Source organism: Thamnophis elegans, chromosome 16, assembly GCF_009769535.1.
Source record: "Thamnophis elegans isolate rThaEle1 chromosome 16, rThaEle1.pri, whole genome shotgun sequence".
In the NCBI taxonomy this organism is placed as follows: Eukaryota; Metazoa; Chordata; class Lepidosauria; order Squamata; family Colubridae; genus Thamnophis; species Thamnophis elegans.
In genome coordinates this window covers 25,842,903-26,127,306 of record NC_045556.1, presented here as the reverse complement: position 1 = coordinate 26,127,306, position 284,404 = coordinate 25,842,903, and the positions used below count along the sequence as shown (strand labels likewise).

Genomic DNA, 284,404 nt, shown 5'->3' with positions numbered 1-284,404 from the left:
AAGCCTTGCAGGGTCCTGCCGGCGGGCCCCCGCAGCGTCATCGGGGGTGGGGCGGAGGGCCAAAGAGGCCTCCTGGGGAGGAGCAGAGGCCGCAGCGGCGCGAGGAGAGGCCTCCCCAGGCCCCAAACGGACCGCCCGCCCAGTGCCGCCGCGTGGGATTGAGGGCCCGGAGGCTGCGGCCGGCCCACCACGCCCGTCCGCTCGCTCGCCAGCGCGGCTCACTCACCGCGCCGCCTTCTTCGCGGCGGGTCTCGCGGGGTCCTCGGGCTCCGCCGCCGCCGCCTCCCTGCGGGCCGCCCGGCGGGAGGGAGGCAGGAGGGAAGAGGGAGGGGAAGCCGCGCGAGGCCTCGCGCAGGCGCACTGCGGGCGGTCAGGCGAGGCAGGCGCGACGCCGCTCTTTGCGTTTGCCTTGCTCGCGCAAGCGCAGAGGCTCCCGGCAAGACGTGCCAGGACACGCCGGGCGGAAGCGTCTCTCGCGGCTACGGCGGGCCTAGAGGGTCAAGAGACGCAGGCGCGTAGCCGAAGGAGGGAGGGGTTCCTGCTGCTGCCCGGTTTCTTTCGCAGGCGGAGGAAGGGGCGGGGGGCGGCGGCTTCAGGCCTCCTTCGCTCCCGGAATCGTTACGGCCGGAGCTTGCAGGCCGGGCGGGGAGGGCAAAGGGATTCTTGCCCCACGCACGGCAGGAGCAGTTCCCGCTGAAACTGAATCGCGCGCAAGTAGCCCTGAAGATCGCGGGCAGAGACCGGCAGCGTTCAGAAGAAGCGGGTTCACAGGAGTGCAGACTGGCAAGCTTCTCTTCACACACACGCGCGCGTTTATTAATGCGCCTCGCTCCATTGTGAATCCTGCTGAAGTGTCGCTTGACTCCAGAGCGACTCCGCACCGTTTCAGCTCACGGTCTGAAACAGTGGATCTCATACTCACAGGGGACCCCAAACGTGGCAACTTTAAGACTTATGGACTTCAACTCCCAGAATTCCTCAGGCTGGAGAATTCTGTGAGTTGCAGTCCACAAGTCTTAAAGTTGCCAAGTTTGGGGATCTGTCATAGAGCAACAGGAGAATCCATCCAACAGTGCAGAAGACGCTGCCTGGATCTTCAGGGAATCCTCTTCCAGGCGCTGCAGCGGAGATGGCGCCTTAGTGCTTAGTGGGTCCCTAGAGATGAAGGTGCTTAATCCAAAGTACCTGGAGTCTGCAAACTCTGCCCAAACAGATCAGCAGGTGGTCTCTCAAGTAACCAGGCACTGTGTGAAGTAAGGCTGTAGAGGTCACAACCAACACTTGAAACACACCCAGAAGAAAACTGGCCACCGGTGTAGTTCACAAAGCAGAAGTGCCCACAGCTGCCTGCTCTGCTGAATTCTAGGTCGGAGGAAGCTTCTCATTCATTGGGCTCCAAGGGCAGCTTGAAGTGCAGGTAGTCCTTGACTTACAGACGCTTTGAAAGTACAGTGGTGTTGAATGAAGGGACTGCCAGGGAAGGTCACAAGCCATTCCTTTCTCCTGCCCACTCTGCCTCTTCCCCTCCCTGGGCCTGGGCCAGAAAGTTAAAAAGACTTTCCGGACCAGGGAGGGCAGGCGTGATTGTGCCCCCTCCCCAGGGGCACAAGTTGAAGAAAGGAAGAAGCTGTATGCCACCACTACCAGGGGCTGGAAAATTAGGCCCCTGTGGTGGTGGGGAGGGGACCTGGTGCACTGGGCAGGAGAAGGAAGCATGGATCCTCGGGATCCGAGCTTCCTTTCTCTGGTCCAAATGCTGGTTCTGTACAGGGAGAGGAGCTGCCAGCCTTTTACTCATTTTGCTTAGCATCTGGGAATGCTGTGACAGTGTCGTTGAGTGAGGCTACCAGGCAGGCATTTCACTTAACAACCACAGCAACTTACTATTGTAGTGGGGAGGTTTCCTTACAGTCCTAAGTGAAGGATGATCTATATAGCATTCTGCAATCATGGGTTGTCTAGGGCAGGAGCCGTCAGGCTACTAGGGGCCGATTCTATCTCAGATCCTGTTCAGCTGGTGCTGTGTGGCTTCCTTGGGTTTCCCTGACTCATCAAGACTTAAAAGTATTCAATTTTAAGCCACTTGTCAACCTCAAATGATTACACTTAATGTAATAATTCTGCATGTACTCAATCATTTTCTCCTCTTATGAATAATCCTACACTGAATGAGTAAACAATCTTTTGATTTTATTACTTTACAGTGACTGAGTGTTCCCAAGAAGAAATTGCCATTATGGAAATAAATCAGTGCTGGGTAGACCCGAATGGTTGAACAGCAATAATATGTACCATGTAATGATAATTTATTAAAATTGTAAGCCACTTAATAACGCAGGGCAATTCATAGCAAAGTAATTACTATTACAATAAAAGATAAAAACGAAAATGTAATGAAGCCAAGGGTGTGAAAGGAGTGTGAAAGTAACTATGGGTGACTGGAAGAGCCACAGCCTAGACAAAGATCTGATGAATGAAATACAAGTCCAAAGGAGGGGAGGGTGTCAGAAGGGACCCTCCCTACTTCAGTGAAAAGTGGGGTGGAGGGGAACAGTCCTTTCAGACTTGCAAGGTTATTTTAACCTTATAGCTAAGGTATTACAGTCATTGAAGAAGTCCTTGGTTAACAATAACGATTCTGAGGAATTTGTCTTTAAGCGGTACATTTGTAAAGTGTGATGTCACATCACTTACCAAAGCAAGCCAGACACCCCGTTACCATTGTTAAGGAAGGATGGTGAGTTCCAGGTATTTCACAAGTAGGCTGGCAGGTAGGTAAGTGGCTGCTACCCTATGGGGAGGGCATGCGGGTGGCCAGCGTGGCATGAGCACAATGAGCGTGGGGGAGGGGGGAGAGTAACTACCATGACTTTCCACCTTCCCCATTGACTTTGCTTGTGGGAAGCTGGCAGGAAAGATGCCAAATAACTATCACCTGACTTCAAGATGCTGCCAACTGTTGTTTGTCTAAGTCAGCTGCCAGGTGCCCAGATTGCAGCCATGTGGTATTTAAGGGCTGTTGGGACAGCCAGAACTTTCAGGACCCATCCTAAGTACCACCCAGGACCCCTGTAACTTTGAATGGTCACAGGACAAGTGGTCAATATATGAGAACTACCTGAATTTACGGTTCTGGAGCCAGGTTTTCACAGTTCTAAACAACAGCACATCCAGATCTCTGGGGGAACCACAGAGCAGGGGCTGCTGCAGAGAAGGCTCGCTTCCGAGGCCCGTGGGAACACGGAGCTGCCAGTCTTGCAAGGACAATTTGGCTGAGCAGATGCGGTGGGAGGCAGCGGGTCCCTCAAGGAACCCTGCGCTACGGCGTGTAGAGTTTGGAGGCACACAATGAAACCAGCGACTGTAGCCCTCAGAAGGCAGGAGCGTTGAAAGGGTAAACGGAGGCAGGCCCCTCCAGGGCTGTGGGAGACGCCGCGTTCTGCACCAGTCCTCCTAACGGGGAGCCCCACGTGGAGCAGGTTACAGTAGTCAAGCCGGGGACCACCTGAACGGCCCCGAACCCAGGGACCCGTGCAGAGTGCCCCCCACCGAGGCTGCGGACGGGAGGGGCCATGACAAAGAGGGGCCCGAGGAGAGGCGCTTCGGGTGGCTCCGCCAGGCCTTTCTCGGCCTGCACCGCGGAGGCTCCCATGGCACCAACGGAGCCGGCGTGTGCCTGGGCGGGCTTGCGCGACGGGGACGCCTCGGTCGCTGGGACGGAGCCTACACGGAGGTTCTCCCGATGGGCCCCACCGAGAGGAGGCCGACCTGGCCGGGCCGCCGCCGCCGCCGAGCGCTTTGTTGGCGGCGCGGCGAAGAAAGGGGGCGCACGCAGGCTGGGGCTTGTAGTCCCCGCCGGGCGGAGCGCAGCACCAGGCCGCTCCAGTGAACTACGCTTCCCGGCGGCTCCCGCGGCCGGCGCATGAGCGCAGCACTGCGCCCCGTCCGCGCATCAGCCCGACTGGCCTCGGCGGGCAGCAGCGGACCGGAGCGGCGGCGGCGGCAGGAGCGGCTCGGTACGCAGCGCCAGCCAGCAGCCGGCCAGCCTGCCCGCCCGCCGGCCTGGCCAGGCGGCGGCGGGGGCGGCGGCGGGCCCAAGTAAGCGGGCGGGCGGGCGGGCCCAGGCCGGGAGGGGAGGGAGGGGCGCTGGGGGGGGCGCCAACCGCCGCGCGGGGGGAGGGGCGCCGCAGCGACAAAGGCGGGGGGGAGGCGGGGGGCGGGGGCGACTCCCCCTCCGCGCCATCTTCGCCGGCGGCAGCGGTGGCCACACAAAGGCCGTCGGCGCCATTCGGTGGGCCCGGCGAAGTGGCTTCTCCGGGGACGGCCGAAGCCTGCCCGGGCCCCCGCGGATCCCTTCCTCCCCCGGGGCCGGCGAGCGTCGGTGCCCGGTGTGTCCGAAGGGGCCTCGTCCTTCCCGCCAAACGGGCCCCTTTGGAGTCGGGAACGGGGCGCCCTCGCGGTCTTCGCGCCGCGCTTCCCCCGAAGTTGAGGCGGCCTCCCCGGTGGGCTCCCACGCGGCCCCGGGGGGCGGTTGCCGGCTCTTCCCTGCAGCGGAGGGAGAAGCGGGGCGCCGGGCCTTGGGGCTCCCGGCCTCCTCCGTCCCCTGGGGCTGCGGAGTCGGGGCGCCCCGGTCCAAGCTGAGCTCTGCTGGGCCGGTGGCAGCCGGCGGCCGCCACAGTTCCCCACCGGACTGGGCGAGACAGGCAGCCATTCAACGCTGGTGCTTGCCCGGCTCGCTCCTTTCTCGTGCTCGGAAACTCCCAACTGCCGAAGTCCTGGGTCTCTTCTTAGCCCGGATGAAAGGAGAGCGGCCTTGGCAGCCTGGAAGAGCCGGCGAAGAAAGTTAGTGACACCTGTCAAAACTTCGGAGTCGGTGGAGGAAGAAGCTTTGAAGGACTGGCAGGGATCCCATTGAGCTGCTGCGGAGCCAGCTCTCCAGCTGGACTGGGAAGGCTGGGTGCAAACTGGAGAGGCCTGAGTGAAAGTTATGCTAAGTCAAACATGGCTAAAGATGCTGTAATTGATTGGGCGGGGGGTGGGGGGTGGGACCAGGAAACCAGCTTTGGGCCCAATTGCCCAGATTGGAGGTGTCCTTTGCCCCATCCTTTAAGGAAACTGTCAAATGTATTTCTTTCATCAGGATTTGAACTCTTGGTTGGTTTTAGTTTTTTTGTGTTTTTTTTAATGTTGCAAGCCAATTTGAGTGCTTTATATTAGCAGAAGGGCAGGTGCAAATTTCATCATAAATGCCACGTTTGTAAATTCTGGCATATTTAGTGAGCAGTAACAAAGCTATTCTATGGCTGAATGCAGAGTGTGGTTGCAGCCACTGTTTCTCCTGGTATTGCTTGGTGCTGGTGGACTTTGACCCAGGGCAGAAAAGCACATACACAGCCAGTGCAGTGTTGAAGTCCCCCCATCCCTTTCAGCCTCTTAAAGAGCAGGTGGGAACTTCCTTTCTCTCTCTTCCCCACCAGACCTAAGGAACCCACTTCTCAGGAGGTGACGTGAGGCTTTTTGGTTGCATAGAAGAGGTAAAATGCTTCAAGTCACTTTGCTCAATTCTGGGTCTGAAGTTTGGTTTATAACCTGTAACTCTCTGGAAAGTCCTACTTTCTAATATTTATTTTAAACTCCTGGAGAATAAATAGCCTTTGGATTGCAATAGCAATTGATTGGAGCTCAGAAAAAGCAGAAATTCAATAACTAACTGGGGGGAGTTGCATATCAATACCAGAGGTGGGTTCCTACCAGTTCGCACCTATTTGGTAGAACCGGTTCGTCAAATCTACCGAACCAGTTAGAAGAGGTTCCACCACTGGACCCGGAAAGCAGGCCACACCTACAGAAGAGGTTCCAAAATTTTTTGAAACCCAGCACTGATCAATACTGAAGTGCACACTTAGGAATGTCCATTTTGCCTATAATCGGCCCTACATTGGCCCTACAATCGCACATGTTTTGGTTGCCTTTCCTGTTCCTGCCCAGAGGATACTATCCTGCTAAGCCCATCCGGCACAGACCTTGTTGAAGTTAGGGAGATGCTTGTGCTCCCTCTCCCAGCCCTGCCTGGGGAAGATAGGAGAAAGAAAGAAGGCCTCTCGTAAGTTGAGGATGAACTTTGGAAACTGAATGTGTGCTTTGTTAGCCTAATTCGGCACTTGAGTTGTGTGCCCCCGTCCCGAGTGGATTTACTCAGCAGTGAGTCTGTCAGAATAGCCTCATTTCAGAGTGCGAGCTTCATCAGTAACCTTTGAGACGTTCTGTGACTTGGTTCATACACTGCCTAACACATTGTTTTCTTAAGCATGGCCCATTGAATGAGCCCTGATTGGTTAAAGTTTGCACATCAAGCTCTCTGAGCTTTACCAACTGGAATACAGTAGCCATTTCATAGAAAGCAGCTGAAATGGCTTTGCGTGCAGTGAGGCAGTCAGTCCGACTTCAGCCATCTCTTCTTCGTGGGCTTTTGAGTGTAATAGAAACAGTGTTGCATAGGAGTTGAGGTTTCTGGCATCCTTGGCGCTGTGTGAGCTGGATTTTTTTCTTTCAGACATTTTATTACCCAACTAGGTAACATCATCGGTGTGTAGGGCAGGTGCGTTCAAACTTTTATGGCTTGCATTGAGTGAAGAGGACTACATATAAAATAAGGGGGGTCCTTGGTGCTCTCTGAGCTTGCTTGTTTTCTTGCAGATGTTTCATTACCCAACTAGGCAACATAATCAGTGCTAGTAAGGAGTGCTGTTTGCTGTCAGTTTATATTCTGGTGTCTTGCCTGTCTGTGTGGGTGTGGGTGGTCTTAGGGATTCTTTGGTTGGGCTGTTTACTGATGGCTCTTTGCCAATTTCTTGCTTGGGGTATTGTTTACTTGATTGTTAGTCTGAAGTTAACCTTGGAGTTAATCTATGTTGTTTCCTGGTGGAGAAGTGCTGGAATCTTTTTCTCTTTTGGGCTGGTTGATGGTCTCTTTTGCATAGTCTATAGGTGTTGTTAATGTCTATGTGTCTATTGATGGCTGATTTGTCAGAGTGCCAGGCTTCTAGAAGTTCCCTGGCATTTTTGGACTTGGCCTGGTCTAGGATGGTCACATTTTCCCAATTGAAACTATGGTTAAATCTGTCTCTATGTTGAGTAATTAAAGAATTTTGGTCATGTTTTCTGACTGCCAGTTGGTGTTCATGGATGCCTTCTGCCACTCTTTCGCCTGTTGTAACTGTGTATAATATAGTTAATTTGTATGCAGGTATAAATGTTAAAAGTTTATGATCTTGTGGGACTGCTGCATCACTAGCTTTCCAGGGCTGCGGCTTGGGCATGCCTCGTGAGAGGAGACGGGTTGGCTCTCATTTTATAAACCCGTGGCTGCCCTCTCAGTCTTGACGGTTCTTTGTTGTTAGCTTGTTTGTCCGAGTGGGGGTTCCCTTGCAGGGTATTGAATTTAATGCTTCCCTCCTATGAATAAGCCGGAGGTGCAGTGGAGGCTTTGTGTCTCTGGAGGTCTCTGCTACGCTGTTTTGTAGAAGAGAGTTTTGGTTTTTGAACAGCCCGCTCGGCCTGAATCACAGGAAAACAGAAGAGCTACGCTGGTACTTGTGCTTCTTCATGAGGCTGTCTAAGCTTATTCAGTGGAAGGGTGAAAAAAATTCCCACTACGAAGAAAACCACCACTTTGGCTTCAAAACAAAACAAAACCAAAAACAGCTCAGCCGGCTGAATGGCTTTCTAAAATCACAGTCTTTGTAATTACTTGCCTTTCCCAGCAACAGGTTGTGGAAGGCATTCAGGATAAATCACCCGATTCCCTACGGTTGTTTTCAACTACAGCTCCCATAAACCCTAGTCACAAGGGTCAGAGATGATGAAAACCCTCATGGCCAGGAGGGAGGGCAGCGTGCAAAACTCAGCTGATAAGCAGCGTGCCAGAGAGTGGCAGAGGGAAGTGGTCGGATTGGCCAACTGCCAAGGTAGAAGGAACCCCTGGATCAGTGTTTCTCTACGTTGGAGACTTTAAGTCCCCTAGCAGGCTGGAGAATTCTGGGAGTTGAAGTCCACAGGACTTAAAGTCGCCAAGGTTGAGAAACACTGCCCTAGATGGAGGAGAGCCATGGGGGGCGGGGCGGATGTGGGCACAGCAGTGCCGCCCGCAGGATTAAAGTGCTGCCTTATAATAGAGAAGCTTCTGGAATCCAGGACTCAGCCGCCTCTGAAAGTTTCATTGAGGAGTCGGAATAAAATGGTGCTTTGTGCCTGCTAGACCCCTCCCCCTCATTATTTGGAGGCTGCTTGACCTTTATGCTTTATCTCTTGCTTGATTTATTTACAGCAGTAAAAAAATTCTGGGGAGCATTGCAGCAATTTTTCTGTCATTCAGGCTTATTGTTTCTGACAAATACGAAAACTGGATGCCCAAAAACTTGTGTCTGTGTGTGTGCATGCCATTCTTGGAAAAAGTTAGCTTTTTCTTTCTTTCTGTGTATGGGACTCCGAAGTTCCCCTCCCCCTTTTTTTTCTTGGCAAAGTAATTGGTCAGAGCCAATTTGGTGTAGCAGTTAAAAGAAACCAGAGGAATGCAAATTGTCACCTTCCCTTAGGGATGAAAGCCAGATGGGTCACTTTGGGGCAGGTGTTGTCTCTCCCTCTTCCTCTATCTTCCCTCTCCCCAACCCACCTCACAGGAGTGTTGTGGAGAAAACAGGAGGCATTAAGCTACGTATGCTGCCTTCAATTAAAAGAAATCAAAGTGGGATAAAAAACTAGGCAACACAATTGCCAGGACCTGAGAAAGGTTTGCAGTGGCCCCCCAGGTGTTTGCTGCCTTCCAGGGCCTCTTTTGTGACCTGCCACAGATGTCCCTCCTCTGCAGGGGGAGCTGGGCAGGCTGGAGGACTGGAGTTCCTCTGCTCCTCTGCCTCCTAGGCTCAATGCAGGGGCTTCTCCTGGTACTTTTCAGCCCTGGTTGCCAGCCAGCCAGCCCCCTGGGACTTCAGCAGGGCTGTTGGAATCCCCAGGGCAGAGAGAGGGCCTGGGGGAGGAGCAGCCGCGCATGGAGCATGGCGCATGGACCGCCTGCCCTTTATGAGGGTCTTAGCACTCCAGCTTTGATCCGAGGACAGCCTTAGCATCTGGGCCCCACCTGATGACTGAAGGAAGCCAGTGCCTGGCTTTGCTTTGAAGCAGAGGCCTGGATAATGAGAGGTGGTGGTGCCCAGAAGGCACCCTGGGAAAGGTAGGAAGTGGCTCCATGAATTCTGCATTACTCATGTCATTATTGAGCTTGCATATAACATTTGCAGGGAGGCCGCTGGAAAGAGCTTTCCAGAGCCCTTTCTCCCCCCCCCCCCCCATTATCTTGCATCTGTTCAGGAGGGGAGGAACAAGAAAAAAACAACATACTTTTTGGTTGTTAACACACAGGTAGTTGTAGTTGTGTGCAATCTGGAGAACTTACTGGATAGTTTCCCATCATTTATAGCCAGAAGTAACTTTGTAAATTCTAGCCTGTGGAAACTATTGTTTTAATCTATACCAAAGTTTTGGGGATTGATACGAAAGTATAAACTGCTATTATGGTGATGAAAAACTGCTTCAGAATATCAGAAAAAGATGGAATTGGTAAGTGCCTATGAGGGGAAAGGGGGCAGTTTTGTAAACTGTCCCCATTCAGGGGGATCCAAAGTGGTGGGGCTCCCTGAAGACTAGAAGGCCAGTTGCAGAGAGCCACTGCCTGGGCCCTCCCTGCTCTTTGCCTTCTCTTCTGGCCCCATGGATTGGCCCATGACAGGCAGAAATGTTTGAGGAAGCCCTTGGTTCTTTGTTTGGAAGTTTTTATTTTACTGAAACTCCACCCTGAAGAAAAGCTTTACTCTTAGGTGATTCATCTCTTCAGATGGGGAGTTCTGTGACTATTCCACCCTTTTCTCCAGTGATGGGAGGCATTTGGTGGAGCTTGCAGTTTTCACTGGGGAAAAAAGAGAGTCACTCCTGGAATAGACTAATCTGTTGCCTTCTTTGGGACATCTCCCATTTTGAAACAAATTACACTTTTGTTTATTATGTGAATCCTTGAAAAGATCAAATCTTTATTCACTTGAAATGACTTGATGGAATAGAAATTGAATTTTGCTCTTTGTGTGTCATTTTATTTTATTGTCAGAATGAAAATGCCTCATGGTTAATAGTTTTAAATTAATTTAGTCCCTTTGCTAGTATTTTGCCTAATGTAAAAAAATAATGTTTAGCTATTTTGAACAAACTTTTTGTTGCTTAGTTTCCTTATGCGTGTTAAATGAGAACCAAGTGGTCGTATGGCTTGCCACATGTATGGATCGAGCCACTGTCTTTGAACCCCATTGCGTGCGCCAGGGGCAAAGAGGGGAACAAAAGCAGTTATGAACCTTGGCATCCATAAAGTAACTACCAGCAAAGACTTTCTAGGACCAGAAAAAAATATGGGATCCTATTTGCCATTTTGTACTTGGGGAAGGCAAATGCTGACCGGCTTCAATTTCCCAAAGAAGAAAAGTCCCTTGTAGGTAGGGAGGTCCTTGGTGCTCTCTGAGCTTAGCTGTTTCCTTGCAGACATTCCTTTATCTGCCTTGATGATTGTAGGATTATCACTCTTCCTTCAAGAGGCATCGGCAGGGCTCCAGTTCATATTTCGCCCTAGGTTTTGTGAGATGCAGCCAACACAAAATGCTTCAGTAGATTGTGGGAATCCAACCCTCGTTAAACCATAAAGGCACCTCTACTTTGGGGTTGTTATTTAGGCGTAGCTGTTGATATATTGAGTTTGAGACTTCAGAGTGTGTACTATGTCTCCCTCTGCCCGATGGGAAGAACTAGCCCTGGCCTAAGAAAGAAGGGATGCGATGGAAGACTCCCCCCCTTTCCCCTGATGCTTGTAGTTCTCACTGTGGCACTACTGAGCTTGTCGGTTGTTCCCAAAAGCCCTCTCTCTCTGCAAGTTACCAGTGGTGGATAGGTGGCAGTTTACCGTACTTAATAAGCATATGACCGATGGGGCCTCTCAAGAGCTCTGGGAATGTTCTGTTCTGCATGTGGTTTCTTCTTTGATGTCAGACTCTTCATTTGAGCCATACACCTGGATGGCCTCTGGCCCCAGAGTTGGTTGCCTCTTCCACTGCTCTGGGGTGAGTGATGGGGATGACAGTTAGGAGATTAAACTCTTCACATGGATTCCTTTCTATGGGGGGTGCCAAGTAACCATGGGATCTGGGAAAAGAGGATGGCTGCTTTGTCCACCAAACGTTTTGCTTTCCATAATGCCATCTTTTTCCCACTGAAGAAACCGACATGCTTTTTCTCCTTGCCTTTTCCAGGCTGCATAGCTGGTCCCTGGAAATGGGATGCCCATCCCACGCGGGGAGCATAACAGGCGGCTCTCCTCCTCCTCCTCCCTTTTGCTCCTGCTGCTGCTGCCGCCACCCTCAGTGAAACCAGGAGGCAGGGAATTATGTCTGCCCTTACATCAGCCATCCAGGCCCCCCAGGGGCCAGTCAACCCTCCTCCCCCAGAGGTCACCAACCCCACCAAGCCTGGGAGGAAGACGAACCAACTGCAGTACATGCAGAATGTGGTGGTGAAGACCCTGTGGAAGCACCAATTTGCCTGGCCCTTCTATCAGCCAGTTGACGCCATTAAATTAAACTTACCGGTGAGTGATAATTTCTCTCTTTTTTTAATGTCTCTGTCAAGACATTTTATTTATTTATTTATTTATCTATTTATTTATCATTAAATGTATGTTGCCGCCTATTCGTTCATGGCAACTCAAGGCGGCTTACGGAATATAAAAAACCACATCTAAAAACAGTAAAACTAATAAAAAATCAAATCATGTAATAAAATTATCTCCCACTTCCCGCCCCAGCGACAGCCGATCACACAAGCCATTTAATGGGCTCCATCCCTCTCTTGGTTCCCCGAGCTCACTGGCAGAACCAGGTCTTCAGCGCCTTCCAGAAGAGTATTAGAGTGGGAGCCATTCTAATCTCTGGGGAAATGATGTTCCAGAGAAAGGGAGGCACCACAGAGAAGGCTCTTCTTCTGGGTCCCACCAGGTGTATCTCCCTCAGGGATGGGACCCAAAGCATTCCCTGCCTCTCTGCTCTGATGGAGTTAAACTTAACATTTAACTTCTGCTCTGTGGTTAAATTGAAAATCAGAACTTGCTGTAGAGGGGTGTCAAACTCAAGTCCTGTGGGTTGCTTAAATTCGCCCGTGGGGCCGGCCTGGAAATATGAAAGGACCAGCCCATGGTGCCTCTGCTGGCCCGTTTTTGGCCGGCAAAGTGCTGCAAGAGGTTTCTGTCCTATCTCCTCCCACTGCCCCCACTTCCCCACTTCTCTCCCCCCCCCCCAGAGAACTACAATGCTGATCCGACCCTCGAAGAAATCCTGTTTGACACCCCTGCTATAGATGATATTGTGTGAAGGTGTCTTTTTAAGCTGTCTGCAAACAGAGTTTAAATTGTCACTTGGGGTGAAAAGTGAGATTCGGGAGGTTTTCTTGGCTCTTTGGTTCCAACTGAAGACCATGTTTGATAGACAGGTGCTGCTGAAGATGGAACAATCGGCCCATAGCCACGGTTTCCCTGTGCGTGTGGAGTTTGGGTTTTGAGGGGGCAGTCAGAATCTTGCCTCCTAGGAGAATTCTCTAGCCACTCTCTCTGTGCTTGTGTTGCTAAATGGTGAGATTCCCACTCCATCCTTGGAGAGTAAACATTGCATCACCTTCACCATAACAGCAAAAATAACAGCTTTCTGATGTCTTGCAGTAAGCTTATTGGCTCTGTTAAGTCACTCAGATTCTGCAGGATTTTGCCTTAACTTTCCAGATTCCCAAAGCAAAATATCTGGTCAGCCTAATTTCTCTCTCTTTCCACTTAATTATCTTATTTATTTATTTGAAAATGAGAAGAAAATAATCCCCCCCAAAAAATATTGTTGAATTTTAGCTGAGGCTCATGTGGAATGATGGCACTTTGACACTCCATCTGAAATGAAACAAAGCCAAGGAGAACAAAAGTAACTACCAGAAAACACAAAATGGCTGCAGCACTTATATCCCACTTCACAGTGCTTTCCAGCCGCCTCTAAGCGGTTTACAGATTCAGCCTCTTGCCCCCAACAATCTGGGTCCTCATTTTACCCACCTCGGAAGGATGGAAGGCTGAATCTCCCATTACTTCTGCTGTGTGTTTCCTACATACATTTGTTAATTGTTTAGCAAAGTCCATCTATTTCTTCTGCTATAGCAATGTCATTCTTTTCTCCTTTTATATTAACCCATATGGATTCTAGGAGGTCTTCATCCTTGCTTGTTACCATATAATATGGTATGGTAATAGTGGTTACCATATTTTGTACAAGAATATTCAGTATATTTATGCATTATGCAAAGACAAATATATAATATTTATGAGAGGAAACGAATACCCAGATATTTTGTGTTTATTGTCAAGTTTGGAAGTTTATTGACATTTGTATGCCGCCCACTCCCTAGGGACTCAGGGCATCAAAACTGCCCATCAGATTTATCTGGGGTTAATGATGCTTTTGATTGATTATTAAGAGTGTCTTTCTGTCTTGATGGTTTTCACTGTGTTGTGAATGTGATTGTTTTCCTTGCACTACACTTAAGAATAAGATTCGTTGATGCTCTTAATTACATGCTACCAGCCCTGCTATCATTACTGCAGGAATTGGGTACGGATAGTCCAGCGCTAGAGAAAGGAGGACTAGGGGAAACATGATAGTCTTCCAGTATTGCAGGGGCTGCCACAAAGAAGAGGGGGGTGGGTTTCAACCTATTCTCCAAAGCACCAGAAGGCAGGACAAGAAACAACAGGTGGAAACTGATCACAGAGAGAAGCAATCTGGAATTAAGGAGAAACCTCCTAACAGCAAGGACAATTAACCAGTGCAACCGCTTGTCACCAGACGTCGTGGGAGCTTCATCACTGGAGGTTTTTAAAGAAAGACTGGCAGCCACCCATCTGAAATGGGAGAGGGCAGTGGTGGCTAACCTTTTTGGCACCAAGTGCCGAAGCAGGAGTGCGCATGCGCACTGGAGCACCAAAACGCGGAAGAGAGCAGCTGCACCTCCAGGTTCGTCGCACGCATGCATGCCGGCCAGCCAGCCGCTCTCTTCTGGGTTCCGTAATGTACATGCGCGCCAGCCAGTTGGTCTTCATGCATGTGCACTACAGAACCTAGAAGAGAGCAGGTGGTCTTCATGTGTGTTCTCGACGGAAACCGGAAGTGCAGCTGGCAATGGCATGTGTGCCCATAGAGAGGGCTCTCTGTGCCACCTCTGTCATGCATGCCATAGGTTCGCCATCACGGGTCTAGGGTCTCCTGCTTGAGCCGGGGGTTGGACTAGAAGGCCTTCAAGGTCCCTTCCAGCTCTATTCTGATTGCTTGCTTGCTTGCTCCCTCTATCCCCCTCCACTGTCAGGATTTAGGGCTTCCCTTGACATGGCCTCTCTTGCCAGCCCTCTTCTCAGGTCATCTAAGGTGCTAGTGAAAGACTGACTGCTTCCTCTCCCCAACAGGACTACCACAAAATCATCAAGAACCCGATGGACATGGGCACCATCAAGAAGCGCCTGGAGCACAACTACTACTGGAGCGCCAGTGAATGCATGCAGGATTTCAATACCATGTTTACCAATTGTTACATTTACAACAAGGTAAAGGATCTAGCCCACTCTTTTCTGGGGAAGCCTCGTGGCATTTATAGGCTATGTTTGGCTACTACCAAGAGGGGGTGTTGGCTCTGAATTTTCTCCCTTGGGCCCAGACCCTTTGAGGGCAAATGGCCTCGGTCCCTCAAGAGTTAGCAATGAATGTGTGGGCCTTTGGATTTCAGTTTGCCCTCTGTGCTACTCTGTGTTTCCTTCTTTTTCCGTGCCTCTCTGCCAGCCAACGGATGATATCGTCCTCATGGCACAAGCCTTGGAAAAGATCTTCCTGCAGAAAGTGGCCCAGATGCCTCAGGAGGAAGTGGAGCTGCTGCCCCCTGTGCCTAAAGGCAAAGCTCGGAAGATAGCAGCTGGGACCCCCAACCCAGGTCAGAGATGAAGGCTGCGCTTCCCTTGCACTGGAAGATGCATGCGGGCCTGATTGCCATAACAGATATACATGGAAAGGGACGAGGTGGTGAAGTGGAGAAACATTCTGGGAGTTTTATTTTATTTATTATTACATTTATTTGCTGCCCATTGTTCAACATGATTTTAAGTGGCTTACAGTGTAATAAAATACATAGATTTTCTGCTGATCCCAGGAGCCAGTCTCAGAAGTAGGATCTCATATTTGGAAACTCGGGGACATGGCCCCCAAAAGCCAAGAGACATTCTCAGATGCCCTCTGCCATCTCACCTTCCCTGCCTTGGGGTCTTAGCTGGTGCCCAACTCAGAGGACACACACACACACACACACACTGTTAGCCAGGTCTCGGTAATGCGTGCCACATTGGAATCTTGCTCGTCCCCTTCAGAGACATGGTATAGCTTGATTTATCAGAAAAAAAGTACGACGATACCCCAAGCTAGTAAGAAATGGGTTGGATAGCACGGGTGAAATGGAGACATTGTGGGCTGTTTGTGCATGGCTGCTCCTCAAATGGGAGAGGAGAGCACCAGATTCAGTCTAGAGGGCCAAGTCCGTTGTGTCCCCCTGGCCCCCCTCCTTATTTTCATTCTGGTCTGGATGGAGAGGTGGAAGGAAAGCCCATCTTTTACAGGCCATACAGAATTGGGCCACACAACTTGCTTGCTTGCTCATTTGTTGATTTGTTTGCTTGTTTAATACACTTGATGACAGAAATAAAATGCAAAATAGTCTCGACCAATTACACAGCTGTAATTGAGCGAGTAACAAAATGAGTTGTAACAGGGAAAGGTGGAAAGTTCCTCACTTGAGAAACAAAAATCAAATTCTCTGGGCCTGGATGGGAAAAGCCTGTTTAAGGGAAACTGTCTTGGGGGACTGGTGGTTTTCCCCCCCAGTTGCCAAGGCCTCATTCCTGGGTCTCTAAATGGCTCCATCATCTCTCTTATACTGTCCTCTTTTGCTCCCTCCCTCATCTGCTCATTCCTCTAGTGCAGGGTGTCAAACTCGCGGCGTCACATTCTCATGTGACGTATTGCGACTTTTTGACGCAGTGGTTAGAATGGTGATGCAGTGGTTAGAGTGCAGTACTGCAGGCTCCTTCTGCTAACTGCCAGCTGACTGCAATTTGGCAGTTCGAATTTCTCCAGGCTCAAGGTTGACTCAGCCTTCTGTCCTTTTGAGGTGGGTAAAATGATGACCCAGATTGTTTTTTTTTAACAAAGTTTTTTAATTTTTTGTTTGGATCCAGATTGTTGGGGCAAGAGGCCGACTCTGAAAAATGCTTAGAGAGGGCCAGAAAGCACCGTGATGCGGCATAGAAGTCTAAGTGCTATTGCTATTTTCCCCCTTTGCTAAACCAGGGGTGGGGGTGGTTGGCGCATGACACATCTGGCCTGTGGGCTGTGAGTTTGAGACCCCGGATCTAGTGGAGTAGGGTCTTTCCTGTGATGGCATTCATTCAGTGGCTCCAGCAGCTTTTTTTCTAGAATTGATTGCAGCTTCTTTTGCTGTGGCCATTCAGCATAGTGTAACCCACCACTGGTGCATCACCAACTGCTTTTGTCTGCAGTCAGAACAACTTTGATGACGCCAATTCCTACTTCGGAGGTTCATTGTGGCTCCGTTGTTCATGATTAAACCTTAATTTCACCTGTGCACTTTCCTTATCTCCACAAGATCAAACCGTCTTAATTCATGTCTGTTATCCTTCCCTTCCTCTTTGTTTGAAAGGCACATGGAATAGCTAGATTTCTCCCCCCCCCCCAATTAATCTTCTTTATAGTTTTTTCATTTATTCTTCATGTTTGTCATAGTGGTGCAGTGGCCTCTCACAATCAGGAGACTGTGAGTTAGATCCTAGGTAGTGGCAGATATTTCTCCCTCTGGGCACACTGAACTCTGTTGCGAACTCTGCATTGGAGACAGGAAGGGCATCTGGCCAGTAAAAACAGCTCCGTTCCATGCAGTGGTGGTGGTGGGAGTGGCATGGAGATGGTATTGTGCTTGCCTGCTGCTTGCATTGCCCAGTTCCCACCGGTTACAGACCAATACCGGTCCACAGCCCAAGGGCTGGGGAGCTGTGACTTTAAGGCGACATCGCATTGTTCTGTGTAAATTGGGATCTCTTAACAGCAACCCAAGAGGTGCAGCATAATGACATACACTCAGATTTTGGCAATACAGTAAGATTATTGTTGCTGACCAATTACATTTGAATTAAACAGTGTGTAAGTATATTATATTTCAAATACTGATGCTAAAGATTGTTACAGCCATATTACCTAGAGGGAAATATTTTCTGCCTATTAAAATGCATTTGATTCTGTAGAATAAAAATTTATATTCAGTACAGTTTAATTACTTTGTAATATACACAAAATCTGTGTAGCTCTGTTAACTTTATCCATTTATTAAAATATTTACAAAAAACAATCATAAAATTATCAGAATGTGTGTGTGTGTGTGTGTGTGTGTGTACACACCCTGTTTCCCTGACAATAAAACCTCCCTGGATAATAAGCCCAATCAGGCTTTTGAGTGCATGCGCTAAAATAAGCCCTCCCTCCAAAAATAAGCCCTCCCAAAAAAGCCCTCCCCCAAAAATAAGGCCTCCCCCCAGGAAAAAAACGATTGCAACACAGCAGCAGCCATGAGGCTTTCTGCACCTCAAAAATAAGACCTCCCCGAAAATAAGACCAAGCATTTATTTCGGGGGTCAAAAGAAAATAAGACCATGTCTTATTTTGGGGAAAACACGGTGTGTGTGTCTATGTATATGTGTATGTATGTATGTATGTATGTATGTATGTTGTGTTTGTGCTGATAAATAAATAAAGGGAGACTAGTATAGATCTATTTCAAGCTATTTAGCTCTCATCAGCTAGCCATACCCTTACTGGGATTCGAACCTGTGTTGTATTGCATCTTAGGCAGATGTCTTAACCATTAAGCCACAGGTCCTCCTCCTTATCAGCTGAAGCCAGGAAGGTAGGTATATATTTAGTGTCATTTGATAGTAGAGTACAAACTGAAAAAAACTTTATGTATGCATGTATGTATGTATGTATTATGTATGTATATATGTATACATGCCAGCCATACATAATACATACATACATAAAGTTTTTTTCGGTTTGTACTCTACTATCAACAGCAATAGCGCTTAGACTTATATACCACATCACATTGCTTCACAGTCCTGCCTAAGCGGTTTTCAGGGTCAGCCCTTTTCCCCCAATCATCTGCATCCTTGTTTTGCCCACCCCGGAAGGATGGAAGTCTGAGTCAACCTTGAGCTGGTCAAAATCGAGTGGCTGGCAGTCAGCAGAATTAGCCTGCAATACTTCATTCTAACCACTCCACCAGACAGCTCCTAGTAGAGCCCATTAATCTTAAGATTGTGGTATATGTTGATTATTGCATTATGAAAAGGAAATAGAACGTACTGCCTGCTGTATAGTCATTAATTTTGAAAGAAATATGTAGAAGGAGAGCAGGTAGAGCTGGGAGGCAAAGTTAAGCGGATTGATGTCCTGTTCAAAGAATCAGAACCATTCAGTACGGTTGCAGCATAGAAGATTTATTCAGGCCCATAGACAAGGTCAGCTAAAATTCAACACTAAATTGGCACTAGATAAGAGTCAGTGGAATCCAGGAGGAGTACTTGTGGGAACACAGCGACTCTAAGCTGATGATGTACTTAATTCCACCTGCCTGAACTTTTACAAAATACTTGGAAAATAAAGTATAATAATTAAGAAAAGTTTGATCATTACTAGTTAATATCATGGTTATAAAAGCAGACTTTATCTACAAAATGCTGTAGTCATATGCATAACTCCAAGTTACCCATCACATTTCTTTAAAAAATTAGATGTAGTAATCTACTTTTCATAAAGATATTAAAAGAATCCTAAAAATTTAGAACATTTTCTCTGATGAATATAAATAGTTTTGGGTGTTAGTGATAAGTTGTATTAATGTAAAATGAGGAACTATCTACTTATCAAGAATGTGAGTAATGTAGAGACAGATTAATTAAAAAGAGATGAAATTAGTTAACTATAATTAAAAAAATTCTGATGTTTAATATTAAATAGTACAAGTAAAACTTTCTAATACTTGGTATTAAATATTAAAACTAGAGCATAAATGTTAGTTCTGTATATGCTCACAGATAAACTCCCAAATTTTTAACGAAAATACTGTAAAAAATGTGCTACTGCCAGATAAACCGTTCCTTAGAATTTGTTGTTTTCAATGCATTCTGAAGAACTTCAATTGTTTTCATATTTTATATCAGTAAATGTTGTTTTACAGAACAGATTCCGTTTTAAATTTTTACCCGGGGGCATATCCATGGGGTGGCACATTGCTTATGGCATTTTGGTTCAACTTATCCATATGTGTGGCTATTTTTAAAAGAGTAACCCAATTTTGGGGGTATATTTTTGAGCCTAAACTTGTTGGCTTCCGCATCAGCTGGTGAGTCATTGAATTCTTCATGGCGTTTTTACCATTGCTTTACTTTTCATTCCACTTTTTGTATTGGTATTTTTCTGTTTTTAATTTTTTTAAGCATACAGAATATAACACAATTTTACAGAATTTTGGGGGGGGGATTCCCATGCTATGATTTCTTCAGCAAAGGAAAAGCTGGAACTGCTCGGCCTTCCTCTAGACGTCCTTGCTTTCCTTCCGGCAGGAACCCAGCACCCAGCAGCCACCGCCGTCTCCTCCGCATCCTCCCCGGCGCCTTTCCAGAGCGTCCCTCCGTCGGTATCTCAGACGCCCGTAATTGCCGTCACCCCTGTGCCAACCATCACTGCGAATGTCACCCCCATCACTGCCCCCCCTGCGACACCCGTGCTTCCTCCTCCGCCTCCTGCCGCCCCAATCATGGCAGTCGTTCCCCCAACACCACCCATCGTCAAGGTAATGGGGGCCTCCCCTCTCTGCGCATGCGCTTCTCCCCCAGGGAAGGGGTGGGGCTGGGGGGCCACTCCCGGTACCCCTGCCTTGCAGAGGTTGGTCTGTTTCTGGTCTCAGGCCAGAGAAACGCTGCCATCTTTCTGCCCCCCCCCAAGTTCCTCCTGACCCACCTTCTGGGGGGGGGCTCCTCTCCACCTGCCCCTTCCTTATGGGCTGTGCTTTAATTTCAGAAAAAGGGGGTGAAGCGGAAAGCAGACACCACCACGCCCACCACGTCAGCCATCACAGCCAGCCGGAGTGAATCCCCTCCGCAGCTGTTGGACTCCAAGCAAGCCAAAGTGGTGGCTCGGCGGGAGAGCGGTGGCCGGCCCATCAAACCGCCAAAGAAGGACCTGGAAGACGGGGAGGTGCCCCAGCACGCAGGCAAGAAGGGCAAGCTCTCGGAGCACCTCAAGTACTGCGACAGCATCCTGAAGGAGATGCTGTCCAAGAAGCACGCGGCCTACGCCTGGCCCTTCTACAAGCCGGTGGACGCCGAAGCCCTGGAGCTGCACGACTACCACGACATCATCAAGCACCCCATGGACCTCAGCACCGTCAAAGTAGGTCCCCTCTTGGCTTCCCCCCTGCTTGACCCACAGGTGGAGCCTGGCCCAGCAGGGGATCCCCCTTCCTACCTGTGGTAGGTGCTGCTGCTGGAGCCCTGGTCCCTGCCCACAGGAGTAGCCGGATACAGTAGTCCTCTACTTACGATCGCAGTTGGGACTGGAAATTCTGTCACTAAGTGAGACAGTCTTCAAGTATGTCCAATTTTACAACCTTTTTGCCTTGGCCGTTAAGCAAATGATTGTTAGGTAAACCATGCGACCATTAAGCCATTCTGGCTTCCCCCGTTGACATTTCTGCTTGGAAGTCAGTCACATGATCCCAGGAGTCTTACAACCACTTATAAGTCCTTGTTAGTGGCCAAGAGGCTGAATTGGGACACGTGACTCCAAGAAAGGTTGGGAGTGTGAGGAGCTGGTGAGTGGCTCTTTTCAGACTTTGAAGAGCCATGAGAGAAATGGTTACAAGGGGAGAATCTCCTGGCCTAGTTGCCTTCTCCCACTCTTTCCTTTCCCAGAGCTGAGAACCTGCACAAGCCCTCCTCAATCCCTGCTTCTTCCAGTCTCGGACCAACCAGGAGGAAGACCAACAAGTTCCCTCTTGAGTCCTCTGGGTTGACTGGCCCCTACCTCCCTGCAGGGGGGGGGACAGCCCCAGAAGCCTCCAGGGCTACCAGGACATGATCCGTCCGTGGCACTGGAGGGATGGTCACGTCCCCCAACTCCAGGTGACCGCCCGAGAGAAAAAACAGAAGCAATGTGGGACCCCAGCTAGTTGGATCGGCCCATCTGGCCAGGGAGCCGTAGCGGCTTCCAAGCAGCCTCTGCTCTGTCCCTCTGCGGAGGAGACCCCAAAACCCTGGAGGCAACAGCGGCTGGGTAAAGGCCCAGAAGAGGGAAGGAGCCCTGCTCTGACCTGCCAGCCCTGAGACCAGGGCTGCCCTCGCAGCCCCTCGGCAGCTCCTCTCTGCCCCCCCCCTCCTCCAGGGTCAGGAGAGCGTGGAAGTGGGGCTGCCTTACCTACCCTGGCAGCTTGGGAGGAAACCCCCCAGTTGGGCTATCTGCTGTGGCTTTCTTTATTGATCTGAATTTATACGCCCAACTCACCCATACGACAAAAGGAAACCACAGGAAACAAGGTTGCGTAAGTAAAGTGGAAAACAATTGAAGACAAAGTCGTAGTGAGGGAGAGCACCAGCAGCAGCAGCTCCTGGGGCTCCGCGCCTCCCCAAAAGGCCAGTGGGGATGGGCCCAGGCTCACTTCCTGGGGGTCTCTGCTGTAGCAGACAAGGCTCTTCTCCGGGGTCCTGCCTGATGGGGCCCCTCTTGGGCTGACGGGGTGGGGAGGCCTCAGCCGCCCCTCAGATCGCCTGGCCCAGCACAGGGGGCGCTTCGGAGGTCATGCCCAGTGCCCTGCATTGAACCCAGAAGCCAACTGGCAACCAAGGTAGTTTGAGGAACAGAAGGGCAGCATGTGCTGATCTTGGGGTGCACGTAACTGCGCTCACCCCCCATTTTGCACCAGCTGCATCCCGGATGCTTCTCAGTGGCAGCCCTGCCAGGTGTGACAGTAATCCATCCTGAGGAGGCGACCAGGGTGCAGGTGGCAGAGTTGAGCCCTTTGTGGCTCTTGTCTCACAGGACTTCCCAAGGCAGTCCCCGCTTGCTCCCGCCCGAGTGGAAAATGCCAGCGGGGTCTTCTGCTTGCAGGGAAGGCGGAACATCCCCCCCCCCACGCCCTGCCCTCTTTCAGGATGAGTCTCTTCTCTCCAAAGGGACACCTCTCCCCCAACCCCCCACTGGCTGAGTTCAGTCATTTATCGCTTTGCACCCCCAAATCCAGCTGCTCTGCCTGTGGCTTCTGAAGGGGCTTTAAGGGTAGGAAGGCGGGCAGGTGACCAGCAGGGCTTCAGGGGCATTTTTCTGCTCACTGCGGGAGGGGTTTCCCCCTCTAATCCTGTCCCCTTTCTGGGCTCCCCTGCAGAAAAAAATGGACAGTCGGGAATATCAAGACGCCCAAGGCTTCGCAGCGGACATCCGGTTAATGTTCTCCAATTGTTACAAGTACAATCCGCCTGACCATGAGGTGGTGGCCATGGCTAGGAAGCTGCAGGTAAGGGGGGGGGGGGGGCTGCCAGGATGAAAAAAAGAAGGGGGGGGCTAGATTGAAGCAGAACATCCTCCGTCAGCCGCAGTGGGTCTGTGGGCTCAGTGAAGGGCTTGTGTGGTCTGATTTGGACGGTTGTGGTGCCGTTTGCAAGGAGGCCGGTCCAGAGCCGGTGGGACTCCAGCAGAGATGCAGCAGGCCGCCTCCTTCTTGGCTTTAAGTCTCCAGGCCTCTCCTGCCGCCTTAGGGTTGCCCCTGGTTGCCCCTGCTTGAGTCTGGGATGGGTGCTCGGCCTCTGACAGCTATGGCCACCTCTTGCTCCTTGCATCCCAGAGGCTCATAACAAGGCTTGTTGTTGTGTTGCACAACATCACAGAACATTCACAATGCCCGACAGGCAGTTCTCACAAGGGAGACTAGCTGCTCTTTCCCTCCACCCTGGAGTAAATCATCACCGGGGCTGGTCTTCAGTGTGAGGAGACGTGGGTGGGGGCTGCATCTCCCAGGGGTTCCTGCCCACCTCTCATTTCCGAGGCTAGATGGCAGTTCTGATGGGGGTCATGGCATCTGAAGAGCCCCCATCTGCCCTTCGGCCTCTTCCTCCTCCAGTCAGCCCCACTGTGGGGCGGGGCGGGGGTGCCTCTTTTGGAGCAGCTGCCTGCTCTGGGGGCATCTTTGCCCTCCTCTCCAAAGTGGCTCTTCCCGCAGGACGTCTTTGAGATGCGATTTGCCAAGATGCCGGACGAGCCCGCCGACCCCCCACCTCCCCCTCTGCCCACCGCCCCCGTGGTCAGCAAGAGCACGGAGAGCAGCCACAGCAGCGGTGGGAGCTCCTCAGACAGCTCGGATAGCTCGGACTCGGAGGAGGAGCGGGCCACGCGGCTGGCAGAGCTGCAGGAGCAGGTGAGTGGCAGTTTGGGGAGTGGTTTGGGGCTCGGCCGCTCGCGAAGGGGCCTCGTCTGATCCCGGAAGCCACCGGAGGTGCGGGGAGCCTCGACGGGAGCCCTGCAGAGACTCGAGGGTTCTCTGGGCTGCTCAGAAAGACCCGCTTCCTTTATCAAACCCCCGGTCGCTAAGAAGGACGTTGTGGCAGTCGGAAAAGGCAGGGCCCAAAATGTGAGCATAGAGAAATAGAGGCCACAGCGCCTCTCAGAGGTCCACCGGGCGCCTTGGTGGTGGTGCACAATAACTCCGTGTCTGCTCTGTGACCAGTGGTAGAAAAGGAACCGCCCTCCTTTTTCATACATCGGTCACAGCAGTGAGGTCTAGAAACTTGGCCCTTGAGACCAAGGGCCCAAAGTGACCCAGGCCTCCCCAAGAACCAGAGTGTGGTTCTGGGGCTCTCCTCCCCCCTCCCCCCCGACTCAGGGTGCGGTGTGGACACCCGATTTGCTTCCCTGCCTGTCTTCTTGTTCACACAGGACTGTTCCCGATCATTGAGGCAGTGCTACAAGGTCATTGACTCCCGAGACTGGAATGGATGGAATGTATTTGTTTATTTTTTCCCCCCTTCCCCCCCCCCCCACTTTTATAAAGTGCTTCCCCCTTTCCTGTATTGTGTGTGGATACGTACAGTCCTCGAGGCCTGTTCAGAAACGCTTCCTCCCAGCAGGCAGTCGCTGCCTTGAGGCTGCCCAGGAGGGCTTGGGGGGCAGATGGAAGGCAAGCGGGGGGGGAGGGGCGGCCCCATGCCTATTCACTTCCTGCCCTGCCAGCTGCTCCTTGTGGAATCCCGCCCGGATGCCCCTGCAGGGCTGTGCCTTGGAAGTGCCCCCACGGGATGGGCCAGCTGTGGGGTCTGTAAAAACTGCCAGACCAGGGAAGTCTCTCGTGGGCTGCTCAGGGCAGCTGGGGTTCTTCCTTGCCCCGCAGGAGAGCAAACAATCCCTGGACCTTCCGGGAAGGGGTCACGAAGACAACCCTCCCTGGTTGCAGCCTTCCTTTGGGTGGTGGTGGCTGGGATTGGCCCCACCAGTCGCGCCCCCCTTCCCCATGGGTGAATGCTGCTTTTGCCCTTCAGGTTGCACCAGATTTTCTGAGAATTTGCTTTAGTTTTCAGTGAACAAGTGTCTAGTCCTCATGAATATGGGGAATAAACTTAGTGACACTTTTCTCCCTGGTGCCTCAGAACTGCCTTGTCTTTGTTTGAACCATTCATATGCAGCAGGCGTGTCAAACTCTATTTCATTCAGGGCTGCATCAGGGTTGCGTTTGACCTCGAAGGGGGGCGGGCTGGGTGTGTGTGTGGCCAAAGTGGGGATGGTCAGCTCAATGTGACTTGTGTCAGGGGCACCTCTGGTGGCCCATGTGACCTTCACTCCCTTCCTTCCCTCTTCATCCTCCTTCCTTCTTCCTTCCCCTCTTTCTCATCTTCCTTTCTTCGTCTTCCCTCTTTCCCTTTCTCCTTTCCTGTCCCTTCTTGCCTGCTCAAATGCAAAAGGGAAACATTTCTCCTTTTGTTTTATTTTCAGTTTGCTTTGATAGCCCCCCAGACTCCACTTTTGGCTCCTCTGCCAGAGAAAAGGAGCTCTGGGGATGCTGCAGCCCTCCCCCCCTCCCCCCCCCAGCTACTTTTGTGCTGGCAGAGGGCCATCGGAGGCTGTCGCTGTCAAAAACGGCCCAGGAGGACCACAGGCTTTCACTGGCAGGGGCACCGCAGGCCCATCTTCGGCGGTTGACAGGCAGCCCTGTGGACCAGATCTAAGCACACACACACACACACCGCCTTGAGTTTGACACCCCTGATATACGGTCTGTAGCAGCCCGTTTCATTCCTCAGTTTCTCTTCCATCCAGACTTTAGAGTTGGGCTGAATTCGAAGCAAAGCAAAGGAATAGAGGACTCTAACAGAGACGGTGCCTGCCAATTTTGAGGCTGGATTTTTATTGAGGGTTTGGGGTGTGTGTGCTGAAGAGCTGTTGCTGGGGGTTGGGGGGGAAGGGCAGAAGCCCCAAGAGGGTTTGCAAGTACCGTGGCATCTGCATGTAGCCCAGTCAGGTAGAGCAAAGCTGCTGGGGAGAATCCCTGCTGAACAAGGATCTGAACCTGGGTCCCTTTAATCACAGATGCCGAGCACAGGGGCCCACGCTGGATCCTCTGCCCCAGATGGTGGGGTCGGTGGGCCTGCGCTCCCTTGGAAGGCCAGGTCCCTCCTCCCAGACGGAGGCCTCTCCCTCCCCATGGCCCTTGCCTTTCCCCTTCCTCTCTGGGTGAAGGAGGAGGAGGAGGCTCCAGGGAGCAAAGGCCTTCTGCTCTCTGCCAGCTGTGAAGTCGGCATCTCCTGGGGGGAGGGGTTGCCTCTGTGTGCTGCAGGCATCCTGGGCCGGCCATGGCCGGAGGATCCTTTTCAGATAGATTGGATTTTAATTTGCTTAAATTTATTGATTTAAGATTTGATTTTGTATGGCCGCCTATATCGCCTAAGTGACTCTGGGCGTCTCACAACAGCTCAAAAACAGCAAATCTAGGTACAAGCTGTCAAGAACCTCTTGAAAATAAAGGAAAGGAAACCAACTTTTCCGGGCCTCCCGCTTGCCTCTTGGCTCACATCCTGTGGGGTTAGTCCAACTCAGGTTTACAAAAGGTGCCACTGTAGCGTCCGCCTCCCATGCGATGCTCCAGCAAGTGGGTCACGCTGTGACCCAGCGGGAAAGCCTTATGCATGTGTGTTAAGGGAGCTGCTTGTGCCTGCCCCTGGCAGCCTGGTCTGGGGATGGGGTGAGGCACCAGGCCTGGAAGGCTGGGAGCTGCTGCTCCCACAAACCTTCCACGGCCCTGAGTGGGCTGACCTGCTTTCCCCATCCACTTGCCGGGTTCCAGACTTTGGCCCGGGTTGAGAGGGTCGGAGGGCGCCAGTGGTCAGCTGAGCTTTTCTCCTTGGCTTCTCTCTCAGCTGAAGGCCGTCCACGAGCAGCTGGCTGCCCTCTCGCAAGCACCAGTCAACAAGCCAAAGAAGAAGAAGGAGAAAAAAGAGAAGGAGAAGAAAAAAAAGGAGAAGGAGAAAGAGAAGCACAAGGCAAAAGCCGAGGAGGAGAAGAAAGCCAAGGTGGCCCTCCCAGCAAAAGCCCCCCAGCAGAAGAAAGCCCCCGCCAAGAAGGCCAACAGTACAGTTCCCGTTAACAGGTGGGGACATCCTCTGGGACGGGGGGAGGCTGGTGTGGGCTCGAGTGGTAGGCGGGCGAGGGGGGAGGGCCCAGCCAAAGAAGTTACGTGGCTGGCCAACCCAAAGCAGGGGGGAGCAAAAGGAGAGGGGCACTTTGGGCAAGGCTGCCCAGGGGCCATCAGGGAGAAGAACGCCGATGGGGCCCGTGGGTGCCTGGAGCCCATTTGCCCACTTCTCTCTTTGGACCCCACCAGAGGGGGCTTGCAGGCCCTGACCGCTCCTCTCCCGCCCACAGGCAGCCCAAGAAGGCCGGGAAGCAGGCCTCGGCCACCTTTGACTCGGAGGAGGAAGAGGAGGGCATCCCCATGACCTACGATGAGAAGCGCCAGCTCAGCCTGGACATCAACCGCCTGCCAGGGGAGAAGCTGGGCCGGGTGGTGCACATCATCCAGTCGCGAGAGCCCTCCCTCAGGGACTCCAATCCCGACGAGATCGAGATCGACTTTGAAACTTTGAAGCCCACCACGCTGCGAGAACTCGAGAGATACGTCAAGTCCTGCTTGCAGAAAAAGCAGCGGAAACCATTTTGTAAGTGGGATTCCCCCAGGCCCTGGAACCGATGGGTGGAGTGTGGGGGGCTGCAGGAGCTTGGAGGGGGGCTGTCTAATCCATGCTGAGCTCTCCCCCCCCCTCCATTCCACCTGTATCCCCCCCCCTTCTGCTTGGAAATGTGAAAACCCCTCTGCTCTCCGCCTCCAGATGACTCTCCTGCCTCCACAGGCAGCCCCAGGCAGCCCCAACCTTTGGAGCCCTCCTGTGGTCTCCCCTCTGCTGAGGGGGCTTTGGTCCCTTCCCTGGCCCAGGGGGAGGGTCCTTTGTGAAAGCAGAGGGGGTGGGGGGAATGATGTACTTTTGACCCCCATTTCCCTCTCCCCCGTGTTCCCTGCTGCTGCCCCACTGAAGGGAAGGGTCTTGCGAAGAAGGCAAAGGCAGCCTTCCTGATCTCAGCCGCCCTGGAGGGCCCCCCCCCTCCCGATTTCCTTTCGGTGCTGGGTGTCTTCTCAGGTAGACGAGATGGGGAACGTCAGCAGCTGAGCAGATTCTGCTTCAGTGTAAGGCTGCCTTAAGGGAGCCTTGGGAGTCTGAAAGTGCAAGTTACCCGCTGTCTCCTTTTACATCCTGATAATTAGGCAGAATCCTTTCTAAGCTTCATTCTCTGTCCGCTGTGTAGCTTTGGGCTCCCCCCACCTCCTTCTCTGGTTGTTTCCTAGTCACCGTCTCCTCCCTCCCCACCCAGGTCTCTCCCTCACACCAGATTGCTCCTCCTCCTCCCACGATTAAGAGATAAAGGCCTCTTTTTCTGAAGACCAGGAAGGTCCTGGCCTTTGCCTGGGATTCAGCAGGAGCCCTTAAAGAAACATTCCCTGTAGCAGAACCCTGTAGGTTTGGCAGGAGGCTTCAGCGCCTGAAATGTCAGCCGCAGGAGATGCAACCGTTTCTCTTGGAGCATGAAGACGGCCGTGGTGCTCTGTGTCCGTGGCCTGCAGGGCTTGTGGGCTGGAGCTGTCCCTGTTTGCAGCAAGGCGAGGGCCAGCTGAGGCCGTCGCTTGGGAAGGAAGCCGAGGAGCCCAGAGGACCCTCATAGGGAACCGGCCCGGGAAGAAAGTGCAAAGGTTTCTGGATGAAAGAAGGAAAGGGCTGCAGCAGGAACTTGAGGCCACTCCAGTCTTTCTCCAGGAGGAAAACCTTAAGCAAACCAGCCCAGCCCCGGAGCCAGAAAAGATTCGGCAGTGCCAGAGCTCAGGAGCCGCTTCCAGGGGGCCACGGAAGAGGAAGAGGGCAGGATGAGGCCTCCTCGAAGGGCGGAAGGGAGGCTGAGCAGACGGGAGGCAGACGGCCTCCCCCTTTGCAAAGCCGGTCTGACCGGAGTCGTCTGTAGGCGAGAGCTGGCGCCAGGGATGGGGCCGGACATCCCTCCAGCCTTTGCAGGGCCAGCTGTCGTGGCCGCCCCCGAAGGCCCAGGAAGCAGCCAAGAGCCAAGTGGGATTCTGGCCCACTATTTTCCTTCCGCCCTGAAAGAGGACTCCAAAGAGAAAGGGGGAATGAAGGGCTATTCTGGGACAACATCCCCCCCCCCCCCAAATGGGGCAAGGTACAGAAGAAGAGTGTGCCAGGGCAGCCGATATCCACACCTAAGACTGAAATGACCACAAGCATCCCTGGTCAGTTAGCAGCAAATTGGTTTGTAACCGTGAAGGAGACCCCCTGGGGCTGTGGCCTTTCTCTCTGCTGGCTAAGCGTGTGCAGGAAGTTTTGAAGTGTGTACAACAATAGGAATACTGGTTGTCGTACACACTTTGTTGCCTTCACACATCACTGTTCTGTTATCATGCTCGGCAACCAGCCATCCATTCTGGGTTTGTACAACCTATATTGTAATTCAGCCCTGGCTGCCTTGGCATTCCCTTTCCCTGCATCCGGGATCCCCCTGGGCATGGAGGCTGAAGGGGGGCTGAGGCTGGGGGGCAGGACCCTTTTGAGGAGAAGGAAGGAGCCTCTCTGTGGTGGGCGTGGAAGAAGAGAGGAGGGAGCAGCTGCCGCATCAGATGTTAGGAACATTGTTTTCCAGGAGGGGCAAATCATAAAGGAGGGGGGGGCTTCCCTTTTTTACTGGATGGGTTATGTGTGTGTGTGTGTGTGTGTCCGTCTGTCTGTCTTGTCATTTGTATTCCTTCGTGGAGGGGAGGGTACTGCAGGCCCCTCCCATGAGCTCCCGTGGGAGGAGAGGGGATCTGGCCCCAGCCATTCCTCATTTCCTTCTGGCTGCTCAGGCTGGGCCCCCTGCAAGGCCCCATCCCCTCTGCTGCAGGGCCTGAGGGAGCCCCTGTGGCTTGCTGAGCCTTACCTTGCCCTGCTCAATACAATCCTGGGGCCCAGAGCTGCCCCCCTGCCCTTTGTGGTCCCCCACTTACGAGCCTGCCTGTCCCCCTCGTGGCCCTGGCCTGCTCTCAGAGGGCAGCTGCCCCGCCCTGGACATCTGGACCACTGTCCAGAATCGCCTTCTGTCCAAGGCCTGCAATGGGCACTGGCCTTTCATTTCTGCTGGTTCTTGCCTCCTGGGAAGGTGGGGCCCCCGACCCCCCCCCCCTGAGCCCTTCCGCTTCCTCCCCACAGCCGCAAGTGGGAAGAAGCAGGCGGCCAAGTCGAAGGAGGAGATGGCCCAGGAGAAGAAGAAGGAGCTGGAGAAGCGCCTGCAGGATGTCAGTGGGCAGCTGAGCAACAACAAGAAGCCGGCCAGGAAAGGTGAGCAGAGGCCGCCTCCCTCCCCACCTCTGCCTCAGCAGGCTGCGGCCCCCAGGCCCCTTCCCGGGAGGGCCCGTGCTGTGCAATCTGCAGCAGGGCTTTCCAACCGGCTCCCTCTAGAGGCAGAAGGGCCCCAGGTGGCTCCTGCTGCTTCACGATGGAGGTTTTATTCATTCTTTTAGGCTTCCATTCCACCCATCCCTTGCAGGGGAGGACTCAGCAGTGCCCACCAAGGCCAAAGTCCCTTGGCTCGACCTACCTGGGGTCTCGGGGGGGGGGGGGGTGTCTCCAAAGAGGGCAAAGCAGCCCTTCCGTGTCCAGCCGCACTAGGCAATCTTGGCTGCCTGGTGGTGCCCAAAAGAGCCACATGGCCCGGGTATTGACAGCCGGAGCACCGGCATGGGGACAAAGAGGTCAAAGAGGGCCACTAGCAGAGGCCCCAGCCCTTCTGTCTGCCCTTCACAGTGGAGGTGGGGGTGGGGAGACAGGGGGTCCCACCTGAGGGGTCCCCAGGGAGAGGCTCAGGGCCAGTAAGGGGAGATGCAAGGATCCTCATCTAGGGAGGGGCTGTGTCCCTCAGACGCTCTGAATGGACATTTTGGGCCAAAACCTCCCCCCCCCCCGGGCTCCATTGGGAAATTGGCTGCCTTCTTCCTGTGGCTGCTCCCCCGTGGTCCACCTCCCAATTCCCTCTCAGCCTCACACACCCCCCCCCGTCTCTTCCCCGCCTCCCACATGGCGGCTGCATCCTGGCTGTTCCACTTGGACTCTCTCTGGACCTATGAGCTACACTGTGGAAACAACCCCCCCCCCCCTCAATCCCAGCCTATTGTGTTTGCCATGGGGCAGGGCTGGTTTTACCTGCCATTTAGGCCCAACTATAAGTCTAAGGGCTGTTGCTATCAAGCAGGACCCCCTCCTCCCCCCACCCAAGGCCAGACTCCTGGGCTGCTTCCTGCAGGGGCTGAGAGCCGAAGCAGGGGGATGCTGCCCAAAGGAAGGCAGGGAGACCCGCAAGGGGAGGTAGGGAGGCTGGGGAGGGAGCTGCCCTGCCAAAGCTGAGCTCAGCTGACCACTCGCTTCTGCTCCTTTTCTGGCTAGACAAATCGGGCTCCTTGGCGCCATCCGGCGGTCCGTCTCACCTGAGCAGCAGCAGCAGCTCCGAGTCAGGGAGCTCCAGCTCCAGCGGCTCCAGCTCGGACAGCAGCGACTCCGAATGATTAGGGGGGGCCGAGCGCCTGTCCGGACTGGCATCTCGTTCCCCGGCTGTGTCTTTTCAGCGGTTCCTCTCTTCCATCGTGACCGAGTCTGCGTCCTCCAGTCTTTTGCAGCCATTTTGAAGGACTCCTCTGAAGGGTTTCCTCCTCCTGCTTTTATTAGGTCAAACGCCTGACTAGACTCGGAGGCAAAAGAATTTGCCTCTCTTAACGTCTCTAACCCCCCCCCCCTTTTTAAACCCGAGATGCCGAAATGCTGAAGGAGGACTCAACAGAGACACTGGCCCCCTCCCGCTGTGGCCAAAGCCCGGTGGGGGAGCAACTCTGCCCTTCCTGGGGGCTCCCTTGGCCAGGCCAGAGGGACGGTCCTCTCTGAAGGCGGGGGGGGGGAGATGTGGGGGTTGCACCTCGGTGAATGGTACTGCAGTGGGAGGGGCCAGAGCTCCCAAGGCCGGCCGGCCGGCGTGAATGTTCTAATCTTCTGCTGGTCTGCCGCCCCCCCCTCCTCCAGCCTGGCAGCAGCTTCCCCCCCCCCCTCCATTGAGATGAAGATCCTAATCTTTTTTTATAGATAAGAGGGAAAAAGCTCATGTACTGTGGATTGTTTTTTAAAGCGTACCTTTTTAGATATTTCTTTTACCTTTTTTTAATCAATATATAGATTCATGTTCCGGTTGCAAAAACTTCTCCAGAGGTGGCCGCCTGTTGAGGGCAGTGGGTGCAGCCTGGGCCTAGCAAGGGGTTGCCCAACCCCCCCTTGGCAAGGTGGGCAGGCCTGGCCCCTGGGCCTTTGGGCAGAGGGAGCCTGTTAAGCCCCGTTGCTCGGGGTCTCCCAATACCCAGTGGGACCTGGGCTTCCATTCTGATCCTGGCATCGGGCAGCTTCTCTGAGAGCGAAGGGGTTGCCAGATCCATGGCGAGGCGACCCGAGAGCAGGCACCCCGAGGCAGTGGCCCCAGCCAAACTGCAGTACGGGCTTCCCCCTTGCCAGAAGGTGTGTGTCGTGCGAGTGCAGGTTTCCAAATAATCAAAACTTTTACCTCAAGGCATGGTGGGAGAATATGCTTTGGGGGAGGGGTGGGCAAGCGATGTTTTTGTAAGGTTCATCCCTTTTTTAGAAGCTTTTTTTTCCCTCCAGCCTGCCCTGGAGACCTGCACTCTGCCCACGACGCACCCGGAATCGAGTTACCCTTTTTCATGTACATAGAAATACTTTATTTATTAACTCCAGTGGTCACTTAAAAAAAATGTATCCTGCGTTTTGAAGAGCAGCAGCAGACAAAATGTAGGTTTGTGTTGTTTTTAAAACTAAGCTCTGACAAAGAAAATTGGGAATCCTTTTAATTTAAATGTATTTTGACTTTTTAACCAACAGGTGCTATGGACCTTTGATAGTTTCCTGTTCTGGTGCTTATTCCTTGTATGTGGATTCAGTTTGGGGGAATGGGATTGTTTGGGATTCTTTGGGTTTCTTTTTGTATAGACTTTGGACTTACAGGTATTGGTAACTTCCAGATAAAGCATGTTTTATTTGTATATTCCTAGTCTTCTCCCATGTCCGTCTTTTTCTCTGTATCTTGTTTTAAAGTAGAACAGTTTGGAAAAAAAAATAAAGCAACAAAGACCCATTTCAGAGCAGATGCCACTTCTGTACTTGACACCATAACAGCCCTGGGAGCAGAAGTGTTTGCCGAGTTAGACTTTATTTAAAAGGAAACATACTTAATGTTGTCTGGTGCACTTTTAAAACTCGCTCCTTCGGGGTCTTCGCTGGCATCACACAAGGAAGGGGAAAGGGCCGACCACTGTGTACCAACGGTAAAATACGCATGAAGAGCAGCAGCTGAGGTTGGCCAAAGAAGGCCGGCTGCCCATATTTGCAAGGGCTGCTTCCCAGAACTGGAGGGATTCAAACTTGATTCTCCCATCAGATGCAGGGAGCTGTACAGTGACGGCACAGAGCAGAGGCTGAGGATCCCTGAGCATCATAACGGTGTCTGCGCCAGTGCCAAGGAAATGCGCCCAGAACATGGAAATGGTGCTTAAAGGGGCTCCTGGACAGCCCAGCCAATTACGTCACCCGGAAAATAGTTTGGCCTCCCGGTGCCACCTGCCTCAATTCATGGGACCGAGAGCTCCCCGTCAAGCGTCTCCTTTTCTCTGCGGCTTCTCCCAGCTGGTCAATACGAACACGGCATCGAAGGCCCGCTGGCTTCTTTGCCACAGTCCTGAGCTAGGCAAAAGTCTGCTTGAGATTTGGAGCAGCAACCTGGGGCTCGGTCAATGGGGCACACTGTGGCCAAAGCCAAGAATGTGGAGGAGATGTTGCTACTGAAACCCTTGGAGGGATCCTGGCAGGCCTTGGGGTGAACAACCCTCCCTCCCCAGGCTCCAGGCCAGATTTCAGCAAGCGGGTTTTGCCCACCCCAGCAGAGAAGCCAGCCCAGTGTTCAAGAAGCACAAGGGGGAGGAGGGCTTCCATCAGAGCCTCCCGGAATCAACACCATGCTGGACCCCAGAAGGAAGCTGGGGAGGGGGCTCTGGAGTAGCTCCATCCTGCCCAGTGGAGGAAGCCAGGGGAGCCCCCTCCCCCGAGTCGTGTAGAATCTGCTTGTCACCCACCCTCCCCCCAGAAGCAACACCACCCAGCTTGTCCTGGGTTCAAAAAAAAACCAGAGCAAGGCTTTGGGCAGAGGATTGGGCCCAAATTGATTGGCCTAGTGGTCCAAGAGGAAACTTTCAGCCTCAGGTCCGCAGGAAAGTGGGTTAAGTTTCTATCTCTGCTTCACCCAATCTGGGTGGACTACAGCTCCCATCAGTCTCAGCCATCCCATTAGGGAGGTCAGGAAGGGCCTCTGGGGAATGGGGAAGGGTGGCTTCTTTCTTCCAATTTTCTGGAAAGATCCAGGCACAAAGGGAGTCACTTTAGGGGGCTCTTTGTAAAATAGAGGAGGAACCTGAGCTGCCCAATGGGCTCCCTCTTTCCTTCAGCAGTCGACCTCCCCTCAGCTCACCCATAGCCTTGACTCCATCAGGACAGCAGAACCGGCCCCCTCCAAAGGCTTCAAGCGGTAGGTCAGGAGGAGCTTCTGCTACCGCACGCCGTCAGCCGGTGGAACAGCCGGCCACTTGAAGCCGAGGCCAAAAGCATGAAGAGTCGTCCAAGTGTCCTCCAGGTGTTTCCTTGGCTCCAGAGGCCGCGTTCCGGCCCGAGGGTCATCCGGAGAGACGCCGGGTCACATCAGGGCGCAGAAGCGGGACTGGCCGGTGTCGCGGGCGCCCTCCAGCTTGCTCCGGTCGCGCACCAGGATGGCCTGGTTGCCGTACTGGGCGTACCAGGTGCTGCGGCTGCGGCTCAGATAGGTGGCGGGCGGGCGGCTCTCCAGTTGCCGCTGCTGCTGCTGCCAGATGAGCAACGAGGCGTCCCGGTAGCGCAGGCGGCCGTAACCCTCGGACAGCGCCTTCTCGGCCAGCGGCGGCCGCGCCGACATAGCCCTCCGCCCGCGCGGCTCGCTGGCTCCCCTGGGCGGCGGGCAGAAGCCCCTTGACGGCCGCCTGGAAGGAAGGAAAGGGGGGAGCGGGTGGCGGAGGGCCCGGAGCAGCCAAGCCGCGGCCAGCTGCAGCTCTCCTCCCCCGGACCCGCCCGCGACCCTGCCCGCCCTACCTGGCCTCCGGCAAGCAGCGGCCGGCGGGCGATCGGCGCGGCTCCCGCAGAGGCTGCCCCCCCCCCGGCCTCCTTCGGCGTCGGCGCGTCTCCTCGCTACGCAGGGCGGAGAAGGGCGGCGCTCCGGCCGTTGCCGCCCCCGCCTCGCCGCCGGGCAGCGCGCGGGAGAGGAGGCGGCTCTGCCCAGGGTTCCGCGGGCGGAGAGGGAAGACGGCGCTGCAGTCCAGAAAGCCCAAAGCTTCCTCCAAATGGGGCAATCGTATCAATGGGACACCAGGAATTCTGCAACCAAGGAGGATCCGAGGGGGGAGGGGAGGAGGCATCGCGTTAGGAGCTGCAGGCATTGGCTTTTCGGAATGTTGGGCATCGATGCGGAGTTTTCAATGCCTAAGGTGGAATAGAAATGGAAAATCTTCAAGAAAAGAAGACAATCTTTTCGCTGTTTGAAGAAAAAAATGATGAGTTTATTTCAATAGGAACCAAAAAGAGAAATGGAGTTCTTTCATTGGGAGCATCTGAGAAGATGGAACTTTTCAGTGCACCATCATATATCCTGCCAGAAAAGTCTACACCAAATGAGTATTAAATTCGGTGGCTTTCCTTTATAATTGCTTGAACTGTTTCCTCTCCTTAAAATAATGTTTTGGTCAAGATATAGAATCTAGATACAGAAAAATGCAGATAACAGCTACATAAAACACCGTGATATGTTTGAAAACGAACACAGCTCATTTTGTTAATTGCCTATGAAACCTTTGGTTAGATGGGATCCTGTTGTTTGCTCCTTCCCTTGGTTGATAAGTGGCCAATTTGGGGGCCGTTTCCAGGCAGCTGCGCTTGTTTTGGCCTTTTTCTGTTCCCAAGAATGCATTTTTTGCGGGAATCCAAGCATGGGAGATCCAGAGTTCTTCATAAATAGATACATTGTAAATTCTAGGAATATCATTTCACAACATATAGTACTAACCTCTTTAAATCATAACTTCCTTACTGAAACCATATTAACAGTATTAAGAATATTCAAGTGGTATAGAACAGAGAGTATAATATCAAATGGTATACTGTATATTAAGGTACCTTCAGATTTCTTGATCTCCGGCATAAAAAGGTAGATAGGACAGCCTTTTAAAGAAAATGCATCTTTCACGAATTAGTTTCATCTTAAGCATATATATATCTATCCCGTTGTATAAAGGGAGACTAGTATAGATCTATTTCAAGCTATTTAGCTTTATTTATCAGCACAAATACAACACATATGTAACAAAAAGGCAACAGTAAAAATATTGGGTTTCTGTCTGGATGGTCTCTTGTGATGAGCCGATGGACAGAGAATGGAAGTAGTGAACTTCCTCCCATATTTGGTACACCCAAATATGGGAGGAAGTTCACTACTTCCATTCTCTGTCCATCGGCTCGTCACAAGAGACCATCCAGACAGAAACCCAATATTTTTACTGTTGCCTTTTTGTTACATATGTGTTGTATACACATACATACATACATACATATATATATACATACACATACATACATATATATACATACATACATACAGTTGCAAGAAAAAGTATGTGAACCCCTTGGGATTACATGGAGTTTTGCATGAATTGGTCATAAAATGTGCTCTGAACTTCATCTAAGTCACAACAATAGACAAACACAGTCTGCTGAAAATAATACTACACAAACATTAGATGTTGCCATGGTTTAATTGCACATAACATGTAAACATTCACATATACATATACATATAATCCCAATTTACTGCCGTTGGTGATTTATAACAATGATAAAATACAACAGTAAAGTGTTACAGTAAATTAAAGTTACATTAAGAGAAGAAACAAGCTTTCCGTAAGATGCTTCATTGCTAGGCCCTCCAAGAATAACTAGGTGGAGGCTGCCTCAGGAGAATCAGTCCCACCCTTGGGGAGGGGAGATTCCAGAGGAGAAATACCTATATTTTGGGTCCCTTCATTTCCCCCAAACAAACTGTTGAATCTGGCTGGGAGAGGCAGAGCTGAAAGTGCCAAGCCATTTGGGCTTTATAGGTTTAAGCCAAGCGCTCAGAATCACCTCCCATCAGCTGGTGCAGAGCTGAATATCGTCTGAAGATTGATGGCTCTTCATCAAATGGCATGATGGATCCACAATTGGCTGACCAACCACACTCGGCATATCCCCAATGGGACTACATCTACTGGGTGGGTGAAGCCTTCAGTGGGGCAGCCCAAGGTTCTGTCTTAGGTCCAGTCCAGTACACTTCAAAATTTCCATCAGTGATTTGGGCGAGGGAAATAGATGGGGAACTCAACAAATTTGCAATGACATAGACTGGGGAGAATAGCCAATGCAGAGTTTAGCATTGGGTCCGGTCCAACAAGATGCAGGTCAATGGTGTCAAGATAAGACTTGCTGGACATGGGTGCCTGTGAGGAGGATCCGCATGTCCCGATAGACCATCACTTAAGTATGCAGCTGCTCAAAAAGCCAGTGCAGGCTGGGGCGCATCCACAGAGGGAGGCATCACGATCACAAGAAGTGATAATACGGCTCTACACAACCCAGTGTGTTGTTCTTCTCACCAAGATACAAGAGAAGATGCTGAGGCCCTAGAAAGAGAGCAGAGAAGAGCCACAAAGGTGATTAGGAGTCTGGAGGATGAAAGGTACGATGGACAGTTCAGGGAACTTGGGATGTCTATCCTATAAAAGAGAAGGATGGTGGGGGGGGGGGACATAATAACTCTCTGCCAATACTTGAGGGCCTGTCGGATTGTTGAGTGAGCTTTGCCCCATTTTACAGCCTTTCTTACCACATTTGTTAACTGAATTGCTGCTATTTTGAAGTTATAAATACGGTTGTTAAGTGAACCTGGCTTTCACACTAACTTTGCTTGTCAAGTCTCAAAAAGTGACCCCACACCTGCAACCATCATCAATAGGAAGCAAGTGCCAAGTGCTTGAATTTTGATCCTGTGACTGCAAACAGTCATGTGAAAACAGTCATGAGTCACTTTCTTCAGTGCCCCTGTCACTCTGAGCAGTTACTAGATGAACTGTTGTAAGTCAAGGAATACCTGTATTTCCTTCTCATGTCCTCTCATGTCCAATGTTTAAAGATCTTTAGTCAGTTTCCAGATATAAACATATAAGATACATTTATCACGGAAAGGATCAATTTGATTTCAACGTTAATTCCTTATAGCCAATTTCAGAGTTGTAATTCATGTCTATTTGAATGCTTAATTTTTTTAAATTAAATTTATATGCTGCCCAATTCTGGGCAGCTTAATCCATTTAAAACTTTATAAAAATCAGCACTATAATTAAGTCAACGCAATCCTAAATTGCATTAACAGAGGGATAGAATCAAGATCAAGGGAGGTGCGGCTTCCTGGGAGGAGCCTGCTGGTGGTGGCAGCAAAAAATCAGCTGCCTCCGAATTCCTGGCTACATACCTGTTTAGAGGATCTTCCATCTGACGTCTTATCAGGTTTTCTTATCCTTCAGGCAAGAAGGAAAGAAGAAACTGTTTTGCTGGCAAATGCTCTTCGATTTTTGCAGCTTTTGTGCTTGCAAGGAAAGGGGGGCTAGCCCAAGGCAGAACGGCTGTCCGTGCTGGGAACTTCAAACTGCCTTGTGCAGGACAAAGTAGGTCTCCCCCACTCTGCTCAAAGTTTTGTTTGATTTAATCTTATCACGAGCTGAATCCGTTTACTGCGTGGACAATAATTGTTTATCAACATTTTAGCTTCTTTTCTTTTTCTCCTCCGAAAAATTATTTACTTAGAGGCTTTTAAAATGGCGCCGAGCAGGCTGGTTTCTCCGGTAATAACGAACACTTTTTGCTAATCCTCACAAGAATTCAAAACAAAAGAGATTGCTTATCATATGTTTTGGTTTCACAATAGAAGAATTTTACTCCTTCATTAACCTTGCTTATCTGGAAGTTAAATGGTGATGAATCTGCTGAACGGTCTTGTTATAATGTTTACTCACTGAAAGTTTTGCCAAGCCTTAAACTTCAAAATAAAAGCCTCTTTACTTAAAGCTGCATATTCAGGCAATAGAGTTTTATTAACTGCAGGCAGATAAATTTTGAAATGGCCTCAAAACCAAATATTAACTTGAAGTCATCACCCTCTACTTCCAGGGGCACATCCTCAGTGCCTGGCACAAAGCTGCAGCCTCCGCTTCCTACGCCCCCTGCTGGGGATGTGTTAACGAAAGAATTTTTCCTGAGTAATCTAAGCGAGGCTCTTAATGCACAGACAATTAAAATGGAAGATAAATTTAGAGATAATAGAGAGGAGAGAAAAGAGGAAATAAAAGAAATGAAAGAAGAAATTAAAAGTGAAATAAAAGGACTTAAACAGGAGCTGTATGAGAAATTTGAGGCTAAGGTTGATAAAATTAGAGACGACATGCTGAGTCTTGTAACTGTATTAACAGAACATATTTCTGGAGTGGAAGATACTCTAGAGGTTCTTAATGATGCCAATGCTAACTTGACATTGAAAACAGAGGTGGTGGAACAAAAAGTGGAAAATGCTGAAAAAGAAATTATTATGATACAGTACCGACAAATGGAGTTCGCATTAAGAGTAAGGGGGCTGCGTGAGGAGAAACAGGAGAACCTGAAACAGATCCTATCGGAAGCTTTTGACCACCTGATGGGAAGACCAGGGACCAACCAAGACTGGCAAATTGACAAAGCTTACCGTGTTAACTCCTGGCTGGCAAAGCAGAAGCAGCTTCCTCGAGACATCGTTATATATTTTACTACAAGAGAGCTTAGAAATATGGTACTGCAAGCGTCTTATAACACTAAGCTTCAAATTGGCGGTCAAGACCTGGCTGTTTTGAAAGAGATACCACCTCAAATGTTAAGAGCCAGGAGAGACTACGCTTTTTTGGTCGAAGAACTCAGAAATCGTCAGATACAGTATAGATGGGATGCACCATTTGGCATCATATTTACATTTGATAAGCAAAGGTACCGCCTCAACTCTGTATGGAAAGCCCGAGATTTTTATTATAATATATTGAAGGCCGGACACCCTGCACCATCTGGACCTAGAGAAAGACCACAAGAAGGACAGGATAGACAGCAAATTACACAACCACCAGACAAGATGGAGCATCTCTCTTCTCTAGAAGTGCAAGGTGCTATGGAACCAAGACCTAGCCGCATGACTACTAGACGTATGGAGAAACAAGCTAAAAAGCAACAGCATCAACAATCATCGGCCATCGATCAAGGAACTACAATAACAAATCTGGAAGCAGTGGGAGGAGCTAGACCTAAGGTTAAACAGGCCGTGCAGGAAGCTCTAAAAATGCTTCAACCAACCAAAGATGACAACTAAGATTTTAACATGGAATGTCAACGGACTGAACTCTCCACAGAAGAGGAAGAAAATATTTCATTATCTCAAACAGTTTAAGAACGATGTAATTTGTTTGCAAGAAACTCATATCAAGTCAACTGATCAAAAATATTTGATCAACTCAAAACTTGGTCAACATTTTGCAGCTTCTGCTATGGAAAAGAAGAATGGTATAGTTGTATACTTAAGAAAAGATATGAAAGCTGAATTAATAGAAGCAGATCCCTTCGGAAGATATATTGCTTTAGACTTAATCTTAGAAGGGAAAAAGACATTACTTTTGGGAATTTATGCTCCAAATCAACAGCAAGATAGATTCTATAGAAATCTTCATGCTAAATTAGTACAGTGGGACTATAGTTCCTGTATACTATTGGGTGACTGGAATGGAGTGATAGACACTAAGAGAGATAAGAAGATTTCCCGCCTAAATACCAAGATGCGAGCAAAGTTACCCAAATCTTTCTTGACATTATGGATGATTTTGAATTGAGAGATATTTGGCGAGAAAGAAATGCAGAGGAATATGACTTCACTTTCTTCTCGGACAGGCATCAATCCCTCTCAAGGATTGATTTTATTCTAACCACTAATGATTTGCTTTCTAGGGTCAAGAAAACAAAGATTGCAGCTAGGGTCCTTTCGGACCATAACCCAGTTTGGATGGAGTCGGGAAGGGTAGTGCAGGCAAGAAGGTCTTGGAGATTGAATGAAAACTTATTTAGATATGAAAAGTATATTAATGATTGTAAAAAATTACTATCTGAATATTTTGTTTTGAATATGAATAAGGGTACATCTATGGAATTTGTATGGGACGCAAGCAAAGCGTATATGAGAGGAGTTTTGATGAATATAAATAAAACACATAGAAATAAGCAAGGGTTAAAACGAACAGAACTGGAAGAGGAAATTAAGAGAAAAGAGCTGGAGTTAACAATGAACCCAGACGATACAAAGGTTAAGGAAGCTATTAACATATTAAAATCTCAATTTGACATGTTGATCTCTGACCAGGTAGCTACTAATTTATTATATGCAAAACACAATACTTTTTGTAATGCAAACAAACCTGGCAGATGGTTAGCTTATCAGATTAGGAAAAAAAGGAAAACTCGAAATATATCTAAACTGATTTATAGAGGGAAGGAGGTGTTTCAACAGGAAGAGATTCAAAAGGCTTTCTGGGAATTTTTTACAGAACTGTATAAAGGGGATAAAATTAATGGTTTAGACATAGACAAATATTTAGACAAAGAGAAAATACCTTCAGTTAGAGAAGAACACAGGCAAAAATTGAATCAACCAATAACCTCGGGGGAAATCCTGCAGGTAATTAAGCAATTAAAGTCAGGGAAAGCACCAGGTGCAGATGGCTTGACAGCGGTTTACTATAAAAACTTACAGTTAGAAATGGTAGAACCTCTTAGAGAATTATTTAATATGATTCAAACGGAAGGTAAAGTCCCTCCATCTTGGAAGACAGCGTTTATATTTTTGATACCCAAAGAAGATCAAGATACTACTCAACCCAAAAATTATAGACCTATTTCATTACTGAATGTAGATTATAAAATTTTTACTAAAATATTAGCAAATAGGTTAATGTTGGTCATTCAACAATTGATACATACGGACCAAACAGGTTTTATACAAGGGAGACAGATGAAAAGTAATGTTAGATTAATTATTAATGCATTAGAATATTTGGGAAAGAACAACCAGATCCCTGCTGCGTTTATATTTTTGGATGCTGAGAAGGCCTTTGATCGAGTTAACTGGCAATTTCTGCTGAAGATACTGCAAAAAATGCAGATAGGAGATAATTTTTTACAGTCAATTAAAGCAATATACCAACAGCAAACAGCACAAATCATAGTCAATGGAAGTTTAACAGACTCTTTTCAAATTGGAAAAGGTACAAGACAGGGCTGTCCTTTGTCCCCATTATTGTTTATTATAACTTTGGAAGTATTGTTGAATAAAATACGGGGCTTGGATGGTTTAAAAGGGATCAAGATTAGGCAGCAAGAATATAGAGTCCGCGCTTTTGCGGATGATTTGGTCATAATATTGGAACAACCGCAGGAATCCAGTATGGTTTTAATGAATACGATTAATCAATATGGTCAAGTGTCGGGCTTTAAAATAAACTTAGGAAAAACCAAAATATTAGCTATAAATATGAATATTAAACAAAAGGAAGAATTAGGAGTGATGCTAGGATGTGAGGTAGTTAAAAAAGTCAAATATCTTGGAGTTAACATTTTAACTTCAAATGGGAAATTATATAAGCATAATTATGAACCACTTTGGCATAGCATACAGACAGAGATGAAAAAATGGGAGAAATTGCACTTATCTTTGCTGGGTAGGATAGCGGCAGTGAAAATGAACATTTTACCAAAATTTTTATTTCTTTTCCAAATGTTACCTATACTTAAAAAAGATGCGAACCTTTTAGAATGGCAGAAGGGTATCAACAAATTTGTGTGGGCAGGAAAGAAGCCGAGGGTAAAGATGAAAATAATGCAAGATGTACGTGAGAGAGGAGGTTTGAAACTACCTAATTTAAAACTATATTATGATGCAGTGGCATTATCTGTAATTAGTGATTGGACTCATTTAACCAATGATAGAATATTGAATATTGAGGGACACGATCTGGTATTTGGTTGGCATGCTTACCTGTTATTCAACAAAAAATTGGATAAGAATTTTAAAAGTCATATTTTAAGAAATGCTTTATTGCGGGTTTGGAAGAAATACCAATATAAATTAAATGACAAGATACCCATGTGGGCAATTCCTAGACACGCAATTGAAAATATGAATACAGCACAAAAACAGGACAGAATTACTTACAGACAGCTTCTTACCTCGGAAAGGGGGGTATTACAATTAAAATCTTTAGAGGTATTAAAAGAGGAGAAGGTAGTTCAAACATGGTTCCAGTATGGGCAATTACAGGCTAGGTGGAAAATAGATCAAAAAATTGGTTTTATCCAAGTTGAGGATAATCTGTTTAAACAAATAAGAGATCAAAGCTTAATGCATATAAAGAGGATATATAATGTATTAATACAGATGGATTCGGAAACAGAATTAGTTAAAGATTGTATGATAAAATGGGCTCAAAATATTGAGGAACCAATAATGTTGGATACATGGGAAAGAATCTGGGTAAGAAATGTGAAATTTACACAAGCTCAAAATCTGAGAGAAAATTTTTACAAGATGTTCTATAGATGGCATTTAGATCCTAAAAAGTTGGCTTCTATGTATCCGAATGTACAGCCTAAATGTTGGAGGTGTGGTTCTCTCGACGCTACATATTATCATATATGGTGGACCTGCCAAAAGGTTAAGGCATTTTGGATAAAAATATGGTGGGTCATGCAAAATGTTTTTAAAAGAAGGATAAAGTTTATTCCTCAGTTATTTTTACTAGGTATATGTACTGACTTTACAGTGGTAGAGACCAATTTGATTCTGCACCTGATAACTGCAGCAAGACTGTTGGTGGCGCAATATTGGAAGAAGGAAGACTTGCCTACAATCCAAGAATGGACATTGAAAGTAACAAACTTAGCCGAGATGGCTAAAATATCGGCATATCTCAAAGATCATTCAAATGAGATATATAAACGAGACTGGAAAAAATGGATTGACTATATACAAAATAAATACGGGACTAAGAAATTCCAGTTAGCCTATGCTTAAGATCAGAAATGATTTAAACTGTTAAAAGTCAGTTCAGTAAGAAGAAGCTAAGGTCAATCTAGAATGTCATTAATTTCTTTATTTCTTTTTTCTCAATAGATTTTAGACTGTGTTAGTTAAAAATCCATACCGTGTACGGGTTCTGGGAAGTCGGGGGGGGGAAGGAGGAGGGGGGGGTGGGGGGGTGGAGGGAGGGAGGGGTACACACAACAAAAAAAAATTGTACTTCAATGTCTTAATGATTGACAAATGATGACATATTTGTGTTTTTTTTTTAAGAAAAATAAAAAAGTTCTGTTTAAAAAAAAAAAAGATCAAGGGAGGTGCTACTACCACTCTACAAAGCCTTAATAAGGTTACACCTAGAGTACTGCATCCAGTTTTGGTCACCAGACTGTAAAAAAGATGTTGAGACTCTAGAAAAAGTGCAGAGAAGAGCAACCAAGAGGATTAGGGGACTGGAGGCTAAAACATACGATGAACGGTTGCAGGAACTGGGCATGGCTAGTCTAACAAAGAGAAGGATCATATTTGAGCAACTGCACAGAGTATGTGTGTGTGTGGGGGAAACAAGCTATTTTCCAAAATGCCTTAAGGCCAAACAAGGAATAATGGATGGAAACTGACCCAGGAGAGATTCAACCTTTCCAGGAGGAACTGGAACTTTCTGACAGTGAGAACAATTTGCAATTAAAAAAAAAACCTCACCCAATAAATATGACCTGATTTAAAGTTCTTAATCTTTAAAAAGCAATAGGAAAAAGTAAGCTTCAAATAATTTAATAGCGAGGTACGGCCAAACCGTTAGGCCCATAAAGAGACTACATTAGTGGCACTGAGCTTGGTGGAATCTCACAACTCTCAGCTGTTTGTAAAGGACCACAAAAGCACAGTTTCTGCTGTCTGTTCACACAAAAACAACTGTCTGGAGTATGTATGGCTGAACCAATATCTCTCTTTTCTCCAGAGATTTTGGTAGTCCAGATCAAGCATCCAGTTGTTATTTTCAGCTGAAATGTCTCCGACTGTCTGTCCCAAAGGTGCTTTTTTCAGGAGGCAACAGGATTTCTTCATGCTTTACAGGAATTCAACCAGATCCTTAATGTGTTATGTGAACCAGACTAATTGGTTGTTAATAAGGTTTTATCTGGGTATTTTTTGTCAAACTACCAATTTATTTTTGTGAATTGAGATTGAAGTTTCACACAGTGTTGAGTGTCCTATCACTGTTGATCCAAGTGGCACAGTGCCTAAAAGAGATGGCTAGGTAGATGACAGCCCCCCTCAAAGTGCAGCCCCAGCATTTCCCCTCCCAGGAGGTTAGCTGCAGAGGAAGCTCTAATGCACCAGAATGCTGAAAGTTGCAAAAAAAAGTCATTAATGGGCACCAAGAGATGAGGTACAATGACTAGATGTCCCCAGCAGGGGGAGGCAGATTTGAGACAGTACAATATTGAAAAATATCTGCACAGATGAATATATAAAAATGAAGCTGAATGTGTTAGACCCAGGGTGGATAAAAATTGATGATTTTTTTAAAATAAAAAAATCAAGTTTTTAAAATTTAAATTGATTTTTTTATTTTTATCAAATTTATTTTAATAAAATGCTTTTGGAGTAAAAATCTATCTAAAGATAGTTTTTTTTATTTAAGATACATTAATAATTTACAGTAGTTTATTCAACATGAAATGGAATGAACTTAGTGATGTAGCATGAGGCCGTATATTCTGCAATATTTACATTTTTTGTAAACTCATTCAATGAATTCAAGCTCTGCAAGCTAAAGAGGAAATCTTCATTTTGTTGGCAAATAATAATATTTAAAATTCTACCAGCAAGAATGAATCCTTACATTTAAAGAGCACTTGACATTTCAGATCCATCATGGCAGTGCCTGATAATGGGCATCCACTTACCTGCTGCTCACCGCGTCCCTCACCCTGTTGTGTTCCTGCCGCATTACCAGCCGTCCCGTTAAAGCGAATGGGACGGTCGGTGAGTCAACAGCAGGTCAGGAGGAGCTGCTGCGGGACAGAGATGGCAGTTGCTCTTTAAAAAACGAGTTGATTTAAATCAAGTCTTGTTACTAGTGATTTAAATCAACTTGATTTAAATCAAATCCAGTCTGGTTAGATCCTTAAAACAAATAAGATATGAACTTTCACAAACCAATTGTGTCTTTATTAGGACCAGCCTGTGCCCCAAGGTAGGAATCTAGAATTTGAGATTGCAAACAAAGATCGTATGGCATCAAGCCATGGCATTTGACAGTTGAAGCCACAACTTCTTCAGAAGGGGTGCCACTCTGCCTGGAGCTGCCCTTGCCCTGCTGCAGGATGGGTGACACGTGCAGAGAGCGGTCCTTGGCCCCCGCCATGTCGCACCTGGTGGGAAGGACTGCCAAGCCCAGCGTTGGCCTGCAGCACGACAGATGCCAAGGTCCCAAGGCACCGCTGGTGTGGTTGCATATCAGAGATGTGTTCCTGCCAGTTCGCACCTCTTCGGGCTGAAAGTTGCAAAAAAAGGTTGCTACTGGTTCCAGAAATTTGTCATACTTTTGTGTACCCATTCCACAGAGGCATGGCCACGCCCCCATACCAGTACGCTCCCTTGCCCTGCAGCCCATTTGCAAGACGTTTCTCAAAGAGAAGGAAGCGAGGATGGGGCTTCTTCAGAGGACCAGAGGCAAGAGCAGCGTTGAAACCCTTTCTGAAGCAGCTGGAAAAGGTACGTGTGGTCGGAGGGAGGGGGAGGAATTCAAACTTCATCCTCCTGGTGCTGTACGGGGCTTTGGGCAAAGGCTGGAGGGAAGGACCCTGGCTCGCTTGTGCTCTCCCTCCCCAAGTGGCAGAGCCACGTTGCCTTTTCAAACCTGCAATCATTGAAGCTGGGCTGGATTTTTACATAGTGGATCCGAGCCTTCCGGGGCTGGGGGAAAGTGTGTGTGCTACAGCATGGCTCTTTGCCTGGCTTCCTGCGTCCTCCTCAGTGTCGCTCGTGCTCTCCCTCCCCAAATGTAGTGACTTCCTCCCCAGGCCCCCATCCATTTCTCTCTCACACACACACAGCTGGATAAAACTATATAAAAATCTAGCCCAGCTTCACTGATTACAACTTTGAAAAGGCAACGTGGCTCCGCCTGCAATCAAACTACACTTGAAGAGGGAAAGCACAAGCAAGCACTAAGGAGACCACAGTGGGAGGCAGGAAGCCAGGCAAAGAGCCATGCTGTAGCGCACACACTTTCCCCCAGCCTCTTACTTTTGGAAGGCTCGGGATCTCCTCCCCTCTGGCTTCTCTGCCTCTCCTCTCACCCCAGCCTGCCAGCAGAAGATGAATGAGTGGGCTTTATTGCATTTCCCACCCAGACAGCAGGCTGCATTTGCAATGGGGGAGGTGTTTGAGGAAGGCAGCGTGGGAATTGGGGTGGGATGGCAGAGGAGGTGCTTTCAAGCCATTAGAAAAGATATCCAATCCAACTTTTTTTGTGTGTGTGCGTGTGTTTGTTTGAGAGAGTGAGAGAGGAAAGGGGGTAGGAGAGATAGTCCAATCCAACTTATCTCTCTCTCTCTCTCTCTCTCTCTCTCTCTGTGTGTGTGTGTGTGTGTGTGTGTGTGTGAGAGAGGGGGAGAGGGAGGGAGAGAGGGAGGAAAGAGGGGAAGGGAGAAGAAAAAGAAAGAAAAAGCTGTTGCTTTAAATTGGAACTGAGCATGCCGGGCTGTGGAATTCTGGGAGTTGAAGTCCACAAGTCTTAATAATTTTAAATTGAAAAGGTGCAGGAAAGAACAAATTGGTTATATGGTTATATGTTATATGGTTTTATATTTTTGAAGTTTTGGGGTTTGTGCAATATGAGCATTGTGTTTCTAAAAGGCTTGAGAATGGAGCCAAACTTTCTCTAGGGTCATTATTTCATTATCTCTATCTGGTGGCAGGCATGTGGAATGAGCCTCAGGCAGGTTTCTTTGTTAGCAGAAAGAAAGAAAAACAGCACAGCAATTTAGGGCTAGAAGGCTACTAGGAGGTCATCTAGTCCAACCCCCTGCTGCAGCAGGAAACCTTACATTGTATGGAATCTTTTGGTGCCTGTAACAGAGAGGAAAATTGCCAGAAAGGAGAAATAGTTTACTAGGACAAGGTTGCCATGCAGAGGAAGGCAGAGATAGTCCTTGACTTATGACTACAATTGAGACAAAAATTTTGGTTGCTAAACAAGAGCGTTGTTAAGTGAGCTTCACCACATTTTACCCAATCCATGACATCTCCTGGTGAGTGACATCAAGTTGACTACTCACACCCAGTCACATGACTGCCAAGCCACTCCCACAAAACAGGCCACACCCACAGAATAGATTCTCAAAAAATTTAAAACCCACCACTGTTGCGCATAGACCTGTGAAGTTCTGGACAGAGACCGTGGTGCCCTGGGCACCTCTTGAAACACTCCTCTTCCCCGGATTTCTGGCATCCACATTGAAAGAGGGATTCCCTTACACAGACCTCTGTTCATGATTAGATTATTTTAATGGCTAAAAGCAGATGATTAAAGGTTCAGTTCCCGTCTTAGCCAAGAAAGCCAGCTGGGAGGCTTTGGGCCAGTCCTCCTCTCTCTTCACCCCTCTCCTAGCCCCACTGGTGTATTATGGGGGAAATGTGAGAAGAAAAGTGTTGGATACTTTTGCCGATTATTTGTAAAAATAACAAAAGTGGGATACAAATAGATTTTTAAAAAGCTTTTATGCACTTCGGTGCTGTCTCGCATTATAATTCTGAATTGGCGTCTGAGGAAAACTTGCAGCTACTGAAGATGATGCTCATAAAGGTCAGGATTTGCAGGCAGTGGGCGGGGCATCACAATCCAGGCCCGCCCACCTCGCGCCTGCATGAGACCGACGGACGGCCTCCTTCGCCCAAACTTTGGGAAACTTTTCTAGGCGACTCTGAAGACCCTTAAGAGACGTCGAATGCCCGCTTCCCTTTTCCTCCCGTCGTCACGTCTCTTCCTGCGCTGCTTTCTTCATAAACACCTAACCGTCTCTCCCCCCTCCCAACTGCCCCTCTCCAAGTCCCAAGAAACTCGGGGCTGCTTTGCACAAAAAGCGGCCGAAGCGCCGCTTGAACGCACGGCAGGCAGAGCAGCGCCATCACGCGCGGCCTTCCAGGCGGACCCCGAGGCTGACCCTCGTCTTCGGGCTCCAGAGCTCCGAGGGGGGGGGGGCGAATGGGGCAGCGGATGGTCTCGGCGAGACGGGGCTGGCGCTATCCCCGGGACTTCTTGGGCAGCCGGAGGCTTCCCCTACCGGCCCCGCCGCTTCCTCTCGCCAGGCCGGACCCCGCGGCGTCGCCGGACCCTGCACGGCTTGCAGCTCGCCACCTCCGCTGGAAAGGCGGCGCTCCGGAGCCTGGGAGGAACCGGCGCCGCCCCTCGCTCGCCCCGCCGCTCTTCTCCAGCCGGCCAGCCAGGAGCCGCCGCGGCCGCGCCCTCCACGCCGACGGCCGGCTCGCGGGGGCGGAGAGAAGGGGCGGGGAGGGAGGGGAGGGGACCCCGCCGCGCCGCCTCTCCACAAAAGAGCTCAGGCCCGGCCCGGCGGCTTGGAGCGCTGGCGGCCCGGCAGGGGCTCTTTGTTCGCCGGTGGGGCGGCCCGGGAGCAGCAGGCGGAGGGACAGGCGGGCCGGAGTGCGGCGGGGCCGTGGGCGGCGCAGAGCAGGAGAGCGCCGCGGCTGGCGGGCATGAAGGGGCGGCGGGGCGCCGTGCCCCGCTCCGCCGTCCTCCTCCAGCAGCGCCCTCCGCAGTGAGGCTGGGCGTGGGCCGGCGGCGCCTCTTCCTCCTGCTGCCGCCGCTGCTGCGGTCTATGGCGGAGGCCCCCGGGCGAGGATGGCGGGGCCGGCGGGCGTAGGGGGCCCCCCAGGCGCCATGGCGGAGTGGCGGCAGTGCGGGCGCTGGCTGATCGACTGCAAGGTGCTGCCCGCCAACCACCGCGTGGTCTGGCCATCGGCCGTGGTCTTCGAGCTGGCGCAGGCGCTGCGGGACGGCGTGCTCCTCTGCCAGCTGCTGCACAACCTCTCGCCCGGCTCCGTCGACCTCAAGGACATCAACTTCCGTCCGCAGATGTCGCAGGTAGGGCGCGCTCCGGGGCGTCGCCCCCCCCCCCCCAGGCACGGGCGAGGGGCCCGGGCCGCCGTCGCCCTCCCCGCCCCTGCCCGCCTCCCCGGGCGGGCAACGGAGAGCCGCCGCTGCCTTCCCTCCCGCGCGGGTCGAGCGAGGGGAGCGCCGGGGACGCCGATCTCTGCCCCGCAGGCGCCTCCGCGTGGGCTCCGGGAAGCGCGTCCCGAGGGTCCCCCGGGCGAGTGGCACCTGCCGGGGCTGCAGATCGGGGAGGCGCGGATGGAGGGCGCCGGCGGCTCCTGCCTTGGCGGCTGCTTCGAAATCCGGCCTCGAGTGAGCCGGCTTCGTCGCCAGTCGTCCGTTGCTCTCCCCGCAGGGCCCGGGTCTGCCGGCCGAAAGCGGCTGGGCGGCTCGCTGGCTCTGCTGCCCAGCCAGGCCGGCCCTTGGGCTTGGCGGCGGGGGAGTCTCGCGTAGGGGAAGGAGGGCCCGTTGCTGAAGGTTCCCATCGCCCCCGGCCTCCTGCTCGGGGTTTGGAGAGGGTCGCCTCTCCGCTAGAGACGCAGAGTCCGGGTGCCTTTAAACGGGAGGGGGCTGCCTTCCGGCCCGAGAGGAGTTGCAGCCCCTGGGCTTTTCCACCCCGGATACTTTCACCGGACTCCAGGGAGGGGCTGGGCGGATGGGCTGTGTAGTCCTGGTTGGGAGGAGGATTCCGCTTGAAGGTTGAGGAGGAAGGGGCGCTGCTCCCGAGAAGACTAATCTGAACCTTCTCAAGGTTTAATGAAGTGGATTTTGCCAGGATTTCTTGCAGGACTGGCAGCGATGGGGAAGGCCCTTGTGTGCCTGGGGGGGGGGCTCTGAGGGAGGGGGCTCTGCTGTGGATCTAGGAGCAGCTGCAGAGCTTCACTGCCTGCATTTGTGTCCTGGACTGTGAACTGGCAAGGGGGAAGGGAAGGTCACCCTGTGCTTTAAAAGTGTGTGTGTGTCTTTGTGTGTTGTGCAGATAAATTCTGCCATTCATTCACTTTGCTTCTGAAGTTGGTCCAATTGCTGGAAAAGACCTTCAGCCTGGCAGAAAGGAAGGCGGGGAGTGGTCACTCTCACCTCTCCATCGGTCCTGAGGGGGAGGAGTCCTGCTTTTGGGGAAGAACTAGCCCTTCTTGTCTAGGGAGGCCCTTTCAGGAACACGCAGGATCGAAGTGGGGTGCTGCTGACCCAGCCTTTGCTCTCCAGGAGCCCACTTAACCATGCGCTGGCCACGTTGCTTCCCACACATGTCTGGTGGGTTAATGGCCTCCATTTGCATCCCTTGTGTGCAAAAATCAAGGAAAACACAAGAGGGGCAATTCAGGGAACCAAAATACTGAAAGCCAGGAATCTGGGTTAGTGTTCAGTATTAAGATGGTCAGCTTCTCTCCTCCGGGCTTCCTACAGGCAGCCAAGCCTTGAGAGAGACTGTCTGAAACCACTCTAGACCAGGCAGTCCAAGCAGAGGAGGGACTGAACAAAAAACAGCCCATCATGGGAGGCTGAAGGCTGAAAGAAGCAGGGGCGGAGAGGGGAGCATGGAGAGGATGGGGGTCTAGACTGCCCCCCTGTGAGCTACCCAGAGAGGCAGGGATGGTGAGCGAGCCCTTGGCAATCGGATCTCCTGGGCAGCAGCTGATGGACTCTGCCTACTTTGTGTGGTGGTGTCATATTTGAGCAAGCCTTGCCAATTGACAGCTGTCTTAGACCCAAAGGTGGCAGCAGAATGGCCCGAGGGGGGTGGCAGCCCTGGAAGGATGGAACTGCTGCTTGGAAGGCCAAGGTGCCTCCTGTGTGTGTTTGTGGTGCTTCTTGGGCATCGGTTGGCTTCAAGCTCTTTTTCGCAGTCACGTCCTTCAACCCAAGGGATGGTGCCCTGCAGCCTTGGCCCCTCAAGCCCAGGTTTTACACACACAACCTCCCCCCCCCCCCAAACCTTTCCACTCCACTCCACTTACTGACAAGACTCAACTTCTTGGCCATCCAGTCTGTTAAAGCTTCTGGGTTCTCAGTCACCAAAATGGTGAAATCTGGCTGACCACCTCCTTTTTTCTCTTTGCGGGCTCCTTGCCGTTTCCACAATTGTCTGTTCTTTTCCTTCAAAAGAGCTGCAGAGCACAATCCTGTTGCACAAGGTATTCTTGCTGCCCACCAGGTTTCCTGAAATCAAAAGAATGCCGGGGGGGGGGGAGTTGGAGATGGGGGGGAGGGTCTGCAGGAGTTCCACAGAAAAAGGCCATGAACTTCTCCCTTTGTGACAGGCTGGGAGTCCCAAGATGTCCTGGAAGCATTTGGGGCCCCTCCTGTCTCCCTAAGTCTGGCTGTTTCTTGTGAGGGGAACCTTCTGCCTCATTTCCCAGCCTGACTGCTGCCCACCTTCCTTTCTAGCTGTGGCACTTGGCTGGTGTGTGTGCGTGTGTCTATGTCCCAGAGCAGCCCCTGCCCTTTCCATGCCCTCTGTCAAAAATGGTGTAGCGTTTGCTTGGGTGGGGGTGGGGTGGGGGTTGGACTAGATGACCTACAAGGTCCCTTCCAACCCTGTTCATCTGTACCTGTGCAACTAAGCGAACTCTTTATCCCTTGCCCAGGGAGAGCCTTTGCTGTTGTGCGCAGCCAGGTCTTTGCTGGAACCCATGGAAGCCTTTTCATGAATGCAGATACTCTTCTGTGTGTGTGTGTAGAACCACATTCCTTTGAACTCCTTGTAGGTTGGGCTGAGTCACTGATCTTGTAGGACACAATATCAAAATTTGGAGCAAAAAGCTAAATTTTAATAGCACGACCTCGGTGCCTTTTCTCCTGTTCAGTTAAGCTTGAATGTTTAATGCACAATAAAGTCCGTGTGGAACCCTTTCCTCCCCCTGCCAACTCAGATTCTGCATTCCTTGCACTTCTCTGGCTAGAAGTAGTAATGAGGATGACAACTACCATCACAATGACAGTGTTTGTATAAGTGCAGCACACAGCTGAAAAGTGCCATGTGCCCTCAGAACTGAGCCCCCAGGAGCGAAGGAGCTCCTCAGAAGATTTTCCCTTCCTGCTCGGGATTAAGCCAGGAGGACGGCTGTTTCCATGCCCCCCCCCCCCCCCCGGCTGGCCAGGCCTGGAAACCGTCTGCTGCCCTGATTAAAACGTCATAAATAAATAATGGCTGGGCTGTAAGAACCTTTGATCTGTCCTGCTTCCCGGCTCCAGATCCCTCCTGAGTGGCTGAGAACTCTCCTAATCCCCACAGGGCTGGGGGGCAGAGCTGGGCAGAGGGGGGATCTCTCCTTGGAGGAGGCTGCTGAATGCTGCCCTCAAAGCTAATGGGCTTCCAGGAAGGCAGTGAACATCTCTGGCCCGGAAGCTCCTTTTAGACTCCCAAGTTCTCCTTGGCTTTTGGCAGCTGGCTGGGGCTCCACGCCCTGCTGCAGACTCACAGATCGGCCTTTCTTCTCTCTTAGCCAGGACTTGGTGACCCAAAGGAAGAGCTAACCAAGCCCAGTCTCAAAAATGTGTGACTCCATCACTGTATTGATAAACTTAAAACATTGAGAAAGGTCTGCATATTTTACGCGTGCCAGGCTCTTGACACCGAAAGAGAAGCAAGTACCAGAAGATCTGCAGATGCCTTGAAAAAGAAGGTGGAATTATTACGCTTTGGGGAGTCAAAAACCCTTGGAGACTGACTTTAATTATCCTAGAAGTCTTCTTTAAACCTCCCTTTGTTTGGCTCTGCCCTCCCTCCTTATTATGTGCTTGGCGTCCTTCCCTCTCCTCCTAACTCCTCCCTCCTCTTTCTCCACCCAATCCATCTTCTCTTTGTTGAAGTTTAGATTTGACAGCCCTATTCTGACTCTGCCGGGGCACTGCGCATAGTCCCTCCTCGGTGGGATTTCGACAACTGTCGGTTGACTGGACAGGTAGTTTCCAGAGAGCTTTGCACAGAAGGATGAGCTGTCCCTGTTCCAAAATGGGCTGGTTTTGCATTCACACCATTTGCACCCAATGCAGCACGTGGCAGGGACGCCACTAAGGCTCATTGCCTCATTTGCACCTTCTGCATATTACCGTACTAAAAGTGTTCTGGGAAAAGCAGTGGAGGCCAATATCCGGTGGTGTCCTTGGCACAGGAAAGATTGCCGCTTGGGGTGTAAGAGGAGGAAATGATAATTAGCATGAATTCATGAGCGAAATAAAGAAACTCTGCTACAGTGTGTGTTATTGTGAAACAAAGAATAAGATGGAGGCTGCAAGGGCTGGGAACCAAACGGGTGTCATGTTGTAAGTGAGGAGATGAATGTCTGCCTGGAGGGGAAGGACCAGGTTTAATTGTGCATGAAATAGGAGGAATTGGGTGAATGAGGGGCTTTTGGGGGGCTTGCAAAAAGCAAGAATTCATACTTAGGAATTCTATATTTTGGTGAATATAGTGACCACGGGAGGATTGAATTCCACTTTTGGAAACCTTTATAAAAAGCTCTGAAAGAATGACATGGATGGACGAGAATGAGAGGAAGGAGGACAGAAAAACAATTTAAGAATGAAAGAGAGTGGGGGGACTCTGCTGAGGGAAGAAAGCCCAACCTGATTTACTTCAGATGCATAAATAAGCCTCTTGGTTAAGCATAAATCTGTGCCTGTGTTTACCTGCAGGCCATGCTTTGAACAGCATGAATGGATTGCTGATATGGAAGGTCACGGATTAACAGAGTTGTAAGAGACCTTGAAGGTCATCTAGTCCACATTCCCCCGCCCAAGCAAGAGACCCTGTACGATTTCTGACAGATGACTGTCCAGTCTCTAATTGAAAGCTCCCAGGGATGAAGCTCCCACAACATCTGAAGGCAACTTCTGTTTCATTGGTTGATTGTTCTCACTATCAGGAAATTTCTCCTTATTTCCAGGTTGAATCTCTCCCTGTTCAGTTTCTATCCGTTCTTCCTTGTCCTGCCCTCAAGTGCTTTGGAAAACAGCTTGACACCCCCCTTCCTCTTTGTGGCAGCCCCACAAATATTGGAAGACTTCTATCCTGCCTCCCCTGGTTCTTCTCTTCACTAGACCAGCCATGCCCAGTTCCTGCAACTGTTCATTGCCTGTTTCAGCCTCCAGTCCCCTCATCATCCTGGTTGCTCTTCTCTGGACTCTTTCTAGTCTCAACATCTTTTTTTTAGTGTGATGACCAAAACTGGATGCAGTATTCCAGGTGTGGCCTTACTAAGGCTTATCCTGGTTTGTGAATCTTGGGAAGTGCCTGGGATGCAGGACTGTAGGAAGTAGATTAATCTCCCAGCAGGAGAAATGGAAAGTGGAGGTAAGGAAAGAGAATGGGGAAGCAGCAAGGAAAATGGTGAAAAAGATTTGTGTTACCAAATGTGAGCAGAGGGTGTGGAGTTCTGGGGATGGAGAGATGAAGGAGAAGGCAGGAGGTGGGAAAAGGGGCATATCAGTAGAACGGATAAGGCCTCCCTCAACTCACAACCACAATTGAGCTCAGTGAAAGCTGAGTGAATGGAGCTTAGTTGCTAAGTGAAACATTTCTTAAGTGTTTTGCTCCATTATACGACCTTTCTTGTTAACATTGTTAAGAGAATAACTGCAGTTAAGTTCGTCACACGGTTGTTAAGTGAATCTGGCTTCCCCATTGACTTCACTTGTCAGAAGGTCACAAAAGGGGACCATGGGACACTGGGACTGTTATAACTGTGAGTCAGTTGTCAGAATTTTGATCACGTGGCCATGGGGATGCTGCAATAGTCGTAAGCATGAAAAACGGTCGTACGTCCCCTTTTTTCAGTGCCACTGTAACTTTGAATGGTCACTAAATGAATTGTTGTAAGTTGAGGGCTACCTTTATTTGTAAAATCAGAGCGGGAGAGAGAAGAGGACTAACAGAGCCTCCTGAAGAGGGAAGGGATTACTAATCCTAGAGCCAGAAGGGGGGGTCTGGGGACAGCTTGGCCAGAGGACAGAGGGGAAAGGAACACCCTGAGGGTCCAGGGAGAAAGGCGGAACTGCGGCCACCAGGGCAAGGGGGTTGGGCAAGGGAAGGCTGCAGGTGCAGGCAGGGAAACTAGAAGGACCTTCATATAAGGAGGCAGTTGGCAGATGGCTAAATTTTGGAATTAATGTGCTTATATCGAGGACTAGAAAAGTGAAATTATGTTATCTTCCACAGAAGGCAGATTGCAGGCACTGCAAGGAGGGCTAGAACGGAATTTGAAAAATAATGATAATTAAAAGAGCCTGAGAGACCCAGAGCAAGGCCTGCGCAGCTTTTCTGTGAAGACCAGATAAAGGCAGGTTACAGAAAAACGTGCGAGTGGGAGAAAGTCAGCTTAGCACACCTTTGTTTAGTAAATGTATGATGGCAATCAGGCTGGCATAATGATGGCTGGTGTTTCTGGCAGTGGAGCTGAAGGTGGATTGCTGAACCTGGCCACGTGGGAAGCTTAAGAGACGCTCCCAGACTAAGGCGGAAGTGCCTCTGGCTGTCCTCTCATGTGCGCCCCGGTAAAAGCTTTGGAAGGCCAGTGTGACACAAAGTGTGCCTTCCTTTGCATGCCAGAAATGCCATCCTGTTGGCTGAGACCCCTGACCAATTTCCCCAAGGTCAGGCGGATGAATCTGGATGTGATTGGACCGATGACCGAGATGTCATTCCCGATGGGGAAAAGAACACAAACGATCGCACGTGACACACAAACAGTGGAAAGTAGTGCAAAATGCTACATCTTATTTTGGTAAAATATTTACTAATGATGAGGAAATGATAAATTCTGGTAGAAAAGTAGCATCTGGTGTGTGTATCTGCTGTGAGGAACGTTGGTCTCTCGAAGGAAGTGAGAATGGCTGTGTGTTGGTGTGCCCAGGAGGCCCTGTTGAAATTGGAGTTGTGCACGTCTGGAGGGTGGGGGTTGTGGGTTATGCGTAGTGAAGGACTGCAACCTCCGTTCTCCACCTGGCTTCTCTGCATAAGCCAAGAAAAACCTCTTACTCCTCAGGGGAAGATATGAAATTCGGTTGGTATAAATTGATCAGTGAAATAAATATCTGAGAAGACTGCATCCCGTTTTGGTCACCACAATGTAAAAAAAATGTTGAGACTCTAGAACGTGGGTATTAAACCCAAGGTCTGGGACCCGGATCCAGCCCACGGGGCTGCCCTGGAAACCGTGAAGGACTGGCCCATGGTGCTTATGCCAGCAAAATAGAGCTCTGGAGGACCGCATGTGCCTCCCCCCGGCCCAGCTCTGTTTTTGCTGGCAGAAGGTTGCAAGAGCCCATCACAGGTGAAAACGGACCTCAGGAGCTCCTGACAGGTACCCCCAACACGAGTGATGATGAGCTGGCCATGCCCACTCTGGCCACACCTACCCCGCCCCCCTGAGGTCAAACACAGCCCTGATGCAGCCTTCAATCAAATCGAGTTTGATACCCCTGCTCTAGAAAGAGTGCAGAGAGGAGCAACCAAGATGATGAGGGGACTGGAGGCTGAAACATATGATGAACGGTTGCAGGAACTGGGCATGGCTAGTCTAGGGAAGAGAAGGACCAGGGGAGACAGGATAGCAGTCTTCCAATATCTCAGGAGCTGCCCCACAAAAGAGGGAGTCAAGCTATTCTCCAAAGCACCTGAAGGCAGGACAAGAAGCAATGAATGGAAACTAATCAAGGAGAGAAGCAACTTAGAACTAAGGAGAAATTTCCTGATAGATTAACCAGTGGAACAACTTTCCTCCAGAAGTTGTGAATGCCCCAACACTGGAAGTTTTTAAGAAGATGTTGGACAGCCATTTGTCTGAAGTGGTAAAGGGTTTCCTGTCTAGGCAAGGGGGTTGGACTAGAAGATCCCCAGGGTCCCTTCCGACTCTGTTATTCTATGTTCTATTCTGTGCCCCTTTGCACATCAAGCCCATCCATGTTACATCATTATTTGCTCCACTGTGTCCAAACTCCAGTGAAGGGCAGCCCACACTCACCAAAAGCTGCCCCCCCTTTTCTGCCAGGGCTGATTCATGAGGACCGGGGTAAGGACAAAGTGACAAGCTGAGCTATGAAAATCTGGAGAAGGCTGGAATGCTCTCTGCACACGCACCTGGCATGTCTTGCCAGAAGAATTTTATGGACTCAGAATCCCCCTGTCCCTCCCCCACTTTTTTCTCATTTTTTTAAAAAAAAATTTCCCTTCTACAACACCTTACAGTCATTATATCAACATTATTATGTCATCATACCTGTACATGTATATATTATTTCGCTTCTGACCCTAACCCCTCCCCCTTTTGAATTCCTGACAACTTTCATAGCTTTGGCCGAAGAGAGCCACCTTTATTTGAAAGGCCCTAAGCAGATTTTGGCATTAATTCCTGCAGATTTTTGGCTGCTTCTGTTGGGCACAACCAGCGTTCACCCTCCCTTGGCAGAGAGGAGACCTTGGGGGTTCCTGCAGCCAGGCTAGAAACCATCCAGAGTAGGGGGTCTCCAACCTTGGCAACTTTAAAACTTGTGGACTTCAACTCCCAGAGTTCTCCAACCAGCATAGCTCAGCATAAGTCCACAAGTCTTACAGTTGCCAAGGTTGGAGACCCCGGTCCAGAGCACTGGGCAGTGGTCCGCTTGCTTGACCAGTGGTGGGATGGTCCAATTCAAAGACTCGGTGGGTGATAAGCAGCAAGCGTCTCTGATGGCTGAGTGGTCAGGAGGAGAGCACAGGCTGGTTTTTTTCAACGGTCTGGTTGAACACATATCACCTTGTTGATTGAAGCAGGAAGTTCCTTCTGGCCAGTCGCTCTCGCCTGATTGATATTTTCCAGATAGAGAATCTGAATATTACAGAACGGCAGTTGGAAAGTGAGGGCCAAAGGAGCCCCCCCCCCCCCTGTCCAAAGATTCTAATCCTGCCCCAGGCATTCTGCTGCCCTCTCTGTCCAGACAACAAGGTGGGCTTGGGTCCTGCCAGGCCCCCTGAAAGCCAATTCAGAATGGAAAAGGGAGCCTTTGAGGGTCTCCCTTGGGGATTCCTTCCTAAAAAGCCCCTGAGGAAGAACTGGCTTTGGCAGCCCCTTCCCCTCTTCCACTGCCAGCTGCTGCCCTGAGATTGGGGAGTGGGTATGGGGGGAGGGCTTCTGCTGGGCAGGTTCTGCCCCAACTGGCCCACCTGGCCTGGCGGTGCAGATGCCTGCAATGAAGGCCAGAGGCCGAGGGCGGCTTCTGCAGGGTGGCAGGAGAAGCCGGGTGGCTTCATTTAATGTGGCTGCCTGAGGAGGGAATAATGTCCATTGGAGGATACCTCCAAGGAGGAGGATTTGGTTGTGTGCCAGTGGCATGAAAAGCCATCTGAGGAACCAGGGTGGGGGGGTTCCCTCCCAGCCTTCATGCGATGATGATGATGATGTGAATATGGCCTCTCAGGCTCCACTGGGGCCACATGCTGGGCCCTTGGCCATTCCCTCCAGCTTCCCCTTGTGGGGCAGGTGGGGGTTTGGTTTTTGCTGTCCCTGTGGCCTCTCGGGATTCAGAGTTGGCAGCACAGAGTTTTTCTCCTCTGCAGCCACAAGAAGAGCCCCCACATCCGATATTTCAGTAAAGGCCTTGCCCTTTTCTTCAGAAGGGGGGCTCCAGACTCCTCCTTGTGCCCCCCCATCATTAGATCCTCACCTGCAGTTGGGGCTGCTCCAGTCCAGGGCCTGCAACTGGGTGCTGTGTCTGCCTCGCTTCCCTGGGAGAGCTGCCCTCCTGGCGGATGGGGCAGAAGGGCCTGTTCCTCAGACAGGTGGGCAGCATCGCTCAACGTCTCCTGTCTGCTGGCACTTTGGTGTAACTCCTCAGGGAAACACCAGATCACAAAATGGAGTGTTTTTTTTAGCTTTCCCTACTCAGGACACCCCTAATTGGTGTTTGTTGTTCGAATCTGAGCTTTGGTTCAAAAGTAACACTTTCTGGTTGAATTGAGTTCTTTTGCCAATTCTGAGATATGCTTTGGTCTAACTCCTCAGGCACTTTGCTCCCTCTGCCAGGAACTTTGCTCCAGTGCAAAAGAGAATGGGTGGCATGGTGCGGGGGGCGGGAGTTAGAGCTCTGCAAACGCCCAGAAGCTCTCATGCCCCCCCCCCTCTCACCGCCCCTTGTTTGGTCCTTCCTCTTCCCAGCTGGGCAAAGGGCTCCAAAGTTCCTGGCAGAGAATTTTCCAGGAATGAGAGGGAAGCCTCCAAAGTCTGGGGAGGTTTGCCCTCATTCGGCCAGACCCTTCCTCTCAGCCCAGCCTACTTCACAGGGTGGTTGTGGGGAAAACAGGAGGAGGAGGAGGAAGGAGGAGGAGGTGGCATGTTCTCTGACTTAAGTTGTTTGTGAAAATAATGAAGGCTGAGCTGACATTTCAGACCATCCATCACTAATCGGCAGCTAACAAATGTCAGAAGAGATGGGGATTGGCCTGTGAGGGGAGATCCCCACTTCTCCCCTCCCCCTTAGGATGGAGGATTTAAGCCACCCAGCAAAGCCTGCGGATTTGTGACAAATCTGCAACTGCCCCTGAATGCAATCTACGCCTGGCAGTTGGCATCGTCTGTGGGATATCAGGGCTCAGGATGTGAACAAAGCCATTCAGTGAAATTCATTAAAATCCTTTTATTCATGAGGCTCCTCGTTGGTTCTGCCCTCTCGGTACAATGGGAGGCCCTTTTCTCCAGGGCTAGGCAATGTACGTCAGAAAGGTCTCGGTTTTTAAAATAGCTACATTTTATTGATCTTTTTTTTAATAAACATAAAAAGTTCCATATCTATCTGAACAGCACATCTGGGCACAGTTGGTTTTAAATAGAGATGCAGCAATACTCATAATCATAATAAACATGTCAATATTAATCACAAAGTAATAATACAATCAGTTTTAATGTTGCTCCCCCTTGTTATAAGTAATGCAGTTGTGATATTTCCCTCCACCTCACTTTTTGGATCAAGTCGGTACTGTGTGTGTGCTTGTGTCAAAATCCTGGGGCAACTGTGAACAACACACACACACACACACACACACACACACACCCTCCAATTCTGGATTCATACAGCCAAGCCTGAAGTCAGATTAAGAGTTTGCAGAACAGCCGAGACACCCAGCTCCTCTAAGAGGGTCCCCATGTTAGGACTTAGATTAGGCTTGGAGGTAGTACACCCCCCCCCTGCCTGATCCTCAGGGGGTTCGTCAACTGCCTCGTGGTGGGGAGGGAGGAAAGCGGGATCAGATTCCCTTTCAGGAGTTAGCATTCAGCTGTTTTTTTGGAAGGGAAACCCCACCTCACTCCTGCCTGGGGTGATAAGAAAGGAAGAAGGGAAGAAAGGAAAGAAAAGGAAGAAAAAGAAAGAAAAGGAAGGAAAGAAAGAAGAAAAAAAAAGAAATAAGAGGGGGTCAACTTGTTCTCCAAAGCACCTGAAGATAAGAAACAATGGAAGGAAACTGAAGGAGAAATCCAGCCTAGAACTAAGGAGAACAATTAACCAGTGGAATGGCCGGCCTTCAGAGGTTGTGGGTGCTCCAACACTGGAAGATTTTAAGAAGAGATTGGACAAGCATTTGCCTTAAATAGTACAGGGTTTCCTGCAGGGGGTTAGACTAGAAGACCTCCAAGGTCCCTTCCGACTCCAACTATTCTGCATTCTGGGACTTCTCTCCACCTGCATTTCAGGGGATTCCTGCTAGACGTCCCTGTGTCCATGTGGTCACCCATAGGGTGCAAAGGAGTGTTTTGCCCAGACTCTGCACAAGCACAGCATTCTTAGTTGGCTCTTTGGAGTTGAAAAACCCAAAAGTGTTTGGGTGTTTCCTTCACCCCCCTCCCCTTGTTTCTTTTTACAAAAATATCTGCTTTTGCGTTTTCTCCTTTCCCAGAACTTTTACCTTTTCAGCCTGAGTTTGTGGTCCTCAGAATGAGGGATGTCATGTGTGAAGGGAGGGGCAGCTGGACCCTCTGTGATATTCAGGGCTGTTGGCTCTTCAAGGCTCCTGAGGGTGCGGGGGTGGGGGAGGATTTGGGGCCTCTGGAAGGGTGCTGTTCCGAAGGGATGAGTGGGAAGGGGGCACTGGGGGATTGGCCAGCTGCCCCTGCTCCAGGCCTTGTAGCCCTTCCCCAGGTTGGCTGGCATGAGTCTCTAGGTGTGTGCTGTGCTCTGGCAACCATATGGGGCTGCAGGTGGAAGGGAAAGAGGCTTCAAAGCGGTTCCTAAGCCTTGTGGAGACCCCCTTGGCTGAGAAGGCTTCTTTCTCTGCTCTTGTCTCGTCCTGACTGGACAAGGGGGTGGTGGGTGCCCCTTACTCCCTCCGCTCCAGGCTTGAGAGGTGCCCAGGTGGAGACTGCAGGTATGCCAGAGAGGAAGAGGCCCCTTCATTCCTGGTATGGGGAAGGGAGGCTGTGCAGTTGTGGGTTGGCATCGGGCAGCCCAGAGAACTGCATAGAGCGGGAGGGGGCTTTTGCTTTTAAAGAGAAAAGCTCAGCGTTTCTCCTCTGCTAAAAAGCCTGGACCCTTTTCTTCCTAGTTGTGCAAAACAGCCACACTGGCCGAAGGCGCCTCATTGTTGTGGAGGGAGAGGCCGAAGCTCCCTGCTAGTTATCCCCCCATCTCAACCCCCCCCCTGCAGGGTCAGGGGCTCAGATTTCCATGAAATCTGCCATCTGCCTTATAGTTTGGTTCACAGGTGAACTTTTGTGGCCTGGGACTGCCTTTGCCATGAAGGGTGGAGGAGCCTCCTCATTACCCTCTGATTTAGATGGCGGCCTGGGAGTGTCCCAGATACCCGCCCCGGGGCTGGCACCACTCCTCCTCCTCCTCTTCCTCCTCCTCCTCCTCCTCCTCCTCCTCCTCCTCCTCCTCCTCCTCCTCCTCCTCCTCCTCCTCCTCCTCCTCCTCCTCCATCTCTGGCAGACCGTTGCTATTCATGCCCAATCTCCCTGCTGGGCTCAATTCCATTGGCAGGAGAAATGTGCTTCACTGCTTGAATCTGGCGGGGGCTGCAACCCAGAAGAGACCCAGAAGGAGAAGAGCAGCCTGAGGGGGGCGGCATCCAAGGCTTCTCCTGCCCCAAAGCCCTGGGCCAGCTCTGGGAGGAGGAGGGGCTGTGGGATGCTCTAAGAGCCACGGGGAGCATCTCAACCTTAAGAAAACCAGGAGTGACGTGTGCTTTGGGCTTCTGACCGTGTTCTTGCCCCTCTCTGAAGTTTTGAACATGGCAGCTGTGCCTGGCACATGGGCCCTGCCTTCTGCCCTCTCGCCTGGCACACGGGCCCTGCCTGCTCTCTGCCTCTGTTTTCCGAATGCTGTGAAGCTGCTTGCAGCTGCTCTGTGGGGTTTGCACACATCTGGCTCCAGAGTGACCCCCAAAAGCAGATCTTCCAGATCTCTGCCTGGTGTGCAGAATAACTGAGCTGTTCTGAGTTGGGAGTAGAGTCTCATGCAGAGACGCTGTGGGCACCCTCTTCACTGACACGGCAGCCGCCCCAGCTCACCGCCCATGTCTCCAGGCCACGTTTCTCCCCCATCATCAACTTGGAGGCTTTGGACAATGCCTGCTGGGGCATTCCTAAGTTTGACGGAGAGAGGCTGGCCCAAGGGCTGCCTGGTGCATTGGGCAGCAAGGCTGAGGCCCCATCAACTGGGAGCAAGTCCAGCTGCTGGAGACTCTTGGGGGGGTCTCCCCTATGGGAGGGGAGGGCAGAGTCCTTTCTGACTGAAATTGAGCAGCTGGGATTGGGTGACTGGGGTGGGGGGCAGCTTGTGCACTAACAGAGTTGAATTACTTAGAAACGGGGGTGGGGTGGGGGTGTTAGGAAAAGTGCCTGCTGGGGAGTGACACAAATTCCAGAGGAGTTTCCTCAGAAAATACTTTGGGGGGAGTGTAACTGGGACTCTGCTCTCCCTCTTTACTAAGCATTGGGGCTTCAGATGGAGGCTTGCAGGAAAAGCCTCCTCTCCATAGGGTTGATTTTGGAGGGGAAAATTTGTGGCCTGGGGGAGAAGGGCCGGTTTGGGTCTTGAACTGATTTCGGATCCTTTCCCTTGAGGAAAGGGGGACAGGAGGGGTCTCCCCAGGAAGCAGCTTCTGGCTGAGATCAACTGGGAGGGGGGCTGGGTGGTGGTGGGGCTTCAGGACAGTGTCAGCTCCTGGCAACTTTCACACAAGCGTTTCCGGAAGCCATTGTGTCTTTCCTAGGGCTCTAAAGGAGGGACTGGTCCACAGTTGGCCTGCTGGCTTCCTGCCTAGAGCGGGATTAGCACTCGGCTCCTCCCAGTTTCTAGCCTGATAAATTTACAAAGGATGGAATGAATGCATCCATTTTTTTTCCATTTCCAAGACTGCCTCTTAGTCCTGCTTAGGGCCTCAGGGGGAGAAAGCAGGCGGGGCGTTTTGTGTTGGTGTGAAGAAGGGGCAGAGATATCGGCTCATCTTTGGGAATTGGGTGGCTGGGCTTACCACCTTGTTGCCAGGAGTCTTCCCCTCCCCCATGCCCTGCCATAATCCTGCTATGGTTCTTGTGGTGGGGAGTTCCACAAGTAATGTAGCGAGGTGTCTGTAACTTCCCACTAGTGAAAACTGTAGTTTAGAGATCTTATCGATCTGTCTTTGCTTTCGGTTTTTGGTTGTCCTCGTGAAGAAAACTTGCGCTTGGCACCAGCCTCAGCCATAGCCTCCTGTTGGCAGAGGCTTTGGGGGAGGCAGGGTGCCACCCTCCTCTACCAGGGAGGGGGCAGGCACAGGAGGAGCCCACAGTGGGGCTGCCTTGCGAGAGGGGGAGGGTCTCCCTGCCCAGCTTTCTCCACAGACCCCTGCCTCATACAGAGCAGCACCCATCAGTGGCCGGGGGGGGGGGGGAGGCGTGCGATGCCCCTGGCAAAGAGCTCTCCTCATCAGCAGAGACGGAAGCAAAATCTAATTCCTCTCGCTAGGATTTAATTCATTTTCTGCCCAGCCTGATAAGAGGATCTGCCTCCCCCAATCGCCTCTCCTCCAGGCCAAACATACTCCAGGCCTCCCTCCAGACGTTTGCCTTTGCCTCCTGCTGCAGTTGTGTCGGTTGTGATAGCGGGAGGGGGGGAGAAGGAGCAGCCACTTCTTAAGGGCCAGATCAGGGACCCCAATGACCTGGCCAGGAAGGGGCTCATTGACCAGGCTGCCCCCTCCCCAACTACCTTCAGGGCTGCTTTGGGTGAGCCCAGCTTTGCAAGGAAGGGAAAAGTTGAAGGCGGCATGTCTCTAGGAAAGGGATGGGGAAGGGCCAGTGGAGCCAGGAGGGGTGGGAGATGGTCAGGAAACAGAATTTCAGCTTTGCAAAGATGCTCCTTTTTTCTGTGCGAAACGTTCAGGACCTTTTGCTCATCCGCTGCGGAGAACAACCTGTCTCTGTCTTTTTTTGGAGGGGACGGACACTCTCTTTTGAATGGGGCGGCCTCCTCTCTCCTCTCCTGCAAGGAAAAGGCAGCCATTCAGAGGGGAAACGCAGAGCAAGACCCACAGGCAATGGGGTGGGGCTGCCTCTGGGTCCTTGGAGCGAGGCGCGGGGGGGGGGAGTATCATCTGGGGCTTCACCCTTTACTCTGTCCCCCTACCCCCACAGCTGCAGTAGCAACTCTTTAACACCAACACCCCCTCAACACACCCAAGCAGACCCCCCTCCCAAGAGAGGCATTTTTCCTTAGCTCAGTGACTTCTTGGCTCTGCTTGCAGCAAGATAAGCAGCGGCCCAGAAAGGGCTCCAGGGAGGGTCTTTGGGCCTCTCTTGCCCAGAAAAAGCCTGCAGCTTCCCAGGAACCCCTGGCTTGGGCAGTGGCCCACCTGGCAACAGAGCCTCTGAACAGATGGGCAGGGACTGTCCTGGTGTGCCCGGTGGGACGGGTAGCCCCAAGAGGGTGTCCTCAATTCTGAACCGGAGCTCTGAGGAGACCTCAGTCCGTGGTTCTCCCTGCTGCCCCTGCTCCTTCTGCGTTTGGACCCTCGTGGGGCTGAGGGGGCAGTAAAGCCCTGGAAGGAAGCCCCCTCCCCATCCCTCTCTGCAGCTGTAGGCCAGGGAAGTGAAGGAAGCTCACCTGACTCTATGCAGAAGTGCCTCCTCCACCCCCAGTGGGGCCTTGCTTGAATTGGAGGCTGGCAGGGTCAAGGGCATCAGAGCTTCACCAGCATCTGGGGGCTTTTTTTGTCATTTAAAGATCCCATAATCCCTTGCATTGGCGTGGAGTCGGGGCAACCAAAGGGAGCTGAGTGTTTCTGGCCGGATGCCCTTCCTATCGCCAGTGCGGAGTTTGCAGGAAGATATATTCTCAGTGCCCCCAGGGAGAGAAATACCTACCTCTACCTACGATCGAACTCACAGCCTCCTGATTGTGAGGTGAAAGCTGCAACTTTAGGCCTCTGTGCCCTTCCAAATTCAATATTGCAGCTAAAAAATAACACAAAAATAATCCAGGTCCTGATTTTTAACAACCTTGTTTCAAAACCCCTTTGCAGGGTTTCCTCTTCTGCTTCCATCCAAGGCTGAGAAGAGGTTAGTCCTCAGGACACACAGGGGGATTTGAGCAGAGGGGTGTGTGTGCGTGCGCAAAATGCAAAAGTGGGCTGGTTCATGGGGAGGCCGAGCTCCCTCTGGTGTGTCTGATGAGACCATAGAGCCTTCGACTCCCAGCCCCTTGGCTGCCCGGTCTGAGTTAGAGGGGCCCGGGGTCTCTCTGGCTTCCTTGGGCCTCCTTTTGGCCCTGAGCCTGTGGAGACCAGCCTGTCCAGCTGGATGGTCCCAACTTGGGTGAGTCCCGGAGGCCGTATGGAGGCAGGACGAGGGGTGTGGGGCGTCTCCCCCTTGGGGAGTGAACTGTATGGAGGGAGGGAGACAGGGGGCTTTCTCTGAGGGAAAGGCTCTGAAGGCTCCCCTTCTCTTGCAGTTCCTCTGCCTGAAGAACATCCGCACTTTCCTCAAAGTCTGCCATGACAAGTTCGGCCTCCGGAACAGCGAGCTCTTCGACCCCTTCGACCTCTTTGACGTCAGGGACTTCGGAAAAGTAAGTGAGGCTTGGGGGAGGGGGGAGGGGGAAGTGGCTTTTCCCCGGTTTCTGAAGCCCCCCCCCCCGAGGAAAATGCCTCTGAAGAGGGGCTGGAGAGATGAGGAGAAGCACCTTGCCCCCACTGCCCAGGAGACCCCTGGGGTGTTGGCAGCCCCTTCCAGCTACACCCACTGTCGTTCATGCAGCTGTTGGCAACGCGGCCCCAAGCAGGCCTTCGGAGAGGGGCCTCCAAGTTAGGTGCAGCGCTTGGGGTGTCTCGCACAGAGCAGAATCCTCCCCCCACCCTGCTGCTGATGCTTGGACCTGGGTCTGGCTGCAGCCTCCGTGTCCTGTGAAGGCCGCTGTTGGTGCTTGGAGAGACCCTGTTAATATGGAGGATCGAAGCTGTTGTGTTGCCTTCACCCTTCAAAGCAAAATCACAGAAAGTTGCATTGTTGAGTGAACGGAATTCATTTTGCAACTCATAGTAGAACAGCTGCAGTTATTCTACCTGTTGAGAAGGCTGGACGGCTATGGGGGAAGAAGTAAATCGTTTCCAAAGTAGCTTTTTCATGAAGGACCTTCCAAAAATCACAACTCTGTTAGGCGGGGAAGGAATATTTTGTGGTGGAAGGGAAGGGTGAAACGAAATGTGGCTGCGTGGAAAGATTGCGGGCTCCCTCTCTGCCCATTGAGCTCCCCATTTCAGTGTGCAGCATTTTGGCCTGAGCTCTTTCCCCCCCCGACGGCAGTGGAGACATTAGAGCTGCTGCATTGCAGGCTTTTTAATTTCTCAGGGGGACCATAGATGTAAATATATTTGCTGCGCTGGGATTTTTATGGTGGTGGTGGTGGGGCTAGCGAGGAAAAGAAGCTCAGCCTCGGTCTGAGTTTTCTTGTTGGGCAACTCGAACTGGGAGGGGTCTTTGTGTAGCCCACCCTCATTTCTCTTCTGCCGGACTCCCTGTCGGAACTCGCCTGAAGTTTTTCTCCATAGTGAGGGGGGGAGGAGTATCCAGAATGGGTTGACCTTATCCTCTCGTGATTGGTTTGAGTCAGATAAGCTCTTTGGGCTCCGCCCCCTGGAAGTGAGCCTGCCCAGTTTTCTGACTCAAATCGATCGTGAGAAGTTGCTCATTCGAGAGCTCCAGGAATTTACTAGGATCTAAAGGAAAATTCATTTGGACCCGTCGAGTTTTGCCTCCCTGCTTCACTCCTCCTGCAGGATTGGGACTGCCACTAGCCCCCCTGGGGCGGCAGGCTGCCCTGGACACTGAGGACATCCGAAGACTCTCAGTGAGGAGCTTGGCCGGGCAGCAGAAGGAAGGGCAAAAGCCTCTAGCAGGCAGCCCTAACCAGGAGGTCGGGCAAAAGCCTCTAGCAGGCAGCCCTAACAGCTGAGGCTTGTAAGAGCTGGAGATTTGACTCACCCCAATCAAGGGAAAGGTTGCACCTCTCCAGACCTCCAGTAATTTACAAAGGATTAAAGAAAATAAACTTGGACCCGGCGAACCCTGCCTCCCTTCATCGCACACAGCCTCCTCCTGCAACGACCGGATTGCCACAAGCCCTCTGGGGCGGCACGCTGCCCTGGCTATTGAGTGAGGTGGAGTCACTCTGTGAGGACCGTTGCCGGGCAAGCAGGAGAACCGGGCACACATGCCTCCTAGAGGCAGCCCTTGATGAGAGGCTTCTCAGGAGCAGAAGCGCTCCTCCGCTCCCCTCAGCCACGAGGGTTTTTAAAAAGGAAAACCTGTGCTGGCAGCTATCACCAGTGGACAAGGTGAGAGCCGGAAAGGCTCTAAAACAGCTGCGGGAGATGAGCGGCAGCCGCATGGCAAGCCTGCAAAGGCAAAAGCCATTTCCATGTGCTCCAGCAAAGAGGAGCCTTTTGAATTTGGAGCCGGGGGCCATCTTGAAGCCACGTGGTCCAAGATGGCGGCCCCCAGCAGCTCAGGAGGCCGGCAGGACAACAACCACCACTTGAGGAGACCTACAAAGGTGAGAGACGATCGCAGAGGCATTAGCCAAGAGCCAAAAGGGCCAAAAGGAGGCCTATCAAGGAGTTAAAGAGGCAGGTGGTGGATCAACCCCCCCCAAGCCTACTTCCTTGTTGAATCACAAAGGCAGCTGCCACAAGGCTTGCAGGAAGAACCACCCCCCCTACCTTTCTGGCTGCCAAGTAACAGGAGAAGGCTTCCTCCATAAGAACATTCTCCTTTAATTAGGAGACAGAGCGGGAGGGGTGAGAGGCTGACCGGCATCCGTAGCAAGCTGTGTTTGTCATGGTTAATTCTTGATTCCCCCTTAAGAAAACTCTCCTTTAATTAGGAGACAGAGCGGGAGGGGCAAGAGACTGATGGGCATCAGTAGCAAGTTGGGTTTGCCATGACTAATTCTTGATTCCCCCTTAAGAAAGCTCTCCTTTAATTAGGAGACAGAGCGGGAGGGGCAAGAGACTGATGGGCATCAGTAGCAAGTTGTGTTTGCCATGACTAATTCTTGATTCCCCCTTAAGAAAGCTCTCCTTTAATTAGGAGACAGAGCGGGAGGGGCAAGAGACTGATGGGCATCAGTAGCAAGTTGTGTTTGCCATGACTAATTCTTGATTCCCCCTTAAGAAAGCTCTCCTTTAATTAGGAGACAGAGCGGGAGGGGCAAGAGACTGATGGGCATCAGTAGCAAGCTGTGTTGTCGTGGTTAATTCTTGATTCCCCCTTAAGAAAACTCTCCTTTAATTAGGAGACAGAACGGGAGAGGCGAGAGGCCTACTGGCCCCAGTAGCAAAAACTGTGTTTTGTTTTGTTAATCCCAAGCCGGCAGCCCCCTGCAGCCTGGAAAAACGCAGGGGGGGGGAGAATATTCAGCCCAGCTGCTAAAGTGCAGCTCCCAATGGAGCCCCCAATCAGGTTACTGAAGACCTTCCAAGGGTGGGGGTGACTAGGCAAACGGCTAATGCAATACAATACAATACTATGCAATACAATAGCAGAATGGGAAGGAACCTGCAGGCTTTCTAGCTCAATCCCCTGCCCAGGCAGGATATCCTATACCATCTCAGACAAATGGCTTCCTATGGTTGATTAGGCTGACTCTGTAAACCACCTAGAGAGGGCTGAAAGCCCTATGAAGCGGTATATAAATCTAACTGCTATTGCTATTGTCATTGCCACCCAACAGCTTCTTAAAAACTGTTGGGGCTCTCACAATGTCTGGAGGCAGGCTGTTCCACTGATTAATTGTTCTAACTGTCATGAAATTTCTCCTCAGCTCTAAGTTGCTTCTCTCCTTGTTTAGTTTCCACCCATTGCTTCTTGTTCTGCACTCAAGTGCCTTAGAGGATAGTCAGGCAGCCTCTTCTCTGTGGCAACCCCAGAGATATTGGAACACTGCTATCACGTCTCCCCTAGTCCTTCCTTCCAGTAGACTAGACCTACCCAGTTCCTGCAACCGTTCTTCATAGGCTTTAGTCTCCAGTACCCTGATCCCCTGTTGCCTTCTCTGCACTCTCCTTAAGAGTCTCCACATCTCTTCTACATCATGGGGACCAAACTGAGTGCAGAATTCCAAGTGTGGCCTCCCAAGACCTTAAAAAGTGGGATTAACACTTCATGGGAGCTTGATTCTATTCCTCTGTTTATGATGCCAAAAACTGTGTTGCTCTTCTGGCAGCTGTTGCACACTGCTGACTCACATTAAAGGGGTTGTCCACTAGGACTCCCAAGATCCCCTTCACAGTTACTACTGTGGAGCAAGTTATCCTGTACCTGTGCACTTCACCTTCATTGCCTAAAGGTAGAACCTTACTTCCTTGAATCCCATTTTCCTAGGTAGTGCCCAATGTTCAAGGGTATCAAGATCCTTCTGTAGCTTTAGCCTGTATTCTGAAGTGTTGGCTATTCCGGCCAGCCGGGGGTCATCTGCTAACCTGATGACCCCCCCCCCCCATCAGCCGTTAACAAACAGGGAGCTAACAGTCATTCCGGCTCCTTCTTATGACCGCTTGAGATAACAGCAGTTCTTAAAGAAACAGTACTACTATCATGGCATATATTTTGCTATCCCAAATGTTAGCTTACACACCTAACACCCTCATTCAAATCACTGATGAAGATGTTGAAGAGTACTGGGCTCAACACTGAACCTTGGGAGACTCCCTGCACTCTTCCCTCCATGAAGAGGCAGTTCCACTGAGGAGTACAGGTGGGTGCACCAGTTACCAAGGCACCTGGGGTGACTAGGTCTAACCCACATTCTTCTACTTTATCTAATAGTAGGTTATGGTCTACCTTATCAGGACTTGCTGAAGTCCAAGTTAAGTATATCAATGGCATTCCTATGGTCCACTAGGGTTGTCACCGTAATCTAATATGGCCAGTCTGGTATGATCTGTTTTTGACAAACCCATGTTGGCCTTGGGCTCTCGAGACGGTTTTTCTTCCTTTCTGAAGGGGGGGAATCACATCAGCAATTCTATAGTGGTTCTCCAGTACTCCAGGATCTCTGATAGATATAGTTTCAGTTGTTTGGAGAATTTGTCCGCCAGCTCCTTCAGACCCCTGGGTGTAACCCACCCAGTCCTGGGAATTGGACCTTGCCTAAGATAGACAGGCTACCATTTCTTCCCTATCTCATCTTGGGTTCCTAATCTGAATTTGGGATGCTGTTCTTGATAGGTTGGATTGTTTATCCCTTCGGGTAAAGACAGATGCCAAGCACGAGTTAATAGTTCGGCTTACCCCTGCTGCTTGTCACCTTCGGGCCACTTCTCCCAGCAAGGGACCAATCGTTTCCTTAATCTTTCTTGGTTTTATCAGGCGGGAAGATGCCCCCTTTTGTATTTTATTCTATTTCATTATTATTATTGTGGTTGTGGTTCTTGTTGTTATTATTATTAATTTACCTTTGTGGCAGGCCTTTATTGTGAGCCTTAGCTCCCCTCACTCCATCTTTACACACACTCTAGTGGCCGCCCATTAAACTCCGTCTGTGTTTACATTCTGAATATCTCTGCGCTAATCCTAGCCATAGAATCATAGCACCCTTATGGCCGGGGGGGGGGGGGGAAAGGGTCAGACAGGCTGGTCCCCATGCCAGAACCCACCACAAACTCAGAATGGGATGCCCGACTATGAGAGATCGCAGAAGCACCTCAGATAGCCTATGAATTTAGACAACATTCGCTGAGGGCAGAACATACAGCAGGGGTGGGTTCATCAGAGCCGGCTGGCTCAACCGGACCAAGGGGCCAACTTGGAGCGGAAGCTGCAGCCAGTTGACCGCTTGGCGGTGGAGCGGAGCATCCTGAGGAAAGACCTCTTCTCCCCCAGGGTGATAAGGACTATCCAGGCCGCCCGCAGGCCCTCCACAGAGCGCATCTATGGCTCCACGTGGCGGGCCTTTGACTCTTGGTGCAACTCCCGGGGGTTCAACCCCATCCAGGCTACGGTGCCTCAGGTTCCGGACTTCCTCCAGGCGGGCCTGGATAGAGGGGTAGCTCCTAACACAATTAGGAGACAGGTCTCAGCCATCTCATCAGTTCTCCTGTGTGGCAGAAATCAGAGCCTGACACACCACCCCATGGTCAGGCAATTCCTTAAGGGGGCCTCCAACCTCAGACCACCTACGGTACACAGGTACCCTTCCTGGGATTTACACAGGGTATTGGACGCTCTAACGGGCACCCCATTTGAGCCATCACAAACAGTTTCCCTTAAGTTCCTGACCCTGAAGGTGGCTTTCCTGGTGGCCATCACTTCCGCCAGGCGGATATCCGAACTGCAGGCGCTGTCCACCAGGGAGGATCTCTGTGTCTTCCACCAAGATAGGGTGGTGTTACGGCGGGATCCATCCTTAATTCCCAAGGTGTGCTCCTGCTTCCATCGAGCCCAGGAACTGATTTTGCCCAACTTCTGTCCAGACCCTTCTCACCCATTGGAGAGGAAGTGGCACACTCTGGACGTTAGGAGGGCTCTGAGGATTTACCTCAGGAGAACCAGGCCAAACAGGAAATCCGAAGCCCTGTTTGTCTCCTTCCAACCAGGATCCCTGGGTAATAAGGTAACTTCCACCACTATCGGCAGGTGGCTGCGAACCTGCATTGCCACTGCTTACCAATCGCAGGGGTTACAGACACCAAATCATATCACAGCCCACTCCACACGGAGTGCAGCCACATCCACGGCCTGGGCCACACAAGCATCCCTGGCCGAAATCTGCAGGGCAGCCACGTGGGCTTCCCCCTCTCCCTTTGTTAGGAACTATAAGTTGGACTCCTTTGCCTCGGCAGAGGCCTCGTTCGGCCGCAGGGTGTTGCAGGCGGTTCACAGGGCAGGACCCGTGCCTCAACAGGCCTGAGTGGGGGACATAGGGCCTCAGGGATCTCCCTCCCTAGGGACGTGCAGGCTTTGGTACGTCCCATTCTGGATACTCCTCCCCCCTCACTATGGAGAAAGGGCGTTGGTACTTACCTGATATGCCTCTTCTCATAGTGGGGGGAGGAGTATCCAGTCCCTCCCTGACTATGTTTGTACAACTAAGTGTTATGTTCATTGTTTATATTGTTATTTAATTATTGATGTTGAAGACAATAAGAGCAAAAAAAAAAAAACTGAATCAAGAGTCTGGAGCGAATGATGCAACAAGTCGGAGAGAGCTCTTCGTCATAAAACTGGGCAGGCTCACTTCCAGGGGGCGGAGCCCAAAGAGCTTATCTGACTCAAACCAATCACGAGAGGATAAGGTCAACCCATTCTGGATACTCCTCCCCCCACTATGAGAAGAGGCGTATCAGGTAAGTACCAACGCCCTTTTTCAGGGGAAAGCAGATGGGGGATCTGGCAATTGCAAGCGATGGGTGGAGGAGCTCACATGGGAAGAAGAATGAAGGGGTTCCCTGGCTGACTGCAGAGCGCTCAGGCTGTGTGGCTGTGGCTTTGCTGCTTCCAGCTCTGTAATAATGCTGGAAATACTTTCTCTCTATATTTTGTCTCTTGATTTCTATATGCCGGCGATGCATAGACTGAATTCCCTGAACCACCATTTCACATGAGCTGGGCTGAGCATGTTGCACAACACAAAGTCACTCTGTCCCCAAAATGCTTGGAGTTCCCCATTCTTTTAAAAAAAGAAGATTATATTTATTTTCATTTGCTTCATGCCTCGACCAGAGAGTTTATATTTTCACAGAAATGTAGGTGCGGGTGTGAGTCCATTAAGCATGAAAAGGCGTTTCAGTTTCTAGGCCGGTAATGATGGGTCTTAAGCTGTTGTGCAGCTGACTGCAGTTTTCCAGGGCTGCTCACATCTGGTGTGTTTGCTTGGGCCTGGCAGGGCTCCCAATGGCTTCGCTGAATGAAGGGCTCATGGGGTGCACATTTAGCAGCTGATCCGGGATTTGAGGTCAGAGTCTGGGAGGCTGGGTAAAAGTCACACTTGACTTTCCGGTGGGTGAACATACCTGTAGCCGGGAGTCAAAGTGCCTTTGCCTGCCAACTGGTGGGCATTTAGAAAGGACCAGGTCAGTTCCTGCCAATGAGGGAAGGCAGAACTTGGCCCGCCACGGAGGCCCCGATCCCTTTGCCAAGGTGGCCTTCATGAGAAGATCTTCTCCTTAGACTGGGAGGTTTGTGCCCTGTGTAGTTGCACCAGGCTGGGGTGGGCGAGAGCACCTTCCCTGAGGCTGAAGGCTCCTGTTCAGCTGTATCTGTCACCCTTTCATTCAGCGGCCTCCATTTGGTCTTTAATAACTGGGATAGACTTGTTTTGAATTAGAACGGGGACAAGGCTTCACTCCTACGGCCATTGCGGGAGTCCCGTTGCTTTCTCTGGAAGTCCCTGGAAATGAAAGGAGGTCCTATTCCAAAGCTGGTGAAATATGATGGATTAGATTTGAAAACACGAGAATGATATATTATTCCCCACAGCAAAGGAAAGAAGCAGAGATGGTTAAACTGCTTCTTTTATCCAAATAAGAGATTGCATTTAATTTTGTCTCTATTTTGAAATTGCTTTCGGATTTTGTGTTTGCGATGTGGAAAAAATAATAATGAAACTTTGATTCTGTTTTTGTAAACAAGACAGGCTTATTGTTATAGAAATGGCTTGTACGTAACTGTTGTGGGTTTTTTTTTTTTTTTTTTGCAAAAAGTTTTAGCTGTGCTGCTGTTGCCTTTTGCTGTGCTAAAGAGAGTCTGACGTTGGTGCTTTCTTCTTTTTTCTTTTCTCCCGCTAACTACACCCTCTCTTTTCCCCCCTCTCTCATCTTTCTTTTCCATGTTTTTTTCCCCTTTGTATTTTATACTTCGATAAATTAATAAAAACGTTAAGAGGGAAAAAAATGAAATGTCAGGCAGAGAATAATTCTATTGGATTTCTCTGCCACCCTAAACTGCTTGGGTGGGGGGCTCTTGCAGAGTGCCCCCAATCATGGTTATGTCCCAAGAAAAGAAGGTCCTGCTGGGAGGGGCCTCTGGCTGGGGTATTCTTCCTGGCCCACCTTGGCAGCTTTGATGCCCTTGATCCTGATGTCTATGGAGACTCCCAGTCATCCATGATTGTCACCATCGTCACCCTGGTGCTGTGGTGGCTGTGGGATTCTCCTGGAGTCCAGGACTTTCCATCTTTACTCCTGGGTAGGTGGCCTCCTTCAGCCAGAACGGGGGGCTGGGGGGCTGCATCGTGTCCCTTGCCCTTTCAGCTCCTGCTTGGAGAGCTGGGCACGAATCCCTCGGGATCCCAGTTGCTACCATTCACAGTCACCCTGCCTCTGTTGGAGAGAAAATCGCAATGGGGAAGGAGGAGGAGGAGGAGGGCCTTAGGCCTAGGCAGGCCTTCCCTTGGAGTGGGGCTGAAATTGGGAGCCCCTCACTGAGGGGGCTGGTGTGGGAATCCCCCCCCCCCCGTGCAAGGTCTCCTGTTTGCAGCCCTGAGACTGCAGCCCCAGGCTACAAATACCACGAGACAACCTCCTCCCCATGGAAGCCTTGCCTGGCCTGGGGTGAAACATCTGCAGGGCCAGGGACACGGCTGAAGCAGGGAGAAAGCCACGGAGGCCCTCCCAGGCAGACCTCCACTCTTGCACAGTTGAGCAAGCAGGGACTCTGAATTGAGTCATGCTTCTCTAAGGGGGATTTTTTGCATCTGAAAATGGAACCATCTGCTTGGAGACTGATGCACCTGCTGGCCAAATTTGGCTGCTCAAAATGGAGGCAAAAAGATAAACCAGCTTCCCTCCCTGTGTTCTCTTTCTCTTAATACCAGTCTTTAAAGCCCTAGTGAGGCCACACCTAGTTCTGCATCCAGTTTTGTTCACCACACTATAAAAAAGATGTTGAGATTCTAGAAAAAGTGTATAGAAGAGCAACCAGAATGATGAGGGGACTGGAGGCTGAAACATACAATGAACGGTTGCAGGAACTGGGCATGGCTGGTCTAATGAAAATAAGGACCAGGAGAGATATAAGAGCAGTCTTCCAATATTTGAGAGGCTGCCCCAGAGTGGAGAGGGTCAAGCTATTCTCCAAAGCATCTGAAGGCCAGTCAAGGAATAATGGATGGAAACTGACCAAGGAGAGATTCAACCTGGAAATAAGGAGGAATTTCCTGATAGGGAGAACATCAACCAATGGAACAGAAGTTGCCTTCGGAAGTTGTGGGAGCTTCATCCATGGAGGCTTTCAAGAAGAGACTGGGCTGCCCTCTATCAGAAATAGTTTAGGGTCTCCTGTTTGGGTGTGGGGTTGGACTAGATGACCTACAAGGTCCCCTCCAACTCTGGTATTCTATATTCAATGGAACAGAAGTTGCCTTTGGAATCTCTGACCTTCCACACCAGCAATCTGTTAATCTTTCAAGACTATGAGATTATCATTTCACTGTTGAATACTTCATAACCGTGACATTTGCCAGACAGTGTCAGTTGCAGCCCCCCATCTGCGGAGCTGCATTGAGGAAAGGAAGAAGGAAAGGTGGGAGGCAGAGGTTTGTTCAGCCTTGAGAGGCAGGGAGATCCTTGGGCTGCCTGGCACAACGGTCGGTCCGCCATCTCCAGCCCTGGAAGGCAAGAGACCTGCCGGGAGGAAGACAGGCAGGTGGGGGAACTGGCTGATTCCCCTCTTTGAGGGGCTGGTGGGGGGACCGAGCCAAGGCAGAGGCAGGGGTGGCAGCCGTGGCACCTGGAGGGCTTTGGGTCTGCAGCTCCACCAGTCCTGCGGAGTTGACTGAAGGGCTCTGTGAAGGTGGCAGCTGTGTTCTCCCCTGCGGGTGGGAGGAGGAGGACGACTGGCGGCTCAAGTCCTGCCCCAGGAGCCTTGGACCAGGCAGAGTCTCTGCGTTTCTGACAGTGAAGCGATTCTCTAGCAGCTTCTGCGAATATTCTGCTGACGTCTGCTTTTCACAGCCGTGATTGAGTTTCCAGTAGAAAGGAGGAGGAGGGTGGGAGGACGTCTGGGTCTGCCCCAGACCTGGACCCTAAGGCAGGACTTCCCTTGGGCAAGAGAACTGGAAGGAGAACTGGAGGACAGGAAAAGTCCAGGATCTGCCACTGGCTGCCAGCAGAACGTTTGGCCTGTTTATTGGGGGTGAGGTGGGTGGGGTGAGAGAGAGGGAGGGAGGGGCTGGCTGTGGATGATTGTCTGGATGATCCTTTCCCTGAGTGGCCCTGGAATTCCTGGGTGCGGCTGGCCCAGCAGCGACTGGCAGGCCTTTCGCTCATGGAGGCTCCCAGAGTTAAACTGCTCTTTTGTTGCTCTGAAAGGGGATATTTGGAGACTGAATGTGTGGTTTCCCCTTTTTTCCTTTTCTTTCTCGAGTCTCGCAGTTCCCTTCTTTAACACGACTTCTGTGGGAGGGGTCTGCAGGATGGCCACCAATGCCACACAGAAGAGGATGGTGCAGGAAAACTTCAGGAGTCACAGATGAAACAAGGGAGGCTTGGAGGCTCCTGGTTTGGGGGAGGGGCAATTAGCATCCAGGGGCTGGAAGCCATGTTTCCAGGGGAGGAGGGGGGCTCCAGGGGGATAGGGGAGGGGCTGGGATGCTGCCAATGGCATGCGGCGCCCCGGGTGCCGCAGCAACAGAGCCCGGTGCCTGGAGTGTGCCAGGGCAGGATTGGGGCAGGTGCAGCCTGCCTGCTCTGGTGCTTTCTTCAGCACAGAAACCTCCGGAAGGAGCTCGCTCTGGCTGGTGCAATCTGTGGTGGTTGTGGGAGCCGCAGCCGCAGAGAATAGCCACTCCGGCATTCAGGAAGCCCCTAGGGTGGCGGGGTGGGGTGGGGGGAAGGACGCCAGAGTTATCTGAAACCGGCTTCCATCTTTCATATGTCCTGGACTTTTTAAACACGGTCCTCAGTTTTAAAAAGTGGATTTTTGCAAACTGATTCTCGGATTCCGTTCCTCATCTCCATTTTGCAACGCTGATGAGAGCCTTCCTTCCCCTTTGACCCCACCATGGATCCCAGAAGCCCAGCGTTGACATCAGAGCAGACCCCCTTCAGGAGGATAAATGGGGCGGGGGGAGAACCCTGCTCTGGCGGGGGAGAGCTCTGCAGCTCTCAGCAGAACTGGACCAGAGCAGTTACCAGCTTCTCCGCCCCCCCCATCCCCCCCCCAAAAGTCTAGGTCTGGCTGTGAGGTAAAGAAGGAAGTTGGTGGTCTGCTTTGTTTCTTCTTGGGGAATTTTGAGGGGGGGAGAGGATGAGGTGTGTCTCCCCTGCATCATGCATTTTTTAAGATATCCCCGGTCGGAGGAGCTAAGTTCAATGTAAAGATGTTATCAATTTTTTATTCTTTTTTCCAATATATTTTAGACTGTTTTTGTTAAAAATCTATACCGTGTATGGGTTCTGGGAAGTCGGGGGAGGGGGGAAGGTTGGGGGGGGGTAGTTGGGGGGAGGGGGGAGGGATATATATCGGGTTTGACAAGATGTGTTAGATTTTAATGTAATTTGACTCCATAAATTGGCTCCAATACATTTATATATCTCTTTCAATTTATTATTTTTTCCCTTTTCTCCCTTTTCTATTTTTTCCTTTTTTAAGATTTATAGTAGTATTTATGTTTTAAAAGCTACTGCTAACAAAAGAATTGACAGGGCAGATATCAAAGTGGTGGGTAGCCTTTTAGGCTCAGCTCCCCTGAGGACCAGCCCTGGGCAGAGCAGCCATGGACGGCGACATCTTGGGAAATCCCATGATGTCTCTGTATATACAAAGATCGCAATCCCTCAAGAGGGCTTCTCATTCAAGAGAGTTGGGAAGTCGCACACTCCCCAGGTGAAGAACTGGGGAGTGTGCAACCCATGTGCATCAGAGAGAGAGAGGAGGAGGAGGCTCCCTTTGGCAAGGGCCTCCAGGACAAGGACACCAGGAGAACGAGGAGGAGGAGGAGGAAGGAAGGAAGGATGTAAGAAACCCAGCTTCTCTTAGCAGTGTGGGGGGGACGGGGACTGAGTGCCCTGCATTCATGCCAACGGCTGCCACTTGCCCCCATGGAGAAACAGAAAAGGAGGGCCTGCTTGAGGGTGAGGAAGTCAGAAGCACAGGGTGGGTGGGTCACCCCTCCCTCTCCTGGGGCTCCTTTTGCAGACCCTTCATTTATTCTCTCTCCTAATCATGGACATTTGCTGGCATCTCTTCTTCCTCAGGCAGCCATGTTGTTTCTATAGAGAGAGCTCCAACCTCCCTCCCAAAGACCCAGCTGCAAAACGCAGGGGAAGCTGCATCTCCCTGTGAAAAGTTGAAGTGGGGGGCTGGGGGGGGAGCCAGTCCTTTGCAGCTCGAGAGAGAGCCTGGTGGAGAACCTGCCAGCTGGGGCTGCTCCCAATTTGGATGTGCATAAGCTCTGCCTGCCACTAACACTGTCACCCTCCTGTTGTATAAACAGAAGGGCTACTGAGAGAGAACAATGGTGTGGCTGCCTCCACAGGTGTGGTGGTGGGAGAGATTGGGTGTATTTTTGGCAACAACCCCCTCCAGGAGACCAGACACCTCCCCTACTGGGTGAGATGGGGACTTTCACCCAGGAAGTGCCAAAGAGGAAGGGGGGCTTTTGTCCTCTACCCCAACCCCCAGTCCATGGCACCTGGATGTGGCAGAAACCGGGCCACCCAAACAAGTGGGACCCCATCTGTGGGATGCAGGCAGCATGGAAAGAGGCCCCCTCCGGTCTGCCCCTCTCTGCACGGAACCTCCGGGCCCAAAGGGTTGGCCACAGCTGCCCCGCCCCCTTCTCTAGGGTCAGCAGAACTGGGCACACGTCCTGGAAGAGGCTCCCCAAAAGGTTGGACTCCCTGAGGAGAGACACCCCCCTCCCCTCTTCCTTAATGGGTGAACAATTGGGAAGAAATGAAGCCACTTGTGCCTGGGCTTCCTCCTGGCCGGTGTCATTAGACATCAGCCTGGCTCAGCTCCCAGAGAGGCTCCTCAGCCGAGAAAAACCAAGACAGGCATTTCTGGCCTTTTCCGTTTCATGCCCGGGAAGAACCTGGCAATCATTTGTGGTTCAGCTGCTCCCGGAGTGGGTGTGCACATGCTGCGTCAGGGAAGAGCCTTCAAGACTTCACACCCACATAGTGCAACTGCCCAGGGTTCAGCTCTGCCTCCCTTCTGCTGAACACCTCCCCAAAGCCCAGAGAGATGACCCACCGGTGGGGGGAATGAGGAACCGGCCACATGTTGGGGACCCTGCACAGGCGAAGGCCTGGCTCAGTCAGACAAGCCTGAGGAAGCCTCTGCCAGACATCTTTGCTGATGTCTTACCCAGCTGCAGTCTATTGTCTGTGCAGCATCTCCAACATGTGGCCGATTCCTTATCTCCCCCCCGCCACCGGTAAGTCATCTCTCTGGGCTTTGCGGAGGCTTTCAGCAGAATGGAGGCCAGAGCTGAGCCCTGGGCAATTGCCCAGCATGGGGTTATGAAGGTCTCGAGTTCAGGAGAAGCCTACTAGTGAGAGAGTGACCAGGACGAGTGACCCTTGGCTCAGAGGGTGATTTAGACAGCCAAGAGTCCCTGGCTGGGGAAGAGTTCAGAGATGCAGGAGAGGCCCCCCTCCCACTTGCAGCCCCCCCCCCCAAGTCCCCCGAGATCGCTCAGGACTCTTGCAGGGGAAATGCCCACCATCCCTTCAAGCCTTTGCTTTTCTGGAGCCATCCTGGGGGGAACCTTCTTGAGCAGAGCAGTGGAATTGGGGGGTGGGATGGGAGGTCAGGAGGGATGAAAGACAGGTGGCAAAAGAGCTACACTAGATCTCCTTCCACGGCCAAGAAGCCCAGACCCAGGTGGCCCCTGGAGGATCTCAGGGGAGCTCCTGCTTTTCTTGGTGGTCCCTCTGGAGCTCTGCCTACCCAGAGAGGAACCCAGGATTCCCAGCCCCTTCCAAGCTCTCTCCCACCTTCTCAGAAGCTTCAATCTTGCCAGGCTGAGCAACGCAGGGACCCCTCTCTCCCCCTCCTCACTTGGCTCTTTTTAAGAGGAGACTCTTCGACCGGGGATTTTTTTTTAAATTTCCATTTTCATAACATACACTCACATGTATACTATACATAGCCCGTATCATATAGTATTAAATAATAATTACATCAGTTCCTCTTGTCAACAATGCCCAGAAAAATAAAAACCCATTATAGCTCTTCTGCTCTCCATACACCTCTTTCTTCTACCTCTCTCCAACTTTCTATCTTCCCTCCATCATCCTTTCCTACTCTACTTCCCTTCCTTTCTCCTTCTCCTCTCTCTACATTCCACTCCTCCTTATCCTCATCCTCCTCATCTTCCCCCCTTACCCTCTCTTCTATCCCTCTCTTCCCATCTTTCTTCTCCCTTCTGTTTCCCACTCCTCCTCTCATTGGTGTAGTTCCGCTTCATGTCAATATGCTTAACATATCCTAGTTTTAAAGAAGAAATAATAATAATAAGAAGAATAAGAATAATAGTAATGAAAATGGTTCCACCACAAATGCGCGAACGACAAAAGCGCGCCTCACTAAACCGCTGTGACAAAACCGCGCGACGAAGGAGCGACGAATGAGCCCTGAAGCGCGCCAACAGAAGCGCGCTGTAACCTAACCCTAAACCTAAACCTAACCTTAAACCTAACCCTAACCCTAACCCTAACCCTAACCCTAACCCTAAACCTAAACCTAAACCTAAACCTAAACCTAAACCTAAACCTAAACCTTACCTTAACTTAAATCGCGCTTCTGTCGGCGGCGCGCTGTTGTCGACGCGCTTTTGACATAGCGGTTTTAGCGCTGTGGTTTTGTCGGCGCACTTATGACGTTCGCGCTTTTGTCGGGTCACCATTTATTCTAGTGGTTAAGGCTCTGGGCTAGAAAGCGGAGAGCGTGAGTTCAAGTCCTGCCAACTATGAAGAATGTCTGGGTGACGTTGGGCCAGTTGCACTCTCTCTCAGCCTGACCCACTTACAGGGTAATAGTTGTGTGGAAAATAGAAGGAGGGAGATAAAAATAGTAAAGGTGGGGTACAAATAAATAGAAAATGAAATGTACAAAAACCAAATGGCTTTCTCCATCGCAACAAATATTGTATCCCTCATCCTTTTCTAAAAGCAGCTTGAACGTTTGGCATCTCTCTTTCCATGTGGGACTCTCCTCTGAGTTGGATGATCTTCATCATTATTTCGCTAACATGCTAAGAGTAAAGGGTATTGAACCATCGTTTGCATGTTAAGTCTCCTTTTTTAAAAAAAATGGAATGTTGATGGACCTTTCCAATCCTCTGAATTTCTTGGCATAGCTTGGTTAAACTCTTCAAATTCCCTCTTCTGTTGCTTGCAGTCCCTGAAGCTTTTTAACTTGGCAGCGTCCAGAGTGCTGATTTAACTTCTAGCACCAGAGGTTCTTATAATAGGGAATATCTTCTGAGTCATGGTGGTGGTGCAGTGGTTAGAATGCAGTCCTGCAGGCTCCTTCTGCTGACTGGTAGTTTGAATCTCACCAGGCTCAAGGTTGACTCAGCCTTCCATCCTTTGGAGGTGGGTAAATGAGGACCCGGATTGTTCCCCCAAGAGGCTGACTGTAAACTGCTTAGAGAGGGCTGTTAAGGTTTAAGGTTTAAGGTTTATTAACATTTGTATGCCGCCCACTCCCTAGAGACTCTGGGCGGCTTACAGATAAAACAGGGGACATATATAAAAAATTAAAAAGAAAACAATCATTAAAATTACACAACATGCATACAGCTTAGAGTGGGGCTGGATAAAATCAACAGCCCCAGGCCTGCCGGAACAGCCAGGTCTTAGTAGCTTTACGGAAGGCCGGAAGAGTAGTAAGGGTCCGGATCTCTACGGGGAGATCGTTCCGTAGGGCCGGAGCAGCTACAGAGAAGGCCCTCCCCCAGGGAGCCGCCAACCGACATTGACCGGCCGATGGTACCCGGAAGAGGCCCAATCTGTGTGATCTTATTGGTCTCTGGGAGGTAAATGGTAGGAGGCGGTCTCTCAGGTAGCCAGGTCCTAAACCATGTAGGGCTTTAAAAGTAACGACTAGCACCTTGAAGCGTGTCCGGAGGAGACCAATGGGGAGCCAGTGCAGCTCGCGGAGGATAGATGTAACCTGGGTGTACCTAGGCACCCCCACAATCGCTCGCGTGGCTGCATTCTGGACCAACTGCAGTCTTCGAACACGGTTCAAGGGCAGCCCCATGTAGAGCGTGTTATAGTAATCCAGTCTTGAGGTGACGAGGGTGTGAGTGACCATCCAAAGGGCCTCCCGGTCCAGATAGGGTCGCAACTGGTGCACCAGGCAAACCTGGGCAAAGGCCCCCCTCGTCACAGCCGACAGCTGATGTTCTAACGTCAGCTGTGGATCCAGGATGACACCCAAATTGCGAACCCTCTCTGAGGGGTGTATAATTTCACCCCCCAGGCTAAGAGATGGAATGTCTAGACCATCCTTGGGAAGGAGCATCAATAGCCACTCAGTCTTGTCGGGATTGAGTGCAAGCCTGTTCGCTCCCATCCAGACCCTGACAGCCTCCAGGCACTGGCACATCACTTCAACTGCTTCGCTGAGTTGGCACGGGGCGGACAGATACAGTTGAGTATTGTCCGCATATTGATGGTATTTAATCCCATGCCGGCGTATGATCTCACCCAGCGGCTTCATGTAGAAGTTAAATAGGAAGGGGGACAGGACCGAGCCCTGCGGCACCCCATAATTGAGGGGCCTAGGGGTCGATCTCTGCTCTCCAACCAACACTGACTGCAACCTGTCCGAGAGGTAGGAGGAGAACCACCGAAGAACGGTGCCTCCCACTCCCACCTCCCGTAACTGTCGCAGAAGGATACTATGGTCGATGGTATCGAAGGCTGCTGAGAGGTCAAGAAGCACTAGGATAGAGGAATATCCTCTATCCCTGGCTCGCCAGAGATCATCGATCAGCGCAACCAAAGCAGTTTCCGTGCCATAATCAGGCCTGAAATCTGACTGAAAGGGATCCAGATAATCTGCTTCATCCAAGGTCCGTTGGAGTTGAAAGGCCACCACCTTCTCGACAACCTTCCCAACAAAGGGGAGGTTGGAGACTGGACGATAGTTGCTCAAAATGGCTGGATCCAGAGAAGGCTTTTTCAGGAGGGGTCTCACCACCGCATTCTTTAGTGGGTGCGGGAAGGATCCCTCCCAAAGAGAGGTGTTAACAATCCTCTGGAACCAGCTACATGTCACCTCCCTGCTGGTTGAGACCAGCACGGGTCCAGTATACAGGTGGAGGCACTCACCGCTCCCATGGCCTTGTCCACTTCCTCAGGAGTGACAAGTTGAAACTCGCTCCATAATATCCACTCAAGACCTTCCCCCGGTGCCTTGGCTGGTACCGTCCAAGTGGAGTCCAGGTCCGTCCGAATCCGAGCGATTTTATCCGACAGAAACTGGATAAATTCCTCAGCTCTGCCCTGTAAAGGGTCATCCGCATCCCTCCTTTTCAAGAGGGAGCGGGCTGTAAAACACTGTCAAGTGGTATATAAGTCTTAAGTACTATTGCTATCTTCCATGTTGGCGTCTCTACTCTGTCCCCTTTCTTTGATCTCCTCTTACTGGAGGGGAAAGCCAATGCCTGCCCTGAATCAATAGAAGGATGGTATCAAGGTCACGTGAAAGCACGTCTAACCAAGAAAGGGACTAAGGATGACAGGATAGCAGTCTTCCAATATTTAAGGAGCACTCATGGAGAAGATGGGGGGGGGGGTTGTCAACCTGTTCTCCAAAGCACCTGAAGGCAAGAGAAGAAGTAACAAAGATCATTAAAGAGAGATTCAACCTGGAACTAAGGAGGAACTTCCTGACAGTGAGAACAATCCATCAGTGGAATGGCTTCCCTCCTGAATTTGTGGGTCTCCAACACTGGAGGTTTTTAAGAAGAGATTGAACAGCCATTTGTCCAAAGTGATTCAGGGTGTCCTGCTTTGAGCAGCAGCTTGGACTAGAAGACCTCCAACAAACCTTCCAAAATTGTTATTCTGTGTTCTGTAAGAATAAGGTCTAGGAAATAGGAATGAATTTCCAGAGGAGAAGATTGCAGACTACAGGAACCATTTGCACCACTCAGGTGACCCTCCTGAGGACACAGATAAGCCTCCAGGTGGCCTCAATGACTCTCTCAAAGGATGCCAAGGGCCAGCTGTCTGCAAGGAATATAAATCCTTCCATTCCGCACCATCCAGTCAGAGCTGAAGAAGCTTATTGGATGAGAAGCGAAACGTCTTCAAAAGAAAAAACAAGTCAGCCCACTTGCCTCCTGGAAAAAGCACCTTTGGGACAACCATGACCTGGAGGACGGAGAATCTCTACAGACATCTAGGAAATCGATTTCATCCAGGAATGCTTGATTTTTATGCTACCCTATTTGTGGAAATGAAAAATAGAATGCCCATAGTTGGAAATAAGAGGTTATAGTTTGGAGAAGGCGGGCACTTTGCTATTCCTTCAAGGCATCTTCCCCACTGTGGAGGGAAGCACTAATTATTGCAATCAGCATCTCTGTTAATTGATCCCTCCTGGCCAGGGTTAGCCCAAAGAGGGCTGGTTTTAGATTACTGGGAGAGCCTCATCTTGTACTGGCACCCTCTCGGCAGCCCCAGGGATACAAGTTGAAACGGATCAAGCAAAGGCATAGTAAGCTGCCTTGCGCTTGCCTGGTGTGCTAAAAGAGTCATTACTCTGGAAATGGATTTGAGGAACAAATCTGAAAAAACCACAAAGTCTTCACAATTCCCCACAAATGAGTCAAGGCAGCCTCTGCAGCCCTGCTGGTCTGAAGCAGCTCCCGCATCAGACAAAACATCGCCCACAGGCAAGTTCCAGCAAGTTCAAGGGAGGCAGGGACCCTCCCCGCTTTTTTTCTTCCACTGTCACAACAAAAGATTTCCAGTCAACTTAAGCTGTGCTTGGCCATGTTTGCTGCTCAGCTTTTGCTCCTGTCACGCCCAGACGCCTGCTGAAATCCTGCGTAACCCAGGAAAGGTGTAGATGGCTGAGCAGGCTGAGGCTCTCCGGAGTTATGAGATGATGAGTTGGGAAAGCCCGTAATTCTACTTTGCCCCCAGTGCCGTCTCTGGGGTAACTTGGCTCCTTGGTTAAAATGAGCACTGGGATGTTACGGAGCCCCCAGGATTGGCCTTGGAGCCCTGAGATGGTAACTGGAGCCACTCCTGCCCTGAAATTCCTCAGGAGACCTTCTGAATCTTTAACAGGTTAATAAGAGTTGAAAGGGACCTTGTAGGTCATCTAGTCCAACCCCCTGCCTAAACAGGAGACCTTACTGCATTTCTGACAGATGGCAGTCCAGTCTGTTCTTGAAAGCCTTGGTGATGAAGCTCCCACAACTTCTGTTCCATGGGTTGATTGTTCTCAGTGTCAGAAAATTTCTCCTTATTTCCAGGTTGAAACTCTCCTTGATCAGTTTCCATCCATTGTTCCTTGTCTGACCTTCGTGTGCTTTGGAAAATAGCTTGACCCCCTCCCTTCCTCTCTGTGGCAGCCCCTCAAATATTGGAAGATGCTATCCTGTCTCCCCTGGTCCTTCTCTTGCCCAGTTCCTGCAACCGTTCATTGTATGTTTGAGCTTCCAACACCCTAATCATCCAGGTTGCTCTTCTCTGCACTCTTTCTAGAGTCTCAACATCTTTTTTATAGTCTGGTGACAAAAACTGGATGGAGTATTTTAGCTGTGGTCTTACTAAGGTGTTATAGAGTGGTAGCAGCACCTCCCTTGACCTTGATTGTATCCCTCTGTTAATGCAGCTAAGGATTGCATTGGCTTTTTTGGAGAAGCCCTCCAATTCTGGTAATCCTCAGATAACGTCAAAGCCTGCTGTGAGCTGTGTGTTATGTTTGTGTGTGTGACTGGAAGCTTGCACATTGCTTTAAACGGGGAGGTGTGCTGCCTCCTGCATTGCTCGCTCAGGTGATACATGTTGTTCGTCTGGTAAATGGATTTGATCATCAGTCATCATCTTATCCCAGAACATGGCACTGATGTGCCTGCTCTTCCTCCTGCTCAGCGCAATCCACTCATGCAAACATCAGAATGTGCCCCGTTCCAAAGGCCTCGGCAGAGGAAGTCGCAGTGTTGGAACTCAAGGCACACACAACGCCCACCCAATGCAAGAGTTTAAAAAAGGTCTGAAGAACAGTTGACTGCTTATTGCAGACCTTTTAGGAGGCCTCAGGAGAGGCTGCAGCTGCACCGCACTTGGCCCTCCCCTTTCCAGGTTTCAGAACCTTCGGGGGGAAATCTTCAGGCCAGGGCTTGGCACGCTTGCTGAGATCGGAGTCTGTAAAGCATCATTTGGGTGACGATAACATGAGCTGACCCTGCAGAGGTCTTACATGCCAAAGGAAGCATTGTAGAGCCTGAAAGGATTAACCCTGGTTGTTCCAAACCACTTCCAAGCCCTCCCCGCTGCCTGGAAGGAGCCAAGAGCCTTATTCTCTGGAGGGAAGCCCTCCTCCTGTCCATGGTTGCCATGGTCTCCAGTGGGCCCTGCGGGTGCCAAAACAACTGGTCCCAGGGGCGGAGGAGAGTGCCCAGAGTCTTCCTGGGGCTCCCTGACAGATTATTGTGGCTGGACGTTGTGTTCTCTTCCAAGACAAAGGTGGCATTTTTGCTCTAGAAAGTCAAAGCACGAAAATGCTGGGAGCCCTTCCCTGTTTTCTCTTCTGTAACGGAGGAGGAGCGTGAGAGAGGGTGCTCACCTCTTCCCCAAGTGCATTAGAGTCCCACGGCCTTTTTTATCTTTCAAGTGGGAAGGGTCTGGGCCCTGGGGCTGGAGGAGGCACTTAGGGCAGCGTTTCCACACTTGGCAGCAGGCCCATATTGTCAATCTCATCCCACCCCCTCTTTCTGTGTGTGTGTGTGTGTGTGTGTGTGTGTGTGTGTGTGTGTATGGTCGCTTTTTTCTTCTTTGTAGGCATGGAGCTCTTGAAATTGCTGCCGCTGTCCTCCTGATTGCAGGGTTGAGTTTCCGGGGCAGCAAAATATCACAGTTGATCCTGCCTGGAGGTCTGAGGTCAAGAGCCTTTTCTTCCCAGAAGCCCCCCTGGGATGAAGAGCTTCCTTGCTTACTGGAGCTCCTGGAGACAATTCTCAGCCTTTCCAGTGAGAGTCTCTGGGGACGCCCTTGGCAGCCGCCTCCCTCTGATGTCTTCTCCTCCTGTAACTCTCAGCTCTGCCCCTTTCTCTAGCCCAGCGCTCTGAACGGCTACCACGTTTGGCATTCGGTCAGTTTTATGAGTGGTCGACCCTCCTTCCTTGGTGTAAAGAGTTTACTCCATGTATTATGGAGGCCATGAGGAAGAACAGCTCACGTCCCTTGAATGTTCATACAATGCCTCTGTCTATTCCCCTTGATCTCATTCTTTTGTGAAGTTGATTTTATCTCTTGTTAGATTTTTATCCCACCTTTATTACTTTATAAGTAACTCAGGGCAGCAAACATGCTTAATACTCCTTCCTCCCTTATTTTCCACACAACAACGATCCTGTGAGATGGGTTGGGCAGAAAGAGAGGACCGGTCCGAATTCACCCAGCCGGCTTTCAGGCGTAAGGCAGGACTAGAACTCCCTGTCTGCTGATTTCTTCACCACCAGGCCAAACTGGTTCTTCCCGGAGACCCTTCTATCATCTCCCCCCCTTCTCCTCCCGTCTCCTCCTCCTCGTAGTCAGATCTTTTGCAAGGAATTGAGGTGTGTCTAGGCTGACACCCAAAGCATTGTTTGGCCATCCCAGCCGTCACCCAGAGTGAAAAGAGAGCCCAGAAGGGGGAGGGGATGATCTCATAGAGAAGGATCCACCGCTGGCAGCATTCCTGATCTTCTGGGAACCATTGAATTGCTCTCTGGATCCATCATGACTCTTACTCTGGAAAGTCCTTTCCAAGAAGAGGAGGAGGAGGAGGAGGAGACTTCTCTCCCGCAACCGGCTCCACCTTTAGACAAGGTTGCTGCCTGTGGGGGGCTGCCTGGCAGACATTCTTCTTGAGGGGGGTTTACTGAAAGCCAGGAAAAGAGGGAGGAAGCTGGGTTGACTCAGCCCTGACTCGCCCTCAGTTACCTCTCAGCCTTCGCTTAAGGACTCCAGCCCCACATCTGGGGCTTGGCCAGTTCCAGGGACCTGCTGCTCTGGCTGGACACAGCCCCTTCCTACCAGCTGTTGACATCCGAATGAGGAAGGGGCCATGTTGCCCCCTCGGTTGCAGGAGGGAGAAAGGGGATGGGGGGGAGGCATGTTCTCTGCTCCAGAGCCATCTTAAAACTTCTGCCATTTGGATTTGCCTCCAAGCGCTCTTGATTTTCCTGTCGTCATTTCCAGGAGAATCGGTTCAAAACTCATTATTGCTTTGGCATTTATTTACAAAGGCTGAAAGCAGCTGGAGATGACTGGATAAATGAAAATGGATCTTCGGGGAGGGGGGAGAAGGGGGAGCTGAGTCTCTAGAAAGTCCCTTTTCTCTCCCAGAGCCTATTAACTCCTTGTGGCTCCAAAGAAACAAGCAGGCCGGGCTTTGGAAGAAAAGGAGACAAAGGGCCCTGCCAGAGATTTAAACTGGAGGGTGCCCAGGGAAGCCAGGCTCTCTAGGAGAGGCCTGGAATTGCAGAAGAAAGTGGGGGGGGGGGCAGGCCCACCCACCGGAAGGACGGGTGTGTCACTCGAAAGCCCACTCCTGGGGGCAGAAGGTGGGCTCCATTGCAGAGCTGGGGTAGGAGCTCTCAGGGGGGGGGCAGAGGGGACTGACTGGGGCAGGCTGCCTTGGAAAGCCCTGGCTCTGGAGGGGGGGGCACCCCCTTTGAAGGATGGCTAAGTAGCCTTCTCTGAAAGGGAATGGAGCCTAAGGTGCCTGGAGGTTCCTCGGGGGGGCAGGCCCAGAGGGAAGCTCTGCCTGCCAGCCTTGGGGCAACCTCTGGGTTCCAGAATCAGAGACCCTGGGGGGGGGGCTCAGAAGAAGGTTGTGGGGGACCCACTGTCGCTACTTTGCCCTGAGGGCTGGGCTTGTGGGGAGAGCTGCCTGCGGGGGGGGGACATGCCGCTCAGAAGGGCCAACTGGGTTCTCCTCACAGCCCCTCCTGGCTCAGGTTCATCGGCCTCAATGGACTTTTGTCCTCCTCGTTTTCTGCTTTGTATGTTTAGATATCGCTTTCAACCAGAAGTTCCCCAATAGCGGGAAAATAGTTAATAAAACGTGGGAAAACTGTCGTCCTCATTAGTGCCCCCCCCCCCAATTGAGGTCCCCCCCCCGTCTGCTTCTGCTCTTTTATGCCAGCAGTCTTTCTGAGACGATCCTTGGGTTCTATGGCTGCTTTTTCTTCTTCATTCTATAGCAATAGCAATAGCAATAGCAGTAGACTTATATACCGCTTCATAGGCCTTTCAGGCCTCTCTAAGTGGTTTACAGAGAGTCAGCATATTGCCCCCAACAATCTGGGTCCTCATTTTACCCACCTCGGAAGGATGGAAGGCTGAGTCAACCCTGAGCTGGTGAGATTTGAACCGCTGACCTGCTGATCTAGCAGTAGCCTGCAGTGCTGCATTTAACCACTGCGCCACCTTCAGCTGCTCCTTCTGGATCTGCTCCCCCCAGCCTCTCTTTAGATGCCCCTTTTCTCCTCCTCCTCCTTGGTATTGTTTGTGGTTGTTCCTTATTTCCCTGGACCTCTTGTCCTCCCTGCTCCGTCTTCTCTTTCAGGATTTGATGCCAGTGGAGGATCTGCCCACCTTCCCTCTTTTGATGATGAAACTAAGCTCCTCTCTTCCCTGCCTCTCCTCCGCCCCTCCTTCCCTTGACAGCACTTCCCTTCCGGTGGGATTGGGTCCAGGGAAACAGGTCACCTTCCTCCTCCTCCCCCTCCTCTTTCCCTTCTCCGCCCCTCCCCCTCCTAACAAACAACCTTGTCAGCAAGAGGGGAAGGGAGCAGGTTGGCCTGTGGAGCAAATGTCAGGGTAGTTGGACTCTTCTGTAAGCATGACTTGTGAAAACACGACAAGGTTGTCATAAGGATCAGCCGTAACATACCAGGGAACAGTTGGTGGGAAGCGATGCGTGTCCCGCTTGGATGGTTTCCCTGCCACTCGCCCACCCGCCTGTCCAAAGGCATCTGTGTCTTGCGCAGAAAAGTCGTGGTCCGAGGAAGGGGACAGGCGGGAACCGAGGCCAGGGGAAAGGCACATATGTTGAGCATGCAAAAGGGCTGCCAGAGTTTTGGGGAGGCGGTGTGTGTAAGGGCCCAACTCACGCGTGGTCTTCCTGGTCAGGGCTCCCAGGCAGAGGGCCATGGAGGGCCATTCCTTCCAGATGCTTTCTTTCCTTTCATTCAGCTGTTGCACGACTGCTGCAAGCAGAGGAGGTTGTGCTTGGGATGGGCTCTGCCTGTTGTGCTTACACAGCAACTTGGCCCCTGTCACATTCGCCTAATTCATTCTCTCGGCTGCTCAGACCTCTCCTTCAGCCCTGGGGAAGAAGAGCCAGGTGGGCACAAGTGAGCCTCCCTCCTGCTCTGGCAGTCGGTAGGGACTGCGTGGCCCGAGGGCTCCGTGGCCAGGCGAGGGCTGTCCCTTCCTTCCAGGCTAATGTGGGACCAGTTTAGGAAAGCGGCTTACAATAAAAGGGGAAGGGGGATATAAAAAATAAAAACAACAGTTTAAAATTGCGACAACATTCATAACTTAAAATGGGGCTGGATAATTCAACAGTCCCAGGCCTGCCGGAACAGCCAGGTCTTAGTCGCTTTGCGGAAGGCCGGAAGGGTAGTAAGGGTCTGGATCTCAACGGGGAGATCGTTCCAGAGGGCCGGAGCAGTTACAGAGAAGGCCCTCCCCCGGGGGGGGTCGCCAGCCGACATTGACCAGCCGATGGAATCCGGAGGAGGCCTAACCTGTGCGATCTAATAGGTCTGTGGGAAGTAATTGGCAGGAGGCGGTCTCTCAGGTAGCCACTTACCTCAAGGGCATCTTTGGGGGCCATTGGAAGCAAGTGTGGGGCGTCTGAGGTGGCCAGAGTCACCCTGCAATTCCCCTTGTCCACCTTCCTAGGCAGATTCTTGGGCTTTTCCTCTTTCCCCATGAAGAGACGGTGCTGGCTTCATTCGGTTGGGCCTCCCTTGTCTGGGTCCAGTGCAATGTCGGCTGGTCTTCTGCAAGGTCGGAAGTGGAGGGCCAGCTGAAATAAGCCTGCGTGAAAGACTCCTCCCCCCCCCGTTCAGTATGGGAGTCCAGGTGACCTGCAGAAATCCATGGGAGGCTGGAGAAGACCTGTTGGGTGCTGCAGCCACTGAAAGCAGAGTCTGAGGACCAAGAAATGGGGTCCTCTGCGGGGCTGCACTTTTCAACTCACAGGATGCTTAGTTTGGGGAGAGGGGCTGTTGGCAGAGCAGGCAGGCCAGCAAACATCCGTGAAATTGGGCTGTTTTAGCCCATCTTGATAAGCGATCCCTGGAATGGCTGGTGGCCAGATGGGAGGAGGCAATGACCCATAACTTCACTCCTATCTTCACTCGGGTCAGGGGGATTTTCTGACCCCTCCCCTCTTCGTTGCCTTCTTAAATCCTCTCTCAAGATCTCTGTTGGCAAAACAGACCTGCTCCGGGAGAGGCTCTCCACCTGGGGGCCCCAGAAGCAATCTGCTGGCCAGGAGGAAGGTCACGTTGTGCCACATGCCAGGGGTTCCAGGCGAAGCTGCCTCAGCCGAAGCCCCTCCTCTGGCCAGGGGTGGATGGAGGAGAACTTGGGCTTTTCGCTACAGTAGAAGTGACACATCCCCCCTCCCCCCCAATGGACAGGAGGAAGGGGTTCCTTCGGCCTCTGCCTTCCTTGTTCGGATTTCTTGCAGAGGGGGCTACAGCACAATGCAAGTGGCATCTGCCTGCCACCCTCCTCCTCCTGCAGGGGAAATGCCCATCGATCACTGCCCCTGGCAGGCTGAGCAGGGCCTGCTCCCTCCTTTGCTGCCCTTCTGCCCCACCCTGTCCTGACCCACGTGCATTTTGGTCCTCTCGTCTTCCTCTGTTGCCATGCGGGCATGCAGGCTCCCCCCATGCTTTGCATTCCCTCTTGGGCTGCTTCAGCCTCCCACGCCATTTCACCATTCGGGCTGTTGCTGCTTCGGCCTTGTGCCAAACAGGAAGGGCCACAGAGCTACGGCCAAGGAGCAGCTTTGCACAGTCAGACTCCTGGCACAAGGCAGCCAAGGAGGTGGGGGAGGCCATGCCGGCACCCGCCTGAAATGGCCCCCTTCCAGTCCCTCCCGCTGCTGGCCACTTGGCCTGGCTTGGTGGGAATGGGTCGTAACAGAGTCTCCTGCTTTATGGTGTTGGCCATTGTTGCCGATGGTCTAAGGGGGAAGCTACATCTTAAGGGCAAGCAGCATTGGGCTCTCTGATCAGCTGGGTAGCCTTTGCAAGAGCAGGAGGGGAGGCCAAAGGCCCCCAAGGCAGGTGGATGGGGTTGGTCATTGCTAAGGGCAGCAGTCTTGTTTAGCCCTTTTGGAGAGGCAGTTGTGTTTTTAAAACCATATTGTACCTAGTTTAGGGGTTACACTAAACGCTTGTTGGGCACATTTCAAAAACGTTGGGAAAAGATACTGTTGACCTCTGAAACTGGCTGGAAAAACTTGGGCTATTTTGTCAAAATAGGCTAAGAGATTCCTTTGCAGCACATGGGCCTCCTATCCTCCACTCTTTGTGGGACTCGGGGTCTTTTCATGATGCCTGAGGGGCCCTACCCAGGACCTGTTCTTGTGGTCTCGGGAGGACCACCAGCCAGGGGGCCCGGGGGTTTCGTTCAGGCCTTTAGGGGGGTCAAGTAGGAATGGCTTGTAACTTGGAGGTCCTTTTGGACAAGCCATTCCTACTGCTGCCTCTGCAGGTGAAGATTGTAGCTGCAACAGCCTTTGTCCAGCTTCAACTGGTGTACCAGTTGGGTGCTTTCCCTGAAGCTGGACTGCTACAATGGGTTTTATGTGGAGCTCCCTTTGAAGCCAACTCAGAAGTTGCCTTGATGCGGTTAGCAGGTTCTGGTTCTGCAGGCAGTTCCTGGCTTGCACCGAGCTTTTGGATGGAGGTCTGAGTGCTGGGCCTGGGTGTCTTCATGGATCACCACTGCCATTTCCTTCCAGAAGTTTCTTCTGGTCCATTCATTCCTCTGGCAGGGAGAAGCTCTGGGACAGGCAGCAGTTTTTCTCCGGTGGCTTCATGCTGTTATTTAAGGAAGATTGTGAGGAGAATATTTTACCCTGGTTGGACCAGAAGTGCACTTTATTTCTTTATTTTTTTGCACATTTTCTGCTTTTGAAAAGAATTACAATCCGTGAGGGTTTTTAAAAAAAAATTGTCACAAACGGCAGGAAGTTGTTTGGGTGGGAATGCAGCAGCGTAAACATGCGGAGAAATAAATGGATGAGGAAATGGGCTGTGTCATTTTGAATAAGTTGGCGAGGTTTTGCCCAGAAAGACGATCGAGGCAGGCTGGCTCTGCCACCTTCAATCATAGGTTGATGATGCCAGCAGACAGGCCTGGGTGGATTGAAGGCGGGGCTGGGGGTTGCTGGCGTTTAGAAATTACTCTCTTTGGCTTCTATTTATGGTACATTAAGTCAGTCTGATCTCCTTGTCTCCTTGAGGTTATTTCTTGCTTGTTCGGTTACAGTAAATACATAAATTGCAGAATATGCTTCATAGACTTGACCCAGCTCAATTTGGCAAAATGAAAAGGGCTGAATAAAATGAACACATAAAATATTTATGATGTTAGGCAGCTTTACAAATAGTGATTTTTATTTATTTATGTATTCTCTTCCCTGTCAATATGGGCCTCTTTTAAGAACCCTGGTTAACATTTTCAGATATCTGGCCAAGATCCAGCCTACTTTGGTCTCAGAATAACAGGGTCGGAAGGGACCTCAGAGGCCTTCTAGTCCAGTCCTCTGCTCAAGCAGGAGACCCTAGACCATTCTGGACAAGTGGCTCTCCAGTCTCTTGTTAAAAACCTCCAGTGATGGAGCACCCCAACTTCTGGAGGGAAACCATTCACTGGTTAATTGTTCTCACAGGAAATTTCTTCTTAGTTCTAGATTGAATCTCTCTTTGTTTTTGTCCTGCCCTCAGGGGCTCTGGAGACCCTCTTCTCTGTGACAGCCCCTTAGATACTGGAAGTCTGCTATCATGCCATCCCTGGTCCTTCTCTTCCTTAGATTAGACATACCTCGTTCCCTCCATCGTTCATCATGTGGTTTAGACGGCAGAACCCTTATCACCTCTGTTGCTCTTTCCTGCACTCTTTCTAGGGTCTCAACATATATTTTTTTCTATTGTGATGATCAGAATTGGATGCAATATTCGAAATGTGGCTCACCAGTGCAATATAAAGTGCTACCACTTCATGTGACCTTGACTTTATCACTCCGTGAATGCAACCCAGGACTGCATTGGCTCTTTTGGCAGCTTTAGCACACCTGGAGTTTTCTCACCTCCCAGCAGATCTTTCTTCCCTTCTTTCCTGAACCAGTCATGCAATCCCCCCGAGGATCCAGGCTGGAGGGTCTGTTGTAAGGGGAAATGCCCTGAGAAAGAAGCTGCCCCAGAAGATGGCACGTCTTCTAGATTGGGGGAAGGGAGTTAGGCAAAGCTGGAGAACCACTGGGTGGGAGGGTTTGTCCTCCATGGGCCATGTGAGCCGGACTAAAAAGATTGCAGCCAAGTCTAGAGTTTTATAATTACGTGAAACCTCAAAGCTATGCCAAAGAATGAGAGAAATCTCAAGGCTTACTGTGCAGTTGAACGAATCTCAACAATGTTCTTGGCTTATCTGATTGTTTTCAAGGGCAGGACAAGGTGGCTGGTTGTAGCTTAGCCCTGATTGCTGGATTCTTGTACTTTCTGCCTTCCTGGTTTTTGCATTCAATAACTTTCTGGCCTCCCCCCTTCTCTCACAGCAGGCCCTGATGGCCAGGCTCAGAGGGAGAGCGGGGACCTGTCTTCCTGGCAAGGCTTCAGACATGGCTGAGCTTCACTTGGAGGGGAGGAAAGGGGGGTCGAGCATGAGGGAGGGGCTAGGGGGAGCCCTGTCTCTGGAGGTCACTCAAGGTTGCGTTATTGGAGCAAAAGCTTTAAGAAGGGGGAGGGGAGGGAGGGGATTTATCCCTTTGGAATCCAGGAACATCATTCTCCCTCTCCCTGTGGGAAGGGTCGCGCCTTGATACGGTTGTGTGTCTGCAGAGAGCCGGAGAGAGGAGCCGAAGTAGAGCCTCTCTGTGAAAGAGCAGCCCAGCCTCCATTTCCACAATCGGGCATTCTCTGGGTGGGTCACTGACTCCTCTATCCCACTGAAATCATCTGCCCACCTCTGCCTCCCTTCTTGGGCTCAGCCACCTTCAAAGGATGCAGCTTCCAGATTGGCCCCCAATTCATCCCTTGTTCTTCCTCCTCCTCACCTTCAAACAGAGGGTGTATTCAGCCGGTTCGAACCAGTTTGCCAAAACCAGTAGTGGAAATTGCAGGTGGGCCTGCCCACCTGCCCTGGCTCTATGCCATCCTATTTAGGTATCTTTTCAAGGCATGTGCATACTTGCAAGTCGCATGTGTGATCAAAGTGCATCCGCGGAAGGCTGAGCACATGTATGGATGGGACGTGCACGAGTGAAGTCCGCATACCCACATTTGCAAACTGGTAGGGAAAGTAAGTGAATACCATTTCTGCCTTCAGGCATGTACTTTGCCCATTGATGGCGTAGTCATGGTTTTTTTAATAGATTTTTTTTTTACCCAGCCATTATTCTTTTTATAAATAACTCAAAGCAGCCTACGTACCTAACGTTCCTCCTAGTTTCCCCAAAGCAGCAACCCTGTGAGTAGACTGGGTGGAGAGAAAATGCAGACACAAAATTCCAGTCACCTTTCATGCTTATTCAGGTGGGACTAGAACTCCCTGTCTCCTGGTTTCCAGCCTGGGACCTTAACACCAGACCAAAGTAGTACATCTTACAGACCAAGGGCCTCTCAAGTTCACACGTTTGTGAATCTGGCAAATTTAGTGGGCTGAATTTGAAATATTTTTAAAGTTTTTGCTAATATTTGAATTTTGATGCACATTTCTCTGAATATATTTTTGTTGACAATGTTGCTTTATGTACATAATTTTGCAAATAACGTTTTAAATATAATGCTTTCCATTTTCATCAATTTATTTCTTTTTTTCAGCTGCTCTCACACTGGCAAACCCAGTTGCAAATGCGGACCACTGTGAATTTTGAACAATGACAGGCCTTCTGCGGATGGCTTCATTTGTTTATTGTTCCAAAAATGCAAAATTAGGTATTTTCTCATTCAGAAGTTTGTGCTGGGCCCCAGTGTCCGGTTTGATTCCAAGGGGAAGGAAGTACTTTGACTTTAGCAAATCAAAAGCAACTCGGAGGAATGCTCTGAATGTTGAATGGGGCAAAAGGGATCCTTGGGAAGAATTTAAATTGGTTGGTCAGTTCTTGGGGGGGGGGGGAGACGTTCCCCACCCCCCTCGCCCATCCCCTTTCCCTCTGCCTGCCAGGCACAGTGCCTGTTCTTTTGCCAGGCCTGGAAGTGTCTTTGTCTAAAATCTGGAACTGCCTCCTCCTCCTCCTCTTCTTCCTCTTCCTCCTGCTTCAGATTGATGTGTTTATTTCATAGGCTTATGGATGTCATATTTAGGAAACAAACCAAAAGCAAAATATTTAAAAAGCGCAATGCTGTTTCTACAGGAATTTTTAATACAGAAAATGTTTTCTGATAGCCAAAAGCCCTAAAACTGGAATAGAGCAAAAATGAATGTGGAACTTCTCATGTAATTTCAGGGTCATTTTCAATAAAATGGAAAGTTTATTGACTGAAACATTTCACTGAAATAAATGAAGATTTAAGAAAGTGAATGCAGCATTAAGCTTAAGTGGAGAGACTCGAAACAGAGTCCCACAGCAAGACTAGGGTGGGCAGGGGGGAGAAATCTAATGCAGGGTCTGTTCTCTAGCCTTAAGGGCCTCTCCCCTAGTCCTAATCCTATCCCAGTTTGGCTTGCATTGGGCACATTTCTGCTCTTGAAAATTGTAGGAGTTGCTTGCAGCAAGGGGGCAACTCACCAAGTAGTTTTACACTCCTCAGATCTGAGCCCACTTCTTAGTGTCCACAGTCAAAGGGATGTTGCCCTTACTCCCAAGGGGCGGCCCTGAAAAGCGGTGAGACAGGTCACTCAGCATGGGGTTGATCTGCCAGGCTGGTTCAGGGTTCAGCAGGTGCTGGCGGTTGGGCTCAGGCTGGGCAGAAGGGGCCCAAGGGTCTGGATCCTCCTTCAGGGGCAGAACAATAGAAGTTCTCCAAGGTTCTGCTTGTTTGGCAGTGGGCAGCCCACTTTCCCTGGGTGTAACAGCAGAAGCTGTGTTTGAAGCAGAGTGCCATGGAAATAAGTTCATTCCTTCAAGACCCACCCCCCCAAGATTAGTCCACCTGAAGTAAGAACTCTTCTAGCAGAATTGTTCTGGATGTCCACTTCAAAGTAATGTTTATGAACCACAAATCCCCATGACTCGGCCCAGCTCATCTCTGAGTGGTCCCTGCCTCCTGTGTCCAGTTTGAGGGGAAGGGAAAACCTAGGGGTGGGAGCAGGCAAGCAAGGCTGGCCAACAGGGTCACCCCACCTGAGACTCAGATGGCCTCCCTCTCAGCCCATGGCTCCTCTTGACCCTCTCATTTTGCATTCTTAATTAATCCTAATTTATAAGCATCCCCAAATAAATATCTTTTTATCGTTTGCCATCTGGAGTCTTAGAATTAACACCACTTTTGCTCAGAGCCCTGCTGACTCCCAGCCTTCCCCGAGACCGGCATGTGAAGTCAAAAGAGGCAGAGATGTGGGGGTGGGAGTGGGGGGGCTTCTGGATCAGGCAGCCCCTCCCCATAATTAAGCAGAAAACCAGCACCCATAAGCTTAAAGCAAACCATTTCAAGGCTTGCATTTTATGCCCTTTTATTTTACTCCTGTGCAAACGTAATGATGGTATTGAAGAGCCAGATGTTTCCCAGTGGGGAAGCCACTTGACATCTGGGCCTTGTTGTTATGATGGACTTGTTTGCTCTTGGGCTCTTTGATCACACAAATTGACCCTTCTCAGTTTCTCCCTTAGTTTAAGGCAGGGGTCTCTAACCTTTGCTGACTGGGGAATTCTGGGAGTTCTTTAAGTCCGCCAAGCTTAAAGTCGCCAAGGTTGGAGACTCCTGATTTAAGGAATGAAAGGCAATGTATGAAATAATGCATGGTCACGCTGGAGACAGAGAGGCTGTGGGATATGCAGGGGTGCAGAAAGCAGTGGAATTAAACTGAAATTTGATTTGTTTTCCTTTTTTCCTGGGTCATTTAAGTTCTGTGGACAGCTCTTTTTTCAAAATTTTCTGCCCTTGGCCTAAAATTGCCTGATGATGGACATGAATGGATGAGAAATTAGTTCATGGGCTGGATTCACACAACCAACTAGCACTTGTTCAGAGCACAAAGCAGCCACACGCTTCAGCCTGACCTGCTATTCCAACCCTGCCGTGAAGGTTGGGTTCGACAGGTGGGATTGAAGGAGACCTTTGGCTGAATTGGCTGCAGGCAATCACCAAGCAATCTAGCCCTCATTATGCAAAGAAAAACTGGGATCCAACTCAGGAAATGCCACAGGATTATATGGTGAAGGTAAAGAATGGATTTGAGGGATTAGAATTGATAAATAGGGTGGCGAAAGAACTTTGGACTTAAATTTGTGACATTCCTGAAGATAGCAGTAGCACTTAGACTTCTATATCGCTTCACAGTGCTTTTACAGCCATCTCTAAGTGATTTACAGAGTCAGCCTCTTGGCCCCAACAATCTGGGTCCTCATTTAACCCACCTCAGAAGGATGGGAGGGAGTCGACCTTGAGCCTGGTGAGATTTGAACTGCCAATTGCAATCAGCCGGCAGACATCAGAAGTAGCCTGTCGTACTGCACTCTGACCACTGTGCCACAAAAAGCCCAAATACAGAAAATTGTGTGAGGATGAAATGCGTATCTGCTGGTTAATTAAAACTGCTAAAGAGAACATGAAAGGCAAGAGAGGAGGGGAAAATGCATCTGCTTAAATTTCTGATTTCTAGAGAAAAGCAAGTGCTGCTTGGTGTTGGGGAACAAGTATGGAACAGTGGCCTAAGGATCGGAAAAGACGAATTCATAATTCAGTACTCCAAAGGGCTAAAGAGTCCTGGAGCTGCCCAACAAAGCTCTCGTCTCATGCGCGAGGAAGAGAAAGGTCCGGATTCAGCCAGGCTGACGTTAGCAATTCAGGGACGGAGGACTTGTGACTTGTCTTCTCATGGCCATTGGGAAAGGCGAGAAGGTTCCCCGGAAGCAGCCACCTTCTGGGGCTTTGGGCTACACAAACGTTAAGCAGCCCTTAAAAATGTGGACAAGCAAGGCTGTCTCTTGAAGAATTGGTAGGAGGAAGAGCAGTTTCGTGCAATGTGGAGCAACTTAGTGGTCCAGAATTAGAAAGAGAGGGCGCTAAGATTGTATCCTGGCATCGGGACAGGAGCCTGGTAGTTGTGCGTTTTGTGCATTGCAGAGTGATGATTTAGGGCACAAATTGGGGATTATGGCTTTTATTGTTAGTTTTTTTAAAGGATCTTAACACTGTTGCTAGGAGCCAACCAGAATTGAGGCTCATGAGATAAGCAACCATATAAGCCACATACTGTACATTCATTCATGCATGTTTGCACACACGCACACACACGCGCGCGCACACACACACACTCACCCACCTTACTGGCTTTAACTTGTCAACAGAAATAGTGGACGAGAAGAAATAGAAACTGAAATTAAACCTCTGAGGACAAATTTCAAGAGCCTTAAATATTTATCTGATCCTGCTTAGGTAGCTGGAGGTGAGGAAGAACTTCAGGAATGTCTTGATGACGGTGAAAGAAAACCCTTTTTTGTCTATGTCATTTCTATCAGTGCCCTGGATGGGACATGAGGGGGTACTTAGCAGGTTCATAGATGACAGAAAGCTCCCCCCCCCCCTCTCTCTCTCTCTCTCTCTCTCTCTCCCTCCCTCCCTCCCTCCCTCCCTCCCTCCCTCCCTCCTCCTCCCGTGTGTGTGTGTGTCTAAAGCATTAGAAGAAGCTTCCAGTTCTTAAGAGATCCAGACTTAGGGGAGCAATGGATGGGCTGAAAGAAACAAGATAGTATTTGCCAGGCAGAAATGCCAACATACAACCTGCAGGGGTACGAACCTATAATGCTCAATAAAGGTTGGGTGAGGTCTGTTTGGGCAGCAGCATGTGTGAAAGGGACTTGGGTCTCTTTGTCAGCCACAAGTTAAATGCGAGCCGGTGGCGCCATGAAGCTACTAAAAAATGAATGAGTGGAAATAGGAGTCTTCAAATATCTCAGGTGTGGATTCACCCCAAAGAGGGCGGGCCTGTTCTGTTTGCCTGAGCATCAATCATCTGGGGCTCTTCTGAGCCTGCTAACTTGGAGGATGTGTTCAGTGTTTGTCACTGGTTGGATTCTACCCCCTGTGGACCCAACAGCTCAGTCAAAGGCAGGGGGAGGAAATGCTGAAGGCCTTCCTGGGAAGGAGGGAGGCAGGAGCAGTTGCCACTTTGAAGAAGTAGTTGAAGAGCCATCTCTGGACTCCACACTTGTAGGGAACCTCACCCAGTTCCCAGGAGGATCTTGGAGACCTGCCAACTACAAAGGATCCTGCATGGAGGTGATTATGTGGATCCCCTTCAGTTAGGATTCAGACCAGGCAGTGGGTCAAGAATGACACGGTCACTTTTACAGGTAAATGTTTAGGATTTGTAAGCCACCCTGAGTTATTCTGTGGGTGGCCGATACATTTGATTGTTTGATAAATGTATTTATTTATTTGAAAAGTGGGGGTGCAGTGATCCCTGCCCCTCTCGGATCCTGCCACAATTGAGCATGGCATTCTCCTGGGGAAATTGAAAGCTTAGCTGTGATGGGCACAATGGTTCTCCTCCATGCTATTGATCAGAGATTCGATATTGATATGGAATGCTCTCCTCCACACTAACATCATCATCCCTAGTGCCAGGTGAGGTAATATCATAATCTTATTATACAGCACCTTCCAGAGGTGAAGAGGAGATGTAGTGGGGGACCATGCCCCTATCGGGAGGCTTTAAGAGCCAGGAAGGACTGAATCCTGGCAGGATGGAATGGCTGTTCATGCCAAGGACCTGTGTCGCTCTGGAAAGCAGTCACTTTTTAAGATGTTCTTCTCCTTACAGAAAACAAAATGCAGAATCTCCTCGCCTGCCATTGTCAAGAAGGCCAAAAGGCAGTCTTCGCTCTCACCAATGACCAGCCTCTACCCTCAGGGAGAAGATGACTCTGTCAGCCAGCGCCTTCCATTCCTCCGATGCCCTGAGAGAGGAAGGTGCTGAGCAGAACCTGTCTCTTTGTCCATTTTAGATTAGATTAACAGAGTTGGAAGGGACCTTGGAGGTCATCTAGTCCAACCCCCCACCCAAGCAGGAGAACCTACACCATTTCTGACAGAGGGCAGTCCAGTCCCTTCTTCTTGGAAGCTCCCAGGAATGGAGCTCCTACAACTTCTGAAGGCAACTTCTGTTCCATTGGTTGGATGTTCTCACTATCAGAAAATTCCTCCTCATTTCCAGGTTGAATCTCTCCTTGGTCAATTTCCATCCATTATTCCTTGTATGGTGTTTAGGTGCTTTGGAGAATATCTTGACCCCTCCTCTCTGTGGCAGCCCCTCAAATATTGGAAGATTACTATGATGTCTTCCCTGGTCCTTCTCTTCCCTAGACCAGCCATGCACAGTTCCTACAACCGTTATTTGTATGTTTTGGCCTCCAGTCCCCTCATCACCCTGGTTGCTCTTCTCTGCACTCTTTCTAGGGGTGTCCAAAGACTGTGGCCTCCTCTGCACTGGCAGACCCTGGAGGCTGCCCTTGTTCTGCAGAGGTGGGTAGGAGGTCAGCTGTGGGGTGCTGAGAAAACAGCCCTTGCTCATCCCAGGGCCTTTTTCTTCCATTCTTCTCTTCGATTCATTGGGGGGCCTAGCACGCTTCCCAGAGAGCCTCCCTCGCACCCACCACTCCATAGACTTTATATTTGGATATGTATTATTCATTAGAAATAATTAATATTCTGCTGTGCAAATTGTATGGAGAAGCAAGATGCCAAGAATAATTGGAGCATGCCGGTGACAATAAACGTATCAGCAACAATTGTTCATTGGAATTCCTTTGTCCAGAAAGTTTATTGTCTTTGTACTTCATAGATGTAAAATCATTTGTCATTTTTATCACTACGTTTGGGCATTCTGGCCATGATGAGAAGGGGAAGGAGAGCTTGCCAGCATTTTCCAAACGTTTGTGGAAGTAGAATTTGGCATTTGGTTTCCAAATGAGCAGCACTGAGAAGGCAGAGTGAGGCTTTCCTTTCCTTGTAGAAATGTGTTGCAAAAGGCTCGGCATCTCTCAAAGATTCCTTCGAAACGGAGGGGTGCTCGATCTGCCATTCCCTCAGTGCATCTCCTATAATAGCCCCTGCATGGCCTCGGAGGCTCCCCTTGGTCTGAAGTCCAGCTGTCTGGCCTGCCCTTCCCCACCCCGTCCTGGAAACTCTTCGCTCACAGCTGACCTTTGTCAAAACCAAATTCTTATTACAGAGAAACGTCTATTTTAGCAGATTTCGTTCTGTTCCCTTCCAAAATAAACTTCTCCCTCCTTGTTTTGTAACTGCCCCATGAATGAGGGCAGTGGGCTTGTTCAGCGTTTGTGTGACTGGCCAAGTCCTGCCCACGCCAGGGCAGTCTTCATTTGCTGCCTCTTGCTGTTATCTCTTTTTTTTTAATTAAAATTTTTTAATTTTTAATTTAAAACAAATACAACATCCTTCTTTACATGCTATAGAAAGTGTATCAGTTGGTTACAAATAGACTTTTGTGCATCTCTTCCACAGTCAACAAACATAATTCATGTTAACTCGAGCGTTTTCACTCAAATATTCATACACGTCACCATCATCATATATCCATTTTCATTTGACTATAATTGTTATTTAAAAATAATAATAATAATAATAATAATTTTTGTTACTTAAACAACACATGCCCACACCAGTGGGAAAAGAAAAAAAAAACCAAAAAAAAAACCAAAGAAGACAAAAAGAACAAAAAACAAGGCAGGGGGAAAAAAAAAGAAAAAAAGAAAGAAAAACCAACCCCCCCCCCCAAACAAAACAAAACAAAACACAGGTATATATTATAAAAAAAGTATATCAGCTGGTTACATGTTTTGGTGCATCTCTTCCATTAATTCATATTAATTCAAATATCTTACCTCAAATGTTTACCATATTGACTCCACTTTTAGTTAACTACAGTTATTTAAACATCCTTCATCCTTAACTATGCCAAAGAATTAATCCATAACCACATGCTGACATTTCATTTACTTGTTTGTAAAATCCTCTATTAACATCAAATCCTCATATCCTGTTTTAGCTGAACATCCATAATATTTAATACCAAAAAATTCCATCTTCCATGCAGTATAGTTTATTATCATTCTCCCTTCTTTATGTAATTATATTGTATATCGTAACATTTTCCCCATATTAATTAACATTTTATATATTTTATTTTATTTTTTAATAGTGATAATTATTGTGATTAATAACCTTTGTATATGGTCCAAAAATATTTCCAACCTTCCCTTCTCGTATCCAATTATTATTTATCATATCAACTCCACATTATATACATTACTATCAATATCAATTATTATTCAGCTATATCTATTACAAATAAGAGTAATTAGATTTAGCTAATTTTCAATTGTATTCTTCCATCTATCAGCCTATGTCTCTCCAATAACAAAACCTCCTTAGTCCTATTGCCATTCTTGGAACAAGTTCACCAAACGTTTTTATAAGCAAGTCCAAACAGGAATATCTTCGCACCTTTTTGCTTGGGATGCCTCTGATGTAATAACATTGTCCTAGGCTTGTTGCACTTTTCAGCTTGTCTTTAATTTTCAAGGGTGGTATCGAAAATTCTGCAAATAATGTTTCATAAAGTATAGATTCTTTAATGCTTCTCATTCCTCCTGCGCTCTGTCTTTTGAAATAAATCTTCTGTATGGCTTCCCCCCTTTCAACGTTGCATCTCTTTCTCCCTCCGAAGTAAACCAGACGCCCGGCGTGTCAGCAAGTTGAGAAACTTCATTTCTGACATTCTTCATTTGTATTTCAGGAGCATTCAAACATTCAACATTCTCACTTTTTTCTTCATGTTTTAATGTTAAAAACAACAAATAGTCCAGTTTTTTTCAGATCTTTCATATGTGTCAAACAACTTTTGAAATGCGAACAAAATCATTTGAAATGAATCATTTGAAGCATGTATAGACGCCATGTTGTGACGCAGCTAGAAGCTTTAAGATATTTGCAAGTAAGAACACGCTGGGAGCTGTGCAATCTTATCTGATCTTAGACCAACACAGCCAAGCAGTAAAAGTGTCAAGTTGTAAGAAGCCAAATTATAGTAAATTGGTTTACAGCCCACTTAAGGAGAGTCAGAGGGAATGTTGGAGTAAAGTAATCTTTCCTTTATCCACGTAAATAGCATTCAAAACATTTAAGAAATAGAGTAACCACCGGCCATAAACCCATAAAAAAAAAACAGTTCGCCGCTAGATTCTTCTGTTCTTTGGTTTCAATTAGCTTGAATTTTAATGCGGACCGTATCTCTTTGAGTAATAAAATCAGCTTACCAGTTGAAAACACTTCCACCATTCTTAGGGGCAACCTGCAGTTTCGATTAGCTTACAGCTAATCCAGAAGGAACTGGCAATGGAGGTTAAATTCCAAGCCCCCAGGGACCTTGCGAACGTCTCTGGGGTCACTGGATCTCCTCCAACCTTTCACTGTCTCTCTGGGACAGCTTGGGTTCAAAAATGAACCGTCCAATTCCTTCGGAATAGAGGAATTTCAGGAGTAGCCTGAAAATCTGTCTTCTCACTGCTAAGCCCCGCCTTCTTCCCCCCTCTTGCTGTTATCTCTCTGTGACCTCTGTTCAGGCTTTAAATCCTCCCCCCCCCCCCATACGTTGATCTAGAGCTCCTTGGACGATGGAGGGAGCTGATGAATTGAAGAAATGTCTGCTGAGTCAAAAGCTTTTGGAGCTCTGGTCTCTCTTGGGGGAACCTCCAGCCTTGTGCAGGCAGAGAAGCCTGGCTGGTCTTGGGCACTCGGACATCCTCTTAAAGGCACCTCGGCCTGCGGCTGCTGCCAATGCCAGCAGCTGACTGAGCTCAGACTCTCCTGCGGTTCAATTCACCGGATGGGCAAACCAGCAAATCTGGATTGTCTGAAGAAACAAGCCACATTTAGGAAGCATGGCGTGCTAAACAAACCCCAGAAAGTTGGTTTTTTTGTGCCAGGAGTTGAGTGAGGGAGCATGTTTTTAATGATTCTGAAAACCGTCTCACCACCTTGGGCAAAGCTGTTTCCTACCCATGTGTGTAGCCCAGACCCAGGGCAGGAAGGTGGAGGACTTCCCACGGCTGCTGAGCAAATGCCGAGAGCCTCTGTCCCCCTCCCCAAGGAAATTCAGTTTGGTTTCATGTCATTTAAATCTAAGCCTAATTGCCATGAAATGCAATGAACTAAAAAGGAATGTCTGCCATTATTCCCTACATGTGGACTATGCCTTTCATGTCCCGTTAACTATTATGGGAATTTGGGGGTCCGGGGCATCTCTACCAGAGGAGACCCCAGGAATGTCTGTCGATGTGACTCCAGAGGCTGAAGTGATTGATCTCATGAGCAGGAAGCCTTTTTCTAGGCAGACTTTTATCTGGTGAAATTAGAGCTTTCAACCTGAGAAGGAGGATCGATTGTGCTCAAGGCTACACAGGATATATTTGGGAGTTGCCTCCTCGGACAGCATCACTTCTCCCTTTTCTTTCCTGGGTACTTCTTACACTCCACGTAATGGAAAGTCTAGCGACCCCCAACCTTTTGGACACCAGGGACTGTCCATGGGGAGCCAAGGTGGCGCAGTGGTTAAATGCAGCACTGCAGGCTACTGCTAGATCAGCAGGTCAGCGGTTCAAATCTCACCGGCTCAGGGTTGACTCAGCCTTCCATCCTTCCGAGGTGGGTAAAATGAGGACCCAGATTGTTGGGGGCAATATGCTGACTCTCTGTAAACCGCTTAGAGAGGCCTGAAAGGCCTATGAAGCGGTATATAAGTCTACTGCTATTGCTATATTGCTATTGTCTTTCTGCAGGCTGGAGGGGACGTGGTTTCGTGTCCTTGCCCAGACCCCTGATCTAGCTCAGCTGGGGGACCTGGTGGAGAAGCTGGACTGTGACTTAGTCAGGGAGAAGGATTCAGACCGTCTTGCTGTCTGTGGGTCTGAAGAACCGCTCAGGCAGATGGGAACAATTATTATCTTACCAGCCATCTCCATCATTCTGGAGAGTCCAAGTGATTTTATTCCTTGGATTTGCCTGCCTGAAGAGGACCTCACCCTCTGCTGCCCTTAATGTCCCTGTGAAGGCCAGGGAGCAGCATTGGGGAGAGCCCTACTCCTGGGTCAACGTTTAACAGAGTTGGAAGAGACCTTGTAGGTCATCTAGTCCAACCCCCTGCCCAAGCAGGAGAACCTACACCATTTCTGAGAGATGGCAGCCCAGTCTCTTCTTGAAAGCTCCCAGTGATGAAGCTCCCACAACTTCTGAAGGCAACTAAATAGCTTTTTTTGGGGGGGGGGGGAAGCATGCAAGCCTTAGACCAACTTGGGACTTTCTAGCAGCTCCACTCAATGGAGGCACCTTGTTTCTCTATAAGAGTTGTATTTGTTCCATGGGTGATTGAGGGAGTCCATTTCCTGCTCAGTCACCCTGTGGGCAATGCGGTGGTAGGAAACCCACCAAAGAGTGGCCATTGTAGTGGGGTGTTGTGTCCTTAGACATTTTCAGTTTCCAAGCAAAGCTCCAAGGCCTGCTTAGCAGCAGCTGAAGACAGAGGCAGGGCCTGGGCTCTCCATGCAGAATTCTTGGGCTGCTCTGCTGCACCATTCCCATAATGCGGATAGTATCGCTTGTTCTCCACATCCATCCAAGCCTGCCGTTGAAGTGAAGAAGGAGGATTGTCCTGCTGAACAAGAACCGTCTGTTCACCAAAGGCCCGAACTCTCCCTCTGAATCTTTCCTACCACAGAGGCATCTCACGCCACACAAAGCAGGCTCTGTGTCCTGGAAAGCTTCCTTCTGAGAGGGCCTGGGGGGTTCCCTGGGGCATCTGAGCGGATGGGGAGTGTCCCAGCATCTCACCAAGGCTGCGCTAACTCCTTCCCATTTCAGGAATCTTTTCCAGGCTGCTGGAAAAGCGACTCTTGGGGTCTTTTCTGCCCAGCAGCTAATTTTGGGATGGAGCCTCAGTTTTTCCTTTATTTTTAATGTAGTTGCGTCTCGTGTTAACACAGCCAGGATATGCACCACATCTTCTCCTGCTTAGAGAAATGGATGCTCAAACTCCTCCCCGGAGTGACGCTGGTGAAAAGCAAATGGGCACCGCCAAGCTCTGACCAGGGTAGCGGCCAAGTCTCGATCTGCATGGTGGGTCCCACCTCGGACCATTTTAGGGGAAAAGGGCAGATGCCCAGGATGGTTTTGCTGAGGTGGACGGTCAACTCAAGACCCCTCCAGGCTGGATGTGAGTTGGACTGACTCCATCATCTTGAGCAAATTTGGGATTAGAGCCACTCTCTGGGATTCTCTTGAGATTAGGACTTCTGAGGAAGGAAGAGGCTCCCAAGGTTTGAGTGGCTGCCTGCTTTGAAGTTGTGTGTTGTGAGTCCTTGATGGAAGAGGCTCTCCCTGGATCTAGCCACTCACTTTTGCCCTTTGGGTGTTGGGGACGTGGGGCTGACTCAGCTTCAGAGAATCCTAGAAGAAACAGTTTTTCCAGACTCCGCCAAGCTGTGACTCAGATCCTCATGGGTGTGGCCATTCTGTCAAAGGACCTTTGTGACCTGCTCTGCCTGGCCATTCAGACTCTCGCTGACCTTCAAAGCCGTCCACTGACTGGGCTCTCATGGTGGGGGTGACAGTGCTTGAGTTACTCCAGTGTGGTGCCTCCCCCTCTTGCTTGGCCTTTAGCAAATTGGCCTCTTGCCCTTTGCTGACCTTCAGCTGCCCTTTGCCCCCAAAGCTGGGCCAGGAGCACTGCAGGAAGCTTGACTGAACTTCTGGTGGGGCTGCAGACTCAGAGGAGATGCCTCCGAGGCTGAACTGCTTCCAGATCTCCTGGCTTAGGAGTGGTGGCAGCTGAGGAAGCTCCAAAGGTCCCCAGAGGCCGAATGAAAGTGTCAGCTTGGTGGCTGCAGGAAAGGGAACAAGGGAAGACCATGGCAGGGAAGATGTCGTGGCTCATCTCTGGACTGTTTGTGTATTTATTCCTGCTAAGAGCTGCAAGTGCCAACTTCCATCAGGACCTCCCTCAATTTAGTACCCCCCCAATGTAGGAAGTGCTGGGGCTCAGAAAGCAGTGTGGCTGTGTGTGTGGGAACCCATCATCCCCTGCCCGCATGTGGCCCCTTCACCACTTTGCAGAGGAAGCAACTGCAAATTAGTGATTCTGTTCTCAGGGAAATGGCAAAGGGGTAGATGGGGGGCAGGCCATGGGGCAGCGTGGTTTGGGTTACGGTTAGGGGTTGGGACTGTTCCCTTTTATCCCTGCAGCTGCAGTTGTGCTGGATCGAAGTGAGTCTCAGTGTTGAATTGCAGCACATGATTTGCTGGGCATGTAAATGCCTGTCACTGCGTGGGAAGCCGCCTGAGCCAGCAGAAACAGTGCGAGGGTCAGGTTCCACACAGTTCTCCATTTCCCCTGGGGTAGCCTCATAATCATTGCAGGTTAAATGGCTACTTTGGGAGGGGGGCTCTGGAGAGCACCCCAACGAGAGCTACATCCAGCCCTGGCCTAAGGCTGCATAATCTGCTTGAAGTCTTGGTCTCTGTAGTGCAGCAATTCTGGGAGTTGAGGTCCACAAGTCTTAAAGTTGCCAAGGTTGGAGACCCCTGCTAAAGTGGGAAGAGAAATGCTGGCATCAGATGCACAACCTGTTATTCAGACTTGGGGCCTCGTGAGCTTGTGATCTTCTGGCCACTGTCCGTGGGGGATCTGGCCAGGCAGAACCAAGTTGCAGTTGGAATCATCTCCTCCAACCGTCTGCAAGGGGCAGGAAACCCAGAGGGACAATCCAGGAGCTGTGGTTGTCCAGCCTCTTCTTAAAGGCCTCCAGGGACACCCTCTTCCATCCATCGCTCAGGTGGATCACCTTTGTCAAGGAAAGAAATGAGATTTCTGTCACCTGATGTTGTTTTCCTGGTGCTTACAAATGCTTCTCATCATTCATTTCTGAGATTTGGACATCACACTTCCAGTCATGCAGCCTAAAATTGAATTTGCCTGTTTCACATCCGCATTTTAATCTTGATTCATCTTTGGTCTGCAGTCGGTCTGTAGCTCCAAATTCTGTCTTACAAATACTGTCACTAGTTACCCTCCTTCACCCAGTATGGGTGCATTTCTATTTTCATTTCCTTACTTAAGAATGTTGCCTTTGCCTTTGTGGATATTATTTTCAGCCATTTCTCTTCTCCAAAATCATTTGAATTTTCTTTCTGCAATCTAGGCTGTCTCATCTAATTTTATGCCATCTATACATTTGACACAAGTTCCTTCCACTTGCTCATCTGAACACTATCAAAGAGGTTGAAGAGTAGAAGTCTTACGTGGTGGAGCCTTGTACCCCCCATCCCCAGGGCCCCTGGCCGTTTGATGGGAAGCTCTTGACAAAGCCCCTTGCATCCAAATTTTGAGGCAACTGGATCTCCTTTAATTGTCATCCTGCCTACAGCTGACCGACCATATGACAAACGTTTATTGAAGTCAAGGTTATTTATCTGTTTAGATCAGGGCTTCTCAAACTTTGGGCTGCAGTGTTTGCAACTGGGCCGCAGAAACAGCGGGCAAGTGTGTGTGCACGCACAGTGCCATTTGTGTGAGCAGTGGGTGAGCACATACACATCTGCTCCATTTGAGTGAGTGGCAGGCGCTTGTGCAACTGCACGCACGCTTTCTCTCACACAGAATTGCCCCCCTCTCCCCCCGCTGGTCCAGAAAGGTTGAGTGGATTTTGATTTAGATGGTTTTATGCCACATCAGTTTTTTAAAAAAACATCTGGCTTACAAAAATGTATACAATTAATCTATTTTAATAAATCAACCAATAATAAAATCTAACCTGTCTTTTATATAAGTTCCATTATATTACATATGCAGCGTTCCCAAACACCTGATGAGATGGGTCTAACATTTGAAGTAAAATGAAGTCCATGGAACATTTGTTGAGGATAGGACCCCGTTTCCTTCCAGCCCTGAAGGGGGAAACTGAGGCTGTTCCATTTGAAATCCAGCTTTGGCTACTAAGGAGAGGAGGTTTTGAAAGAGATGCTGTGATAGAAACATGCAGGAAATGTGTGTAGGTGTATCTTTGTCTTGATGTGTAGACAAAGTCCCTTGCCATCTGTTAAATCTTGAGAAAGACACACCTTATTCACAATTATGTAGATTTTTTAAAACCCCACAGAGTTGGGGGAATTTTGTTAGAGAAGCACTTTGGGGAGCAATAGCTGGTGCCCAAAGAGCATTCTAGCAGTGGGCTAATGGCAGGTCCAGGAAGAAGAGATCTGTCATGGCCCCATTGGAGTCTGAGTCAGTGGAGGACGAGCCAAAGCTGGAACTGACAGAGGTCAAGGGGGCGGCCTCATTGGCTTCGGAGGAGGAGGAGCAGGACGAGGCAGCCCCCAGTCCCTTGGGCTTGGGATGGCTTGCAGGGAACAAGGGAGGCAGGAGGACCGAGGGGGCCGGGGGGGGGAAGAGGGATGAGCAGGTACTGCCCCCTCCTGATCCCTGAGCATGGAGAGTGGAGAGAAGGCAGGAACAGCGCAGGCTGATGCCCTGTCCCTCTTCACAAGGCACACCTGGGGATTGAGACTTAAAGAGGTGCTTGTCGGGAACAAGTACTGAATTTGTGGCGTTTTGTCTACTGTTGCTGATGTCTGGAGTTTGCTGGACTTCTTGCCTAGTTCCTTCGCTTCGTGGACTCATTGCCTTGTTCCCTTGCCTGGCTGGACTACTTGCCTTGAAGCCATTGTACTAACAGTGTCTTGCTGGACTAACTCGCAGCCAGAGGCTGCTGGAGGTGTGTGTGTGCGTGAGAGAGAGAGAGAGAGAGAGAGAGCGTTTTACTACGGGGGACTTGCCATAAAGGTGGGAGCGTTTGGGGGAAAGTTGGAGCAATAAAGGGGAGTTTGAACGATCAGCTGACTGTGTTGCCCCTGTGCCTTGTCTCGGGTCCTCAAAGGATCCTGTCCTGCCCCCATTCCTTCTCAGCTGGAGAAATCTATGCTGGGTGGTTCTTACAAGGACAGGGAATATTTCCAGAAGGTGATGAAGAGGGATAAAAATGTATAAACTAGTGCAATCAAATACCAGATCTCAGGATCAGGTTCACTGTTTGTCTTCCTGGAGGAAAAGTGACAGATTAAAAGGAAAAGAAAAGGCAAGAGATGGGACAGAACAGAGAGAGAGGGAGAGGGGGAGGGAGAGAGAGAAGCAGATGTTAGTTAGAAAGATGGGAGTGATTTAAAATTGTAACACATCACTTTTTTTAATCTGGAAGGAATGAAGTCAGGTTTTGGTTATTGTCATGTGGAGATCAAGAAGCAATAAAGCTGGAGTGCAGAGGACCAAACGTAGAAATGCACCAGACAGTCACACCCTTGTACAATTGGTAATCTGCCAGTCACGTGCCTGCTGGTGAAGAAGCAGGAAAGGATTTACCCATCCCAGGTGGTCCGGAAATGCCCTCCGGTCCTGCCTCTGTGTTCTCCTTGCACAACAGGAGAAGAGAGGCTTCCCTCCAGAAAATGTTCTGCAGGCAAAAGCCAGGCCTCTTAAAAAGGACTTTGGGGGTGGGTGGGTTATAGTTCAGCTTTTTCCCTTAGGTTAAAATCTGGGCCCAGTTTCAAGCTGTCTAGCATCCTCTCTCTCTCTCTCTCTCTTTCCTCTCTTCTTCCCTCATCTATCTATCCATCCATCCCCCTTCACTTTCTCCATCCATCCATCCACCCATCATCTATCCATCCATCCATCCATCCATCTGTCAGTCCATCCATCCATCCATCATTCATCTATCCCTCCTTCATCTATCCATCCATCCCCCCTTTCTTCATCCATCTGTCCATCCATCCATCATCTATCCATCCATCTGTCGGTCCATCCATCCATCATCCATCCATCCATCCATCCATCCATCGGTCCATCCATCTACCTATCCATTTCTATCGTCTGTCTGTCTATCTTACTCCCCCCTCTTTGTCTGTCTGTCTGTTTCTATCGCATTTCTTGACAGCCCATCTTCTTCCCTATCAGACAGCGCGCAATAAAAATGTTAAAATTAATAACGTCTTTGAATTGAGCGTAGCTCCTCCTTGCTAGGCTAACTATAAACAATTTGTATCATTTCTAATCTTAATCATAAGATATCTGAAATTTCCTAGACCCATATTTATTTTGAATATAGTCAATCCATTTTTTCCAATCTCGTTTATATCTCTCGTTTGAATAGTCCTTAAAATATGCAGATATTTTAGCCATCTCTGCAAAGTTTGTGACTTTCAATGTCCATTCTTGGATAATAGGCAAATCTTCCTTCTTCCAGTATTGCGCCACCAACAATCTAGCTGCAGTTATCAAGTGCAAAATCAAGTTAATCTCTACTGCTGTACAGTCAGTAATTATACCTAACAAAAATAGCTAGGGGGTAAACTTTATCCTTTTTTTGAGAACATTTTGCATAATCCACCATATTTTTATCCAGAATGCCTTAACCTTTTTGCAAGTCCACCATATATGAAAATATGTAGCGTCCATACAATCACATCTCCAGCATTTAGGTTGTAAATTCAAATACATAGAAGCCATTTTTTTGGGATCTAGATGCCATCTGTAAAACATCTTATAAAAATTTTCTCTCAAGTTTTGGGCCTGTGTAAATTTTACATTTCTCACCCATATCTTCTCCTATGTATCCAACATTATTGGTTCTTCAACATTTTGAGCCCATTTAATCATACAGTCTTTAATTAGCTCTGTTTCAGAGTCAATTTCTATTATTACATTATATGTATCTTTTTATATGTGGCCCCTGGACGGTGTTCCTGTGTCTCCACTGGCTGACGGCGGCGGCGGCACCATTCTACGCACGGCGGCGGCGGTGTCGTTTGGGCGGCGAGTGCCTGGGGGGGGTCACGTTCGGGCGGCCCCTGGACAGCATTCTCATGTTCTCTACATACCCTGACTGGCTGATGGTGTTGTCGTTGTTCCGTGGGCGGCGGCGGCACCGCTTAGACAGCGGGCGTCCTTTAGCTGTGCTGTTGGAGAGAGGTCTCTCTTTTGATTTATACTGGGACTGCTGGACTTGTTGGAATTGAGCTGAACGTTGTGGAGTGGTGGTCTGCGCCTTGCCCCGCCCCGAGGAGAGGGTGGTGAGGCGCTGTAGCTATGTGGGCCGGGACTGGGATGCTGGGCCTTGCTATCGCCACAGTTCTTCCAGGCCTCCCCCCCCTTTCTTTCTTGCTGCGGCCTCCTTTTCCGGGTTGTTGCTGCTGCGGGGCTTGCACGCTGCTCTTCCTCGACTGCGCCTCTTTTGGACTAACAACGAGAAGTGGGGGGGGGACGAGGCTACGAACTTGCCTCCGTTTCAAACTGGTGCTTATGCCCCCCCTCCCATCTGCAACTACCCCAACCATTATAGACTCTGGGCCTCTGGCCCCTCTTGGCTTCTTCCAGACTCACAGGAAGGGAGAAGAATGGAGAAACTCTCCCCCCTTTACTATCACTGATCCTCACCTCCTATCTGCACAAACCCATTTGATTGGACTTTCAAGACCTGCACAATTTTATGGATGGAGTGTGTATGGTATGATTGTTGATGCATGAACCCACTTACTTTTAACTAATTTATATTACCTATTGCATTGTGTACTTTTTAAACTGATCATAGTGGGGAATGTATGAGTGAGTGACTGCGGGTATGTATGAGAGGACTGAGAGTGCAGCCTGGTATCTCCTCTACTGAGTGCAGCAGCAGAAGTGGTAGGGGGCCCAGGCCTACCTCTCGTCCCAGAATGAATGATATGAATGGCCTGCCGGGGAGAACAGAGGCCACGCGAGGGGAAGTGGGGTCTACGGGTGTGGGGATGGGCCGGTGCATCCTGGTCATAGTTAGGAGAGGCAGGTTTGACGGGAGTTATAGGGCTAGCCATTACCGGGGAAGGAGGGTTTGCTACATCACAGCGATCCCCCCTTCCGGCCCTGTTAGCTCCACTCCAGGACCAGATGACGAGAGTTGTCAGGGCCCTGGTCTCAGGCTGCTGTTGCTAAATTCCAGGTCTGTGGTTCACAAAGCTCCCCTCGTCCGGGACCTAATATTAGACGAGGGGGCAGACCTGGCATGTATTACTGAAACCTGGCTGGGCCATGAGGGAGGAGTCCCCCTCACTGAAATGTGCCCAGAAGGGTTTCAGGTGCTCCACCAGCCGCGACACCAGAAAAGGGGTGGGGGAGTGGCAGTCATCATCCGAGATTCACTACTTGCTCGTAGGATCCCTGCTCCGGAGATTGTCGGGTGTGAGTCCCTGCTGGTGAAGTTGGACCTTGGGGGTCAAGTGGGTTTGTTTCTAACTACCTACCTCCCAACAGCGTTACAACAGCCCTGCCTGTCCTCCTTGAGTCAGTAGCCGAGCTGGCGGTTGAGTTCCCCAGGCTTATAGTGCTGGGGGATTTCAACCTGCCGTCGCTCGGCGAACGCTCTGATGGAGCACAGGAGTTCATGGCTTCCATGACAGCCATGGACTTGACCCAGGTATTTCAGGGTCCGACTTATACAGCAGGTCACACGCTCGACCTCGTGTTCCTCTCGGAGCAGTGGAGACGTGATCTAGATTTGAAGGGCATTAAGATCTTGCCCTTGTCGGCTTCCAGGGATTGTAAACATTGGGGATTGTAAATGTATTGACAGAATATGTTTCCAGAATAGAGGATAGACTAGATGATCTTAATGATGCCAATATTAATTTGACATCGAAAACAGAGGACAAGCAGGAAAATTTGAAACAGATTTTTTCAGAAGCGTTTGACAGTCTGTTGGTGGGAAGACCAGGGGGTAATTTTGACTGGCAAATTGACAAAATTTATCGCGTTAATTCTTGGCTGGCAAAGCAGAAGCAGCTCCCTCGGGACATTGTTATATATTTTACCACAAGAGAGATTAGAAATATGTTACTACAAGAGTCCTATAAAACTAAGCTTCAAATTGGGGGTCAGGAATTGACTGTATTGAAAGAGATACCACCTCAAATGTTAAGATCCAGGAAAGACTATGCTTTTTTAGTTGAGCTTAGAAATCGTCAGTTCAGATGGGACGCACCATTTGGTCTAGCACTCACATTTGACAGGCAAAGATACCGTCTCAACTCAGTATGGAAAGCTCGAGATTTTTACCACAATATTTTGATGGCTGGACATCCCACACCATCTGGACCTAGAGAAAGAGCACAAGAAGGACAAGATAGACAGCAAACCACACAATTACCAGATAAGATGGATCATCTCTCTCTCTTAGAAGCACAAGGAGCTATGGAACAAAGACCAAACCGTATGATTACCAGACGAATGGAGCAACAATCCAAAATGCAACAATCCCAACAATCACCTGCTATTGGTCAAGAAGCTACAGTAACCAGTTTAGAAGCGGTGGGAGGAGCCAGGCCAAAGATTAAACAGGCTGTCCAGGAGGCTCTAAAAAAGCTTCAGGAAACAAAAAATGGCAATTAAGCTTCTAACATGGAATGTCAACGGATTAAACTCTCCACAGAAGAGAAAGAAAATATTTCACTATCTTAAACAGTTCAAGAATGATATAATTTGTTTGCAAGAAACTCATATTAAATCAACCGATCAAAAATATATGATTAATCCAAGACTTGGCCAATATTTTATAGCTTCTGCTATGGAAAAAAAAACGGCATAGTTATATACTTAAGAAAAGACATGAAAGCTGAACTAATCGAAGCAGACCCCCATGGAAGATACAGCGCGTTAGATTTGGTTTTAGAAGAGAAAAAGACATTGATTTTGGGAATTTATGCTCCTAATCAACAACAAGATGGATTCTATAGAAATCTTCATGCTAAATTAGTACAGTGGGATTATAGGTCTTGCATACTACTGGGTGACTGGAATGAATATAGATACTAAGAAAGACAAGAAAGTTTCTCGTCCAAACACTCAGATGCGAGCAGTTACCTAAATTCTTTTTCGATATGATGGATGACTTTGAATCGAGAGATATTTGGCGAGAAAGAAATGCAGAAGAACATGATTTTACCTTCTTTTCTGATAGGCATCAATCTTTTTCTAGGATTGATTTTATATTAATTACTAATGATTTGCTTTCCAGGGTGAAGAAGACAAAGATTTCGGCTAGAGTTTTTTCAGATCATAACCCAGTTTGGATGGAGTTGGGAGGGGTGGCACAGGCAAGAAGGTCTTGGAGATTGAATGAAAATTTATTTAGATATGAAAAGTATATTAATGATTGTAAAAAATTGTTAACAGAATACTTTGTTTTTAATATGAATAAGGGTACACCTATGGAAATTGTATGGGATGCAAGTAAAGCGTATATGAGAGGAGTTTTGATAAATATAAATAAATCACATAGATATAAACAAGGGGTAAAACGAACAGAATTGGAAGATGAAATTAGGAAGAAAGAGCTGGAGTTAACATTAAATCCAGGAGACACAAAGATTAAGGAAGCAATTATTATATTAAAGTCTCAATTTAATATGTTGATTTCTGATCAGGTAGCTACTAGTTTGTCATACGCAAAACACAATACCTTCTGCAATGCAAACAAACCTGGCAGATGGTTAGCATATCAGATTAGGAAAAAACGGAATTCTCGAAACATAACTAAACTGATCTATAGAGGGAAGGAGGTGTTCCAACAGGATGAGATTCAAAAGGCCTTCTGGGAATTTTTTACAGAGTTGTATAAGGGTGATAAAATTAACGGTCTAGATATAGAGAGATACCTAGATAAAGAGAAAATACCCTTAGTTAAAGAAGAGCACAGGCAAAAATTGAATCAACCAATAGCCTTGGGGGAAATTCTACAGGTAATTAAGCAGTTAAAGGCAGGGAAGGCACCAGGTACAGATGGCTTGACAGCGGTTTATTATAAAAATCTACAGTTAGAAATGGTAGAACCTCTTAAAGAATTATTTAATAAGATTCAAATGGAAGGTAAGGTGCCCCCATCTTGGAAGACAGCTTTTATATCCCTGATATCCAAAGAAGATCAAGATACTACTCAACCAAAAAACTATAGACCTATCTCATTACTTAACATATATTATAAAATCTTTACCAAAATCCTAGCAAACAGATTAATGTTGGTTATTCAACAATTGATACACAGTGACCAAACAGGTTTTATTCAAGGGAGACAAATGAAAAGTAATGTAAGACTAATTATTAATGCATTAGAATACTTGGGAAAGAACAATCAAATTCCTGCTGCATTCATATTTTTGGATGCTGAGAAAGCCTTTGATCGAGTTAACTGGCAATTCCTGTTGAAAACATTGCAAAAAATACAAATAGAAAGTTTTTTACAATCAATTAAAGCAATATATCAACAGCAAACTGCTCAAATTATAGTCAATGGAAGTTTAACAGATTCTTTTCAAATTGGAAAAGGTACAAGACAGGGTTGTCCCTTGTCCCCACTATTGTTTATTATAACTTTGGAAGTATTGCTGAACAAAATACGAGGCTTGGACGGTCTAAAAGGAATTAAGATTAGGCAGCAAGAATACAGAGTGCGTGCTTTCGCGGATGATTTGGTTATAATATTGGATCAACCGCAGGAATCTAGTATGATCTTAATGAATACGATTAATCAATATGGTCAAGTGTCTGGTTTTAAAATAAATTTAGGGAAAACAAAAATACTAGCCATAAATATGAATACTAAACAAAAGGAAGAACTAGGAGGAATGTTGGGATGTGAAATAGTCAAAAAGGTCAAATATCTCAGAGTTAATATCTTAATCGCAAATGGGAAATTATATAAGTATAATTATGAATCACTTTGGCATAGTATACAGATAGAGATGAAAAAATGGGATAAGCTGCAGTTATCTTTCTTGGGAAGAATAGCGGCAGTGAAAATGAATACCTTACCCAAATTTTTATTTCTTTTTCAAATGTTACCTATACTTAAAAAAGATGCGAATCTCTTAGAATGGCAGAAGGGTATTAATAAATTTGTGTTTCAAAAGTTTTATTTTCTTTTAAAACAAACATTTCATCATTCCTCAATCAGTGAGACATCGGAGTACAATTTTTGTGTGTGTCAAAATAGTTCTAGTTTACCACCAAATTCTTGTCTAGCCTAATGTATACCCCTCCCTCCCTCCCCCCTCCCTCCAACCCCCTCCTCCTCCCCCCCCGACTTCCCAGAACGGTATGGATTTTTAACACCGTACACGGTATGGATTTTTAACAAACACAGTCTAAAATCTATTGAGAAAAAAGAAATAAAGAAATTAATGACATCTCTACATTGAACTTAGCTTCTTCTTGCTGAGCTAACTTTAAACAATTTAAATCATTTCTGATCTTAAGCATAGGCTAACTGGAATTTCTTGGTCCCGTATTTATTTTGTATATAGTCAATCCATTTTTTTCCAGTCTCGTTTATATCTCTCATTTGAGTGATCTTTAAGATATGCTGATATTTTAGCCATCTCGGCTAAGTTTGTAACTTTCAATGTCCATTCTTGAATTGTAGGCAAGTCTTCCTTCTTCCAGTATTGCGTCACCAACAGTCTTGCTGCCGTTATTAGGTGCAGAATCAAGTTAGTCTCTACCACTGTAAAGTCAATACTTATACCTAGTAAAAATAACAGGAGTAAACTTTATCCTTCTTTTAAAGATATTTTGCATAATCTACCATATTTTTATCCAAAATGCCTTAACCTTTTGGCAGGTCCACCATATATGAAAATATGTAGCATCGAGAGAGCCACATCGCCAACATTTAGGCTGTAAATTCGGATACATAGAAGCCAGCTTTTTAGGATCTAAATGCCATCTTATAAAAATTTTCTCTCAGGTTTTGAGCTTGTGTAAATTTCACATTTCTTACCCAGATTCTTTCCCATGTATCCAGCATTATTGGTTCTTCAATGTTTTGAGCCCACTTTATCATACAATCTTTAACTAATTCTGTTTCCGAATCCATCTGTATTAATACATTATATATCCTCTTTGGGTATCAAAGATATAAACACTGTCTTCCAAGATGGAGGCACTTTACCTTCCGTTTAAATCTTATTAAATAATTCTCTAAGAGGTTCTACCATTTCTAACTGTAAATTTTTATAGTAAACCTCTGTCAAACCGTCTGTACCTGGTGCTTTCCCTAACTTTAATTGCTTAATTACCTGCAAAATTTCCCCCGAGGTTATTGGTTGATTCAATTTTTGCCTGTGCTCTTCTCTAACTGAGGGTATTTTCTCTTTATCTAAATATTTGTCTATATCTAAACCATTAATTTTATCCCCTTTATACAATTCTGTAAAAAATTCTCGAAATGCCTTTTGAATCTCTTCCTGTTGAAACACCTTCTTCCCTCTGTAAATCAGTTTAGATATATTTCGAGTTTTCCTTTTTTTCCTAGTCTGATAAGCTAACCATCTGCCAGGTTTGTTTGCGTTACAAAAAGTATTGTGCTTTGCATATAATAAATTAGTGGCTACCTGGTCAGAGATCAACGTGTCAAATTGAGATTTTAATATGGTGATAGCTTCCTTAACCTTTGTATCGCCTGGATTCATTGTTAACTCCAACTCTTTTCTCTTAATTTCCTCTTCCAATTCTGTTCATTTTAGCCCTTGTTTATATCTATGTGTTTCATTTATATTCATCAGCACTCCTCTCATATACGCTTTGCTTGCATCCCATACAAATGCCATAGATGTACCCTTATTCATATTCAAAACAAAATATTCAGATAACAATTGTTTACAATCATTAATATACTTTTCATATCTAAATAAGTTTTCATTCAATCTCCAAGACATTCTTGCCTGCACTACCCTTCCCAATTCCATCCAAACTGGGTTATGATCCAAAAGGACCCTAGCCGCAATCTTTGTCTTCTTGACCCTAGAAAGCAAATCATTAGTGATTAGTATAAAATCAATCCTTGAAAGGGATTGATGTTTATCAGAGAAGAAAGTGAAATCATATTCCTCTGCGTTTCTTTCTCGCCAAATATCTCTCAATTCAAAGTCATCCATCATGTCAAAAAAAGGTTTGGGTAGCTTTGCTCGCATCTTAGTATTTGGGCAAGAAGTCTTCTTATCTCTTTTAGTGTCTATCACACCATTCCAATCACCCAATAGTATACAGGACCTATAGCCCCACTGTACTAATTTGCCATGAAGATTTCTATAGAATCCGTCTTGCTGTTGATTAGGAGCATAAATTCCCAAAAGTAATGTCTTTTTCCCTTCTAGGATTAGATCTAACGCGATATATCTTCCAAAGGGATCTGCTTCAATTAATTCAGCTTTCATGTCTTTTCTTAAGTATACAACTATACCATTTTTCTTTTCCATAGCAGAAGCTACAAAATGTTGACCAAGTTTTGAGTTAATCAGATATTTTTGATCAGTTGATTTGATATGAGTTTCTTGCAAACAAATTATGTCATTCTTAAACTGTTTAAGATAGTGAAGTATTTTCTTTCTCTTCTGTGGAGAATTCAATCCATTGACATTCCATGTTAAGATCTTAGTTGTCATCTTTGGTTGGCTGAAGCTGTTTTAGAGCTTCCTGCATGGCCTGTTTAACCTTAGGCCTAGCTCCTCCCACTGCTTCCAGACTTGTTATTGTAGCTTCTTGATCGATGGCCGGTGATTGTTGAGGTTGTTGCCTTTTAGCTTGTTTCTCCATTCGTCTAGTAATCATACGGCTAGGTCTTTGTTCCATAACACCTTGCGCTTCTAGGAGAGAGAGATGCTCCATCTTATGTGATAGTTGTGTAGTTTGTTGTCTGTCCTGTCCTTCTTGTGGTCTTTCTCCAGGTCCAGATGATGCAGGATGTCCAGCCTTCAAAATATTATGGTAAAAATCTCGGGCTTTCCATACGGAGTTGAGGCGATATCTTTGCCTATCAAATGTAAGTATAATACCAAATGGTGCGTCCCATCTATACTGTAGCTGACGGTTTCTGAGTTCTTCGGCTAAAAAAGTGTAGTCTCTCCTGGCTCTTAGCATTTGAGGTGGTATCTCTTTCAAAACAATCAGGTCTTGACCGCCAATTTGGAGCTTAGTGTTGTAAGACTCCTGTAGTATCATGTTTCTGAGCTCTCTTGTAGTGAAGTATATAACGATGTCTCGAGGAAGCTGTTTCTGCTTTGCCACCCAGGAGTTAATGCGATAAACTTTGTCGATCTGCCAGTCGAGCTTAGTCCCTGGTCTTCCCACCAGACGGTCAAAGGCTTCTGATAGAATCTGTTTCAGGTTCTCCTGTTTCTCCTCACGCAGCCCCCTTACTCTTAATGCCAGTTCCATTTGTCTATACTGTATCATAATAATTTCTTTTTCAGCATTTTCAACTTTTTGTTGCACCACCTCTGTTTTCGATGTCAAGTTGGTATTAGCCTCATTAAGATCCTCTAGACTATCTTCAATTCCGGAAACATGTTCTGTCAATACAGTTACAAGTCCCAGCATTTCATCTTTAATTTTAACAACCCTGGCATCAATTTTATCATACAACTCCTGTTTAAGTTCTTTTATTTCCCCTTTTATTTCTTTTATTTCTTCTTTTCCCTCCTGTTTTATCTCCTGTTTTATCTCCTCTTTAAGATCTCTAAGTTTATCTTCCATTTTAATTGTCTGAGCGTTGAGAGCCACACTTAATTCATTCAAGAAGAATTCTTTCATTAACAAGTCTCCAGCAGGGGGTGTAGGGAGCGGAGGCTGCGACCTTGTGTCAGGCACTGGGGATGTGCCCCTGGGAATAGAGGGCGACGGTTTCAAATTAGGATTTGGTTTTGAGGCCATTCCAAATTTTATCTTCAAGCAGTTAATAAAACTCTACTGGCCGATTGTGCAGCTATAGGAAGAGATGCTGAATTTCTCCCTTTGTTTTGAAATTTGAGGCTTGGCAAGGCTTTACCAAGGATTTCAGAAAATAAGCATTGTAACAAGACAGTTCAGCAGATTCATCACCATTTAAATTCCAGATAAGCAAAATTAATGAGAGAAAGGAAGTCTTGTAAAAATGAAACTAATTAAAAAGTTTCTGCTGGCCGATTGTGAGGCAGGGTGATAAATCACTCCTGTCTCCTTTGAAGTTTTAAAGTTCTGTAGCGTTTAACAAGGAGATTAAGAAAATAATCATTGTTACAGGAGAATCCAGCCGGCTCGGCCCCATTTTAAAAGCCTCTAAGTAAATAGATTTTCAGAAGAAGATCTTGTAAAAAAAAAAAAGAAGCTAGGATCTTGGTAAACAATTAATGTCCTGGTAAACGGATTCAGTTCGCATTAAAATCAAATAAATCAAAACTGTGAACAGAGTGGGAGAGATCTTATTTTGTACTGCGCAAGGCAGTTTGAAGTTCCCAGCACGGACGCCGTTCTGCCTTGGGCTGGCCCCCCTCTCTCTGCAGACACAAAAGCTGCAAATATCGAAGGGCATTTGCCAGCAAAACTATATCTTCTTCTCTTCTTGCCTGAAGGATAAGAAACCTGTTAGACGTCAGGTAGATGATCATCTAAACAGATACGTGACCAGGAATTCGGGGGCAGCTATTTTAAGCTGCCACCATCAGTAAGCTCCGCCCAGGAAGTCCGGTTATTAATAAATTTGTATGGGCAGGAAAGAAACCGAGAGTAATGTTAAAAATAATGCAAGATGTACGTGAGAGGGGAGGTTTGAAATTACCCAATCTAAAATAATATTATGATGCAGTAGTATTATCCGTAATCAGTAATTGGATTGATTTAACCAATGACAGGATACTGAATATTGAGGGACATGACTTGGTATATGGCTGGCATGCTTACCTGTTATTTAACAAAAAAGTGGACAAAAAATTTAAAAGTCATATTTTAAGGAATGCTTTATTGCGGGTTTGGAAAAAATATCAACACAAATTAAATGACAAGATACCCATGTGGGCAATTCCTAGACATGCAATAGAAAATATGAATATAGCACAAAAACAGGATAGAATTACTTACAGACAGCTTCTTACCCTGGAAAGGGGGGTATTACAACTAAAATCCTTAGAGGTACTAAAAGAGGAGAAGGTAATTCAAACATGGTTCCAGTATGGGCAGTTACAGGCCAGGAGGAAAACAGATTAAAAAATTGGTTTTATCCAAGTTGAGGATAATCTATTTAAACAAATAAGAGATCAAAGCTTAATGCATATAAAGAGGATATACAATGTATTAGTACAGATGGATTCCGAAACAGAACTAGTTAAAGATTGCATGATAAAGTGGGCTCAAAATATTGAAGAACAAATAATGTTGGATACGTGGGAAAGAATTCGGGTAAGAAATGTGAAATTTACACAAGCCCAAAACCTGAGAGAAAATTTTTATAAGATGTTCTATAGATGGCATTTAGATCCTAAAAAGTTGGCTTCTATGTATCCGAATTTACAACCCAAATGCTGGAGATGTGGTTCTCTCGATGCTAAATATTTCCATATATGGTGGACTTGCCAAAAGGTTAAGGCATTTTGGATAAAAATATGGGGGATTATGCAAAATGTTCTTTAAAAAGGATAAAGTTTACTCCTCAGTTATTCTTGTTAGGTATCATTACTGATTGTACAGCGGTAGATTTTGCATTTAATAACGGCAGCAAGACTGTTGGTGGCGCAATACTGGAAGAAGGAAGATTAGCCTACAATCCAAGAATGGACATTTAGCTGAGATGGCTAAAATATCTGCATATCTTAAAGACCATTCTTTAAGATATGCAGATATAAACGAGACTGGAAAAAATGGATCGACTATATACAAAATAAATATGGGACTAAGAAATTCCAGATAGCCTTTGCTTAAGATTAGGAATGATTTAAATTGTTTAAAGTTAGTTTGGCAAGGAGGAGCTAAGTTCAACGCAAAGATGTTATTAATTTCTTATTTTTTTTCTCAATATATCCTAGACTGTGGTTGTTAAATATCTATACCGTGTACGGGTTCTGGGAAGTCGGTGGGGGGGGTAGGTTGTGGGGGTTCGGGGGGGGAGGTATACTAGGCTTGACTTTAAAGCAAGCAATATGATTGTATATTGTCTTTTCTTACAACATGATATTGTCTATGTAATAATATACATGTGATTATATGTTATGAAAATGGAAAATAAATTTTTTTGGCAAAAAAAAAAAGATCTTGCCCTTGTCATGGTCAGATCACTTCCTACTGAGGCTTGACTTTCGGAAACCAATCCCCCACTGTAAGGAGGGGGAACCGATTAGGTGATTCCGCCCCAGGCGCCTGATGGACCCTATGGGATTTCAGACGGCACTTGGTGAGATACCTGACTCTCTGGCCCACAGTCCGGCGGAGTCCTTGGTCGCTGCTTGGAATATAGCAGCGGCGGAGGCTCTAAACCGGATTGCGCCTTTATGGCCTCTCCACAGCAGTGGATCCAGGAGGGCTCCTTGGTTTACCGAGGAACTCCGGGAGATGAAGCGCCAAAAGAGATGCCTAGAGTGACGCTGGAGGTCTAGTAACTCCGAATCCGACCGAACACAATTAAGAGCCTTTATTAGGACTTATCTAGTGGTGATACAGGCGGCAAAATGTGCGCATTTTTCCGCTCTTATTGCATCCGCAGAATCTCACCTATCCGCCCTGTTTAGGATAGCCCGCTCCCTCTTGAAAGGGAGGGATGCGGACGAGCCCTTACAGGGTAGAGCTGAGGAATTTGTTCAGTTTCTGTTGGATAAAATCGCTCGGATCCGGACGGACCTGGACTCCACTTGGACGGTACCAGCCGAGATGCCGGGGTAAGGTCTTCATCAGATTTCGTGGAGCGAGTTTCAACTTGTCGCTCCTGAGGAAGTGGACAAGGACATGGGAGCGGTAAGTGCCTCCACCTGTATACTGGACCCGTGTCCCTCCTGGCTAGTCTCGACCAGCAGGGAGGTGACGCGCGGCTGGCTCCAGAGGATTGTTAATACCTCTCTTCAGGAGGGATCCTTCCCGCACCCTCTAAAGGATGCAGTGGTGAAGCCCCTCCTTAAGAAACCTTCCCTGGACCCAGCCATCTTAAACAACTATCGCCCAGTCTCCAACCTCCCGTTTGTAGGGAAGGTTGTCGAGAAGGTGGTGGCCTTTCAACTCTGGCGGACCTTGGATGAAACAGATTATCTGGATCCCTTTCAGTCGGGTTTCAGCCCTGGTTACGGCACAGAAACTGCTTTGGTCACGCTGATCGATGATCTCTGGCAAGCCAGGGATAGAGAACATTCCTCTATCCTAGTGCTCTCAGTGGCCTTCGATACCATCAACCATGGTATCCTTCTGCAACGGTTACGGGAGGTGGGAGTAGGAGGCACCGTCCTAAGGTGGTTCTCCTCCTACCTCTCGGACAGGTCGCAGTCGGTGTTGGTTGGAGGACAGAGATCGACCTCTAGGCCCCTCATATACGGGGTGCCGCAGGGTTCGGTCCTGTCCCCCCTCCTATTTAACAACTACATGAAGCCGCTGGGTGAGATCATACGCCGGCACGGGATCAAATATCACCAATATGCGGACGATACTCAATTGTATCTGTCCGGCCCGTGCCAACTCAGCGAAGCAGTGGAACTGATGTGCCAGTGCCTGGAGGCTGTCAAGGTCTGGATGGGAGCGAACAAGCTTGCACTCAATCCAGACAAGACCGAGTGGCTATTGATGCTGCCTCCCAAGGATAGTCCAGACATTCCACCTCAGCCTGGGGGGTGAAATTATACACCCCTCAGAGAAGGTTCGCAATTTGAGTGTCCTCCTGGATCCGCAGCTGATGTTAGAACATCAGCTGTCGGCTGTGACCAGGGGGGCCTTTGCACAGGTTCATCTGGTGCACCAATTGTGGACCACTTCGAATGGTCACTCATGTACTCGTCACCTCAAGACTGGATTACTGTAACGCGCTCTACATGGGGCTGCCCCCGAAGAGTGTTCTAAGACTGCAGTTGGTCCAGAATGCAGCCGCGCAAGCGATATTGGGTGTACCTAGATACACCCATGTTACACGCATCCTCCGCGAGCTCCATTGGTCTCCGGACACGCTTCAAGGTGCTAGTCGTTACTTTTAAAGCCCTACATGGTTTGGGACCTGGCTACCTGAGAGACCGCCTCCTGCCACTTACCTCCCAACGATCAACAAGATCGCACAGGTTGGGCCTCCTCCGGGTGCTGTCGACCGGACAATGCTGGCTGGCGGCCCCCCGGAGGTGGGCCTTCTCTGTAGCTGCACCGGCCCTGTGGAGTGATCTACCCATAGAGATCCGGACCCTTACCACTCTCTCGGCCTTGTGTAAAGCCACCAAGACCTGGCTGTTCCAGCAGGCCTGGGGCTGTAGATCAATATCCACCCCCACTTAGACGGAATGCATGATGTGGAATTTTAATAATTTGTATCTTCTTAGTTTTAACTTTTAAATGTTTCTTTTTACCTTGCCTGTAAGCTGCCCAGAGTCCCAAGGGAATGGGTGGCATATAAATCTTATTAAACTAAACTAAACTAAACTTCTTACTCGCATCCCCACCCCCAACTCCATCCAGACTGGATGGACTTATCTGATAAGGCTCTGGAACATATCTTCGTCTTCTTTACCCTAGAAAGCAAATCATTGGTTGTTAGTATAAAATCGATCCTAGAAAAGGATTGATGTCTATTAGAGAAAAAGGAAAAGTCATATTCTTCTGCATTCCTTTCTCGCCAGATATCTCTCAATTCAAAATCCTCTTATCATATCAAAAAAGGATTTAGGTAATTTCGCTCGCTTTTGGGTATTTTGGCAGAGAGCCTTCTTGTCTTTCTTGGTATCCATGACGCCATTCCAGTCACCCAATAATATGCAGGATCTAAAGTCCCAATGTACTAACTTAGCATGAAGCATTTTGTAAAATTTATCTTGTTGTTGATTGGGGGCATATATTCCCATTAGTAGAGTCTTTTTCCCTTCTAAAACCAAATCTATTGCAACATATCTTCCATGGGGATCTGCTTCAATTAATTCAGCTTTCAAATCCTTCCTTAAGTATATAACAATACCTTTTTCTTCTCAGTGGCAGAAGCTATGAAGTGTTGTCCAAGTCTTGTATTAATCAGGTATTTTTGATCAGTTGATCTAATATGGGTTTCTTGCAAACAAATTATGTCATTCTTATATTGTTTAAGATAGTGGTTAATTTTCTTCCTTTTCTGTGGGGAATTTAAACCACTGACATTCCAAGTTAGAAACTTAGTTGCCATCATTAGCCCCCTGAAGCTTTTTAAGAATCATCTGAACATCTTGGAATTTAACCTTGGGCCTGGCTCCTCCCACTGCTTCTGATGTAATGCCTATAGGCTCCTGAACAGTGGCTTGTGTTCGTTCTTTTTTAATTCCTGTTCCATTCGTCTAGTAACCACACGGTCTTGCCTTTGTTCCTTAGCTTTTTGTACCTCTGAGAGAACAAGTTGATCCCCCCTTGTTAATACTTGAGTGGTTTGCTTTCCATCATGTCCTTCTTGTTCTCTTTCTCTAAATCTAGAAGGAGGGGGTTGTCCAGCCTTCAATATGTTGCTGTAGAAATCTTGGGCCTTCCATACTGTATTGAGGCGATGTCTTTTTCCAAGGTAGCTAAATGTAATGTCGGCTGGCGCGTCCCATCTAAACAGTATTTTGCGATTTTTAAGCTCTTCAACTAAAAAGGCATAGTCTTTCCTAGATCTCAGCATTTTAGGTGGTATCTCCTTCAAGACAGTCACCTCCCGACACCCGATTTGAAGCTTATTTTTGTAGGACTCGTAGGACTTGTAATATCGTGTTCCTCATGTCTGTATAGTGTAATACACCACTATATCTCTTGGTAATTGCTTTTGTTAATGCGGTAAACCTTTTCGATTTGCCAATCAAGATTCCCTCCTGACCTTCCATCAGGTCGAAGGCTTCAGAGAGAATCTGTTTCAGGTTCTCTTGTGTATTTTCAGGGAGGCCCCTTATCCTTAAAGCAAATTCCATTTGGAAGAAGGCGGGGCTTAGCAGTGAGAAGACGGAGTTTCAGGCCATTCCTGAAATTCCCCTATTCCGGAAGAAATGGACGGGTCGTTTACGACCCTAGCTGTCCCGGAGAGACAGTGAAGGTTTGGGGAGATCCAGTGACCTCAGAGACAACCGCAGGTCTCGGGGGGGGGGGGCTCAGATTTCAACCCCTTTTGCCATAGCTTCCTGGATTAGCTGTATGCTAACCGAAACTGCAGGCAGCCCCTAAGAATGGTAGAAGTGTTTCCAACTGGTAAGCTGATTTTATTACTCAAAGAGAGAGACGGTCCGCACTAAAATTTAAGCTAATTGAAACCAAAGAACAGAAGAATCGGCGAATTGGTTTTTTTAATGGATTTATGGCTGGTGGTTACTCTATTTCTTAAATGTTTTGAATGCTGTTTACGTGGATAAAGGAAAGTTTATTTTACTTCAGCAATCCCTCACGGCTCTCCTTAAGTGGGCTGTAAACCAATTTACTATAATTTGGCTTCTTATAACCTGACACTTTTATTGCTTGGCTGTGTTGGTCTAAGATCAGATAAGACTGCATAGCTCCCAGCGTGTCCCTACTTGCAAATTTCATCTCCGTCACATCATGGCGTCTGTACTTGCTTCAAGTGATTCATTTCAAAAGATTTTTTCCGCTTTTCAGAAGTTGTTTGATATTTATGAAAAATCTGAAAAAAAATCTGAAAAAAAAGGATTATCTCTTGTTTTTAACATCAAAATATGAAAGAAAGAGTCAGAGCGTTGAATGTTTGAGTGCTCCTGAAATCCAAATGAAGAATGTTAGAAAGGAAGTCTCTCAACCTGCTGACATGCCAGGCGTCTGTTTTACTTCGGAGGCAGAAAGAGAAAGAGATGTAACGTTTGAAAGAAGGGGGGCCATACAGAAAATTTATCTTAAAAGACAGATTCCAGGAGGAATGAGAAACATTAAAGAATCTATACTTTATGAAACATTATTTGCAGAACTTTGGACACCACCCTTGAAAGTCAAAGACAAATTGATTGGAACAAGCCAAGGACAACGTTATTATGTCAGAGGCACCCTAAGCAAAAAGGTGCGAAGATATTTCTGTTTGGACTTGCTTATAAAAACGTTTGGGGAATTTGTTTTAGGAATGATAAGAGGACTAAGGAAGTTTTGCTATTGGAGAGACATAGGCTGACAGACTGAAGAATACAATTGAAAATTAGCTAAATCTAATTACTCTTATTTGTAATAGATATAGCTGAATAATAATTGATATTGATAGTAATGTATATAATGTGGAGTTGATATGATAAATAACAATTGGATATGAGAAAGGAAGGTTGGAAATATTTTTGGATTATATATAAAGGGTATTAATTACAATAATTATCACTATTAAAAAACTAAATAAAATATATACAGTTAAATGTTAATTAATATGGGGAAAATGTTATGATATATGATATAACTAAATATTATGGATGTTCAGCTAAAATAGAATATGAGGATTTGATGTTAATAGAGGATTTTACAAACAAGTAAATGAAATGTCAGCATGTGTTATGGATTAATCCTTTGGCATAGTTAAGGATGAAGGATGTTTAAATAACTATAGTTAACTAAAAGTGGAGGTATAATGATGTTAATATGGTAAACATTTGAGTTAAGATATTTGAATTAATATGAATTAATGGAAGAGATGCAGCAAAGCATGTTGTAACCAGCTGATATACTTTTTCTTTTTTATAATATATACCTGTGTTTCTTTTTTTTCTTTTTTTTTTCTTTTTTGTTTCTTCTTCCCTGCCTTGTCTTTTGTCCTTTTTGTCTTTTTTTTTTTTTTGCTTTTTCTTTTTTCTTTTTTCTTTTCCCACTGGTGTGGGCATGTATTGTTTAAGATTATTACCTTTATTAATATTTTTAAATAATAATCACAGTCAAATGAAAATGGATATATGACGATGGTGATAGGTATGAATATCTGAGTTAAAATGCTCAAGTTAATATGAGTTATGTTTGTTGACTGTGGAGGAGATGTACCAAAGTTTATTTGTGATCGACTGATACACTTTCTATAGATGTAAAGAAAGATGTTGTACTTGTTTCAAATTAAAATTAAAAAATTTTATGTTTAAAAAAAAGCAAATTCCATTTGTCTATACTGTAACATTATGATTTCATTTTCTGCATCACTGACCTTTTGCTGGACCGCATCCATCTTCATTACCAGGTTCGTATTAGAGTCACTAAGATCTTCTAACTTTTCTTCAAGTCCATATACATAGCCAGATAGAGAATTCAGAGCCATCAGAAAGTCTCCTCTAATCATTTGGTTACATGTCATAAGTTCTTCAGACATCTGTTTGTTAGAAGCAGCTATCTCTTCCTTAAGTTTTGCTTCCTTCGTATCAGCATGATTTTGTAACGCATCAATTAATTCTTTCTGCAGAATTTCCCTTGTCAAGGGGTCCCCTGCAGAAGTAGAAGGAAGTAATGACTGTAATTTAATAGAAGGCGCTGGGGAATTTCCGGCACTTTTCGATGCGGAGGGAGGAGGAGGGGGAAAATTTTGCTTAGAAGCCATCTCAAGTTTAATCTTCTTTAGTCAGTTAAAATGTCCAGGCAGTCCAATTATACAGCAATTGCTATTTGGTTTGATAATAAATCACTTCTTGGTAATAAATCACTTTTAGGCTTCGCAAAAATTCTATCCGAGTCTCACCCCTCCTACACAGCTCGGCGCCATTTTTTATAGAACTTTCAGCAAGTAATTAGAAGGAATTCTTTGCAACTGGAGCTAAGGATTTATACATACAATTAGATGTTCACAGATATTGGTTCAGCTCGGCTTGAAGTCCACAGTAAATCATTTGTGCTGAGGATGAGCGAAAACCTTCATTCTGCAACAAAAGGCAGAATGAGCCCTGGCTCGGAGCTGCTATGCTGCTGCCGGTGCCCTCCCCCTTCCTCCCAGAGTTTAGGCTGAGAGGGTTAGTTAGATGGCTTCCAATGCATAGCTTCTCACCTCTCTCTTCTAGGCCCGAAGAGAGGGTAAATAAACTGCTAGATAGTTTGATGGATTGCTGTTTAAACAGTTTAACGACGCCAAGATTCCAGAGCTGTTAAGAATAACAACTCCCTGTCAGGCTCCACCCACCAGAAGCTTTAGCACATCCTTTTCGGAAGAGATGGGTGGTGTCCTAAGGATGCTCCAAAGCCAAACTTGGGGTTGGGTGTGGTTTCCTTTGGGTTGTTTCACGTTTTCACTCTGTTGTTGGAGGAGACTTAGGGATTTTTTTTTTTGGCCATGTAAATATGTTTTATTTTCATTTCATTTTGTACAGTCACATATATACTGTGCATAACCGGGGCATATAACATTGAACAATAAACACAGCCCTCCCTCTTGTCAACAATACCCCCCAAAATACAAACCCAATATGCCACTTCGACCCACCATATACCCTTTCTTTCGCCCCCCCCTCCAACTTTCGTTCTTCCCTCCAACATTCCCCTCTACCCTACTTCCCCTCCCCCTCTATCACTCCTCTCTCCCAATACACTCCCTCCCTTCCTTCTCATCCTCCCTCCAATCCTCTCTCCCACCCTCTCTACCCCTCTTTCTTCTTTCCCTCTACTCCTCCCTTCGGTGTATTTCTACTATCTATCAATATATTCAGCTTGTCATATTTTTACACTAGAATTAAAGAGCAACAGTATACAAGTGCAATCATGTTACTTTAAAATCTAACACATACTATATTTCCCCCCTCCCCCTCCCCCTAAGACCCCACCTTCCTTCCCCCCCCCCGACATCCCAGAGCCCGTACACGGTATAGCTTTTTAACAAACACAGTCTAAAATATATTAAAACATAGGAGATTAAAGAAAAGAAAAGAAAAGAAAATCAATAAGATCTCTACGTTGAACTCAGCTTCTTGCTGTTACACAAACTTTAAGCAGTTTAACTTATTCCTAATCTTAAGCATAGGCTATCTGGAATTTCTTAGTCCCATATTTGTTTTGTGTATAATCAATCCATTTTTTCCAGTCTCGTTTATATCTCTCATTTGAGTGGTCTTTAAGATATGCTGATATTTTAGCCATCTCGGCTAAGTTTGTGACTTTCAATGTTCATTCTTGAGTTGTAGGCACGTCTTCCTTCTTCCAGTATTGCGCCACCAACAGTCTTGCTGCCGTTATCAGGTGCAGAACCAAATTGGTCTCTATCGCTGTAAAGTCAGTACATATACCTAGTAAAAATAGCTGAGGAGTGAATTTTATCCTTCTTTTGAAGATATTTTGCATGATCCACCACATTTTTATCCAAAATGCCTTAACCTTTCAACAAGTCCACCATATATAAAAATATGTAGCATCGAGAGAACCACATCTCCAACATTTGGGCTGTACATTCGGATACATAGAAGCCAGCTTTTTAGGATCTAAATGCCATCTATAAAACATCTTATAAAAATTTTCTCTCAAATTTTGTGCTTGTGAAAATTTCACATTTCTTACCCATATTCTTTCCCACGTGTCCAGCATTATTGGTTCTTCAATATTCTGAGCCCACTTTATCATACAATCTTTAACCAATTCCGTTTCCAAATCCATCTGTATTAGTACATTATATATCCTCTTTATATGCATTAAGCTTTGATCTCTTATTTGTTTAAACAAATTATCCTCAACTTTAACAAAACCAGTTTTTTGGTCTATTCTCCACCTGGCCTGTAATTGGCCATACTGGAACCATGTTTGAACTACCTTCTCCTCTTTTAGTACCTCTAAAGATTTTAATTGTAGAACCCCGCTTTCTAAAGTGAGAAGTTGTCTGTAAGTGGTTCTATCGTGTTTTTGTTCTATATTCATATTTTCAATTGCATGTCTAGGAATTGCCCACATGGGTAACTTATCATTTAGTTTATGTTGATATTTTTTTCCAGAACCGCAATAAAGCATTTCTTAAAATATGAGTTTTAAAGTTCTTATCCAATTTTTTGTTGAATAACAAGTAAGCATGCCAACCATATACCAGATCATGTCCCTCGATATTCAATATTCTATCATTAGTTGAATGGGTCCAATCACTAATTGCAGATAGGGCCACTGCCTCATAATATAATTTTAGATTAGGTAATTTAGGTAAAGACTTAGGGATTTGTGAACATGTGACAGTAGTTTGCAACCTGACAAGACAGCGGGATGCTGTCAAGGTTGGAAGGACATGTCTTCATGAATTATGCAGCGGCCCAAAGCGCCTGTCTTTTCTGCCTTTCAAACACACTTCCGTCTGTAGAAAGATTGTTTAGACTGTGCAAAGAGGTCCTGTTATTCATTTCATAAATGCTAATAATTTAATGAGGTGAGTTTTGTAGCTTTTCTTGTTGCTGTACCCAGAAGCGAAGGAAATGCCCGCCTCTTCTGGTTCTTTGGAGGCCCAGAACAGCAGAGGAATAACCCAGGTGGGTGAGGGCAACTTCAGCTCATCCTCCCCAGTTTCTTCAGTTCAGATCGCCTTCCTAGCTGCCCCCCAGCCCCAGCCTTCAAAGGGCCCTGGTGATAAGCAGGACCAGATCAGGTGTCCAGCCCACCCATGACCAACAACACCACTTTCCTGCTGAGGCAACAGCCTGATGGTTGGGGGGGAGGGCAACCCAATTGTCCCTCAGTCTTGCCTTGGCTTAGGGCGGCCAAGCACTCTTGGCTTGACAAGGTTTGGGGGTTGATCCAAGATAATCTCTGACTACATGGGGAAACCAAACCAGAAACACATCCTCACTCATTATCACTTGTAATGTGCAGAGGGAGGTGTTCTGGGTATCCTCCTTCTCTCCACACAACCCATTCCCTTCTGGCATTGATGATGAAATGTCTGCAAGAATAATAACTAAGATCAGAGAGCAGCAAGGACTACACAGTTCTCTCCTCCTCCTCCTCCTCCCATTGTATATTTGCGAGCATCTACCCTGTTTCCCCGAAAGTAAGACCTCCCTGGATAATAAGCCCAATTGGGCTTTTGAGAGCATGTGCTAAAATAAGCCCTCCCCTAAACTATTTAAAAACATGTGCAGCCAGTCCGTGCAATTTCCTGGGAGAGGAAGGAGGGGAGACACCCCCCCACACTCCACATGCACCTGCCACCCACGCGGAACAACCTCACAGAGGCCGCTCCCGCAACCCTAGCTACCATGCTCCTTCTCTTAGTGTCAGCTGCAAAAAGAGCGAACGGCCCAGCCACGCTAGGGCGGGCAAGAGTATTCCAGAAGCAGACAGAACTTCTGTCCCTCTCTGGATCAGCTGATCCACAGGCCATGGGCCAAGATTAAGGGGCCTCCTGCACCTCCAGAATAATAAGACTTCCCCCAAGATAAGGCCAAGCGCTTATTTTGGGGGTCAAAAGAAAATAGGAGCCTGTCTTATTTTCGGGGAAACGTGATATGTATTTTTCAGCCAATACATATATCTTCTTCTCACACTTCTCCCTTGGACCTTTCTTTATGTAAGTCTTTTGAAGTACTTAACGTTTCTCATTATTTACAACTTACTTTAATTTTCTAATTTTGTTTTCTTGAAGTATTCCCCATGTAATCTCCTTTGCCTGTTCCCTGAAGGGTGGTATCATTTTCTGCGCAGTCAGCACAGGGTGTTTTAAGGCATCCTGTGTAAATCTGCCTGTCAAAGCCTCCTGATTGTCACTGGGGCCTTTGTCCCTTCTTCTTCTGCTGCTGCTGCTCCTTGAAAAGAGTCCCAATGAAACACAAGGGCACAGAAGTTTCCTTATATTTTGAAACATTTTGTAATGGTGTTAGAATATATATTATTATTAATACGCTGCCTTGTTGCATTCAGCATAATATTAGAAAGGATTTTGTCATTTTTCCTCCTCTAACATGTGCTTCTTCAGTATAATTTCACAAACACGATATATCTCTGTCCTCCAACTGAATGATTTTCAATATAGAGCAGCCTTGCAAATCTTCCTAGACCAGGTGCTTTTCCGAAATGTGGATAAATGTCCACCTCCCTCAACTCAATCCTCTCAGATTTGGGATATGAAAAAGAGCAACTCTTGTATCTGAATCCAAATTAGATTTAGAACAACTTCACATTTCTGACCTGTCTTTCTGGGTACTTTTTAAAGATTTATTGGAAATTATTTGATGCACTTTTTGCTTTAGTTTTAGATTGGAGTGGAGTGGAATGGAATAGAATAGAGCAGAGCTGGAGGAGACCTTGGAGGTCTTCTAGTCCAGCCCCCTGCTCAAGCAGGAGAACCCATACCATCTCAGACAAGTGACTCTCCAGTCTCTTCTATGTGGTAATAATCCATGTCAGCCCAACATTTGGAATAATTCTTGCAGTATAGCTTATATTGGAGAATGTTTGTTCAGTGCCAGTTTTGTCCATTTGTTTTAATAATTCTGCAGAAATGCCATGAGCTCCCAGCATTCTGTACTTTCTGTACTTTAAAGTTTGGCTTACTCATGTTTTTCATTTGACAGTGTCTTTGTACTAACTCTAAAACTTTGTCTTGTATGGATTTAAGTTTTGAGTTTTTTCCTGCTGGTAACTTGTATCAGTGATTCATTAACTGTTTTCTGGCTTTCATTCATAGAATTTTTGTTAAAATTTTACTCCACTGGTTTGGTTTTCCTCCTTTGATCTCTTTTGGATCCTGTAGCTTATGCTTTTGGTTCTGGGGTTTCTGTTTGGAGTCTGAATCTGAATCTCAGGATCATGGCTAGAACCTAGAAACCAAGCTCACGAGTTTATCTGTATCCCCAATATACTATTTCTAACATTTATATCAGTAAAATATATATTTGATTTCTGTTTCTTCCATGTTTTAAAAAGTTTTTGATATAAAAAGTTCCATTTTTAAATAAACAGTGTGTTGTCTGAGTACAATTAATTTTTAGAAACAGCAATCATAATGATAATAATATTTATAGCATTAATATTGATCATCTACTACTACTACTACTACTACTACTACTACTACTACTACCACTAATAATAATAATAATAATAATAATAATAATAATTACACCAGACATCACACTGGTTGAAAAAAATAAGGTCACAATCATAGACATCGCAATACCAGGTGATAGCAGGGTCGCCGAGAAGGAACATGAAAAAATCGCAAGATACCAGGACTTAAAAATCGAAATTCAACGACTATGGCACAAACCAGCAGTGGTAATTCCAGTGGTAATTGGCACACTGGGTGCTATTCCAAAAGCACTGGAATTACATTTAAAACAGTTAAAAATTGACAAAATCACCATCAGTCAAATGCAAAAAGCCGCACTGCTTGGATCTGCACGCATATTACGAAAATACGTTACGACGTCCTAGGCCCCTGGGTGGGGCCCGACTAGTAACCAATGCCAAATCCGGCGAAACAACTGGCCGCTGTGATACAATTGTACAACAACAACAACAACAATAATAATAATAATAATAATAATGGTGGTTAACAACAGGTACATTAAAGAAAGAAACAGAGTCACTAATCCTGGCTGCGCAAGAACAAGCTATCCGCACAAATGCCATCAAGACCAAAATCGAAAAATCCTCTGATGATGCCAAATGCAGACTTTGCAAAGAAGCTGATGAAACTGTTGATCACATACTCAGCTGCTGTAAAAAAATCGCGCAGACTGATTATGAATTGCGGCACAATTCAGTAGCACAAATGATCCATTGGAATTTGTGCAAAAATTATAATATTAAAACAGCAACAAACTGGTGGGAACATCAGCCTGAAAAAGTCACCGAAAATCAGATGGTCAAGATCTTGTGGGATTTCCGTATACAAACCGACAAAATACTGGCGCATAATACACCAGACATCACACTGGTTGAGAAAAATAAGGTGACAATCATAGACATCGCAATACCAGGTGATAGCAGGGTCGCCGAGAAGGAACATGAAAAAATCGCAAGATACCAGGACTTAAAAATCGAAATTCAACGACTATGGCACAAACCAGCAGTGATAATTCCAGTGGTAATTGGCACACTGGGTGCTATACCAAAAGCACTGGAATTACATTTAAAACAGTTAAAAATTGACAAAATCACCATCAGTCAAATGCAAAAAGCCGCACTGCTTGGATCTGCGCACATATTACGAAAATACATTACGACGTCCTAGGCCCCTGGGTGGGGCCCGACTAGTAACCAATGCCAAATTCGGCGAAACAACTGGCCGCTGTGATACAATTGTATAATAATAACAACAACAACAATAACAATAATAATAATAATTCCAGTGGTAATTGGCACACTGGGTGTGTGAAGTACCCGTGGTTCGCCCATGAGGCCAATGTTGAGAAAAGACACGGACACGAGCTTTCTCGGGATGAGGCGACCCAGATTGGGGTCTGGGGGCCCCTTTTATTGAGATAGGACAAAGGCAGGAGGAGCAATCAGGATGTGATTTAAGACAGCCTGTCAAACTACAATTGCTAATCTACTGCTCAGGGAAGTTCTGTCTATATATGGTCAAATCCTGGGCATCGTTGGGTAAGGCACATCTAGAGTGAACTATCAGGATGTTATGTCTTTTAGGAGTTTGTTTTTTCCTGTGTGGTTCACCATGGTTGTGCATGCCCTGTTACATACGTTACGACATCCTAGGCCCCTGGGTGGGGCCCGACTAGTAACCAATGCCAAATCCATCAAAACAACTGGCTGCTGTGATACAATTCTGTTGTTGAGAATAATAATAATAATAATAATAATAATAATAATAATAATAATAACAACACCTCCGCCGTTGCCGGTCCCAAGCCCGGATGAGAAAGGAGGAGGGTTGGGGTCAGGTTGGCATCTGGTCCCATAAAAAAACCCCGCCAACCCATACAATATGGTGAAAAAAACGAATAAGACTTCCATACCGCATCGGTCGTCGCGCGGGTTAACAAGGTCCGCAGCAGATGTTGGGGTCCCTGGACATCTGTTGACAAGTGGGCTACAAGTGGACCAGCCAAAAAAACAACAAAAATATAGTGCAGATGAAACCGTGCCATAATGGCCTGTTACTACAACTCAGAGCCAGAAAAAAGAGGCTATTTAAAGCGAATGTATGAATTATGGAAACAACAATATCCAGATTCAAATGTTAGTGAACAACGACTAGCAGATCAAAGGCGATTTATTATACGGAATAAAGTGTTTAGTGAAGTTGAACTAGAGGAAATTCAGGCAAATTGCAAAACCAAAAAAACAATATCACAAGCAGAAATAACTGATATACAGGACACAACTAAAGACGTTATAGTAGAACTCCCAGAAGAAGCTCTCGGGGAGGAAATAACACCACCACCATTAGAACCAGTTATCACTGAACCAACTGATGAACTAACTCAAAAACAAAAAGAATTGAAGGATAAGATCATGGAGCATTTTCTGCTTAATGAGGAAAGGCAACGTTTACCATCACTAAAAACTGTGCCTAAGAAAATTTTGGCCTCTATCATGAAAATGGTTAATGCAGTGTTTTCAACAATTGAATCGGGATCCATCTTGGAAACGAACCAGTTAATGTACAGCGCAGCTGTAATAGTCACTAATGAACTAGGCATTAAAATCAAAGTACCTAGTCACACAACAGAAAAAGCATCAAAGCCAAAGTGGAAAATCCGATTAGAACAAAAAGTAAAAAAATTAAGGGCAGATGCTAGTAACTTAAAGAACATGCATGAGCAACGGCTTAAAAACAACAAAACCATAGATCGGCTAATCAGAAGATATAGATTGGATACAAGAAACATCAATGAAGCTGTAGAGATTGTAAAACAGCGGATAACAGCAACAGCTAGAAAAATTGAAAGATATGAGGCACAAATCATCCAATATAAACAAAATCAGCAATTTCGATCAAACCAACGGCGTTTTTATCAAAGTCTTAATGTGAATGGTGACACCAAAAGTGAAAAACCAGAAAAACAGGCCACAGTTAAATTCTGGAAAGAATTGTGGGAAAATGCAAAGGACTACAACAAGGAAGCAAAGTGGATACATGACTTTGAGAAAAGCATTGGCAACAAACAAATGCAAGTATTAGAAATAACAACTGAGATGGTCAAAAATCGAGTAAAAAAGGTAAAGAATTGGACATCACCTGGAAAGGACCAATTACATGGTTTTTGGCTCAAATATCTGACCAGTTTACATGCAATATTGGCCAGGCAACTGAATGAAATTTTACAAAAGGGCCAAATTGATGAATGGTTGACAACTGGAAAAACATACTTGATTCAGAAAGATGCAACTAAAGGAACAACACCTGAAAACTATAGACCAATAACATGCTTGCCAACAACCTTCAAATTACTCACAGGCATTATTGCAGATAACATGATGGATTATTTGGAAACAAACAACATCTTGCCAGTAGAGCAAAAGGGCAACAAAAGAAGGAGCAGGGGCATAAAAGATCAGCTCCTAATTGATAAAATGATATTAGAAAATTGTAAGAACAGAAAAACGAACTTGAATATGGTCTGGATTGATTACAAAAAGGCATTTGACTCACTGCCACATAGTTGGATCATAAAATGCTTAGAAACAACTGGCATTAGCAAAAATATTACATCCTTTACTGAAAAGGCGATGAAACAATGGAGAACTGAGTTGGCAGTAGGGAATGAGATCTACGGAATGGTTAATATCAAGCGAGGAATTTTCCAGGGTGATTCACTTTCACCTCTTCTCTTCATCATCGCAATGATCCCACTATCAGTAATCTTAAAAAAAATGAAATTAGGCTACCAAACAGCCAAAGAAGCTGAAAAAATTTCACATTTACTATATATGGATGATTTGAAACTCTATGGAAAGTCAGAAATAGAAATCCAATCATTGACAAACACAGTCCGAGTATTCAGCACCGATATTTCAATGCAGTTTGGCATGGAAAAATGCGCCACTGTATCCATAAAAAGGGGCAAAATCACTGCATGTGAGGGAATTGAAATGCCCAATGGCCAATTAATTAAATGCAAAGAAAATGAAGCCTACAAATACTTAGGCATTCTGCAGTTGGATAACATCAAGCATGGAGAAGTAAAAACTATTGTCAGGCGAGAGTACACCAACAGAGTTAGGAAAATTTTGAAATCTAAATTGAATGGTGGAAATACAATCAAGGCCATAAATACCTGGGCAATACCAGTTATAAGATACACAGCTGGTATAGTTAACTGGACACAAGCTGATTTGGACCTTTTGGACCGAAAAACCAGGAAACTAATGACAATGCACTACAGTTTACATCCATGTGGTGATACTGACTATATCTGCCCCGAAAATCAGGTGGCAGAGGATTATTACAAGTGAAGCAAACAGTTGAAGAAGAAAAACATGCAGTGGCTGATTAGTTAAAAGAAAGTCAAGAACATCTATTAATTGAAGTAAAGAACAAAAAACTACTGAAGGCCCAACAGATGAAACAAGAATACAGAAAACATGTGATAAAATCAAGAATGGAGAGTTGGCAGAACAAAGCACTGCATGGCCAATTTCTGGAAAAAATAAAAGATAAAGTGGACAGTGAACAAACTTGGTTATGGTTAACAACAGGTACATTAAAGAAAGAAACAGAGTCACTAATCCTGGCTGCGCAAGAACAAGCTATCCGCACAAATGCCATTAAGGCCAAAATCGAAAAATCCTCTGATGATGCCAAATGCAGACTTTGCAAAGAAGCTGATGAAACTGTTGATCACATACTCAGCTGCTGTAAAAAAATCGCACAGACTGATTATAAATTGCGGCACAATTCAGTAGCGCAAATGATCCATTGGAATTTGTGCAAAAATTATAATATTAAAACAGCAACAAACTGGTGGGAACATCAGCCTGAAAAAGTCACCGAAAATCAGATGGTCAAGATCTTGTGGGATTTCCGTATACAAACCGACAAAATACTGCCGCATAATACACCAGACATCACACTGGTTGAGAAAAATAAGGTCACAATCATAGACATCGCAATACCAGGTGATAGCAGGGTCGCCGAGAAGGAACATGAAAAAATCGCAAGCTACCAGGACTTAAAAATCGAAATTCAACGACTATGGCACAAACCAGCAGTGATAATTCCAGTGGTAATTGGCACACTGGGTGCTATTCCAAAAGCACTGGAATTACATTTAAAACAGTTAAAAATTGACAAAATCACCATCAGTCAAATGCAAAAAGCTGCACTGCTTGGATCTGCACGCATATTACGAAAATACGTTACGACGTCCTAGGCCCCTGGGTGGGGCCCGACTAGTAACCAATGCCAAATCCAGCGAAACAACTGGCCGCTGTGATACAATTTTATATAATAATAATAATAATAATAATAATAATAATAATAATAATAATAATTATAGAAATAGAAATAGAAATAGAAATAGAAATCCAATCATTGACAAATACAGACCGAGTATTCAGCACCGATATTTCAATGCAGTTTGGCATGGAAAAATGCGCCACTGTATCCATAAAAAGGGGCAAAATCACTGCATCTGAGGGAATTGAAATGCCCAATGGCCAACTAATTAAATGCAAAGAAAATGAAGCCTACAAATACTTAGGCATTCTGCAGTTGGATAACATCAAGCATGGAGAAGTAAAAACTATTGTCAGACGAGAGTACACCAACAGAGTTAGGAAAATTTTGAAATCTAAATTGAATGGTGGAAATACAATCAAGGCCATAAATACCTGGGCAATACCAGTTATAAGATACACAGCTGGCATAGTTAGCTGGACACAAGCTGATTTGGACCTTTTGGACCGAAAAACCAGGAAACTAATGACAATGCACTACAGTTTACATCCACGTGGTGATACTGATAGACTATACCTGCCACGAAAATCAGGTGGCAGAGGATTATTACAAGTGAAGCAAACAGTTGAAGAAGAAAAACATGCACTGGCTGATTATTTAAAAGAAAGTCAAGAACATCTATTAATCGAAGTAAAGAACAAAAATCTACTGAAGGCCCAACAGACAAAACAAGAATACAGAAAAGATGTGATAAAATCAAGAATGGAGAGTTGGCAGAACAAAGCACTGCATGGTCAATTTCTGGAAAAAATAAAAGATAAAGTGGACAGGGAACAAACTTGGTTATGGTTAAAAACAGGTACATTAAAGAAAGAAACAGAGTCACTAATCCTGGCTGCGCAAGAACAAGCTATCCGCACAAATGCCATTAAGGCCAAAATCGAAAAATCCTCTGATGATGCCAAATGCAGACTTTGCAAAGAAGCTGACGAAACTGTTGATCACATACTCAGCTGCTGTAAAAAAATCGCGCAGACTGATTATAAATTGCGGCACAATTCAGTAGCACAAATGATCCATTGGAATTTGTGCAAAAATTATAATATTAAAACAGCAACAAACTGGTGGGAACATCAGCCTGAAAGAGTCACAGAAAATCAGATGGTCAAGATCTTGTGGGATTTCCGTATACAAACCGACAAAATACTGGCGCATAATACACCAGACATCACACTGGTTGAGAAAAATAGGGTCACAACCATAGACATCGCAATACCAGGTGATAGCAGGGTCGCCGAGAAGGAACATGAAAAAATCGCAAGATACCAGGACTTAAAAATCGAAATTCAACGACTATGGCACAAACCAGCAGTGGTAATTCCAGTAGTAATTGGCACACTGGGTGCTATTCCAAAAGCACTGGAATTACATTTAAAACAGTTAAAAATTGACAAAATCACCATCAGTCAAATGCAAAAAGCCGCACTGCTTGGATCTGCACGCATATTACGAAAATACGTTACGACGTCCTAGGCCCCTGGATGGGGCCCGACTAGTAGCCAATGCCAAATCCGGCGAAACAACTGGCCGCTGTGATACAATTGTATAATAATAATAATTGTTTATACATTTTAATAAACCTTCCTTAAGTAATTAATCATTCTCTAATGCTTCCAAATTTCTAACTTCTGTTTCTACTAGTTAGCCACTGAAAAAATAAGTCCCATGTTTAAAAGTATTCAGTATCTTCCTTCTCCTTAATTTTGAGTGTTAAACTATCCATTTCTGCGCATTCTAATTTTTTAAAAATTACTTTTTCCTCTTCACTTTTCCACTGTTGTGCAAACACAACTCTTAACTGCTGTTAACAAACACATGTAAACATTTTTCATCATTTGTTCATCATTTCATCATTCATCAATACATCATTTGTATGATGTATTTTGTCCAATATTTTTTTGCCTTTGGACATGTCCAAAAATATATTTGATTTCTTAAAAATCATTGTAACATGCCTGCAGGTGATACACAGGCATCATCTTCTAGACAGTCACAGGGCATTATGACAACATGATGTGATCACCTTCATGGCTTTTCTTATTGATTATTTTCTTACAGTTTGTCCCTTACAATTATTTTCTTCCAACTGTTTTTCCACAAGTTCAGGCTCAGCTTTTTTTTTCCCAGCTCAACCAAATGTTGATTTATTGCTTACGTCAGAAATTGAGTGACCTCTTTGTTGCCTGACTTTCTGGGCTAAGGGAGAGAGCAACTGACCCAAAGTCGCCCAGCTGTCATGGCAAGGCAAGACTACAATTCACGGCCTCCTGGGTGCCTTAACCATTAGACTAAATTGGCTCTCATTGAATACGTTACTAATATTTCTATATTCTTTCATTGTATCGTATCAGATCTCTAGGTGCCAACCAGTATATTTCTCTCATTCCCAGCACTTCCGTTTTTCCATCTGCCTTGACCACCTCTTCAAACTGCTCTGCCATGTCAGGTCTGACTCTGGGGTTCTTTGGCCCCTTGGACCCTCTAAGGCACCGGTCACCAACCAATGGTCCATGAGAAACTTTTGGTGGTCTGCAGAAAAATTATTTGCATTTTTATATTGCACTAAATATTATTTATCTTTAAAAAAAACTATGGTCCACAGGATTATAAAATTATGGATTTAGTGGTCCCTAAGATCCAAAAGGTTAGTGACCCCTGCTCCAAGGCCCTTCGATGAAGGGTTTCCAGGGCTTGCCTGGCCTTCTTCCAGAGCCTTAGGACTCTGCCAGAGTCATACAAACCCATGTCACTTTCCAGGCTCCACTAGAGACGAATAGTTAATAAATAGATACAGATACAGATTAACAGGGTTGGAAGGGACCCTAGGTCATCTAGCCTGACCCCTTACACCCAAGCAGGAGGCCCTGCACCATTTCTGGCAGAGGGCAGCCCGGTCTCTTCTTGAAAGCCTCCAGTGATGGAGCTCCCACAGCTTCTGTTCCACAGCTTCTGTTCCATTGTTCCTTGTCTGGCCTTCAAAGGTGCCTTAGAAAACAGCTTGACCCCCTTCCTCTCTGTGGCAGCCCCTCAAATATTGGAAGATGCTGTTATGTCCCCCCTGATCCTTCTCTTCCCTAGACTAGCTATGCCCAGTTCCTGCAACCATTCATCGTATGAATTCAAAGAAATTCAAATAAACAAATAAATATCATCCTTCCCATGTATCTGCCGCTACATACTTTTCAAGATAGAAAACAAAATTCACTTTATGTAATCAGTGTTAAATATTTGAAGCAGGCGTGGACAATATGGGGCCTGAAGTTCTATCAATGTTATTTTGATTTCATCTTAAAAATGACCTAGAAGCCGGCATACTGGAATCACAGCAACAGCCTCTAGCACCATACTTTTGATGGGGAGAGGGAGGGGGGGGGCTGCAGAAAATCTCCCTGAGGGACGGCACTTTGTCTTCTGGAAAAGGGGTGTTTTGTTAGCAGCTGTTCCTCCATCATGGCAGCCATTTTATGAATGCATCAGTCATATTTCAAAGCTTCATGTCTCTCCCAAAAGTCTGTGTTGTATGTTTAAGAATTATTCCCATCAGAGGAAACCCCTTGAAAAGGCTCTTTGGAGATGAAAGGGAAATAGGAAGAGCCTGGGAGGGGGAGGTTCCTGCAGAGGCCCCCCCGCCGTCAGACTCCCAAGTAACCAAAGGGGAGGGGAACGGTTTTCTTCCCCAGGGATGGATTCTCAGGGCAGCCTCCTGAGAGGGGACTGCACGGAGGCTCCCCACTCCTCCCGCCAGGCTGCCTTGAGGCCACCTTGTGTCATAGCAATACAGCAACTGGGGGATTCCTGAGTGTCATCGGGGTTTTCAACCCTCCTGGATTGCTCAAAAGTTGATCAGTTGTTGCTGCACAGCATGTTTTTAATGTTTCAACACCGTTTTTTGTTGGAAGAACCAATCAAATAAATATATGTTTAATTTTATCGACCATTTACATTTTTATTCCTGTGAGTAGTTGTCGTAGGGGCCCAAGGATACTGCTTTGCCCGGGCCCATAAGGCTGTTAAGACGGCCCTGCCTCTTGCAGCCGTTTGGGGGGGGGGGCACAGATGCATCCCTTGCTCTCAATGAGGCCCTTCCAATGTTGGAGGGGGTAAGAAATCCTTCCTTCATCCCTCTCCCTCCCCCCACTTTTTTCCTTCCTTCTTCCCTCTCTCCTTCCTCCTTTCCTCCCTCTCTCCTCCCTCCCTCCTTCCTTCTTCCCTCTCTCCCACCCTCCTCCTGCTCCCTCCCTTCCTCCTTCCTCCCTTCCTCCCTCTCTCCTTCCTTCCTCCCTCCCTTCCTCCCACCTTCCTTCCTTCTTCCCTCTCTCCCATCCTCCTCCTCCCTCCCACCCTCCCTCCTTCCTTCCTTCTTCCCTCTCTCCCACCCTCCTCCTTCCTCCCTCCCTCCTTCCTTCCTCCCACCCTCATTCCTTCCTCCCTCTCTCCCACTCTCCTTCCCTCTTCCCTCTCTCCCACTCTCCTCCTCCCTCCCTCCCTCCTTCCTGGATCTCCTCTGATCTGCTGCTTCTAAACCCCAGAGAGGAGATTCTGACTTTAGGGATCCTCCTGCAGAAGCCACTAGAGGAAGAACTTGGGGATGGGGAGTTAGAGGAACCAGGATTGGCAACACACTTAATGACTTGAGCTGCAAATGCCAGCAGACAGGAGGCCCAGGAGAGCTCAGGAGAAGCGGGATGCCCTCTTCGGCAGGTGGCCTTCTTCACTGGCCACTTAAGCAGCCCTCCTCCTCTTTGTGGAACCTGTTAAGTACGTTGAAATGGATGAGAGCACAAATGCTGTTTTCAGTCTCTGCATATGGCACTTTCCTTGGCACGGCTGGCTGGATGGCTCAGAGATGGGGACCCCCAATGGGAACTGCACTTTGGCTCTCAATGGGGCTCCACCTGGCTCCCTCTTTGGCCAAGCCACAGCCTTGGACTATTTCAGGCGTACTTGATGTTCTCACGCACTTTTCTGGTTCTATTAATTCAGAGGAGCCTTGGTGGCAGCTGCTGCACGCCGAGCTTGGCCAGCCATGCGTGCCCAGGCCTCCAGCTGCGCTGAGAAGCTGCCAGGCAGGAAGTGGCTGCGGTGGCTGGGTGCCAAGTGCAGATCAGCTTCCGAATATTAATTCTCTCCCTGTGTGTGGAGAGAGGGAAAGCTCTATGGATCCCATAGAAGCAGCCTAGCTTTGAAATGCCTTCCTTTCCTTTCCTTTCCCTTCCTTTCCTTCCTTCCTTCCTTCCTTCCTTCCTTCCTTCCTTCCTTCCTTCCTTCCTTTCCTTTCCCTCCCCTCCCTTCTTTTCCTCCTTCCTTCCTTTGGATGAATGGAAACTCTTTTGAGAAGGAAACTAGATTCTCCCCTCCAACGCTGTTGCCCATCCTTCTGGGCCCCAATGTCCACAGTTCTCCCTCCTGCCCATCTCATCCAACCCCCTGCTTGAACCTCCCCCTTTTACCTGGGGAGGGGGGCTGGAGTGGGTGAGAGTTGTGCCACCTCTTGAGGTCCAGGCAGTTGGAATTCCTAAAGGAAATAAGGTGCCCCCCCCCACTGCCCAGTATCAGGGTCATGTGAGCTGTAGGACACATAACCCAGCCAGGGTGAGGGGAGGAGGAGGAGCAGCCCCCCCCTTGCTCCTGCTCTCTTCCACCTTCTTGGAGAGAGTCTTGCCCAACCAGGTGGACTTCTCTGCTGGCATTTTTCTGTCTCTGGAAGGGAGTTTGGAGGGAGGCCCTCCTTTTGGTAAATGGAGAAAAAGCAGGAGGATGACTTGTAGGACTCTGGTGCTGCCTTCCAGATGTGAACAGAAGGCCATGATGACAAATCCTGGCTAAATCCTGGCTAAAGGCTAGAAGTCCCTCAGCCAGCATTCCAGGGAATTATGAGAGTTGGTGTCTGAAAGGCAGCACAAGGCCCTCCATGTCCACAGGGGTCCCTTCTTGGGTGAGGGGCCAGGTGCCCCCGTACGTTGTCCTGTGGTCCATTGCCCTGCAGTCTGTAGCTAGGGAGATTTTGAGCATTACGAAGCAACTTCTGTGCAGTGCCCTAGAGGTAGTGCTCTCCCTTCCCAATCGGGAGGCTGTGAGTTCGATCCTAGGTAGTGGCAGATATTTTTCTCTCTGGGCACAATGAGTAAATATCAGCTGTGAACTCTGCATTGGTGACAGGAAGGGCATCCGGCCAGTAAACACTCAGCTCCATTCAGTTGCCCCGACTCCACCCCAATGCAAGGGATTACGGGGTCATTAAAAGATCAAGCAATGTCTGCAGTGAGGCAAGCCATGCTTCCCTGTATAATGCTAATGATGGGGATTGTAGTCCAGCTTCCATGCCACTTGTTAGCCAGACATCTGCTGCATGATAACTGGGACTGGAGGCTGCCACTATCTCCGTCATGTAGGCTCAGGTCCTGCTCTGTGGTGTGAAAGCTGCTACAGCCTCAGGCCAGAAGACCATCCGAGCCAGAGATGGTGGTCAGATGAAATGAAGCATCTGAGGCCTCACCTCAGGTGTCTTTTGATAAAGAGCAGGTTGTAAATTCTTGAATTTTCTCTTTTTTCAATCAGGTCATCTCAGCGGTTTCCAGACTTTCTCACCACAGCATTGCTCAGAACAAGGGCATCAGGTAGAATGACTTCCTCTTACTCCACTTTGAGGTTTCTTTTGAATGAAAAGTTGCTTTTTTGCAACAAATAAATTTATGTTTTGCTTTAAATGGAGGCTTATTTGAGGATTGCAAACATCCTTCAAAATGTGTAACAATTGAACTATACAAGCATGAAAACCATGAATGGTGAAACTGCTGGACTTAGGAGCAGGGAGACCAAGGCTCCTGCCTTTCCTGAGGCCAGGGGAGATTTTGGTCCACCCCCACCCTCATCTCAGCCCTATACAGATCAAAAAACTTTTATGACCCCACCCATGCTGGACCACCATGGAAAGTTACAGGCCATTCCATCAGTGAAGAGACCCTTGTCCTGCATGGATCACGATTCGGGATAACAAAATCTTTAATATGTCATTATTTAATATAAGAGCCGGGGTGGCACAGTTAGAGTTGGAATGCAGTACTGCAGGCTGCTGACTGCCGGCTGCCTGCAATTTGGCAGTTTGAATCTCACTAGGCTCCAGGTTGACTCGGCCTTCTGTCCTTCCAAGGTTGGTGAAATGAGGACCCAGATTGTTGGGGCAAGAGGCTGACTCTCTAAACTGCTTAGAAAGGGCTGTAAAAGCTTATGAAGTGGTTTATAAGTCTAAATGCTATTGCTGTTGCTATTATTTATAATTCAATTAATTCAAGAAAATGACATTTCATTTTAACAGGTGTTACAAAATCAATTTTACAAAAATCAAACAGGTGAGAAAGAAATAGAAATGCCTCCAGTGGTCAAGCATCTGCAACGGGGAAAAAGAAGCATGGGGACTTCCTGAAAAGGGGCTCTCAGTTGGCTGCCTCTGAGAAGGCGTTTATTGTAAGGGAGCCTGAGAGCAACTGAAGAATGGGGTGGGTGGGAGATTGTGTGGAGCCCAAAAGTGGAAAGGCTGAAGGCAGGTGTGGTTGTGTCTTCTGGTCCTTGAAGAGGGGGTGGGCTCTTCTCTGCAGTGCCTGCGAGAGAACAAGAACCAGTTGGGCGGATGCCTTACCTGGGGGAGATCCCAACTCAAGGAGGGGAGCACAGCTGACTCCTGGGCTGGTGGGGTTTCCTTGTCAGCCGGGGCAGCCTGAGGATTCCTGCCCAGGTGGACTGGGGGGGCCTCCCGGATCCCTTCCAACTCTATGAGTTGCGTCTGCTCTTGCAGTAGAGGTGGAAAGCATATAAGATTATGTTTCTAAAAAAGTTAAACCATGGACCAAAGTTTATTAAACCTGAGACGTTTCGATACTCAACTGAAGTAACTTCTTCAGTCAAATTTTGGGGAGGCAGAGAATCATTGAAGGACTTGCCATGCAGACTGCGGGGAGTTTCTCCCCAAAATGAAAAACAACATGTAAACCAAGACTCAATCATCCAGCCCAATGAAATAAACTTTAATAAACGTTGGTCCAGTTGCCATGATTTAACCTTTTTAGATACTTTTGGCCTGGACGATACGCTAAGTTTCCTAGATCAGCTGAACATCCATTTCCAACCTAAGTCTCTTAGCCTCTATCTGAGTTGTCAGTCACAGAGGTTCAAAACGACCAGTTGGTTGCTCAGCCTATGCAAAGGAATCTTCTTACACTAAGGGTCGGATTAGATAAGGTTCAAAGCATTGAAAGGAGTGGTGGGCTTTGTTTTCCCCTGACTGCGCAGAGACTAAGCTGATTGCTCTCTTGACTCCCCCTCCCCTCTCTGCCGCTCTGTCTCCTGAAGGGCCCTGCCGGGTTCCTGTCCAGGAAGCTGCTCCTGGGCCTCCTCAAGGTCCTCAGATGAGAGGCTGCTGGAGGGGACAAGGGTAAATCTGGGGTGTGGGATCAGCAACAGCCCTAACGGCTTCCCTTCCCCAAGGCCTCTTTTTAAGTGGCACAATAAAACTCTGGGGAAGGCAGATCAAGGGTGGAGAACTCAGCTCTCTCGGGTTGACCCAAAGTTTTTTTTTTTTTTTTTTTTACAATTTAGGAGGTTTGGTACTGATGGGCTTCTATTGGAGCCGAGTGGCTGTTTTTTCAATCCAGCCTCGTTTGCCCAGGCAGTGATCTTAAGGACCAGTCACCCAGAGAGGCAGGAGACTTGCTGGCACTTGCAAGAACCGCAGGTTGATTCTGTGGGGCAGTGGGGGGGGGAGCCGTCCTGAGGGGCCCTTGGCTGCAACTGAAAGCCAGCAGGTGCTTCAGTAGGACTCAGGCTGTTCTTGCAGAAGCGGGACTAAAGCCACAAAGTCTGTCCGCAACAGAGTCGGGATTGCTGCCCACCAAGCAGGAGACCTGGGGGTCTTGATCCATCTTGCTCTCCACTGGAGGGAACAGTGGGTGGCCTCTTTCTGCAGCAGGACTGGCCCAGAGTAAGGGGCTGAGAGGCTTCTCAGCAAAGGTGGCTAGGATACGGCCATCAGGACTGAGCATTGAGAGAGGGACCGAACCGCCCTGTTTGTCATCTGTATCCAGGAGAAAGGCATGAATAGGGCTGAGCAACGTCTTCTGCTCTGTCAGCCAAAAGCTGGAGGAGGGTGAAGGGTCACTCGGGATTTTGCAGAGACCAGGACTCCAGAGACCCCCTGAAGCCCCTGAGTCCGGCTCTGCTCCATCCAGACCCAAGCAAAGCAGCAGCTGCCCAGCCTCCCCGCTCCCCCTGAGGGAAGCTTTGGGTGTGCAGCAAGAAGCAGGCAAGAGGAAGTGAGGAAAGGACTTGTGTGTTTCTGCGTTTTTGTTTGTCCTCCTTGGCATGAAAGAACAGTGTGTCTTTGTGTGAACAGAACACAAGTGGAACTCACACCCAGAGGCATCCTGAGCACTTTTGCCATAATTTCTGGAGTGGAGGGAGGGTTGATGCCTTTCTCCATCTGAGGAGCCTCTTTGCAGGGACCTTGGTTGGTTGGTTAGCTGAACCGTTCCTGTAACTGCCCGTCTCACAGCAGAAAGGGGGCAGTGCACTGAGGCTGAAAACTGAAAAGGCCAGGGACATAATCAACCATAATGAAGCCCACCCATCCCATACTGATGCGACTGACTCACTTATCCTCTTTCCTCCAGGCCCTTCCCTTCAGAGGAGACCACTGAAAATGAGGATGATGTCTACCGCAGCTTGGAGGAACTGGCAGAGTAAGTCTCCTTGTGAGGGTGACCAGAAGGCCCTCAAGCCAAGCCATCTGCTGCACCAGCCATGTCCCTCCCTGGCCAGTTGGGAGTTCATGGCAGGCATCCTTTTGCCAAAGGGGTTGCATGCTCTCACGAAGCTCAGCCCCTCCCATGGGAGGTGTCTCTCTCTCTCTCTCTCTCTGGCGTTGTCACAGTCCTCAGAGGCCACCTGGCGGTCCCGGGAAGCACAGAGCGGGGCAGAGGCCTTGCCAGGGCTCCTTCCCCTGCCCAGCTCAGCTTGGCTCTCGGTGGTTGGCTTGAAGAGCTGCTTGGCAAGTGAGGCCGAATGCCCTGCCTTGGCAGTGGAAACCAGCAGCCTCGGGGAGCCTTGCTTGGTCAGCAGCTGGCATTGCCCCTCTTCTCAAGAGAGCAGGCATGTCCCCAGCCCCCTTTCCTGGCTGCCGGAGGGGCAAATGTGGCCCTCAAGGGGCTCCTCTGTCTTTAATGACTGGGCTGTGATGTCCATCTGGAAGGCAGGTGGACAGTCAATATTAGAAAGGGTACATTATATAATGTAAAAGGATTTTCTCAGGGAGATTTTATTTAATATTTAGATTTGAGTGGTGTGCTGGCCTAGAGGTGAAGCTCTCACCTCACATTCAGGAGGTTGTGAGTTCGATCCTAGGTGGAGGCAGATATTTCTCTCTCTTAGCACAATGAGAATATATCTGCTGAATTCTGCATTGGACAGGAAGGACATCCAGCCAGTAAACACTCAGCTCCCTCCACCCCGCAAGGGATTATGGGGTCATTAAAAGACGATTATGATTTTATTTAATATTTAGACTCCACTACTACTGTACTCCAAGGAGGTTTATTTTGCGCCAGCATTAAGTCGGGGGTCGGGGGGGTCAACGTCTCTGTCCTTTAAAAAATTAGTGCTGATTGCTTTGGCGTGACCATCCCCTTTGTCAGCAGCTGCTGGACTTTGTCACACCCATTTCTGGCCAAAATAGATGTTTGAGTTAATATTTTGTCTGGTTAATATTTTGTTGTCACGGATACACATTTAAAGGTGGCTTGTTCTCTTTCTTTATTGTTCGAGAATGGTCCATAAATCAGGACAGCAGCAAGAAAGAAAAATCACTTTAGTATCTATTAAATATTAATGGAAAATTAATAACAAATCACAGAAAAACAGCAGAAACACATATTAAATACCAGATGGCCATAGATTTAAACCATAATTATGAAGCAGGGTTGAGTAAAAGATAGATCAGAAACTAGTCAAGGCATAATCAGTGGTAAAAGCAGGCAGATTAATTCTTAAATTACCTCTTTCCCACCATAAGAAACTCCAGCATTCTAAATAGAAACCCCTTCAGGGGAATAACGCAGTGGCTGCCCCTTTGGCCCCAGTCTCGGGATTGCAGAAAAAGGAAGCAGAGCCCAAGAATCACAAGCCTCTTTCCCTCAAACAAGAAGGTTGCCCACCTGAGTGGCCATCACCCTCTTTGGCCAGAAGCAGAAAGAGTCCATTCTTTAGCCTGGAGGCCTGGCTGGAGCAGCTCCTTTCTGAGACCCCTGATTTCACCCACACACACCCAGCTCCCACCAGGGTTGGAGCCCAGGAGCTAAGGGGCTCCCTCTGCTCCCCCCCCCCCGGCCCTGACGTTGAGGCCTCCACCTTCTATTCTAGTGAGCATGATTTGGGAGAGGACATTTACGATTGTGTCCCGTGTGAAGATGAAGGAGACGACATCTACGAAGACATCATCAAAGTGGAGGTGCAGCAGCCCATGGTGAGGAACCTGGGACAGGCTGAAGGGGGAAGGGAAGAGTTGGGCTCCTTCACCCTCCTCTTTGGAGACACACACACACCCAGAAGTTGGGAACAGGCTGGGGAGGGGAGAGGGTCCTTGGGCTTTCTTCAGTCTTGACACCCCATCAAAGAGCTCCATTGGCTATCAAAAGTTCCTGTTCAGAGCCCCTCCCCACCTTCTGAGCAATCCTTGTGGCTGATGGTGCCTTCGAGGAGGTGAAATGACTGTGGCAGAGGGAAAAAAGGTTGTAAGAAGCTGAATTTGTGGAGAAGGCATCAAATAGGAACCAGATCATAGGCGGCTGCTGCTGCTGCGGCTACTTTGATGCATTGTCAAGTTGCCTTCCGGGTAGTGGAGACCACAGGGATCATCAATGGCTCCGTCAACCAAATTTATTTGCAAGAGGTGTAGGATTGATTTTGTTTTATGCACTGGGGACCTCAGATCTGCCAAGAATCAGAGCTCCAAAGCTCTTGTGGCAATCTAAAACTATCTAAAACTGGGGGCAGGAATGGAGCTTCTTGTCTTCATGGCTCTGGAAGAAGCGTCAGGCTCATCAGGGAAGGGAGGGCTTGGAGAAGGAGCATTGCAAAGCCAAAGCCACCCATCAGCACAAACGGAGCCCTCCCTCCTTCGGGCCACTGGGGGAAATTTGTGCCCGGAAATGGGGGAGAAACAGACTCACCAGATCAGATGAAATGAGATGTCTCTCCCTGTCAGCTCCTGGGCAGGTGGCTCCTCTTCTGAGCAGCTGGAGATTTTCTCTTGGGCTGGGACCTTGCCAGGCTGCAGGGCAGGTGGGCCCAGAAGCAGCACAGAAGAGGCTACCCTCAACCAGGTCTTTGAGGAGGGCAGGGCCAAGAAGACCCTTTTTCTCCACAACCATTGCTCCTCCCTCAATCTCTGCAGAGATCCTCAGTCCTCCAGATCATGGTTGTCCCAAAGGTGCTTTTTCACCTGAGTGGTGCAAATGGCTGTGGAACCTTCTTGGAACTGCTGAAAGGATCTTGTAGACTGAATTGAATTGAATTTGAATTGAATTTAATGAATTTATAGGCCGCCCAATCCCGAAGGACTCCAGGTGGCTTACAACAATACAATTTTAAAAAGTAAAAAAGTTAAAAAATGAGGAAACACAGATTAAAAAACCACATCATACACTCAGTCTAATCAGGGCTGGACTTCAGTAATGAGGTCAACAGCCCGAGGCCTGCCGGAATAGCCAGGTTTTAATAGCTTTTCGGAAGGCCGTGAGAGTGGGTAGGGTCCGGATCTCTGGGGGTAGTTCGTTCCATAGGGTCAGAGCGGCTACAGAGAAGGCCCTCCCCCGGGTAGTTGCCAGTCGACATTGTCTGGCTGACGGTACCCGGAGAAGGCCCACCCTGTGCGATCTTATTGGTCGTTGGGAGGTATGTGGCAGAAGATGGTCTCTCAGATATCTGGGTCCTAGGCCATGTAGGGCTTTAAAGGTAATGACCAGCACCTTGAATCGCGCTTGGAGACCAATAGGGAGCCAGTGCAGCTCGCGGAGGATAGGTGTAATGTGGGTGTACCTTGGTACACCCAATATCGCTCGCGCGGCTGCATTCTGGACTAGTTGTAGTCTCTGAACACTTTTCAGGGGCAGCCCCATGTAGATCGCGTTACAGTAGTCAAGTCTTGAGGTGACGAGGGCGTGAGTGACTGTGTGAAGTGCCTCCCGATCCAAATAGGGCCGCAACTGGTGCACCAGGCGAACCTGGGCAAAGGCCCCCCTGGTCACAGCCGACAGATGATGTTCTAACGTCAGCTGCGTATCCAGGAGGACCCCCAAGTTGCGGGCCCTCTCTGAGGGGTGTAAACTTTCACACACACCCCAGGCTTAGCGATGAACTATGTGGGCTCTCCTTGGGGAGCAACATTCACAACCACTCGGTCTTGTCAGGATTGAGTGCGAATTTGTTCATTCCCATCCAGACCCTGACAGCTTCCAGGCACTGGCACATCACTTCCACCGCCACGCTGAGCTGGCATGGGGCGGAGAGATACAACTGGGTATCGTCTGCATATTGATGGTATTTAATCCCGTGCCGGCGAATGATCTAACCCAGTGGCTTCATGTAGATGTTAAATAGGAGGGGGGACAAGATCGAGCCCTGCGGCACCCCATATTTAAGGGGCCTGTCGGAGAGGTAAGAGGAGAATCACCGTAGAACGGTGCCTCCCACTCCCAACTCTTCCAGCCATCGCAGAAGGATACCATGGTTGATGGTATCGAAGGCTGCTGAGAGGTCAAGGAGCACAAGGATAGAGGAATGTCCTCTATCCCTGGCCCGCCAGAGATCATCGGTCAGTGCGACCAAGGCGGTTTCGGTGGAGTATCCAGGTCTGAATCCAGACTGAAAGGGATCTAGATAATCTGCTTCATCCAAGGTCCGTCGGAGTTGTAGGGCCACCACCTTCTCAACAACCTTCCCTAAGAAAGGGAGGTTGGAGACCGGACAATAGTTTTTAAGAATAGCTGGGTCCAGAGAAGGATTCTTAAGGAGGGGTCTTACCACCGCTTCCTTCAAGGGTTGTGGGAAAGATCCCTCCTGCAAAAACGAGTTCGTGATCCTCTGGAGCCAGCCTCGTGTTACTTCCCTGCTGGACGAGACCAGCCAGGAGGGACACGGATCCAGCAAACAGGTGGAGGCACTCATCACTCCCATGGCCTTGTCCACTTCCTCAGGGGTGACAAGCTGGAACTCATTCCAGGAAATCTGAGCAAGACCTTCCCTCGGCACCTCCGTTGGTACTGTCCAACTGGAGTCTAGGTCTGTCAGAATCTGAGTGATTTTGTCCAACAGAAACTGAACAAATTCCTCAGCCCCTCCCTGTAAGGGTTCCCCCGTGTCATCCCCTTTTAGGAGGGAGCGGGTTATCCTAAACAGGGCAGCTGGGCGGGATTCTGCGGACGCAGTGAGAGCGGAACAATGTGCACATTTTGCCACCTGTATCGCCACTAAATAAATCCTAATGAAGGCTCTTAATAGTGTTCGGTTGGATTCGGAGTTGCTAGCCCTCCAACGTCGCTCTAGGCATCTCTTTTGGCGCTTCATCTCCCGGAGTTCCTCGGTGAATAGCAATAGCAATAGCAGTAGACTTATATACCGCTTCATAGGCCTTTCAGGCCTCTCTAAGCGGTTTACAGAGAGTCAGCATATTGCCCCCAACAATCTGGGTCCTCATTTTACCCACCTCGGAAGGATGGAAGGCTGAGTCAACCCTGAGCCGGTGAGATTTGAACCGCTGACCTGCTGATCTAGCAGTAGCCTGCAGTGCTGCATTTAACCACTGCGCCACCTTGGCCCTTGAACCAAGGTGCCCTCCTGGATCCACTGCCGCGGAGAGGCCGCAAAGGCGCACTCCGATCCAGAGCCTCAGTCGCTGCTGTATTCCAGGTGGCGACCAAGGACTCTGTCGGATTGTGGGCAAGAGAGTCAGGTATCTCCCCAAGCTCCATCTGAAATCTCAGTGGGTCCATCAGGCGCCTGGGGCAGAACCATTTAATCGGCTCCACCTCCCTGTGGTGGGGGAGTAGCTTCCGAAAGTCAAGCCACAGCAGGAAGTGATCTGACCATGACAAGGGCGAGGTCTCTATTCCCCTTAGTTCAAGATCACGTCTCCACTGTCCCGAGAAAAACACAAGGTCGAGCGTGTGTCCCACTCTATGAGTCGGACCCTGAATTACCTGGGTCAAGTCCATGGTTGTCATGGAAGCCATGAACTCCTGAGACCCATCAGAGCATTCGCCTAGCGATGGCAGGTTGAAGTCCCCCAGTACTGGAGAGAGATAGTGTCGTATCCCCCACCCCCTCTGTGGAGAGAGTGCTGTTCAGTTTAGACAGAGATGGCCTCTGTGACCCCTCTTTCAAACCACTTCCCATCGGTCAGAGCTGAAGAAGCTTCTTGGATGAGAAGCGAAACATCTTCAAAGGAAAAGCAGAACGTCCAGTTGCCTCTTGAAAAAAAAAGCACCTTTGGGACATTGTTCACCTAGCTTCAAAGGGTAGCTGCAGGGGCTCCTCTGAGGGACAGAATCCTCCAAGATACTTAGTAGTGGAGTAGCACCTTCTAAAGGTCTGGCCAGCAGCTCCTTTGCTTAAGGGGGAATCTGAGGTGCCCCCCAGTCCCTGGGAGATGTACGGGAAATGAGGCTCCCTTAGCAAGAGCAGGGAGCTTCTCTTGCGTTTTTCAAAGACCTCTTACACCTCCATCAGTTTTGAAAAGAAAAGGGAAGTTATGCGGGCAGTTATGATGTCAAATGTAACCATGCTTCACTTTGCTTGTTATCTATGCATGCTTCAGATCAGGTATATGCAGGTAAGTTTCTCACTGTACATGAGGAGGGGTCTCTCTCCCCTTCCCGGGTCTTTGGATGCTAGAAAAAGTGCCACTTAGTGGCCCTGGGTCCAACATGGAGTCCCACATGCCCAGTGAGCTCCTGCCTCAAGAATTAAGGGTGCTGGGAGCTGCCAGGGTGTCCTGATCAATTTCAACCCTTTGTTTGAAATCCTTCTCTAGTTGCCCCCCAGATGTTATTGATAGTTGCTGTGAGAACCATTCCCGATGTGCTGAATTGGACTTGGCCTTTGTGGGCCCCTCTTTTGTCCATTCTCCGCCCTTCACACAATCTCATAGTGAGAAGGCCAGCAGCAGAAGCATTGGCCTCCACTGAATATTTTGCAGCCTTGCTTTGTTCATTGATAAGCCCACCTGTTCTCCAAGGTCCCTCCTTACCTTTGGACGGACGGCCTGGGAGAGTCTGACTGGGAAATAACACAGGGGGGTGGGGTTGGGGGGTGGAAAGCGCTCTTCCGGTAGTAGGTGCTGAAAGCTCTGGTGGATGAATAAACACCCGATTCCCCCAAACTCCCTCCTGACAGTTGAGGATGAGTTTGGATCTTTCTCGGCCTCCTTGGCCTTTCATTATGGCTACCCTCAACTCAGGTGTCTTCAGCCCCAGACAGATGGTTCGGCTGAGAGGCCACGGCTGACTCTTTTCCAAGGAAGGACAATATAGCTTGGCCCCCTCGTGGGCGCCTCCCCCATCATGAAGGCCACAAGCAGAGAGGCACAACAGGATGTCAAGCAGGCAGAGGGGGTCTCTCGGGCCTTGCCTGAGTTAGGGGGAGCCCTTCTCCAGCCTGGCCTCATGCTGTCCCACCCTCATTTTTTTTCCTCTTGGGGAATCCCTCCATCTTTCAGTAGAAAATTCTCTGTGAGCTTCCTGGAGATCCATCCATCCAGATCATCCCTGTCTTGCTGTGTCTTGCTGCTTTAGAAGATGCAGCCCAAGGGTCAGGGAGATCCTTCAACTCGATATCTGCCCCACATCATGACCTGCCCCCCCCCAATGAGTGTTTCAGTGAGGCAGATGCAGACCAGTGGAGGCCCATAGGAAGGCCCTTCCTCCCCATCCCAGGGCCACATCTGTAGGCGGGGTGGGAACAGTTCCTGCCCACCATTACAGAGCCAGGTCAAAGCTGGGCATCCATGATGGGAATGCTGGCCCATTCCACCCTGGGCTTTAGGGCGCCAATTTTTTGTGCTGCTTCCTATAGAAAATGGGCATGACAGAAGATGACAAGAGAAACTGCTGCTTGTTAGAAATCCAAGAAACAGAAGCCAAGTACTACAAGACACTGGAAGAGATCGAGAAGGTGAGTGAGGGGCTCTTGAGAAAGGTCAGCCAGCGTCAACTGCTCTTTCTTTGGAGGGAAGACTCCAGCATGCGTCCAGGTTTTTCTTGTCTAAGTGTGAAGTCTTACACTTAGGCAAGAAAAACCAAAAGGACACATGTAGACTGGGTGAAACCAGCCGTAATATCAGTGATTGTGAGAAGGATCTTGAATTCTTATTGGACAACCAGCTAAATAGGAGCCAGCCGTGTGCAGTGGCAGCCAAAAAAGCAAACGTAATCCTAAATTGCATGAACAGAGGGATACAATCAAGATCAAGGGAGGTACTACTATCACTCTATAAAACCTTAGTAAGATCCCACCTAGAGTTCTGCATCCAGTTTTGGTCATCAAACTATAAAAAAGATGTTGAGACTCTAAAAAAAGTGCAGAGAAGAGCAACCAGGATGATGATGGGGCTGGAGGCTCAAACATACAACAAACAGTTGCAGGAACTGGGCATGACTGGTCTAGTGAAGAGAAGGACCAGGGAAGACATGAGAGCAGTCTTCTAGTATTTGAGGGGCTGCCACGGAGAGGAGGGGGGGGTCAAGCTAGTTTTCAAAGCACCTGAAGGCCAGACAAGCAATAATGGATGGAAACTGAACAAGGAGAGATTCAACCAGAAACAAGGAGGAATTTTCTGACAGTGAGAACAATCAACCTGTGGAACAGAAGTTGCCTTTGGAAGTTGTGGAAGCTTCAGCACTGGAGGCTTTCAAGAAGAGACTGGGCTGCCCTTTGTCAGAAATGGTGTAGTAGGGTCTCCATTTTTTGGGGGGGCAGTTGGGCTAAATGACCTACAAGGTCCCTTCTAACTCTGTTAATCTGTGACCCCTGGAGTGGAATCGCTTCTCAGAATATAAAGGTCAGACTTTCAGATGTAGAAAGGAGCGTCATAAGTAGAAGACTGCAGCCGCCTTATTTTCTACTTTGCTTTTGTAGAACTACATGAATCCATTAAGGCTAATCTTGACTCCACAAGACATGGGAGCCATATTCATCAACTTGGAGGTAACGTTCCTGTGGTTCTGCTCGATTTTATTATTGGGGCCCTGAGCCCTGTAAGGCCGGCAACTTCTGGCTTATAGCAAGCCCTGAGAACCAGTCGCATGCTGGATGCTTCCCCTCGCAACTCAATTTTTAAAATCTGGTCAGTAATGACAAGCCATACTTTCTTTTTAAGTATGTGAGGTTTCAGATTTAAAATAGGTTCCCAATATGTTTTCTTTGTTTCAGGACCTTATTAAAGTGCACTTCAACTTTCTCAGATCCATCGATGTCTCCATGATGGCTGGTGGAAGCACCTTGGCCAAAGTTTTTCTTGAATTCAAAGAAAGGTAAGAAGGGAATTGAGGGGAGCTGGGCCCAGAGGGCTGAGCCCCAGGTGTTTCTAGTGTTCCCTTCTAGTGGGGAAGAGGAGGAAGAGTCATTGTCTCTTTGCTTCTTCTCAGGCTTTTGATCTACGGCGAGTACTGCAGCCGGATGGAGCACGCACAGACTACCCTGAATCATCTCATGGCCAACCGAGAGGATGTACGGCAAAAAGTTGAGGTAATTGAGAGCACTTTTCTTCATTTGTTATATTTCCTTCTTTCTGTAAAACTGCTAAGGCTTTCATAAATAATAATAATAGTAATAGTAATAATAATAAATAATTTATATGCCTCCCATCTCTCCTATGAAAGCAGCAAGTCCTCTCTATGTTTTGTCTATCTCACGGCTGCCTAACCAATGAAGAAAATCCATTAAAATATTAATAGTTTATGAAAAATAATATATTAAATTATTTTAAAATTTAGAATTTTATAAGAAGAGACAAAGAAAAAAAATGAAAACAAACCATGTGAGGAATTATATAAATTTGATAAATAAGTTGAGGGACTGAAGATATTGCTAGAAGTAAAAGGGATGAATATAAAGTGGATTTATTTGATCAAGATAGCTATATCTGTCTGTCTGTCTGTCTGTCTGTCTATCTATCTATCTATCTATTTATCGGGTTATTGGATTTTTGCTGACATCATGATTGAGATATATTTATTTATTTAATTGTAAAATATATTGACCACCCATCTTTCCCAGGGTAACAATCTTAAAAGATAAAAACAGTACATGATGATGCTTTATGAAATTGTTTATAGATAAGAGATGGGAGATGAGAAGAAGAGATCATTAGTTGTATTTTAGGGGAAGGTGATAAATTATTGTGATGAAAGTGGGAAATCTTTACATATTTCTTTTTTACCTTATTTTCTTGTCTATGTGCCTTTCTCTTTTTCCCCCTTTTCTTTCTTTTCTGCACCTTTCACTCTTAACTTTTTTCACTTTGTATTTGTTTTGTTTTTTAATCTTACTTTTTCATAAAGTTACTATTAAAAAGGGGCATTGCACTTTGAGCAGAGTTGCTGATGCCTCTCACCTGCCTGGTGCCCATATTTGCAAGGCTGAGGACTAGCAGCAACTCTCTGGCTTTTTCCAAAAGACGGAGGCCCCCATCTCATTCAAAGCAGGGGAATTCTCCCCTTTGTATAAAGCCAGAGGGAAACTCAGGCAGAGGGGGCTCAGCTAAAATCTTTCTCTTGCAGGGCTGTATAGGCTCATGTGCCCAACATGCTGCTCTTTTTCTGAGTAAGCAACTGTCAGAGCTGCCACAGTCCGATCCCTTAGGAAAGAAAAGCCTTCGACTCCATTGGGTTAAAGCAAAAGGTTCTTTTACTAAATCTGTTAGTTGCAGTAAAGTTAGATCTGAAATCTCCATTGCTCAATAGATACAAAAATAAGATGTAGGTTTCCCCTCCTCGCTCTCCCCATCACCAGTCCGTTTCCAGCCAACTGGAGCTTGCCAAGATGTTTTGAGAACTCTTGAGATGTTTGGGGTAATGTACATATTTCTCAGGGTGCCCTAGCTGCCGGGCTGGTACAAGCAGGCTCCAGCTACTCTGGTCCTTATCACCTCTCATTTCCCCCTCTCAATGTCCTGTTGCGTATACACAAAGCTTTATTGCTCTTTCATATATATATTATAATTATAAAATTATAATATAATTATAAAATTATAATATATAATTATAAAATTATAATACATAATTTTTCAACAAACATAGACAGACAAGACATGTAACGTAACAGTATCTTCCATTACATACAGTGTGTCAATTGGTCACAGAGTTTTTGTGCATTCTTTCCATAGTCATCACTTACATTTTATATAGAATCACTTATTTTCAGTCAAATGTATTTATATACATCATTATTATAATACTGTGTTTGTTTGACTATCACTATTATTTCTTCATCTTAAACAAGATATGCCGAGTATGGGTTCATTTGTATTATAATAATTCATTACATCATCTTCAATATATCCAATAATAAAGTATTTTTATGTCTTATTCTAACTCTGATGGTATAACTCCCAGTTCGGTAGACCAAATCCTCCTCTTATTCTAGCATCTTGTAATAATTTTAATTTTATTCTTGCTTTCTTTCCCTGCCAAATATATTTCAACACTATTTTGTTTAGGTCATCAAAGTAGGCTTTTCCTAGTCTAACTGGAATTGTCTGGAACAAATATAGAATCCTGGGTAATATATTCATCTTAATTGTAGATATTCTCCCTATTATTGATAAATGTAGATTTTCCCATTTTGCCAAGTCTATCGCAATCTGCTGTTTACATTTATGGTAGTTGTTCTCTTTAAGTGTGCTGCATCTTGCTGTCAAGTATATACCCAAATACCTGACCTTATTCGTGATTTGAATCTTCAGAGTTTCTGCCAATTCTTCGTTTTGTCTTTATTGCTCTTTCATCCTTCCCTCTTTCATCCTCCCCCCACTTCATTTGATGGCAGGATGCCTGTGAAGCGCCAGGCCGAAGCAGTCAGAGCTGAGAGCAACTTTATGCAGAACACAGAAGAAAGAATGGGAAGCCCAGAGCAGAAGAAATTAAAGGCAAAAAGAAAGAAAAGAAAAGAAAATGGAGCTAAAACTATTTTACTCCAACACCATTCATCGTATTCCACCACCTTTCTTCTACCACGTGGAGACCCCACTTCATGTATGGTCTTCTCTTCAGGATCTTCTCAACTCATCCCACCATGACTTTGCCACTCTCCTCCTTCCTCTTGGCCCATTCACCCTTCCTTCTACGCCCTCAGATGTGGCATGGCATGATTAGCCTCTTTGTGGCAGAAGGAAGCCATGTAGATACGGAGGTTTTCTCATTGCTGCGCCCAGAAACGAAATCCATCTATCAGCCAGTGCTCCCAAATTTAAATTCTAGGGTTTTTCTTCTGTCTGCTCTGAGTCAACAGGAGCTGGGCCCTTCCCTTTGGGGCCTTGAAAAGCCCTTGATTGGTGTTGACCCAATGGAACCCTCTTGCTTGTAATTGGTTCCTACCCATCACCTTCATTCTTTCTGCCATCCACGCTTGCTGAGTAGTTCTTGGTGCTCTCCAAGTTTGGTGGTTTTCTCGCAGACATTTCATTGTCCAAACTGGGTACCATCATCAGTGCAGCCAAGCTCAGAGATCTCCCAGGAGCTCTCATTTCAACCCTGAGCTACAACTATTCTCCTCTGTCAGTACTTTCTGAGTAGTCCATTTCCACTCCCATGTCAACATCTCTCTCCTTCCCGACAGGTCCCTCACTTCCATACAGCGGAGTCACTTGATTGTGAGATGGGAAGCTATTGAAATAGGACAAATAAATAAACAGGCAGACGTGAGTTCTTGCCCCATTGGTAGCCAATGTTGCTTGTTTCAGCAGTCTCGCACCTTCACTCAGGCCACCCAGGCCTTTCCACTAACACTTATTTCATCATCATCATCTTTTAATGACCCCGTGATCCCTTGCATTGGGATGGAGTTTGGGCAACTGAATGGAACTGAGGCCAGATGCCCTTCCTGTCACCAATGCAAAGTTTTATTCAGCAGATATATTCTAGTGTGCCCAGAGAGAGAAATACCTGCCTCTACCTATGATTGAACTTATTTTGCCTGCTTTAAAATTGCTTTTCCCAGAGAAACTGAGAAGCCCAATCCCACAATGCCATGTGCTTCATACTTAGATGTTATTACAACTCTGGGGCTGGCCAATGCCATTTTTGCTCTTGGATTCCCAAGCCATCTGTCCCCCCAGTAGCCTTCTGTCTTCTCTCCTAAACTTGCAGAGAAAAGGGGGATCTCAAGTCTCTTCCCCACCCCCAGGAATTCTGAATCAGCAAAGTTCCCCAAAGTGGGGTCAGGGCAAAGTCTTTGCATCTCTCCCAGGGCTGGAGGGAGAGCAGAACAGAAGAAGCTGGCTCAGCCTTTGCTGGCTTGTGCTTCCGGGCTCCCCATAGGTCAGCATCTCTGCAGCTCTTTCAAAATTTTATTAGGATTTGCCATGTTAAATCTTCAAGTAATTAAAGCTTGTGATGCAGCTTGCCTTAATTCCATTCCAGTGCATTTTATGTGATCGCTTTTTCTTACTAAAAGTCATAATTTTTGTTTTATGTCATAATTGATGCTCAGCTGCTTTTTGAAAACGGCCAAGTAAATACTGCAATCACCTCTGCAAACCAATTTGCACACAAGGAATTAGAAGTGGATAATTAGAGCATAATTATCATGTAGCATGTCAGTTCTCTTCATCCGTCAATGGAAAGTGCCTGCTCTTTTCATATAATTGTGATGCTGCCCAGAGATAGGAAAGATAAGAGCCAGCCCTCCTGTTCCAAAACTGACCCGTCTCTGCAGGCACCCAGGGCCCATCTGTGGGGCAGAGCAGGCTGGGGCAACCGCCCTCACTCGCTCATCAATCTTCAGACTTGAAAATCAGTCCTTGTCTCTGACTACATTCCACTCCAGCCTGCCGGTTAATTTATTTCGTGTCCAGATCAAACCACAAATTGTGAAAATGAGCCCACCTTTCTCATCTTGGCCAGAAAGAAATCACTTTTGGTGCATTCTACTGGTAGTAATTAACAGACCAATACATTGGCCAGACCCTGTGTTTCTCCACATTCGCAAAGCATTTTATTATCCACCAGCAACCTTCACTTGAGCATATTTACACTCACACTTAGGCCCACCCACCCTCGGCCTCTTCCAGGTCTTCTGAGTGACGTAGGTCAGATCCCTCAGCCAGGTTCCCTTCGGGGATTACAGGAACCTGTTGCTGCATTGCATTCTCTGACACTCTCCTTTTGGGCCAGGGGTGTGTGTGTGTCAGGCTAATGATTTAAGAGCTGACCAGCTGCTATGGTGATGTAATGCTGAGAATGAGTCAGCAAGGTTTTTGGGCTGATATCACTTTAAGAGCCTGTAATAAGAAGAGGCCTCTTTTGGGGCGTATGTTTCTTCCTGCTGCAATTGTTGATTGCTATTGGTTTGAGGTCTGACTAAAATACATGTATGTATATATTCTTTGTAGATAAACCACTATTTAAATATAAACCTCTGTTTAATCAATTTGCTCCTGGGTTGTTTCTCATAGTCATGCTGTGCGCACTCTGACAGGGGGTTTAAAAGAACTTGATCTATTTCTTTGGAATTCCCGGGCCCTTCTTTCCAAATACCCGGGAGAGAGTGCTGTTGGGCAAATAGAATTGAATGCAAACCAGTTGATTAAATCTCCCTCTTTCTGGAGATAACGAGAAAGGTTTCGAATCTTATCAGAAACATTCATGGCAGAATGCTGCAACTGCTGTCTCTAACAATGTTTCCGTCCCAGTCTCAGAAGAGGAATTAGGTCTTCTGTCTAAATGTCAAAAGTGTGTCTCCTAAGTTCCCAAGTGTTGCTTTTCCCGACCTACACTAAAAATGGCAAAGGGAAACAGGAATATTTCCGGGGTGGCCAGGAGCCTGAGGATCTTGCAGGGAGAGCTGTGGGGATGAGAGCAGCTTGGCTGGCAGAAGGCGGGACTGATTCCAGCTGCTCCTGGTTCATCCTGTTTCCACTTTTCTTTGACCATCTAGTGTCCCAGATCTGCTCTGCCCTGCCCTGCAGAAATCCTGCTCATACTTTGCTTCTTCAACAGGGTGGTCCTTTCTTCTTAGGCTGGTGAAGCACCTGGTTGAAAATAGTCAATTCCTTTTGCCAAAATTGGGATTTCCAAGCGTCTCTCATGCTTGTTGCTTCCCATGGTGGATGCGCTTCGATAATTTCCAGTGCCATGGATATCGCACTGCAAGGAAGGGCTCCTTGTTTTTCGGTAGTGCAAAGCAGGAGTGGACAACAGCAGGTCTTGGTCCAGAGACCCCTCTGTGCTAGTCCCAGATAAATCTGGCCCAGAATCGAATTGCATTTGACAGACTGCAATTTGGATACCTGGGTTTGTACCAAGTCCTAAATATGGGCTTCTTTCTACATAAAGCCTTAATGGTTTAGTAGTTCATTAGGACTTCTTAAATTAGAACAGACTTCTAACAGCATGGAAGGAATTTATCACCGTTCTAATTTCATTTTGCGATTCAGGTTGTACCATCTGCTGCTTCTCATATTTGTATTCAGTCTAGAATGAAGAGCCATTTTTAGGGTTCTTTTATAGGCAACATAAAAATATATGCATATAAAAGAATATCTGCAATTATTGAATGAAATATTGAAAATCCAAGAATACTTTAAATTCCTTAAAAGCCCTTCTTTATTCACCTGATTCTACCTTTTTCCCTATTGCTTGGGTTTTGTTCCTTTTCTGTTTATATCTTTTCTCTTATGATGTTCGACAAAATATAGTTTTGAAATTCAGCCAAAGAAAAAGAAAGAGAAAAGGGCAGACCATTTCTCAGGAATTGTGGCCTGCCGGGGCCTGGCTGAGAACCTGGGGGACAGGGGTGGGGGCAGCCAGCAGGCAGACAACGCAAGTCCAAGGGGAACACAGTTAAGACCTTCTGCCCAGGGAGACCCTCATTGCTGCAGAGCCGGACCCAGCACCCCTTTGAGGCAGGTGGGTCCTGGGGGAGGATGACCACATGGACGGCTGGGACAGTCTGTCCTCAGCCAGTATGGAGCTGCTGCTCTTGTCCAGGCCAGAAGTGTCAAACTCAATTTCATTGAGGGCCTCATCAGGGTTGTGTTTGATCTCACGGGGCTGGGGGTGGTCAGGGGCGTGGCCAGCTTGACGTCACTCATTGAGGCTCCATTTTTGGCTGTTTTGCCCGCAAAAACGGAGCACACAGCCTCCCTGTGTGTTTTCCTTCCCTTCTGTTTTCACAGGGAGAGAGCTGAGGAGGCTGTCGTGGCCAAAAACGGAGCCCGGGTGGGCCTTGCAGCTCTCTTTTTGCTGGCAGAGGCAGTGTGGGCCAGTCCTTTGTTGTTTCCAGAGCGACCCCGTGGGCCAGATCTAAGCACCGTGCAATCAGATCCGGCCCCCAGGCCTTGAGTTTGACACTCCTGGTCCAGGCAGACCATCATTGGAGACGGTGGGTGGGGGAGACGAAGGTGGGCTTCAGGTCTCTCTTTTGTTGCTCTTCTTTCAAGGAATGTACCATGAAGGTCCAGGAGGGGAAGTTCAAGCTCCAGGATCTGCTGGTGGTGCCGATGCAGAGAGTCCTGAAGTATCACCTCCTGCTCAAAGTGAGTCATTCTCCACCTTCCAGGTGGATGGAAAATGCAGGTGGATTTCTGGAGAGGGCAGGTGGGCTTTGTTCGCTCTCAGGTCAGGATTATAGAATTGGAAGGGGTCTTGGAACACACACACACACACACATACACACACAAACACACACACACCGCTCGAGCAAGGGACCTTATACTATTCCAGCAAATGACTGTTCAATCATCATAATCATTTAACAACGCCATAATCTTTTGCGGGGTGGAGTCTGGGCAACTGAATGGAGCTAGCAGAGTGTTTATTGGCCGGATGCTCTTCCTGTTGCCAATGCGGAGTGTTGTTCAGCAGATAATATATTGTCAGTGTGCCTAGAGAGAGAAATATCTGCCTCTACCTAGGATCGAACTCCCAGCCTTCTAATTGTGAGGTGAGAGCTCCACCTCTAGGCCACTGCCCCACTCACAAATGGCTCTTCAATCTTTGCCTAAAAGCCACTAATGATTGAGCACCCACAACACCTGAAAGCCCTTCCTTCCACTGATTGATTGTTCTATTTTTTGCCAAACCTTTTATTTTTTATTTTTTAACATACATATAATATAATCCAAAGTATACCATTACATCTTAACAAACACTTTTTGAATATTCATTAATATATCAATTCCTCTTGCCATTAAGCTTCTTCAATTTGTATTTGCTCTTCTGCTTCCATACACCATATTATAGTCTATTTCATCTTCCATCCTTCTCCTCTCCCTCTCTTCCCCTCCCTCCTTTCTTTCCTCTGCCCTCTCTCTCTTCACTACTTCCCCTTGCTCTCTCCCTCTCCTCTCCTCCCACACCTTCCCTCTTTCCTACTCCCTTCCTCCCTTCTACTTCCCTCTCTCCTGTCTCCTTTCTCTCTCTTTCCATTCTCTATTTTACGTGGTGTATTTCCGCCTGATCGATTGTTCTTAATGTTAGGAAGGTCTATATTGGATCTCTGTTTGATTAGTTGCCACCCCTTGCTTCTCAACCTGCCTTCAGGTGCTTTGGAGAATAGGTTGACCCTCTCTTCTCTGTGGAAGCCAAATATCAGAAGACTGCTAACATGCCATCCCAGTTCTTCATTAGACTACACAGTTACCACAATTGGCAGTTTTGGGAGCTGCAGCAGACAGCTGGCTCAGAATGTCAGGATTCTAAGTCATCGATCCATTACTTGGATCCATTACGAGCTTCTCTGGCTGAAGCCATCCTGGAGCTTCAGCCACGCATACCTAACTGGGTATGTTCCACTAGGACACCTAGATTGCTCTCACAATTATTATTGTTGAGCCAGGTACCACCTATTCTAACTTGTGCATTTGGGGTTTCTTGCCTAAGTGTAAAACCCTTACTTTTCTCACCCCTGAAATGCGTTTTATTAGAGAGACCCAGTGTTCAAGTCCGTCAAGATCCTTTGTATTTTGAGCCTATCTTCCGGAGCGTTGGCTATTCCTGCCAGCTTGGAGTTGTCTGCATATTTAATGAGTTCCCCCATCTATCCCCTTGTCTAAATCATTGATGAAGATATTGAAGAGGACTGACCTGAGGCAGAACCTTGGGTAGCCCACTGCTTACTTCTCTCCACATAGATAGATGTAGCTCCATTAAGGGCTGCATGCTGAGTGCAATTGGTCTTCCAGTTAAGAATCCATCTGCTGTTGATGCTGTCTATCCCAGTTTTCTACCTTGCCAAGAAACAGGCTGAAGTCTGCTTTGTCAAATGCCTCACTGAAGTCCAAGTAAATTACATAAACAGCATTTTGCTGGTCACTTAGTCATTTTGTCAAAAGAATGTTTGTCCAGCATGATCTGGTTTTGGCTCCTACAACATAACAAATTACTGTGTTTCCCCGAAAATACAACATGTCCTGATAATAAGGCCATGCACATGTAAGCCCTCCCCTGAAAATAAGCCCCCTGGACAACTCCCCCCTCCAGCCAGGCAGAGGGCCACTCACCAACTTAGCGGTATCCCAAAGGCACCAAGCTGCAGGAATAGGGGGGGTGGGGGCAAAGACACACATTGCTTGGCACCTTCGGGATACCGCTAGGTCGGTGAGCAGTGCTGTGCCCAACGAGAAGGGGGTTGCCGGGCAGTTGCTCTCTTGCGAGTGGGCTCCTGAAGAGCCAGGCACAGCCTCAGGATCGAATGGCTGTGTTGTGCTGTCACAGCAGCACTTCATAGCAACCATGAGGTGACCACGCTCACGAGCAGCCGCCCGGCAACCCCCCTTTCCAGCCAGGCACAGCACCATTCACTGACCTAGGGGTATCGCCAAGCCGTGTGAGTGCCTTTTCGCTGCCCTTGGGCTCCCGCGGCTTGGCGCTTTTGGAATGCCTCTAGGTCAGTGAATGGGACTCTGTATGGCTGGAGAGGGGGGTTGCATGAGCGGCTTTTCCACTTCCTGCTTGCGTGCCTCCTAGCCTCACGATACCCTTGCCTAACTCTCCCTGCAGAGCCAGGGCACCTCCGCTGCCGCCGCCGCCTGCCATCACCGCATGGCTTTTTCTGCGGCTTCCAAAGCACAGAGATAGGATGCCGAGTCTTCCAGAAGTTGCCACTCTGAGAATACACTCTATGGTTGTATGCTCTGCCTCAGCCCACAACCATAAAGCGTACTCCCAGAGCGGCCGCTGCTGAAAGACTGGACTGCGGATCGCCGGAGTTTGGAAGCCGAAGAATAGATTATGGTTGGAGCGCGGTGGCAGCGGTGGCACACTGGCCCTACAGGGAGAGCTGGGCCAGGGCATGGTGAGGTTGGGAGGCACACCAGCTGCGGATGGAACAGGCACTCACACAACCTCCCTTTCCAGCCGGGCAGAGCGCCATGGACTGACCTGAGGGTATCCCGAATGCGTCAAGACGCGGGAGCTGAGTTGGAGGGCAGAGCACCACATGGCTTAGCGCCTTTGGGATATCGCTGGGTCCGTAAGTGGCACTCTGCCTGCCTGGAAAGGGGGGTTGCCGGGTCACCTCATGGCTGGTATGCAACATAGCCATTTGCCCCTAAGGCTGTGCCTGGCTCTTCGGGCGCCTGTTTGCAACCTCAAAATAATACCCCCCCCCCCAATAATAAGATCCAATCAATATTTTGGGGGTCAAAAGAAAATAAGACCCTGTCTTATTTTTGGGGAAACACGGTAGGACATCTCCAGTTGGGATGGTAGAGCCAAAGGGAGGCAGAGCAGGCAGCCCCCTGGAGCCCAGGTGAGATCCTGAGGCTCTGCATCAGGTGGGGAGAGCTGCGCATAAGGCAAGGGGCAAGTGTCCCAGTTGACCAGGGAGTCTTTCAGGCAACTTCAGCCTGGGTCTCCTCTGGCTCCACTTGTGCCCCCCTTGCCCAGGATACTCCCCTGCGCAAATGCTTTTGGTTCCACACATAAATCAATAGTGCAGTTGTTTCCATAAACCTTAATTAATTCTGGCTTGTTTGTTCAAGCTTGCACCAAATCATCTGATTCTGCATATCGTCGTCGTCTCGTTCTCCCACCCACCCCCAGCCATTACTCTTGGGACAAGCAACTCCAAACCTTGCCCAAAGGTGCTTTTTTCAAGAGGCAACTGGACTTTCTGTTTTTTTCTTCTGAAGACATTTTGCTTCTCATCCAAGAAGCTTCTTCAGCTCTGGCTGGATGTTGGGGAATAGGAGGATTTATCCTCCTTGCAGACAGCTGGCCATTTGCATCCTTTGAGAGAGTCGTTGAGGCCACCTGGAGGTTTGTCTCTGTCCTCAGGGTCACCTGAATAGTGCAAATGGCTGTGGAGCCTTCTTGGAACTGCTGAAAGGACTGTGTAGGAGATAGATGGTGTCTTATCCCCACCCTCTGTGGAGAGAGGGCTGTTCAGTTTGGACAGAGATGGCCTCTGTGACCCCTCTTTCAAACCACTTCCCATCGGTCAGAGCTGAAGAAGCTTCTTGGATGAGAAGTGAAACGTCTTCAAAGGAAAAACAGCTTCTTGGAAAAAGCACCTTTGGGCCAACCATCACCTGGAGGACTGAGGATCTCCACAGACAACTCCAGCCCTTGTTTCTCGGCAGAGCCTCTCCTGCTACCTTCCCCAGTGGCCTTCAGCCCACCCACCCCCATATGGTGAGGTGGAGCAGAAAGCAGGCAGGCAGGCAGTGAGTGGATGAAGTAACCCAGGATGATGGTTTGTCTTCTAGGAGCTGCTCAGCCACTCGTCTGACCGGCCGGAGAAGCAGCAGCTGAAAGAAGCGTTGGAGGCCATGCAGGTGGGGCCCCATGGGAGGTCTGTTGGGGGGGGGGTGTCACTGAATAGAGGCAGGGCCTGGTCTCTGGCCAAGGGCTGCTCCCCAAAGCCCACCCCAGATTCTTCTAGCCTGGCTTGGCTGTGCTCTGCTTCTGCCCCAAGGGCCCCTTGAAATTGCACAGGCCCCCTGAGGCTGCTGGGCGTCTTTCTGCTCTCTGAGCTGACCCCTGCCCGGGGCTTTTCGCCTGCGCTGCCATTGATGGGCCCCTCCGCCTTTCAGGACTTGGCCATGTTCATCAATGAAGTCAAACGGGACAAAGAGACCCTGAAGAAAATCAGTGAATTCCAGAGCTCCATAGAAAACCTGGTAAGATCAAAGGATCAAAGCTTTGGCTCTCCTGCCTCCTCCGGAAGCCCCGGGGATTCTGGCCCCCCAGCTGGCCAGGAAGAGGCTCCCTGTTCAGGAGGTTGGCATCCTGTTACGGCTGCTGCATGGCAGCGATGGCAAAGGGCCTTAGCCAGCTGAAGGGCACAGACGATGCCAACTGGAGCAGGGTGCAGTCCCCAAACGCTCCCAGCCACTCTAGGCTGTGCAACGAAGGGCCCACACCGCCACACTGAGGAGGGGTCACAACAAGCCTCAGGCCCTGGCATTGCAGAAAGGGATAGCTGGGCTCAGCCAGGCGGGCATGGGAGGCTGCCTCAGGGGCCTCAACACCCAAGAGGAAAGGAAACCACCCTGCCCTTGCTTTCTGGTCTTCCCCAGTTTGCCTGCTCACTGGTCCCCAGACCTGGATCTCACCCAGGAAGAGGCTTGACTGCCATCTGACTCCCGAAGTGCCCCCCCTTTCTCTGACAGCTGAGGTGCCCTTTGGAGCCTTCCAGATTAGGGGAGGGGGAGTTTTGACTGTTGTCCCCTTTGTCCCAGCCGGTGAAGCTGGAAGAATATGGGCGGCCAAAGATCGATGGGGAACTGAAGGTCCGCTCCATCATCAACCACACGAAGCAGGATCGGTGAGTGAGCAGAGCAGCAAAGAAGGAAGGGCCTCTTCCGGGGGTCCTGGCTGAAGGGAACCCCCCAGGGCAACCCTCGGGCAGGCAGCCGAGTTCCCAAGACACGCTGGGTTGAGCAGGTTGGCTTCCAGAGGCAGGAATCCCACCCACGGCCCCCCACTCAGCAAACCAGGGAAGGCTGGCAACATCCTCCCTCCATCCTTTCCTTCCTTCCTTCCCTCCCTTTCCCTTCCTTCCTTTCCTCCTTCCCTCCCTCTCCTTCCTTCCCTCCCTCCTTTTCCTTCCTTCCCTCCCTCCTTTCCCTTCCTCCCCTCCCTCTCTCCCTCCTTTCCCTTCCTTCCTTTCCCTTCCTTCCTTCCCTCCCTCTCTCCCTCCTTTTCCTTCCTTCCCTCCCTCCTTTCCCTTCCTTCCCTCCCTCTCCCTCCTTTTCCTTCCTTCCTTCCCCCCTCCCTCCTTTTCCTTCCCTTCCTTCCTCTTCCTTCTCTCCCTCCCTCCTTTCCCTTCCTTCCCTCCCTCCTTTCCCTTCCTTCCCTCCCTCTCCCTCCTTTTCCTTCCCTCGCTCCCTCCTTTTCCTTCTCTCCCTCCTTTCCCTTCCTTCCCTCCCTCCCTCCTTTTCCTTCCTTCCCTCCCTCCTTTCCCTTCCTTCCCTCCCTCTCCCTCCTTTTCCTTCCTTCCTTCCCTCCCTCTCTCCCTCCTTTTCCTTCCTCCCCTCCCTCCTTTCCCTTCTTTCCCTTCCTCTCTCTCCTTTTCCTTCCTTCCCTTCCTCCCTCCTTTTCCTTCCTCCCCTCCCCGTTTCCCTTCTTTCCCTTCCTCTCCCTCCTTTTCCTTCCTTCCTTCCCTTCCTCCCTCCTTTTTCTTCCTTCCCTCCCTTTCCCTCTTTTTCCTTCTTTCCCTCCCTTTCCCTACTTTTCCTTCCTTCCCTCCTTTTCCTTCTCTCTCTCCCTTCCTTCCCCCCTCCTTTCCCTTCCTTCCCTCCCTCCCTCCTTTTCCTTCCTTTCTTCCTTCCCTCCCTCCCTCCTTTTCCTTCCTTCCCTCCCTCCTTTTCCTTCCTTCCCTCCCTCCTTTCCCTTCCTTCCCTCCCTCTCTCCTTTTCCTTCCCTTCCTCCCTCCTTTTCCTTCTCCCTCCTTTCCCTTCCTTCCCTCCCTCCTTTCCCTTCCTTCCCTCCCTCTCCCTCCTTTTCCTTCCTTCCCTCCCTCTCTCCCTCCTTTTCCTTCCTCCCCTCCCTCCTTTCCCTTCTTTCCCTTCCTCTCCCTCCTTTTCCTTCCTTCCCTCCCCCTCCTTTTCCTTCCTTCCCTCCCTTTCCCTCTTTTTCCTTCCACCCCTCCCTTTTCCTCCTTTTCCGTCCTTCCCTCTCTCCTTTCCCTTCCTTCCCCCCTCCTTTCCCTTCCCTCCCTCTCTCCCTCCTTTTCCTTCCTTCCCTTCCTCCCTCCTTTTCCTTCTCTCCCTCCCTCCTTTTCCTTCCTTCCCTCCCTCCTTTCCCTTCCTTCCCTCCCTCTCTCCTTTTCCTTCCCTTCCTCCCTCCTTTTCCTTCCTTTCCTCCCTTTTTCCTTCCCTCCCTCCCTCTCTCCCTCCTTTTCCTTCCTCCCCTCCCTCCTTTCCCTTCTTTCCCTTCCTCTCCCTCCTTTTCCTTCCTTCCTTCCCTCCCTCCCTCCCTCCCTCCCTCCTTTTCCTTCCTTCCCTCCCTTTCCCTCCTTTTCCTTCCTTCCTTCCCTCCCTCCTTTTCCTTCCTTCCCTCCCTCCTTTGCCTTCCTTCCCTCCTCCTTTCCCTTCCTCCCCTCCCTCTCTCCCTCATTTTCTTTCCTTCCCTCCCTCCATCTTTCCTCTCCCTTCAGCCCTGGAAGAGGCAGATTCCACTGATGTACCTTTCCCCAGAGCGGGAAGGGTCCTTCTGCCCTTGGGCTAGGCCCTCCTGTCCTCTCCTTCCCCAAGACCCCGTTTCCCTGCCTGGAGGTAGCAGCCACAAGACAAGAGAGCTCAGGAGTGTCCTGCCTGCCACCCCTGCTCTGCCGGATGGGTTGAGCCCACCTGCTGGCCTCTTCCTCCTCCTGGAAGAGGGATGGAGTCAAGGGCTTGAGGAGACGGATCCTTTGCCTCCCCTTCCTGCATTAACAGGAAAGACCCCTGCCTTGGTGCATCTCCCCCCCCCCAAAGGTGGACTAAGGCAAAAGGCCATTGGTGCCTGGGCTGCCCGTCCTTCTTGGGTGCCACTCAGAGGTTGATGGCTTGCCCTTGGCACCAGCTATGTACCAAGCTCCCCAGGCACTCCTGGCCCTATGCTGAGCCCCATGGCAGGCAGCAGGAGCTGGCTTTTAACGGGGGGGGAGGCAGGAAGAGACGAGGAGAAGGGCCAGGGGGGGGGGGCCATCTGGCCGGGTCTGTTGGAGACGCAGAATCTTCCCTAGGCTGGGACTCCCAGGCAGCCACCTGAAACTTCTTGGGTCCAGAAATTGGCTACACTGGCCAGAGATGATAAATCCTCTTGACCAAGGATTCCACTTGGGACATCAAGGCACAAGTGAGCCCTCTTCAGCTGGCATGGATCTCCTGGTCACTGGAGGAGAGGGTTAGGGTTAAGGTTAGGGTCACTGGAGGAGAGGGGGGAGGGTCAGAGCCCCTTCCCCAAGGCCTGGGGGGAGGGCGAACGTGCAGACGCTTGCTGAGTTTCCTCTTCTGATTCTGGGACAGGTATTTGTTTTTGTTTGATAAAGTGGTGATTGTCTGCAAGAGGAAAGGCTACAGCTATGAGCAGAAGGACATCCTGGAGCTGCTCTGTTACAAGATGACCGATGACCCCACCAACAACAAGGACATCAAGAAGGTGGGTCGTGGTGCAGAGTCCCTCCCTCTCTTTTTTCTCCCTTCCCTTCACGGCCAACGTTGGGCACCACAAGTGGGGGAGAGCTCTAACAGCTGGAAGCACAGTTGGTGTCTCTTTGGGGGGCAACCTTGCCTGGTGGTGCTGCAAGGAGCTGTAGAGGGCCTGCCCCAAAAGAGCCAGGCTGCTCAGGCTGCCCCTTCTCCACTGGCCTGGGGGCAGGGGGTGTCCTTGTGCTGCTTGGGCCCTTGAGAGGAACCACACTGAGCAACTGCCACTCTCGTGCCACATTGGCTACAAGGAGAAGCCCCTTTTCTGCTCAGCTGCCAACAAGGGCTCCCACATGGACAATTGCTGCTTGAATGGATGTGTGGTAGCAGGAAGGAGATCTCAGGAAATCCACCCCCTTTTGTGCCTCTTTCTTCCCTGCACGAAGGAACCCCTGTTCTTCTAGGGGGCTTAGCAGGTGGAATCCCCCCCCCCAAAGCTCTGGAGGGGGCACATCCACAAAGAGTCCCCCCATTCATTCCTGAACATCTGGCCTACCTGGGACTGGGGGCTGTGGTGATGGGGAGAAAGGGCCCCGCTTGTTTTAGAGTCTGAACAGGTGGGATTTGGTAACCAACTGTGTCTCCCCTTCGCTTCCTTTTTGCTTCTCAGTCGCATGGGAAAATGGTAAGCCGTCTCTACTGATTCCCACTTTCTTTGTCTTTTGCTGCTGCTGCTGTAATAATCCTAGGCAGGGCTGGTTGCGCATCGTCCAGGGGGCTGCGTGGGGGGCTGCAGTTACTGCAGGGAGGCTTACAAACAGCCCTTTGAGGTGAGCTTCCCCAAAGAGGGCAAGTGGAGAGGCAGCCTCTTCCTTGCTGCTGATGAGAAAGAGAAGGAAGCCATGCCAGACTCGGCTTCTGCCCTCCCGGAGCCGGCACTGAATTCCCAGTCCTTGTGGCCAGGAACGGAGGACGGTTGGCCAAGCTTGCTGCCTCTGGTGCTGCGACTCGGCCGCCCAAGGGTACCTCTTGAGGCCAGCTTTCAGCGTGGTGCAATGGCTGCCCCCAGTCCTCCTGGCCCGCACTGGCCTTGGGCATCTGCTGCCTCTGCTTCCCGCTCAGCCCCCTCCCCCCCTCTCTCCCCCCAGTGGTCTTACGGCTTCTACCTCACCCACCTTCAAGGCAAACAGGGATTCCAGTTTTTCTGCAAGACGGAAGAGATGAAACGGAAGTGGATGGAGCAGTTTGAAATGGCCATGTGAGTGTCCAGCAATTGCATCCTGGCCGGGCCCAGACTGAAAGGCTGAACGGCCAAGAAGCCAGAAGCTCCAGCTGGCAGTCTTGACCCGGGCATTGGCACATGGGATGTGTGGGCGGGACTAAGTTGTGCCCCATGGCCTGGCCCTGAGCCCTCTTGCCAACCTCCCCAAAGAGGAGCTGCCACTTGCTTTGCCTGAGCTGAGGGGGCACCTTTTCTTTGCCCAGATCCAACATTAAGCCCGAGAAAGCTACGGCGAACAATCACCAGTTCCAGATGTTCACCTTTGACAAGACCACCAACTGCAAAGCCTGCAAGATGTTTCTAAGGTGAGTGTTTTTCCTTCTTCAGGCAGACACAGCACCACCGGCAGCCGTGCAGCTCTGGGGCTTCTTGGCAGAGCAAAGCAGGGGAGTCCTTGCCCCAAGCAGCCCCTCAGCTGCACCTGCTTTGGAGCCCACTTTGGAGCCCGGCTGGCCTCAACCGAGGGTTTCCTTGGCTCTGGGCCCCCAGTGCCACAGCTGCTTTCAACAGGGGTGGGCTCAGCCCCAACTCAGCATCTGAGCGGAAGGGCTTCCCTGCATCTGAGGAGAGCCTGGGGATCTGGAGCCTTCCGGTATCGGGGAGCCTCCCCTGCTCCTGCTCCAAGGGGCTCCCTGGGGGTGCAGCCTGCTGTGCGAAGGGTGCCCACCAGGGGAGCAGCTCTAGGCAGGCACTCTGGGCTAGCAGCGTCTCTTTCCGCAGGGGGACCTTCTACCAAGGCTACCAGTGCCTGAAGTGCAAGGCGGGCGCCCACAAGGAGTGCCTGGAGGTCATCCCACCCTGCAAGTTCAGTAAGTGATTTCAGTTTCAGTTCAGTTTCAGTTTCAGTTGCGTTTATTTATAGGCCGCCCTTTTCCCTGAGGGGACTCAGGGCGGCTAACAACTTATGGGAGGGGAAGACGTGCAATAACATAAAAACACAGTATATAGTTAAAATCAAACAACATTCATTCAACATTCGGGCGGGGGCAAACTATGGTCTTTACCCCCAGGCCTGGCGGGATAGCCAGATCTTGAGGGCTGTGTGGAAGGTCTGAAGGGTGGTGAGGGTACGAATCTCCACGGGGAGATCGTTCCAGAGGGTCGGAGCTGCTACAGAAAAGGCTCTCCTCCGCGTAGTTGCCAGCCGGCACTGGCTGGCAGATGGCACTCAGAGGAGGCCCAATCTGTGGGATCTTATGGGTCGAGAGGAGGTAATTGGCAGGAGGCGGTCTCCCAAGTACGTAGATCCACTACCATGAAGGGCTTTATAGGTAGTAAGAAGCACCTTGAAGCGCACACGGAGATCAACAGGTAGCCAGTGCAGCTCGCGGAGGATAGGTGTTATGTGGGCGAACCGAGGTGCACCCACAATCACTCGCGCGGCCGCATTCTGGACTAGCTGAAGCCGCCGGATGCTCTTCAAGGGCAGCCCCATGTAGAGCACATTGCAGTATTCCAGCCTAGAGGTCACGAGGGCGCGAGTGACTGTTGTGAGAGCCTCCCGATTCAGGTAGGGTCGCAACTGGCGCACCAGGCGAACCTGGGCAAATGCCCCCCTGGTCACAGCCGACAGGTGGTGATCAAAGGTCAGCTGTGGATCCAGGAGGACTCCCAAGTTGCGAACCCTGTCTGAGGGGTGTAAATTTTGCCCCCCCAGCCTGAGCGTTGGAACACTAACCAAATTTTTGGGAGGGAAACACAACAGCCACTCGGTCTTTTCTGGGTTGAGTACAAGCTTGTTAGCCCTCATCCAGTCCCTAACGGCCTCAAGACCCCGGCTCATCACGTCCACCGCTTCATTGAGTTGGCACGGGGCGGACAGATACAGCTGCGTATCGTCCGCATATTGGTGGTATCTTATCCCGTGCCTCCGAATGATCTCGCCCAGCGGTTTCATGTAGATGTTAAATAGTACGGGGGACAGGACCGACCCCTGCGGCACCCCATATGTTAGGGGCCTCGTGGCAGTTGTCGCAGAAGGATACCATGGTCGATGGTATCGAAAGCCGCCGAGAGGTCGAGGAGAACCAAGATGGAGGCATGGCCTCCATCCCTGGCTCTCCAGAGATCATCGGTCAATGCGACCAAAGCGGTTTCTGTGCTGTAACCAGGTCTGAAGCCGGACTGGAAGGGGTCCAGGTAATCGGCTTCCTCCAAGGACCGCTGGAGCTGGTAGGCCACCACCTTCTCAACAACCTTCCCAATAAAGGGGAGGTTGGAGACTGGACGGTAGTTGTTAAGTACGGCTGGATCCAAAGATGGTTTCTTCAGGAGGGGTCTCACCACCGCCGTTTTAAGTGCGGCGGGGAAGTGCCCCTCCCGGAGCGAGGCGGTAATAACCGCTTGGATCCAGCCCCGTGTCACCTCCCTGCTGTTAGCAACCAGCCAGGAGGGACACGGGTCCAGTACACAGGTGGAGGCGCTCACAGCCCTCATGGCCTTGTCCACGTCCCCGGGGGTAACATCCTGAAACTCAACCCAGCGATGGTCAACCAAATCGTCCTCTCGTGCCTCGGCTGGCTCTGCAAAGGTGGAGTCCAAATCCGACCGAAACCGAGCAACTTTGTGATCCACGCTACATAGAGCAGGAAGGAGAGGGGGAGAGAAAAGCCCCTTGCATCAGACCCTGCAGAGCTGCCAACTAGCCCAGAAAACAGGGCCGCTGTGTCTGCAGTCAGGGAATCTGTTGTCCTCGTGCCCCCAGGTGAAGCAGAGAGCCTGGGCTGTCCACTCCTTTGCCCCAGGGAAGACTGGTGGGGACGGCTTGGGCTGGTGCTCTCCAAATCAGCACATGTTTCCCTGTAATAAAAGGGATGATTCATGAGCCGTGGTGGCGCATGGTGGTCAGAGTGCAGTACTGCAGGCTCCTTCTACTGACTGCCAGCTGCCTGCAATTTGGCAGTTTGGATCTCACCAGCTCAAGTGCCAACCATCAGCCTTCCATCCTTCCGAGGAGGGTAAAATGAGGACCCAGATTGTTGGGGGTAAGAAGCTGACTCTGTAAACGGCTTAGAGAGGACTGCAAACCGGTATGTAAGTCTAAGTGCTATTACTATTCTCTGTAATGGCTGCCTGTTGAGTTTGGTGCCCTGCATCTCTCTCTGGGCTGCTGCGTCTCAAGAACTTGTCTCCGTGGGCTTCTTTCCCAGGGACAGGTAGAAGGGCTGAGCCCTTCCCTGGTCACCTTCCTTGTTGGGGTCCCCGTCAGCCTCTCACTCAGTCCCACAAGGGCAGAGCAGCACATCCCTTCTGCAGCCGTTTAGAGGATTTTGCACATCATAAATCGTTTTGAAAGGGTGTTCTAAGTACTGAAGGTGGGTCAAAGGGAAGAGAATTTGGAATAGCAAGAAATGGGGGGTGGGGGGATCCAAGTAGTCCTGAGATCTGCACACACAAACTCGCCAGCTGGGCTGATCCTACTAGATAGCTTCTCCATTAACCAGCCCCTCTTCAACGTTGCCTTCTAGGTTCTCCTGCTGAGCAGGTAAGCAGTGCGGCTCTTCTTCCCTCCTCTCTGGGGAAGGATTTTGCAGGGAGCAAAGTGCCAGCCGAAGACCCCGGGGAAACCCTTTCTCCAAGGCCCCTTTTTCTAGATGCCAGGCTGGCTCCTTGGTTGGTCCTGAGACGGGGCACCCTTTCCTCTGCGGCGTTTTCTCTCCCGATTTCAATGGGAGAGGGTGGGGGCTGCGGCTCAGAATCCAAACTGTCACATCTCTGTAAGGCCTTTGCTGGGTGGGGGGAGACACCGGGGTGTGTGTGTCAGTTTTAAGAGCAAAAGTAGCTCATAGTGTGGACAGAAAGTCTCAGGAGACTGAGACGTCTTTCTTTTTATTTCTGGACAGGAATCACTGAATCAAGGTAAGCCTCCTCCTCCCCACACCACCCACTTGCCTTTTAGAAAATGTGCCCCTTAAATCAAAAAGCAGAGTGAATACTTGGTGCAGTTTGTCCCTTTCAAGATTTGTGCTGGGGAATTTGTGAGAAGTTCCTGTAAGGGAGGGAGGGACTAGCACAGCAGATGAAGCCAGCCAGCCCTCCCTTTCCAAATCTCTTCCACATTACATATTTTATTATTTTAATAAACAGTATGGAAGGGCAGACATAAATTTAAAAATAAAGTTCATCGTGTACCTTCTGCAGTCAGCAATTTGTCAATAAGCCGATCTTAGCCCCTCCTCCCCCCGCCCCACAGAAAAAGTCTTTAGTTAATTCTACTCAGGGGCGCAGGGGGCAGCTGCTCACAGGTGCAAGCTCCCCTTTAAACAACCTTTTGTTCATGGAGCCAAGAAGTCATCACGGAGACCTTGAGCATTTCTTAAGAAAGAGCTGGATCCTGCAGAGCTGGCGGCCTGCCCAGAAATGGGAAATGGCAGCTCAGGGTGAGACAGGCCTTCCTTTTGCCCCGGCAGTGGGCACCTCCTGCAGGGCAGAGCCCAAACCCCTCTGAACAGGACTGAGCAGAACAACACAGTTGGAAGGGAGCTTCAGGGCCCCCCAGGGAGCGGCCTCCTTGGCTGAGAGACCCACCCAAGCCCCTGCTGTTTCTGGCTTCTTCCCAGGCCCTAAAATGGTGGCCCTCCAGAATTACCATGGCAACCCAGCTCCACCAGGGAAACCCGTCTTAACTTTCCAGATGGGCGAAGTGATTGAGCTGCTCCGAGGGGAACCGGATTCCCAGTGGTGGGAGGTGAGTGGATCCTCCAGGAATGTGCAGGAAAGAGGAAAGCTTCCTCAGCTCCTTATCCACGGAATTCAGGTTTGGACCTGCCGGGCATTTGAACAAGCCTGAAACCCTTCAACTCTACTTGGGGGAGGAGGAGAGCCTGGCTCCCACGGCTGGGTTTATCCAACAGCACCAGGATTTGGGGCAGGGACTCAACACCCTCGACCAATCTGGGATCCTGCTCTGCCATCTGCCCAGGGTGACCGCAGGGAGCCTGGCACCCTGGCTTGCAGGGCCATTGAGCCTCAAGTCTCCCTGATTCTCCCTGGGTTGCTGCTGCTGCACCAAACAGGAGGAAGGCTGGGCTGAGCCCCTTCCCCACAGTAGTGGGTCGCCTCCGCTCGACACCTGGGCTGAAAGGGTTCCACATCCCAGGCTGTAGCTGGAAGCAGAGCTGCAAACCAGGTTGCAAAGCCAAGCAAGGTTGTGGGAACTCGGCCCTTTAGCACACTTGCCGAGTCAGCCTGTTGCACAAACATGTTCCCATTACAAAGACGCCATCATTGTGTCTGGTTGACTTGTGTGATGGGTGTTGTGTGAATCTTTGAGAAAGTGAAAACTTCCCCCCATGGGAGAGAAGAAAGAAAACTACACTCAAAGTGGACAAAGGGAATCCATGACGCTGCTTCTCTCCCTCTCCCTCCCTCTCTCTCTCTCTCTCTCTATCTCCCTCCCTCTCTCTCTCTCCCCTCTCTCTCAGCACATTAATAACTTCATCTGGCAGGGAGATGAATAGTTGTCTGCCACACCTATTCATCTCTGCCCCCTGTCTTTTGTCCCCAGAGTTTGGGTGGGGCTTCACTAGCAATAGTGGCTCGTCTGTCCCAAGGACCGGCCCATAGATTTCCTTTGCTCTCCTCTCCTCTGCCTTCTGCTTATCAGGCACTGGGCACAGCTCCTCCTCCTCTTCCTCATCAGCCACCTCCAGACCTGGGAAGTGTTGACTCTCCATCTGAGGGCTGACGGATGGCCCAGGCTCCCCTTTGTGTATTTTTGACAGCTCCCTTCTCTCTTCCCCCTCGGAGCTCCCGGGTTGCCTTGATGCCTCCTCCTCCTCCTCTGATTTGGCTGCTGGAGGGACCAGCAGCCAACAGGCCACAACAGGGCCCCTTGTGAGGACTCTTCTCTTTCTTCCAGGGGAGGCTTGTCGTGTCCAAGAAATCCGGCTATTTTCCCAGCTCATTGGTTAAGCCTTGCCCAGTGGACGCCCGGGTAAGAGTCCTGGAGGCTGGAAGCTGCAGGAGCCATAATCAATGCCATGTCCCCCACCCTCACTCCACAATTGAGGCCCTGGACTAATGGCTGCTGGTTTCAGGGGCTGACGCCCTTTCTTTTAGTTTGTGGATCAATTCCCTCCTTCTGGCCCTGGGGGTCTTCTGTCCCACTGTTCAGACCACCCCTGCATGGGGATGCCCTTGGGAAGAATTCATAAGAATCAACCATCCCTTTGTTCTCTGCTGCAGCCTCCCAACAGCCGCCCTCCTTCACGAGAGATGGACTATTCCACGTACCCCTGGTGAGTTGGGTGGGTGGGATTGGCTGGGCCCCTCCCCCTAATCTGGAATCTCATCGGTGAGGAAATGGGGGGGGGATTCAAAGCTAGTGGGATGCGGGGGACAGTTTCTTGCCTGCTGGGTGCAACCCGCTCTCTGTTCAGCATCGCTCTTCAAAACAACCAGCCCTCTGGCCATGAGGAATTAAATGGGAGACCTCAAACGAATCGTTTCTCTCGGAGTCCAGTTGACAGTCCAGTTCCTTGGAAGAGCTGCCAAAATTTGGAGAGTCATATTTGTGGAAGCCTTTCTTGGTTTTCTAAACCTTTCCCACTTGCACCTGTGAAAAGGAAGAAAAAGCATCTGAATTTTTTTTAAAAACCCAACCCTCCCTGTCCTGTGGGGCAGAGTTCCCCAGCGGTTCCAACTTTTTGGAGGTGGGGGGGGGATGGTTTTGCAATGAGTGGCCAGCAAGCGTGCGTGGGCAGCTCCATTTGCACAAGTGGCTTGCATGCACACCTGCCCCTCATGCAAATGGAGAGTGTGTGCGTTCACTGGTCATTTCCACTGCCCAGTAGCACACAGCCCCCCCCCCCATGGCCCTCTGGTGGTTTTCGATGTGCTGTTGCCTTTTCAGCCAAAGGGTGGTGGGGAATGGGATTATTGCAGTGGGGTTGGTGACGGCAGAGGACCGAAGAGTCTTGATCTTGAAGTGGCCTCCTCTTCGATGGGGGTTTTCTGGAAGGTATTTCTTGAAGCCACAACCTGGAGCCACAGAAGAGGGCCTCATTGTCCCCCGAGTTTGTAGAGGTGCACAATTGGCAGATGAGGGTAGCTGGAGAAGAATGGGGGCTGAGGAGACTTGGGATTGGAGCAGCAGGAGGTGCGAAGGAGAAGACCAAGGGTCCAGGGGGATTCTGGCATGAGACCCAGCTTCTCCCAAGGATGTCTTTGGAGGGTTGTGGGATCTTCATCCCTGGAGGCTTTCAAGAAGAGATGGACTGCCATCTGTCAAAAATGTTGTAGGATCTCCTGCTTGGGTGCGGGGGTTGGACTAGATGACCTCCAAGATCCTTTCCAATTCTGTTAATCTGTCCCTTGATGGCCCCTCACCATCTGCAGGGAGGTTCAGCCTGTGCCTGCATGGTTCAGACCATCCCACTCACAGCTGATTCAGAATGGGAATAAGATTTAAATTAATTTTGCTAGGTTGAAGAATGGCTGAGATGAAGAACATCTAATGTAACAGGTGGATGCCAAATTACTATAGAGGAAACAAGAATTAAATGGAGAACTATTAGAATAGATGTAGCTGGCTCACTATGTTATTGATGAAGCAGTCCTGAAATAATTGTTTATTAAAATCAAAGAAGAGCCAACCATGTGACGTGGCTGTAGAAGAAAGGCCAATCCACAGCAGCCCAGATGCCACCAGAGAAGAACTCCAGCCTCCCTTCATTGGGGCTGCCCAGTTCTGCCTGCTGAGCTGGAAGCAGCTCAGAGAATTTAGAAGGGAGTCAAAGAAAAATTAGGGGATGGGGGGGGGAGGAAAGATCAGCTCTCTCTGGTCACCCAGTCAAGCAGGGAGAGCAGAGACTCCTAAGAGCAGCTGGACAGGAGATTCCGTGATCTGGAGAGAGGGGGGAGGGGGCTGAGTTCAGGGATTTCTGTTCCAACCCTGGGATGCTCTGAGCATGGTGGGGCTGTAATACGGAGTCCTGTTGAACCGTCAGCTGGGCTTTTTCCATATCTGCCATGGGAGGCATCAGGGCTGCCAAGGGCCCCCGTTTCCCCAAAGCCCTGCAGGGCCACAAACCCCCAACTGTCGATAGGACCCGGCCGGCTGCTTCTGCCCCCAGGCTGAGTCTCCGATGACCAGGCCCAGCTCCCCAGCTCCTCTCTCTGTGCCAGGGGCTCCCTGCAGACCGCCGAGGGATTCCAGAGGGATCTAAGGGATCCCTCCTAACCCAGAGTGTGGATCTTAGGTTTGCAGGCAGCATGGAGAGGCAGCAGACGGACACCTCCTGAAGCAGCACGCCAGCGGGACCTATCTGATCCGGGAGGAGGCCAGCTGAAGCCGAGCGTTTCGCCATCAGCATCAAGTCAGTGAGCCTCGAGGGCAGCTTCTCGCACCTATGGGGGGGCAGGCATGGTCTCCCCCCCTCCCAAGACAGGACCCGGGTCATACAGCTTCCAGACCCTTCCTGTCTTCCTGGTCCAAGAGTTACACAGGGCTTAATAAGGGGCGGCCCTGAGAAAAGCCCCCCGTGGCCCCTTTTAAACCCCTTTGTACTTGGTGAGGTTTTTAGAGTTCGCTGAAGGTAACTTTTCTGCTTCCAATATTGGTCCAAAAATTAAGTCTGGGTGATGGTCCTCCCTGCAGACCCCATTCACATCTCAAGACCTCAATGGGAGGGTCTGCTTGGCCTCTCTGTGGAGCAAGCCTTCAACTGGGCCTCCAGCATTTCAGCACATAAACCCCCCCCTCACCCCCACTGCCAGAAGGGGACCTTGGGCTGTTGAAGTCGGGCCAATTTAAGCCCGGCTCTGCCAGGCTTCTCCATGGGACAAATCTGGAGGGGTGAAGGTCGGTGGGCTTTTGGGTGGGGAACTTCCCTGCCAGACCTCCTGAAATCTCTGCCCTTCCCCTCGCAGGTTAATGACGAGGTGAAGCACATTAAAGTGGTTGAAAAAGAGAACTGGATCCACATCACAGAAGCCAAAAAGTTTGAAAGCCTCTTGGTAGGTTGGCCTTTGGGGGAAAAGGATCCTTGCCTTGGACCAGGTCTTCCTGGAGGCTTCAAGGGGCTTCTTCGTCCTGTCTTCTGCAGGAATTGGTGGAGTACTACCAGCCCATTCGCTGAAGGAGAGCTTCAAACAGCTGGACACGACCTTAAAGTATCCCTACAAATCCCGGGAACGCTCAGCCTCAAGAACCTTAGCTCGGTCCCCGGGTAAGGACCCTCTGCATCCAGCTGGGGATCACGGAGCAGATGGAGAGCTTGCAAAAGGAGCCCCCTCCCCTTTGCTCCCACCAGCTGAAGCCTGTGGCTGCATAGCTGCACCCTTCCCCAGGCTGCCTCTTGAAGGCCCAGTCCCCACCAGTGGGTTGCTTTCCGGTTGGCCTGAAGGCCTGGCTGGCCGGCAGTGAAGCCCAGCAGTGGAAAGACTCCAGCCCCATGGCTCTTCACCCACAGCAACCAGCCCAGCAGGGCGAGGGTCCAGTCTAAGCAGGGGTGGTCAGGGGCTGCTTTAGGTCAATGGATTGGAGGGAGGTGCTTGCAACAAACCTCCAGCTTTAGCAATAGCAATAGCAATAGCAATAGCAGTAGACTTTATATACCAGCTTCATAGGCCTTTCAGGCCTCTCTAAGCGGTTTACAGAGAGTCAGCATATTGCCCCCCAACAATCTGGGTCCTCATTTTAACCCACCTCGAAGGATGGAATGCTGAGTCAACCCTGAGCCGGTGATATTTGAACCGCTGACCTGCTATCTAGCAGTAGCCTGCAGTGCTGCATTAACCACTGCGCCACCTTGGGATTCTGGCTTCATCCCCGACCCATTTCGGAGATGAGGAGGAAGAAGGCTGGGCTGAAGCTGGGGCTGTGTCTGTGCTTTCCAAAGGCCCTCGGTGGCTCCAAGCTGCATTTCACAGTCTGGTTGGCCCTTGCTGGGCAGCTGCAGCTGGGAGTCATTTGGTGCTTTAAGGACAGGGGCAAAACCCTTCCCACCAGCTGAGTGAGCCTTCCCTGGCCCTGCAGGCGCCCGTGCCCTTCCCAGGGCCGATGCTTTGCTTGACCCCTCCAGGCAGGAGAGAGCCTGGCTCCCTCTGCAAACATCGGTGCTTCCTCTGGGGAGACAGACGGGGTCGAGAAGCCTGGTCAGCCATGCAGAGCACCTCCCTCTTCCTGTCAGGCCGAAGCATGAAGAGCGGGGGGGGGGGACGACGACGACTGTGGGGTGGGGCTTTCCCCTGCCTTGCTGATTTCTTCTCCCATTTCGTAAATGTCCCCTTAATACTGTCTCCCCCTCCCTCCCTCTCTCCCTCCCTCCCCTTTCTCCTGCTGCCTCCATTTTCCCTCTAACTTCTTTTCTGCAGCTGCCTGCGCTTCCTACAATTTTTCCTTTCCTCAGTCCTCAGGGCCACCACCTCACTTCTCAGAATCCTCCACTCCTTTTTGGTCAGGTAGATATATATAGCTCTCTCTCTCTCTCTCTCCATCTCTCTCCTCTCTCTCTCTCTCTCTCTCTCTCCTCTCCAGCTCTCTCCATCTCCCTCTCTCTCCTCTCCCTCTCTCTCTCTCTCTCTCTCTCTCTCCCTCTCTCTCTCCTCTCTCTCCCCTCTCTGTTTCTCCTCTCTCTCTCTCTCTCTCTCTCTCTCCTCTCTCTCTCTCTCTCTCTCTCTCCCCCCCCCCCCCCCCCCCCCCTCTCTCTCTCTCTGTGTGTTTGTGTCTCTGGATACAATAAGTATAGATGATTATATATATCTAGATATGCATGCAGAGGCCCCCATCCATTTGCTGGACAGTGACACATGCTGGTCATCTAAGGAAGGACGGGGTTGACCCTCTGCCCACAGCTGGCAGATCGGCCATCTGCTCCCAGTCCAGCCTTGGCAGGTCAGCCTCACAGCAGCCGAGAAAGACTACTTGTGGCAGAAAGAAAGGAAAATTCAGCCAGAAGCCACAGAACTTGGAAAATGGACAGGCCACGCTGAGGGAAGCCCCTTCACTTTTCTCCCTTTATCTCCCCCGCCCGCCAGTCTTCACCCCTCGGGCCATCGGGACTGCAGTGGCCAGGTACAACTTTGCTGCCCGGGACATGCGGGAGCTCTCCCTGCAGGAAGGGACGTGGTGAAGATTTACAGTCGGATCGCGGGGATCAAGGCTGGTGGAAGGGAGAGGCCAACGGCCGAGTAAGTAGCGTCTGGAAGGGGCATGATCCTCTCGCCATTTTCCTTTCCGAATTGGGGAGGGGGCATCCAGCCAAGGAGCAGTGATGCATCCAGCTGGGCACAAGGTCAGTGCCAGACCCTGCCCACTCAAGCCCACTCAGTCATAAAAGCCTCCCCCCCCCTCAGGCCTGGCCAGGTCCCATCCTCCTCCATCCTTAGGTTCCCTCCTAATTTCTTGCAGATTGGCTGGTTCCCTTCGACCTATGTGGAGGAGGAGGGGGTGCAGTGATGCCCAGGCTGGCAGGAGCTTCTGTCCCCAAGGGCAGCCCCGGCCTGTCTCTGGGCCTCCGAGGGAAACAGGACTGTTCTTCCAGCACTGAGAAGAGACCCACCCTGGCCCCCTCCGCAGCCCCTGGGTGGGAGTGCATGAGGGGCATGTGCAGCGGCTGGGGGCAGTGTGCGCATGGGCAAGGCACAGCTGCTTCTCTTCTGCAAATTTCCTGGCACGGAAGAACCAAACACCGTTTGCAGAAAACCACGAAGCCTCTGGGAAAGGAAGGAAGGCAGGCAGGAGCCGATGGCCTGGCCAGAAGGGGCTGCACTACAAAGTCTTCTGAGGTGTGGAAGATGGGCTTGGTGGCTCTGATGCTTGGGTGGGATACTAGAAGAAATGCTTCTCTAGGGTTTGGGAGGCCCAGGAGGATGTGCAAAGAGGGCCCTTGGGTTAGGAATTTTGTGCGGGGGGGGGGGCTTCTGCAAGTCCCAGCATCCCCTGTGGCTGTGGGCCAACCGAAGGGGCCATAAATGTGAGTGGGGCCCTTTGTGGTCCAGCAGAAGCCATGTGAGCATCTCCAGACCTGCTGGGGTCCTTGCTGAATCTGTCTTGAATCCAGGGCCGCAGAGCAAACTCTGGCTGGAGAGAAGGAAGTACAAGAGAGGTTGGCTGCCTCTCCCTCTGTTGTGTGGGTCTTTCCTCCATCAGTCCTGGGAACCTGTCTGAGCTGCTTCCAGGATGGGCACCATGGCCTCCAGGAGCCTCTGCCAGTCGCACAACCAGCTTGGCCTGGCATCGGTTGGCCTTCTCGGGGCCTGCCGGCTCCCGCTGCCCTCCAAGGGCCCCAGAAAGCCTTTGCATTATTGCTCATCCTGCTGGCCAAACGGTTTCCCTCCATTCAGGGGCCCAGAGCTGGAGGAGCTTCTGCTGGGAGAAGAGGCTGCCAAAGAGGATTAGCATCAAATAGAAGAGGCACCGTGCTCACAGCTACATGTAGATCCCCCACAGGGATCTCCAGCATGTGGGTCCCCCCCCCAACTCTGGGGAGGTGCCGCGAAGGAGGGATCTCTCTGCCTTTCAGACTTTGGGAGATCCACTGGCCATGTGCAGCCCTTGAGACGGTTTAGCTCTCCCTTCCAAACAGGCTCCAGGGCGCCCTTGAACCCCGAGCCGCTTCCCTGGCTTCCTCAGCTCTCTTGCAAAAGGCTTTGGTGCCATGGGGCTGCTTGTGGGCAGGAACTTGGCCTTTCCAGGGGGCTGCCCCATAGCGCCCTGAGATTGCTCTGCCTGCCCACTCCCAGCAGATCTGCACTTGAATGCCCAGGAGCCACAGTGGATTTGCCTCCTTTCACAGAGAGGTTTGCCTGGAATCAGCCTCAATTTTAAAACCCTTTTGGCTTTTCCAGGCTGCTTCTCCCCTTTCAGACAGCCTGGCAAACTATCATTCCTTGACATGGATGCCCCGCCAGAAATGGGGCTGGCCCTAGGCCAGAGAGATCTTTCCTTCCTTCCTTCCCCTTTTCAGGTAGGGAAATACCTACATATGGCAGAGAGAGGCAGAAAGTCTCTCCTCCCTCCCCGCTCTTTCTTCTCCCCCCTCTCTTCACACACACACAAACACACACACACACACACACACACACACACAACCTGATCTCAACACAAAGCTGGACGGGATCCCTGTACAACTCTCTGCGTCATCAGGCAAATCTCCCCAAGTGAGAGAGCTCAGCTGCCTAAGGCTCCCCTTAGACCAGTGGTTCTCAACCTGTGGGTTGGGACCCCTTTGGGGGTCGAACAACCCTTTCACAGGGGTCGCCTAAGACCATAGGAAAACCATATTTTCGATGGTCTTAGGAATCGAGACACCAATTTTATGGTTGGGGGTCACCACAACATGAGGCTGTATTAAAGGGTCACAGCATTGGGAAGGTTGAGAACCATTGCCTTAGACTGAGGCAAGGGGGTTAGGGAGGAGAAAGGAATGAGGAATCCGTCTGTCTGGCCTGCAAAAACCCCTGTGACCACTAGATGGCACAAGAGGGACTTTGTGTGTTCTCTCTTTGCTGCTCTCTAGCCTTTGTCTGGAGTTCTGCAGCCTGGGATAGGATTCAGTGCTCTGAGCTGGGGCTGAGAGATGCTTTACAGAACCAGAGCAGAGACACTGGCCGTATCTGCCAGGCCACTCGCTGGTTCCTCCTGGATGAGAAAAGGCATAAAGGAGGGCCCACCATAGCACACCCAGCAACAGAGGGCAGGGCAGGGCATGCAGTATGTTCCTAACAGGCCCATTCATCTGCCCCCCTTCCCCTCTTGGAGACCGCCTCTCTAACTGTGCTGCAGGTGGGGCTGAGGCCATCAGGAAAAAGTCCAGCTCCAGGCCTGAGGCACCTGCTCTCCAACTGTTGCATCTTTCCCCTCTTTCTGGATCCCTCCAGATCCCCCCCCCGTCGATGCAGTGGGGGAAGGTGTGGGAGGAAGAGAAGGAACCCCCACCCCACCTGTGGAGTAGAAGCAAAAGAAAGCCAACCTGAGTCATCACCACGCCTACATTTTCTGGGAAGGAGGGATGAGCTGGCCTGGTGGAGTAGCCAAGGCCAGGAGAAGGTTGGGCCGGGACTGGGAGGCTGAGGGGGAGCCACTCCTCATGGAGACGAGGCCACCTGTGCAGGTTTGTTGTGGAGAAGAGCCGGTGAACCTTTATTGCAGACAACGCTTGTTTGAGCACATGCAGAGATTCAGCCTTTGCAGAAGTCCATCGAAGTTTGGGAAAGGAGGTCAGGCAAGAGGAAGAGTGAAAAGAGGCATTTCTTCTCAAACAAAAACAAGGGAAGACAATGCAATCGAACTGTGTGAGGTGGCCCTTCTGAAGAAAAAAAACCCACTTCTTGATTGAAAAAAAGGAAGGCTGTTTTTTGTTTATTGATGTAACATTTCTTTTCTCCCCCAAGGATGCTTGGTTTGTAATTAATTACTCTCCCTGGCCACTCTCCTACTTGTGAATAAGAAAAGGATTTTTTATTAAAAGGCAAAATATTGTACATATATTTGATTTTGCAAAAACATTTTTAAAGAGAAAATAATAATGGAACAATAATACAGACAACGTTCTCTGATGTGTTGGTCTCTTTTTTTACTTTCTTTTTGGCACTGTCCTTAATTGAGGCCAGGAGGAATGGATGAAAAATGGGTATATACTTAGATACACAATACCCTCAATTCCCACACTTAGAGAAATCTCTTATTTCTCTAGCAAACTTTTCCTTGGTTGAGAATTTCCCCATGGTTTCCTGGCCACCTGGCATCTGAGCACAGCAGGCATCTTGCCTATTTTTGACTTTGTGCATTAAATCATTTTGACTCTTAGAGCCCAGGGGATAGGTTTTGCCCTTAGTGATCTGTCCCCAACCTTTCTTTCAAGCCTCCCACAGGCACCCCGGCTGCCAGTGAAGTCGCATCTGTTGTTCCACCTCAAACTACTTCTATTTTGCTGCTGCAGTGGGAGGCAGCCTTGAAATGAACCAGCTGCAAAGATAAAATATGAAATGGTTGATTAAAAATGGTATATTTTGAATCAGTGGTTCTCAACCCTTTGGGGGTCGAACGACCCTTTCACAGGGGTCACCTAAGACCATCGGAACACACATATTTTCGATGGTCTTGGGAACCGAGACACCAATTTTATAGTTGGGGGTCACCACCACACGAGGAACTGTATTAAAGTGTCGCAGCATTGGAAAGGTTGAGAACCACTGTTTTAAATGAATACTTATATGTCTATAGAAATCCTCAGTCCTCCAGGTCATGGTGAGCTGAAGAAGCTTCTTGGATGAGAAGCGAACCATCTTAAAAAAAAAAACCCAAAAGCCCAGTTGCTTGTTTTTTTAATTTTTTGAATAAATACAAATAGACAAAACACACACACAAAAAAAACCACAGAACCATCTTCCATTACAAATTGTAGAAAGTGTGTAGATTGGTTACAAAAACAGTCCATCACCTACAATTCATATCATATATTTTAAATCAAGTATATTTATATATTACTATCATCATACCTCAACCTTCATTTGACTATAATTGTTTTTATGTCCTTTTATATAAAATATTCCAAATTTAAAGCAAAACCACACAATGGCATTCCATTAGCTCTTCCTAATATCATCCAGTGACATTACATCTTTATAACATTCTATATAAAATTGGTTATTTAATAACAGAGTTTCTAAACCTCCTTTCATAGTCACCATTTGCAATTTATATCAAATTTCCTCTTATCAAACCAATATATATTGTATATGCATTATCATTATCAACCAATTATTTAACTGAATCCATTATCACTTCATTTTATTCATAATGCTTTAAATTTAATTAAATTTGACTTAATTTTTCATTATAAGCTTTCATTACATCAACATGTGTCTTTCCAGTAATAGTGCAGTCTTGTGTCTCTTGCCATTTGTGGCATTAGTATTCTATTCTGGTTATTTCCTTAGTAAGTTTTGTATGGACTTCTCTTCGCAACTTATTGCTTTTTGCATATCTTGCATAAGCTCAAAACCCTCCATCTGCTTCTTCAATCAGCTTATCTTTGGTTATCACTAGTACTTCTGACAAAATTTCTCTCCTTAATTCCATCAATTCTTCTCTCTTTTCTTCTTCTATACTTTGAGATCTGGGGTAGAGCTCCAGTCCATCTATCTCACCTTTCCATATTCCACTCTTTCCATTTCCAACCATGCTCAGTTCACTGTCAGTATCAACAGTTTTCTTGTCTGTTTATTTTTTCCTTCAGTTTTTAGAACTCTGACCTCCACTTTCTTCATTTGATGAAAATCCTCAATTTTTCCATCCAGTGTCGCTGTTCTATTGGATGTCCTCCAATCTCTTCTCAATTCTCTCTGTTACTTCTAATAATTTTTGAATTTCAAACATAATCATTTGCAATGTTAAGGTTTCTTTTTCATGTTGTGCCATTCTTCCAACTTGTAAACACTGCCACTCTGGCATTCAAAACTTTATTAAATTTAAAGCTAGTTCATTTATAATCTTTCAAGACAAGGCTTTTTCACTCCACTACAGCTGCCAATGAAGCTCCTGAAAAGCACCTGTATAAACAACCCATGCTCTTCTCACTATCACTCTCTGTAAACAAGCTGAGGAATCTTGAAATGCAAAATCAAATGATCAAAGAGAAAAAAAGAATAGACAATATTTCCAAGCTTTCCAAGCCTCCAGCCTCCAAGTGGCAGTGTTACTTCCTTTCCTTCTGTTATTACAGCCCTCTTTATATTCCTTTTATATTCTTTATATTCCAGGCTTAAAGAAAACAAAATTCTTAAATTGGGCAAAAAAAAAACCAACAACCATCCAATCCAGCATTATAAAAATAAGGAAAAAGATTTTAATCCATAGGCATAAAAAAGATATAAAAAGGAGTAGAAGAAAAACTAATCTGTTCAATTTAAAGAATAAACATTTGCAAAAGTTCCACCTGTAAAATATTTTTTTAAAAAAAGGATAACACACTGTCTAATGTAGCTTAATTTCACCGCTTGTTCTCTTCTGTTTTCAAATTTAATTTAGCTTTAATTTTTTGGGGGGCAGTCTCTTTTATAATAAGAAGATTTCCTCACCAGATGGACACACTTTCTCTTTCCATTTTCCTCCCATTCCGGAGCTGTTCCAACTTCAGCAGCTTCAGTGGCTGCGCTTCTGTTTCCGGCAAAAAGAGATTCTCTTGGATCAATCAGGGACTTTGCGGTGTCCCTGAGATCAGCAGGACGTACTCTTCCCTGTCACCATCTCTTTGGGACGGTTTAGGTCCAAAAAGACCGTCCAGTGGCAAAAGTATCGACTGCGATATTGGAGCTCCAAGATTGCACGTCGTGTCGTTTCGACGTCAGCTCCTCTCTCCTGAAAGTCCAGTTGCTTCTTGAAAAAGCACCTTTGAATACTTGTATGTTTCTCTGGGCAAGTCCAGCTTTCATTTTCATGTAACCAAGTGAGCAGAAGCATATACACTCATACCCTTCCGCCCTTCTTTTGGAAGATAACACTCTTTTTGCAAGTTATCTTCTTTTCTTAAATTACCTTCACTAATTTCCTATCTTTATAAGCACTAAAGTGCAAAGATTCATTGACGGGTTGGTTTTCACTGCAGTTCAGAGCTAAGCTAATAATGGCTTTCTTCTTTTTCCTATTCTTCTAGCGTAACAAACCTGGTCTGTGATACATTAATTTCAGACCTGCATTGCAACTGTGTAATATTTGCTTCAACAATGCAGCATCAGCTGCAGAGGCAGATGCTGGCCTGGCCGATCCCTCTCATGTCTTCAGCAATACACTGAATGAAGATAAACTTGCCTTATTGCCAACTCAAATTTTATTTTGATCTACACTTTGCTTCCATGGCAATTTTTTATATTTTCATATCACTTTTTATATTCCTTTTGGAGCTGCCCTTTCATCCTATATCCATGCAAAAGTCTGATAATTCCGCTCTTATTCTTCCTCCTCCAAATCAACACAGAGCAGCTTGTGTCATACATTTCTCACTCAGCTGCTGAAGAGCCAAATCTGATCTCTGCGCCTGGCCTGCATTTACCCTTCAGCCTCACCCGCTTCTCTGTCTTCTGCATCCGGTCCCTTGGCCGAGCGCAATCATCCCCAGGCAAAGCTCTTGAATGCTGACATTTCCTTGCTTCACTTTCATCCCAAATCAATTCATTTGTTTCATCTATAATTCTGTTCCAGTCTCTGGAGGTCTCCTATTTATCCCTTTTCACTCTTTCCATCTCATTTCTCAGTATTTTCTTCCCTTCTTTTAGTTTCAATTGTTCCTTCTGGCCTTCAGCATTCTTTGGCAAGAATCTTTCTCTCTGTTGGCCTTCTGTAGTCTTTCATCCTTAATCTTTGTTGAATAGAACTATTCACCTATCTATTAGATTTGCCCTAATCTCCTACCATTCTGGGTGGCTAACAAAAGGCAACAATTAAATTATGATAGGATCAGAAGATAAATTCAACAAACTTACATAAAGCCAAATCACGCAAATGGGTGGATCACCACACTTCACTTTGGCTTGGAGAGACAGCCAGGTTTTGAGGGCCAGCCTGGAGCATCCCTATCTTGGAGAAGGATGGTTGCAGGGCAGGTGCCCCGACAGAGATGGCACTCTTTCATTGATTGGGCCCAGAACACTCTGATGATTTAGATTTAGATTTAGATTTTAGATTTTAATAGCATTTATAGGCCGCCCTTTTCCCTGAGGGGACTCAGGGCGGCTTACAATAACAAGGAAGGGGAGTGAAGACAAAACATAAAAAGAAATGTGCAATAACTGAAAAATACTAAAAACACAACATTCTCTCAGCATTCGGGAGGGGCGGAAGAGTTTATCCCCAGGCCTGACGGGCTAGCCAGATCTTGAGGGCTGTACGGAAGGCCTGGACTGTGGTCAGGGTACGAATCTCCACGGGGAGATTGTTCCATAGCGTCGGAGCAGCAACTGAGAAGGCTCTCCTCCGGGTAGTCGCCAGTCGGCACTGACTGGCGGATGGAATACGGAGGAGGCCCGCTCTATGCGATCTGATGGGACGCAGGGAGGTTATTGGCAGAAGGCGGTCTCTCAAATAGTCAGATCCACTACCATGGAGCGCTTTATGGGTGGTAAGTAAGACCTTGAATTGCACCCGGAGATCCACAGGCAGCCAGCGCAGCTCGCGGAGGATAGGTGTTATGTGGGCGAACCGAGGTGCGCCCACAATCACTCGCGCGCGCGTTCTGTACTAGCTGAAGTCTCCGGGTGCTCTTCAAGGGCAGCCCCATGTAGAGCACGTTGCAGTATTCCAGCTTAGAGATCACAAGGGCTCGAGTGACTGTCGTGAGAGCCTCCCGATTCAGGTAGGGCCGCAACTGGCGCACCAGGCGAACCTGGGCAAATGCCCCCCTGGTCACAGCCGATAGATGGTGATCAAAACTCAGCTGTGGATCCAGGAGGACTCCCAAGTTGCGGACCCTATCTGAGGGGTATAAATTTTGTCCCCCCAGCCTGATTGATGGTACGGTGGTCAAATTATTGGGAGGAAAACACAACAGCCACTCGGTCTTGTCTGGGTTGAGCACCAGTTTGTTTGCTCTCATCCAGTCTTTAACAGCTTCCAGACCCTGTTCCATCACGTCCACCGCTTCATTGAGTTGGCACGGGGCGGACAGATACAGTTGAGTATCGTCCGCATATTGGTGATACTTTATCCCGTGCCTCCGAATGATCTCGCCCAGCGGTTTCATGTATATGTTAAATAGGAGGGGGGACAAGACCGACCCCTGTGGCACCCCACATGTTAGGGGCCTCGGGGACGATCTCTGCCCACCCACCAACACCGACTGCGACCTGTCCGAGAGGTAGGAGGAGAACCACTGCAAAACAGTGCCGCCCACTCCCCCTCCCGCAGTCGTCGCAGAAGGATACCATGGTCGATGGTATCGAAAGCCGCTGAGAGGTCAAGGAGAACCAGGATGGACGCAAAGCCTCCATCCCTAGCTCTCCAGAGATCATCGGTCAATGCGACCAAAGCAGTTTCTGTGCTGTAACCTGGTCGGAAGCCGGACTGGAAGGGGTCAAGATAGTTTGCTTCCTCCAAGGTACGCTGAAGCTGGAGGGCCACCACTTTCTCAACAACCTTCCCCACATAGGGAAGGTTGGAGACTGGACGGTAGTTATTAAGAATAGCTGGATCCAGAGACGGTTTCTTCAGAAGGGGTCTCACCACCGCTGCCTTAAGCTCGGTGGGAAAATGCCCCTCCCGAAGAGATGCCACAGCAACCGCTTGGATCCAGCCTCGTGTCACCTCACTGCTGTTGGCAACCAGCCAGGAGGGACACGGGTCCAGTACACAAGTGGAGGTACTCACAGCTCGCATAGCCTTGTCCACATCCCCAGAGGCAACTTCCTGAAACTCAACCCAGAGATGGTTTGCCAAGTCTTTCCCCTGTGTCTCAGCTGGCTCTGCAAGAGTGGAGTCCAGGTCCGCTCGAAACCGGGCAACTTTGTCCGCCAAGAACTGAACATACTCCTCAGCCTTACCCTGTAAGGGGTCCCCCGTCTCCCTCCTATTTAGGGAGCGGGTTATCCTAAACAGGGCGGCTGGGCGGGACTCGGCGGACGTACCAAGGAGGCAATGTATGTTCTTTTTGCCGATCTTAGAGCGCGAGTATACTCCTTGGTGCATGCTGTTACAAGTGCCCGGTTCAATTCGGACCTGTCTAATCTCCACAGGTGCTCTAGGCGTCTCCTCCGGCGCTTTATCTCCCGGAGCTCCTCGGTGAACCAAGGAGGCCTCCGGGGGCCGCTGACCGGAGGGGCCGTAGTGGCGCGATCCGGTTTAGAGACCCCGAAGCTGCCGAGTGCCAGGCAGCGACAAGGGTCTCAACCGAACTGTGGGCGAGAGTATCTGGAATAACCCCAAGCTCCGTCTGGAACCTAATGGGGTCCATCAGTCGCTTGGGGCGGAACCACCTGGTCGGTTCCTCCCTACGGTGGGGGTTTGGCCTCCGGAAGTCTAGCCTCAGTAGGCAGTGGTCTGACCATGACAGGGGTATGATCTCATTACCCCTCAGACCAAGATCGTAACTCCACTGCTCCGAGAGGAATACGAGGTCGAGCGTGTGACCCGCTGATGATGCTGTCAGACTGGGTGCAGCAGAACAAACTATGAGCTGGATGGTCCTTCAGGGCCAGGCAGTGAAAGGGCTGAACCAAAACACCAAATGCAAGATGACCAAAACATGCGTGGCTACCTAAAAAGCTTCCTAGGTAGGTGTAGGTGCAACTGTGTGCAGGCATTCCTGATAATTTGCCACTTGTTGCTTGAGCAGAAGCTGCCCCCCTCGCACCCATCAAATCTGAAGAGATTCCTGTAGTCCTATTCAGGATCAAAGATGGAATCATGCTGGATTCAGAAGTGTGCAAACATCCACAGCTCTTTAGTCTTTTCACAATTGAGTTTAAGCCTGCTCACACCACTCAGCCATGAGGATGAAACAATAACAGCATGATGTATAATTTGGATTTAGTAAGGGTAAAGAAGCCACCAGTACCATCAAAGCTCCAGCGTCTTCACGTAATTGTATGGAGGAAGCTCAAAGGCAGGGACTAAGCAAAGATGGGAAAGATGAGCTTGGAGCTTCTTCCCTTCCAGCTGCATCCTTTGCTAGGACACCAACGTGAAGGATGCAGGTCATGCATTCAGAACATTCCATTGGATGGACAACATTCTCCCTCCCCTCTCCCTCCCTTTCTTCCCCTCTCCCTCCACAGAGAGAGGGAGAGAGTGGATTATCCTGGCTCCCACTGACTCTCTCAATGAGAGCATCTTAAAATAATTCCGCAGTGACCGCAAGCCATTGGTTTGTCCCCACATCCTGTCTGAGAGGCCTGGAATAAGCCACCCTTTTGCCAACTCAAATGTCCTCAATACAATAACCTAACATAATCCAGCCTAAAAGGTTTTATAACTTCTTAGTTGAAAAAAGCCCAGTAAAGCTGACAAGAGCTAAATACTTTGAAACCGATCTATACTAGTCTCCCTTTATTTCTTTGTAGGTAAATATAAATTTAATGTCAAAAATAATGCTTAAAGGTTCAACGGGGGGGGGGGGGGGGGAAGGATCCAGGAAATTACAGACCAATCAGCCCAACATCAGAATCTGGAAGATCCTAGAAAAGGTAATCAAGCAATTGATCTGCAAATACCTAGAAGCAAACAAAGCTATAATTGGAAGCCAACATGTATTTGTCAAAGACAGATCATGCCAAACAAATCTCATTTCATTCTTTGATACAGTGACTAGTGATTAGTGGACCAGTGAAATGCTGTGAATACAGTACACTTAGATTTGAATAAGGCATTTGACAAAGTAGACCACAGCCTATTTCTTGGTAGGTTACACAGCATCACCACCAGATGACATTGTAACTGGCTGACTAACCACACTCAATGTGTAGTCCCCAGTAGAACTGCACCTACATGGAGGGAAGGATGCAGTCAGGAACTCCAAGATTCTTAGGACAAGTACTTTTCAACATTTTCATAAATGATTTGGATGAAGAGATAGAAAACTCATCAAAATTACAGATAACACTAAGCTGGTGGGAATAGCTAACACTTCAGAAGATAAGACTCAAGATTCAGAAAGATCTTGAGAGACCTGAACACTTGAACGCCACCGTATCTAACAAATTTCAGTGGTGAAAAAAACACTTGGGCAGGAAAAACCAATGCACAGTTATAGAACAGGGGTCTAAGGATCTGCCTCAACTATCTCCTCAGGAAAGCATGACTCTTGAAACAAGTAGTTATCAAAAGGAACTTTTACTGAGAAAAAGTGATTTCAGAGAAGTTGGGGAGAATCTGATGTTCCCACGCAAAGCGTTAAGCTACTCTTCCCCATTCAAAACCCCACCCGTCTTCACCAGTATCCAATACAGTGTCACAAAGGTGTTTTGAGAACTCTGAGGTGTTAGCTTGATAGCAGTTCATCCCCAGGGCACAGCGACCTTGGTGTCAGGCTAAGATGGTCTGGAAGGAAGTCCATCATGTCTCCTAGATAATGCCCCTCCCTAAATCCCATGCAGTTACAGCAAAAGCGAAAGCATGCAGAGAACGCAACCGTGATAGCCACCTCCTCTCCTCCTTCAGAATGGCAGCATCCCAGAGGGGGACCTGGCTAAACAATAGCAAATGGGAGAGGGAGCAAGCAGTCCTGGTGGACAAGGACTTAGCTATGAACCATCTGTGTGCCGCAGCTTTCAAATAAGCCAACACAGGCCTAAACTGCATCAAGGGAAGTAGCGCATCAAGAACATGGGAAATGATAATGCCGCTTTATACTGCACCAGTGAGGCCAAACTTGGAATATTGCATACAGTTTGGGTCACAATGATTGAAAAAGAAGCGAAGATCCTTGAAAATATACAGAGCAACAAAGATTATAAGAGGTCTGAAAGCTAAATCTTATGATAAATGGTTGAGGGAGCTAGGTATGTCTAGCCCCGTGATGGCGAACTTATGGCACGCAGAGCCATTTGTTAGGGCACGTGAGGCGTTGCCCTGTCAGCTACAGCGCGCATGTGCGCACTGGCCAGCTGACTTTGGCCTTCCTTTAAGGCCTTTAAAAATGGAAAGTTTCGGTGAATGGCATTCCCTCCGTTTGTATGGCTTCGTTTGTTGTAGGGCACTGTTTTCACCCTCTGGAGCCTTCAGGTGGCTTCCCAGAAGGCTCTGGAGGGTGAAAAATGGCTCTATGGCAAAACTAGAAGTCCATTCCTGAGTTTCTGGTTTGCCCGTAGGGCCATTTTTTTGTGCTTCGGAGGAGGGAGATGCTATTTTGCCCTCCCAGGCTCCTAGAAAGCATCTGGGCCCTGGGGAGGGTGAAATACGGGTCCATTGTGAACCAAAAGCAGAGGGGGTCGTGCATATAGCATTATGGGTGTGGCACACTTGCGCACAACCCCCCTGCGCCCCCCGCTTTTGGCACGCGATGGGGAAAAGGTTAGCCATCACTGGTCTAGCCCATCAAATGAAGGATTGAGGGACATGATAGAATTTCCCAATACTTGAGGGGCTGCCACAGAGGATGCGGGATGGACAATTCAAATCCAAAGTATTTGAGGGCAGCATCTGAAGTTATGGATAGAAAGTGTCTATGGACGTGATGACGAACCTATAGCACACATGCCAAAGCATAGAGCTCTCCCTGCTGGCATGCCAACCATTGCCCAGCTTGGCTCTACCGCATATGTCTGTGCACCTCCCGCCAGCCCGCTGGTTTTTTGGGGGGGGAGTGCATTGCTGGAAACACATATGCAGGGTGGTAGGGTGCATGTGCAGGGGTCATGCATGCATGTGTGGGGGCTGGACACATGGGATGGTAGCGCTTGCATGGGGGGGGTCATGTGTGCATGCACAGGGGTGGGGCACATGGGGGAATACATGCAGGTGTGAGGGACAAGCCGTGGGGGGCACAGGCACGAGGGCAGGGTGTGTGCATGCACTGCATTATGGGTGTGCATGCATGCATATGCTTTTGGCATGTGATGACAAAAATGTTAGCGATCATCGTCTAAGGTGATGGCGCAGTGGTCAGAGTGCAGTACTGCAGTCTCCTTCTGCTGCCTGCCGCCTGCCTGCAATTTGGCAGTTCGATCCTGATTGGCTCAAGGTTGACTCGTCCTTCAGTCCTTCCAAGGTGGGTTAAATGAGGGCCAGAGGCTGACTCTGTCAACCCCTTAGAGGGGGCTTTTAAAGACGGTGTAGAAGTCTCTGCTGCTATTGGAGATTCTCAGTCGTCCAGAGGATGCTTGTCCAAAGTTTCCAGAACTGAAGAACTTTCTTGGAGGAGAAACAAAACGTCTCCAAGGAAACCGCAAGAAAGTCCAGTTGCCTTTTGAAAAAGCACCTTTGGCGACGTATCCCAGAGAACCAGGGAGACATTTTCGGAACGTGGAAACCATCCACGGGGCAGCGCAGCTTCCCTCTCCGAGTGGCTGGGGCTCCGTCCCTGAAAGCCTTCGAGGAAAGGCAGGGGGCCTTTTGGTCGGGATGGCGTCGGAGCTGCGGCTTCAGCAGGGAACCGGGGAAAGGAGTCCTTGGCGGCCCCGTCCAACTCCGCCCTGCGGTTACTGTTCCGGAGCGGAGGCCTCGCGGGAGCCTTTTGGGGAGCCTTTTGGCCGCTTCCCAACAGCAGGGGGAGCGAGGCGTCCGCGGCGCTGCGACCATCGCCGTCTCGAAACGGGGCAGAAGCGGCAGCTGCAACAGCAACAGGCGAGCCGGGGCCGCCTCCGCAGCATCCCGCCCGCCCTCCCGGCCAATGAGCGAGCGGCCCAGGCGCCCCGCCGACCTGTTCCCCTTCGCCCTCCTGCCTCGCCAGGCTTCTGTGCTGGCTGACCGCCGCTCCGGCCCTGCTCCTGCCCGGCTGGGGCTTTCGGCGCGGGAGCGGCTGGTCGGACTCCTCCTGCTTGGCGGCTCCGGGCGCGTCGGAGCGGCGTCCACGGGGCACGAGGGGGGCGCGGAGGAAAAGTTGCCCGAGGCGGCGGCGGCGGCCTGAGTGGAAAGGTAACCGAGCGGCGGGGAGGCGCTTGTGGTGCCCGAGGTCCGCCCTGGCCGGGGGGCTCCAAACTCAGTTCCTCTGTTCTGGCGGGCGGCGGCGGGAGGCTGCTTTCCCGGCTGCGGGCCGGACCAAAGGCGGCTCTGCTCCGGCGGCCCTACCGCTCGGCCACCTGCTCCAAGGCGGCAACGGGGCTCAGGCGCTTTCCGGGCTCTTGCCGAAGAATCCAACTCGCCCCGCGGCCCCTTCGCGGAGGGACTCAGGAAGTGGCCAAGAAGGCTGGGGGGGGGGGGGCATTCGGGGCCCTGCGAGCCCGGCACTGGGGAGCCTTTCGGTGCCGCTCAAGCAGCGCTTCCCCGGGGCTGGACGGGCATTTCTAGGGAGGAGCCGCAGCTGTTGGCCAACAACAGCGGAGTGCAGGGTCCACGTGGAGGGGGGGCGCTGCCTCTTTACCCTCCCCCTTCCGAGCCAATCTGCGCGGCTTCTGCAGCTCCTCCTGCTGTATCATGGGGGGAGGGGTATTCTGCTTTCCCCATAGTGACGAATAGGCCGGGGAAGGCTGCATCTGTTCAAGAGCCTCTGCTCTGGCGCAGTTTAAGGGGGGCGAGGGAGGTGGGTTTGAGCAGCTCTGCTCCCCAGAAGTCTTCAGGCAGATCCAGGGCTCCCCTGCAGCCTCTTCCTTCCCGTGCAGCCTTTGGCATAGCAGAGTTTTGGCACCTTCTCAGCAGCTGCACCCATGGTTTTAATTGCCTCCTACAGCCGGTGGGGGGGTGTGAGTATGTGTGCATCAACTTTTGCCTTCTTTAGAATAATTACAATTCTATGAAAAATCATTCAGGCCTTTTTAGATTTTTCTGAACTTTAGTATATTAGATAATGTTCTTGGAGTTTCATGTGTCCTGCTTGCAAAAAGAGATGAGAATCTGAGTAAGCAGCCAGTACAGAACATGGAATAATAGGGCTAGAAGGGACCTTGGAGGTCTTCTAGTCCAACCCCTTACTCAAGGCAGGAGACCTTGTATCATCATGGTCAAATGGTTGTCCAATATCATGTGAAAACCTCCAATGATGGAGCACCCACAACTCCAGGAGGCAAGCTCCCCACTCATTAATGTTCTCACTGTCAGAAAATTTCTCTACTTCTAGGTTGGCTCTCACCTTCCTCCCAATTCCTCCTGCCCCTGGTGCTTTGGAGAATAAGTCAATCGCTTGTCTGAGACACAAGCATGGGGGGTAATACCATACCCCTCCCCCCAGTTCTTTTCAATAGGCTACAGCTAGACACGCCTAGCTCCCTCAACTGCTCATCATATGAATTCAGCCTCAAAGCCTTATCACATTGCCAAGCTTCTCTGCACATTTCCAGGATCTCAGCATCTTTTTGTATTGTGGTGACCAGAACTACCCAAGAGTTAGCCATCCCCTCCAACTTGGTTTCGTCTGCAGATTTGATGGGTTCGATCCTAGGTAGAGGCAGATTTTTTCTCTCTCTGGGCACAATGAGAATATATCTGCTGAACAAAACTCTGCATTGGCAACAGGAAGGGCATCTGGTCAGTAAACACTCCATTCAGACTCCAGCCCGGAAAAAGATTATGGGGTCATTAAAGGGAGACAATGATTATGGGATGGAGGCTAAAACATATGAAGACCGCTTGCAGGAATTGGGTATGCATACTCTACTGAAAAGAAGGACCAGGGGAGACATGATAGCAGTCTTCCAATATTTGAGGGGCTGCCACAGAGAGGAGTGGGTCAAGCTATTTCTAAAGCACCTGAAGGCCAGACAGGGAACAATGGATGGAAACCGATCAAGAAGAGATTTAACCTGGAAATAAGGAGAAATTTCCTGACAGTAAGAGAAATCAACCATGGAACAGAAGTTGCCTTCCCATGGAATTTGGGGAGCTTCATCCCTGGAAGCTTTCAAAAAGAGACTGGCCTGCCCTCGGTGAGAAATGATGTAGGGTCTCCTGCTTGGGGGGGGGGTGGACTAGATAATTTACAAGGTCCCTTCCAAGTGTGTTCATCTGTTAATCTATCTCACCAAGATGAATGCTGTGGTCTCTTTAATCCAATGCCTTGCTGAAGTTTAAAGAAACTATGTCCACGTTATTTCCCTGATCCACAAGGCAATAAGGTTTGTTCGGCATGACCTTTTTAAGAAACTCATGCTGGCTTCTAGTAATTGCTTTGTTCATTTCTAGGTGCTCACAAATCTGCTGCCTGGTTTTCTAGAATATCACCCAGGTAATCAGTGTCAAACAGATAGGTCTGTAGTTTTTTGGTTCCATTCTTTTCCTGTTGGAAAGTTGGAAACACATCTCTTTTCCAGTCCTCTGGCAGTTCCGCAGTGCTCCAGGAGCGTTGATTTTTTCCCAGTGGTCCAAGCTGATGTCTGCCAGTTCCTTCAGAACCCCGGGATGTAATCCATCTGATCCTGTTGATCTGAACTCATCTAAAGTGAATAGATGTTTAAGCACCTACAACTTCTGACGGCACTTTCTGTCCCACTGGTTCATTGTCCTCCCTGTTAGGAAGTTTCTCCTCAATTCCAGGTTGTTTCTCTCCTTGATTAGTTTCCATCCATTGTTTCTTGTCCTGCCCCTCTGGTGCTTTGGAAAATAAGTTGATCCCCTCCTCTTCTTTGTGGCAGCTCCTCAAATATTGGAAGACTGCTATCCTGGTCCTTCTTTTCTCTCAATTATACATACCCAATAACCGCAACCATTCTTCATCTGTTCATAAAGTTTAAGACAATGGATTATATTCTAGTGCTTGTATTTGCATTGTATTGAATTCCAATATGACATATTGGAATTCAATACGCCCAAGGTTGAACTCCCTCTATCACATCTTCTCTCTTAGCATTAGCAGTTCTACTCCCCTCCCCTGCTCTCCTTCACTATTTTGCCATCCCCCATTAGTAGACCGAAGGTTTCCTTGACTTTGTTCTTATTTTTTACATATTGAAAAAAAAAACATGTTATGTTATTTTTGACATTTGTTGTAGTTTTTAGTCCATTCTGAGCCTTAGCTTTCCTGACTCTATCCTTGCACATTCAGGCTATTTTTTTTGGGGGGGGGGGTTTCTTCCTTAATTATGTGCCCTCTTTCATTTTGTATACTTGTTCTTTTTATCAGTTTGTCAAAGAGCTCATTGTGCCAACCATGCTGGCTTCTTCTTGGTCTCTTGTTTTTCTTTTTCTGTGGTAGTGTTTTGATTGGGTTTTATAATCTCATTTTTTAGTATCTCCCAGGCATCTTGAGTTGTTTCTCCCTTTAGGATTTCTACCCATGGAATCCTTCCTAGTCTCTCTTAGTATGTTAAAATCACATGTTTGCAGTCTAAAACATTAGTTTGACTATTCAATTACCTGTGCCTGCATTGTTGAATTCTAGTATGATATAGTTACTCTCCCCCACAGTTCTTCAACTTCCATCCTTTCTATAATTTCATCTTTATTAGTAAAAGTAGTAATCCAGTATAGCTGACTCTCTAGTTTTCTCCTCCATTTTTTAAATGAAAAATAGAATAGAATCAAATCATACTAGGAAACAATCAATAAATCATAAAGATACAAGCAATAAAGTTGCAGTCCTACTTTCATAAGTGGGAGGAGATGGGTGATAGGAATGGAGAAGATTAATAGTAATAGCAATGCAGACTTAGTAAATAGTTTGACTGTTGAGGGAATTGTTTGTTTAGCAGAGGGATGGCGTTTCAGAAAAAACTGTCCTTGTGTCTAGTTGTCTTGGTGTGCTCTATAACATCATTTTGAGGGGAGAAGTTGAAACAATTTATGTCCAGGGGTCTGTAGATATTTTTATGGCCCTCTTTTTGACTCGTGCAGTGTGCAGGTCCTCAATGGAAGGCAGGTTGGTAGCCATTGTTTCTTCTGCAGTTCTGATTCTCCTCTGAAGTCTCCATCTGCCTTTGGCAGAGCCAAAGCAGACGGTTATAGAGCTCTCATAGGGGCATCACGGATGCTTGGTTCCCCAGAGGTATTCTTTGTCTTCTGGATGCCTGGTATGAATGCCCTCCTCTCTCTTCAGATGGCCACGGCCCACCTAAGGTATATGCTCCAAGCAGCAGCAGCGGCTCGACAATTACCCAGCTCAGGACGAAGGCTCCGCTTCTTCACTAGTGGTGCTGGCCTGACTACGGAGAGGAATGTCCCGTACCAGAAGACGCTGAAGGAAGAGGGCCACTCCTCCGTGAAGGGCCTACAAAGCCCTCCCTGCCTCCGCAGATGTGGTGGTGGTGGGTGGGGGTAGCCTCGGATGCCAGACAATCTACCATCTTGCCAAGATGGGCATGACCAATGTGGTCTTGCTTGAAAGGGATCGTTTGACCTCAGGGACCACTTGGCACACTGCAGGTAAAGAAGGGCTGGTGGGAGGGTTCTCTTTGGGTGATGATGTGGGTGGCCATCATGGTCTGTTCATCATCACTTGTGTAATCTAAGCTGTTGGTCAGGATGGGCCAGAAAGCAGCTTCTCTTCCCTCAGCCACTGACTCGACCCTCAAGCTTAAATGTTTTCCTTACAGTGATTAAACTGATAGGTCATCCCTGCAGCTGCTGCCTTTGATCTGGTACCTATGGAAATGCAGTTTACAAAATTGCCAGGACAGAGAGTCCCCCTCAGAAATAAGGACAGATGGATCCCCAGTGTTCTCAAAGAGGAAATGTTACTCCTTTTAAAAAAAACATTGTTAAATATTATGAGATCCATTTCAACAGGACCCACTTGTGTTATAAAATACAGTCTTTTCAAAAATGGATAAATTGTACATTTCTTAAGCAGACCTTGATGTCCAGAACAGTATTATACTTCAAATTTCTCTGTATTATTCCCTTTGCTAGATCTAAAACAAAGTTCACAATTTGGGGGTTCAAATCAAAATAATAGCATTCTTAACATGAAAACTTCCAGGAATCTATTTATCTGTGAAATAATTTTATTCCAAAAAAGAACCAGAAACTGACAAGACCAAATCCTATGGATTTAATGTATCTCCAGATTTCATACATCATCAAGAAAATCTTTCAGATATGCATTTTTTGGGTTACAATAAAGTCCAGATAAAATCTTTTGATGCACTAATTTCAAGTCCAAAGAAACAAATTTAACAAATTTAAAGACTTAGTTCCACTATCAAATATTACAATATTCATTATCCCATTCATTGTAAATGTCAGTAATTTCAACTTTAAACATACTTTTAAATTTGCAATACAAAGTAACTTTCCAAAACATGTAACCAAAGTTTCTGTCCATATTGAATTATGAAGCAGGCCTGAATTCCTTATATTCCACTGTTGTGCATTAGATTAAAAAATGCTATCTCTATTGAAATCTCTTAGAATAATTATGGCACAGTAACTGATTCAGAATCCTAGGGCTAGAAGGGACCTTTAAGGTCTTTTAGTCCATCCCGCTGCCCAAGGCAGGAGACCGCATCTCATCCTGACTGCCCAATTTTTTCTTGAAAAACTCAAGTGATGGAGCACCGACAACTCTGGGAAATGAGCTTTCCCGTTGATAAATTGTTCTCGTAAAATTTCTCCCCAATTCCCCGCTGCATCACCCTCTGATGACCTTCCATCCTTTACTTCTTCTCCTGCCCTCCGGTTCTTTGGAAAATAACTTGACCCCCTTCTTCCTGTGACAACCTCTCAAATCCTGGAAGACAGCAATCATGTCACCCTTAGTCCTTCTGTTAGTTGGACAAGACATTCCCAATTCCTGCAACCGTTCTTCATATGTTTAGCCTCCAGCCCACTAATCACTTTTGTTGACCTTTCTCTTTTCTAGGGTTTCAGCATATTTTGTGTACCATAGTGGCCAGAACTAGATGCTGTATTCCAAGTGTGACCTCACTAACACCATATAGAGCAGTATATTAGTTCTCATGATCTTGAGAACTCTGTGGAAGAATAAAAACCGACTCTGAAGCCTCCTGCGGTTTTCACCTAATTAAAAATAAAAGTTTTTCTACTTTCTCAAAACAATCAGTCACATAGTCCAATCACAGAATGGGCTGGCAACCAGGTAGCATCACTCCGCTTTCCTCTGACCAGGTGTGAGAACATCCTTGGTTCACAAGAGAAAATATTTTGTTTTGGCTACAGAATCCCCTCTGTCTCAAATCCTCCCTCCCTATCCCTCAGCTCCAATGTGGCAGCACTGAAACAGTGAAACATGGCTTTGGTCAGATCAGCTTCAGGGTTGACATGCAGCAGATCAAAGAAATTCCTGGGCTTTCAATCTGATTGTTCTTGGTACCACCAGATCTGAAGGGAAGGATCCTCAGGCTGGACCTGGGAATAACTAGGCCAGCAGGGTGGCAGACAAGTCAAACAAATAAATAAATAATCAATCCTGAAGGTGTTTCTGGTAGGAAGACTTTTGCAAATGTGGAAGTCAGAGAATGAGTTTGGGTATTTCAAGGGGATGCTCCTCCCTTGGGACCCCTTCAGAAAACCCTGCGGGCATGTGGCCCAGTTGTGCCTTCCGTCCTTGCCTTCCCCTTCCCCAGGGCTCTTATGGCAGTTGCGCCCGAGTGATGTGGAGGTGGAGCTCTTGACTCACACCCGCAATGTGGTCAGCTGGGAGCTGGAGGAAGAGACGGGCCTTCACACGGGCTGGATCCAAAATGGAGGACTCTTCATTGCTTCCAACAAGCAGAGGCTGGACGAGTACAAGAGACTCATGTCGGTAAGTAGGAAGCCGCCAGCCTGCTGCTCGAGTGTTGGCATCGTCTCTCTGGTCCTTTCTGGAGATCCTTCTCCTCAACAGCCTCTTCCTTTTATGTTGGCTTCCCTTAAACCTTCTGAGTGGCTTTGTCCACCTGTCCCTCTGCTTCTTTCTGACTCTTCACGCGCTCTGTGCTTTTGGCCTTAAAAGAGGTTCCGGAGGGCAGATGGAGGTGCCTTCTGTAGGTCACCTGTGAATTCTATGGATCTCTTCATCATGGGGATTTGGAGAAAGTGATAGGATGCAGATCCCTCTGGATCTAGGAGGTTCCCACTTCTGAAAGCACACAGGCACAACAAGGGGGGAGGTAGGACTGGTGTCCACCTCTGTGGGGCAACTGAGGAACAGAAAAATGACTGCTGCCAGGTTTGATTCAAATTTGACAGCTGGTTTATATAACAGAAACCAGAACTGTGCTTACAGAAAGGGAGTCCAGTAAATTTTTCCTAGTATATATCAGACTTAACTAACAAAAAGTCCAGGAATCAACTCCACAGAAAGGCTAAAACTCTGTTCACTGAGTTTCTGGCAACCCAGTTTGTGATGTGGTTCCTCCCCTTCTTAAGGAAGGGAGTCCAGTAAATTTTTCCTAGTATATATCAGACTTAACTAACAAAATGTCCAGGAATCAACTCCACAGAAAGGCTAAAACTCTGTTCACTGAGTTTCTGGCAAACCCAGTTTGTGATGTGCTTCCTCCCCTTCTTAAGGAGAAACTTCCTGACAGTGAGAACAATTAAACAGGGAACGGCTCCCCTGCTGAAGTTGTGGGTGCTCCATCCCAGGGAAGAAGAGACAGGACATCCGTTTGTCCAGAAGAGTAGAGGGTCTCCTGCTTGAGTAGTGGGTTGGGCTGGAGGACCTCCATGGTCCCTTCCAACTCTGTCAGATCGGCTGTTTTTGAATGAGGTTGGGATGTTCTGGATTTAAAACATGTTTAAGTCCTTTTGCTTAGAGAAAGGTTCCTACATGTCTCGTATTGAGGCCATCTTGCTTACTCCCTACAGAATGCATGGCCACCAGATTCTGGATCCTTTTGCAGGAGCTGGCTGAGAGGTTCCCGGAGCATCAGGGTTGACCCTTGTGCAAATAGGCCCATCTGAGGTGCCACACTCATTCGGCATCCAGTTTTTTCCAGCAGCAGGCACTCAGCATGGACCAGGGCCCCATCCAGCTCATTCTTCATTGATGGATAGCCAGGCACATTTGGAGGTTCTTACAGGAAGGAGGCAATACGTAGCCTACGATTCATGAATGGCTTCATCCTCTGTGCCTCCTGTGTCAAGCGGCTTCTTTGTCTGGCAGGAAATCCCTTCTGAGGAGTGTAGAGATTCCCTCCCCCCCATCTCTTCTCTTTCTGGGAAAGGAGCTGTAGCCAGCTTGGTTGTCCTGCTTGGCACCTCTTGCAGCCTGGAGCTCCCTTGCCAGCCTCAGCCAAGGCTTGGAGCTCCTGCAGGCCCTCTCTCAGTCTGCTGGGACAGGGGAGATGGCAGTGCCAGAGAGGAAGTGATACTGCCCCATTTCTCCCAGGGCCTCCCCTGACTGGGAAACTTTGCCTGCAGCCAGTAGTAGCCCATCCGCCTGTGCACCATTGGAGCAGACTTTATCCCGAAGGGCTTTGAGGGTTGCCTGCCCTGTGCCGGGCAAAGCCTCTGTAGCTTTCCTGCCTGTTTGTGTGAGTCCTTGGATTGCTCCCTTTGGAGGCTGCTCTGGAAATTTCGTCTCTTCTTTTGCAGCTGGGCAAAGTTTTCGGCATTGAATCGCATGTCCTGTCTCCGGAGGAGACCAAAGAGCTCTACCCCTTGATGAATGTGGATGACCTCTACGGAACTCTCTACGTCCCAGAGGATGGCACAATGGATCCTGCAGGGACCTGCACGTGTCTCACTCGGGCAGCCAGCAACCGCGGGGCTCTGGTAGGGTCTTTGAGCCATTTAAAACCTTTAAGTGGCCTTAGTGGAGATAAAACCACTTGCCTGATGGCAGTGAGATAATATGAGTTCCTTAGGGAGAGAATCAAGCATGATGATGGAAGAAGGGCCCTCTTCTGTCCTTTTTGCAAGGCGACCTCATGGTGAGGGACACATCCCTGGGGCCCCCTCAACCATACCTAAACCAGGAGCTCTTGCCTATGCAGCCTTTCTAGGAAATACGAGAACATTCAAATGCTGACAGGGACCTAGTTTTGCCAGCAAAGCATTTGGAGAAGCAGCAGAGGGCAACCGTAACAAACAGTGTAGCAGTTCTTCCTTCCAAGTAATACACTCATAGCAAACAGAACTCCCAGGCAGGTGGAGTCCTCAAAGAATTGATTTATTGGCCATATCATATTGGCACAGACTGGTAAAAACCGACTCTGAACGTTCCCACGGTTTTCACCTAATTAAAAGTAAAAGTTTCTCCCTTGTCCCAGTCAGTCAGTCACATGGTCCAATCAAGGTTCTGTCCAGTTGCCTGGCAACTTCACTCCTCCTCTCTCTGGCCACTTGTGGGAATGTCCTTGGTTCCCGGGAGAAAGTATTTTGTTTTGGCTATTGCCCCCCTCCCTATCCCTCAGCTCCCGTGTGGCAACACTGAAGCTTCAAAATGGCTTCAGCCAGGTCAGCTTCATGGTCGATATTTCCATTTTCTCCAGCTTAGGTTGGGCAGGCAGAGCTCGTGCCAGCCAGCCCTGAAGTCGAACAAGCAATGATGTCTCTTACTGCCCAGGGACAGAGAGGAGTGGGGGGGGGGTTGGCCTGGGGGGGGGGAGGAGTTTCCTTGCTGCCCTTCCAGGTGAGTCACGTGTTCTTCAAGCTCTGGCTTCACAAACACCCCCTCCCTCCCCCCCAAGTCCCCTCCCCCTGTCTTTTGAATTGTTGCCTCTTGCCCCTGTAGAACAATATGCATCTTTGATTGGTCCTTGAGTTATGACCATAATTGAGTCTGGAAGTAGGGTTGTAAAGTCTGCTGGTCATTAAGCTTCTCACCATGTGACCATACCCGGTTTTGTGATCTTTTTGCGGTGGTTATTAAGCAAATGCTGGGGTGGTTAAGCAAACACCTTACACCAATGAGAGAATTTTAGTGGAAACACTGGTTTCCAGTCAAAAAGAAAAAGACACACATTGTGGTCAGGTGTCCCTGTGAGCCACTCGCCAAGCACCAAATGCATTTAAATTTATTTTAAATTTATTTTTTCTATACTGTTTTTATTGCTTATAAGCCACCTGGCGTTTCTTTGAGCGAGTAAGGCGACTATATACATTTTCTAAATAAAATAAACCATGTCACCGTAGGGGTAGGACAGACATCAGAACTCTGAAACCAGGTCATAAGTAGCTCGGGGTGAGGAAATGTCCACTGCAACTTCTGATGGTCACGGAGCAACCGGTCATAAGTCAAGGACCACCTGTCAGCGTTCCAAATATCATCCAAAATTAAATCAGAGTCCAAGGCAAAGCTTTCCTCGAACTTCCAATTTATTAAGAGAGACAAGTTGGCACATCTGTGGAAAACCCGAATCTGAAAGCTTCCTGGGATTCCCACCCAGTTGACAGTTCATGATCTTGTCCCCACACCCACAAGTCCACCCCATGGTCCAATCTCCCACTGCCATGCTGACAGCTTCCACCCATCTAGTTCCGGTCGGGTGCAGAGGGCGGAGACAAAGGATGACCTTGGGCTTCTAGAAAGGAATGTTTTATTTTGACAACAACACATTCTACAATTCTACTCCTTACTATTCCCCCTCCCCACTAATGAAACAGCATAGTAAAGAGAGAGAGAGAGTGTGTTGCAGGCCAAAGATCCTAAAAGGAATATGACTGCAGGCCTGACACCACCAGTACCCGTAGGAGTTACTGGATGGATCATACGATGTGAAGCCCTTTCCGTTACCTCTGAGCAGCAGGGATGCCCAGGGTTGGATCAGTGCAGGAGGGAGCCTCGCCAATCTGCGGTGGCAAAACATCTGCAGGATTCTGGTAGCAACTTTTCTGAGTTACAAAAGCCATGAGAAGGAGCATTGGAAGCCTTTGTGAGCAGCCGTAAATCCTGTGCCAGATGCCCTCTGAACCATGCAGGGATCATCACAGAAGAGGGATCGCCTGGCTCCTGGTTTAGAAACCGAGTCCAGAGCAGAGGAGCAGGCCCTGTTCATACGCCTCTTGTCCGCTTGTTTTTCTAGGTGATTGAAAACTGCCCTGTGACTGGCATTGAAGTCAGGACGGATGACTTTGGGGTCCCACGGGTGGCGGCTGTGCTGACCAAACAGGGAGCCATCCAGACATCCTGCGTGGTCAACTGCTGTGGTAAGGAAGGCACCCGTGAAGGAAGGGCTGGCACTCCTGCCCTTTAGCCAGCTTAGGACTGGCATAGGTTGGGTTCCGTGCCAGGATCAGGTAGTGGGGAAAAGGAGTTCCTCAAATTTTAGTTTATGTTTAATCGTGTTGCTGTAGCTGCCCTCTCACAGAAAAATGGTACAACTATTGTAAAACTTAAATATTAAAATAAGTGGAGTAAAAAACCTAACACTATTAATAATCGCAAGAGAGTGGAGAAAGGCTGCTGGTAAAGACAAGGCAGCCATCTCTGTAAACCACCAGCTTTCTGAGATTCTCCCAAATACATTTGAGAGCCTTCTGGAAGGATATCAAAGATGGGGCCAATCTCACCGGGGGGGGGGAGGTTTCTACAGAGGAGTCTCCTGGCAGAAACCTCCGTCTCCTGTCTGCCATCCATGAAATCCTTTTGCACGCAACACACCTTCTCTGCCAGACCTGGGGGGGGGGGGTATGGACAGGTGTAATTGGTGAGGGTGGTTCCACAAATAATCTTGCTCTTTGAAGGGCTTTAAAGGAGTGGTTTGGTGGCCTAGAGGTGGAGTTCTTGCCTCCCAATCAGGGGGCTGTGAGTTCGATCCTAGATAGAAGCAGTTATTTCTCTCTCTCGGCACAATGAGACTATATCTGCTGAAAAAACCCTCTGGATTGGCAACAGGAAGGGCATCCGGGCAGTAAATACTCACCTCCATTCAGTTCAGTGGTGGGTTGCAGGTGGTACTCCCTGGTATGGGCGTACCAGAGCCTGCCCGGAGCACCAGATACCGTTCTGGTATGGTGCTTTGGAGGGCCCACCCACCTGCCCGAGCTCCTTACTGGTCTTTTAAGTCTTCGGCGCTTCCGGCACGGTGTGTACAGCGCCTGCACGACACTCCGCTGAGCAGCTGGAGCGTCATGGAGGCTTGTGATTCAGTTGCCCCGACTTCACCCCGCAGGGGATTATGGGGTCATTAAATGAAGATGAAGGACTTTAAAGGCCAAAAGCGGCCCCTTGAATTGAACGCAGGCACAACCAGTGCCACAAAAACAAAAGCTGTGCCATCTAGAGCCTCTGCCCCACTGCATTTTGCAGCTGATACTCTTCCAACAGTCTTCCAAGATTTGGCGGGCTGCCCCAGAGAAGAGGGGGGTCAACCTACTCTCCAAAGCACCTGAAGGCAGGACAAGAAGTAACGGATGGAAGATGATCCAACCTAAACTAAGGAAAATTTCCTAACCGTGAGAACCGTCAGTCAGTGGAAGGGCTTCCCTCCATGGGTGGTGGGTGCTCCATCCCTGCAGGTTTCCAACAGGAGACCGGACAGGGTATCAAGGAAAGAAAAGCTAAGGATCAGTGGAGGAAAGCAAGGGGGCCAAGCGGAGTCCAGGGTGGGTCGACATGGGTTATGGATATGGGGGTCCATGATGTGCCTGGCCAGGCAAGGCTGCATAAGTTGCAGCTTGCTTTTCTCTATTCAGTTTTCAGTATCAGCTAAAACCCATCGGAGCAGCAGGAAATTTTACTTCAGCATTGCTGATTGGTTTGCAAGCTTATGTGGGACAGGTTGCCCCTCCCCCCTTTTCTAAGCAGGCAAAGAGCCCATTTTTTCCTCCAGACCTTTGTTCCTTAAGCAAGAAATCTATCCTGATCTGAGCCTAACAGAGGCATGTTTCCTGCATCTATGCCCTTTCTGTGCTGGTCATTATATGGAAACTCATCAAGGAGAGAAGCAACTTGGAACTAAGGAGAAATTTCCTGACAGTGAGAACAATTAATCAGTGGAACAACTTGCCTCCAGAAGTTGTGAATGCTCCAACACTGTTATTCTGTTAAAAGAATGTCTACTATTCCATTTTAGGTTTAACACTAACTTTACTCTGGATAGAAACCAAATGGCAGCTATCTTCAGTAGCCACTGGAGATATTTAATCCATGCTAACCATTATAGCCCCTTTAGCTACCAGACAAATCCTTCATTAGTCCTCATCTTTTCCCCAAAATTGATACTTTTTTTGCTGGAGGTAGACATCTGAAGTCCACAGCAGCTCTCTTTTCCTATAAAAATCTAAGCTAACCCCCATCTCTGGGTTCATTATTAAAAAAAGTGAGAACTAACTGTTCAGCTTGGGTTTCTGCATGGAAGCCTTGATCTGTGAAGAACCAGGGAGATTCTGTGGTGGAGACTGGACTTATTATCATTGTTGTCAAAATGAGAAGGGAAAGGAAGAAGATTGAAAGCTGCTTGGTGAGGATGGCAAGATGCCAAGAGGTTGTGAAGAAGCTAGAACACAGCATAACAGGGTTGGAAGGGCCCTTGGAGGTCTTCTACTTCACCGCTCACCGCTCAAACAGGAGAACCTAGGCCATTCTGGGCAAGTGGCTGTCCAGTCTCTTCTTGAGAACCTCCTCCAGTGATGGAGAATCCACAACTTGTAAAGGCAAGCCATTCCACTGACCAATGGTTCTCACTGACATGAAGTTTCTCTGTACTTCTAGGTTGGATTTCTCTTGAACAATCTTGCACTCATGGACTTTGGCTCAATCTCCTTTTTTCTCTGACAGCCCCTCAAATGCTGGGAGATTGCTGTCATGTCACCTCTAGCGCTTCCCTTGGTTAGACAAGACCTATCCAGTCCCTGCAACTGTTCATTGTATGTTTTAACCTCCAGTCTCCTAGTCCTCTTTGTTCTCCCTTCTCTGCACTCTTTCTATAGCGTCAGCATTTATTTATTTTTGCTGTGACTAGAACTGGGTGCATTACTGTCTTCCAATTGCGGCCTTACCAGTGCAGTATAAAGTGTTACAACACCTGGCCACCTGTTCTATCCGGGACCTTTTTCTCCCTCCCTGAGGCTTTTCAAGTGGAGCAGCCCTTTTTTCAACTCCTGTCACTTTCTCTTCCAATTGGGAGATGAGTTTGCACCGGTGTAAAATCCTTACCTGCTCCCCTTGTTTACTGGCTCACTGCTGGTGTGGCCACCCTTCCCTGAGTTCATGACCCAGTCAGCAAAGGAGAGAAGATGACAGGTTTGACCTCCCTCTTCTGTGCTCTCATCAGAACATTGACCTAAGTCAATGGAGCTTCCTAATCCACCAGCAGCCTGAGCCTGCAAGGGTTACCCGGCCAGGCCCTTCCTGCCCTGGCTTCCCTTCCTCTGCTTCTCTTCAAAGCCAAGTCCCCCCGTCCCCCGCCAGGCCCTTTGGATGACAGCAGTTGTTTTCCTTCTCCACAGGTGTGGGCCCAAGCCCTGGGGGAAATGGCTGGCGTCCAGGTGCCCTGGTGGCCATGACCATGCCTATGTGGTGACAGAGAAGATCGAGGGGATTCAGGTCAGTTCTTGGGGGCGGGGGTTGCACTCTCAGAGTTTCTGTCCTGGTGGGCAGCAAACATTAGTAGCAATAGGGGCTGTGAGCCATTCAGGTCCTTCCCTTCATTCTAAGCGTTTTTGCACAGTGGGACATGCAGCTCAGAGGGTTTCCCCTCCTCCTCAGAGTAGGATTGTTACCCTCCCCCCCACCTCCCTGAACTGTAAACGTGACTCCATGAGGCTTCCTGGGGGGAACCTGAATTTTCCTGTCTATTCATCTGGCTTCCTGTCTGCTTCTCACTATTTACTGGGCAGGAGGAAGTTTTCATACTTAATCTTGCTTGCAGGAATATCTATTTTTTAATATAACTTTAACTTTAGCATTTACACGGAATTTTGGAAGCCTAGAAAATCAGAAAGTTTTCCATGAAAACTCTTATGAAATCCGGTTTACATGAAATTGGATGCGGTATTCCAGATGTGGGTCTCACTAAGGTTTTATAAAGCACTACTAATTCATGCAGATAGCAGTCTACTGCTATCTGCATGAGATCCTGACTCTTACTGAAAGGGTGCAAGGTCTCCTGCTTGAGCAGGGGGTTGGACTAAAAGACTCAAAGGCCCTGTCCAACTCGATTGTTCTGCATTCTGAGAACCTTTTTTCTCCCATGGCCTTTTGTCACCTGGGTTGCTTCCCACTGGGCACATGTGAGTTTGTTAGCGTCAAACCCTAAAATGATGTGGTGTGAGCAACACAGGAAGCGGAGATTTGATGATCGCTCTCGATGTTGATGTTTTACTTCAGCCAAAGATCAAATTTGCTTTTTTGCTTTTGCAACTGGATTAAGCTACTGACTCGGCTTGTGATCCACCAAGACATCCAGTTGCTTTTCATGTGCTTCTCATTTTCTACTCAGGCCTCTGAATTCTTTCCACCTAATTGAAGCGTAGGAGGAATAGAAGATGGTGGCAGATTCAGGAGGATTTTGGCCAGCTGGAGCAATGGGCAGATAGCAAATAGGATTAACTTCCAGGGACAATAAATGACTTAGATGACTTTCATAAATGACTTTCATAAATTCATAAATTAGATAAGGGAATGGAAGGGGAACTCATCAAATTTGCAGATGACAATAACCTGGCAGGACTAGCCAACATCCCAGAAGACAAGCTCAGGATCCAAAAAGATCTTGGCAAACTTGAACAATGGGCCCTATCCAACAACATGAAATTTAATGTGGAGAAAAGCAAAGTTTTGCACCTGGGCAGGAAAAACCAAAGCTGCAAGTACAGATTAGGCGAGACCTGGCTCAAAAACCGTCACTGTGAGAGGGACCTTGGATGGATGATCATTTAAACATAAGCCAGCGAGTTATAGCAGCAGCCAAAAAAGCTAATACAATCCTTGGTTGTATAAACAGAGCCATAGAAACAAAAACACATTAAGTATTATACTGTTTTATAAAGCCTTGGTAAAGGCCACACCTGGAATAATGCATCCAGTTTTGGTCACCAAATTGCAAAAAAGATGTTGAGACTTTGGAAAAGAGCAAAGAAGAGCAGCTGAGATGATTAAAGGTCTGGAGACAAAAACATAGGAAGAAAAGTTGCAGGTATTGGGAATGCCAGTCTAGAGAAAAGAAGAATTAGGGGGGACATGATAGTAGTATTCCAGTATTTGAACGGCTGCCACAGAAGAGGGGGTCAACTTATTTTTGAAAGTTTTCGCCCTCCCCAGGCTCCAAGAAAGACGTGTGTGCAGGGCAGCAGGGGGGTCACGAGTGCATGCGCAGTGGGCACGGTGTGTGTGATTAAATTATGGAGGTGAGCACGTGTATGACAGGAAATTGTTTGTTGGGTTACAAGGTTTTCTGTCTTAAGTAACGATATCCCATTGGTGCATGATGAAGGAAAAGAAAGCAAATTAATAGGGAATAGGAGTAGAATAGAATAGAATGAACCATGGAGGTCTTCTAGTCCAGCCCTCTTCTCAAGCAGGAGAACTTATACCATTTCAAACAGTCTCTCTTCTTAAAACCTTCCAGTGATGGAGCACCCACAACTTCTGGTGGCGAGCCGTTCCACTAGTTCGTTGTCTTCACAGTTAGGAAGTTTCTCTCTAATTTCAGGTTGCTTCTCTCTTGATCAGTTTCCAACCATTATTAAGATCTAGGTTACCTGAATGTTAGTGTATACTGTGCAAACACCAATATCAAAATACAGAATTTATAATGCATGTTTCACAAGAACACAGTAAGAATATTTGAAAAAAGGCTTAGTGGAAACCATTTGGAGAGGCCCTGAAGTGCAGGTTGCCCGCAGGAGATCCAGGTTCTGCCACTAGAGGTCCCTCCAAGGCTGGTTAAGGATACTCCACAAAAAGGCATGTGTGTGTGGGTGTGAAGGGCAGAGAGGGGCGAGCATTCCTAGCCCTGTGGCCTTGGGGGATCATGGGGGAAGATCGACACAGGAGCTCACCCTCCACTGGGGAAGCTCTGCAAGGCCCCACAGCCCCCCTTCTAGACCGTTCCCTCTTATGAGGGCTGTGTGCAGTGAAATTCAGGGGTGAGACAAACAAGATTTTACACTTGGGCAAGGCAAACCAAATGCACAGGTAGATAATAGGGGGTACCTGGTTCAGTCGCAGCAACTGCCAGAGGGATTTAGGAGTTCCAGTCCACTTAAATATCCGCCAGAGTGTGCTGTAGCCATCAAAAAAAAAAAAAGTCCAGTGAAGTCTAGGCTGCACTAACAGGGAATAGAATAAAGATCATGCAAAGTGTTGTATTGCTTATACCGCACTGATAAAACCACACTTGGAATATTGTGTCCAGTTTTGGGTGCTGCAATAAGACTCTGGGAAGAGGGCAGAGGAGAGCAACAAAGATAAGAAAGGGGCTGGAGGCTAAAATATAGGAAAACCGGTTGCAGGAGTTGCGTGTGTCTACTCTAGTGAAAAGAAGGACCAGGGGAGACAGTAAATATTTGAAGAGCTGCCACAAAGAAGAGGGAGTCAAGCTTTTCTCCAAAGCACTTGAAGGCAGGGAAGAAGCAATGGGTAGACCCAACAAGAGAAGGGAGTCAAGCTTTTCTCCAAAGCACTTGAAGGCAGGGGAAGAAGCAATGGGTAGAAACCAATCAAGAGGGACTCTCGCTTGGGCCACTGTTTAAACTTGCCAGACATATTTTGGGAGTTGGACATTCCTGGGAGAGAGATGGAAAAGCAGCCATCTTGCCCAGTGCTGAAAAAAGGGAGACCCTGAAACAGGTTATCAGTTGAAGGCCAGGAATGCCAAATGTGGAGGCGCTGGAGGGCTGTGGAGCACCTTCCCCAGCCTGGCCCTTCAGGGTCATCGCCCTGTGGGCTCCCACAGTCCCCGGAGAGGATCCTGGCAGCCATTCTGCAGAGGGAGCCCCCCCCCCAGCCTTTGGAAGGCAACAGCATTCGTGCTTCTGGAGAGGGGTCCCTTCTTTCCCAGCCATTCCGGAGGAGAGGTCAGAAGGGAAGAAGCCTCAGGGAAGCTCCTGCCTCAGTGGAGGCCACAGGATGGGAGACGGTGAGCCAAACGTGGAAGGGATCCTCTGGGCGACCTGAGATTAGTGGGTCTCTCGGTCTGCAGCCAGCAAGAGGCTGCCCTGCCTTTACCCCCCAGGCGCCCTTCACCTCTGGCTTCCTGGGAGTGAGGCGTGGGACAGGAGGCGACCGAGGGAGCTCCCTTCCCAGCGAAAATGCTGACCCGGGAGCCTTTTTGAGGCTGAGCACTGATTTTCTCTGGGTTCTATTTTAGAACATGCCGAATGTTCGAGACCACGATGCCTCCGTGTATTTGCGTCTCCAAGGTGATGCCCTTTCTGTGGGTGGCTATGAGTCAAACCCCGTCTTCTGCGAGGAGTGTGTTGCGTTTTGAAGGAATTGGAAGGAGGAAGAGCTAACGCTGCAGAAGCTGCCTGGGGGCTCTGTTGGTGGGGCTGGGTGCTAAACTAGGTGTTCAAAATTCACCAAGATTTAAGATTTACCCTCTGGTTTTGAAAGCTTTGATCCCTGGCAAGCAGAGGTGCAAAGAGGGTCTCATCTGGACAGCTGCTGGGTGGACCCCTTTGCCTTTATTCATTTGCAGTATATAAATTTAGAGCATAAGAATTAAAATTATATTCTTTTGGAGGGAGGCAAAAATAAATAAGCCTTGTTAAAAATCAACTGAAAAGGCGAAGGGAGGGCTTTCAGGGGATTAAGTGGCCCTCGGCCCCCTGCTTATCCCCCCGCCCCAAGCAAGGCCAACAGTGGGTGGGGGGTTGAGGTCCACCTCACCTCAGGAGGGCGGATATTGTAAGGACTGGGGGGTAACGGCAGAGAAGGCTCTCCCCGGGCCTTCATAACCGTCCCTTCCCTGACTGACCGGGTGGGAGGGGCTGATGTAACGGGACGAAATCTGTTCTGCAGGTAGCCTGGCCCTGTATGGCTTTATAGGTCCAATTCCAACACCTGAACCGAGGTGGCGCAGTGGGTAGAGTGCAGTACTGCAGTTCAGCGGTTCAAATCTCACCGGCTCAGGGTTGACTCAGCCTTCCATCCTTCCGAGGTGGGTAAAATGAGGACCCAGATTGTTGTTGGGGGCAATATGCTGACTCTGTAAACCGCTTAGAGAGGGCTGAAAGCCTATGAAGCGGTATATAAAATCTGCTATTGCTATTGCTGAACCCCCAAGCAGACTGGCACCCAGTGCAGCTCATGCAACAGAGGTGTTACGTGTGCCCTTCTTTGGGTGCCAAAAATTGTTCACCTGCCCCCCTTTTTTACCAGCTGAAGTTTCTGGGCACTTTGCAAGGAAAGCCCCATGTAGAGCATGTAGCAGTAGTCCAAACGGGAGATGGCCAGAGCAGGAGTGAAGGAAAAAAGAGCCTTCTTATCCAGGAAAGGGCGTAAGTGGCACACAAGGCAGAGGTTTGGCTCCTTCACCTCCCCTTCTGTCCCAAAGGTTTGGAAGAGCTCAGGTTGGGGAACATGGACTGCATTGGGTGGTGTCACGGTGGCTCCAGGTATGTTCCTGTCATGTGCCAGAAAGAACATGGATGTCGGGGTTCCAAAAAGCATCCAAAAGTAAATCAGAGTTCAAGGCAAAGTATTCCTCAAAGTTCCAATTTATGAAGAGAGCCATGTTGGCACATCTGGGAAAACCCGAATCTGAAAGCTTCCCTGTTTTCCCCACCCAGTTGAAAGTTCAAGATCCTCCCCCCACACCCACAAACCCATCACATGGTCCAATCTCCCTCTGCCATGCTGGCAGTTCCTCCCATCCAGTTCTGGTCAGGTGCAGAGGTACAAAGAAAAAGGATGACCTTGGCTTTCTAGGAAGAATTTTGTTATGGCTACATATCATCTAACTCCATACAATCCTCCAAAAATGCATAGTAGAATTAGAGAAAGTGTGGCAGGCCAAAGATCTAAAAGAAAAGATGGCTGCAGGCCTCACAATGGGTTGCACAACAATAGCAATAGCCATTAGACTTGTACACAGCTTCATAATGCTTCACAGCCCTCTCTAAGTGGTTTACACAGTCAGCCTCTTACCCCCAACGATCTGGGTCCTCATTTTACCCACCTCAGAAGGACAAAAGGCTGAGTCAACCTTTGAGCTGATGAAATTTGAATGGCCAAATTGCAGGCAGCCAGCAGTCAGCAGAAGTCGCCTGCAGTTCTGCACTCTAACCACTGTGCCGCCCCAGCTCAACCTACCTTTGCTTGCAGTCCTGGCCCACCTTCCTTGCCTCCCTTCCCTAAGATGACGGGCAGCCTTGGCCTGCCATTCAGTGACAATGAAGTGTGGTGACTTGGCCCTGATTTAGAAGACATAGGATAGCTTCTTGCATGAATATTAATGGTGAAAGGTTGATTTAATCACAGAGGAACAGGCCATTGCTTTATCAGATTGATCAGAGCAGCCAGGTTTAATCGGGGAAGCAGAGCCTCCAGCGTTCTCTCCTGTCCTGAAGCTCCGGAGCTGACGGCTGAGGGCAAACTGACGAAGGCAAAGCAAGTGAGGAAATCTGCACCGATTGCATAAGAACTGCTGTCCGTACGGAGCCTTTTCCCAGTCTAGGAACAGGCCTCGATTCTCAGGATCTGGGTCTGCAAGAGTCTGGAGAAGGGTGGACATTCAGGATCCTAGGAAGAGCTGATATGGGGCCATACTTGGAATACTACTGCGTCCAGTTCTGGTCACCATGATACCAAAGAGAGCCAAGACTCTGGAGAGACTTGCTCAAGAGAGCAAGAAAGCGGTTTAAGGGGCTGGAGGCTAAATCATTAGATGAATGGTTGAGGAATTAGACGTGTCTAGCATGTCAAAGGGAAGGATTGGGGGAGGACATGATAACGGTCTTCCAATATTGAGGGGCTGTCACAGAGATGAGGACGTGACTTGTTCCCCAAAGCCCCGAGGGCAAAACAAGAAGTAATGGGTGGGAGCTTCTTAAAGAAAGATCCAACCTAGAACTAAGGAAAAAAATTCTGACATTGAGAGCAATTAATCAATATGATACTTTGCCTCTCAAAGTTGTGAGTTCTCCATCACTGGAGGTTTTTAAGAAGAGGTTAGAGAGCAATGGGACAAATGTATCTGAGTTGGTACAAGGACTCCTGCCTTTGGCAGCAGGTTGGACTAGAAGACCTCCAAGGTCCCTCCCAGCCCTCTGTCAGGGTTCCAAATAACATACTGTACCTGTAGCAAACAAAACTCTTGAGGCAGGCAGGTTCCTCAAAATATAGGTTTGTTGCAGGGGTGGGTTTCTCGCCCTGTTCCAACCGGTTCGGTTGGAACGGGGCCGGTGGCGTCCTCGTGCACACGTGCGGTGCACGCATGCGTACTAGCGTCTGTGCGACGCTCCAGCTGCTCCTGGACGATTGCGCAGGCGCTGCATGCGTCCTGCGCATGCGTGGAAGCGCAGAACTTGTCAAAACCGGGTAAGGACCGCGGGCGGGCGGGCGCGCCCTTCGGCAACCAACCGGTTCGCAGGGACCGCCGCGAACCGGTTGAAAACCCACCCCTGGTTTGGTTGTATATGTCATATGGCACAGGTGAAAAACAACTCTGATGGTTTCTGTGATTTTCAATCTAATTAAAGTAAACATTTTTCACTTTCTCAAAATAATCAGTCACATGGTCCAATCAGGATACTGTCCAGTTGCTAGGTGACTCCAGTCCCTCCTTCCGAGCACCTGCAGGAATGTCTTGGATCCCAAGAGAAAATATTTTGTTTTGACTACAACACCCTAGCTATCTCTATTCCCTACCCACCACATCCCTCTTCTCCGGTGTGTCAGTGCTGGAGCTTCAGGGTAGACAGTGTGATGCTATGACTTATTCCACCAGCAAAGTTCCTGGTGGACAGAGGTGGTCTCAATAATGGTGCTGAGTTCAGGGAGCAAGAAAACAGTTTGGAAAAGAAAGTGTGTCTCAAAAGCCGGGAGGGAGCAGGGATGGGATCTGATCTGTGATTTGCCACCATATCTATGGTGTCCGTCTCCTGGCAGCTGACATGTTGCAATTGGTGCCTAATGTCTGCAATGTGTATTTTGCTCTTCCAGGTGTTGGACGATTTTGCTTTTGGTCTCTTCAATCTGGACTGGATATATTTAACAGCATATTGATGGTGCTATCAACCGAGTCCCAGTCCTGGAGCAAACTGGCATTAAATCAACTGTCTGTGGACCAGGTAAGGAAAGGATCCACAATATTAAGAACTTCCTTGAAAGAGGAGGGGAAGCATAGCAAACATCTCCATCAATGTGATTTTTTTTTTACTCTTCATAATCTCATTTACGGTTGGGGGCTTTGGTAAACACAGGTTGTTTTGGTAATTCTTCACTGCTGTCACAAAATTATGGAATTAAGCTGCACAGAAGGTTGGGCACTGTACCTTTCAGCTCCGTTTCCAATAACTCACCTTTTGGGAAATCATCTCCTTGGCTGATGTTACTGGTGGACTTTCAGTTCTCATCCGTGTATCTCTACATTGCTTCGAACAAGAGAGAAAGAAAGAACAGAAGGAAGCTCTTGGTTGTTAGTTGCTGAGCTGCTTGTGCGTTGACCAGTGGGAAACCCAACTATCGGCTGTGCAGCCAGATCCTCCTCCAGGCACTTGTTTTGGGACTGGGGAAGAAATCCACTTCGCCAGAAAGTGGCACCAAAGAGGCAGAGGCCCTGATGCCTTGAAGAAAGGAAGAAAGGGCATAGGAGAAGCTCAGGAGAGAGAATGAGGAGCCCATTACTGGGACGTTCCCCCCACACCTGTCCTTCTGCTTTGGCAGTCCTCACATTTTCTGTGGGGTGAAAGCTGAAATGGACGTTGCGGGAACCCCCCAAGCCCAGCCATCTCAACTCAACCCAGCCAGGAGTGTGGGAGGGGTCTCAGTGGCTTTCACAGGGCCAGGCCTTTCTCCTTGCCAGCTGAACGTCCTTAGCGAGTTTGCTTCTCCTTCATTCATAATTCCACTTTATATGCTAAATGATGGGATCGGACTCCCCCCCCCCCCTTCATCAGAAGAGAATGCCTGTAGTGGTTATGGGATTCTGGCTGAAAGAAATTCCTTCCAGGTCTCCAGTGGGAGCACTCTGTGCATCTCTGGCTGATAATGGAAGCAATTAACATATTTTGTCAGCGTGTTGATTGTTTTTGCTTCCCTGTAAATTTCCTGTAAATTCCACTGAGCGGCTCTGGAAGAAGCGAAGGCCTCAGCAGGAGATGCGGCTGATGGGTTGACTGATGTGGGGTTTGACAGTTGCCCTGAAAGACAGCTTGGTAAAAAGACATTGGGGGAGGGGGAATTGCCTCCCCAGATCCAGACTCAGTAGAGTGCAGTACAGATCTGAGGTTTTTGGGGGTGTAGCACGCAAACCAAGGGCGGCTTCGTGCTGAACCCCTTCCACTTGTTTCAACCCCTGCCCAGGTCTCTGAGGGCTTTCTTATGAGATGGCAACACTTCTTTACTATCACTAGTAGTCCTCGACTTACAACAGTTCATTTAGTGACTTGCAGTTTGCCAGCCGTCAGCAGAAGGAGCTTGCAGTGCTGCACTCTAACCACTGTGCCACCACTGCTCATAGATGCTAGGCAACTGACTCCTATTTATGATGGTTGCAGTGTTCCAGGGTCACATGATCATCTTTTATAACCTTCTGACAAGGAAACGAAAGGGGCCCCAGCCAAGAGAATTGGCAGACAAGAGGCCACTTGGCCTGCAAAAGGAGTGTGGAATGGGGCAAGTTTGTCTCCCTCGTATCTCCAGTTCCATGGAGGAACAGGCGAGCCCCTGTTGCTGAGCTGTCGTGGGTTTGAAGCAAATAACAACTTCCCAGTGCTTTCCAGCCCTCTCTAAACGGCTTTCAGAGTCAGCCTCTGGCCTCAACAATCTGGATCCTCATTTTATGGACCTTGGAAGGATGGAAAACTGAGTCAGCCCTGAGCCTGTGAGAATCAAACTGCTGGCAGTTGGCTGAATTAGCCTGCACTGCGCCACTGTGGCTCTTGTGTCCCGTCTTGGCTGTCGCATTAGTCGCCTCACGGCGTTCTTCAGATTATTCCCTGGGCATCAACCTGACGCTGGTTTTGCCTTTATAAGAAGCGTCAGTTTCCGAAGTGAGGTGTGAGAGGGAGTAACAGTATGGGTATTAACCAGCCCTTTTGCCTAGGAGACTGAGGTAATCTTTTGAGGCCACACCTACGTTCCTCCTTCTGACCTCCCCAGATTAACCTCAGTCTCCGGCCTAAAAGGAGTGTTTCTCTGACTCTCCTTTGCTTCGAGAACTTAGGTTTTTTCTACAGGCTTTTTTTTCCTTTGCAAGTGGATTTTTACCTTCCGTTCCATCGACTCCATCGCTGCACCCCTCCTCTGCCGTGCTCAGCGCTGCTAGAACCCAAGCCTCGCTGCTTGCTAGCGTGCCCTCGCGCCCCCGAGCGACCGGATGGTCGTGTAAGAGGGGGAGGAAAGCCTCTGCATCACGGGGGCCATCTTGCCGCCGCCATCTTGAGCACAATGAGTGAGCGCGTGATTAGCGTTCTCGTACGGACGCCGAAAGTGCTCAAAAAGCACCAGAGAAGCCAGAAGAGGCTTCTTTAAGGACCAACTCCGCCGATGATCCGGGGAGGGCTCCAGAGCGGTGCCTGCCGGTGGCTTGGGCCACAGATCAGCGGCAGAAAGAGGAACAGTGTGGATTCAAGGACAGAAGACTGAATCCACCAGATTGAAACTGGCTGAAAGAGAGAGGAGGTTGGTGGTCAGCACAACTGTAAGTACTATGGCGGAGGCGGCAAGGAGCAGGTATGCTAGGCCCAGATCCCAGGGGGTGTGGATCCGGATGAAGGGACCTCCAGGGGGCTCCCCCAGTTCCCAGAGGGAGGTCCCCAACCAGGAGGGCAACTCCAGGGCCCCCTAGGAAGGCAACCTCTGAGAAGGAGGTTAGGATGACCAGGGCCTCTGCTAGAAGATTTAGGGCTACCATTAGCCCCTCCCCTCCAGATCCCGATCCCCCCGCAGGCTTCCAACCCTGGATGAGGTCTGGGCAGCATCCCCAGGCTCCCCAAGGGGCTCAGGCAGAGGGCACAGCTCCCTATCACCCCCCCTTATCTCCTGCACTTCCGTCTGAGTCTAGGGGTGACCACTTTGGACGCAGGGCACCCAGCCCAGCTAGGCATCGGTTGGCACCGCAATCCCCTGAACCCAGGGAATATTCACAGCTTCCAGAGCTCCATCCTGCCTTACCTGAGCTTCCCACCAGCTTTCAGGAGATGTTAGCCAGGGCCTTACCCCAAGTGATGGCTTCTGGGATAAATCAGCAGCCCCAGAGTTCCAGGAGTAGGCCTTCCCAGGCCCAGCCCAGGGGTCACCAGGATCGCCCCAGTGCATCTGCTGCCAGAGGGGCCAGGTCTCCCTCCCTCTCTACTGCCAGTGAGGCCTTGGAGTTAGAGGAGGGAGAGTTGAAGGAGGTGGGGTTTTCTGAAGACGAGGAGGCCCAGGAAGAAGAGGCCTCAACCATCGCTGGCCTTTTCCCTCCCTCCTTATTTAGCTCCTTGCTTCGTAAGGCAAGGGTCACAGCAGACCTGGACCCACCCACCCACCTTCGTCTGACATGCCTAGCACTAGCAAGGGTAAGAAGAAGGGCCCTTCCATAGACCACTGGTGGAAAAGGAGGAGATTCCTACTCCAGATATGTTTCTAGAGGTGCTTAAATCCCAGTGGGTTAAGCCAGGTTCTTTTCCCAATCCAGGGGGAAATGAGAGGAGATTCTATAATCTTAACTCTACCTTTGCCCAAACTCTCCAGGTTCCTGAGGTGGACACCCCGGTTGCCACCTTAGCTTCGGCATCAACTGTGGTCACAGGAGACATCACCAACTGCCTTAAGGCAGAGGATAAGAAGGCGGACATCGTACTACGTAAGACCTTTTAAGCAATAACCTGGGCCATTAGGGCAGCTGCTTCGGTCAGTTTCAGTGCCGTCAACTTCTTTCTTCTTTCGACTTCTTTCAAAAAGCACAGGTACAGTGTAGGTGGTGCCTCGCTCAATAGGAGTAACTGTGAGGGGAATCTTGTAATCCTAATGGACAACCATTTAAATAGGAGCCAGCCATGTGCAGCAGCTGCCAAAAAAACCAACACAGTTCTAGGCTGCGTAAACAGATCAAGATCATCTGAAGTGTTAATACCACTTCATAATGTCTTGGTAAGGCCACACTTGGAATACGGCATCCAGTTTTGGTTGCCACAATGTAAAAAAGATGTTGAGACTCTAGAAAGAGTGCAGAGAAGAGCAACAAAGATGATGGGGGGGGGGGGGGGGCTGGAGGCTAAAACATATAAAGAATGGTTGCAGGAACTGGGTATGTCTAGTTTAATGAAGAGAAGGATTAGGGCAGACACGATAGCAATATCTCAGGGGCTTCCACAAAGAAGAGGGAGTCAAGCTATTCTCCAAAGCACCTGAGGGCAGGACAAGAAGCAATAGGTGGAAACTAATCAATGAGAGAAACAACTTAGAACTAAGGAGAAATTTCCTGACAGTGAGAACAATTAATCAGTGGAACAACTTGCCTCCAGAGGTTGTGAATGCTCCAACACTGGAAGTCTTTAAGAAGATGTTGGACAGCCATTTGTATGAAGCGGTGTAGGGTTTCCTGCCTAAGCAGGGGTTTGACTAGAAGATCTCCAAGGTCCCTTCCAACTCTGTTATTCTGTTAAGGTCTGCATTGCGCCTTTCAGTTGGACTCTCTTTTTACTTGAGGAATTCTGCCCCCAATGATGGCGCAGAAAACCGATCGGACGTGGACAGGAACTGCATCTTGTGGGCCTTCGCCATGCCAGCTCTTCCATTTGTATGATGAGTTGCCTCATTTTTTGTGGGAGAAGATATCTCTGTTCATATATGCCAAAGGACAAATGTTCCAAGTTCTTCAGATGGAACGTCTTGTTTTGTCAAGCAGGAACTAAAGATGGTTCACAGCTGATTCATTGATCTCTTGATATACTCCATGCTAGTCTTGGCTACATAGCTTATGTGGGAGGCAAGAAGGAAGCACCTGGATTCTGGTCGTGCAGTACAGTTTGGACAGTTACGCACATGCAGGCAATATGCCCATGTGCTATATGTGGTGATGCAGTGTGTAGCTTGTTTACTACCACAAGGGCAGCAACAAATCTACCTCGTAAAAGGAGCAGATGGACCAGAGCTGCTACAATAATAACTGGATCACTGCAATAATATCATTGAGCCTCTTATATTTAGCTCCTGGTAGGCGTGTATTGGAAGAATTTCCTATTTTCCAGACTCTCTGGGAAGAAGGGCCAGAGGTCAGGATCCTTGGAGGACTCTGAGGAGGGCAAAGGGCCTGGGAACCTGGGCCCCTCAAAGGTCTGGACTCAGGGGCTGCTCTGAGCCTTTTGAGCTGCTCAGTCTGGTCCAGTCCCAGTTCACGCTTGTCTCAGCTACCACCCATCTTACAGGAAAGCTATCCAAGAGCATGAAAAGACAGAAGAAATCTCTGAACTGCAGCAATAAAATATTATTATTATCACAACAACAGAATTGTATCACAGCAGCCAGTTGTTTCGCTGGATTTGGCATAGATTATTACTCGGGCCCCACCCAGGGGCCTAGGACATTGTAACGTATTTTCGTAATATGCATGCGGATCCAAGCAGTGCGGCTTTTTGCATTTGACTGATGGTGATTTTGTCAATTTTTAATTGTTTTAAATGTAATCCCAGTGCTTTTGGAATAGCACCCAGTGTGCCGATTACCACTGGAATTACCACTGCTGGTTTGTGCCATAATCGTTGAATTTCGATTTTTAAATCTGGATATTTCGCGTTTTTTTCATGTTCCTTCTCGGCGACCCTGCTATCACCTGGTATTGCGATGTCTATGATTGTAACCTTATTTTTCTCAACCAGTGTGATGTCTGGTGTATTATGCGCCAGTATTTTGTCCATTTGTATACGAAAATCCCATAAGATCTTGACCATATGATTTTCGGTGACTTTTTCAGGCTTATGTTGTTGTTGTTGTTGTTGTTGTTATTATACAATTGTATCACAGCGGCCAGTTGTTTCGCCGGATTTGGCATTGGTTACTAGTTGGGCCCCACCCAGGGGCCAGGACGTCGTAACGTATTTTCATAATATGCGTGCAGATCCAAGCAGTGCGGCTTTTTGCATTTGACTGATGGTGATTTTGTCAATTTTTAACTGTTTTAAATGTAATTCCAGTGCTTTTGGAATAGCACCCAGTGTGCCAATTACTACTGGAATTACCACTGCTGGTTTGTGCCATAGTCGTTGAATTTCGATTTTTAAGTCCTGGTATTTTGCGATTTTTTCAAGTTCCTTCTCAGCGACCCTGCTATCACCTGGTATTGCAATATCTATGATTGTGACCTTATTTTTCTCAACCAGTGTGATGTCTGGTGTATTATGCGCCAGTATTTTGTCCGTTTGTATACGGAAATCCCACAAGATCTTGACCATCTGATTTTCAGTGACTTTTTCAGGCTGATGTTCCCACCAGTTTGTTGCTGTTTTAATATTAAAATTTTTGCACAAATTCCAATGGATCATTTGCGCTACTGAATTGTGCCGCAATTTATAATCAGTCTGTGCAATTTTTTTACAGCAGCTGAGTATGTGATCAACAGTTTCATCAGCTTCTTTGCAAAGTCTGCATTTGGCATCATCAGAGGATATTTCAATTTTGGCCTTAATGGCATTTGTGCGGATAGCTTGTTCTTGCGCAGCCAGGATTAGTGACTCTGTTTCTTTCTTTAATGTACCTGTTGTTAACCATAACCAAGTTTGTTCACTGTCCACTTTATCTTTTATTTTTTCCAGAAATTGGCCATGCAGTGCTTTGTTCTGCCAACTCTTCATTCTTGATTTTATCACATCTTTTCTGTATTCTTGTTTCGTCTGTTGGGCCTTCAGTAGATTTTTGTTCTTTACTTCGATTAATAGATGTTCTTGACTTTCTTTTAAATAATCAGCCAGTGCATGTTTTTCTTCTTCAACTGTTTGCTTCACTTGTAATAATCCTCTGTCACCTGATTTTCGGGGCAGATATAGTCTATCAGTATCACCACGTGGCTGTAAACTGTAGTGCATTGTCATTAGTTTCCTGGTTTTTTGGTCCAAAATGTCCAAATCAGCTTGTGTCCAGTTAACTATACCAGCTGTGTATCTTATAACTGGTATTGCCCAGGTATTTATGGCCTTGATTGTATTTCCACCATTCAATTTAGATTTCAAAATTTTCTTAACTCTGTTGGTGTACTCTCGCCTGACAACAGTTTTTACTTCTCCATGCTTGATGTTATCCAACTGCAGAATGCCTAAGTATTTGTAGGCTTCATTTTCTTTGCATTTAATTAATTGGCCATTGGGCATTTCAATTCCCTCACATGCAGTGATTTTGCCCCTTTTTATGGATACAGTGGCACATTTTTCCATGCCAAACTGCATTGAAATATCAGTGCTGAATTCTCGGACTGTGTTTGTCAATGATTGGATTTCTATTTCTGACTTTCCATAGAGTTTCAAATCATCCATATATAGTAAATGCGAAATTTTTTCAGCTTCTTTGGCTGTTTGGTAGCCTAATTTCATTTTTTTTAAGATTACTGATAGTGGGATCATTGCGATGATGAAGAGAAGAGGTGAAAGTGAATCACCCTGGAAAATTCCTCGCTTGATATTAACCATTCCGTAGATCTCATTGCCTACTGCCAACTCAGTTCTCCATTGTTCATCGCCTTTTCAGTAAAGGATGTAATATTTTTGCTAATGCCAGTTGTTTCTAAGCATTTTATGATCCAACTATGTGGCAGTGACTCAAATGCCTTTTTGTAATCAATCCAGACCATATTCAAGTTCGTTTTTCTGTTCTTACAATTTTCTAATATCATTTTATCAATTAGGAGCTGATCTTTTGTGCCCCTGCTCCTTCTTTTGTTGCCTTTTTGCTCTATTGGCAAGATGTTGTTTGTTTCTAAATAATCCATCATGTTATCTGCAATAATGCCTGTGAGTAATTTGAAGGTTGTTGGCAAGCATGTTATTGGTCTATAGTTTTCAGGTGTTGTTCCTTTAGTTGCATCTTTCTGAATCAAGTATGTTTTTCCAGTTGTCAACCATTCATCAATTTGGCCCTTTTGTAAAATTTCATTCAGTTGCCTGGCCAATATTGCATGTAAACTGGTCAGATATTTGAGCCAGAAACCATGTAATTGGTCCTTTCCAGGTGATGTCCAATTCTTTACCTTTTTAACTCGATTTTTGACCAACTCAGTTGTTATTTCTAATACTTGCATTTGTTTGTTGCCAATGCTTTTCTCAAAGTCATGTATCCACTTTGCTTCCTTGTTGTAGTCCTTTGCATTTTCCCACAATTCTTTCCAGAATTCAACTGTGGCCTGCTTTTCTGGTTTTTCACTTTTGGTGTCACCATTCACATTAAGACTTTGATAACGCCGTTGGTCTGATCGAAATTGCTGATTTTGTTTATATTGGATGATTCGTGCCTCATATCTTTCAATTTTTCTAGCTGTTGCTGTTGGAGAAAATGACACACAAACAAATAGACTTTAAACCAGAGGTCTTTTTATTGGGAATCATACCAGAAACCTACAACAAAGACTTAAAATATCTGATTGTATATGTGTTAACAGCAGCCAGAATTGTATTTGCAAAAAACTGGAAAAACGAAACAATACCAAAAGAGGAAGAAGTTATCCAAAAAATAATGGACTGTGCCGAAATGAGTAAATTGACATTTGAAATTAGAGAGCAAGAGGATGAACAATTTTATAAGATATGGGACTTGTTTTATCGGTGGCTAGGGGAAAAAAAAACTTTGGAAATGAAAAATGATATACTTATGCTTTAATTGAAAAAAGTAAATGATGATATAATTATGCTGTGAAATAATCTAATAATGACACAATGAAGTATTAATATAAGGTCTGGGGATATAAAGTATAAGGTTAAGAACTTACTATAATGACATGTCGCTACTGATAAAGCAATTCTAATAGGGGAACAAATGAAAACTGGTATATATAGACAGCGATGCTTTGTTGAACAATGGAATAAGATCTCTGTTTGAAGGTATGAAATGCAAGGATAACAATGAATATAAGTATACTTTCTGGGGAAAAATAATGCTAATGTTAACCAAATATATATTGTAGAATGAAAATAAGGCCTTTAGTTATACTAGATGAAATATTTGAGATGGTAAATATCATTTGAAGATGCAGAGGTTAAAACAACTGTAACCAAACGACATGCTGCATGTGATGATGGGTTTTTTTTTGTCTTTTTTGGCTTCCCCCTCCTTCCCCCCCCTTTTTTTAAACCCTAGCTTATTGTGGTGTTTATTAAATATACAACAGAGAGATATGGGATGTATAAACTTAGTAGGGATGCACCTGTGATCAAATGACATATTGTATGTGATGATGGGGTTTCCCCCCCTTTTTTTTCCCTCCTTTTTCCATTGTTTTTTTTCTATTGTCATGTGATGTTGTCTATGTAATAAAAAATAACAAGGTTAAAAAACGCCGTTGGTCGGATCGAAATTGCTGATTTTGTTTATATTGGATGATTCGTGCCTCATATCTTTCAATTTTTCTAGCTGTTGCTGTTATCTGCTGTTTTACAATCTCTACAGCTTCATTGATGTTTCTTGTATCCAATCTATATCTTCTGATTAGCCGAGCTATTATTTTTTTTGTTTTTGAGCCGTTGCTCATGCATGTTCTTTAAGTTACTAGCATCTGCCCTTAATTTTTTTACTTTTTGTTCTAATCGGATTTTCCACTTTGGCTTTGATGCTTTTTCTGTTGTGTGACTAGGTACTTTGATTTTAATGCCTAGTTCATTAGTGACTATTACAGCTGTGCTGTACATTAACTGGTTTGTTTCCAAGATGGATCCCGATTCAATTGTTGAAAACACTGCATTAACCATTTTCATGATAGGGGCCAAAATTTTCTTAGGCACAGTTTTTAGTGATGGTAAACGTTGCCTTTCCTCATTAAGCAGAAAATGCTCCATGATCTTATCCTTCAATTCTTTTTGTTTTTGAGTTAGTTCATCAGTTGGTTCAGTGATAACTGGTTCTAGTGGTGGTGATGTTATTTCCTCCCCGAGAGCTTCTTCTGGGAGTTCTACTATAATGTCTTTAGTTGTGTCTTGAATATCAGTTATTTCCGCTTGTGATATTGTTTTTTGGGTTTTGCAATTTGCCTGAATTTCCTCATGTTCAACTTCACTAAACACTTTATTCCGTATAATAAATCGCCTTTGATCTGCTAGTCGTTGTTCACTAACATTTGAATCTGGATATTGTTGTTTCCATAATTCATACATTCGCTTTAAATAGCCTCTTTTTTCTGGCTCTGAGTTGTAATAACAGGCTATTATGGCACGATTTTCATCTGCACTATATTTTTGTCGTTTTGTTGGCTGGTCCACTTGTAGCCCACGTGTCGACGGATGTCCAGGGACCCCAACATCCGCCGCGTCCCTTGTTAACCCGCGCGACGACCGATGCGGTATGGAATTCTTATTTGTTTTTTTCACCATATTGTATGGGTTGGTGGTTTTTTTTTACGGGACCAGATGTCAACCTGACCCCAACCCTCCTCCTTTCTCATCCGGGCTTGGGACCGGCAATGGCGGAGTTGTTGTTGTTGTTGTTGTTATTATTATTATTATTATACAATTGTATCACAGCGGCCAGTTGTTTCACCAGATTTGGCATTGGTTACTAGTCGGGCCCCACCCAGGGGCCTAGGATGTCATAACGTATTTTCGTAATATGCGTGCAGATCCAAGCAGTGCGGCTTTTTGCATTTGACTGATGGTGATTTTGTCAATTTTTAACTGTTTTAAATGTAATTCCAGTGCTTTTGGAATAGCACCCAGTGTGCCAATTACCACTGGAATTATCACTGCTGGTTTGTGCCATAGTCGTTGAATTTCGATTTTTAAGTCCTGGTATCTTGCGATTTTTTCATGTTCCTTCTCGGCGACCCTGCTATCACCTGGTATTGCGATGTCTATGATTGTGACCTTATTTTTCTCAACCAGTGTGATGTCTGGTGTATTATGCGCCAGTATTTTGTCAGTTTGTATACGGAAATCCCACAAGATCTTGACCATCTGATTTTCTGTGACTTTTTCAGGCTGATGTTCCCACCAGTTTGTTGCTGTTTTAATATTATAATTTTTGCACAAATTCCAATGGATCATTTGTGCTACTGAATTGTGCCGCAATTTATAATCAGTCTGCGCGATGTTTTTACAGCAGCTGAGTATGTGATCAACAGTTTCGTCAGCTTCTTTGCAAAGTCTGCATTTGGCATCATCAGAGGATTTTTCGATTTTGGCCTTAATGGCATTTGTGCGGATAGCTTGTTCTTGCGCAGCCAGGATTAGTGACTCTGTTTCTTTCTTTAATGTACCTGTTTTTAACCATAACCAAGTTTGTTCCCTGTCCACTTTATCTTTTATTTTTTCCAGAAATTGACCATGCAGTGCTTTGTTCTGCCAACTCTCCATTCTTGATTTTATCACATCTTTTCTGTATTCTTGTTTTGTCTGTTGGGCCTTCAGTAGATTTTTGTTCTTTACTTCGATTAATAGATGTTCTTGACTTTCTTTTAAATAATCAGCCAGTGCATGTTTTTCTTCTTCAACTGTTTGCTTCACTTGTAATAATCCTCTGCCACCTGATTTTCGGGGCAGATATAGTCTATCAGTATCACCACGTGGATGTAAACTGTAGTGCATTGTCATTAGTTTCCTGGTTTTTCAGTCCAAAAGGTCCAAATCAGCTTGTGTCCAGTTAACTATGCCAGCTGTGTATCTTATAACTGGTATTGCCCAGGTATTTATGGCCTTGATTGTATTTCCACCATTCAATTTAGATTTCAAAATTTTCCTAACTCTGTTGGTGTACTCTCGTCTGACAATAGTTTTTACTTCTCCATGCTTGATGTTATCCAACTGCAGAATGCCTAAGTATTTGTAGGCTTCATTTTCTTTGCATTTAATTAGTTGGCCATTGGGCATTTCAATTCCCTCAGATGCAGTGATTTTGCCCCTTTTTATGGATACAGTGGCGCATTTTTCCATGCCAAACTGCATTGAAATATCGGTGCTGAATACTCGGACTGTATTTGTCAATGATTGGATTTCTATTTCTGACTTTCCGTAGAGTTTCAAATCATCCATATATAGTAAATGCGAAATTTTTTCAGCTTTTTTGGCTGTTTGGTAGCCTAATTTCATTTTTTTTAAGATTACTGATAGTGGGATCATTGCGATGATGAAGAGAAGAGGTGAAAGTGAATCACCCTGGAAAATTCCTCGCTTGATATTAACCATTCCGTAGCTCTCATTCCCTACTGCCAACTCAGTTCTCCATTGTTTCATTGCCTTTTCAGTAAAGGATGTAATATTTTTGCTAATGCCAGTTGTTTCTAAGCATTTTATGATCCAACTATGTGGCAGTGAGTCAAATGCCTTTTTGTAATCAATCCAGACCATATTCAAGTTCGTTTTTCTGTTCTTACAATTTTCTAATATCATTTTATCAATTAGAAGCTGATCTTTTGTGCCCCTGCTCCTTCTTTTGTTGCCTTTTTGCTCTACTGGCAAGATGTTGTTTGTTTCCAAATAATCCATCATGTTATCTGCAATAATGCCTGTGAGTAATTTGAAGGTTGTTGGCAAGCATGTTATTGGTCTATAGTTTTCAGGTGTTGTTCCTTTAGTTGGATCTTTCTGAATCAAGTATGTTTTTCCAGTTGTCAACCATTCATCAATTTGGCCCTTTTGTAAAATTTCATTCAGTTGCCTGGCCAATATTGCATGTAAACTGGTCAGATATTTGAGCCAGAAACCATGTAATTGGTCCTTTCCAGGTGATGTCCAATTCTTTACCTTTTCAACTCGATTTTTGACCATCTCAGTTCTTATTTCTAATACTTGCATTTGTTTGTTGCCAATGCTTTTCTCAAAGTCATGTATCCACTTTGCTTCCTTGTTGTAGTTCTTTGCATTTTCCCACAATTCTTTCCAGAATTCAACTGTGGCCTGTTTTTCTGGTTTTTCACTTTTGGTGTAACCATTCACATTAAGACTTTGATAAAAACGCCGTTGGTCTGATCGAAATTGCTGATTTTGTTTATATTGGATGATTCGTGCCTCATATCTTTCAATTTTTCTAGCTGTTGCTGTTATCTGCTGTTTTACAATCTCTACAGCTTCATTGATGTTTCTTGTATCCAATCTATATCTCCTGATTAGCCGATCTATGATTTTGTTGTTTTTAAGCCGTTGCTCATGCATGTTCTTTAAGTTACTAGCATCTGCCCTTAATTTTTTGATTTTTTGTTCTAAACGGATTTTCCACTTTGGCTTTGATGCCTGAATTTCCTCATGTTCAACTTCACTAAACACTTTATTCCATATAATAAATCGCCTTTGATCTGCTAGTCGTTGTTCACTAACATTTGAATCTGGATATTGTTGTTTCCATAATTCATACATTCGCTTTAAATAGCCTCTTTTTTCTGGCTCTGAGTTGTAGTAACAGGCCATTATGACACGGTTTTCATCTGCACTATATTTTTGTCGTTTTGTTGGCTGGTCCACTTGTAGCCCACTTGTCGACGGATGTCCAGGGACCCCAACATCCGCCGCGGCCCTTGTTAACCCGCGCGACAACCGATGCGGTATGGAATTCTTATTTGTTTTTTTCACCATATTGTATGGGTTGGCGGGGGTTTTTTTACGGGACCAGATGCCAACCTGATCCCAACCTTCCTCCTTTCTCATCCGGGCTTGGGACCGGCAATGGCGGAGTTGTTGTTGTTGTTGTTGTTGTTATTATTATTATTATTATTATTATTATGTGGTTAATCTTTGGTGAGATTCACAGCCTTTGGGGCTGATTGGTAGCTCAACAGCTCGAGTCCTAACCAAGGACCTAGGAACCGTTAAGGTAACATCGGAGGATATAAGTTGTTCCAAGTAGGGTGGTTTTTTGTAGAATCAGAATGTTCAAGTCTGATAAATTTAAAATTTCCAAATAGCGAGGTAGCCCTTTGGGTATTGCTCCAAGGGCTCCAATTACAATCGGGACAACACACAATTTCGTTTCCACAGTCGCTCAATTTCAATTTGCAAGTCCCAGTACTTTGTGATTTTTTTCTTGCTGTTTATCTTCAATTCGTGCATCTCCAGGTATTGCAATGTCAATGAACCATACTTTTTTTCTTTTCAACTATTGTTATGTCAGGTTTGTTGTGGGCCAAGTGCCTGTCAGTCTGAATTCTGAAGTCCCACAAGATCTTGACTTTCTCATTGTCTAAAACCTTCTCAACCTGATGTTCCCAGTGGTTTTTGCTGTACTCAAATCCAAACTTTTGGCACAATTTCCAGTGAATGATCTTAGCAATGCGGTCATGGCGTTGTAGGTAGTCACTTTGTGAAATTTTGCTGCACTCTCTGATCAAGTGGTCGACTGTCTCGTGTTTCTCATTACAGAGGTGACATTTGCTGTTGGTGGTAACATGTTGAATTTTTGCCTTCATGTAGTTTGTGGCTAAGGCTTGTTCTTGAGCTGCCAAAATAAAGCCTTCTGTTTCTTTTTTCAGTGCTCCTGATCTTAACCAGTTCCAAGTTAGCTTTTGGTCAGCTTTGCCTTCAATACTTTTCAAGTATTGGTTATGCATAGCTTTGTTTTTCCTATTTTCAGCTCGCTTCTCAACTACTTTTTTCTTATATTCAGCTTTTGACTTAGTTGTCTTTAAAATGCCTCCTTTATTTACTTCCTTAATCATTGGTTCTTCACTTTTCTGGATGTAATCATTCAAGCTGTGTTTTTCTTCTTCCACAGTCTGTTTTACTTGTAGGAGTATTATTGTTGTTGTTGTTGTTGTTATGGTTATTATTATTATCTAGCAATAAGTCTAAACCAAGGCAGCCTTTGCCTGATCATCCCTACTAGGCTTAGCCTGCCAGCAAAGAGCTGATGTGGCACAGTGGTCAGAGTGCAGTACTGCAGGCTCCTTTTGCTGACTGCCGGCTGCCTGCAATTTGGCAGATCAGGTCTCATCAGGCTCCAGGTTAACTCAGCCTTCTGTCCTTCCTTCCTTCCAAGGTGGGTAAAATGAGGACCCAGATTGTTGGGAAAAATATGCTGATTCTGTAAACCGCTTAGAGAGGGCTGTAGAGCACTGTAAAGTGATATAAGTGCTATTGTTATTATTGACTGGATCGTCACTGGAGACAAGGGTGCTCGGTCTCCCGATGGGGAAGAGGCCGCCCTCTGGTCGTAGATCTCTGTGGGTAACCAGGAGGAAGAGGAGGAGCCATCATTTGGACCCGGCCCAAGTAATGATATTCCTGGGGAGTAATGCCCCCTCCCCGAGCTGTTCTGGAATTCTACTGAAGGTTCTGAAGGGTGGTATGAAATCCACCCAAGGGAAAACCTTGCCCAGATCTCTGGAGACCTTCCTGGGCATCAGGCCTCATGTGGCTGTCACAGACATCAGCCAGGAGCTTCCCCCCCTTCCTTTCCCTGGCAAAGAGGAGAAGAGGCAAGACACGGCTGGACGCTGCTGAAGACCAGGGAGAAAATCATCCCGGGGGGCATTCATCCGGAGGTGGGGGCTGAAGATGGAAAGGAGTGGCCTTCTGGGCACTAGGGAGAAGGACAAGGTGGGACTGGTTTCCAAAATGAAGGTGTGGGAGGAGTAACCAATGGGTATTAACTCAGCCCTCTTGCCTAGGAGACTGAGGTAATCTTTTGAGGCCACACCTACGTTCCTCCTCTGACCTCACCAGTCTCCGGCCTGAAAGGAGTTTTACTCTGACTCTCCCTTCACTTTGAAGACTCAGGAGTTTTTTCCTACAGGATTTCTTCCACATTCAAAAGATTTACCTTAAAGATCTTCTGCTTCATTTCACCCCTCCTCTGCTGTGCTCAGCGCTGCTGGATACAAGCCTCGCCCCTTGCCAGCAAGTGCGCGCCCCAAGCGACCGGACGATCGCGTAAGAGGGGGAGGAAGCCTCCGCTTCGCAGGGGCGATAGGAGCAACCATGTGGCTTCAGAAGGGCCCGAAGAAGACCAGCAAGGCCCGGGGATCCCTCGGAGATCGCCCCAACGCTCCCCAGCTCCAGGAGGAGACTCGGACCGCAGGTCGGCGGTCGCCATCTTGCCGCCGCCATCTTGAGCACGTGGGTGAGCGCATGATCGGCGTTCCCCTACGGACGCCAATAGTTTCCAGGATATGCTAGCTAGGGCCTTAGCCCAAGTGATGGCCTCTGGGTTAAACCAGCAGCCTCAGAGCTCCAGGAGCAAGGCCCCCCAGGAGCACTCCAGGGGCCACCAGGACCACCCCAGTACATCGGCTGCCAGAGAAGGCAGGTCTCCCTCCCCCTCTACTGCTAGTGAGGCTTCCGATTTAGAAGAGGGAGAGTTGAAGGAGGTGGGGTTCTCTGAGGATGAGTAACCCCAGGCAGAGGACGACTCCACCGTCGCTGGTCTTTTCCCCCCTTCCTTGTTTAGTTCCTTGCTTCGCAAGGCAAGTGCCACAGCAGATCTGGACCCCCGCACAGATCCTAAGCCTGTGGCCGAAACGTCTACCACTAGCAAGGGCAAGAGGAAGAAGGGGCCCTTCCATAGACCACCCGTGGCTAAGGAGGAGATCCCTACACCAGATACGTTTTTGGAGGTGCTCAAATCCCAGTGGGTGAAGCCAGGGTCTTTCCCCACCCCAGGGGGAAATGAGAGGAAGTTTTATAACCTTAACCTGACCTTTGCCCAAACTCTCCAGGTTCCTGAGGTGGACAACCCGGTTGCCACCCTAGCCTCAGCATCAGCAGTGATCACAGGGGACATCGCCAGCTGCCTCAAGGCAGAGGACAAGAAGGCAGACACCGTGCTGTGCAAGACGTTCCAGGCTATAACATGGGCCATTAGGGCGGCCATCTCGGCTTCTTTCTTTAACAGGTCCATGGTGCTGTGGTTGGAACAGCTGAGGGACAGGGCTCCGGCCTCAGAGGTTCGTTTGTTGCAGGACATCTCCAAGATCCTGGCAGCTAGGTAGTTCTCGGCGGACGCCACTCTGGACGTAGTTAAGTATGTGTCTCGGGCAATGTCTTCCTCAGTGGCGTCTAGGCACCTGCTGTGGCTACGCCATTGGCAGGCAGAGTCTCGGATGAAGTGGCACCTAACAGGAGCAGAGTACACCGGTGGGAAGCTGTTTGGAACTGTGCTGGATCCTATCCTGGTGAAGGATAAGAACAAGTGAAAAGTCTTCCCAACGACTACCAGACGCTCAGACTTCCGGCCTGCGCCATATCCCAGGAGAACCTCATACAGGCTGCCTGACGTGGAGACCCAGAACCAGAGGTACCAGAACCCCAGGTTCCACAGGCAGGGGGACAGGCAGTTCCATAGAGACAGGTTCAGGGGCCAGCAGCAGGGCAAGCAGCCCTTTCGAGGAGGAGGCGGTCGCCCCTTCCACAGGTTCAAGTGATCCACCCACGGATCACCCTATTGGCGGTCGCCTCTCCTTTTTTGCGGATGCTTGGGAACGTGTCACCTTGGATGAGTGGGTCCTCTAGACTGTGAGGCTTGGGCTGCAGTTGGAGTTTCGCTCACTCCCCCCCAGTAGGTTCCGCACCTTCGCCTCCTCCACAGATCCGACCAAGCAGGCCCTTAAGGCCAAGGCAATTAAACATCTGTTAGAGATCAGGGCCATTGAAAGGGTCCCAGAGGGGGAGAAGGGCTCCGGTTTCTACTCAAACCTATTCCTAGTCCCCAAGAGTTCAGGGGGGTGGAGAGCCATCCTGGATCTTAAACTCTGCAATTCCAGGGTGGTCTACCGCAAGTTTAAAAGGGCCTCCTTAAAGTCCATCTTAGAGGGCATCCGTCCGGGCGACTTCCTAGCCTCCATTGATCTCACAGACATCTGCCTACCTTCACATCAGAATCGCCCCAGAACACCGCAAATTCCTTAGGTTCTCCCACGAGGGCAACCACTTCCAATACAGGGCTCTCCCCTTAGGGCTAACCTCAGCCCCCAGGACATTCACAAAGGTGCTGGCTGCAGCTGCAGGCCACCTGCACTCCCTCCCAGTCCATTTGTTCTGTTATTTAGACGACATCCTCGTCTTAGCTAGGTCCCCAGAATCTGCTAAGCAGTACTTGGGGACTACCATCGACACCCTCAAGGCCCTGGGATTCTCTATTAATTTGGAAAAGAGCCACCTGGTCCCATCCACCAGGCTCCAGCACCTAGGATCCATTATAGATTCAGTAGCTGGGGAGGTCTTTCTTTCCCAAGATCGAAAGGACAGCATTGTAAAACTGGGGCATGAAGTTCGCAAGTTACGCTCTGTCCCTGTAGTTCTTCTTTCCAGGCTCCTGGGGAAATTCATCTCTTGCATAGGGATCGTGCCATGGGCCCGACTGCACGCGAGGGAACTCCAGTGGTTCCTGCTCCAATACCAGAGAGCCGGGACGAGCGACGCCAGCTTCAAGGTTCGGGTGTCACCCCAGGTGCTGCTCTCGTTCTGTTGGTGGCTGTCCCCAGCCTTGAACAGGGGATGCCTCTTCAGAGAGCCAGCAAGAAGGATCCTCACCACAGACGCAAGCCTCTTCGGCTGGGGTGCTCACCTGGAGAACCAGATTGCCCAGGGCCACTGGACTCCAACAGACCTGCACAACAACATAAACTGGTTGGAGCTTAGGGCCATCCACCTGGCCCTTCGTCACTTCAAGAACACGGTGATCGGACACCATGTCCTCGTCCTGATGGACAACATGGCGGCCAAAGCCTGTGTGAACAGGCAGGGCAGCACCCATTCCAAGGCTCTTTGCGACGAGGCCCTACGACTGGGGAACTGGGCAGAGAGACACCTGCAGTCCATCAGAGCGGAGCACATCTCCAGAACAGAGAACCAGCAGGCAGATTGGCTCAGCAGGGAGACGATCAACAACGGGGAGTGGCAGCTTCATCCCTCAATCTTCCGGCAGATCTGCGAGAGGTTCGGACACCCGACGGTGGATCTCTTTGCGACCCCAGAGAACGCCCAGCTGCCGGGATTCATATCGAGGTTCCCGGCCAAGGGAGCCATGGACACGGACGCCCTTCGATGCAGATGGCCACCAGGTCTTCTCTATGCCTTTCCCCCGCTTCCCCTCATCCCTGGGGTCCTGAGGAGGGTGGTGGCAGAGGGAGCGGAGGTCATTCTGGTGGCTCCCTTCTGGTCTCGCCACCCCTGGCTGGCAGATCTAGTGGATCTGTCCTTAGCCCCCCACTGGTGGATCCCAGTGGGGGAGGTGTCCCTGCACCAGGGGTTCCTGGAGCATCCGGATCCGGAGTGGCTTCATCTGACCGTCTGGTGATTGAGCGGGAACAGCTGAGAGAGGCTTATTTTTCCGAGAGCGTCATCAAGACAGTGGAGGCGTGCAGGAAACAGTCCACCACTCGTATTTACAACGCCTCCTGGGTAGCCTTCTCTGTGGCTGCTCCGGCCCTCTGGAACGATCTCCCCGTGGAGATTCGGACCCTCATCACCCTTCAGGCTTTCCGCAAAGCCGTTAAGACCTGGCTGTTCCGGCAAGCCTGGGGCTGATGAGTTCCCAGCTCCACTCGAATTGTTGATGAGTTTTTTAATCTGTTTTTTGTATTTTGTTTTGTCTTGTTTGTTTTCTTTGTATTGCCCCCCTTCCCTATTTGGTTTGTTAGCCGCCCTGAGTCCCCTCGGGAATAGGGCGGCATACAAGTTTAATAAACTGAAACTGAACTGAACTAAGGGTCTCCGTCCAGCTTCGGCGTCTGTCCCACAGGTTCTGGATTTCCTCCAGGAGGGACTAGAGAAGGGTCTGGCCACTAGCACTCTTAGAAGACAGGTCTCCGTCGTCTCTACGTCCTGGGGTGTGTGTGTGAATGCTCCTCCCTTGTCCCAATACCTGGTCCTAAGCGCTTCCTTAAAGGAGCGGTGAATCTGAAACCCCCAGTGGTCCATCGATTCCCCACCTGGGACCTACCCAGGGTCTTCCAGGCCTTGATGGAGGCACCATTTGAACCTTTGAGGGAGGTTTCCCTTCAACTTCTGACCCTTAAGGTCGTCTTCCTGGTTGCCATCACCTCAGCCTCTCCTGTCTGAGATCAACGCTCTCTCCAGCAGAGCGGACCTCTGCACCTTTCTAGAGAACCGGGTCATCCTCAGGCTGGACCCCGCGTTCACGCCCAAGGTCAACTCCCCGTTCCACAGGGCCCTAGAGATAGTTCTGCCGGATTTCTGTCCCCAACCCTCCAGGGAGAGGGAGAGATCCTGGCACAAATTGGACGTCAGAAGGGCCTTGCGCATTTACCTGAAGCGCATGGCCCCCTTTAGGCGTTCAGAAGCCCTGTTTGTATCCTATCAGCCATCCCCCTCCATCAGCAGGTGGATTAGAGCGGCCATATCTCTGGCCTACAGGGCACGGGGACTCCAGGTCCCAGAGGGCATCACAGTGCACTACACCAGAAGTGCGGCCACTTCAGCAGCCTGCTCCACCCAGGCACCCATAGAGGAGATCTGCTGGGCTGCCGCCTGGTCTTCTCCCTTGCCTTTCATTAGCATTACTGGCTAGACGCTTACGCCTCCGCGGAGGCTGCCTTCGGCAGGAGGGTATTGCAGGGAGTCCTTGACTCTCCGGGTGGCTCAGGCCGATCTAATCCCTCCCAGGACATCTAGCTTTGGTATGTCCCATTGGTTACTCCTCCCACACCTTCACTTCAGAAACTGGCAGTTGGACTTACCTGAACTGCATGTTTCGAAGAAAGGTGTGGGAGGAGTCACTCTCCCCCCCCCCCCGGTATAGGGGCGCCCAGCGCCAAGGGGGCCTGAGTTAGCTCAAAGGTCAAGCAGTAGCAGACAGGAAGGATGTGTGTTGTGCTGTTTTTTGTCCTTCCTTTCAGGTGCTCTGCTACGATCCATCGATTAATCTGGAGAGGTCAGAGGAGGAACGTAGGTGTGGCCTCAAAAGATTACCTCAGTCTCCTAGGCAAGAGGGCTGGGTTAATACCCATTGGTTACTCCTCCCACACCTTTCTTCGAAACATGCAGTTCAGATAAGTCCACTGCCATTTTCCCATGGTGGGAAGTGGTCGCCAAGAGGAGGGAAGGTCTGGGAAGGCCCCCCCACACAGCTGGGTTTCTGTTCCGTCTCCCCGCTGCCTGCTTCTTCCAAGTTGCTGCTTTCGGTAACTGACAGCTGCCCTTCCAGATGTCAACAAATTCTCTGGCAAGGTGAGGGAAGAAAGTCTCCTGCGCTGAATGGAGCTGAGCTTCAGCCAGAGAAGTTTGATGTAGTCAGAATATTTATAGCTCACCTTTTCTCATAGTTCAATCCCCAAACTAATAAGTCTTTACCGGCAGAAACTGAATCAGCTTTTTTAAGCCTCTTACTTTCCTCTATTAGTCATAATTAAATAAATATTCAGCTGAAGGGGAAAAATGCAAAATGGTACTTTCTTTGAATTAAGTAGGGGTTAAATAAGAAGAAGAAGACTTTTTTGGGGAGACAGTTTTTAAAAATATGAAGTCAAGTATTTTCAGCTCAATTAGGGAAGGCTTTTGCCAAGGACTCTCAAGGAGACGTATTTTTTTTAAGCTCTAAAATAATAAGACTTTCCCTGAGGAAGAGGCAGAGACCAGGGGGAGGCCCAGGACATTTGGGGTGCTTTTGTCCGCAGCCCCATGGCCAGCGGGAGCTGCAAGTGACTAGTGCTTTTCTCTCTTCTGTACCTCCCCACCTCTCCCTCCCTCCCTCCCTCCTTCTTTCTCTGCTCTCTTTTCAGTCTTTTCTCCCTCCCCCTCCATTCTCCCCCCCGTCTCCTTCAACTCCCCTCTCTCTTCTCACTTCTCTCTCTTTCTCTAATGTCTCTCTCATTTCTCTCTCTCTCTCTCTCTCTCTCTCACACACACACACACACACACACACACACACACACACACAAACACACACACAAACACACACCTTCCCCCACCCCCACCCCACTATTTCCTCTTCTGCACTTTAGTTGTGCACTGGTCTATGGTGTTCCAAGCATGATCTTTCCACAGAGAAATCCATATCCATATCTGTATGTGTTATCTCTGTGTGTGTGTGTGTGAGAGAGAGAGAATTTTCATTCCCAGGAATTAGAGAATTCTGACTCTTGATGCGCATACCATATCTAAAGTTGCAGCATTAGCACTCAGGATTAAAGCCGGAATTGCTGCACCACATTTAATCCCGCCCCCTCTCTTTCTCCCTGCCCTAGAATCCTTCACTGCAGACCATAAACCTCTCTTAGGGGAAGCGCCAGAAGTCCGCGGCTTTTTCCTGGGATGTGGCTTCAACAGTGCCGGTAAGGAGGAAGCCCTAAAGTAACCCTGGCAGCTTTCCCAGCAGGTAGGACGGTTGGGGAAATGCGCCCCTGCCTGGCTCTGGGAAAGTGCTCAGCCCAAGTCCGTAAGAAGAGAGGCTGCCAGTGGTTGCCCAGGACACTCTGGTTGGGGAAACAGGAGACTGAGAGGGGAACAAGGTTCCAAAGGAGCCCCAAAAGCACAAGCCCAGCGTCATCCGGGGGTGGGGGTGGCTGTTGGGCCCTAGTGAGATTGGCTGGGTGTGTTTGGAGAGGAGGCGGAAGAGTCTTTTGCTGGTGGTTTTCACACCCTAGAAGAGCCTAGTAGGCGAGAGAGAGAGAGAGAGCTCCATAAATACAGCAGCAGAGAAACACCCCCCCCTTAAATAAATGTGCTTGGCATAGTGGCTCAATGGTTCCCCATTGGGCACCCCACCCCACTCCACAGAGGCCAGAGCTGCTCCTGATGCAAAAATGTCACCCAACCCGGCACCCTCACCTTGCCAGAGAATTTGGGAGAGCCCCCTGACACCACCACCCATTCCCAAAGGCCTTGCTGTGCAGAAGCAGCACCCGCCCTTGGCCATTTGGCCTGCCTCTCCAAGCTGCTCCTACCCTCATTGCTTCCTGCCCCAGACTCGAGGGGGTGAAGGGCTGAGTTGGAGATGGGTTTTCCCTGGCATTGAGGAGTGTTTCTTGGTGTTTATCCATCAGGTGGGGCCTCCTCCGCTTTCCTCAGCCCTTATTGAGCTTTGTGTTAATTTTATCTCCTGCAGCTTCTCATTCTTCAGGTGGCCACGTGGCCTTGAGTGAAAAGCTGCTGCCTGTAAAGGTCACATTTAAATACATTTGCAAGCTGGAACGGTCTTCCGAGCCAATAAGCGAGTGAGAACCCTGCAAGATTTGTCAGAAAATAGCTTTCTTCCACATGGAGGAAAGCAGAAATTTGGTTGTCTAGGGCAGCCAGAGTTGTCCAGCAAAAGAAGCAGTCTTGAATTGAACAGCAAAGAATTGGCAGGAGGTGCGCCCTCTGACCTCTGGCCCTCCCTTTCCACAGGAATGATGCTCGGAGGAGGCTGTGGGAAGGAACTGGCCCACTGGATTGTCCATGGACATCCGGAGATGGACATGTTCAGCTATGACATTAGGTGAGCAGCAGCTCCTCGCTGTTCTCCTGCCAAGCAAATTCATGGTTGGTCTCTAATCCGGTGGAGGGATAAATGCTGTTGCTGCACTGGGGCTGTGGGGGGCTCTTCCTTACAGTTTGTGTGCAGCCCCCCTCCTCCCAGGCCTTGAGTGGACCACTTCCCCTGCTGCCCCAGCAGGTGGTGGGAGAGAAAACCAAGCCCTTGATGTGTGGGGTGGAAATGGGCACTTTAGCCACACATCCCAGTCACAGGGTGCTGCCCTGAGGTGCTGATTGCCTGCAGTCTGTCCTTCTGAACACGGGACCTGCTGGTCTTCGGGGAGATGGGTTGGCAGGATGAACCCCAAGTGGCTCTTGCTCCACTCCTGCTCAGAGATGCAGTGCCCCAAGAGGGTGGTGGGAGCTGAGGAAAATTCGGATCGGCTTTTCCAAAGGCCACCAGATTTCATAGAGCAGCCCCCCTTCTCTCCAGCCTCTCCAAAACCGCTGGGGATAAAGGAGGGATGGGGCTCGGGGCTCAGTGGAGTCTTCCTTGAACTTTCCCAGTTCCCTTTGTGGTGGTACCAAAAGCTGTTAGTTCTTCCAGCTCAGCAGGGGCAGCTGGTGTTCATTAAGCCATTCAAATCTGTTCCTGCCAGATCCCCCCCTAAGGTCTGCCTTCCTTCCGGCCCGTGATAAGCTCCCCCCACTCTCCCCAGAGTTTCAGCTGTCAGAGGGTCCTGTGTGATGGATCTGTGGATGTCATCCTTGGTCCACAAGGGCCACCTGGGTCCAGCTGCTTTCCTTGGGGGCTCCCAGGTGCTGGTTGTCCCACGCCTCCCCCCTCCAACTGTGATAATGAAGTCCACCTGGCTTTTCAGGAGGTTTCACAGGTTCCTTACCGGCAACAGCCGCTGGATCCGAGAGAGGAGCCATGAGTCCTATGCCAAGAACTACTCCATCGTGTTCCCCTATGATGAGCCCCTGGCCGGGCGGAACTTGAGGAAGGACCCTCTGTATGAGGTGAGGCCAGAGTTGCTGGGTGCATCACATGCCTCAGGCAGAGATATAGTGGCCAGTTGGCCTGATATCACTGCTAACCACAGAGCCCTGAGGCACTCTTACCACGCCTAGAGACACTCTTGTCTGGCAGCCCAGGCCCTTAGGCCCCTTCCCCTCTCTGGCCCTGGCCTTTGATCTGGAGAGCCTGGGTTAATTGAAGCCAAGGGGCATTGGGGGTGAGGGTGGGGCTCCGTTTCTGGGCTGCCAGAGCAAAATGTGGGGCAGCAGAAGAATGTGGAGCTCTTCTGGACAGGATCAGCTGAGCCACAGCGAGGAGACCAGCCCTCCATAAGCATTTCTACCCCTCCCAATCAAACAATCCTTCCCTTCCCCCCTTCATAGTTGCTCCTAGCTTTTTGCAGAAGGGGGAAATCCCATTGCCAAGGCAACCAGACCTGGCACTACCCCAGGTGCCCACAACTTACTGCTTGTGGGAGGTTGGCAAATGAAGGACTTTGCATTTGGGTCCCCTCCATGATGCCCCTTTGCATCCCGGTTCATTTTCTTTACCCCAAAGCAACCTGTTCCTGCCCCTCTGTTTCTCTTGCACATCCCTCAGGGCACAAACTTTGCAGGAGACGCGCCAGAGTCCAGTCTCCTTTGTCTATGGCTCAGTTCTGGGCAGAGGAACTGGGCATTTCTGCTTTCACCAGCCTAGGAGGGCCAAGCAGAGGGAGCCATTTTGGTTCTGTCTCTGGGAGACAAGGCGGGCTCATCTTCCCCAGCCAGGCGCCTGGGACACTCTAGGTGCAGCTCTCGGGTCTCCCAGGGAATGGAACAGCAGAGAGATGGGGAATGGCAAGGAGTGGGCATGGAGAGACCCACATGGCCTGATCCTCCTGCTGCAGCCTGAGCCCCACGGGCAATTGAAGCCTGGGAGCTGTCTGGGTGCGAGAGGCAACCTGGCAGTTTCTCCCCAGATAATCCTCCACTGCAAAGGGGGGAGCCAGTGACTGAGGCCAAGGATGCCCCCAACAAGGGCTGGAGGAGTGGAGGAGCTTAGCCCCAAGTCCTAGAGAGTCCTCCTTCAGAGAAGGGGTCCCTGGCTCTGTCTTGGGACAGACCTCCAACCGGCTGCAACCAAAGTGTGGGATGGAGCAGAGGGTTGAAGCCAGGGCCGGGGAGAGGGGCTGTTTGTGGGGCAGGAGATTGAGGCTTCGGGTGAGGAGTGGGGAGGGGCTTCCCCAGGCACTCACCCCGCTTTCTCCTCTGCCCGCAGGAGCTGCTGCTTCAGGGCTGCGTCTTCCAGGAGCGACACGGCTGGGAGAGGCCAGGCTGGTTCAACCCGGTGGGCACAGCGCCGGTAAGCCTCCGGTGGGGAGGGGGGAAAGGTCTCTTCCAAGGCTGGAGTGGGAGGGTCCTTTGGGGTCTTTGGAAGCCCCCGTTCACCTCTCCCCGTGAATGGCCCAAGGACGGAGAAAGCAGCTCTGCTCTGGCCCAGCAGCGGGGAGAGCTAGAGGCTGAGCAAGGCAGGTGGCCCATCAAGGGAGCCGCCCGGAGGGCCTGCTCAATCCTCCTGGGCCAAGGTTGTCCTCTTCTGGGCTGGGCCTTGTTGGGCCATTTCGGAGAAACCCGCCCAGTGGTTGGCAGCCCTGCTTCCTGCATCTGCTGTGGGGCCTTAGAGGAAGGAAGGGCTGAGGTGACCTTCCCTCATCACAGCCACAGGTGGCACCTTTGCCAATCTCTATGCTGAGCCAGGCCTGATCAGAACTTGGATGGGAGACCCCATGGAAACCCCAGGAGTGCAGGCTAGAGCGGAAGCCATGTGGTCAGGCTGGATGTGGCCACCTGTCCACTCCAAGTGCACCCTCCCTCCTTCCATGGCTCAGTCAGGCTCAGCTCCCCCTCCCCAACACTTGACTTCCCTGCAGCCCCAGCCCCACCCGCAGCACGATATGCCCAGCTCTGAGCACCTGCCTCTGCAGGGGGGAAAGGCTGAGGCCCGCTGTCCATGTGCCAATCCAGGTGGCAGATTACAACTATTACGGGGCTTATGGCCACCCGCCCTGTGAGGAGGATGCCTACCGCCGGCTGCTCTCCGAGGAGTACACCTTCGACTTCCCTCCTCATCACAGCACTGTGAGTAGAAGGAGGGCTCAGGGATTCACCAGGTGGGCAGACTCAGGACATGCCGCCCTCCTCTCCCTCCCAGGGTGCCCAGTCAGGGCCCTGGTTGGCTGCTGCCAGAGAGAGGGTCCCCTCAGGCCCCTGCAGACCCTCCCTCACCCAGCGGTTTTCCCGCAGAGCCGGACGTGGCTGGAAGGGGGTGAATGGCTCCCCGCGAGGAGCTGGGGGTTCGGGGAGGGGTGCAGAACAGAGGCGCCTCGAGGAAGATGGGCAGAGGGTATCACAAAGGGACTTTGCTCGGACCCTCGCCCACCCTGGCGGTGCCTGCATTTTCAGATCCGGAACGAATGCTTGAGCTGCCGAAATGCTCTGGCAGTCTTTGACATGTCTTACTTTGGCAAATTCTACCTGCTGGGTCCGGATGCCAGGAAGGCTGCCGATTGGCTCTTCACGGCCGATGTTCGCAAGCCCCCAGGTAGGGCCTCTTTCCCCAGTGCCTTGGGCTCGATCTTCCATGGAGGAGGGCTGGTGGTTCTTCTCCTGTGCTCCCCCCTCCCCCAATTCCTGTGTGGGTCTCCCTGCCAGCTCTCTGCATCCTCTGCTTGAGCTCAGCCAGGCAGGGGATGCCAGGGCCGCCCATACCAGCGCCAGCAGGGCCAGTTTTCGAAGGGGTCCTGGACACAGGCCAAGGATTGTCTCGAGTCAGCTAGACTAGCCTGCCCCAGCTCAGTTTGGCCCCTAAGGAATGGGCCGTCTCCACCAATGCTGCTCCAATGCTGCTCCTTCAGTACCCCTGGGAAGGGCTGCAGACTCACCCCCAAGTCCCTGATGAGGGGAGGGGGTATTGGCAGCCTTTGCAAATCCTTTTACAGTCGGAGGAAGGAGCAACCGGGGAGCTTCTGTGCCCTCAAGTGGACTCAAACCCTGCCATTTCCAGTCCCAGGGTGACCCTTTCGCCATGACACGCATAGGACTCAACCACCTGGGTTGCAGCTATTCAGGAGGGGCATCTTCATAGGTGTTTCCAGCAGGCTGGCACAGTTTTGAAGATGGCAGATCCTGGCTGAACAAGTTTGGCATGTCGAGGGGGCTTCTAAACGGAGCCGGTGTGTCTTGCCTGCAGGAGGGGGCGGCTTTTACAGCCTGGCCCTTCCTTGGTTCTTCCTGGGAGGCCGGGAGGATGAGGTGGCCTCAGAGCCTGGTGCCAGAGACCCAAAAGGGCACACCGCTTGCCACCTAACTGCACCCCCCAATGGCCCAGCCGGCCCAGAGGGACCTTGAGATCCCCACAGTTGCTGCTGGCAGGAAGAGCGGGCAAGTCTTTAATCCAGGCATGAGTCCCACTTCAATGCTGCCAGGAAGTCATTGGGGAAGGTTGCAGCCTGATGGGATGCAAGGGCAGGAAAAGGGCTGGGGGGATCCGGGCAGTTTCCTCCACCACCCAAGCAGGAAGGGGGCCCAATTCTCTTTCCACAGGAACCACCGTTTACACCTGCATGCTGAACAAAAACGGGGGAGTGGAAAGCGATTTGACCGTGAGTCCGATCGACCCTGGGCCCCAAGACTCAGCACTGGCTCCTGCCTTTGAAGGTGACGCACCCCTGCATCCCCCCTGAACTGTGTTTGCTGGGCTGACGGAGTCTGTAGAACAGATGCCCCAGTTGGGAAGGAAGCAGCTGGTTCCTTCCTCTGGTGACCTTTCTGGGATGGGCCCCTTCCTCAGGGCCTCTCCCCAAACAGGCAGCTGGGGTGCTAAGAGGGCCAGCCCCTGCTTAGCTAGGGGTGCTAAGAGGGCCAGCCCCTGCTCCTCTCTGGCCCAGGTCAAGGAGGAAGGCTCCCTTTGTGCTTTCTGCCCCCTAAGGCTTGGCATCTCTGGGGTCAAGATCCTCGCTGGTCTGATAACAACTGCATTTACCTTTCCAAAAACAGCCCCCCCCCCCAAGATGCTCCCATCTCTACGCACACCTGGAATCAGAGAAACCAAGTAGCAGGAAAGGAAAAAGCAGTGAAGAGAAGCCACACAATTACTGTCTTTTTTCAGCTGGGCAAAAAGGCCCCCTGCTCTTTTGAAAGGCCTTTGTTGTGGACCTTTGAGTGTTGCGGTGGCCTAGAATTGGACTTCTCGCCTCAAATTGGCAGGCTGTGAGTTCGATCCTAGGTAGAGGCTGATCTTTGTCTGGGCACCATGAGAATATATCTGTTGCAAAAACTCCACATTGGCGACAGGAAGGGCATCCGGCCAGTAAGCACTCGGCTCCAGTCAATTGCCCTGACTCCAACCCGTAAGGGATTACGGGGTCATTAAATGATGAACAACAACTACCAACAACTTGTTGTGGATCTTTAAAGCTGCTGAAAATGCTTTCTGATGCACTGAGCTTATGATGGAGCTTGGAGAGATGGAAGGGAATAGAGGGCCCTGGCAGGAGGGAGCCTGGTGAATTGAAGGACTCCAGAGAGGGGCTCCAACAGGCTGTCAAGGTTCGGTTACAGTTTCTGCTGCCCCACAAAGGGACCCCTGAGCTTGCCTACCTCACAGGAGAGAACAGGCAGACGAGGGACGCTACTGGTGGGGAGAAGAACGGCGTCCTCTCGTCCTTTTCCCCGGAGCCCCCAATTTGCCCTGACAGAGACTTCCAGCTGTTTTCTTCTGTTTTGTTTTTGCAGCTTCTGCCTGTTCTGCTCCTAGCAGGTTCTGCAAGGTTTGAACCAGGGAATCTGACAATCTCCGCCTGAGATTGACATGTGGAAGAAAGGGAGCTGATTAGCGCTCCAGAGCCAGATCCCGCCAAGCCATTATTATTTTGGGTGCAGGAGCTGCCAGCCCAGAGAGGCTTCCGCTTGACAGGCAATTAGAGCAGCACCTATGTTTTTCAAGTTTTATTAGGGCCAATTATCAGGTGAAGCACAAGAGAAGAGATGCTGCTGAGACCCTCCTCCCAGCACTTGAGAGGGTGGGTGTGGCAAGTGAGAAGCAGCATTTGGGCCTGAGGCTGGCCATGCTGAGGAAGAGGAAGAGGAGAGGGCTGGGCCATGAACTGCCTTCAGGGCCCCAGCCTGTGCTTCCCCCTTGTGCCCATACTGAAAGAGCTCCTCAAGGGAGGGGCCACATAACATCTGGCTTCCACTTCTGGTTTTGGACATATTGCCCTGTTTTGTGGCAACACTGAGTCACTTTGGGTTGATTGGAAAAGCTGAAGGGCTTGAGGGGGATGCTCAGTTATTTATTTTTCAATTCAATTGATATAACAATAGCACTTAGACTTCTATACCGCTGTGCAGTGCTTTCCAGCCCTCTCTAAGCACTATTGCCCCTAAGAATTGAACTGCTGACAGTCAGCGGAGTTAGCCTGCAATGCTGCATTCTAACCACTGCAACACCACAGCTGCTGATGGATGGATGGATAGATGATAGGCCGACAGATAGACATAGCAATAGCCCTTAGACTTATATGCCACTTTACAGTGCTTCCCAGTCCCCTCTAAGCGCTTTACAGAGTCACCCTCTAGCCCGCAACAATCTGGGTCCTCATTTTACCCTCACTCAGAAGGATGGAAGGGCGAGTCAACGTGGAGCCTGGTGAGATTCGAACTGCCAAATTGCAGACAGCCAGCAATCAGCAGAAGTAACCTGCAGTACTGTACTCTGACCACTGCGCCACCACAGTGATAATATAGTCACCAAAGACAATCCTGGGTGGCAAGAATCAGTAACATTACTACATAGAAAACAGTATAGAAACTGTAGAAATAATTATCACAAAAGCAAAAACGCAAACCTCAGGATAAAAATGGCCCCTCAACAAGGTCACCTGGCAGCCCCAGGCCAGAACCTGATGGAGACACTGAAAAGAGCCGGTCTGGTTTTGGAGGAGCCGTGCCTGATGGCCTCTGTAGCTCTGCCTGATCCAGCAGGTGGGCGAATGCAACCAGGCAGAGGGAGCCCGGTCCCCTGCGGTGCAAAGCTTTGAAGGCCAGACCAGCAGCTTGAATTTGACCAGAAGCAAACCGCTTGCCAAGGCCACTTGCGAAGCAGAGGTATAATGTGTGCTGCTTGCTCCCCTGCATTCTCCATTCTCTCCCAGCTGAAGTTTCTGGATCTTTTCAAGGGCAGCCCCACGGAGATGCGTATTGCAGTAGTCCAATTTCTGGCAGGTGGAAGGTCAGCAGGGTGAACTCTTGGTCAAAGGAAGGTGACTTTATTTATGACACATCATTAAATGCAGAATTTGGATTGTCTGTCTGGTTGGGAAAGAGTGTGTTTGCTTTTGGCAGCTCTGCAGAGGGTCTGCCTCCCCCCCCCCAATCTAAAAGTGGACAGCCAGGATTTAAGGATGTTGTGCAGTTGTCAGCAGAACATCACTTGTAAACTGCCAAGTCTCCTGAGTTGTGGTGGGGATGAATTCAGCCGATCAATCAATCAGCCAGCAACAGAGCAGGAGCAGCAACCTGGAGGGCTCTGTGAGCCCCGCTTCCCTTGGCCTAAGTGGCACCGCAGCCCACAGCTTCCAGGGCCTGCTGCACTTGCCAACGTGACTCTCATCCTTTTTAGGGGATGGCTACTATCTGGCTATTGGGGGTGCTGCTGCCCAGTACAACTGGTCACATATCAGGACGGTGCTGCAGGAGAAACACTTTCAGTGCCAGTTGATCGACCGGTCGGAAGAGCTGGGCATGATCAGCATTCAAGGCCCTGCCAGGTGAGTCTCGGAGTTTGGTCCAATGCGGAAGGGACCACAGTCCCTCTGTCATAGCGTTCAGTAAGACCAATGCCCAGGGGTGCCAAGGGGGCAGCCTTTCCTCCTCCTCCTGGCCCACCTGGCAGAATGCATAGGCTGGCCATTCCAGGGTGAGCATTGCTTGCTACAGAGATCACCCAAGGTAGCAGCTTCCTTCTGCCAGTTGACCTCCAGTCCCTCCCAGATAGGCCCGGGTGTGGTGAGCAGGGAATCCAGTCCCGGCCTCAGCTCCTTCTGAGTCCAGATTGGCTCCTCCTGGGCTGGTGGACTCTTTGCTTCCTGGCTTTGAGGGCTGCCTTGGAGGGCTCCCTTTGGCACCTTTGCTTGACAACCTGAGGAGATTTGCACAGCTGCCTCCCAGACCATTGGTGCAACGCTCCTTGTGCAAAAGGGAAGAGACTCACCAACTTGCCAGGTTTGTGTCTTTGCACATGGGACGTTGGGGGTTCACATATCTGAGTCCAGGGAACACAAACAGCAAATCACCAGTTTCTCTTCTTTTCCCTGCTGGCCTTTTCATAATATCAAATATTTTGCTTTCACAGCCATCTTAAACTTAAGTGAAATGTCAGCCTCTCCCCAAAGCAATCAGAGCTCACAGTCAATCCATGTTTTCATCTTGTGCTGTTTGCTACACATTGATTAGAAGTTTGGGAGGCTTTGAAATGTAATGTGTGATTGTCAAATCAGCTTTGTCTTCCAGTGCTGCCCCCCTCCCCCAACTATAGATATTCTGGGTAAATTTTGTCAGGTGAAGGTGTGGAGAGGGAGAGCCGAGATTTTGAGAAAGCTGCTCAAAGAGACGGAGCATTTGGCCTGAGACTTTCCTCCTAAAACTCACCTCATGCAGGATCTGACAGCTGCCTGGGGAGAAAAAAATAAGAAAGGTGTTAGTCCCTTGGAAGTTAATAGGTTGATCAAAGTTTGTAGCAATGCATGTATGAAGGCAGAAAGGACACCACTTTAAAGGCAAATATTGGAAGACCTTATGCAGTGATTTCTCCATCTGGAAATTAAGGAAGTCGGTCTGCAGTTGTTTCTGATAACTGTGCCCAACCTGATATAAAGCGTGTTAGCAATCTAACCTTCTACCAAACCTGAAATGGGGAGAGAACTGAGCTCCCTCTGCTTAAGGCTGCTGTTGGTCCATGCAAGAACCCCACTTCTGCCTTATCCCAGATCTGAGGGCTGTGGCTGGGGTCCCAGGACGTCTGAATGGTCTATGCTGGCTGAGCCGAGCCGAGGCTTTGCCGGGATTAAGGAGTTGGTGCTGCAGCTGCCTTGGCGACTCTTGGTGCTCTGGCTGAGGGGGCCTCTGGCATGGGGCAGCTGTGATGCTCTGAGGGAGCCAGGCCCTCTTGGGAGGCTCAGAGCTGGCAGTGAGGGTCATTCATTGGGGTCTTCTTCTCTGTTCAGCCGAACCGTCCTGCAGGAAGTTCTCGATGTGGACCTGAGCAATGAGGCCTTCCCATTCTCCACCCACCAGCTGGCCAAGGCTGCTGGCTGCCTGGTAAGACCTCCACTTGTCTTCCCAGGGCTAGGGCAGGGCCTGGAGGGGGCAGGGGATGCTTTCTTTGGGACTCCGTCTGGGGTGGGGTGGGGGAGCAGGGGGTGAAAGCAAGAAAGTGCCACTTTTCTTTTTTATCCTCTGCTGGAGCATCAAGGATTTTGCAAAACTTGGACCCCTTTTTGCTGAGCTTTGGCCTGGCATTAAGGCACACATTCCAAAGGAATACAAACCAGAGCAAAATTACTGGTTGGCAGGAGCAGTAGAAAAGTACAGGGATAAGTGTGTGTGTGTTTGTGTGTGTGTGTGTGTGTGTGTGTGTGTAAAAAATTCATTGCATGGTATTGGATGATTCTACCTAGTACATAAAAGGATGGGAAATGAACCAGGAGAAGAGGGCCAGGGGCCAGGGTACTCTTACATTTAGCACCCCTGCAAGGGGGGACTGCCAGCAGGGCACAAGTTGAGTTTGAGTTTGAGTTTGAGTTTATTAACATTTATAGGCCGCCCTTTTCCCTGAGGGGACTCAGGGCGGCTCACATAAAATCAGGAAGGGGAATACAAACAATAACGTAGACACACATAAGTAAAAATAATAGGCAACATTCATTCATCATTCGGGAGGGGCGGCTATCTTTGTCCCCAGGCCTGACGGGCTAGCCAGGTCTTAAGGGCTATGCGGAAGGCCTGGACGGTGGTGAGAGTACGAATCTCCACGGGGAGCTCGTTCCAAAGGGTCGGAGCTACTACTGAAAAGGCCCTCCTCCTTGTAGTTGCCAGCCGGCACTGGCTGGCAGATGGAATTCGGAGGAGGCCCAATCTATGAGATCTAATTGGTCGCAGGGAGGTAATTGGCAGAAGGCGGTCTCTCAAGTACGCAGATCCACTACCATGAAGGGCTTTATGGGTGACTAATAGCACCTTGAAGCGCACCCGGAGATCGACAGGTGGCCAGCGCAGCTCGCGGAGGATAGGTGTTATGTGGGTGAACCGAGGTGCACCCACAATCACTCGCGCGGCCGCGTTCTGGACTAGCTGAAGTCGCCGGATGCTCTTCAAGGGCAGCCCCATGTAGAGCACATTGCAGTATTCCAGCCTAGAGGTCACAAGGGCCCGAGTGACTGTTGTGAGAGCCTCCCGATTCAGGTAGGGTCGCAACTGGCGCACCAGGCGAACCTGGGCAAATGCCCCCCTGGTCACAGCCGTCAGGTGGTGGTCAAAGGATAGCTGTGGATCCAGGAGGACTCCCAAGTTGCGAACCCTCTCTGAGGGGTGTAAAATTTGACCCCCCAGCCTGAGTGATGGAATATTGGTCGAATCTTTGGGAGGGAAGCACAACAGCCACTCGGTCTTTTCTGGGTTGAGTACAAGCTTGTTAGCCCTCATCCAGTCCATAACGGCCTCAAGGCCTCGGTTCATCACGTCTGCCGCTTCATTGAGTTGGCACGGGGCGGACAGATACAACTGGGTATTGTCCGCATATTGATGGTATCTTATCCCGTGCCTGCGGATGATCTCTCCCAGCGATTTCATGTAGATGTTGAATAGTAGGGGGGATAAGACCGAACCCTGAGGCACCCCATATGTTAGGGGCCTAGGGGTCGATCTCTGCCCCCCCACTAACACCGACTGCGACCTGTCCGAGAGGTAGGAGGAGAACCACCGCAACACGGTGCCTCCCACTCCCACCTCCCGCAGTCGTCGCAGAAGGATACCATGGTCGATGGTATCGAAAGCCGCTGAGAGGTCAAGGAGAACCAGGATGGAGGGATGTCCTCCCTCTCTGGCTCTCCAAAGATCATCGGTCAATGCGACCAAAGCGGTTTCTGTGCTGTAACCGGGTCTGAAGCCTGACTGGAAGGGGTCAAGATAGCTTGCTTCCTCCAAGGACCGCTGGAGCTGGAAGGCCACCACCTTCTCAACAACCTTCCCAAGAAAGGGAAGGTTGGAGACTGGGCGATAGTTATTAAGAACAGCTGGATCCAGAGATGGCTTCTTCAGGAGGGGTCTCACCACCGCCGCTTTGAACGCGGCGGGGAAGTTCCCCTCCCGAAGAGAGGCGGTAACAACCGCCTGGATCCAGCCTCGTGTCACCTCACTGCTGTTAGTAACCAGCCATGAGGGACACGGGTCCAGTACACAGGTGGAGGCACTTACAGCCCTCATGGCCTTGTCCACATCCCCGGGGGAAACATCCTGAAACTCAACCCAGAGGTGGTCTACTTCATCCTCTTGTGCCTCGGCTGGAACTGCAGAGATAGAGTCCAAGTCCGACTGAAACCGAGCAATTTTGTCTGCTAAGAATTGGGCATAATCCTCAGCTCTGCCCTGCAAGGGTTCCCCCGCTTCCCTCTTATTTAGTAGGGAGCGGGTTATCCTAAACAGGGCGGCTGGGCGGGACTCAGCGGACGCAACCAAGGTGGCTATATAAGATCTTTTCACTGCCCTAAGTGCCCTGGTGTATTCCTTGGTGCTGGTGGTTACCATTGCTCGGTTCGATTCGGACTTATCGGACCTCCATCGGTGCTCTAGGCATCTCCTCCGGCGCTTCATCTCCCGGAGTTCCTCGGTGAACCAAGGAGGTCTCCGGGATCCGCTGCCTCGGAGGGGCCGTAGTGGCGCAATCCGGTCGAGGGCCTCCGATGCTGCCGAGTGCCAAGCAGCAACCAGAGTCTCTACCGGACTGTGGGCGAGAGTATCAGGAATGACCCCAAGCTCCGTCTGGAACCTTAACGGCTCCATAAGTCGCCTGGGGCGGAACCACCTGGTCGGTTCCTCCTCCCTACAGTGGGGGTTTGGTCTCCGGAAGTCAAGCCTCAGTAGGCAGTGGTCTGACCACGACAGGGGTATGATGTCGTTACCCCTCAGACCAAGATCACAAATCCACTGCTCCGAGAGGAATACGAGGTCGAGCATGTGACCCGCTGAATGGGTTGGGCCCCGGATTACTTGGGTCAAGCCCATGGCTGTCATGGAAGCCATGAACTCCTGCGCCCCATCAGAGTTTTCACCGAGCGACGGCAAATTAAAGTCCCCCAGGACCATCAACCTAGGGAACTCAATTGCCAGCTCGGCTACCGACTCGAGGAGCGAGGGGAGGGCTGCTGCAACGCTGTTGGGAGGCAGGTACGTTAACAGCAGACCCACTTGACCCTTGAGGTCCAACTTTATCAGCAGAGACTCACACCCGACAAGCTCCGGAGCAGGGACCCTACGAGGAGCTAACGACTCCCGGATAACAATGGCCACACCCCCACCCCTTCCCTGGGCTCTCGGCTGGTGCAGCACCTGAAATCCTTCTGGGCACAGCTCTACAAGGGGGACTCCTCCCTCTGGGCCCAGCCAGGTTTCAATAATACATGCCAGGTCTGCCCTCTCGTCTAAAATTAAGTCCCGGACGAGAGGAGCTTTATGTACCACAGACCTGGCATTTAGCGACAGCAGCCTGAGTCCAGGGTCCTGACTACTTGCGCCATCTGGTCTTGGAGTGGGACTCATAGGGCCGGAAGGAGGGATCTCTGTAATGTAGCGAACCCTCCTTCCCCGGTAATGGCCTGCCCTAAAGTCCCCGCCATATCTGCCCCTCCCTGTTACGACCGTAATACTCCGACCCTCTCCCGTGTCTCTGGTACCCTCAACCACCCCCATGGCCCCCGCATCTCCCGGCAGGTCCTCCGAATCATACATACCCATGCACTCCCCCAAACAGTCCCCACGTAAGAGTTAAAACACTGAAAATTACAACAATATAATAGTAAAAAGTGGGACATTCATTCATCTCATACGTATCCCATGCATATCCCATACAAAGAAAGAAGAAAAAGATGAAAGAAAAGAAAGAAACTAAAATAAATTGCGTGGTTGATTAAAATTTAAGATGCGAGTTCAGATGACAGAATTGGCTCTTAGTATTCAAGGTTGAAGTGGCTGGAGACCAATTACAGTTCAGGTGGAATATATGGGGGAGTGTCTTATAACCCCTCTCTTCTTCTGTAAATTTGTTGGTCAAAAGGTCCTGCGGGGGTTCAGTGCAAACACACAATGCTGCCATCATCTGTCCACCCACAGCCCAGGCCCAGAGTTTTCTTTCTGGGGGTAAAACCACTCCAAGGAATTCCCAAAGGCACACCACTAAATTCCCTACCCACGTCCTCTTTGTCCTCCACTTTCCTTTTCTGCAATAGTTGTAAATACAGGGTGGCATACACAACTCTCGGCGAAAACGGAGATCAAAGAGCTCCATGGCCGAGCAGTAACAGCCAGAGTGGCAGGGGATGTGAGTGGTGGGAGCAGTTCAGGGAGGCGGCGTTGTCTGGGAAGGCGAGCCAAGAACAGTCACAGATGGTTGCAGTAACAGTAATGGGAGTCGGAGGCAAAGAAGTCAGCCACGGGGATCATAAGCCAGATTGTAAAAGCCGGTCTGAGGTAGCAATACTTAGATGGTAGTTAGAGTCAGAAGCCGTGCTGGGGGAGGGGGGGCACTAGGATCAAGCACGGCAACGATGAAAAAGCCAGTCACATGGATCCATAGTGCAGGGTAGTAAATTCCCAACCCTGCCCACAGCCGTCAGAGTACCGCCCCCAAGCACAGTGTCCCTTCGCGGCCAAACTCCGATAGTGCTACCCCCAAAAGCAGTCAGGTTTGATGATAGCCGCTCGTAAAAAGGGGGGGGCGCCGCCCGCCCACACAGCACAATTGCTCAAGCCGCAAGATCGTTCAAGCCACAGCAGCACTTTCCAAGCCCCTTCAAGCACTTTCCGAGGCAACAAGCAAAGCCCCGTCTCACTCAACTAACGCCAGCCCAAATTCAGCCAGGTCTATCCCCAGCTCGTTGCCAGCTGGGAGCTGCCGTCCGTGGGAGGAGGGAGGGACGCTGCCCAACAACGCCGAGGGCCGCTCGAGACTGCCCGAAAACGTCAAAGCCCGTCCCCAAGCTGCCAGGGCAGTGTTTCCCAAGATAGTCACCCCTCCGAGATCGTTTCAATTTCTCCTCACGAATTCCGCTCTGCCAGAGTCTGGCGTTCAGCGGGGGCTCAGTTTTGAGGCGATTTCAGCTCTCTTCCAGCCGAAGCGAAAAACTCAGGCAGCCATCTTCCCCGCGCAGCCGCATTGGAAGGTGGGGCGGAAGCCCATTGTCCAGGGTAAATGGCTGGGAGGGGCAGCAGAGGAGGAAAGTGGGAAGTAAATGGGCAGAGGCGGAAGCCTGGAGGAGAAGGAGCCGGGGGGGCAAGGGTAGAAGCCAGAAGGTCCCATTCCGACCATCAAAGTGGTTGAGTGGGGCAGAGCAGGCTAAGGGGTCCGACTCATACAGCGGGACACACGCTTGACCTCGTGTTTCTCTCGGGGCAGTGGAGACGTGATCTGGAATTGAAGAGCATTGAGATCTTGCCCCTGTCATGGTCAGATCACTTCCTACTGAGGCTGGACTTTCGGAAACTACTCCCCCACTGCAGGGAGGTGGAGCCGATTAAATGGTTCCGCCCCAGCACCTGATCGGGATTTCAAACGGAGCTTGGGGAGATACCTGACTCCCTTGCCTGCAGTCTGACAGAGTCCTTGGTTGCTGCCTGGAATATAGCGGCGGCTGGGGCTCTTGACCAGATTGCGCCTTTGCGGCCTCTCCGCAGCAGTGAATCCAGGAGGGCTCCTTGGTTTACTGAGGAACTCTGGGAGATGAAGCGCCAAAAGAGACGCCTAGAGCGACGCTGGAGGGTTAGTAACTCCGAATCTGACCAAACACTGCTAAGAGCCTTTATTAGGACTTATCTCATGGCGATACGGGCGGCAAAATGTGCACATTTTTCCGCTCTTATTGAGTCCACAGAATCTCGCCCAGCCGCCCTGTTTAGGATTACTCGCTCCCTCCTGAAAGGGAGGGATGCGGAGGAACCCTTGCAGGGAAGAGCTGAGGAATTTGTTCAGTTTCTATCGGACAAAGTCGCCCAGATTCAGACGGACCTGGACTCCACTTGGGCAGTTCCTGCCGAGATGCCGGGGGTGGGCCTTGATCGGATTTCTTGGAGCGAGTTCCAGCCTGTTACTCCTGAAGAAGTGGACAAGGCCATCGGAGCGGTAAGTGCCTCCACCTGCTTACTGGACCCGTGTCCCTCCTGGCTGGTCTCGGCCAGCAGGGAGGTTACATGAGGCTGGTTCCAGAGAATTATTAACACCTCTTTACAGGAGGGATCTTTCCCGCAGCCCTTAAAGGATGCAGTGGTGAGACCCCTCCTTAAGAAACCTTCTCTGGATCCAGCTATCCTTAAAATCTACCGTCTAGTCTCCAACCTCCCCCCGCTGGGTGAGATCATTCGCCGGCACGGGATTAAACACCACCAATATGTGGACGATACTCAACTATATCTGTCTGCCCCGTGCCAACTCAGCGAAGCAGTGGAAGTAATGTGCCAGTGCCTGGAGGCTGTTAGGGTCTGGATGGGAGTAAACAAGCTGGCACTCAACCCAGACAAGACCAAGTGGCTATTGATGTTTCCTTCCAAGGATAGTCCAGATTCTCCATCTATTAGCCTGGGGGGTGAAAGTTTACACCCCTCAGAGAGGGCCCGCAACTTGGGTGTCCTCCTGGATCCGCAGCTGACGTTAGAACATCATTTGTCGGCTGTGACCAGGGGGGCTTTTGCCAAGGTCCGCCTGGTGCACCAGTTGCGGCCCTATCTGGACCGGGAGTCACTCATGCCCTCGTCACCTCAAGGCTCGATTAGTGCTACACACTCTACTTGGGGCTGCCCCTGAAGAATGTTCGGAGACTACAGTTGGTCCAGAATGCAGTCGCGTGAGCAATTTCAGGTGTACCTCGGTACACCCATGTTACACCTATCCTCCGCGAGCTGCACTGGCTCCCTATTGGTCTCCGGACGCGCTACAAGGTGCTGGTGATTACCTTTAAAGCCCTACATGGCCTTGGACCTGGATATCTGAGAGACCACCTCCTGCTGCATACCTCCCAACGGCCGATAAGAACTCACAGGCTAGGCCTCCTCCGGGTGCTGTCGACCGGACAATGCCGGCTGGCGACCACTCGGGGGAGAGCCTTTTCTGTAGCTGCTCCGACTCTGTGGAACGATCTGCCCGCAGAGATCCGGACCGTCCCCACTCTCACGGCCTTCCAAAAAGCCACCAAAACCTGGCTGTTCCGGCAGGCCTGGGGCTGTTGATCTATAAATTAGGTCCAGCCCCCAGCTAAGCCGAATGTATGTTGTGTTTTTTAAACTGTTTTTCGTTTTTTATCCCCTATTTGTTATTTTTATTTTATCTCATATTTGTAAGTCACCCAGAGTCCTACGGGATTGGGCGGCATATAAGATCATTAAATTACGAATTACGAATTAATTCTCCCTGGGTCGTTTTTGGAAGAGCCAGATGAAGGGAGGGGGAAATCTTTGGGCCCCCTTTGACAACTGACTTTGCCTGGAAAGCACTTCAGAAGGCCAGATCTTAAACGTCACAGCCACTTTAGGTTCAGCAACCAGAGCCCCCCCCCCCCCCCCCGTCTGAAATAGCACCTGGGCTGCCTGGGGGTGACAAAAACTCCGTGGAGCTTTCAATGCATGGAGCCTCCTCAGAGTCCCCGAGACTCCGGGGCCAGTGCTGGTGGAGGAAGAGGCGGAGGACCAGTTGTGGCCAGGAGGCTCACCAAGCTGAGCTCTGCTGCAGGAATGGAGCTTTGAGCTGACTGATGGCATTAACGAGGACAGATTTAGTCCTATGCATCAGGCAGAGCCCAGATGAGCCTCAGGGAATTAGGCAAAATCATTTGAATGTGCAAAGCTGGGACAAGCAACCCATCGGGACCTCTCTCTCCCCAGCTCAAGGGCAGCTGAGAGGACCTCAAGGCGGGCAATGAAACAGTTCCTCCCTGCCCCCCCCCCTGAGGCTTCTGGCTACCGTTGCACTCAGTCTTTTTGGAAGAACTGTGACCCAGCCCTCCCATGGCTCCACAGTGGGCAAGGTAGGGAGGAGGCCAGTCTCCCTGGTGGTTATCGCTAAGGGGACCCAGTGGACAGGTCAGCTGAGGTGTGGCCATAGGTCAATGGCCACATCTTTTTTAAAAAAAAAAAAATTAAAAAAGATTTTATTGGTAGAAAGAAAATACAACATCCATAACTTGTAAAAAACAATACAACTACATTTCAAGATATTCCCATACTATCAAATCATTATAAACATCAAAGGTTAGGTATCTTATTCCTTCCCTCCCTCTTCTCTTCCCTCATTTCTTCTTTTCCATACCCTTTTCTTCCCTCCCCCCTTACTTCCTTCTCCCCTGCCTTCCCTCCTTTCTTTTCTCCTTTCCTCCTTTCCTTCCCCCTCCTTTCCCTCCCTCGATCCCCCCCTCCTTCACACATACCTTCCCTCCTTCCCTTCCTCTTTCCCTCCTCCTTTCTTTTCTCTTAACCTCCCTCCTTTCCTCCCTCCTTCCTTCCTTCCTTTCAACACTCCTTCTCTCTTTCTTTCCCTCCCTCTTTCCCTCTTTACTACCCTCTCTTCTTCCCTCCCTCCTTCCTCCCCCAGTTTCTTCTCTTTCTTCTCTCCTTCTTTCTTCCCACCTTCTTTCCCTTCTCTTCTTTCTCTTCCTCCTCTTTATCCTTCCCCCCTTCTTCTGCCTTTCCTATTCCTCTCCTTTCTCCTCTCCATCCTGACTTCCCTACTATCCTCCTTCCCTCCCTTCTAACCTTTGTTACATTTGCATATTTTCCTCTGCTGAGGACAACCTGGTTCTCTTTTCCTTTCCTTGCTTGAAGAGGCAAGGATTATAAGTCCTCTCACCTCATCTAAAATGAAGTTTAATAGCTAATTTCATGCAGGTAATTATAGCGGATTTCCTATCAGCTTTTTAAAGTTTTCCCAACATTGTAGTGTAACAAAATTGCTCGACGGTGGGTTCTCGCCCCTGATACATTTCTCCTTTCGCTTATCTCTCAGTTGTTGTATATTGTTCATTTGAGTTATTGGTTTAATCGTATTAGGTTAGTCAGCTATCTCTTTTTGTGTCTAAGTCTTCACTGACTCATCAAGCCATTTGTACAGCTTCTCCCAGACTGTATAAAAGTCTGTGTCTTCTTTGTCATTAATTCGCATCGTCAATCTGTTCATTTCTGCTAGTTCTAAAATTTTATTCATCACCATACTGTTGTTGGGGGCATTTTCACTCTTCCAGCACTGTGCGTAAACAATCCTTGACGCTGTCAGAATATGGACTAGGAGGTATTGGTCAGATTTGCAAATTTTTTGATCTATTATCCCTAATAAGAAAGTTTCCGGCTTAAGACATAGTTTAATTGACAAGATTCCATTCAGCCATCCTAGTATTTGCTTCCAATATGCTTTGGCTACCGGACACGTCCACCACATATGGTAGTACGTGCCCAGCACTGTTTTACATTTCCAGCATATGGCCGAAACTTTTGAAGACATTTTCGCCAGTCTTGTCGGTGGAAGATGCCAGCGGTAGAACATTTTATATATATTTTCTTTATAGGCCGTCGATTTTGTCAATTTTAGGTTCCATTCCCACTCTTTCCCAGTCGTCTAGGTCTATTGTGTGGCCGATATTTTGGGCCCAGGTTACCATGACTTCTTTTACTCTTTCTGCTTCCGTTTTTCGAATCAGTAAGCAGTTGTATATTTTGAAATTAATTTCTCATCTGGTCCAATTAAAATTTTATCTAATTCCTGGTTCTTGTTCTGGAAGCCGGGTTGTGCTAGATCGAATTTGTGTTTGTTTTGAATTTGAAGATATGGCCACCAATCGATGTTTATTCCCTTATCAGCCAAATTTTCCCTGGGGTTTAGTTTGTTTTGGTCGTCTAGCAACTGTTGGTAGGTAACAATTTTATCCAAGTTTATCAAATTCGGGTATATCAGGGCTTCCGTCGGAGATATCCATTTAGGTAGTTGCGTGTAGTATCTCCTTCTAATTTCGAGCCAGTCCTTAATCAATACCCCCCCTTAAATGGTGACTACTAAAATAATTGTGGATTTTATTTCCCTCGCACCATAAGTAGTTGTGCCACCTGTATTGCAGGTCGTGGCCCTCTATTGTTAAGATTCTTTTATTAGCTAACATTACCCATTCTTTTATCCACATAGTTGTTGCTGCTTGATGATATGTTTTCCATTCCGGTAATCCCATTCCCCCTTGAGTTCTTTTATCCTGCAGGTGCATATATTTTATTCTGGGCTTTTTACCATTCCATATAAAGTTTCGAATCATTTTGTCCAAATCATTATAAAAATTTTCCCCTAGCATAACCGGTGCTGTTTGAAATAGGTAGAGGATTTTTGGCAAAACATTCATTTTAATTACTGCGACTCTTCCCATCAGTGATAGTTGTAGTTTTGACCAGGTTTTTAAGTCCTTTTGAGTATTCTGTAACAACTTATCATAGTTGTCTTCTTTTATGGAAGAGCATTTCGCAGACAGCCAGATCCCTAAATACTTAATTTTTTTAGTTCCATTGTTTTCTCTAGTTCGCCAATCTGGTTTTTGGGGAAATTTTTTATAATCATTTTTGTTTTTTCCTTGTTTATTTTTAAACCGGCCACACACCCAAAGTTCTCAATGTCCTTCATCAAATTCGGTCCTGAAAGTAAGGGGTCTTCCACGATAAAGACCATGTCATCCGCGAAGGCCTGTACTTTATATTGTTCTTTTTTTATGGTCAAGCCCCTAATTTCCTGATTTGATCTTATCCGATTTAAAAGGACCTCTAGTGACATAATAAATAGTAGTGGGGAGAGCGGGCACCCTTGTCTAACACCCTTTCCAATTTGTATCCTCTCCGTTAGTTCCCCGTTGACTATAATATTTACAGATTGCCGTGAATATATAGATTCTATAATCTTAATGAATTTGTCGCCAAATTTCATCATTTTTAGTTGAGTGATTAGAAAGTTCCAATCTAGGTTATCAAAGGCTTTCTGAGCGTCGACAAAGATTAATGCGAGTTGTTTCTCGGATCTTGTTTGATAGAATTCCAGGGTATCAATTATTATTCTTGTATTGTTTCTAATATGTCTTTTTGGGAGAAAGCCGTTTTGATCTGAATGGATACTTTGATTTAATATTATTTTTAGTCTTTCCGCCAATATTGATACAAAAATTTTGTAATCTGCATTTAACAGGGATATGGGTCTATAATTTTGGACCTTGCTACTGTCCGCCTCTTCCTTTGGTATTAGGGTGATGTAAGCTTCCCCCCATGATTTTGGGACCCTACCATTTTGTAGTGCCTCATTACATAGTTCTAATAATTTGTCTTCTATGGTATTTTGAAGTTTTTTATATATTTCCGATGGAAGCCCATCCGGCCCAGGTGTTTTATTGTTTTTTTGTTTTTGAATGGCCTTTTTCAGTTCTTCTTGTGTGATTTCTTTATCGAGCATCTCTCTCATCTCCTCCGACAAGACTGGAAGCTTCTGCTTTATAAGGTATTTTCTAATGTCTTGTTCATTAATTTCGTCTTGTTTATATAGTTTCCTATAATAGTTCTGTACTATCTTTTTCTTTTCTCCTATTTCTTGTTTCAAATTCCCCTCCTCGTCACACAATTGTTTAATAATTCTTTTGACCTTCTCCTTTCTTATTTTGTGGGCCAACCATCTCCCAGTTTTATTTGCATGTTCAAAATGATTCTGCTTCATTCTCTTAATGTTTTGTGCTATTTCCTCTTGAGAGATCAAATTTATTTGGTGTTTAATTAACTCTCCTTTTTCCCTGTGTCTACTGTTTTCTGGCTCTTTCTGGGTCAGCAGTTCCGTCTCTCTTAATTCTTTGTTCAGTGTATTAAGTTTTTCCCTGTGCACTTTGTTTCTTCTTATTATATAGGCTATAGATATTCCCCTCACAACTGCCTTCATCGTGTCCCAAACATTTTGTATTGAGGTCTGCTCTTTACAGTTTTCTTTAAAGAAGTAGCCCAATTCCTTTTCTATTTGTTGTACAAATTGTTTCTCTTGTAGTATGTTCTGGTTTAATGTCCACCTAGCTTTTATCCTTGCCTTCCCTTTCCATTGCCATAAGACTGGGTGATGGTCGGCCCACTTGTTGGTTGTTATTTCAATATTTACAGTATCCATGAGTAGCTCCGAGTTTGACCAAACCATGTCGATACGGGACCATGAATTATGTGGATGGGAGTAAAACGTGTACTGTTGCATCTTGTCATTCATTGTTCGCCAGACATCATAAAGATCTAAATCCTTCACCATATTTACATATGCAGACGGTAGTTTCCTTCTTGTGCTTTTCTTGTGAGTACCCTTATAGTCCATCTTACCGTCTGCTATAGCGTTGAAATCCCCTAGAATACATATATTTTGCCACTCTATTTCATTTATCCTCTTATATAGATTAATATAAAATCTCTCTTGTTTTTGATTTGGGGCATAGATTCCAACTAGTAAAAATTTTTCCCCACCATTAATTATCTCCACCATTAATACCCTACCGTCTTTGTCTGCATGTATTAATTTGGGGTTCAACCATTCTTTTATATACATCACAATTCCTCTTTTTCTGGTTTGTGCTGACGAGCAGAATGTTTTACCTAGTTTTGGACAGACCAACAGGTTATTGTACTTTTCTTTAATGTGGGTTTCCTGAAGACAGATTACATCTAACTTTTGTTTCACTAGATCCAACAGTACATGTTTTCTTTTGGAAGTTATGTTAAGACCATTTACATTTGCTGATAGTACATTCGTTTCCCATTCTTCAATTCCCTTACACGTTATTCGCTTTGAGGGCGCCTTTAGATCGTGTCTCGATGGGTGACCTTGCTCTCGAATCTTCTCTGCCATATCTCTCTCATTCTCTGGCCTCTCCTGGCCCCCGCCCCTCTGGTTGAGTTTCAATTATAGTGTCCTCCTGTCTTAAAAGTCCTTCTTTATTAAATCTCTCATCGTCTGCTAGTAAAAGTTCCTGGAATTCTTGAGCTTTCGCCAAGGTATCTATCCGGTATTTCTTTTCCCTCCATGTTATCAACATTCCTTCTGGAAGGAGCCATCTGAAGTGGATTCTGTCTCTGTTTAAACGTGTGGAGAGGAAGTTGTATTTCCTTCTCTTCTCTCTGACTCTCCGTGGAGTCTGTTTTAAGATGAGAATTTCTTTACCCTTGTATGTTAGAGAGTCCCCTCTTATTGTACTTAGAATGTCCTCTCTCAGCTGTCTTCTCAACACCCTCACATGGATCTCCCTCGGAAGCCGGTGGCGTCTCGCGAAGCCTGTATTGACTCTATAGGCTTCGTCCAGTTCGTTAATAACCTCTTTTTTCGGCCTGTCGAGGACTAATCCCAGGATTTCTCCAATCAGCTCCCGGAGGTTTTCATCTTTTGCTTCCTCCACGTTTTGTAGTCTTAAATAATATGCTGATCGCTCTAATTCTAGCTGGAGGATGGCCTCCTCCAGGCTTGAGTTTATAGATTCCAGATTGTCCTCTACTTTGTCTATCCTTTTTTCTGCTATTTCCGTTCTCCCCTTAACATTTTGAATTTCCTGCTCATTTTTCAGCAGCGCTGTTTGTATTACTCCTATATGTTCCTCAATTTTTCCCATATTGTTTCTTACTTCATGCATTTCATTCTTTACTCCCTCCAGGCCTTTGGTGACACTTTCCCCCATCTTCAATATTGCCTCTTGTAGGGAGTCCATTGTTACCACCTGGTCTTGTAGGGTTGGGGCTGCCTTATCTCCCGTTTGCCTGCCCTCAGGGGACTTTTCCCTCACCGGGGTAGATAGGGGAGTTTGCTTTTTACTTCCTTTAATTAAAGTTACTATTTTTGTTGCCATTTGCTTTGATTCAGCTCTTCCCCTTTAAGGTGTAAGTCTAGTACCTTCTGAATGCTGTTTGAGTAGTTATACAGAACCCGGGGTACATACAAGGTAATTAAGCTGGAGCAGGGCTGTGAAATATAGGCTCAGTTAATTCTATAGTATCTGGGAGAGTCAGGAAGAGGAACGTTTCAGCGTGATACGACAGGGTGCAGGAGAGGCCAGGAAGTATTTAGAACTCACCCATCAATCTCTTCCTGTTGTCAGTGTAGTGTTTTCCTTCTGCTGTCTCTGGCTGTAATATGACACCGCGTACTTAGTGATTTAAAGTTGGTTCAAACCCTTGTGATTAAGCTTCTTCCCTTTTTCCCAGGCAGGCAAATCCAGCTGACTGCCTTTCTCTCCTCCGTCTCGTCCTCCGTTAATCCTCAAATTTAAATAGTCCAAAGCCTCAGTCTTCCTCTATCCACTCTGTCAATCAGCTTTCACAAAAGTTTCCTGTTTGTATTTAATAGCCGCTTCAGATAAATGCGCCCACACACGTATCTGTATTTATTGCAGTTAAGTTGTTTATCTTTTAGATTTAGGCTTTTAAATCAGATCTTGTGATTACCGTCATTCGATCCGCTATGTTCCCTGCTGCTGTCTCTCCCTTCCTTATTAGTGGCTGGCAGTCACGTCTTCTGGTCGGCCATTAATCAGCCGACCTCTTTTGCACGAACTCTGAGGGAGCCTCTTGCTTCGTGGGGGGAGATCGCCTTTCACCCTCCACCGCACAGAAGTTTCCCCTCTCCAAAGGTCCTCGCACCTCGAAGGGACCTTGCCTATTACGGCCACGCTCGTGGAAAGACCGGGTGAACCGAACAGAGAATCTGTCAGCAGCTCGTTCCGGCGTGACGCCAGACCGGAAGTGGCCACATCTTAAGTTAACATGCCCCGGCCAGGATCAGCAGCCCAAATGCTGGTGTGCAGGAGATGGGAGGGCTCTCGCGTGGGGTTCCTGGCTGCTCTCTGTCAGGCTGTGGGTGACACCATCCATGGAGGAGCCTACAAAGGCTGGGGGGGTGGAATCTCGGAGTCTTTTGAGCAGGAGAATGTGGTCAGGACTTGTTAGGAAGATCAAGGCCTGGTTCACTCAGGTTTCAGTTCAAGCTCAGCACTTGTGATCCGAGACTTCATCCAAAAGAGTTAGGATCGGGAGCAGGGCAGCGAGAGGGGCATTCCCAGGAGGGCAGGCTCAGAGCCAGCTAGCCTGGGCCACATGGCCAGGGCCCCCTGGAGGAGCAGGGGGGTCTGCATCAAGCGGGCCAAGAAGGGGGGGCATCCCAGGGTCTTTCCAAAGCCTCCCCTCTCCGTGCAGTGTCTATGCTGATGCTGTATCCGGGAATGTGGGGGCAGGGTGTGGCCTGAAAGGGAAGTGGGGGCCTGGAGCAAGGCAGAGGCCATCTCATTGGGGAGCAGGGAATGGCTGAGAGTGGCTGAGAGACTCCCCTCCCCCCATCCCAGTTGCTTCTCCTTGAAGAGCCTCCAGAAGCAGTTGGGGAGGGGAAGGAGGACAGGTGCCGAGGGATTATTATGGGTCAGGGGACAATGGAGGCCGGTGAGGTGCTTGTCACCCTCCTGGAAGCCTTCACAAGAGAGGTGCAGGTGCTGAATGCTTTGTGCAAAGAGCTGCTTTCAGCCGCTCCCAGGGAAGAAGGTGGGGCCATCACAGCCCAGAGCAAGTCCAGGCAGTGATGTGCGGTGAGGTTTATAGCTGGTGAGGCACTGACACAGGGGTTTCAAATTTTTTTAGACTTGTGGACTTCAACTCCCAGAATTCCACAGCCAGGCATGCTCAGTTCCGATTTAAAGTGACAGCATTTCCCCCCCTTGCAAATTAAGTTTTCCTTCATTCTTTTTCTTCTCCCTCCCCCTCCTTCCTTCCTCTCTCCCTCCTTCCCCCCTCTCTCAAACAGACACACACACACACAGAAGTTGGATCCCTCTCTCACTCTCTTTCAAACACAAACACAGAAGTTGGATTGGATATATTTTCCAATGGCTTGAAAGCAGCACCTCTGCCATACCCCCCCTTCCCCTGCTGCCTTCCAATCCGAGCCTTTGATTGCAGGTGGAGCCACGTTGCCTTTTCAAGCTTGTAATCAGTGAAGCTGGGCTTATATACTTTTATCCAGCTGTGTGTGTGTGTGTGTGTGTGTGTGTGTGTTTGTTTGAAAAGGCAACATGGCTCTGCATGCAATCAAACTTTTTGAATTCCTCCCCCTTCCCCACACATAGGCCTTTTCCAGCTGTTTCAGAGAGGATTTCAACTCTGCTTTTGCCTGCCCTCATGAAAAGAAAAAAAAGGTAAAAGGAGAAAGACATGAGCTCTGAGGTCAGACTGAGCTAGTTGATCCCAGAGCCTCTAAAAAGCCTCTAAAAAACGCCCTCTACAAGAGGCGAGAGAACCACATGCCTCATCTACATAAGGAATTTTTCGGCTTTTAACCCTTGCTTAGCTCTGCTCGAGTGATCATAAAGTCAGACTAAATGAGGCACCTCGTTCTCCTGCCGCCCCCTGTAGAGAGCACTTTTTAGAGGCTTTTTTACACAGTTAAGCACTAAGCAGAGTCATCCACTGTGACTCTGGCAGCAACTACCTCAGCCTTTTTCCTTTTCCTTTTCTTTTCATGATGACAGTGATGAGGCTCTGCCTCCCCTTCCTCCCCTGACTGCACGGCCCTGAGTACAGGCCATGGCGGGGCAGCTCCCAGAAGCCCCCCGCCCCCGTCAGGCCTCCGTCCTCCCCTGTCAGAGAGCAGAGGAGCCACAGCCCAACCTCTGGTGATGGCTGGACTGAGGCCCCACGGCCAGCTAGCAAGCACAAAAGCCCTGGAAGAATGGAGAAGCCAAACACTTCACGCAAGACGCCCAGGGGAGTCACTCTGAGCAGAGCTGAGCAGCTCTCTGCAAATGAGGAGGGGGCTTACACTGAAGAAAGTGGGGTGGGTAAAAGAGGTTTCTGGAAGTGGTGGCAGGCAGGCAGGGAGTTAGCCCAGGGCTTCCCCTGCTACCCTCCCCTCACCACCTCCTCTTCCCCGTCTCCAGGTGCGGGCCATGAGGCTGTCGTTCGTGGGCGAGATGGGCTGGGAGCTGCATGTGCCCCGGGAGCACTGCCTGAGAGTCTACCGGGCGGTCATGGAAGCCGGGGCCAAGCACGGCATTGCCAACGCCGGATACAGAGCCATCGACTCCCTCAGCATCGAGAAAGGTTTGGGGAAGACCCCCCCCCTGAATATCCCTGTTTATCCAAAGACCCCATTCATGAGCAGTGGGGCCCAGGCTGATGGGAAGAAGAGGCTTGTCTGCCTTCCTGCACCAGGGCTCCAGGAACCCCACATGCTTGGCCCACACGCATGGGCCTCAGTCCTCCAGGTGATGGTTGGCCCAAAGGTGCTTTTTCCAAGAGGCTGCTTTTCCTTTGAAGACATTTCGCTTCTCATCCAAGAAGCTTCTTCAGCTCTGACTGATGGGAAGTGGTTTGAAAGCGGGGTCACAGAGGCCATCTCTGTCCAAACTGAACAGCCCTCTCTCCACCGAGGGGGAGGGATATAACATCATCTGAGCCAAGGTGGCGCAGTGGTTAAATGCAGCACTGCAGGCTGACTGCTAGATCAGCAGTTCAGCGGTTCAAATCTCACCGGCTCAGGGTTGACTCAGCCTTCCATCCTTCCGAGGTGGGTAAAATGAGGACCCGGATTGTTGTTGGGGGCAATATGCTGACTCTGTAAACCGCTTAGAGAGGGCTGAAAGCCCTATGAAGCGGTATATAAGTCTACTGTTATTATTATTATTATCTCTCTCCAATCTACAACACGGTCCTTTCAGCAGTTCCAAGAAGGCTCCACAGCCATTTGCACCACTCAGGTGACCCTGAGGACAGAGATAAGCCTCCAGGTGGCCTCAACGACTCTCTCAAAGGATGCAAATGGCCAGCTGTCTGCAAGGAGGATAAATCCTCCCATTCCCCAACATCCAGCCAGAGCTGAAGAAGCTTCTTGGATGAGAAGCAAAACGTCTTCAGAAGAAAAAACAAAGTCCGTTTGTCTCTTGAAAAAAGAACCTTTGGGGCAGAGTCAGTTCTCTCCCGCCAGTCAGACCAGCCTCTTTAGGTCTAGTGAGGGAATCTGAGAGGTGGAGATGACCAGCAGGGGCCCAGCTGCTTCCTTGGGTAGCCTTGCTCCCCAGAGATCTCTTGTCCAGGTACACCAAGAGTGGCCCCAGCAAGATCTTCAGGTTAGGTTGGGACTTTGGGCAGGAAGACGGCCTCGGGCCTGGCAGAAATAGATGCCAGGAAGACAGGTGAGGCAGAAATGGGGAAGGGGACTTTATGGAGGACTGGCAAATCCAACCTCTTAAAGTTTTGGTGTCTTCTTTTAAAAATATACTTGAATTTTTAGACACTTTCAAGTTCTGCTTGCATTTCTCTCTCCTGCCTCTATATTTCCTAATTATGCTCTCCTCACAGGCCTGAGTTCTGCTTCCTTGGGGTCCACTAAGTTGTCTTAATAAATCCATTCCAACCGGACCCCAAATCCCAGCAGTCTGCAATTAGGCTAGCAATTAGCAGTACAAGAAAAAGGATACAAACTGCTGATTTAATTTGTTGCCATGGTTTTGTTCCATTAATAGAGGAGAGAGCAAGGAGGCACTTCAGGCCAGCTGTCTGGCCTCCTTTCACATCAGGGCCTGAATTGTGGAGATCCCTTCCTTCCTTCCTTTCTTCCTTCTTTCATTCCTTCCTTCCTTCTTTTCTTCCTTCATTTCTTCCTTCTTTCCTTCCTTCCTTCCTTCCCTCCCTCCCTTCCCTTCCCTCCCTCCCTCCCTCCCCCATCCCTCCTTCCATCTCTTTCAAGGGTTTCAACATCTCATAGTATTTTCTATGAAGATGGGGGGGGGGAGTCAAGAATTCAGAGCCTCCAGCTTCCTTTGCAAGGACCCCCTTCCTTCTTTGGCCCATTAAATCTGCTGCTCTCTTGGCCAAGTCAAGGAGGCTGTGGAGGAGGCCTAGACACTTTGGTTGACTCCTCTTTGCCCAGGGGCCTGGGTGGGACAGGGGATGAGCTCTGTGCCCCCCCTCCCCCCCGTTTCCTTTAAGCTGCCCATAAAAGCATCAAAATAAATCCTGACTTTTGCCTAGGGACTCCCTAGGTGGGCAGAAAGATGAAGATATTTCAGGTCCCTCTAGGAACAGAGTAGCGAATAGAGTAGCGAACCCAAAACAAGGAGACACTCTCAGGAGAATTGAATTCCCAAAAGTAAAGCTTTACTGGATATACCATGTACTGAAGAAATAAAACCACCTCTGGTTTTCCTGCACAAATGCTTGCCCAGTTAAAAATATCTTCCCCTTCACCCCTGGGTGATCACATTGTCCAATTATGAGACATCCTCTTGTTATGGGAAACAGTCTATCTCTCTCCCAAGCACCTGCAGTGGGGACCTTGATGGTTTCCATGCTCTCAGCATACATTCTTGGCATTCCCTTTCTCCCTTCCCTCATCCCAGTTCATTGGCAAGTTGAAAAGCATTAAGGTTTGAAAGAAGCACAGCGATCCGATTTTGACATGCTGGCCCCTTGAAGGAAAAAGTCACCTGGAAAAGATTAAGTATAGATTAATTATTGTTATTTAGGTAGTCTTAGCCTTCACTAATCTCTTCAACCACTGAAGGTATTTTTCATGGAACCTTTTTACTAACCTGTCTGCACTAACCTTGTAAGCACCTACCAACTCGGCATCAATTGAGAGATATCCTTCCCATTGCACTAAGTATTGTAATTCCCCCTTAAATCCAGTATCTTTATCTCATAATGTTCCCCCCTCCCCACCAACACGGGAGTAGGAGGCTTCCCCTCAACTGGCCTTAACTTGGAGCCTCAGAAGGGTTTCAACAAGCTAGTGGAACACCTGGTGAACTCATTACCGTAATTCCACTGTAACTGGGTTTATAATTTAAACAATTGGGAGCAGGACTCCATGCAGCTGTTAAATGTACTTGGGACCCAGTTTCTTACAAGGTTGGTTCCGCTTCAGGTATTTAGTAGACAGGTATACTGCCTCCCCAATCCTGAATTCTCCCCAATCCTGAATTCCTTCTGGGGGGCTATTTTCTGCTCTGCCTGCTTCTTTTGTGATTCCCTACTTTTATTCAGGGCTTTCTGCAGAGTCTCCATCCTAACGTTACTGAGGGCAGGGGTTCCCTTGGAAATTCTGGCATTGGCACAAACTCAACTCTCATGGTCACTTTAAAGGGGATTAATGCAGGGCGGCTATGCACAGAGTTATTATAAGCCACCTCTACAAAAAGTAGGAGCTCCGTCCAGTTGGTTTGCTGATAGTTTACACAGCAACAGCAGAAATATTGCTTCACTATTGCATTAGTTCATACTGCATTGATACTCAGATGGAACCCCAAACTTAAGTCCCTGAGCTGACCCTATTTGCTTTATAAATTCCCACCAAAACTTTTCTGTAAACTGCACCCCTGAAATAATGCATCTTGGGACCATGCAGCTGGTAAATGTGCTGCATGAACATTTTCTCCAGATTTTGAGCTGAGGGAAGCTTTGAACACTCAATGAGATGTGCTTGGTTGGAGAACAGGTCAACCACAGTCCAAATTATGGTGCTCTCATTACACTCAGGAAATTCCATATAAAGTCCATGGTGTTTTCCTCTCATGGTCTGCTGGGCTTGGCCACCAGTTGTAGCAACCCAGGACACTTCCCTGGCAATTTCTTCATGGATGCACACCAGGCAGCTGATCACCTAGTTTTCTATGTCTTTCTTCACCTTAGACCACCAGAACTGTTTTTTTAACCAAGTGAAGGTTCTTCACAAACCCAAAGTGACCAGCCAGCTTTATGACATGGTTTCTTTTTGGAGCTGGATCCTCTGGCTGGCCAGAACATACAGTTTGTCTGCCTTCCACACCAGTCCTCCCTCATTGTCAGATCGATTTTGTGAGTTTTGAACCAACTTCCCTCAGAGCTTCCTTTAGTCATTGGGTCAGTGCACTGTCAGCTGGCAGAGTAGCTAGCGGCGACTGCCTCACTGAGAGCTCTGCTTCCAGTTGCTGGGAGAGGACAATGGAGTTAATATAAAAGCATCCTCTCAGGTGCTTTTGTATTGGGGCATCCGAGAGAGCGCATCAGCGAGGAAATCCCCCCCCCCCCGGCAGGTACCAAAGGGTGAATTTGAACCGATTAAAGTACTGAGCCTATCACACTTGTTTAGGGGACAACTTCCTTGGAGTCTTTAAGGCTTCTAAGTTCTTCACTACGTAATATCATTGCCTTCTAGAAATTGTCTCCAAGTCAGCAGAACTATCAAACGACATATGCCTCCTTTTCCCACACCGCCCAACACCTTTCAGTGTCAGTCAGTTTCCAGGTAGGCACAGGGTTGTAGCAACCCCTCCGCGTTTCTTTGGAACAGGATGGCCCCCACTGCCACATTGCTAGCACCCAGCTTACAAGCGGCTCCTCCGGGTTTGGGTGTTTAAGTGTTGGCTCTGCCGCCCAAAGCCGCTTGAGCTTCTCAAAAGCCACTTGGCATTCCATACTCCATTTAAGTGGCTGGATCGATTTGGGTGTCAGGGCTCCAAATAATAGATCCATAGCCATCAAAACTCCGAGGCAGGTAGATTCCTCAAAGAATAGATTAATTGGAAATATCATATTGGCACAAACTGACTCTGAAAGGTCCCTCAATTTAAATTAAAGTTTTTCTCTCAAACCCAAACAATCTGTCACATGGTCCAATCAAGGCAGCACCTGCTGGTGTGGTGACATCACTCCTCCTTCCTCCAGCTAGGTGTGAGAACGTCTTTGGTTCCCAAGAGAAAATATTTTATTTTGACCACACAATCCCAGCTATCTCTAATCCCCCCTCCATGTCCCTCAGCTCCAGTGTGGCAGCACTGAAGCTCCAAGATGGCTTTGGACAGGCCAGCTTCAGGATCGACATTGGGTTTCATTCCCCCTCCATCTAGGCAGGGCTATGTCCGTGAACGAGGGGATGAATTGGCGTAGAAGCAATTCATCTTGACATGGAGCCTCTTTTGGGCCCACCAGGTTATCGGCACTGGCACGCAGATCTCCGCTCAGACGATAGTCCCCTGGAAGCCGGCCTGGCCTTCACCTGCAAGCTGAAGTCAGAGGTGGCTTTCCTGGGACGGGAGGCAGTTGAGGTTCAGAAGGATGCTGGTCTCTTCCGTCGCCTGGCCTGTTTCACCATCGACGAGTGAGTAGCTGGTGGCAGGCATGGCTGCCACCTCACCCACCCCAGTCTGTCCAGGGCCCCTTTCTGGATAATCAGTTTTGAAATTTCAAAACTTGCCACTCAGAGATACTTGATCTTTCATAACGGATTTTATTTAAAGTTTGCTGAGCTGCGGTATTTATCTTCTGACAGTGTTCACTACTGACTCTGTCGTGTGATTCCTACTCCCTTCCAGACTCCTGGGGTTGGAAGCACCTTGGAGGTCTTCTAGTCCCATCCTGCCAATAGTCATGTCTATCAGGTCCATCCTGAAGATGTTCAGATTCAAGTAAGGTTAAAATTATCCTGAAAATTAGAAGAATTAGATTGGGTAATGTGGTGGTAGGTCATGAGCAAGCAGTGGCAGCAGCAGCTGAAATGGCAACCAGTTTTGGGCTGGTTCAGATCTGTGGCAATGGTTTCCTTGTGCATCGTTAGATGCTTCGTTAGAATAGGTGTCCTGTGCTGGGACTTTTAAAAGTCCTGGAGAAGCTTGAATGGACTCAGAATAGAGCTACAGATAGTCCTTGAATTACAATCATAATTGTAATTCCACAGGAGTGGAATTTCTGCTGCTGAGTAATGTGGTTGTAAAGCAAAATGTCATGTCAGAGTGCTCCCAGCTTTACTACGTGAGACAACCCAGAAGGGCCACTCTGACTAAGGCAGTCTGTGCTAAATTCAGCCTGGCTACCCAGGCTGACAGGTTGCTGCATAGGCAGTGACTGTGGTGTGGAGCAGCCTCTGCTCGGCCTTTCTTGAGGCAGCAGTTTCCTCTGTGTTGCAGGAAAGTCCCCCTCTTTGGCTTGGAGGCCATTTGGCGCTACGGCCAGGTTGTGGGGCACATCCGAAGGGCGGACTTTGGACACGCTATCAACAAAACGATTGCCTATGGCTACATCCGAGATCCTGAAGGAGGGCCGGTGAGTAGCAAGATCCTTGTTTGGTTCTGGTTGGCAATGTGCAGGAGCCACCCCCAAAGGCTACTGTGGGTGCTGAGGGCTCCTTTCTTGATCCGGATTGGCGAAAATGAGCTGCTGAGGAAAAGCGGATTGGACCCTTTGTGTTTCCTTTGCCCAGATAATGCCGCTATTGGCAGAGTCCAAACCTCCCCAAAGCATGAATCTAGAGGTTCTCCCAGAGGGCTCGATGTCCCTGGGCCCATCCAGTTGGGAGGGTGGGGGCAGCAATGTCCTGTGCCCCCCTTGATCTTCTGGGGGAGAAAGCAAGAGCTGCTCTGTCTGTGTAAAGCACCCCTGACCACTAGGCGGCCCCAACAGATTGAGAAGAGGGCCTGAGGGTCAGCTCTTCACCTGCATTCTGCTTTTTGGGTAATCCCATTTTGAGAAATCCCATTTTGAGATAACGGTTTGCGGTGAGGTGGGTGTTTAACCTAAGCCCACATCCATCACCCTCCCTGGTCCCATCTGGAAGGAAAGCCAGCGGGATGCAGATGACAGCTTCAGGGCCTCAGACCCTCAGTGGGCCTGGACCCACTTCTGCCTTGAAGGTGGGCCTCAGACTCCTGCGAGGGAAGGGAATACACGGAGCCAAAAGAACAGCTGGCTGGGGCTGGGGCCCCTTCCCAGCAAAGAGCCACCTCTGAATTGGGGCATGGTGCTCCCTCCCCCAGCCTACCTCCTGTTTGCAACTGGCTGTTCTCAAAGTGAGACCCCTGCAGGTGAGCAAATCCCTCAAAAGCCCCCCACCCCCATTGGTTGAGGCCGAATCCCTTACGGTCAGTAACGGGCGCATTGATGTACAGTCAAAAGATTGCATGGACCTTTAAGGCAGCTTCGTGAGTCCCAGGTCCTGAATGCCCTGGCAGCTGATCTGGAAGCTGCCTCCCCCTCGGTTTGGTTTCCAAGGAGCAGCCTCCAAACTCTCCCCCCTTCTCCAATTTCTGATACCCCACAAAACTCACCCTGACAATGATCTGCCAGGAAGGGTCCTGCCCCCAGAGACCTATTCAAGTATCTGCCCAGGCAATGCTAAACCCCAATTAAACTGTCATTAAGTGGCACCGTGCTGGGGCCATTTCTTCAAAAGAGAAGCAGCACTTCCCCCCCCTCTCCCTCCATGGTGCTTTTCTGCCTCCCCCAGAGCCCCAGTGGTCCTGGCAGAAGCACAGAGTCCATCCGGTGGGGTTGTGTGTGTGGGTTGCTGTTTGCAGTAATTGCAGTCAGGGAACAAAGAGGAGATTGGGGGTGGGGGGGTGGGGAGCCTGCTGAATATTGATGGGGACTGTTGGGAGGGAGACTCTTGAGGAGGAGAGATCAGCCAGGCAGACTTTGGGGAGAGGGGATGGGGAAGGGGGGGTGTCCGTGGCTTGGACTTTGGGGCTCTTTGGAGCCAGCAGAAGAACCTGGGGGTCTGAGCAGCGCCCCCTCCCCCCTCTCATAGGAAAGAAGACAAAGCCCCCCAAGCAGAGACCCTTCCTCTGAGAGGTCTCACCTTCTTGCCTCCTACAGGAAATGTACGTTTTGCAGTTGGAATAAATAACATGACACTACTTATCGCAGATATTTTTTTAAGGATTTTTCTTGATATAAGAAAATACCAGAGGAAGCCCGGTGTGGTAGAGACGGGGTGGTGGTGGGGATTCTCTCTCTTTTCTCAGGGGAGCAAGAGTGACAGGCCAGGCTTCCCTTTGTCTCCCCCTCCTCAGGTCTCCCTTGAGTATATAAAAAGCGGGGACTACATTTTGGAGAGGATGGGAGTTCCTTTTCCAGCCCAAGTCCACACCAAATCGCCTTTTGATCCAGAGAACAAGAGGGTGAAGGGGATCTACTGAATTCGTTGAACGGACGGGCACCCAACGTTAATGGCTCAAGGCAACATTAATGGCTCAAGAAAAGTCCTGGGGCGGAGCGTGTGGGAAAAATGAATTTCCTCTTTGGGAGACTTAACCAGGAAGTCCAGTTAACCAGGAAGGGCAACATGCTTTATTAACCGTCTTGCCCCCATTTTAGGCCACTTGGTCCTTCTGACATAATTATAATAAAAAGGACAAATCATGACAGTTTTTTAAAATTCAGAAACTGATTGTTAGCATCTAGCTTTAAATAAAATAAATATTTCCCATGATAATGTGTTTGCTGATTATATTGTCACAAGTAGAGCATGACTTAGCTTTTCTCTGAGTCCATGT

The 284,404-nt window shown here is 48.8% G+C and overlaps 5 protein-coding genes across 8 annotated transcripts in view; 3 read left to right on the top strand and 2 right to left on the bottom strand.

Annotated features, from left to right (window-relative positions):
• WDR5 (WD repeat domain 5) overlaps window positions 1-358 on the bottom strand; it is an 18,067-nt gene extending 17,709 nt beyond the window's left edge. The window contains exon 1 of the mRNA XM_032233011.1: window positions 227-358. The gene's annotated coding sequence lies outside the window, so the exon portion shown is untranslated. The remainder of the gene's footprint in view (window positions 1-226) is intronic.
• A 3,590-nt stretch (window positions 359-3,948) lies between these two features.
• On the top strand, window positions 3,949-32,945 carry BRD3 (bromodomain containing 3). 4 transcript variants are annotated; one of them, XM_032232842.1, is made up of 13 exons: window positions 3,949-4,016; window positions 11,343-11,677; window positions 14,579-14,716; window positions 14,949-15,096; window positions 19,847-20,076; window positions 20,304-20,675; window positions 22,663-22,791; window positions 23,494-23,688; window positions 24,207-24,272; window positions 26,678-26,907; window positions 27,183-27,475; window positions 30,062-30,190; window positions 31,292-32,945. In XM_032232842.1, exons 2-13 carry the CDS (start codon window positions 11,477-11,479, stop codon window positions 31,408-31,410), a joined length of 2,250 nt encoding a protein of 749 aa, XP_032088733.1. In that variant the 5' UTR covers window positions 3,949-4,016; window positions 11,343-11,476; the 3' UTR covers window positions 31,411-32,945. The 4 variants fall into 4 exon arrangements, with proteins under 4 accessions (XP_032088733.1, XP_032088732.1, XP_032088735.1 ...); XM_032232841.1 differs by lacking the exon at window positions 3,949-4,016 and adding an exon at window positions 4,033-4,098; XM_032232843.1 differs by lacking the exon at window positions 3,949-4,016 and adding an exon at window positions 4,240-4,842.
• BRD3OS (BRD3 opposite strand) lies at window positions 32,636-35,155 on the bottom strand. The gene is made up of 2 exons (XM_032232845.1): window positions 35,072-35,155; window positions 32,636-34,962 (listed from the first exon to the last, which is right to left on the bottom strand). The coding sequence occupies exon 2, from the start codon at window positions 34,896-34,898 to the stop codon at window positions 34,644-34,646; it is 255 nt and encodes an 84-aa protein (XP_032088736.1). The 5' UTR covers window positions 34,899-34,962; window positions 35,072-35,155; the 3' UTR covers window positions 32,636-34,643.
• Window positions 35,156-49,739: 14,584 nt separating this feature from the next.
• Window positions 49,740-190,694, top strand: VAV2 (vav guanine nucleotide exchange factor 2). The gene is given in 32 exon segments (XM_032232840.1): window positions 49,740-50,310; window positions 67,222-67,338; window positions 150,258-150,316; window positions 153,362-153,430; window positions 155,106-155,208; window positions 160,815-160,913; window positions 161,877-161,945; window positions 162,171-162,271; window positions 162,386-162,485; window positions 169,399-169,494; window positions 173,668-173,736; window positions 173,995-174,081; window positions 174,643-174,728; window positions 177,415-177,547; window positions 178,683-178,792; window positions 179,020-179,121; window positions 179,537-179,625; window positions 182,284-182,300; window positions 182,659-182,674; window positions 183,376-183,503; window positions 184,677-184,751; window positions 185,003-185,055; window positions 187,018-187,049; window positions 187,052-187,095; window positions 187,097-187,136; window positions 187,689-187,774; window positions 187,864-187,882; window positions 187,885-187,986; window positions 189,797-189,877; window positions 189,880-189,906; window positions 189,909-189,949; window positions 190,170-190,694. Coding segments are annotated over 32 exon segments (2,541 nt in total). The 5' UTR covers window positions 49,740-50,067; the 3' UTR covers window positions 190,218-190,694.
• Window positions 190,695-203,999: 13,305 nt separating this feature from the next.
• SARDH (sarcosine dehydrogenase) lies at window positions 204,000-284,174 on the top strand. The gene is given in 21 exon segments (XM_032232839.1): window positions 204,000-204,323; window positions 208,372-208,541; window positions 208,543-208,697; window positions 210,860-211,038; window positions 212,814-212,993; window positions 215,246-215,369; window positions 226,273-226,400; window positions 230,008-230,119; window positions 248,573-248,659; window positions 249,714-249,804; window positions 250,664-250,805; window positions 252,064-252,147; window positions 252,810-252,923; window positions 253,248-253,386; window positions 254,388-254,501; window positions 257,464-257,611; window positions 259,067-259,160; window positions 276,038-276,200; window positions 281,067-281,235; window positions 282,041-282,176; window positions 283,922-284,174. Coding segments are annotated over 20 exon segments (2,655 nt in total). The 5' UTR covers window positions 204,000-204,323; the 3' UTR covers window positions 284,048-284,174.
• The last annotated feature ends 230 nt before the right edge of the window (window positions 284,175-284,404 follow it).

What these genes read in the sequence shown, in the direction of transcription:
- BRD3 (XM_032232842.1), top strand. Translation starts at nt 11,477, where the DNA reads ATGTCTGCCCTTACATCAGCCATCCAGGCCCCCCAGGGGCCAGTCAAC. An exon ending in CCATGGCTAGGAAGCTGCAG is followed by an intron (nt 22,792 to 23,493) that starts GTAAGGGGGGGG and finishes CTCTTCCCGCAG; the next exon opens with GACGTCTTTGAGATGCGATT. An exon ending in AGTACAGTTCCCGTTAACAG is followed by an intron (nt 26,908 to 27,182) that starts GTGGGGACATCC and finishes TCCCGCCCACAG; the next exon opens with GCAGCCCAAGAAGGCCGGGA.
- BRD3OS (XM_032232845.1), bottom strand. Translation starts at nt 34,898, where the DNA reads ATGTCGGCGCGGCCGCCGCTGGCCGAGAAGGCGCTGTCCGAGGGTTAC.